Raw genomic sequence first — 288,358 nt, forward strand, 5'->3', positions numbered from 1 at the left:
TGCTGACACAAGATCCTGCAATTTTTCAAAGTCTTGGAGGGCTTGCTGATCCAAATCAAGCTCAACAAATGGTTTTATAGGTTTATAAGGCTGAAGAATAGATTCATCAACTACTGTCTGATCAACAAAATTTTCAAATTTTGACTCAACAGACTATGTTCAAACTATAAATCAAACTAAATATCTTGTATAGTATCGAGGTTTTCAGGAAGGAAGTATTCCCAAGACAGGGGGCTATTACTTCCTTGGCTTTCAGCGAGACTTCTTTTTCTTAGTATCTTTTCAAGATCATCTAAAATTTCAAGTGGTTCTGGATCAGGATTAGATCTGGTATAAATTATTTTCGGATCCAGATCTTAAAAGGGAAGAATAACCTCTAATCCTTTATTTCATAAATTTGAATCATTGTTCTTCCTGAAATAAAGTTTTAGGAGCTAGGGAAATTAGCCTTATGAAAATGAAATGAAGGATTGTTGTAAGTCCCCAGTATGGTCGCCAAAATTTTAGCACTCTGTAATTTTCCGAGGTTGCAGAATAAAATCACAAAGGTAACCACAAACCTACTTTGGAAGCTGGGATCTAGCCTTTCCAGCTTCAAAGAGATCTCTCTCTGTAATATTTAACTTTGTTGTATTAGATCTTAGCCTAGTCATGATTTTTAAGAGTTTGGTTTTAAATTGATTGGTTGATTAAGTGCTTGAACCTTCCATTTGGCTATGGAGTCTATAGTTTAAAGGGGGTCTATTTCAGCTTTTAAAAAGGAGTTTCACAGGGCAAGGTAGCTAAACTAAATGGATCCTTTATATTTAAGTGAAATTGAATGGAAGAAAATATATAAGTTCAATAGAAGTTAAAGAGAAATTAGGAATTCCTTAACATGATATCAGAAGAAAACATAGAAATTATCTACAGCCAGAAGTAAAGTGTATTTTTCAACAAATTATGTTTGTCAATTTTCTGTCAAATAATTCAGATTCAGAAAACACAAGTATGGAGACAAAGTAGTAAAGCATTAACAGTGTAAGAGGTGGCACATCACCAGATAGTCTAGTACATGAATCCTGTGAAGAATGTCCTTTTTATTACTGATCAGCCCATCAAATAGAAAATAGTACAATAGCGTTCTAGAATGAAAAAATCCACGTAGTAATCAACCCATGATACTTCTAAGGGAGAAGTATTTATAAGATATTTACAAAAAATCATTTCAAAACCGACTAGGATGTATTTAGGAATTCCCAAACTGAATCTATCTAACTTATTACAAAAATTTAGGAAAATTTGAATTGTCTGATGTGCTAGCACTAAATTCGTGGAATCGTTGATTGTTTGTCCCTTTGAATTTTTTCGCGCTATTGATGCTAAGTTGTACAAGAAAATCTTCTGCTTACTCCAGTAATTTGCATCATTTATCCCAGCACTGCTCACTAGGGATAGAAGTCTTCAGAAACTTTCTGTAAACCTCGTCAACTTCAGTATATTTAGCAAATGTTGGTTTGGAAATTAATGTGTGTTTAATTTCATACTAAATGTCCAAGTCATATGCTAACGCTTTCAAGAATGTTTTTCCTGTCATGTTGATTCTTCCATTTGTAACTTTCGAACTATATTTGGCCTTGGTCATCAATTTCTCACTGTAATCAAACCATGTACTGAGCTTATCGTTTATTACTAATAAATTAGGAGGTCCCTTCTTGTAGAGGGCTTTCTTCTTTTTAAAGAATCTATGTACACCAATATCCAGAATCTGACACTTTTCTTCAAGTTGCCTCACCAAATTTATCTTAGTCATCAACTTCTTGACTACCAGTATAGTTTCTGTTCTATCTTCAATCTCTAGCTCTTCTAATTCTAGTTTGTTTTTAGAGTTGAGGAACTTGATAAGCTCAAAAGCTTCATTGTGTTTATCACCCAACTGTTTTCTGACTTCTTCAATGGTTTCATTAGATCTTTCAATTAGTTCTCGTTGCTCAAATATGATTTGTATTGAAGGCTAGATGTCTATCATATCTTCATTGATCCTTTTCCAAATGTTTTCTTTGACCTGGGCCAAGGTATTACCGATGGCAGTGTCTTTCTCCATCTGTTGCAATCTTTGGGAAAGTTTCTGGGATTTCTGTACTTCTGTTAGGAGGAAATTCTCAAATATTGTTTTCTGCTCTTGTAAGTTCTTCACCTCATGTCTTAGTTTCTTTATTTCTTCTCCCTGTATAGACATGCTTTCTAGGTATTCGGCCAACTTAATTGAATCATCTGCAGTTGAAGGAGGAGGTATTGTAGAAGAGGGTTCTCCTACTGTTCTAGCTGATGTTGGAATTCCTGTTTGAAGTAGGGATGCAATAGGTACTGCATCAAGAGGAACCACAAGTTGAGAGCTCTGATCCTTCTCTTTGACCATATTGTCCATCTCTACCTCCATTTCCTTAATCTGTGCACTCTGCTCCACCAATAGCTTCAACATTTCTTCTATGTGTAACTCTATCTCTCCTAACTCCTTTGCTTGGGGATCTTTAGTCGCAGGCAACTTCAATTGTTTCTTTAGGGCTGCTATGTCAGCATTCTTCTTCTTAATAATTTCTTCCATGGCCTTTGAATTACCAAGATCAAAACCTGCTTTAATCACCATTTCCTCCAAATATTTAATTATATTGTCTTTAGCAAGAGAGGAAAATTTCTCTAGTTTAAGCTGAGATTGAACATTGTTTAAAGAAAGTTGTAGTTTGGAAGTAGTGAGAGTAGTATGTGTAAAGGTTGAGTAGACCATTTCTCCTTTCTACCTCTGCATGTCTATATGATCCAAAGGATGAACATCCTTCACCTCAAACTCAAAGGTACTCTTCTTGAAGTCGGCTACTGATTTTGGTTGTCGAACCTGTGCCCGTAAGAATGCCATATGCATTCTTCCCTTCTCTGTGTCATAGGCTGAGATGAGCCTGTGCTGGATTGAGGAAGACTGCTTCCTGAATTGAGCAGAGATGTTGTCATGAATGGCTTCATTCCTCTGTTTAATCTCTTTATATCTCTGGAAAATATCTAGTTGCCTCTGTTCTGTAGATGACTCTGGTGTGTGAGGTATTGTAGCTGGAATCTCTTTAGTAGTCGAGGATGATGGAGAATTGATGGTACTACTGTCAAACTTAAAATTGTGAAGGCCAGAGATTAAAATGGTACCATGTGTTTACTCCAGTGGTGGGAAGTCTATCTTTTGATTCTGTCTTAACCTTCTTTGTATATATCTTAAATTATTTGGCTGAGATTTCTGTGACTGAAGGAGAGTCCGCCTCTCTCGATCTTTTCTCTAGGTATAGGAGTCTCTAAGGCAGTCCTGGAAATCACCTGCTCTTCGGCCTCCAGCAATGTGTTATCTACCCAATTCTGTTGGTTCATGTACTTCTATATTTATTGTCCTTGGGTATGCACATATGGAGTTGTCTCTTGTTCCACTGTTAGCTTAGAAAACACCCCAAAGGGGTCATAAGACCATGTAAAGCTAAGAGGGAAATTCATTTGTTTCAACAGGAGTTCTTCTTCCTCTCCTACTTCTGTATTGTTACAGATAAAAGGTCTTATCTATATATTGACTCTAAATTGATACTTCTTCTTGGTTGCCACAAAATGGATATTGTCTAAGTGGATTATTTGCCTAATGTACTCCAAGGCAAATATCCTCATTGGAAGGTACTTGGGCAGCTTATATGGTGGCAGCTCTGAGCCATAAACTCTGATCTTTGTAAATGACTAGTATAGGTACCAATCTCCTGTCTTCACATGTTCACTGAGTTGTAACACTTTCTGAATATCCTCACTGATTCTTGGAACCCACTGGCCACTCAGCAAATAAGTTGTTGGATACACAACTGATTAATAAACTCTGTAAAATTGAATTCCTGTGATTGTTTTTTGATTATGGAGGTCCATAAAATAATGCACCGAGGCTCTCCTTACTGATCAAGCTTTTGCACTGTAAAGGGAAACCTATTTGTCTGGAAGAAAATGAACATATACATAATAATTGAATAATATTTTAACATTCCTTCAGTTAAAAACGGAAGGAATTGTTCATGAATTACATCACCAAGGAAGTAACCATAGTCAAAGGTCACTGATAGTCCTTCCTCTATAGAGAGAGTGGATAGAAAACCTAAAATAAGCTCACTTACCCATTCATCTGAATAGTAACCAAGTAAGCATGACAAGACCGAGATATATATGTTTGGTTCTTTCAGGGAAAATAGAAGAGGGATAAGGAGGATTCTTCTTGGGGAGTCGAGAATCTTCTAGCAGGAAGACCTCAAAAATTCAGGCTCTTGAGGAAAGGTGAGTTTCTGGTATATTTCATTAAGAGCTTCGAGGGAAAAGGGAGTTAGAGACTCACTGTAGGGAACCTGCAACATTTGGTTTATACTTTCAGAGGTGATGGTGAAAATGATTTCACCACTGGGGGAGATGATAGCCCTCTTACTTGAGAAATAAGAGGCATGACATTTAAGGAAGAATTCAGGGAAATAGAAAGATTGGGGGAAGATTAACAGGGGTAGACTAGACTTCTAGAGGTTAATCTTGTCAGACTGGTCAAGGTAAGTATCACGAAACCAATAGTGTAATTCGAAAAAGTCGAACTCACACTGTGTCGCGGCAATTTTGTAATCTCGATCAACTAGGGGGATATGGTCTAAATCCACAGGGGGAGTGAGCATGGGGTTTACCATAGTGGTAGTTTTGGGGGCCATCGTGGTAATATAATGAGAATACAGAGGATAACAGACAAAATTACAGATGTTCACTGTTAATTTTGTGGGAGAATATAGGAAGGATTTCCTCTGTAAACCGTCGTTGATAGGCAAGAATGCAGAGGGTGGGAGCAGTGTAACAGTTGGAAAGGAAGAAAAGGTTGTGATCGCGAGAAACAGCGAGGCTTTATAGATTGTAACTAGAGTGGGTCCATTAGATAAATGGATTTCCGGGAGCAGCATTTACTCAACAACGGGATGGAGGCAATAGGAGAAAGTTGCAACGGAATTGGCATAACGGTCGATGGCGTGGCGCCATAGGATAGGTGGAGGGAGGCGCGGGTCCGTTGGTGGGAAGTGATAGGTAGAGAGATACATGGCAGTAATGGAGTGGAGGTTAAATGAAGACGTGGCGGGTGAATGTTGGCAGAAATGCGAGAAACAACGAGAGCCGGGAAAACTGCGTTTAGAGGGGGGTCAAGGTTGTTTGTGGTATTAGAGGGGGGTGCGAAATTGCAGGAACGAAATGCTAGTCTACGCTTGCAGAATTGAAATGCTAATCTACGCTTGCAGAATTGAAATTGCGGAATTGAAATGCTAATCTATGAAAGCAGGAAATATCTACTCTACTTTTGCGGAAATGAAATGAAATAAACTACTTAGCAGAAGGTTGTAGTGGAAAATAGAAGAAAAGCAGCAATCACCAATACTCTGACGCTTCCCCGGCAACGGCGCCAAAAAGAGTGGTGGGCCCCAGTATTGCAGCAATAATGTTGCAACTCCTAGGACTCCCTTCTTTAATTTTATCAACTCGGTAGTTCGTAACAAACTTGGAAGCGACGGTGTTGTAGGCACAAGTACTAGCTCTTGTCGCAGCTGTCACTTGGTCAGTTGGCACAAATCCACTAGGGGCTTAAGCCAACTTCTATGAGCTCTGAGAAGAAGCTTTTTAACTAATGGATGAAAGCTAACTCAAAGGAAGCTAATCTACTTGCAGAAAGAAACTGAAAAGCTGAAAGGAAATGCAAACCCTAGCAAACCCTAATTTTACCAACTAACCCTACTGATGCGAAATAGAGGATGCAAGCTACTGAAAGAGATGCCATTGACTTCTAGGAAGGTAAAATGCATGTGTCTAAGTTATCACTATCTGAAGAAAACATCTTTTTGTATTTTTGAATAAGTTGTTAGAATTATTATGCATGTGCTTTTAACTGTTTTTTACTGTGCAGAGGTGGATTGGTGAGAGGAAATGCTTGGAGGAGGTCGGGAAGGTTTGAAGAGGGCCTAAGTGGTCCCTAACACCCTTCTATAGATTTTCACAAAGTTTGGCTATCAAGAAACCTCATTCGTGAGCTTCTACAGGAAGTCTGCATGGGTTCTACAGGATGTTCTGGAATTTCTACAGGATGTCTGTAATTTTTCTACAGGATGTTCAGAAATGGGATTTTGGAGGATGGATGGAGGAAGAAAGATGAAGGAGTGGGTATGGAGGTGAGATAGGGGTTTGAAGATGTCCAGGACTTGGTGGATGGAGTTGAGGACAGATGTAGATGGCTGGATTTGTACAAGGAGAACTGAAGCATTGATGCACAAAAACTAGGATTATGTGAGCAAATGGAAAACATAAGGCAAGAAGCTGAGTTGAGGTATGGAGCAGATGGGTTTGATAAATTATGGGCAGGTAGAGAAGTGGTACAGGTGCTCTGCAAGTGTTTTTTCTAACTGAACCAACGAAGGCTTGTAAAATCAAAGACCTAGTTACGTTGACCTAATCTGATCTAGCTGACAGTAAAGAGAATGAACAGAAGTTTAAACTGCAATGAAACCATGTATACTAACTTATGCAGCTAAGCAAGAAAAAATCTGAACATGTAACCAACTTCTACAAATGAAAATCAAACACTAGTGATTGCATGGCAAAGCAAATTCAGTGTTTTTGTGGGCAGCAAGGTCACCTTGATCCCAGCTCTTGATCCCACTGAGGGAGAGGTGAAATCAGAGGTGCTTGATGGCCCTTTTTCTGAAGATATTCCTTGTTATGAACCTATCAACTAAATCTAAACATGAAAAGCCTTTTTAATCATCAAAATCAACTTAAATAAAAAAACAAGATTTAAATCTAAATAGCAAATTTTATTCTAAGAATGCAGCAAAGACACATAAAGGTAGACAAAGGAAGTACTGGGCACTTGAGATGGGCCCAACCCCAAGAGATACAGCCTCCTAAGAGAGATTTAGAGCTGGTGCAAAGCTGGATTCATCTTTATTGATCAAAAGAATAGTTACATTCCAAAAATTGTCCCCAAAGAAAACTTGAAAATGTGCTGAAATGCAAAGCTAATCTACTGCCTAAAAAATGACTAAAATCGAACTACAAACTAGCTAACTTCTACCTACAAAGTGACTAACTGAAATGAGGCCCTAAGCCCTTTTATTTATACAAATTGAGGACCCCAACAGCCCTCCTAAACTTTAGGAACTCGCTGTTAAAACTTGTAGTTAACAGCACTTTTACTAGCACTTGCTCGACTGCCCTTGTGATAATCGATTTGGTGGCCCTTGAACTCCGAGCTGATGGTGGAGAATTCGAGGTAAGGGCCCATAAATGAAGGGAACACCTTCCTAAAAATCCTCTCCACGAATTTGGCTGCCAAGTGCTCATTTAAACCTTTGATTTTTTCTTCAAATTAACCAAAAACACTGCGTAAAGCACACATTAGACTTGTTGGCATAATGACTAACCCAATTCACTCTATTAGCATAAATATAATCAAAAACATGCAATAAAATAATTATAATGGTGGATTAAGTCGAATTAGGAGGCTAAATGAGCCCATATAATTATCCATTTTTGGGGCTCATCATCACCCCCCTACTGAAAGTGTTGCTCATCCTCTGAGCAACTAATCTATCTCCTCATCTTTGATGGCCCTAGTGGACTCCCCATCATGCCAAGCTTCTGAAGTGATGTCCTCTTCTCGGTCATGGAACCATGCTTTTCTCTTTGCTTCTTCCCACTGCCTGTGCTCCTTTTCCTAGAGAATCCTTAGCTTCCTGTAGAACTGTCTCAGCATCCTGTAGAGAGGCCTTGTGTCCAACATTTTCATTCTCTCTCCAAGTGCATGTCTTTGGGCTTCCCCGTTCATAGGTGATGGATGCCTCTGAGGGAGACTTTTCCTTTTGTGTACCTGAGGTGTTTACAATTGTAATTGGCTCTTTTGACAGTGGTTGGGGTCTGCCAGTTTTTACCCGCATGCTCCTTCTTGCCTTAAAATACATGGGAGGCTCCCTCTTTCGCTTCCCTTTCTGATTTGGAGATGTGCTTAGGGTGGCCAGCACAGCTGCTGCCTCCCTGGCTAAAATCTCAGGCGATTTTTCCTTCTGTTGCCCTGTTTCTAGACTTCCTGTAGAAAGTCCTGTGCTGACTATTTTCTGGCTTCCTGTAGAAATGGTTTTCATGCTTCCTGTAGAAACTGTTTCAACTATTTTGGTTTGCTTGGCTGGATGTGGCTCTTCCTCCTTTTTTCCCTCTTCTTTTGTCTTCTCTCCCTCTGTTAGCCTACTTCCTCATGCTCTGTTTTGGCTTTCTTCTCATCTTGTTTAGCTTTTGCCTTCTCTGTTGTAGTATTTTTCTTTTATGTTCTTCCTTTGTTTTGCCCTCTGCTTGAATGATTTGTGCTCCCTCACCATTGGTTTTTTCACATTCTTCAGGCTTGATTCTTCCCTAGAATTGTATCGTTTCTTTTGCATAAACATGCAACAAATAAAACTGTTTGTTTTCTTCTTCTCTTGAAGCCAGAAATTTTGCAAAAACCCATGTTTTCTTCTAAAAAGACAGCTCATTGCCCCTCTTGTAAACTTGGTACTGCTCCTGGAATGTTCGTGCTTTTCACAACAACTTCCAATTTTTTCTCTCTTCAAACTTTTCCAACTTGAATTTGCTTCTTAGTTTTTTGAAAAGAAATCAATTTTCAGATCAGAGAACAAATAACATAGTTTTTTTTCTTTCAGAAAGTGGACAGTCTTGCAAATTCATTCTTTCACATAGGCTTAGTTCCTATGGTTGCATCTCTCTTTTCAGAAGAATGTGAGGAAAAAAAACATATTTTGGATGCAGAGCAGGAAAACGGAGAGACTGTGAATAACCCAAAGAAGGAAAAAAACACGGGCAGTCTTTTAAGCTTCACTTTCCTTTCTTTCAACCCAATATTGTGTCTTTAATCCTCCACCTTATATAAATATCATATGCAGAGCAGTTTCCTGAGCCTACCTCTTTTCAAGCTCCAAACTTGATGAAGAAGAACTCGGGCTTCTCTGCTTCGGAAGGATATACCGTACTACCTGTAGAACGTCTTCCTGTAGAATGCCCATGCGCCTCTGACCAAGCCCGATATGCAGCAGAATCTCGAAGATAGGTAGAAAAACTGGTGGAGGATGACTAGTTAATCATTTTGTGCATACTTCAGTTGAGGATGTTGCAAGTGCAAATGAACAGCAGTTTGTGAGTTTCAGCCGAGCATTCTTTAATTGTTGCGTGATTCGTGGTGAGGGAGTGAAGTGGCCAGGTGCACGTGGCCACATGCAGACGGCAGTGTTGTTTATGAACTGTATTTTTTCCCCCTGTAATCACTGCCATTAATTTCACTGAGGTTTAAACAGCCAACACTCCCTGTTGTTTTAATTTTCACGTGAGTCGATTGTCCACGTATACTGCATGACTTCTGGCTAAGCGCTTAAAGAAGGCAATTTCGGGTCAACCTTGCTAGATTCGTGGCTTAATACCACCATTCCATTTGTTCATGCAGACCTTAAATTAGATTCATGCAATAGAGGAACAAGTTTTAGTCACATTCCTAGAAGTCGAATGTGGTTGCCGTGAGGTGCTGTCGTCTTTCATTTGTTGTATGCATTGGTTTCTGTGGTTGCATGATGGCTTGGTGGCTGATTCATGGCTATTTTTTCTTATGCAGGTATCCTCTGGCCGGATCCATGCTGCAGGAGCTGGCTTCATGTTCAGATATGCACCCTCAAGCTGCTGATGTTGAATTTTTACAAGGCAGAAACTTGTTTTCGCCATTGCTCTCGAATGATAGATCGGATCGATCTGAAACTTGTTGAGCATGTTCCTATCATCATTATGCACCTCCCATAGCAAAATTGCGATCAATGGATGCACAGATTTCGAGAAAAATGGAAAATGGCTGAAGATTACAAAGATCAATTTCTCGAAAACCGTGCATCGAAATCGGCTGAAACTGCTTGGATAGGCTACTATCACCCATGTGCATCTCCCCATGAAATAGGTTTTGAAACGGATGCATGGATATGGAGAAAATGCAAAAATGGCTGAAGGTGATGGAGGTTGATTTCTTAGAAACCGTGCACCGGAATTGGCTGAAATTGCTCGGACATGTTGCCGTCATCCTTATAAAACTCCCCGTAAAACGGTTTTGTAAATGGATGCACGGTTTTCACGTGAGGGAAAAAACAAATTATGTTCTATGTATTTTTTCTTCAAAGCATTCTGCAAGTTTTTGCATAAAAAGAAAAACTGAGCTTGGGTTGTGATGCATGCATGGAGATGATGGAGGAGGAGTTTGAATATTGTAGGAGGACTTCTGAACCCTTGAGAAAGCTATCATGTTCATCAAACTGCCTTTTTGAAATCCATTTCTAGCTTCCTTTAATTTCTAAAGGAACTTCCTGTAGAAGCACAATGAGGTGGAAAAAAAATGATGGAGAAAGGTGATGGATGGAAACAGGGGTGCTTGCAGGCCTAACCAAAATATTCCAACCATCAGATTCCCTTTTAAAATTGAATTTGGTTCGTCCAAAGGTTCTACAGGATGTTTCAGAACTTCCTGTAGAAACGCTTGGAACTTCCTGTAGAAACGCCTGGAACTTCATGTAGAAAAGCCTGGAACTTCCTGTAGAAAGCCAAATATTGACCTGAATGTGACCAAATCCTAGGAGAGGTGAGTGGCCATGGAGGGAGTGTCTGAAGGGATGTCCTAGAGCCTGGTATGGACTCTTGTCCTCATTTTGTGTGCCCCTCTTTTCCTGCAAAGTATTCACTGCAACCTACAATTTTTCACAGAGATTAGTCCTGCTTTCTTTTCTTTTTTTTCTTTTTTCTTTTTTCTTTTTTTTTTTGAAAACAACTAGGGCGCCTCATGGAGGTTTTCACCCTAATTGCCTGCCTTGGGTGCCTCCAAGGGAGGTTTTCACCCAGGGATCTTATTCTCTTTTTCTTTTCTCCTTTTTCTTCTTTTTTCCAACCCATTGATCGCCTCATGGAGGTTTTCAATCATTGAGCCAATCTAAGGCGCCTTTGAGGAGGTTTTCACCTTAGATTTTTCCTCTTATTTCCATTTTTTCATTTTTTCTTTTTTCTTTTTTCTCTCTTTTTTTCTACCCTACCCTACTTGAAAAACAAAATCATTCTCAAGTATAAGAATACTTCCAATGGAGCCATGTGCACATCAAGATTAGAGACAAAATGATGTGGAGGCTTGAAATGCATGCTTTGACAGCTGTCTAGATTTTAGAGACCAAATGATTTGACTTTGAAGGGATCAAACATAGCTGAAGAAGAGAGTACTGCTGCAACATAGTGACCGTCTGAAACAATATCTCAATATAGCTCTAATATCCTTGGTTCTTTTGCTGATCTGGATCATTCTTCGTGTCACCTCCTATCATGACCCTCACATCTTCCTCTTTCTGCTGATTTTTCTCTTGACTACATGGAGGGTTTGATGGTAACCATGAGGGAGCTTTCTTGATCTCTGCTTTTGATGTCTTCTCTTCATCAAGTGCAGCCCATGGTGCTTTGATCTCCTCTTTTGAATCTTCTTTTGCCTTTGGTCCTTCAATGTTGTCAATATAATCTCTGCTTTGCAACACTCTTCCTGAGCTATGGTGAAGATCATTGAGCTCAAGAGGAGTCATTTGGACATGTTGTGCCTCAGCTTTGCAATTGAGTTGAGCTACTCCATTGTATGGTTTTGGAAATGGTGGTACGGGTAGTTGAGTGGTTGTGTATATTTGAGATGGATGTGGATGGGGTTGTGGTTTGGCAGGCATTTGGGGTTGCCTTGGTGGAGCAGGAGGCGATGGTTGTGGATGAGCAGGTGGTGGAGGAAAATGAGCGGGATGAGAGTTGTACTGGGGCCTCCACCCCTGATGAGGTGCATTCCACTGAGGCTGTGGCTGAGCATAAGAGTGAAACAAATGAGCAACTGGAGAAGCATGGTATTGTGGAGGATACGACCAAGGAGGGGGTGTGGACTAGGAAGGATGAGCATGGGGACCCCAAGAAGGCATGGAAGTGGTTTGATAGGGGTCATAATAGGTCTAGGATGGACCTTGCATTCCCTGCTAGTAGGTTATGGGTCCATGTGGCCTCCTTTGGTTCATATAATAGAGTGATTCAGTGGCTCCTTTGGCTTTCTGATATGTAGCTTTAAGTCCAGGCAAGGAAGGGCATTGATTCGTAGGATGGTATTCTTCACAGACGAAACACACTTCTAGGGAGTGCATTGGACATTCGTTTCTTGGATGCGTTCTAGTGCACCTAGGACAATAGATGTCCAAAGCCCTCTTGGCTTCCTCTTGCTTCCTTTGGATCTGCAAGGTATCCAGTTGCATGGCAAGAAACTGCCTCATTTCACTCTTGAAATCTTCCATCTGATTTGCAAATTCATTTTTGGATAAGGTACTGCTCCCAACATTTTTGTTTGTAGCCATTTGCTCCAGAGGAATGGTTTCTTCTTCTTCTCCCCTAGGGGTTCTTCAAATATGTCTTGATGTCCACCTAGGGGTTCTTCTTAATCACAGCCATCAAAGAAGAGAGAAGGTTGGTTGTGTGAAGCAGTGGGTGGTGTTGTGCAAACATCTGTCTGACTTATCTCTACTCCTACCAGGCATGAAATGAAATCTTTTTAGTTGATTTTTGTTTCTTTTTTTCTGCTTGTACCTACAAAAACTAAAATAGATTGAACTGCAACTAACTATCTTGCTGAAATGAAAATGCGGAATTGAGATGAAAAAAGGAAAGGACTAATCTCTTTTGCTCAAAATAAATTGCAGGAACGAAATGCTAGTCTACGCTTGCAGAATTGAAATGCTAAGCTACGCTTGCAGAATTGAAATTGCGGAATTGAAATGCTAATCTATGAAAGAAGGAAATATCTACTCTACTTTTGCGGAAATGAAATGAAATAAACTACTTACCAGAAGGTTGTAGTGGAAAATAGAAGAAAAGCAGCAATCACCAATACTCTGACGCGCCAAAAAGAGTGGTGGGCCCCAGTATTGCAGCAATAATGCTGCAACTCCTGGGACTCCCTTCTTTAATTTTATCAACCCGGTAGTTCGTAACAAACTTGGAAGCGATGATGCTGTATGCACAAGTACTAGCTCTTGCCGCAGCTATCACTTGGTCAGCTGGCACAAGTCCACTAGGGGCTTAAGCCAACTTCTATGAGCTCTGAGAAGAAGCTTTTTAACTGATGGATGAAATCTAACTCAAAGGAAGCTAATCTACTTGCAAAAAGAAACTAAAAAGCTGAAAGGAAATGCAAACCATAATTTTACCAGCTAGCCCTACTGATGCGAAAAAGAGGATGGAAGCTACTGAAAGAGATGCCATTGACTTCTAGGAAGGTAAAATTCATTTGTCTAAGTTATCACTATCTGAAGAAAACATCTTTTTGTATTTTTGAATAAGTTGTTAGAATTATCATGCATGTGCTTTTAACTGTTTTTTACTGTGCAGAGGTGGATTGGTGAGAGGAAATGATTGGAGGAGGTCGAGAAGGTTTGAAGAGGGCCTAAGTGGTCCCTAACACCCTTCCATAGATATTCACAAAGTTTGGCTATCAAGAAACCTCATTCGTGAGCTTCTACAGGAAGTCTACAAGGGTTCTACAGGATGTTCTGGAATTTCTACAGGATGTCTGTAATTTTTCTACAGGATGTTCAGAAATGGGATTTTGGAGGATGGATGGAGGAAGAAAGATGAAGGAGTGGGTATGGAGGTGAGATAGGGGTGTGAGGATGTCCAGGACTTGGTGGATGGAGTTGAGAACAGATGGACATGGCTGGATTTGTTCAAGGAGAACTGAAACAATGATGCACAAAAACTAGGGTTATTTGAGCAAATGGCAAACGTAAGGCAAGAAGCTGAGTTGAGGTATGGAGCAGATGGGTTTTATGGAGTATGGGCAGGTAGAGAAGTGGTACAGGTGCTCTGCAAGTTTTTTTTCCAACTGAACAACCGAAGACTTGTAAAATCAAAGACTTAGTTACGTTGACCTAATCTGATCTAGCAGACAATAAAGAGAATGAAGAGAAGTTTAAACTGCAATGAAACCATGTATACTAACTTATGCAACTAAGAAAGCAAAAATCTGAGCATGTAACCAACTTCTACAAATGAAAATCAAACACTAGTGATTGCATGGAAAAGCAAAGTCAGTGTTTTTGTGGGCAGCAAGGTCACCTTGATCCCAGCTCCTGATCCCACTGAGGGAGAGGTGAAATAAGAGGTGTTTGATGGCCCTTTTTCTGAAGATCTTCCCTGTTATGAACCTATCAACTAAATCTAAACATGAAAAGCCTTTTTAATCATCAAAAGCAACTTAAATAACAAAACAAGATTTAAATCTAAATAGCAGATTTTATTCTAAGAATGCAGCAAAGACACATAAAGGTAGACAAAGGAAGTACTAGGAACTTGAGATGGGCCCAACTCCAAGAGCTACAGCCTCCTAAGAGAGATTTAGAGCTGGTGCAAAGCTGGATTCATCTTTATTGATCAAAAGAATAGTTACATTCCAAAAATTGTCCACAAGGAAAATTTGAAAATGTGCTGAAATGCAGAGCTAATCTACTGCCTAAAAAATGACTAAAAGAATGACTAAAATCGAACTACAAACTAGCTAACTTCTACCTACAAAGTAACTAACTGAAATGAGGCCCTAAGCCCTCTTATTTATACAAATTGAGGACCCCAACAGCCCTCCTAAAATTTAGGAACTCGGCTGCCAAAACTTGTAGTTAACAGCACTTTTACTAGCACTTGTTCGGCTGCCCTTGTGATAATCGATTTGGTGGCCCTTGAACTCCGAGCTGATGGTGGAGAATTCGAGGTAAGGGCCCATAAATGAAGGGGACACCTTCCTAAAAATCCTCTCCACGAATTTGGCTACCAAGTGCTCATTTAAACCTTTGATTTTGTCTCCAAATTGACCAAAAACACTGTGTAAAGCACACATTAGACTTGTTGGCATAATGACTAACCCAATTCACTCTATTAGCATAAATATAATCAAAAACATGCAATAAACTAATGAGAATGGTGGATTAAGTCGAATTAGGAGGCTAAATGAGCCCATATAATTATCCATTTTTGGGGCTCATCATCAGTGGTGAGCTCCAGTATCGCAGCAATAATGCTACAACTCCTGGGACTCCCTTCTTTACTTTTATCAACCCGGTAGTTCGTAACAAACTTGGAAGCGACGGTGTTGTATGCACAAGTACTAGCTCTTGCCGCAGCTATCACTTGGTTAGTTGGCACAAGTCCGCTAGGAGCTTAAGCCAACTTCTATGAGCTCTGAGAAGAAGCTTTTTAACTGATGGACGAAAGCTAACTTAAAGAAGGTTGATCTACTTGCAGAAAGAAACTGGAAAGCTGAAAGGAAACGTAAACCCTAGCAAACCCTAATTTTACCAGCTATCCCTACCGATGCAAGAAAGAGGATGCAAGCTACTGAAAGAAATGCCATTGACTTCTAGGAAGGTAAATACATGTATCTAAGCTACTTCTACAGTAACATCTGGAAAAAAAACATCTTTTTGTATTTTTGAATAAGTTGCCAGAATTATCATGCATGCGATTTGACTGTTTTGACTGTGCAGAGGTGGATTTGCGAGAGGAAATTCTTGGAGGAGGTCGGGAAGGTTCAGAGAGGGCCTAAGGGGTCCCTAACACCCTTCCAGAGAGTTTCATAGAGTTTGGCTATCAAGAAACCTCATTCGTGAGCTTCTACAGGAAGTCTGCAGGGGTTCTACAGGATGTCTGTGATTTTCTACAGGATGTCTGTAATTTTTCTACAGGATGTTCAGAAATGGGATTTTGGAGGATGGATGGAGGGAGAAAGATGAAGGAGTGGGTATGGAGGTAGGATAAGGGTTGGAAGTGGTCCAGGACTTGGTGGATGGAGTGGAGGATAGATGTAGATGGCTGGATTTTTTCAAGGAGGACTGAAGCAATGATGCACAAAAACTAGGGTTATGTGAGCAAATGGCAACGTAAGGCAAGAAGCCGAGTTGAGGGATGGAGCAGATGGGTTTGATGGAGTACAGACAGGTAGAGAAGTGGTACAGGTGCTCTGCAAGTTATTTTTCCAACTGAACCAACGAAGACTTGTAAAATCAAAGATCTAGTTACGTTGACCTAATCTGATCTAGCTGACAGTAAAGAAAATGAACAGAAGTTTGACCTACAATGAAACCATGTATACTAACTTATGCAACTGAGCAAGCAAAAATCTGAACATGTAACCAACTTCTACAAATGAGAATCAAACACCAGTGATTGCATGGCAAAGCAAAGTCAGTGTTTTTGTGGGCAGCAAGGTCACCCTGATCCTAGCTCCGATCCCACCGAGGGAGAGGTGAAATCAGAGGTGTTTGATGGCCCTTTTTGAAGCTTTTCCCTATTAACAACCTATCAACTCAATCTGAACATCAAAAGTCTTTCTAATCTTTAACAGTGACCTAGTTAATCAGCAAGCTTTAATCTACTTAACAGAAATGATTTGCAAATACATAAAGAACAAATAACAATACATAAAGGAGGCCTTAGCACTCGGGTTGGGCCCAACCCCAAGAGCTGCAGGCTCCTATAAAGAACTCGGATCTGATGCCAAGTAAAGCTGCTTCTCATTACTCAAAAATAATCATCACTAGAAAGTTGTACAGCAGTAGTTAAGAAAAACAAGCTGAGAAAAGGACAGCACTATAGTGCAAATACCAACAGTTCCAAAAGTAATCTACGAAGGCTGAGGCCTTCCTATTTGTACACTACGAGGGGCCTAACAGCCCTCCTAAATTCAAGGGACTCGGCTGTTCCAACTGCTAGTAAACAGTCACTCTTCCCAAGCTGCTCGGCTGCCTTTAGAACTCGTTTTGGTGACCTGTTGAGCTCGGAGTTGTGGGTGGAGATTTTGAGGAAGGGTCATTTAATGCCAAAGACAACCTCCCTACAAATCCTCACCTCAAGCTTGGCTGTCACCTGGGCCATAATTGCTTGGTTTTGCTCCAAAATTTGTCCAAAAAACCTGAAATGACCATGTATTAGCCTCCTTGGTAGAGTGACCACCCTTATTCGTTCAAATAACATAAGCATACTAGAAAAACATGAATAATCTATGAAAAATGGAGGATTGAGCAAGGACAATTAGGTAAAATGAGCCCAATAAGTTACCCAATTCGGGGCTCATCATCACCCCCCTGCTAAATGGGTTGCTCATCCTCTGAGCAACTAGTCCAGCTCATCATCCTTTATGGCTTTGATTTCCTCCCTCACGTCCCAGGCCTCTGCGGTGATATCCTCTTCCCGGTCGTGGAATCCTGCCTTCCTTTCCACTTCCTCCCATTGTCTACCTTCCTCCTCTTCCTTCACTCCTTCTAGCAATCCCAAAAGTAAAGGAGGACTGAATTTCAAGCCAATCCAATTGGCCTGCAAATTCTGCATCAATTGTTTGTAGAGAGGAACCCTTGCCAAGGCTTCCCTCATCCTTGTGGGAGAGTGGTATTCTTTTATCTTCAGGCTGTGAGGCAATGTGTTCCACCGCCTTGTGCAGGCATGCATGCAGTTTTCTCCCAACAGTCTCTCCATGTCCTCAAAGTGGGCAATGGCTTGAGCCTATTGCTCAATGTATTCCGGTAGATCCTGAGGACTGTTGGCCAAGTGCTAGTGGGCACTTATCACTACTGAGGGGTCATCCGGCTCTGCTCTAATCATGAGTGGCTCATTGAGCTCTCTGCCTATGATACTGTGGACCTATGCTGCTCTATTCTCCTCATGGCTCATCCACGAGGACATGGCCATAAACTGGACATCTCCTATCACCGTGTTGGGATCCCATGCGTTCATGTTCGAAAGGGCGAAGTTGTGCAAGTAGAACTCTGATAATTTGGCCCTATCCTCAGATGAACTACTGCCACATAGAGCTGCAAACTGATGATAATTTTGGAATGGGGTGATGCCCCTTTGGGCCAAGGTATTGATCTGAAACTGTAACCACTGATCCTTGAGGTATAGGGCATAGGATTTGGCAGGCTGCCTACACTGCAGAGCTTCCATTGTCCAGCTGGCCATGCAGGCCAGTTGGGCCTCCTTTTCTTGTACCTGTTGTTTCAGAGACTGTATCTCCAAGCCTATTTGCAATTCATTTTCCTGTAGCTATCGATTCAGTGTCTCAATTTCAGTCTGCATCCCTTCCTTTCTCTGTTGTTCATCAGGGGTATCTTTGGTTGTTGTGGGCTCCTCCTGTATTTGTTGTTCTCCCAAGATATGAGGCCTGTCTTCCTTCCTCTGTCCCTGTAACTATAGCTGCTATCTAAGCAGCTCATTTTCTTCCTGTAGCTTGACCCGCTGGTTTCTCTCCACATGTCGTACCATAGCCAATTCCCTTCTTGCCTCTCTGAGTTGTTCCTCCAGAGGACCTATATCCGCCACACCCTTGGACTTAGCGAATTTCATCCAAGTGTGGGTCCTCACTCTCTATTCTTCTAGTGCAAGGAAAAGTGGCACTGTGAATTTTTGAGGAATGATCTTCCCGGCCTCTAAGAAGTTATAGTAAGAGCCCAAGCTGGGCTGGGGGCTAGGTTCCACAATGTTCTCCACCTTTTCTTCCTCCTATGGTGATTTAGTTGCCTCAACTTCCATTGCTTCGGTCTCCTTCAACCTAGCCAGTGTTTCGTGTAGAATAGTCTCAGCATCCTGTAGAGAGGCCTTTGTGTCCAACATTTTCATTCTTTCTCTCCAGGTGGATGTCTTCGGGCTTCCCCGCTCATAAGTGATGGATGCCTTGGAGGGGGACCTCTCCTTTTGTGTGGTAGGGGTGTCCACAATTGTGATTGGTTCTTTTGACGGTGGCTGGGGTCTGCCAGCCTTAATCCTCACACTCCTTTTTTCCTTAAAATACAGGGGAGGCTCCCTCTTTCGCTTCCCCTTCTGTTTGGGAGATGTTCTTAGGGTGGCCAGCATAGCTGCTGCCTCCCTAGCTAAAATTTCTGGCGATTTTTCCCTCTGTTGCTCTGTCTTCAAACTTCCTGTAGAAATTCCTGTGCTGACTATTTTCTATCTTCCTATAGAAACAGTTTTCGGGCTTCCTGTAGAAACGGTTTTTGTTGTTTTGGCTTGCTTGGCTGGGGGTGCCTTCTCCTTTAATTTTGCTGTGGTTGCCTTGGATGTGCCCTCACTTGCTTGGACTTTTTCAGTCCTTTCTGCCCTGATTTGCAACCATTTCTCCCTTGGTGTTTGTGCCTTTATTCTACCCTCAGCAGCTGGGCCTTTCTCTTGTTTCTCTTTGTGCTCTTTCTGTGGTGGTCTATCTTGGGGTTCCTTACCCTTGGCTTCCTCTTCTGCCTCAATGTGCTCCCTTTCCTCACTGCTGGATGAAGTGAGTTCCTCGGCCAAAATCCGGATATCATCATTCTTGGACATATTGCGGAAAATATCCCAGGAGAGAGGGACAGTATAAGTATGGAGGGCATCTTCTACTAGAAGCTTGATAAGCCCATGATGAGCCAGTTGGCCCGGTGTCCCTTCCTTCATTTTTGTGCCACACTCCATTAATGATTGTAGGAGGAAATATGGGATGCTTAACTTTTGTTCTGTGGGTAAATCCATCTTATGCCTGAGTTCAGTTAGCAACCGGAAGTGGTAACCATATACAATACTAAACCGCCCCTCACAGGTAATGTATTTCATGATCTGAAGGCTGACCTCACTCCAAAATGGATGTAGGCTAGCTCTCCAAACCCCATTTTTATCCTCTGAAAATTGTTCCTCTGGTAGGAAGAATTCTTTTTTGGCGTTTTGGCCCAATGCCCTCTCCTCTTTGCTCCAGGGTATCCCCAATGGCAGCTCAGTGACTCGACTAATGAGTTGTGGGGTAAGTTTAAGGTCAATCCTCTGAAATTGACAGTGGCCAGTATCTTGGATTTAGGCTATAGAGACATTAGGAACTCTTCTGTTACCTCATCATCGTGACCTTGAATCTTGTCACAGAAGTTCATCCAATTGGCACGGGTAAATAGTTCTACCACCTCGGGGTTTTCTCGCAATTTCCTAGAATCTGAGGGTTCCTTTCTGATAAACCCTCCTAGCATGGTGAGAATGCTTTGTTTTGGCTTGTGTTCTGATCAGAAGGGGAATTCTGTGTATGGTTTCCTCCTTTGATTCTCAGGACAGGGTTTCTCAGATGTTTGTGTCTCCCTTTGCACCAATTCCCTGGTTATAATGTTGCTGCTACCCAAAACTCGACTGTCAAAAGGGAATTAGGCTCTCACAGACTGAGTGCAGAGCTTAATTATCACACCAATCACATACAAGTCACATTTTTCATGCACAGGTCAGCCCTTACAGTGGTTTATCGTTTCTACAGGAGGAATTTGTTAACAGGAACCGTGGAGGAGAATGTGACGCAGCACCATTTGAAAGAAATCCCGTGTATCACACAGGCAAACCACCATTCTTGACCCACAGGCAGACTTGTTTTAATTCTCCTATTCCAAACAGTTTAATTTACCACCTTTCGAAATGTCATGCATGGGAATGGCATTTTTCGAGCCTACCTCTCTTCGAAACTCCAATTCCGACAAAGGAGATCCAGGTTTCTCTGCTCCGGGAGGTTATGTTGTGCTTCCTGTAGAGCTCCTTCCTGTAGAGAGCTTAGCCGGCTTCTGGAGGACGTCACGGCGCTTCTGAGCAAGCCTGGGACGCGGGAGGATTTTGAACCAGGCCGAGAAGCTCGGGCTAACGAACTGCAGAGGAGGAGGACGCGTACGTTGCTGAAAACCGGTTGCAAGTGTAAATGACAGTGGTTAATGTGAGTGCTCTGGCCGAAGGATTTTGAATTACGGCGCAATTCATGGCGCGGGGGTGAGGTGTCCAGGCCGATCCGTTAGCCAATGTCACGGCCATCATTCTTCGGCGTGTCTCTGACCGCCATTTCCTATCTCTGCCATTACCCGCCGTCATCACTACCAATCCGCCGATTTCACTGCAAATCCGCCGATTTTCCCCGACTGGACACTTCCCACGTGTCGGCTCCACGTCCCTTTGGCAGATTCGAGTGTAACTGAGCTCGTTTGGATCCCACAAGGCCATTCGACTGACTGTGGGTGGCCAGTTGACTGGCCACCGAATTCGTTCAATCCGCACCATTCACAGACATGCAGTTTTCATAGTATAGTGTATGAAATTTGATGAAATAAGGTTAGACACTTACCTGTGTGGCCGTGGATGTGTTCTGCAGGTTTTGGGACGTGGAACGATGGCTTTGCTTGCTGCTGGTTCGTGCACAGGCACTGGAATTCCTTTGTTCATTGGCTGATGCTTCATGCAAGGCTTCAGGACCCGATCCTCTGGTGGTGAACATTACATGCACGGCTCTATCTTTCTCAGCTGTCGAGGAGGTGTTCACGTTCAAGCAGAGCTGGTTACATGCCTCCTGCGTTGATTTCAACTGCTATTGACTCCATAGTGTGTACTCCAGGCGGATCAGCTGCAATAGGATTCCTGTAGCTGCTTCTCCTCCTGGGGTGCATGTTGAAACGAGCAGGGTTGTATTCATGATTGAAGGGTCCTGATGGAGCTTTAACAGGTAGAGTGTGGGACCCTTCGTGTACTTGATTTGTCCCTTGAAAAAAAAATTGCAATCTGAGGAAAACATGACTCTTTGCATGATTGTGTAGGAATACCGGACCAGATTGTTGTAATGGTGGTGGGAAGAGATGAAACCGGTGATGGATGGGAGAGAGGAGTGGTTGCAGGCCTTACCAATAGACTTCAAGCTTTAAATCCCTTTCCAGAATTGATTTTGGCCTGCCTGAAGGCTCTACAGGATGTTTCCTGTAGAAATGCGAAACTTCCTGTAGAAAACCCCAAAACTTCTTGTAGAAAGCTCAGAACTTCCTGAAGGAGGTTGAATCTCGACCCGAATGTGTTCAAATCCTAGAAAAAGTGAGTGGCCATGGAGGCAGTGTTTGTGAGGATGTCTGGTAGCTTGGTACGGACCCCTGTCCTCGTTTTGCACAACCTTCTTTATTTGCACTATATTCCCTGCAACCTGCAATAATTCCAGAGATTAGACCTGTTTCTTTTTCTTTTTTCTTTCTTTTTTCTTTTTTCTTTCTTTTTTCTTTTTTCTTTTTGAGAGACAGCAGGGGCGTCTCCATGAGGTTTTCACCCCCACTATCTTCCCTGGGCGCCTCAGAGAGGTTTTCACCCAAGGATATTTTTTTTTTCCATTTCTTTATTTTCTGAGAGACAGCTGGGGCGCCTCCATGAGGTTTTCACCCTCACTGTCTGCCCTGGGCGCCTCAGCGAGGTTTTCACCCAGGGATCTTTTTATTCCTTTTTTTTTCATGATCAAGGTGTGGCCGGAATAGAGGCAGAACCCTGCTCTACTACCAGCACTGATTTTTCCACAGTTTCAATGAACTCTTGCCTTGAAAGGGGTTTCTTGTAGATTTTCAATCGATGCCCATTGACAAGCGTGGGGATGGCTTCTTCATCAATGGTCCTGATAATGACTAAACCATTTTCATTGCATTTCTCCATTGTATATGGTCCTAACCATCTTTTCCTCAGCTTTCCTTTGAAATCCTTGTATCTTGAGTCATACAGCAGTGCCCAATCTCCCAGCTGGAATTGCTTTTCATTAAGGTGTCGGTCATGTCATATCTTCCTCTGGAGTTGAACTACTTCTGAGTGGAGGAGGGCCTGCATTCTTTGTTCATCTAATCCATTCAGCTGCAATAATCTTTCACGTTGAGCATGGCTGAGATCTAGGTCCAACTGAGCAGCCACCCTCAATGTATTGTACTCGAACTCTATGGACAGCAAAGCTTTCTTCTCGTAGACCAGCTCATAAGGCGTGAAACCTGTTGTAGTCTTCTAAGTGGTGTTGTAGGCCCAGGTGGCCTCAACCAGGTGATCTGCCCAATCCTTTCTGCTACTTCTCACAACCTTAGTCAAAATCCCTTCCAATGCTCTATTAGTGACTTCCACCTGCCCATTTGCTTGAGGATGATAGGGGGTGGAAGTCTTGTGCTTGATCTTGTGATGCGCGAGCAAGTCTTCAATCAGGTTGGAGGTGAACTGGCTTCCTTGATCTGTGACTAACTATCTTGGGTAGCCATACTTGTAGAAGATATTTTCCCTTATAAACTCAGCCACCTTTTCTTCCGTTGTTGCTTTAATTGCCTTCATTTCTGCCCACTTGGTCAGATAGTCGATGCACACAATGATGTAAGACCGTTGCTTTGAAGGAGGGTTGATAGGACCCACAAAATCCATGCCCCACTTCTCAAATGGCTCGAAGGTCAGTTGAGGTTGGAGAGGCATTTCATCCCTTGGATTCGGTTTCCCCATCCTTTGACATCGGTCACAATGGTTGATGTATCTTCTGACATCTTGATGAAGAGTAGGCCACTAGTAGCCTGCCTGTAGAATTTTGAAGGTAGTCCTTTTGGTTGCAAAGTGGCCTCCACAAGGTCCGTCATGACAGGTTAGGAGGATGTCAAAGACTTCCTCCTCCCTAACACAACGTCTCAAGATCTGATCTGGGCCAAGTTTAAACAGGTTGCCCCCGATCCAAGTGAACGGGGCACTCTTCCTTACAATTCTGCTCTTCTCCTTTGAGGATAGATGCGGAGGGAACTGTGTTGAGACCAAGTAATTTGCTATATCAGCAAACCATGGAGAGAGCACTGAGATAGCAAACAGATGTTCATCTGGCATCTGGTCATCCACTGTTCCTTCTTCACCTGTAGGCAAGTCCAATCTAGACAAGAAGTCAGCAACAACATTTTCCTTACCTGGCTTGTCGATAATCGTCAAATCAAATTGTTGCAACAAAATTAACCATCTAATGGTACGAGCATTGACATCAGGCTTATTCATTAAACATCTAATCACAGCATGATCAGTGTGTACAAATGTTTGATAACCAATGATGTAGTGTCTAAACTTGTTTAGGGAATGGACTACAGCCAGGAACTCTTCCTCGGTTACGGTAGTTCATTTCTGCCTTGGACAGGTTTTTGCTGACGAAGTATATGGCATATGGGAGTTTCTCCTCAACTTGTCCTAAGGCTGCCCCTATGGCTTTGTGCGAGGCATCAATGTGGATGTGGAAAGGTAGGGCCTAGTTTGGACCTCTCAAGATCGGGGCGGACACCAGCTTCTCTTTCAACTCATCCAGTGCCCCTTGACAGCTGTCAGTCCATTCAAACTCAACATCTTTCCCTAAGAGGCCAAACAATGGCGAGGCTAGCTTACTGAAGTCTTTAATGAATCTTCGATAATATCCTGCTAAGCCTAGGAAACTCCAAACATCTCTTACCTTTTGAGGAGGAGGGACCTTTTGGATGATAGCAATTTTATTAGGATCCACCTGTAATCATTGCCGCGAAATGGTATGACCTAGCATGTTCCCTTCAGTCATCAGGAATTCACATTTTTCGGGACTGAGGGACAGGTTCATCTCAATGCACTTGGTTAGAACTTTTCCCAGATTAGTCAATGCTTCTTGGAAGTTGGACCCATAAGGAGTAAAGTCATCCATATAGATTTCTATCGAATCATGGACCAACTCAGAAAAGATGTTCAATACTGCTCTCTGGAAAGTGGCAGGAGCATTGCATAGCCCAAAGGGAAGGACTCGGTAGGCAAAGGTACCCCAAGGACAGGTGAAGGTGGTTTTATCTTGGTCTTCCGGGTTTATTTGGATCTGGTGATACCCGCTGAACCCATCTAGGAAAGAGAAGAACTTCTTCCCTGTCAGTCCATCCAACACTTGATCTATGAAAGGCAAAGGGAAATGGTCTTTCTTGGTGGCTTTGTTAAGTTCTCGGTAATCTACACAGATTCTCCACTTCCCATTCTTTTTGGGCACAAGTACTAGAGGCGAGACCCACTCACTATCGGAGATAGGGTAGATGAATCCTGCATCCAATAATTTTTGCAATTCTTCTTTGACAATGTCTTTAAGGGCTGGATACATTCTCCTCTAAGGCTACCTTACTAGTTTACAATCTTCTTTAATGTAGATGTGGTGGGTACAGACCGAAGGATGGACTCCTTTCATCTCCTTATAGCTCCAGGCGAAAGCATCTAAATGATTGTTCAGTAAGCTACACAGCTCCTTCTCCTGGGAAGGAGATAGGGAGGAGCTGATATTTAAAGTTCTTTCGAGACCAAACTCCACATTCTTAACTCTGGGAGAGGTTGGATCAGTCACACAGAGGTCCACTAAGGTGCTGGCTTGGGTATCTTCCACCAATTCCTCTAAGGACAGTGCACTGGGAGGTGGATTTTGAATCAAAGTCTCAATCAAATCATCCTCGGTTTGAGGGCCTCCCCTAGTGGTTTCTACTGTGCACAATGGTGTAGAGTAGACCTCATCCTCATCTCCTTCTTCCAACCAGAGTGGTAAGTCATGTTCTAGCAGAGGTTGGGCAGAAGGATATAGGACTAGGTGCTTGGAAATAGGTCCATTCTTGATGGTCATGCTTCCAGCTCGGCAACTGATGTAAGCATCCGCAGTGGCTAACCATGGCCTTCCCAAAATGAGGGGGTATCCAGTGAGCTTTGCCTTTGGCTAAAGAACCAAGAAGTCCGCAGGGTACTCCCAAGAGTCAACAGAGACCAAGACATCTTCGACAATCCCTTCGAGAGTCACGGTGGAGCGATCTGCCAACTGCAGGATTGTCGAGGTCTTCCTTAAGGAATTCTAAAGGTTGAGTTTAAGCATGGTGTCCCTGGTCATCACATTAATGGTAGCCCCTAGATCAATCAAGGTATGGGGGATTATGGTGCCATTGATGTGGACATCAACTACAGGACTCCCAGGGTCCAAATACTTTGGACAGATTACTTGCCCCAACATTAGATCGGACAGTTATCCGATGACATTGATAGTCGAGGCATCTCTCTTTCGCCTGCCTAGGTGCCTGAAACACTTCTCCTTAATCAATTTGTTGTATATCGGTACATCTTTGATGGCCTGGAGAAGTGGTATTTTCACACACAACTGTTTCAGTTCTCCCAGAAGTTCAGTCTCATCTGGTTTGGTTGCATGGTTACTGTTAGCCGCTCAGGAAAGGGTGGAATGGATTTGGGTTCACTTTCCTGTTTCTCTTCCTCGTCCTCTGGGGGAGGAGGTTGGTGATCTGGAAGGGTCTTCCCGGATCACAGGTTGATCTCCTGGATCTCCACAGCATAGGTAGGACATGTTGTCTCCCCAGTGTATACCTGCTGGGCCTGTCGATTGTTGGGGTTCGGGTTCGGTTGAGCAGGCATCTGGGGTTGTCTTGGAGGAGCAGGAGGTAATGGTTGTGGCTGAGCCAGTGGTGGAGACAGAATGGCGAGAGGAGAGTTGTATTGGGGCCTCCACCCTGGCTAAGGTGCATTCCACTGAGGTTGTGGCTGGACATGTGAGTGAAACGAATGAGCAGTGGGTTGAGTATGGTATTGAGGTGGATAAGACCACGGAGGAGGTGTAGACTAGGAAGGATGAGTAGGGGGACCCCAAGAAGGCATGTGAGAAGATTGGTTGGGGCCATAATAAGCTTGGGATGTCCCTTGCGTCCCTTGCTGGTAAGGTCTGGGTCCATGCGGCCTCCTTTGGTTGAGGAAGTAGAGAGGTTCAGTGGGTGCCTCAGTCCCTTGGTACATGGCTTTGAATCCGGGTAAGGTTGGGCATTGGTTTGTGGGGTGGTTCTCCTCACAAATGAAACATACCTCTACTGAGTGCAATGGACACTCGTTCTTAGGGTGCTTCCTCGTACATCTGGGACAGAAAATGGCCAAAGCCCTCTCAGCTTCCTCTTTCTTTTGTTGGATTCGGAAAGTATCAAGTTGCATGGCAATGGTCTGTCTCATCTCACTTTTGAGGTCTTCCATCTGATTAGCAAACTCATGCTTGGAGAAGGTAGTACTAGCTAAAAGTGGATTCCCCCTACCTCTTTTCCGGGCTGCCCTAGAGTGGTTTCTAAACACAGTCTTTATGTCCTCATAAGGTAGTTGGTAAATGTCTCCTCCAGCTAGCATGTGAAGGGTATCTAGAAGGTCTTCAGGGACTCCTCGGAGCAGAACCAGCTTTAGAGATTCAGGGTCAAGTGTGCACCTGGCCCGTTTATAGCTAAGTTGGAACCTTTCCTCGTAGTCCTCTAAAGACTCATCATTTCCCATGGTCATCCGAAAGATTTCTCCCTTGGTTTCCTTTGACCTACAGTAATCCTGGTATTTGTTGTTAAAGGCTTGCTGCATCTAAGCCCAAGTAGTGATATTGTTTCCAGGTAACCCCATGAACCAGCGTAATGTTGCATCCTTGAGGGTAGAGGGAAAGAGTTTCAACTTTTTCTCATCTTCTGTATAGTCATAAGTTCGACAAAGGATGGAGGTTGACTCAACGATTGCCACTTGAACTGAGAAGATGGCCAACGCAGTGGTTCCCTCCTGCCCTGGGAATGGATTCAACGTCAATACGGTCGACGGCGGCGGTGAGGCAGGGACGGCCACAGCCATAGCTCTCCACAGGAGCGGCCTCAAGAACGCGATGCTGGATCATTCTGAATCCTTTCAAGCAACCGGTAGGGTTTTGTTTATATGGCCCAACGACAGGATAATACACGACGCCCTCGGCATAGTAGACTTGCTTGAAGGGTTAAATTTATTAAAGGAAGATCTGAAGGCGAAGTCCGAGAAGCTGCACGAGATCAGAGATCCGTGGACAGCTTGCGTTTCTGGGTTCAGATCCCAACTCGGGGGCGGGAAATCGTTAGGTACTGGCTCGATTTATGCAGGGTCCGATAGCCTGCGTTTCATCCGGCTTATTTCCCTGCTGATGTCTCTTGCATGCAAAGATGGGGGCCTGCATGTAGCAGATCTGTACCATCACACAACTGCATGGCCCAATCTCTGCAGCCACAGGCCGGATCTAGCCGATCTGAGCAAGCCTCAAGTTTTCCCAGAACCTAGGCAGCAGATCGGTGGGAAAATGCATAGAATGAGCAGAGGATATGCAGACCTTGTCATGCAAATGGAAGATCGAACCAATAGGAGGCCAGATCTGGAAGATCGCATACAGCCAGATCATATGGCAACCTGCAACAACACCGGTTCAGGCAGAGCAGGAACTCAGCCAAAACTTGAACAACAGGTAACCAAATCTCGTTTTCAGATCTTCATCAAAACCCCAGAGCAGAAATCTCTTTTGGTTTGGGTACATGCAGATAGCACTGTTATGCAGCTAAAGCAGCAAATCTGGGCATTGAATGGTTATCCTTGTCAGATCCAACATTTAGTCAGTGGCAGGTGGTCTCTCCAGGACAACAGAACCCTGGGAAGCTATGAGATTAGTCCAGGAGACACCATTGCTTTGAACCTCAGGCTGAGAGGAGGGGCTCAACCTCAGGGACAGCCAAGTAGCTCAGGAGGAGACAAGGGGAAAAAGACAGCACCCCAGCATCAAACCAAGGGAGGTATCTCCTACAAAAACATCCTTCAAGGTAACAGAGAACCTGGATCCTCTCCAGATCAAGGTGGATATACACCCAGGCCATACATAGTAGACCAGTTAGGGCAAACCCCAGCCCTTAACTTTGATTCCACAGGGCTTGATGATTATGTCAAGTCCTATGAAACGCAGGCTCTAATATGCCGTTTCAACAGCTTCTGGCCAAAACCATCGGCCCTATTTCACTGGATTTTTACCACCTGGACCATGGAATGTGACATACATTTATGTTCTAAAGGGTTCTTCATAGTTAGATTTGCATCCAGGGAAGTCAGAGATACAATCATCAGTGCTGGGCCTTGGTTCTGGGGAACGGCGGGGCTGTTCATGACTCCATGGTTTACAGATTTTGATCCAAACAAAATGACTGTATCCAAAGTGCCGGTTTGGGTTCGGCTTTATAACCTTCCTCTCCACTTTTGGGGTGAACGAGTTTTGGAAGGAATCGGGAACAGCATAGGGAAATACATCAAAACAGATCTGGAGAGGATTGATGAAAGGGTCTTCACTTTTGCACGAATATGTGTGGAAGTAGATCTAAGCAAAGGGCTGCCAGACAACATAAGGCTGATCTACAAACAACAGAATTGGCTGCAAGCTTTAGACTATGAAAATACTGCATTCAGATGCAGGCTCTGCAGACAAACAGGACACTTGCAAAGTACATGTCCAGAAGCCAAGAAAGTAAACAGCAGAAGAAAGAAGAAAGGGAAGCCGAGGAAAGGATGGCAATTCTCCCCCCTGAACTCAGAGGATGAAGAATCAGAAGCAGAAGAGGACGATATCCCCACAGAGAATGCTACGGTTTCCCAAGAAATAGGGACCCAGAAGGAAAACACATCAGACAACAAGGTTTCACAGTTTCAACCAAATCAGGCAGAGAAGACAAACGAGGATCAGAGCATGGGAGGGATCAAACGGCTTCACCAATCGGACTCTTCAGATTCAGATAAGGAATTAGGCATGCAGAAAGCAGAAACACAACTAGTCATAGCTTCGATCGAGCCCACTCAAGGTGAATGGCGCAAGGTCGAAAAGAAAAAGGGAAGGAAAACCTGAAGAGTGAGTCTTACTCACATATGAAATTCAGTTTTTCTGCTTCCTTCTATTCCCCCTCTCTCTCTTCTTTTTTCATTTTTTTTCATTTTTGCACGTTAGCTATACAACGTTGCGAAGGGTGCGAAAGCACCTGTGCCCAATGGGCAGCTTATGGAAATGCTTCAATGCATCTGCAATTGTAACTTTTCATTTTTTAAATAAAAGGTTACAGATTTTTCCTTTGGAAAAAAAGTTCGACAAAGGACAGCAAACTCAAACAAGAAGGTATCAGGGTCTTCAGTGGTCAGTCCATGGAAATGAGGTATTGCTGAGGGACTTATGTTCTTCATTTTCATGTCCCCGTTGGTCTCTCGGATGGGGAAGGTACCTTCTATTCTCTCGTCATCGTCTCTACCATTTTTGTTGTTAGCCATGGTGTCAAAAGGAATGTTTTCTTGCTCTTCTTCTGTTATAGGATCTTCGTATATCTCAGGAGGTTCACCTATAGGTTCTTCTGGGTCACTGCCACCAACGAAGAGAGAAGGGTGACTCAGTGAAGTGGTGGGGGTGTTGGGTAGAAATTTTCCGGTATTATCTCTGTTCCTACGAGGCATGAAAGGATTTTTGGTTGCTTTTGCTTTTTTCTCTGCTTGTACCTACAAAACTGAAATAGATGGAATTGCAACTAACTAAAATCTATCTTGCAGAAATGAAAATGCGGAATTGAAACGAAAGCTGGAAAGGACTAGTCTATTTTGCTCAAATCAAATTGCGAGAATGAAATGCTAGACTACGCTTGCAGAATTGAAATTGCCGAATTGAAAGGCTAATCTATGAAAGCAGGAAATGTCTAATTTACTTTTGCAAAAATGAAATTGCAGAATGGAACTGAAATAAACTACTTAGCAGAAGGTTAGAGTAGGAAAATAGAAGAAAAGTAGCAATCACAAATACTCTGACGCTTCCCCGGAAACGGCGCCAAAAAGAGTGGTGGGTTCCAGTATCGCAGCAAAAATGTTGCAACTCCTGGGACTCCCTTCTTTACTTTTATCAACCTGGTAGTTCGTAACAAACTTGGAAGCGACATTGTTGTATGCACAAGTACTAGCTCTTGCCGCAGCTATCACTTGGTTAGCTGGCACAAGTCCACTAGGAGCTTAAGCCAACTTCTATGAGCTCTGAGAAGAAGCTTTTTAACTGATGGACGAAAGCTAACTTAAAGAAGGTTGATCTACTTGCAGAAAGAAACTGGAAAGCTGAAAGGAAACGCAAACCCTAGCAAACCCTAATTTTACCAGCTATCCCTACCGATGCAAGAAAGAGGATGCAAGCTACTGAAAGAAATGCCATTGACTTCTAGGAAGGTAAATACATGTATCTAAGCTACTTCTACAGTAACATCTGAAAAAAAAAAAAAATAATAAATAAATAAATAAACATAAAAATAATAAATAAATAAATAAAAATAAATAAATAAAAATAAATAAATAAATAAAATAAAAAAAATAAAAATAAAAATAAAAAAAAAATACAAAAAAAAAAAAAAAAAATACAAAAAAAAAATACAAAAAAAAAACAAAAAATACAAAAAAACAAAAAAAAAAAACAAAACAAAAAATACAAAAAAAACAAAAACAAAAACAAAAAAAACAAACATCTTTTTGTATTTCTGAATAAGTTGCGAGAATTATCATGCATGCGATTTCACTGTGCAGAAGTGGATTGGCGAGAGGAAATGCTTGGAGGAGGTCGGGAAGGTTCAGAGAGGGCCTAAGGGGTCCCTAACACCCTTCCGGAGAGTTTCACAGAGTTTGGCTATCAAGAAACCTCATTCGTGAGCTTCTACAGGAAGTCTGCAGGGGTTCTACAGGATGTCTATGATTTTTTACAGGATGTCTGTAATTTTTCTACAGGATGTTCAGAAATGGGATTTTGGAGGATGGATGGAGGGAGAAAGATGAAGGAGTGGGTATGGAGGTAGGGTAAGGGTTGGAGGTGGTCCATGACTTTGTGGATGGAGTGGAGGATAGATGTAGATGGTTAGATTTGTTCAAGGAGGATTGAAGCAATGATGCACAAAAACTAGGGTTATGTGAGCAAATGGCAACGTAAGGCAAGAAGCCGAGTTGAGGGATGGAGCAGATGGGTTTGATGGAGTACGGGCAGGTAGAGAAGTGGTACAGGTGCTCTGCAAGTTATTTTTCCCACTGAACCAACGAAGACTTGTAAAATCAAAGACCTAGTTACGTTGACCTAATCTGATCTAGCTCACAGTAAAGAAAATGAACAGAAGTTTGACCTGCAATGAAACCATGTATACTAACTTATGCAACTGAGCAACAAAAATATGAACATGTAACCAACTTCTACAAATGAAAATCAAACACTAGTGATTGCATGGCAAAGCAAAGTCAGTGTTTTTGTGAGCAGCAAGGTCACCCTGATCCCAGCTCCGGATCCCACCAAGGGAGAGGTGAAACCAGAGGTGTTTGATGGCCCTTTTTTGAAGCTATTCCCTATTAACAACCTATCAACTCAATCTGAACATCAAAAGTCTTTCTAATCTTTAAAAGTGACCTAGCTAATCAGCAAAATTTAATCTACTTAACAGAAATGATTTTTCAAATACATAAAGAACAAATAACAATACATAAAGGAGGCCTTAGCACTCGGATTGGGCCCAACCCCAAAAGCTGCAGGCTCCTATAAAGAACTCAGATCTGATGCCAAGTAAAGCTGCTTCTCATTACTCAATAATAATCATCACTAGAAAGTTGTACAGCAGTAGCTAAGAAAAACGAGCTGAGAAAAGGACAGCACTATAGTGCAAATACCAACAGTTCCAAAAGTAAACTACGAAGGTTGAGGCCTTCCTATTTGTACACTACGAGGGGCCTAGCAGCCCTCCTAAATTCAAGGGACTCGGCTGTTCCAACTGCTAGTAAACAGTCACTCTTCCCAAAGCTGCTCGGCTGCCTTTAGAACATGTTTTGGTGGCCTGTTGAGCTCGGAGTTGAGGGTGGAGATTTCAAGGAAGGGCCATTTAATGCCAAAGACAACCTCCATACGAATCCTCACCTCAAGCTTGGCTGTCACCTAGGCCATAATTGCTTGGTTTTGCTCCAAAATTGGTCCAAAAAACCTGAAATGACCACGTATTAGCCTCCTTGGTAGAGTGACCACCCTTATTCGTTCAAATAACATAAACATACTAGAAAAACATGCATAATCTATGAAAAATGGAGGATTGAACAAGGAAAATTAAGCAAAATGAGCCCAAGAAGTTTCCCAATTCGGGGCTCATCAGAGGGGGGGTGCGAAATCAAAAGGGAAGGACACGTTGTGGCAGGGAAACCGCTTTTCGGACCCCCCCTCCCCCTCGCCATTAAAGAGAATCATAGCGGGGGAGTCTGAAAAGGCTTAAGGGTTGTTGGATCAAAGCAGGGTCGTGATCAAGGGAGGTAAGATGTACAAGGTTTAACGTTGGTGGTCCCACCTTCTATTCCGAGCGGATATATTTTTATAATAAAGTCTAAACTTTGGACAAATGACCATATTCACCAATTACATAACAAATCCAATTTTCCATAAACTAATGTAACTTAAACCAATGAGGATGCATTTAAACAAGCAAACCCTATTTATTTTTCCATTTTTGAAGGACTAAGAATTTTTATTTCAAATTACTAAACTAATATAACTACAAAATTAATCTAGATTAAACTGTTGGATTAATTTATTCACCTATTCTACCTATCTAATCTCAACCATGATTACACTATTTGGCTAAGTTATTTAATCTAATCTAATTGACATAAATAGAAATTTTCTTGAAAATGATTAAACTGTATGTTTCAAACAAAAAGAAGTATTGTGGCATTTTAAATAAGCTCCACAGACTTTCATGAATTTATTCTCTATAAAATTACAGGACTATCAGTGGCACTTCAAGTAGCATCACTTTCATGTTTATTCTTTTTTTGTGGGGTTCTTTTATCATTTCTTTTTCTATTTCTATTTTTTCTATTTTTACGCCCTCTTTTCATTTTTAATTTGATTTATATATCTTTTTTTTGCAAATTATTTGCAGTATAAAATATTATTTACAATCTAAAATACTGAAAGAAATCATTCAATCATCATTTGATCCTATAAATTATAGGACCCTGACATATGGGAAGTTGTTCCAGGACCACAAAGTAAATCTGTTGTGTCTTATAAATGTGTTATCACCCAAAAAATGATCACCTAACCATTTCTTACTAGCTGGATCAAAATACACCATGTAGGATTAATTCTACCATGGCAAACCCACTTTCACCATAGGAAATAATTTATTAAACCATTTTTCCTAAATTATTTCTCATTATAATTCAAAAAACCCATGAGAATAATTAATTAAATTATTATTTACTTAAAAATCTCTAGAAATAATTATTAAATCACTATTTGATAATTATTTATGATCACTATTGACTTAATCACCTTGGAATAATTAAATACATCACTATTTATTTATTATTCCGTATTTTCCTTTTGAGATAATTGTTAAATTATTATTTAATAATTATTTCAAATTAATATTTTCCTTAGTTCTCACAAAGTGAATAATAAATCATTTGTATTTGTTAATTACTTCAACCACTTTCTAAATAAAGATATTTGACCATTTTGAATATTTTTTCCCTCTCAAAAATATAATAAAGTATTCTCAATGGCTAGATTTTGGTTTAGTCAATAATATTTTATTATTTTCTAATTCTTAATCTAGATCAATAATTTGTTAAAAATAGAGAGCTTTCCTTTTCATTCTTCACCATGAACATTTTCATCATCGCCATTATTGTCTCATCACATTTGAGGTCCCACTCGGGTTCATTTTCTGCGCATTGCAAGTTGAGAGAGAGAAACAGATTGCTGAAGCACAAGGACATCAAAAGGACCCATCCCACAGAGGGGGATCTATAGACATAGGTTTATAAGTTCTCCTACCAGACGTATCATTTCTATTATTTTCTTATTCATATGATCCATTGGGTTGCTACACTTTTATCTTTGCTTTTATATGTTTCTGGTTGCATTTGATCTTTTGTTGCTAGGTTTTTCTTTGTTTTTAATTACAGATCTAAAGCATAGACAACCATATTTTGTTATTAGGGTCACTTGTCACCAACGACTTAAGTGAAGCATTTTTGGTACACTTCTCTAAAATATTTACACTAACAAATGGTGACTCCACTATTGTAGTAATTCAAAACCTTGGTGACAGTTGTTTCAACTATATTCAATGTTTTTCTAGCTATTTTTAGCCCTGCCAATTTCTATTTGTAGATCTATTTTATTTTTTGGAAAAAATTTCGCTTCTATTGGGTTTTGCATCTTTCTGCAGGTCACAGGTACCAGTCAAGCAGAAGAGAACACAATCCGGGTTCAATCTACCAAGTGAGAGAAGCGGGAACATAGTGCATTTTTTGGCCCATTAACTTCATCCAACACACTTTACTATCCAGAATTTGTGCCCAGTGCACTTCTTAGGTTGGTTTCCGCACTCTACAATTTTTTCATATTTTTCTAGTTTTGCCATGATTGTTGCGTATTTGTCGGAAAATATTCTTTCCTACATTACCCCTAAGCCTAGATCCACTTAGTATTTTCTCATTAAAGAAGGAAAAATCCCCCTAGAGTTTAAAGTACACCTCCATCATTTAGGAAGAGAATTGTTGAGTTGAGGAGTCTAGTGAGTAGCATTTTCAGCCATTGTTTTTCAGTGTTTTGTCCACTATTTTGTGGTCATTTAGATAGGTTTTTATAACGCTTTATTCCCTTTATAAGCTTATGCCTTCCCCCCTCGAGATCCCCTTGTGTATCCTTTCTTTTGTAGCTTCTTTCTTGACTTTATCCAGGGTTTTCACCTCTGTAGTTTGTTGGTTTTCTATGCCATTTTCAGTAGAATTTTTCCTTTAGATCACAATCCCTTAGACATTAGATATGTTTTCCATTTTTTGTTTCATTGAGTTGCTTGTTTTCCCTATTTTCTTTTGTTGCTTGATTTCCTTCTTAGGTGGGCGGTTGTGTGCTTCAATTTGTTGTTTATTTACTATTCATTTGCAATATTATTTACAGTTTATGCACTTTATTTTCATCAACTTTGACATCATCAAAACATAATCAATTAACTCATCCACTTGAAACATTTGTCACACATTCATACCCTAAGCAAATATGATCTATGCTAACACCTCCAAGCCAAGACTTGAAACACTACACCTTAATAATTTAACTTACATAAATTAAGCCCACTTAGGCACCAGGGCCAAAACAATCTTTGTAGTTAGATGTAGGATCAGTGGGATAGATTTCCAATAAAGTTGACATATTAGGGAGCTTAAAATCCTTCACCATCCCATGGTCCAAAGTCGGAGGGCATCGGAAACCTGATTCAAAGGGTGTTAGGCTAGATCACGGTGTGAGCACTTATCCTCAGGGCTACCCAACCCGTGGTATGGAAATCCATGTCATGGTTGATAAAGAAGAAGCTTAATACTCAACCACCCCCATGGGACAAATGTAACCTTAGTGGCTAACCTTAGGAAAACACCCTATAGGACTGGTTGTGGAAAGCAGTTGTTCCTCTACCCCACCTTTCTCTAGAAAACTCTACTTGCAGGGATCAGATTTCGTCAAGTAAGAAGTCTCTTGGAAGGCCATCTGAACAGTGGAATTATAACTTGTTTGAGTATTTAGATCACATTTACGCTAGAGGTAGTTTTTTCTTTGATAGGACATGTTTTCTTGAATTAAAGTAGCATATCATTATAGTTAGTTTACACTTGCACCAATACACTAGTGTTTGCTTGTTGTTTGTTACTCTTTTCTCCTATCATCACCCTTTATCCTCTTGAGTCATATTTATATTGACACCATTGTGCCCCCTATGCATTTGTCATGGATACTTCGTGACCTTCGCCCCCAGTTTCCTTTAGGACATCTTACTCCCTCTCGTTGAGTTCAAACCTGTCCTCTTAGTACTCCATTGAGTCCCCATACTCATTCTAGTTCTTTTGATTCTTCGGGTTCTTCCTCTGATTTCGCATCTTCCCATCCATGCACTGCCACCATGTCCAACACCAATGTGGGTGGTGGAAACCAATGCCCTAACCAAGGTAACCTAGCTGATGGAACCTCTTCCAATATGGCCACTAATCCTCCCTTGATTCCTTATATGCCTGGTTTGAGCCTCCCTAATTTCAGCCAACTCATCAATGATCCTCTTCTCCATAACCCCAATTGGCCTCCCATGCCCACCAAGCTTCCTTTTGACATTCCTAAGTTTGAAGGTAATCCTAGAGAATACCCCACCAATCATGTTCGCTCTTTTCACATGTGGTGTTCATCAAATTCCATTACCGAAGACTCCATTCATCTTCATCTCTTCCAACGCACCCTAACTGGAGTTGCTGCCAAATGGTATGTGGACCAACCACATGCCTCCCATTCCACCTTCATGACTCTCGCAAAAGATTTTATTTCCTATTTCCAATTACCTCTCTGATTGGCACATGTACCAAACTCTTGACCTCTTTTCGTCAAACTTATGCCACCCGCCTTTCTGACCATGTACAAGAATGGCGTAGAATGAGGAGCATGTGTAAAGCCCCTAAGTTTTAATATTGTGTATATATGGATTGGTTTTTAAGAACTCTTTTGGCCCCCATAGGTAAATATGTCACCTCTCACTTCCCTTAGATTGAGGAAGAAGCTCTCTAGATAGCCTTAAAATATGATTTGATCTATGCCCAGTCAGGTTATGTTTATACTGTCCTCCCCGACCTGCCTCAACTTGGTGTTGTTAATTCACCAGGGGCATCTCATGCCGCTAACAGTATCATTGTATCTCTTTCCCACCCTCAAACATCACCATATCCTCAACCTCTTATGAGTTATGGTCAACCCCAGGGGGGGACCAGTTCCGCTTACACCTATCCCCCTCCTGATCCTTCACATGTCAACCCTTACCAAGGTGCAAGCACGTCATATGGATATCCTCATCCACAAAAGTCAATGCCAAGGCCAACTATTTCTCAACCTGGTTATCGAAATTTTGTCGAGAATCCTTACTATCCTTATGCACTTCTTATCACTCCAACCCCACCGGCACCAATGCCTCAACCTCCCATACCTCCACCTCCTCTACCACAACAATGACCACCTCCACATAATCGAGTGTATGCTCATTAAAGTACTAGCAATCCCCCCAACCCCAAGAGAATGAATAAGGGGAAGGGTAACCAAAATCAACAATCTCAAGGTAACCAAGGAAATCAAGGTCAACAACCTAATGCCCCTAAGGGTGACCAGCCTAATCCCGCAACCCAGCAATAGGACAAACAACCCAAGAAGAATAAGGCTCTTAGAAACAATAAACCTCATGCCTGTTGTGAAGTTTTTGGCCATCATACTCACAAATTTCAGCTTTTACCTCATATGTGTCAAGTATGGGAAGCTCAAGCAGTTGCTTCTAGAGGACCTCAGTCCAATGATCCACATCCTCCCCCTCCTGCTTCATCACAACTGGTAGTGCTTACGAATCCTTTTCTTCATCAAGGATATGTGGCAACCCAACCCACACAGAATATTGCAGCCACTCAACCTTCACAATCTAGCCTAAATAATTACGAGATTCTCGTGATGAATTCTAAAGAAGTCAACACTGAACAAGTCAACCTCCAGACGCGGTTTTTCCAATATGAAAATCCTCCTGCGAAATCAATGAATTATTCACAACCCAAAGTTTTCACTAAGCCCTTGTCATCAACAAATCATACCTTACAAATCCCTCAGCATAAGGTAGAGGTCCATCCCAAGATCGCCAAAGGTCCATTACATCGAAATGTTGTTTCTTATAAAACCACCCATACCTATAGTATAGTAGATGACTTGGCACAGTCTCTTACTGCCATGTCAATGCTGGAAATCATCCATATGAGCCCATCCTAACATAAATCTCTACTGTGTGCTTTCGGCACTATGGATCCCTCTGATGATCATATGATTTCCTTTCAAATACCAGTCTCCACAAAAAACACCATTGTCTAGCAGTGTATCATAGAGAAAGGTGCCTCCACCTGTGTGATGGTCGCTAGTGTTTGGAAGCAACTCGGTTCCCCTAACCTATCACCATCCACTATCACTCTTCGTTTTTGGGATGGTCAACCCTCACAACCCCTCGTTTTATATTTCTACATCCCCAATATTGTTGTTGGCAAGACGATCTTGATTGATATTGAAGTCATTGATGCCCCTTTAGATTATAACATCTTGTTAGGTCGTAGTTACACCTATGCCATGTCCGTTGTTGCATCCATTATCTTTCGCAAGATGTGCTTTCCTCATAATGGAAATATTGTCACTATCAATCAATTCAATTACTATGATCCCCAGTCTCAAACCTCTCAGACAACTATTTCATCAATGACTAGAAATCATACCACCCCTTCCTTAATCGATGTTTCCCCAAGGTTCTATGGCCCACCACCTACTCCTTCTTAATCTAGCTCTTCGAGTGTTTGGATGCTTCAAGCATCATGGGCTATAGGCCAACAATTTAGTATGCCTTCTCAACATCTAGCTCCTCTGCAACCTCCTGCTCAATACTCAACTCATCCTTTAGGTACAATTCCTCTATGCAAGTTTCCTCCTTCTAGTATCTCTCTCGGTCCTTTTCCACCAAGAATTATTCCCCCAAGTCTCTCTCATCCAGGAGCAGTTCCTCTAGGTCATTACCCTTCTGGTCATATACCTTTCTTGTTTTCACCTCCAGGAATATTTTCTACCCCTGTAATGGCTACGTTGAGTCTTCCTAACATTACCTGGGGCATCCCAGTCTGGTACATTGATCCTCCCACAAACACTCCTCCCGACCAACTCAAATCTTATACAGTTCTGACTTTGGTTCAACTTGTTGTTCCCTCCCCTTCCTTTCGTTCAGTTCCACAACAACCTCAACATGAAGCCACTCATGTTCCAAAAAAATATGGTAAAGGGGCCAAAGCTAAAAAAAGGTAAACAAAGAGAAGGCACCCCAAGAAAGTCCCACCCCTCCTAAACATCTGAAGCCTTCCTCCATGTCGGCATGCCACCAATGATTGTTTTAAGCTCCCTCATATTAAGAATGTGGTCTCTGACACCTTTCCTGATGCTAACATTCCCGAGGTCCATGTCACCTTACCTAACTCCACCAAGAAGAACAAAACCTTATGCATGAATCACCCTTATGCTTTATGTAATAAGTATGGACATTATTCCCATCAATATCCCTGTCTCGAAGATTTTCGTTATACACTTCAAGTGCTTTGCGAGTTAGATGTCGCTCATAGTGATTCCACTTCCCATCTACCTGTAGAGATTGGCCCCAATGCTTTGCCAAGATAAGAGGTCTTTCAACCCACCATCGTGATCCCTCCTCCTAATGTCGAGATGACAAATAGTTCAGCCCCTATTCTCTACATGTCATCATCCATGGGATCGATCTATTCGGACTCTTTAGGACTTTCCAATTGTGATTATTTTACATCTTCTTCAAAAAACACTTTGTTAAAATTGGAAACTAGGGTCAAACTCCATGTGGGTTATCTTATTAATTCCAGCTGATATTTTGGATCCTTCTCATTGAGAGGTGTAGGATTAATCTAAATATCATCCGATCCTTATAAGTATTCATGGAGATATGAATTTATTAGTGTTATGGGACTATTCATCAAGGTCGGCCAACAACCAAATAAACCCCACTTGTGCTCAACGTTTTAGTATAAATAGAGGTGCCCTTCAAGTCATTTTAACACACACTTGGGATCTCTTCCTCTCTAATTGTCTTTGGGTTTTAGTAGGAGGAGAGATCCTAAGGGATAATGTTTCCCTAATCCAAAGGGAGTACCCTAGGCCCTACACTGCCCTATGGAGAATCCCTAACACAGCCATATGGAGAGGCCCTACATTGCCCTATGGAGAATCCCTAACGTAGCCCTATGGAGAGGCCCTATGGAGAAGCCCTACACTTCCTTATGAAGAAGTATAATACGTAGTCATGAAGGGTCTAAGGAGAGATCTTAAGATGCTATCAAAATGAAGCCTATATGCTGTCCCAAGGGTGGTATGAATATACCCTAGCTACAACAAGCCTAGAAGAAAACAGCAAGGAGTTAGGAGGCTATTCCAAGAGGCTGAGGAGCTATTGAAGAGGGCCACAGCCCATATCTTGAGGTTGAGAGGCAGGGGGAATGTTTTGGGGTGGTTAGGTGAAGGAATATCCCTTAGAAGCGTTGTCGTAGCTAAGGGACAGCTTGTTGCTGCAAGCTGCAGTAGGTAAGAGGAGGCTGAAGGGTGGAATAGGGGTTGGAACAATCGAGCATTGTAGCCAAGGCTTTCCTCCCCTCCTAGAAAGGTAGTCGTGGTTGTGGAGGGCTATTCTGGCCACATTTTTAAGGCTGTTAGGACTGTTGTTAGAATGCCCTAACCAGTCATGAAATGCAACAAACAGAGAAGCCCCAAAATAGTGATGATGATACATTGAAGCAGCATGATGATGGAAGAAGCAATGATGATGATACATTGAAGTAGCATGATGATGGAAGCAGTAATGATGATGATATATTGCAGCAGCATGTTGATGAATGTTGCAGCATGATGGGTATAGTGAAGAAGTGTATCATAGCATAATGAGGGGCAGCACAATGGTGAGGTGCAGCAGTATGATATAGCAAGTTCATGGTGCTGCAAGTATAGCACAATGGTACAGCAGCATGCAAGGGACAGCAAACTAACATTGGGACAGTTGTATGGTACTTAGCAGCAAGTACACCAAGCATGCAATGGTACAGCAAGCATGCAAGGGACAGCAAGCAAGCAATGGGACAACTAACATGGACAACATGGTTCAATCATGACACATGGGACAGTAGTACAACATTAGGTGCAGCAGTCATGAGGTCCAGCATTGTGATGATGGGTGCAGCATGGTGCAGCACAGTGAGGTGCAGCATGATGATGAGATGCAACACGATGATAGGTGAAAGAGTCACCTTGGAGAATCAGTTGAAGCAGCATGTCTTCAACTGATCTCATGTATCATCTTCTTAGAGATGATCTATGCTCTCATCTAGATAAGTTAGAGTGTTGACTTCAGTTGTAAATGTACTCTCTCTCTCTTTCTCTCTCTCTGTTTAACTATTGAAGAACATATAAGAAGAATTGATCAAGGGTTTTTCCACATTGGGGTTTGTCCCTGGCTAGCGCCGCATCTTGTGTCCTCTTGTCTTGGCTTGTCTTCTGTGATTTATATTTATGTTCTATCTGCAGTTTACTTTAATGATGATGTGCTTGCTAATCTGGAAAATATATTGAGCTAACTGTGAAAATTGAAATAAATTTCTCTAGCATAGAACATACCTAAAATTAAAATGGTATTAGAGGTGAGGTGAAGACAAAGCCCAAGCAAGAGTGAGATAAATCACCGAAGACAATTGGGAAAGGAAAAAAGGATCAATGGATTCCTCATCCCTCTTCTAATTCACCAAGGGTGAAGTCAAAGCAGAGAATATTATCAGAATGGCGCAACAAAAGTTAATGATGGCCTACCTAAAGATCACTTCAATGGGAAGTCCGGATCTAAGGGAGAAAGGAAAGGTAGATGCCTTAGTTGAAATAAGTTCAGCCATTATGTGAAGGAGTGTCCAAATGGCAGGGACACATCACTTGATGATGATAACAATCATTCTAGGGACATCTTCAATGATCATACGAATGGCAGTGCAGGTCATCAAGGAAATGGTTGACTCTTCAAGAAAGCACGAAACCCCAAGCACTCCATCGAATAGAAGGGTACTCTCTCTCTAACTTATTATAGATGGAAAAATTCATGGGATTGTACTTGGATCTGATGCCACCAATCCCGGGAAGGGTGTTACCCCTCAATTGAATGAGGGTAACTCGATTCATTTACAGAATCTCTTTTATGTACATGATCGCAATAAAAACCTGGTGCCCATTTCGGCAATGGAAGTCAAAGGTTTTAGGGTGGCATTCATCAATGGTATGAAAATGAAATTTTCTATGATGTTTTTTTCATGGGTTCAAGGTTGGCAACTTGTATCAAGTTGCAGGATGGTCCATTGGGGACCATGTCAATTAACACATCTAGCACCGGAGGTCTATTATGGGACCCTAGCCGATATGAGTTAGGTGGTGACTGGGATGCCTGACTTGAAAAGGAGCATGAAGGTACATGTCTAAGATGTACTGAAGAAAAATCTTACAAGGGGACCATTCCCCTCATGTAGCAGGTTCACAGTGTTGGAACAACCCGAGGGGTTTGAGATTCATCGGGAATCTCGTGTACGCAGGAGGAAGAAAGCCCTCTATGTCTTGAAACAAATCACCCCAGGTTTGATATGAGAGGATTGATGATGAAGTTGAGATTCACTGAGAGTGAAGCCAAACCATTGTTTGAAGGTTATGGATAATAAACCTCTCATACTGGCACCTTCTAAGAATGACCTAATTCTGGTAGGTGCAGACCCTCTCACTTGCAGAAGTAAGAGGGAGTTGGATTCCGGATGTGGAATGGTAAACTGCAAGCCTGTGACTACCTCGAGGATATTAACTTTCAGAAGTTATATGGAGATGATGCCGGACCAGATTTGGGAAATGCCTCTGAGTTTCGTAAACTCATTTGCATTGATGTTCTTGGTGAACTTCCATCCAGATATATGTTTTGCAGTTAGCATGGTGAGCTCATATTTGGTTGAGCCTCGCTGGATTGCTGCCAAGAATTTTCTGAGATATTTAAGGGCACAATCTCTCATGGATTGAGATACACTGCCGGAAATATGAACTTGCATGATTATTCGAATGTTGACTGGGCAGGCAATGTGGAGGATCACTAGATCACTTCTAAACGTTGGTTCTCTTTGGATTCTGTTTCGATATCATGGATGAGCAGGAACCGGAAGTCGATTGCTATAAGCACCATTGAGACCGAATCCATAGCTATGAGTATGATCTTGTGTGAAGCTTCCTAGTTGTGGAAGCTCTTCAGTGAGTTGTTTGTACACATGATGAATACCATTGTGATTCTCTGTGACAACCAAGGGGGATTCAATTGTTGAAGAATCTCGTATTCGATGATTGCTCCAGCAGATAGACATCAAATACTACCTTATTTGGGATATGGTAATTCAATGAGCAAGGAGGCTCCATCACATTGAGATTGATGTACAGGTCGCAGACATTTTGTCAAAGTCCCGGGGGAAGGTCAAATCTGTGACTTTCCCGAACAACTTGGAGTCGTTGAGAGACCTTCTTATAAGGGTCCTGCATGTTGCATGCATTGAGCTCTGGGATCTCTAGGGAGCTTGGGTTACTTACTGGAACAACACTCGACCATAGGGCAACTCGCCCTCCCCTAATGGTGCGTTGTGTACAATTTGAATGGCTCAGCCTTCCCCTATGATACCCCGTGGCGGATTTGGGACAGAATGATTCGTTCTCCTATCGAGGCATCCTACACATGCAGTCTGGAACTCATGGGAAGTACCTCTCATCTGATTAATGAGCAGGGAAATGGGGTTAGGGACCATAGCAGTACTATCGATGGATGCATCGTTGTATCTATCGTATTCCCTATGCTAGGATGACCTCCAACTGATCTGGAATCAGTATGAGTGGTTTGAGACACTCTCTTGTGATATTGATCTGGGATCGATAAAACTGACTTCGGATCAATGAGAGTGATATGACACACTCTCTTCAGATCAAACTGACTTCGGGTCACTAGAGAATGGTATGAGACATTCTCGATCAATTCTTCCTTTTCATGGTTCAGCAAAGCAGAGTAGAGCAGTGCAGGGCACTAATGGCAGAGATAGTGCAGTCGGACATATGAATCGGCGGATGGAGTTCTCTCTAGTTGAGAGGGAGTGTTAACATTGGAAACTAGGGCCAAACTCCATGTGGGTCATCTTATTAATGGCAGCTGATATTTTTCTTGGATCCCTCTCATCAAGAGGTGTAGGATTAATCTAAAGATCACTGATTCCGATAAGTATTCATGGAGATATGAATTCATTAGTGTTATGGGACTATTCATCAAGATCGGCCAACAACCAAATAAACCCCACTTGTGCTCAATGTTTTAGTATAAATAAAGGTGGCCTTCAAGCCATTTCAACACACACTTGCGATCTCTTCCTCTCTACTTGTCTTTGGATTTTAGTAGGAGGAGAGATCCTAAGGGATAATGCTGCCCTAATCTAGAGGGAGTGCCCTAGGCCCTAGGCTGCCCTATGGAGAAGCCCTAATGCAGCCATATGGAGAGGTCCTATACTACCCTATGGAAAAATCCTAACGCATCCATATGGAGAGGCCCTACGTTACCCTATGGAGAAGCCCTAACGCATCCCTATGGAGAAGCCCTATGTTGCCCTATGAAGAAGTATAATACACAGTCATGAAGGGTCTAAGGAGAGACCTTAAGACGCTATCAAAAGGAAGCCTATATGTTGTCCTAAGGCTAGTATGGATATATCCTAGCCGCAGCAAGCCTAGAAGAGAACAGCGAGGAGTTAGCAGGCTATTCCAGGAGGCCGAGGAGCTGTTGAAGAGGGTCGTAGCCCATATCTTGATGTTGAGAGGCAAGGGGAATGTTTCGGGGTGGTTAGGTGAAGGAATATCCCTTAGAAGGGTTGCCACAGCTAAGGGACAGCTTGTTGTAGCAAGCCGCAATAGATAAGAGGAGGCCGAAGGGTGGAATAGGGGTTGGAACAGCCGAGCATTGCAGCCAAGGCTTTCCTCCCCTCCTAGAAAGGCAGCCGCAGTTGTGGAGGGCTATTTTGGCCACATTTTGAAGGTTGTTAGAACTGTTGTTAGAATGCCCTAACCAGTCATGCAATGCAGCAAACAGAGAAGCCGCAAAATAGTGATGATGATACATTGAAGCAGCAATGATGATGATACATTGAAGCAGCATGATGATGGAATCAGTAATGATGATATATTGCAGCAGCATGTTGATGAATGTTGCAACATGATGGGTATAGTGAAGTGTATCATATCATAATGAGGGGCAGCACAATGGTGAGGTGCAGCAGTATGATATAGAAAGTTCATGGACTTGCAAGTATAGCACAATGGTACAACAGCATGCAAGGGACAACAAACTAACATTGGGAAAGTTGTATGGTACTTGGCAGCAAGTACACCAAGCATGCAATGGTACAGCAAGCATGCAAGGGACAAAAAGCAAGCAATGGGACAACTAACATGGACAACATGGTTCAATCATGACACATGGGACAGCAGTACAACATTAGGTGCAGCAGTCATGAGGTCCAGCATTGTGATGATGGGTGCAGCATGGTGCAGCATGGTGAGGTGCAACATGATGACGAGATGCAGCACGATGATAGGTGAAGGAGTCACCTTGGAGAATCAGTTGAATCAGTGTGTCTTCAACTGGTCTTAATGTATCATCTTCTTAGAGATGATCTATGCTCTCATCTATATAAGTCAAAGTGTTGACTTCAGTTGTAAATGTACTATCTCTCTCTCTCTCTCTCTCTCTCTCTCTCTCTCTCTCTCTCTCTCTCTCTCTCTCTCTCTCTCTCTGTTGAACTATTGAAAAACATATAAGAAGAATTGATCAAGGGTTTCCCCACATTGGGGTTTGTCCCTGGCTAGCGCCACATCTTGTGTCCTCTTGTCTTGGCTTGTCTTCTGCGATTTATATTTATGTTCTACCCGCAGTTTATTTTAATGATGATGTGATTGTGAATCTGGAAAAGATATTGAGCTAACTGTGAAAATTGAAATAAATTTCTCTAGAATAGAACATACCTAAAATTAACACACGTTGGTCTCAACATCGGTAGATGACACATCTACTAGTCATTTGTCCATCCATTCTAATGATGCACATGTGAACATTGTCCCCCATGAATATGCCTCGGGTAATTCTCTTCATTATGCAGTCCCTCTTCCTCTCATTCTCCCATCTTTCATTTTGATGAAGACATCATGGAAGCCATGACCACCCCTGATTATCTTTGGGATGATATGCACCATCGTGCGTACTTCCTTCCATAGCAAACACATGGCCAATAGGATGTGGATTCCAAACCCTTCATCTATGTTGAGGTCGATTGGTTCAAAATCCCATTCTTGCATCAGATGCTTTCAAAGAAGGAAATATGATTAACATCTCCCCTACCATCAAAATTAACATTTCTAATAAACCAAGGGTTGAAGAAAATATTAGCTTGGGGCCACATTTCACCCCGGAAGAAATTGAGTCTTACACTAAGTTATTCAAATAATTATGTGATGTTTTCACTTGGTCCTATTCTGAGATGCCCACACTTCATCCTTCCATTGTTGAACACCATATCGACACATGGCCCGATGCAATTCCCATCCACCGAAAGCAAATTCCTATCCATCATTCCAAGTCTGATGCTATCAAATGTTGAAATTTGATGACTAAAAAAAAAGTTTCCTGCAATCCCAACCCAGTTTTAATTTCACCTTATCACTCCCATTCAGTTAAATGCCCTTTCCCATTATGTTGGGGGTTGTAGGGAACTGTGAACTCTCTCCTAATTCCCTCATGTGCATAGAAGTCAGAAAACCCACCATCGGTGTACTCACCACCATTATCTGACCTAAAGACCTGAATCTTCCTGCCTGTCTGCTTTTCCACAAGAGCTTTGAAATATTTAAAGTGACTAAAAATCTCACCCTTGGTCTTCAGGAAATATATCCAAATCGTCCTAGAGTAGTCATCAATTAATATAACATAATACTCATAACCACCCAAAGGCACATGAGACATACAGCCACTAACATTAGTATGAATCAAGTCTAGTATACCTATAGATCTGTTGTCAGCTCGCTGGGAATGGGAACTTGGTGTACTTGTCCAAAGCACACCCTCTGCAGACCTCATAATGCTCGACACTGAATCAGGAACTCCAGTAGTGATCTCCCCAATACTCTCAAAGCTCCATGATGCATATGTGTCATCCTCCGGTGCCATAACTCGCACAAGTCTCTACTGTTGGTGGTACTAGTGTGAGTGCTATCAAATGTGCTACCCACCAATGCTCATGCCGACTGAAAACTGAACCTGTATAGTTTCCCAGAGCGGACTCCAATTAATTGGCTGAAGTGATGGAAGTTCCCCTAGGATGTAGCAATACCTGCCCTCCTAAGAAAGTGACATCAAACCCCTTCTCCTCCATAACAGACACTGAAATCAAGTTCTTCTTCATCCCTGGAACATACAAAACATCCATGACCTTCAAAGGAGGAAAATGCTCCCTCTCAAAGGTCACAATCCCCATACGAACAGCTCTCACAGTGCGGTCATCTCCTAGTACAATATCAATATCAAGTGCCCTCTCTGCAAGCTTTGAAAAGAACTCTCGTGCACCTGTCATATGGCGGGAAGCCCCGTTTTCTATGTACCATACATCGGATGATGTACTCCTACTAGATGTAGAAGTAATAAATGAAAAGTCTTGGTCAAACTGTGAAGAAAACTACTCCAACTTTATTGAAGCTGCAGTGCCCTTCTTCCCCTTATTCTTCCTCTCAGGACACATAGCAGCATAGTGTCCCATCTTCTGACATGCCCAACATTTCACTTTGGACATATCTGTATCTTTCTTCTTCTTCTTCTCCTTTCCCTTAGCCCCATCTAATGAGGCCCCTTTCTTGGCCTTCCCTTTGTTCTTCCCCCCAGCTGTCAAGGCTACATCCTCCTCATTTTCTATCTTCACCCCACCACTATCATTGTTTTGTATCTCATGCTACACACAATCATCCCAGAATTTGTCCCAATTGGGAAGATTCTCCCTAGAGGTAACAACATCTCCAAAGACCTCCAAAGACTTGGGAAGTCCTACTACAACTATCCTGACTAACTCTGTGGGTGCAACTACCTCACCAATAGCAGTCAAATCATCACGTACATGTTTGATCCTACCAAGATAATGAACTACACTTTTAGCCTTTTTCATCCTGGTGCTCTTCAATTATTCTTTGAGTACCATCTTCCTGCTCTCATTGGTACTCTGATAGAGAGTGGTTAGAGTTGTCCACATCTGATATGCATATGTGTTTCCTCTCACCTAAAGAACCACATGATCCTTTAGACTGTCCATCAAAATCATTTTTTCCTTTGCATTATTTTTTGTGAATTCAGTGAGTTTATCTGTAGCAGTAGGAGGTACAACCACTTGCCTCACTATGTCCCAAATTGTTGCCTCCTCAAACACTGTCTGAATTATGTCCTTCCAAACAGCATAGTTGGATATCCCATCTAGTTTGTCCTCTATCCTTAAGAACATGGCCATGAATGCTATCCAAAATTTACAAAACCAAGAAAATGGAGAGATGAACTTTCCAGCACACTTTGTTGTCCCAAAAGTTTGATTTGTGTGAAATTTCACCTTCTTGTCCCAAAATATCAGTTTGTTGTCCAGAAATTCAGTTTGTTGTCCAGACCATTGTTTGTTGTCCCAAACTACTGCTCTAATACCATGTTGAAATTTCATGACTAAAAAACAGTTTCGTGCAATCCCAACCCGGTTTTAATTTCACCTTATCACTCCCATTTAGTTAAATGCCCTTTCCCATAAACATACATTCAACATATAGAATTATGGAAATGAAATTTTCATATTAAAACACATGGGACTGTCAACACAAGCTGAAAATAAAAATGGACATAACCAGACCAGCAACACACATAAAAATACACAGATTTTTGGTCAACTTAGACTGAGGCAAAACCCCTTCAATCTTCTTGGGGAAAACTTGTTAGAGAGCTCTTCAAATTTATTTATCTTTCAAGTTCAGGAAAAATACATTTGCACACAAAACAAAATAGCAAAATACAAATCTCTTCAACCAAAAACTCCTTGAAAAATGTGCCCACTTTGTCTCGATTTGCATGCCCACTTGAAGCTGAAAATATGTACTGTACAGATACGATTGTACCAACTGTGCAGATTTATTTTTTCAAAAAAAAATCAAGAACTTCTCTCGAACGGCGTGCAACTCACAACATTCAATGTTGTTCATACTGTACCTTTTGTTGTCTTATATGCCTCGATTTCCATGCCCAGCTTTGCCTGGAAATCACTCCTTCAACTTGCTGCAACAAATGTCTCCTTCAAAATTTTTCTCCAACTCTCAACCTCCTTTCTCCAATATGCTCATGAAGAAGAAATGCAATATCTCTTTTCTTTTCCCCCTTTTGTTTCCCTAAATGACTTTTGGGCAACCCTAAGATCTAATGGCTCAGATTCATTTAGATCAAGGGATGATAATAAATGTGCATTTAATTCTCACTTTCTATTTTTTAACTCACCCATTAAATAAAGTACCCACATTGTACTTTATGTCTAAATTCATTTTTCACTTTATAATTTAACATTGACTTTACCGCTTATAAATTCACTTTCACTTTATAAAGTCACACTTAGGGAAAGAATTATTTTGGACACTTTTCCCTAAGAAGAGACTAACCCATGGGAAACCACTTGTCCAAGGTACATTAAAAATCAACATCAAAGATGAAATCGATAAGCTCAAACAAGCTAGTTTCATTTATCCCATTGAATACCACCTTGTTATCGTTCTAAAGAAACAAGGCACCATTTGTGTTTGTATGAACTTTCGTGATCTGAACAAAGCTTATCCCAAAGACAATTTCCCCACACCTTTCATAGCCCAAATCATTGACTAGTGTTTGGGGCATGAGGTCCTTTCCTTTATGGATGGATTCTCAGGGTAAAATCAAATTTGTATCCACTTTACGGATAAGCTCAAAATTGGTTTTACCAATCTGTGGGGAACCTTTTCTTATAGGGTCATGCCTTTCAGTTTAAAGAATGTTGGGTACGCTTTTCAATGTGCCATGTCCTATTTTTTTCACAAGTTGGCTCACATTATCCTTGCCTATCTAGACGATCTCAATTCTCGTTCCAAGCTTCAGCCACAACACCTTGATTATTTGAGTACCATCTTCTTATAATGTCACAAGTATAACATTCACCGCAATCCCCTTAAATGTGTCTTTTGTGTTCCTATCAATCGTCTTTTGGGCTTCATAATGACCAAAGATGGTATCACTCTTGACCATCTCAAAGTTCAAGCCATTCCCGAACTTCCTCCTCCTGGCATCCTTCGCTAGTTACAAAGCCTCCAAGGCAAAGCCAACTTTCATTGTCGGTTTTTTCCTTACTACGCCGCCAATGATCATGGGTTTCTTAGAATCCTTCGATCTAACATTCCATTCGTTTGGGATGGTCAATCTCAACATTCTCTTGACACAATTCAACGTGCTCTCACTTTCAATCCATTGATTAGCCCACCTAACATTGAGAGGGATTTCATCTTGATATCTCAACTTCCACCTGTTCGGTTGTTGGGGTATTAATACAAGAAGATGGATCTATAAATGATCATGTCATCTATTATGTCAGTAAGAACCTTAATGGTCCCCATGTGTCTTATTCCCATGAAGAAAAGTTGGTGTTGGTCGTTGTGTTCTCTGTCTAAAAATTGCGTTGTTATATCCTCACGCATACCCCAAGGTTGTGACTAATTCCAACCCCATGGCCTTCCTATTGAGTAAGAGGATCATCAATGGGAAGTAAGCCCACTGTATTGTTATCCTCTTGATTTGGAATTTTTCATGCCCAAGACTAAGAAAGGTTTAGCCCTTGCTGGATTCATTTCTGAGTTTCCTGTTGGTGCGCTAGATCCGTCGGTAAATGATGACCTCCCATATGAACATTTTTCCGATATAACCTCTAATGATCCTTGGTATTGTGACATCCTCACCTATTTTCAAACCCATAAATTTCCCCCCCATCTCAATCATGATGATCGATGATGGGTTCAAAATCAATCCCCTCACTATCTCCTCATCGGCGGCGATATCTATCATTGTGGTATCGACACTATCCTTCGTTGTTGTCTCACCCATGCTGAAGTTGAGAAAGTACTCAATTCCTATCACGGTGCCACTTGTGGTGGTCGTCTCTCTAGAATGGCCACTGCCCAGAAAATCATGCATGCCAGAGACTTTTGGCCTTCTCTCTTTAGCAATTGCATTGAGGCAATCTAACACTATCCCAATTGTCAATTATATGCCCCTAAGGCTCTAGTTCCACCTACTCCTTTGCTCCTGTCATCACAATCATTCCTTCATGTAAATGGGTCATTGACTTCATGGAGTGTTGACCTCCATACGTTAATAACCATAAGTATATTATCGTGTTCATTGACTATTTCACCAAATGGGTTGAGGCCATGCCCACGTTCAATAACACCACAACCACTGCAACCCTATTTTTCTTTAACCGTGTTATCGCTCGATTTGGGGTTCTGAAACAATTGGTTTTCAAACATGGCCGACACTTTGAAGTGAGATTTGGTGTGAGCTATCTTCACTTTTGGGCTTTGAACATCAATATTCATCATCTTATTACCCCAAAGGCAATGGATAAGTTGCAGCTGTCAATAAAATCCTTAAAACTATGCTTCAACGGACATGTTGTAATGTTTCTCGAAGGAAGTTTTTGGTTGTGAAACGGCGCCAAGAAACCAAATCAAATGACTTTAGGTTCAAGCTAGCCCTCGAACTAGAGGGGACTCCCTTAAGTGCTATGAGGCTTTTTGTTATTCACTGTCATTGGACAATAACCTATGAAGCACAATGGCTAGATTATTTTATAGGGTGGTTGCTTCAAGTTTCCAATCCCTAGTTAACAAATAAAGCCCTCTCTTGCAGAGGCCTTATCAAAGTGCCAACATTCAACTATAGAAGAATAACATAGCCTGAAAGGATTTGATGGAGGATTGAAGGAGAAATTAAATGACTAAATATCCTCTCTAAATATCTAATTATCTAATCAAGAGCAAAAGCGTGTAGAAGAATTTCTATAGCTAACAACAATACATCTAAGAATTGGTATAGAAACGGGAATTTATTGATTCAGAGAGATAAACAATGACATATTGTCACCTTGATCTACTCAATAAAGAACATAACACTGTGGTAAGCTATCAGGGAGGCTGATACTCAACCTAGCATTTCCAGTGTCTTATACAACCTTAAATGTATATAGGAAAAAGATATGTATCACAGGAAGAAAAAAACATGAGAAACAAATTATGTCATTAACTGGCGCCATAAACCCTTGATTAAAAATTCTGCAAATGAAATATTTACAAAAAATGTCAGGGTTTTGGCATCAAAATCCAACCCTTTTACATTACAGATTAAAGAATATATAAAATATTACAATCAACAAACTATCTCTAACTTTTAGGAACAGAAAACTAAGCTCTAGGAATCAAAATCAATAAACATTTCTAAAAATAAACTAAATCTGGAACAGGTTACAAGGTGTCTCAAATATTGGAGCTTCTAGAGTTAACTGCCTTGGATTTGGAATGATCTTTTGCTTGCCATTTGTACCTATCCGTTGCTTGAAATGTGGGTCTACCCCATTGTATTAGAAATACTCAGAGTTGTTATCTGCCACTTGTCATATTTGGTTTGCTATTTGTTCTATGAAAAGGTTCCTTAATGAGATCTGCAATACTTCTTATCCTTCTCATATGTTGAGTCAATACCCTAAAATATGGAACTAGATTCAATCAAATAGTGATTCTTTGGCTCAAAATATGGAACAGATTCATTAAAAATAAATTTGAAGATAAGGTTGTAGATCTCGAATAATTTTAACACCTTGACCTATGAGTTGTCCATAAGATTAACAATCTTCAACTTATCTCATTGGGAGTGTCTTAGTTTCCACCTCATTTTCTTGCCTAGATATGTCAATTTTATTGTCAAAATGACCAATGTTGCAAACAATTGCATTGTTCTTCATTTTCCTCATGTGATCCACCATGATGATATCCTTGTTGCCAGTGGTGGTGACATAAATATTAGCAGTGCTAACTACATCCTCTAGAGTCAGGACAGGAAGACCTTCCATAAGATCTTGCGGTGCATAGATAGGATCAATTTCTATAAAAAAGACCCAATCTCTAGTAACCTTTAGGGATGTAGCACAACCCTTTCCAACATCTCCATATCCATATACAACAACAACCTTACCAGCAATCATGACATTTGTGGCTTTCATCAGACCATCTGGGAGGGAGTGTCTACATCCATACAAGTTATCAAACCTGCTTTTGGTAACAGAGAAAGACATTGATAGCGGGGAAAAACAAGGTGCCATCGGAATGCATATAATAAAGCCTTTTAACACTAGTAGTAGTCTCCTCGAACACTCCAACCAACCTATCCTTCATCCTGTGTATTTTTGAACCAATTCAGAGCCTGAAATTCTGATGAAAGTGCAATCTGTGTGATGAGCTACTTCCCTGGCCAACAATGTCTTTCTAGTGCCAAGAGGTCCATACAACAGTACACCTTTGGGTTGAGTTATTCCAAGACTTTCAAACAGTTCTAGATGCTTCATAGAAAGCTCGATAACTGTCATTACTCAACTATTGCCACAACATTATAGTGCACAAAATGCCTACAAAAATAACATGTTGAATGCACTATACTGAAAGCAAGTAAAGGTAATATAACTTATGGATAACAACACATCCTTCACATTCAGCAATTAAGATTTACTTTCGACCAATATCCTTCAGGGCAGAAATCTTCTCTTGCTTTTGGTGTTGCCATTGTAGACTGTAGTTAAAGGAAATTCCTTATAATAGTTTTATTCTCAACATTTTCTAGTTTGCTTTCATTTATTGTTATCAAAAAATCAAACAAATCAACAACCTCTACTTTATCATTGTTATCACCCCAAGAAACTCTCCTAGGTTGTATATCAGATATGCTCGGGAACATCACAAACTCAACAAAAATGTTGTAAAATGGTGGATGAATGGAAGAAATGATGCATATTCAAGACAGATAACCACTTCTACTATGCTTAACCCCAGACATGAGTGAACACCCGCAGACTACAAGGCTTTAGACCACCAATTACTCACAGTTTAAGGAAAATGTGATGATGGAGAATACTGATCACACCAGCAGATGCACAGGACCCTGTGATGGCCAACTGCAACCAGTTAAAAGGTCTGTAAATCTATTTCCTAATGCACAGATAGGATGACAGCTCTCTGGCATTAAAACAACAGAAACCTGCATACAAATTCAATGATACATACTAGATTCTAACATAGAGGTGGGATGACAGCCCCTCTAATGCTAAACATCAAGAGCACATAAAAAATGCATAACAGGCACAGCCTGGAACAAAGAAGAAGAAGTGGAAAGTGAGCAATTAACAGCAAAAGAAGCTTGCATTAGCTGAAAATGAAGACCAGAAGCTGCAGGTATCACAGTAGTTACAGTCTCCAGAAGTTGAACTTTACATCAAAATAACATTCATCAACCCTCATTACATCTTCTTTGTGGGTATATATGGGGTTTGTTTACAAAATTGCTCTACTATGCTATGCGTGGAGGGGTCATAATGGACCACCAACCACATTTACAATCAAATATGGGTCTCTGCTGCAAACTGTGTGTTTTAATGAACAAAATCGGCCTTTCTGGTACTCTGATGTCCTTCTTGAGCAGGTGGAGTACCGTATGGGACAAAAACTCCATAACTGGTAAATGAATTCAACTGCTCAAGGCAGTACTCTCCTTCCCTGGCCGTGCTGTCTCTTGAATGAGGTAGTTGAAGATTTAACTGTGAAGAGCGCTGGTGGGTGATTTCCTTCTTCCCTCGGATGCACGGGACAGACTAAAAACATGATAACTGCATGGGGAATGAATGGAGGGTAGGGAATGAATATTGGCCGTTGGATGCAACTGATGGATGGCTGAGATCTGATGGCGGGAGGCGATGGGAAGACGCGAGGCGAAGCGACTACGAGCCGTCGGATCGTGTAATCGAACGGTGGAGAACAGTTTACGGAGGCTATCGGGAGGGAACGCAAATGGAGGATCGTGGGTCGTCGGATTGCGGTCGGGAAGATCTGACAGCTATTGGGCGGCGGGGGTGATCAAAGGATAACGAGCGGGAGTCGTACGGGATGAGCAGTAAGCGGTTTCCCCTCACCGCTTACGGGAGGTGGGCGATATCTGTATGCGGGGGCGCGATCTAGTCTAATGGCGACGCGTGGCAGGTAGGTCCGGCGGGAAACCGCTTTCCCCACTGACTAACAGGCGTGCAAGTTACGGGAGCGGGGGCTGCGTATGTCATTGGATTGCGGCGACGGACGATCTGACGGCAGAAAAAAGGTAAAGGGTTAACGAGAGTGATGTGACTGGGAAAGCCTTGGGTTATAGTGCGTGGTCACGTCATCAGGGTTATAATGTTTAAACCAGCACCCGGGGGCTAACAGAACACGGATTTTACACTAAATGCAGGTATAAAACAGGGGTAGCGGGGTTTTGTGGAATTATAGGGAAAATGAAGGAGGAAACGGGAAAAAACTGTTGCAAACCTTATGCAACCAAAACCAGCACCGCCCAACCTATATTTATCCATCAAATGCAGAAGAACATAGAAGAGCTAACACTGGCTCCTTCTGGGGATGAGATCCTCCCTGTGAGGTCTCAAGAACCTGCGGAACATTGCCTTTCCAGTTGAAAACAGATTAGCCAAAATTCCTAGTGTCCCATTGGGCATGGAGTCTACTTTGCCTACACAAAACTAATAAAAACAAATATTTACAACTTTTAAGGCCAACGACCTTAAACAACATAATTTTTCAGAAAACGCCTATTACCTGGGCCATCAAAAACTGTTTCTCCTCCCATACTTTTCAGTATGAAGGTGTTGTTCCCTTGAATCTGTGAAATGATGAAAGGCCTTGTCCAGAAAGCTTCATATTTCTCATGGTTTCCTTTCTTTTATTTCAATGCATCCCACTTCAAAACCAAGTCACCAACCTGAAAATTATCTGTTTTTGCCTTTTTGTCAAAGGCTTCCTTGATCTTTTTCTGATGTGCTGCAACCTTTTCAACCATTTGTTCTCTAATCTAATGTACCTCTGCTAAATCAGTGATCCTATTTGCCATTTCTTCTTCTTCATTCTGCCCTTCTTGAAGGAATTTTGCCACAGGGAGAGTCAATTGAATTGGGAATACAGCCTCAGTGCCATATACCAGCTTGAATGGAGAATTCCCTATGGATTTCTTAATGGTTACTCTGTTAGCCCACAGTGCATACTTGAGCTTAGAATCCCAATTCTTTTTATTTTCCTCTAACAGCTTCTTAATTATCCTAATCAAGCTTTTATTAGAGGATTCTGCCAGACCATTTCCTTGAGGATAGTAAGAGGTGGAATGAACAAGTTTAATACCCATTGAATCACACATTTCCACCAATTATTTTTCCCTGAAGCTTGTTGCATTATCTGTAATTAATTTATGTGGACAAACAAATCTGTTGAAGATGTTCTCTGTCAAAAACTTCATGACCACATTATGATCAGCCTTCCTGGTAAGGAATGCTTCAATCCACTTAGTGAAATAATCAGTAGCTACTAATATCCATCTGTGCTGGCCACTGGAATGTGGATTGATTTCTCCAATAAAATCCAAGCCCCACTGCTGAAAAGGTCCTTTTGCCTGTATTGGTTTTAGGGGCCGGGACTTCAACTGTTGTTTTCCTTCAAATCTTTGGCACCTGTCACAAGATTTAACAAAATCAAATACATCAGAAAATAAAGTGGGCCAATAGTTCCCAGCTCTAAGAATTTTATGGGTAGTAGTCTTCCAATAATGATTCCCTCCACACATTCTGGAATGAAGTTACTGCATAACTTCTTTTAACTATCCCTTGTCCAGACACCTCAAAAGTACTCCAGATGGATCCCTCCAGTAGAGCAGATTTTCGTTGATGCAATATTTAGCTGCCCTAAGCTTTATAGTTCTGGCTTGACTTTGCGTAAATTCTGAAGGGATTTCTAGCTTCAACAAGAAATTGATTATTACAGAATACCAATCACAAGAAGCTAGATTTTCGACCACTAACTGCTTTCTCTGTGGTTCAGCTGTTTTTTCTTCTTTTGCTTAACCATTTTCTGCAATTGTGCACAGGAAATCAATATCTAAATATCTGCAATTTTCTTCAGCCATTAACTTGGCAAGACCCTGACCTTTGACAAGTTTGGTGGGCTTTAATTCTATATTAAATTCTATCATCTTGTCAATCCATTTTGCCCTTCTTCCATCAGCATCAGGTTGCGTTAAGACATCTTTTATTGCAGCAGAGGGTACATATGCAATTATCTTGGAATGCAAGATATAAACTCTGAAATATTTCAAGGATTTGATAAGGGCATATGCATGTTTTTCAATAATATCATACCTCAGTTCAGCATCCCTTAAATTTTTACTGAAAATGCCACTGGATGCTCTGAACCTTCTTCATCTGCCTGTAATAAAACTACTGCAATGGTATCTTCAGAGGCAAATGAGAATACATGGAACTCCTTGTTGTAATCTGGACCTATTAAAGTGGAAGCCTCCATGATAGCTTTCTTAATGAACTCAAAAGATTGTCTTGTTGTATCAGTCCATTTGATTTCTGCCCCTTTCTTCAACATGGAGGTAATGTGCTTCACATATTCAGCAAAATTCGGGATAAATCTCCTTACAAAGTTAATCTTGCCCAGCAAGGACTGGATATCTTTCTTTGATCTCGGGACAGACAAAGCCTGTATTGATTTGACTCTTTCTGGGTCAATTTGAATACCTGCAGCAGAAACAACATGTCCTAATAGCTTGCCTTCTTCTAAAGCAAATTGTTATTTTTTAGGATTGACTGAAATCCAAAACCTTCTGCATTTCAAAAACACTTTTTTTAAATGTTGCAAATGATCTTGATGGCTGCTGGAGTAAACTATTATGTCATCAAGGTAGATAAGGACAAACTTATCCTTCTCTCCTACAAATGCTATATCCATAGCTCTCTAAAAGGTGGCTCCAGCATTCATCAATCCAGAAGGTATTTTTGCATACATAAAAGTGCCCCAAGGAGTGGTAAATGTAGTGTTCCCTTGGTCATCTAGATGCACATCAATCTGATTAAAGCCTGAAAAACCATCCAAGAAAGACATTACTTTGGCTCCTGAGACCTTCTGCAACAAATGCTCCATCTTCAGTAGGGGATAATTGTCTTTCTTTGAGCACTTGTTCAAGTTTCTGAAATCAACACACAGTCTGATTTCTCCACTTTTCTTCCTCACCACTACTAGATTGGCTACCCATTTAGAATATCTAAGAGGAACTATAATCTTGGCAGCCAGCAATTTTTTAATTTCTTTTTCAATTGGAGGAAGAAGCATAGGATTTATTGGTCTCCGCTTCTGTTTGAAAGGAACGGTGTCTTTCTCCAAAGGGATTTTACGTTGAATTATCTTTTTATCATAAGTTTTCAGGTCACTATACTCCCAGGCAAACACATCAACAAATTGCTTCATTAATTTGCAGTATTCAGAACTTTGATCAGTTGACAAATGAGTGGACAAGTTTACATATTTAGGCTGACCTGGACTGTTAGCTCTGCTACAACTTCAACGTTTAAGGGGCAAATTCAGGTATGGTGGTGGGTTCATGCCGAAATAGGAGCTCGGAACAGTCTCTTTTTCCTTCCTCTTTCAGTTTCCTCACACCCTCTTAACCTCTCGCTGTTTCTATTTTCCTACTAAATCCTTCGTAAACCTATATTCTCCTCCGCTCACTCTTTCCATTGTCTCTGTCTCTTCTAAGAAAATCTGCATTCCTTGCTTTCCTCCATTCTTTTACAAAACTCTTCGAAGCCTCATGCCTTCATTCGATCCTTGAATTAACCATCTCCTGCGCGCCATAACCCACGCCTACCCCGCTATTCCTCTGCTTTGATTTCCACCGTTGATCGCATCCTGATCCAACGTTCTCCGCCGTTTCTACCACGCGTTAAACATCGTTCACTTCCCCACCGTTGATTACGTCCATCGCGAGATCTAACGGTAGTCGCAAGCCCCGATCACGCGACCTGCGCACGCGTTAACCCACGGGAGCGGCGGTTTTCGTTCGCCACGCGTCGTAATCTTACAGGATCGCGCCATCACATACAGATACCGCCTCCTCCGATAGGCAGTGCGATAAAACCACTTTCCACCACCGTACCCTTCTCCCGCCCATTAATCTCTATGCGTCTTTCGCCTCCATCAACTGTCAGATCTGCCGCATCCAGATCCAATGGCCTCCATTCCTCCATCCATATTTTCTCCCGATATCTCCTTCTGACGTGATCTCCGCCGTTCATCTGTGGATCCAACGGCCATTAATTGTTCTCGTCATGTGCCCACCTCCGATATACTATCTTTACTCCTTTGACTGTCTTGAGCTCCCGAAGGACGAAGCCATCTGCTGCCAAGTACTCTGCGTAATAAAGCTTCAACAACTGCATTTAAAGGAGCAGCATGGACGAGGAGGAAAATGCATAGTTCGAGCAGTCAGCGGTATTAACCAGTTATGGCGCTCCTCTCAGGGAACATTCCACCTGCTCAGGAAGGACAACATAGTACCAAAAAAAGGCCGATTTGTTCATTAAGACAATCAGATCGTAGCAGAGGCCCATTTCAGATAATTAATGTGGTTGGTGGTCAGCTATGACCCTCCATGCATAACCTGGCAAAATATCTTTGTAATCAATCTCTATATATATCCAGAAGACAAATTGTAATGGGGTTGATGGTTAATGAGTGTTATCTTGGTGTAAGGTTCAACTTCTGGAGACTGTAACTACTGTGATACCTGCAGCTTCTAGTCTTCATTTTCAGCTAATACAAGCTTCTTTTGTTGTTAATTGCTCACTTTCCACTTCTTCTTTGTTCCAGGTTGTGCCTGTTATGCATTTATTCATGTGATGTTGATGTTTAGCATTAGAGGGGTTGTCATCCCACCTCTGTGTTAGAATTTAGCATGTATTATTGAATATGTATGCAGGTTTCTGTTGTTTTAGTGCCAGAGAGCTATCATCATGTCTGTGCATTAAGAAATAAATTTACAGACCTTTTAACTGGTTGCAGCTGGCCATCACAAGGTCCTGTGCATCTTTTGGTGTGATCAGTATTCTCCATCATCACATTTTGCTTAAAACTGTGAGTAATTGGTGGTCTAAAGCCTTGTAGTCTAGGGGTGTTCACCCATGTCTGGGGTTAAGCATAGTAGAAGTGGTTATCTGGATTGAATATGCAGCATTTCTTTCATTCATCCACCATTTTCCAACATTTTTGTTGAGTTTGTAATGTTCCCGGGCATCTCTGATATACAACCAAGGAGAGTTTCTTGGGGTGATAACATTAATTGGCGCCATCGCCGGGGATAGGAGATTGAAGTTCAGCTTCCCAGGGAGAACGACACAGTTCCAGATTTTGATGATAGACAAGGTCTGGGCACATGATTTGGTTGTAATCATCTATCTAGCGACTCCACTAGAGGAAGACCATCATTTGGCGACTCCAAAATGAAGTTCTGGCGCAACTGGTGAGGCTTGCTCGGAGAAATCCTTAGAAACCATCAGTTGAATCAGTGCCTGACCCTGAGAAGATTGTTAAGCAAAAGAAAAGTTCGTAGGAAGGAGCACCAAGATCAGGTAAGCCTTAAAAGTTCCATGTATCTCTGGTAGTGAATGTCACCTTCAGAGATTCATTTCGCTCCTTAGTCATTCATTTCCCTTTCAAACCTCAGTAGAAAAAAGCATCCATGTTGTCTATCATATTCCTCTGTTCTTGTCATTCTTTTCATTGATTCATACCACTCAGTCTACCAGTATCCTTCCATTTACCTCAGTCATGGCAGGCCAGCAAGCTCTTACAAAGATAGAAAGAATAGTTGCTGCTAGGTATGGACCCTTGGTCTTGCCTGTCCCTTTAAATGCCATGCCTGCAGGAAATTATCAAGAATTTATGCCAAAGTTTACTAGTGCAGAAGGAGTAACGGCTGAGGAGCATTTAGAGGCCTTTTATAGCTATGCTGATAACTTGGATATCAATGAAGAGGATGTCTGGATGAGGGTTTTTGTCCAAAGCCTAGATGGAGAAGCTAGAAAATGGTTTAGAGAATTACCCCCTAGGTCTATTGCAGACATTGACGACTAAGATGATGTGTTCCTAAAGCACTGGGGGCATAATAAAGATCTACTCTATTATCATTCTGAATTTGGGAACTTGCAAAGAGAAGATGGTGAGCTGCTGTCTGATTTCAATATCAGATTCAATCATATGTATAGCAGGATGCCAGCTGAAGTGAAACCCACCCCTGTTTCTGCCATGCTTATTTATGCTAATGCCTTCGATTCTCAGTTCTGCCTACTGTTAAGAAAAAGAAGATGCACTTCTTTGGCTGATATGCAAGATGCAGCCTTTGAACTAGAAGAAAACATTATTGTTGCAGAAAGACTCGAAGGTGATGCTGCGAGGAGAAGACAGGGAGGAGAGTCCTCATCATCCTCAGAGCCTGAGACCGATGAATTACCTAGGATGATTGAGATTTTGGCCTCTAAAGTTTCCAAATTAAAGGCTGAGCAGCATTTTGAAGAAGTAGGAGCTCATTGTTCCTTTTCTTTTCCAACTCCATATCCATCTAGAGGAACACAGGGGCAGATGCAGATTTTGCAAAGAAATAAGATTACAAATGAAGAAAAAGGGGTGAGGCCCCTTTTATAGAATATAGTCATGGAAGATGAGCTGTTTGAAGAGGAGGAAGTCCATGATTTGGAAGATAAGGGCAGTGCCCCCTTCTTAACCAGAGTTGCATATGAAGAAGCATTATCCAGAGGCACTGTTTACCAGTTTGTTGTAGTTGTAGAACAACAAGCTGATCAGCAGCAGCAGATCCCTTCATCCTCGAAGAGTCTGAGCTTGAAGCCAGCCCAGCTTCGAATGACTATGCACATCTGCAAGTTCACCTACCTGCCTTTGTCCCCGGCCCAGTGATCGAAAAGGGAGAGGAAAGCTCCCCACCATCTTTTGTCCCTCTGTCTGCTCAAGTGACAATCCCTCAAAGTTTCCCCTTGAACACTAAGGCAAAGCAAAATTCAATGTTCAAGGCTGAAATTGATCATCTCAGTTTTGATATTCTGATGCCTACCCAGGAGGCCTCCACACAGATTGAAAAGGCAGCTTGTCAGATGACAAAGAAAGAGGGTGTAAAGTTGTGGGACTCCTCCTTGGTTGAGGATTGTACAAACAAAGATTCAGGAGCAGATAATCTTTTTGTGTCCCCTACACATGAACATATTGGTATACCATTCATATTAATTGTGCAGGCCACAGGTGAAAAAGATAAGTACACAGCAACAGTGATTATTCAGCAGGTGTACAAAGGCTCCCATGAAGAACATCCAAGGAGGAGAGCACACAAAAGGGAAATGAGATTTGATCCATATCTGCCTATTAAGGTCAAATGCCCCAAAATATTTGAGGTAGAGGATCAAATAAATCCAGTTTTGTTGATCTATGATGAACCGAGAACAGGAGGAACAATTTTGGTAGCCCAGCAAATGGGCAGTTTTTTTTAAGATTTAAGTTTTCAGGCTTTAATGACTGTAAACAATTTCTTGTTCAGTTTTTAGTATAGGCTTAGTTTGACTCCATGCCCAATGGATACTAAGCATAGTTTTTAAAGCTGGTTTTGGCAGGAAGGCATTGGTCTGCAGTTCTTGAGACCTCACAGGGAGGATCTCATCCCCAGAAGGAGCCAGTGTTAGCTCTGCTACAACTTCAACGTTTAAGGGGCAAATTCAGGTCTGGTGGTGGGTTCATGCCAAAATAGGAGCTCGCAGCAGTCTCTTTTTCCTTCCTCTTTCAGTTTCCTCACACCCTCTTAACCTCTCGCTGTTTCTATTTTCCTCCAAAATCCTTCGTAAACCTATATTCTCCTCCACTCCCGCTTTCCGTTGTCTCTGTTTCTTCTATGAAAATCTGCATTCCCCGCTTTCCTCCATTCTTTTACAGAACTCTTCGAAGCCCCGTGCCTTCATTCGATCCTCGAATTAACCGTCTCCTGTGCACCATAACCCGCGCCTACCCCGCTATTCCTCCGCTTTGATTTCCACCGTCGATCGCATCCTGATCCGACGGTCTCCGTCGTTTCTACCACGCGTTAAACATCATTCACTTCCCCACCGTTGATCGCGTCCATCGCGAGATCTAACGGTAGTCGCAAGCCCCGATCATGCGACCTGCGCACGCGTTAACCCGCGGGGGCGACAGTTTTCGTCCACCACACGTCGTAATCTTACAGGATCGCGCCATCGCATACAGATACCGCCTCCTCCGATAGGCGATGCGATAAAACCGCTTTCCGCCACCATACCCTTCTCCCGCCCGTTAATCTCCATGTGTCTTCCGCCTCCGTCAACCGTCAGATCTGCCGTGTCCAGATCCAACGGCCTCCGTTCCTCCATCCATATTTTCTCCTGATAGCTCCTTCTGACGTGATCTCTATCATTCATCTGTGGATCCGACGACCATTAATTGTTCTCGTCCTGTGCCCACCTCCGCCATACTGTCTTTACTCCTTTGACTGTCTTGAGCTCCCGAAGGACAAAGCCATCTGCTACCAAGTACTCTGCGTAATAAAGCTTCAACAACTGCATTTAAAGGAGCAACATGGCCGAAGAGGAAAATGCAGAGTTCGAGCAGTCAGCGGCATTAACCAGTTATGGCACTCCTCTCAGGCAACATTCCACCTGCTCAGGAAGGACAGCAGAGTACCAGAGAAAGGTCGATTTGTTCATTAAGACAATCAGATCGTAGCAGAGGCCCATTTCAGAGAATTAATGTGGTTGGTGGTTAGCTATGACCCTCCACGCATAACCTGGCAAAATATCTTTGTAATCAATCTCTATATATATCCAGAAGATAGATTGTAATGGGGTTGATGGTTGATGAGTGTTATCTTGGTGTAAGGTTCAACTTCTAGAGACTGTAACTACTGTGATACCTGCAGCTTTTGGTCTTCATTTTCAGCTAATACAAGCTTCTTTTGTTGTTAATTGCTCACTTTCCACTTCTTCTTTGTTCCAGGCTATGCCTGTTATGCATTTATTCATGTGCTATTGATGTTTAGCATTAGAGGGGCTGTCATCCCACCTCTGTGTTAGAATTTAGCATGTATTATTGAATATGTATGCAGGTTTATGTTGTTTTAATGCCAGAGAGTTGTCATCCTATCTGTGCATTAAGAAATAGATTTACAGACCTTTTAACTGGTTGCAGCTGGCCATCACAAGGTCCTGTGCATCTGCTGGTGTGATCAGTATTCTCCATCATCACATTTTGCTTAAAACTGTGAGTAATTGGTGGTCTAAAGCTTTGTAGTCTGGGGGTGTTCACCCATGTATGGGGTTAAGCATAGTAGAAGTGGTTATCTGGCTTGAATATGCAGCATTTTTCATTCATCCACCATTTTCCAACATTTTTGTTGAGTTTGTAATGTTCCCGAGCATATCTGATATACAACCTAGGAGAGTTTCTTGGGGTGATAACATGGACTTCCTATATCAGATTGATCTTCTTTTTGGGCAGCCTTGTAAGGCACATCATTTTGGTCAAACAGTCTTTCTAGAGTAAATAAACCCTTAGGAATATGATTGTTAGGACACTGGACAATGCTTTCTTTGCCAATTTTATTTCTAAGCTGGGAATGGGGATTTTCTTTCAAGGCTTCATTCTCTTGGACAATTTGCATTTCGGAAAACTCATCAATGACTTGAAGAAACTTATTTATCTCATCATCATCATCAAAAAATTTCCAATGCTGGACATTATCAGGCAAGGATGATCTGTATTTCATTTGGACTTCATACACCAGTCTGGGAGGCATTGGAGGAATAAATAGACTAGCAGAAACAGCAAGGGAATCAGCAAGCTGATTTTGGGCTCAAGGAATATATGAAATACAGAAAATATCAAAGGAATCCCTGATTCTCCATACCTCATCTATGTATGCTTTTAGCCTTGGGCGCTTTGCTTGAAATATTTTATTTACTTTCTGAATGATCAAATCAGCATCTCCAAATACTTTTATGTTCCTAATTCCTCTGTCTTTTGTTGCATTAAGGCCCAACAGCAGACACTCATATTCTGCTATATTGTTTGTGACTTGAAAAACCAGCTTAAAAGACAGTTGAATGCTTTCTTTCCTTGGAGATACTAGCACCACCTTGCTCCTACAGTCTCCCTGGAACATGCTCCTCAAAGAACATCTCCCAAACCTGACTTCCTTGCTCTTCTTCGGCCTGAACTAGTTTCCTGATCTGCATTGAGGCCTTCTGAGATTCTTGTATTTGGAGGATACATGCTCCAAAATCAGTGTCCACAGCATATATGGAATGATTTGTAGGATTCTTCTCATCACTGATGATGTATTCCAACTGTGCTTCTCTATACAATCTCCTGTTTTCCCCTCCAAAAACTAGGACAATGGCATAAGATAGATCATTTTGTAATGTCCCACCTAGTCTCTTAATCCATCCTTTGGACAGCAGCATGCCAAATTTGGGAGGGACATCTGCTACCACAATATCCATCATCATACTCTTCATAGGCAGTTGAGTTAAGGTAATGGTGAGATCTTTAATCAATCCTAGGCATTTCACTTTCCTTGAATCAAAAGACAACAAATCATGATATGGTCTAGTGATATCAAGGCCTAACTCTTCCATGACAGTTTTAGGCATTAAATTGTAGCTGGCCCCTGTGTCTAGCAGGCAATTGTGGAGGATTTTGTTATGAATGGTCAATGAGACATAAAAATATGGAGAATTATTATTAACAGGTTCAATCATGGGGTTGAGCACAATCGCAGGCTTGTCATCTTGCAAATTGACAGAGTCAGTGGAGGTTTGTGTGGTTTCCAGCTCAAGAGCCTCAAGGATAGGCTTTCTAAATACTTCACTCTTTACTAACTCTACCAGAGGCACAAATATTTTCAATTTCTGAACTTCTGACTCTAAGCTGAAAGAGGAAGGTAATTTATCAGAACCTCTTACCTCTTGAACTTGAGCTTTAAGGGTGACTGGATCAGTTGCTGGTCTTCTTTGTCTGATATTTTGTGACTCTGTTTGGACAACAGCTCTTTGGGCAGGATTCTCCTTGACATTTTTTGCATTTGAACTCAGGTTATATCTTCGCTGCTCTTCAGTTTGCAGGACAGCTTCTCTATCCCACTCCTGACTATCTTGTTCCTGCAGCAAAGAATCTTCATAAGCAGCCAATGTCAAAAATGCAGCGCTGCCTTTATCTTCCATGCAGTGAATTTCATCCTCATCTTCAAATTGTTCCTCCTCCATGACTACATTTTGGAAGGGAGCTTTAACTTTCTGTTCTTCATTTGGTTCTTTACCCCTCTGAATTATTTGTAACTGTTCATTTTCTCTTCTGAATGGATTTGGATTTCTTGGAGCAAATCTGTTCTACTGCCTTGTTTTTCCTGAATTCTGCTCAACCTTTAGCTTAGAAATTTCAGCATCCAATGAATCTATCATCTTAGTCATCCTATCTAATTTAAGCTCTGAAGATGATGTAGAGGAGGTAGAAGCCTGACCTCTCTGCCTCCTTCTATCAGCTTGACTTTTGAGCTTTTCTGCAACCATAATATTAGACTCTACATCTAGGGCTACATCCTGCATGTCTCCCAAAGTAGCACATCTCCTTTCTCTCAACAATAGGTAGAAACCAGAGTCAAAAGCATTGGCATAAGTGAGTTTGGAAGAGGTGGGGGTAGGCTTTACCTCATCGTATCTTACTATACATACGATTAAATCTTTTATTAAAATCAGGTAAAGATTCACCATTTTCCCTCTTCAGATTACCAAACTCAGTATGATAATACAGCAAGTCTTTTTTATCTCCCCAGTGCTTCAAAAATGCATCATCTAATGCTTCAATATCAGTTATAGATCTCTGGGGTAATTCTCTAAACCACTTCCTAGCCTCTCCATCGAGGCTTTGTACAAAAACTCTCATCCACACATCATTTTCACTTATATTTAAATTATCAGCATAACTGTAAAAAGCTTCTAGGTGTTCTTCTGTTGTTACTCCCTCTGCGCCAGTGAACTTAGGCATATATTTCTGATATTCTCCCACAGGCATAGGATTCAAAGGAACAGGCAAGACCAATGGTCCATATCTAGCAGCAACAATTCTTTTTATCTTCGTAGGTGCTTGTTGGCCTGCCATGACTGGGGTATGTGGAATAACACTGGCAGATTGAATGGTAGGAAGTAATGCGACAGATGGTAGAGACAAAGGGATGTTATGGACTATATGGGAAGTTTTCTTTGGACTGAGATTCAAAGGGGAACTAGATTGATAAGGAGCTCTATTAATCTCTAGAGGTGTTTGTTCACTAGCAGCACTAGGCTCTAAGTCTTCAAATTGTGTATTTTCAACTAAAAACTCCTCATGCAGAGACAAATAAGATTTCTTGGGCTTACCTAATCCTGATGCTCCTTTCTATGATGCTTTTTTCAATTTGACAATCCTCCCAGGGTCAGGCACTGATTCAGCTGGTGATTTCTGAGGATTTCTTCAAGTATGTCTCACGAACTGAGCCAGAACTTCAATGTGGAGTCGCCAAGTGTTGGTCTTCCTCCAATGGAGTCGCCAAATAGATGATTACAACCAAATTATGTGCCCAGACCTTGTCAATCATCAAAATCTAGAACTGTGTCGTTCTCCCAGGGAAGCTGAGCTTCAATTCTCCTCTCCCCGGCAACGGCGCCAATTAATGTTATCACCCCAAAAAGCTCTCCTAGGTTGTATATCAGAGATGCTCAGGAACATCACAAACTCAACAAAAATGTTGGAAAATGGTGGAAATGATGCATATTCAAGCCGGATAACCACTTCTACTATGCTTAACCCCAGACATGAGTGAACACCCCCAGACTACAATTCTTTAGACCACCAATTACTCACAGTTTAAGGAAAATGTAATGATGGAGAATACTGATCACACCAGCAGATGCACAAGACCCTGTGATGGCCAGCTGCAACCAGTTAAAAGGTCTGTAAATCTATTTCCTAATGCACAGACACGATGACAGCTCTCTGGCATTAAAACAACAGAAACCTACATACAAATTCAATGATACATACTAGATTCTAACACAGAGGTGGGAGGACAGCCCCTCTAATGCTAAACATCAAGAGCACATAAAAAATGCATAATAGGCACAGCCTGGAACAAAGAAGAAGAAGTGGAAAGTGAGCAATTAACAGCGAAAGAAGCTTTCATTAGCTGAAAATGAAGACCAGATGCTGCAGGTATCATAGTAGTTACAGTCTCCAGAAGTTGAACTTTACATCAAAATAACATTCATCAACCCTCATTACATCTTCTTTGTGGGTATATATGGGGTTTGTTTACAAAATTGCTCTACTATGCTATGCGTGGAGGGGTCATAATGGACCACCAACCACATTTACAATCAAATATGGGTCTCTGTTGCAAACTGTGTGTTTTAATGAACAAAATTCTGGTACTTTGATGTCCTTCTTGAGCAGGCGGAGTACCGTATGGAACAAAAACTCCATAACTGGTAAATGAATTCAACTGCTCGAGACAGTACTCTCCTTTCCTGGCCGTGCTGTCTCTTGAATGAGGTAGTTGAAGTCTTAACTGTGAAGAGCGCTGGTGGGTGATTGCCTTCTTCCCTTAGATGCTTGGGACAGACTAAAAACATGATAACTACATGGGGAATGAATGGAGGGTAGGGAATGAATATTGGCCGTTGGATGCAACTGACGGATGGCTGAGATCTGATGGCAGGAGGCAATGGGAAGACGCGAGGCGAAGCGACTACGAGCCGTCGGATCGTGTAATCGAACGGTGGAGAACAGTTTACGGAGGCTATTGGGAGGGAACGTGAATGGAGGATCGTGGGCCATCGGATCATGGTCGGGCAGATCTGACGGCTATCGGGCGGCAGAGGTGATCGAAGGTTAACGAGCGGGAGTCATACAAGATGAGCGGTAAGCGGTTTCCCCACACCACTTACGGGAGGTGGGCGGTATCCGTATGCGGGGGCGCGATCCAGTCTAACGGCGACGCGTGGCAGGTAGGTCCGGCGGGAAACCGCTTTCCCCGCTGACTAACAGGGTTGCAAGTTATGGGAGCGGGGATTGCGTATGTCATTGGATTGCAGCGACGGACGATCTGACGGCGGAAAAAAGGTAAAGGGTTAACGGGAGTGATGTGACCGGGAAAGCCTCGGGTTATAGTGCGCGGTCACGTCAGTAGGGTTGTAACTTTTAAACCAGCACCCGGGGGCTAACAGAACACGGATTTTACACTAAATGCAAGTATAAAACAGGGGTAGCGGGGTTTTGTGGAGTTATAGGGGAAAATGAAGGAGGAAACAGGGAAAAACTTCTGTGAATTTTATGTAACCAAAACCAGCACTGCCCAACCTATATTTATCCATCAAATGCCGAAAAACATAGCAGAGCTAACAGTGAATCCGAGTAGGTTCAAGAAGGTTTTTAAATGGAACTTCAAATATGTCTACCTCCTTGTTAGAAACTAAATGAGTCAATAGACGAGGAAACCCAAGCTTCATGGCCATTTATGTGCAGTTACTTTGCATGAAATTCTGAATCAAGCTTGAAATTGTTTTTTTTAAGAAATCTGCCCTTTGTTGGATTTCTAGATTTTTGCAAATTCTCTATCATTTATCTCAAATACCCCTAGAGACACTCCATTTTGTTAATTTTGCGATCTGTTTCTGACTTCCATTGAAAATCTCCTGCCTGATGGTCGAAAATAATTCTTGTTTTTGAAAGACCAATTCACACATAGTCAACTCTGTCAAAGTTCTCCAGTTGTTAGAATGTGAACCATTATAAGAGATGGAAAATATGAAGTTTGTAAAGCTCTTGATTGGAGCATGATTACTTCCTTTTGCATAATTTCTGACATTCCCTTTTGACTCTATTTTCTTTCATGTGAATGGTGATCTCATAAAAATTGTAATACTTATGTGAATACACCAATTTTGTCTTTGGACTTTCCTTGCCACTTTTAGAATGTTCATAATCTTGATCCCAAATGTAATCTTCAATGATTCACTGACAAGTCCACTACTATGCCATTACTAGAAGGAGTTACACTCAGAAAAAATTAATTTGATCTTAACAAACTTCTTGAAAGTGCCATATGTGCTTTCCTTTGGTAAACCCAATTGCTACTCAAAACTTTCAGATAACAATTTTTACTAACACGCATAAACACGTTAGGTATTTCAAACCATGTCCATTTTCACCAGAAAGAAATAGCGCCCTGCCCTTCCTTTAAAATATGTGATAATTTAGGCGCCATTTCAACAATGGGTTCTTGATTTTATTGGAGAATTTGAGGACAACTCAAATAATGGGCACAAATGGATTTTAGCCGCAACTAATTATTTCATTGAGTGCATGAAATCCATACCAACCAAAAAGGCTAATGAAGACGTCATAAGTTTCTTGAAGATATAACTATTACTATATTTGGAGTTCCACCCAAGATTGTAATGGATAATGCTAAAGCCTTTGATTCTATCTCTCTCGCTTAATGATGTTGTAAATAATACATTGTGTTGGCACATTCTTCTAACTACTACCCCAAGGAAATAACCAGCCCAAATCTAGCAACAAGAACCTCCTGACTATTATAAAAAATACAGTTTGGAAAATTAAGAAAAGTTGGGACAAGAAAATCAAGTATGTTTTTTGGGGTGGATCATATTACTATTAAGGCATCAACTGGGAAAAGTCACTTTGAGTTTGTATATGGGCTAGAAGTAAGGCTCTCAATCCATTTACAATTACCCATCCTCCAATTATTGCAATATGACATTGAAGAAAAGGATGTCGTGCAAGATAGGATTGATCAATTGATTGAGTTAGATGAGTCTAGACCCCTTGCCTATGATCAAATATGCAAGAACCAAGAGAAGATCAAAACCACATTTGATCAAAATCCTGGACCTGGGGAGTTTGAAAAAGGAAGTAGGGTCCTATTATGGGATAAGAGGAAAGAAAAAAAGCTAGGAATACATAAAAACTTCGATAAAGTTCTGGCAAGGAACATACAAGATTTTGGAGAAAGTGAGAGTTAAATCTTACTACCAAGAGATCCTTGAAGGAGAATCCCCCCATTTACTAGTGGACGAATAGCTCCTAAAGGCATTTTTCCCTAACGATACTTGATCTACTTAGTAGTAGGTACTAGGTCGTTAGGGTAGGATTGTTTACCTTGTATTGTTGTTTTTGCATCCTTCTTTGATTATTTGCATGATGATTTTACAAGCATACCAAATAGATTCCATGCTTTATTTTAGCTAGCATTTCATTATTATTATTACTCTTATATCACAAGGGTGATGATTGGCACCCTCCTCAATTGTTATCAACAAGTTGGGGTCAGTATAAGGGGAACATGTCTACAAGTACCAGGGATTGTCAAGATTCTTATGCACTCTTCGTTCTAGCACATGGATCATGCACTCTATAGCCAGCACGTGTCCTCGAGTTGGAGCTAGATGTTACCCACCAAAAGTGGGTAACCCATAGGAGAAAAAAATTATCCCCATTTGTCAATCAGCCAATCAACAGACCTATGATGGCCTACAGATAGCCTTACATCATAATTCTCCACCTATGCTCCAATCAGTTCTCTCTCCAATCTAGCATGCTTCCTAGAGGAGATGGTCATCTATCGAAAGGTACATTAATCACTTTTGTCATTGTGTGCTTTAATTTAATGTTTTGGGGCATATTAATATGGATCACAGGGCATGATAGATGACCGATCGCACTTGATTGTACTCTTGTTCACATGCTTCACCTAGGAGGTTATCCTCTACCCCTAGTCCAGTGTGACCTCCCATGAGGTCCTTCCTTCAAGAGGGGCACTAATAGGAGGCACTAATTGAAGTAGTGTGCCAACATAATCCATACTTGTTATATTCCATGTTTCTCTTATTATCCTCATCCATTCTTTGGGGTGATTTCCACCTTCTATCCTCATCTTATTATCACCTTATATCCTGACCTCCAAGATAGAGACCAAAATTTTTCCTAAGAGAATATCACAACTAAAAGAAAGATAAAAGCATATCAAGCCAGAAATAAAGAAAAAGAAAGATGCAAAAGATGACTAGGACATAGTAAGCATGTGGCCAAAATCTTAGCATGAGGTCTAACCCCCTCATTAGCCATCAACCATTTCCTTAACATTCCATGCTCTATCTAAAAGGAACTTTTGGATATCCCAATACCAATGAGCAAGAAATGGCTACATACGGCTACATATCTAAGAGAAATTGGAAAACCATAAAGCAAGCTAGGCCTCCTCGACTATGCAAGAAAGAAAGAAAAATCATTAAAGTAAATGGTGCACTAGAGGGGTGGAAAAAGTAAGCCAAGGGGTTACTCATGCCTCCATGATTGCTCCCTCTTCTCATTATAGCACTTAAAGATGTTTGGACCTCCTTCAGTGGTATCATGGCTATGGCTATCTTCCTTGAAGTCTTGCCCACTCCATCACCACCATTTATCACAGTCACCTATGCATTGATGGGTCTACCTATGAAATGTATTTCCCCTCCAAGGTTGGAAGCACCTAATAGGGTTGAAGGCATAATCATCCCTAACACAAGTATGGTAACATGCTTACAAATCTTGAGCTAGAAAGATATTGGGAGGCAAGGTTTGAGTGGACTATTTTTGTGCCCCTAACATAAAATATGGTCCACTATGGTACACATGTTTTTTTGTCCCAATTGATGTTGATTAATTGATTTTGAAGGTATGTTTTGAGTGGTCCATTACTCATGTAGTGAATATCCTTTGAAGAATGAATTAACTATCCAACACCATTTAGAGGACCTTTTTCCTAATCTTGAGAGTAGATATGACCTTGTAGCACTAGTGTCACCCTCCCGAGATGAACTTTGGACTTTGAGGAGCCTCCCCATGGTTGTATGCTCCTTGCCACATCTCTAAATGCTGAAACGCTAAACTAGGAAGCAAAGGCATTGGCTTGTTTGATGATGTGCCCCGATGGACCCAAAATGTCCCTAGGCTGGCCTTAACTCAATTTGATGGACATTGCCTTGTTCTGAAGCCTAAATGATGATGGAGATCATTGAAATGACTTAGAAGGGCTAGCACATCATTTCTAGATGCCAACGCTAGCCCCAAAGGTTGCCATGTCATCCCCACATGCCCTAGAAGGGTGATGTGAGCCTCACTAGATATGACATCATGGTAGAGGAGATGTTACTTGGAGATGTACCCATGCACCTTGATTATTACCTTGGAGTGGGGAGCACACATGGACGCACTTTATCACTTGATGGAGACTCCATTCTAGGAGGATGACATCATGATGAAGAGCATTTGTTCCCACGCATAGGACATTTTGACATATTTATTATGTTTTAAAGCTATCTTATGGTTAGTTTGTGACCTTTGGGCCTAGTTCAACATTCCAAGCATAATTTAGCACTTTTCTTGTAAAATTACAAAAAGTGACTTGGTTGCCCTCACATAAATAGAGGGAAGTCACTTCCACTTTGTATCATCACGAACTCATTCACTTCTCTCTTAAAAAATGCGCATTAGCTCTCTTGTAATTTTCTTTGGGACACAATGGACATCTAATGGAGTGAATTATCTTGGGAGGGAGATTTTAGCATGGAGAGACTTGTTTGAGATTGATGAAGTAATTATTTTTTGAATTGTGTAAGTTTATTGATATTATCTTACATTTTGCATGCTATATTTCTGAAATTGGGTTTTATATTTCTACCATATTAAAAAAATGCAATATAATCTTTCTTGAAATCTTGATTCTTTATAGTGTGTAAAATTTGTCTTGCAGGAATCCATAAAATGAACTTTCTTTATGCATCTTGTAACCTAAATCTCCCATATAGAGAAGTCGCTAGGGTTTCTAAGTGAAGAAAACTAGTCATCCACCCTCTTCATCCAAGGCTCTTTATCATAAACCTTGCCCCAAACGACTCCATTTCCCAATTGAGAAAAGGTACCAGTCTAGTTGTGGTGATCACCCTGAATTTACATTTCTTTCATAATTTCTTGGTAGCTAGGGTTAAACTCTGTCTAAATTTGCATGTATGCTAATTTTGCATCTATATGTCATTATTTTATTGGTAAAAAAATTCATTTAATAAATTGAAGAGGAAAAACCTAAAATTAATTACATTTTACCCCCAATCTAGAATTGACGTCTAGGCTTCTATTGTTGTTTTATGCATATCAAACCATTAAAAACTCCAAAAGTTTCATTTTCTTGGCTTACCCCTTGATAGTCCTTTGATAATTTATTGAAACTATCTCTTAGAGGTTATTTCTTGGTTGCTATATGTTTTTGCCTGATATAAACTTGTATATCATAAAAACCAGAGCAGTGTTCTTCTAGTTCATTGAGATTCGTGGAAAGTGTGCTTGTTTGCTTGTATCTCTTGGCGCGGCCATCAAGGCCTTATTAGTACCTTAAACCTTATATCACCCTTGAGGCCTTTTTGTTGAAGATCTTGTTTGATGATTTCTTTAGAGAAGCCTCCCTTGCAGAGATAGCATACACCACTAAATAGCTAGAAAGAGGCCACTGAGGTGACAACAGTGGCTAATCTCTTTGTTTCCATTAGAACTACGTTCCCTAATGAGGCTTTGCTCTAGGTATGCTAGATTTTGTAGTAATAGGCCCCTCTAGCAATTTTGAATTTGCTTAAACTTTCTTCAAGGATTTGTATTTAAGATGTAATAGTATGTGGACAAGCATGGCTGCAGCAATTTTGCTAATATAAATATAATTGTTTAAAAAAAAAAAACTAAAAAACAAAAATTCAGCATCTAAATCCAATAAAACTCGCACAATGGACAAATCCTCCAAATGGGTCCTCAAATATGAAACTAAATCTGAAATTGGACCACTCAAAAAAACTAGTAAAAATAGCAAATTCTCAAACAACTTAATTTGTATCTCTCCCAATGGTATCCAATACTCTAATCAAATCATGCAAACTATGACATTGCAAACTCAACTTGATCACACACTTTGTGGGTCTTCAACCTCAAACATTCACTTTGAACACTACATTGAACTAGTAATTATGGAGTACTGACTTTTTCGATCACTTGTTCACATGTACTTCTGATATATCCTCTACATGTACTTGTGTGAAAGTTACATGTCTGAACTATGTTCAGTCATTTATCCTTGAATAATAAAGACATACAACCATGTGCCAAATTTGAAAGAAACTTAAAGGAACATTGATGTTGCATCAATGGATTTACTAACCAATCCGCCCCTTATTGTACTCACAAATCATTAAATACTACATGATGAATTGTGTAATAGTGAGGTCACTCTAAATAGTAACCATGAATAATGAACCATAAAGTGACACTCAGATTTATAAGGTCAAATCTATTGTTAACGGGGTCTAAAAACATATATTATCCTTTCAAACATATTCGGGTATTACAATGTTAGTGATACCCCTTTATGTCTTATGATCTTACCATCTCTCCAAGGCTAGCCATAAGACAACATCATCTTATTGGTGAAATCATTTGATACTCTTTTATGTTACACCGAGTCAATACATTTAGTTGGTTCTAGGGAATGGGCATGAATTGTGATAGTTGGTCTTCTTGAGATTTACAAGAAATGGCAACAGAATTGATTGAAACACACCAAACCCAAATTCTACAACAAATATAAGAACAAGCTAGAGTTATGGCGCCTCAATACTTGAAGAGAAATCAACCAATAAGAATGCAACCCTAGAGAAAGGATGAACCCAAGAGCAAGTTTGCTAGAAAGATAAATAAACCCAAGCACAAGCGATTGCAACACTTAATAGCAACTGATGGCGGCTCCCATGGAGTTTCAGGGGCCCAACAGCCCTGGACAAGATGGTTTGGATATCCTTCCCGGCTCACCTGACCTCTAACTACCTACCCTTCCCAACCCCCTGCGACCCTCAACGTTTCACCTCACGGTTACCCGATCCACTACGGCTCTTCATCTGGCGATTACCTGGTTTCCACACCGTCCCGTTTTTTCTCACCTCGACAACAATCATTCCACTAACCATTTATTGTCGATTCCTATGGAGTTGGACGAGGTGGACTACGAGGAGGACCCTCATCCCCAGGAGGTCATATGGGCTCACCAGCGCTCCATGTCCGGCTCTGGTCCTTTTGCTACAACCCTGCGCCCTATGTCAATTGCACCTCCGTCCAGGCACGCCCAGGTTCTTTTGCGCCTCATCCCCCACCCTCGGTTCACATTGACGACACCCCTGGTCTGCACTGCCCTCTGCTGTCGTCGGCTACCCTAGACCTACTTGGAACATGCCTTCAACCCTCGCCCACTTTCGGCGCTCCCTTACCTCAGCTCCCCCATATATCTGCTCCGCATTGCACCCCATCCACCTCTCACATCCATTCGTTTGAGCCTCCCTCACTCAATAACCATGCCCTCTCCAATGCAACCCTAAATCCTGGCAGCCCTAACCCTAGCACCCTTATTCGATCTGCATGCTTTAGTTCCCCGATACCCAACCCTAAATCTACCCCTTCCACCCCCCAGACTGTAAATCAGGGTTGTCGTGGTCTCCTCAAGGACTACCTGACTGCGCGATGCTTGGACAAGCCCATGAAAGGCAGATGCCTGAAAACAGTACATAAAGACATTAACCTAGCACTAGCTGAAGACATTTCGATTGGTGAAGTCGCAGAGACTGCAAAGAAGGTATTGGTTGGTCATGTGCGTGGCAGAAACTACTCGGTAGACCGTCTCCGCTTATGGACCACCGAGATCTGGGGCTCCTTGCTAAAGGAACTACCCATTATCTGGGTACTGGCTTGAGGGTGGTTTGCCCTACGTTTCCACAAGGAGGAATACACACATTGGATTTTATGTCGGTTTTGGCATATTGAATTTGCTCCAATCCTACTCAAGAGATGGGATCCACTCTTCGACCCAGAGAGGGAACCACTGGGTGTTGGGCCTATTTGAGTTCACTTGTCAAGCCTGCCAATGCAATTTTGGACCCCTGTGGTCTTCAAGCGCATTGGAGATGCCCTAGCCACATACCTGGAACATGATCAATCCTTCGAGAAGAATGGAATCATGACAATGGCGCGTATCCTGGTACATTTGGATACAAGGAAGGGGTTGGAAGAAAAGATAACCCTCCATTAGAGACATTTCTCACGTCGACAAAACCTAGACTATAAAGGTGTTCCATTTTGTTGCAGAAGATACCATAAGGTCGGCCACCTCTACTCACTCCTTCTACACAGGCTGCTACAAAAGGAACGAAGCATCGTCAGTCGGAAGACCCGATTGTGGATGAGCACCCCACAAGTCTGGATCACTCAAAGGTTACGGATGGAGACACTGCACAGCAAACCAGTGCTCCACAGATACCACATATATCCCCTCCACTGACTCGATCCCGGTCTGCTACGGAGGCTACTCCTACATCGGGTAATACTTCTTCTCCCTCTCCTATTGCTCCGCTTTTTAATTATTTAAATGCATCTCTAGCTCTGTCTACATCCACCTCTTGCATGATTACCCCCATCCACTGTGCGCTTGAACCCCTCTCCCCCATTTTTTCCACCATGCCACCGATGGTCCATGGAGAGAATCACCTCCATCATCCTCCCTACTCCCCTACTGCCTCAGGTTCACACTCCTACAACCTCTGCTCCAGTCAACTTACAAACCCTAATCTGCGGGGTCTGGGTATCCCTCCTCCCTCTATCGAGCTCAAACCCACTCGAGGCAGACCTTCAAAGATTTCCAAAGCCATAAAGTCCACGGGGGCAGATGTGGCCCTGGGGCGCCAGAACACCATTGAAAGGGAACTTAGAGCATCTGACACCCTTGACTCCGTTCCCTAATGAAGTGGCTTTCATACTGTTAGACTCCGTATTCTCAAAGTCCTCTGCCAAAGTTAAATTGACAGGTGGCAAAGGAAGAGTATCAGGCATCTTTAGTCGCTGATTTCAGAATGGAAATCAAATTGGGAATGCCTTCGGGGTTGTGGTGATTATGGCGATGCTGATTACAACTGTCTTATTGGCACTGGTTATGATCATTGTTTGGCGAACTCCTTTACCATCTGTGCTTCTGTTCTTCACTTGATTTTCTATCATGGAAGGCATATATGTTTCTTCTGTGCTCATTAACGTTCCACATGGAGGTTGGCTTCCTTTTGCAGTTTCTATTGTACTTGTTGTTATAATGTTTCGTTGGAATCATGGAAGACAGAAGAAAATTCAGTATGAAGTGACCCATAACATAGACTCCGGCAGCCTGGCTACTCTTCTCTCTGACAATGGAATTCAACGGGTGCCAGGATTGTGTTTCTTCTATACCCATATCATCCATGGTGTTCCTCCTATTGTTGGTCATTATGTGAAAAATGTAGGTTCCTTGCATGAGGTAATTTTATTAACAACTATCAGGTATGTCCCTGTTGAAACTGTATTACCACATGAAAGGTTTCATGTAGAAGGATTGGGATATAAAGGAGTTTACAGGTGCACCGGTTGTGACAGATCCCTCTACAGGTTGTTCAAAAGGTTGTGGATTTGTTAAATTTGTTGATGAGAATGAGAGAAATCGTGCCATGACATAAATGAATGGTGTGTTCTTGTGTGGAGCGGCCATTAATCAAATAACGAAGGGCCGTGGTAAAGATGAAAAAGAAGGCTCAGAGTTACACTTTCTTGCAGCGGCCTCTTTAGTTAAGAATTATAAACAAAGATCTCCCGACAAGGCCCCTTTAGTCATTTCTGCTCCTGAACAGATGAAGGCCTTTTCATCATAGTTGTCATTGACATCAAATGGAAGCCTGCAATTTTTATAATTCATTGTCTTTGCGGAAGGATAAATGTTGTACTTTATCTCATATATTTTCTTCGAGACTCCTCTGCCGCAGCAGCTCTCTCCTCGTCCTTTTGAGGATTTACAATCCACATGCTCTATAAAAACCGGGACAAATCAAATCAACTCAATTCAAACACCACCTATAAATACAAAAGCTAATCAGATTCAAGAGATTCTCTCAGGATTTAGTATAAGAAAGGATCGAGATTTCATTTTCCGAGGGCATTATAAAAGCTTTTCTGTTTCATTTGACACTGATTGTGTAGTGAAGAGCATGGCTGAACAGGTCTTGGAAGGGAGTCAGCCAGTGGATCTCGAGAAGCATCCTTCAGGCATCGTTCCCACCCTCCAGAATATAGTGTCCACTGTAAAATTGGATTGCAAATTGGACTTGAAAGCCATTGTTCTTCAAGCTCGAAATGCAGAGTACAATCCCAAGCGTTTTGCAGCAGTCATAATGAGAATAAGGGAGCCCAAAACTACAGCACTAATATTTGCATCAGGGAAGATGATTTCTTTTCCCTGAGGAAAGATGTCGAAGATATTGTTAAGCGAGTGGAGGAGACAATTACATCTGCTGGCTTGGAACAATCACTGGCAAATCTATCTGATTTGGAGCATAGGGCTTCTGACAGTACTCTATGGGATAATCCTTCCAAAGCACAAGAGACACTACTTGCCTTGACAAATACTAAGGAAAACATTAGTCTACTCAATGACTTCCAAGCCAAGGTTGAAGATGCCGAAAGTAAGGAAGGATTGAATTTGAGTACAGATGGATTGATATTCAATGATTATGGAATGAATAATTGTAGGTTCTCAGGCAAGCAATCAAAAATGGTTCCCAGACAAACAGACGCAATAGATTGCATCAATCGGACACCAGTGGAGGAAGATATTGTCGTAGGTAGTTGTTTTTTCTGGGTCAGATCAGTATAAGGTTAGCCATGGTGCTCATGAAGGTTTTCCCTAGTCAGGATGGCAGTGAGAAATTGAACAGAACAATTGCTCTGGATGGATGGAAGAGAGGGACAAAAGACTGAAAGCGGAAGAGCCGCTGGGATCAACCAACAGGGCTCATTACACGAGATAGTTCGTCTCAAACAAACTTGAGATGCGGAGAAACCAATGTAGAAAATGGGAAGGATTCTGGTTCTGTCATTTTTCAATGTGATAAAGAGAATAATGCCGAAACAGATCATGATGTATGCACTTCTGGTGGGAAATGATCTTCTGAACAAAAATCATGTGATTAATATTGATTGTCCAGGTACTTCTGTTCCGTTTGCCGTATCTTCTTTTCCACCTTCTGCAAACATGTGTATGTCAAAAGGGGTCGGGGACATCTGGAAAAGAGCAGCCTTTTCCGTTTCTCATTTCAACAAACGACGCAAATGCCTGGACGCGTAGATTCATGTGTTAGTTCCATCGGTACTGTATCATGCTCAACAGATATGCCCATCATTATTGGATAAGAAAGATTGTAGGGGGGTCTAGATTCTGTGATGTGGCAGTCAATTGCAAATACTCCGGCATTCAATCCGTCTTCAAATATATGCGGTGGATTTACTCCAGATTATCAAAATCTTTTCCTAATTTCGGTAAAATGGCCAACGCATTTCCAGAAATTTGGGAATGTGCAAAGTGGCAGAGAAAAAGATGCAATTGCTTATGCTTATTTTTAGTAATGGGATTGACACCTGTAATGCCACCTCCTCATCAGATTCAACAGATTCGAGTAGAAGGAGCGCTATTCCATCTTCAGAAGCGTTGAATGTTTTTTTTTTTGAAGTTTTATTTTGATAAAACAAATCCCTTGTCTTGGGGTCGATTTGTTTTTCCCTTAGCAGCATTTATTTAATGTATAAAAAAATCATTTGTGGAAAGAGAAGAGAGAATTCTGAGAGCTGGTGGAGAACAGAGCTTTCATTGTACAGATTTTGACAGAGATTTTAATCAAAAAATGCAGCTCTGACCCCTGAGATTCCTGTGGTATGACAATTTAGCATAAGTTTTCTTCCTGTTTCATATGTAACCTGTTATGTTTTCATTTCGCTTCATGATCATTTCCAATTGAACAAATGAAGTGTTTAGGTAGAATTCATAATATTTTATGCTCTGCCTATAAGTTTGTTCATATTTAATGTTTTTTTCTGTTTGACAAGGATTCATCGTCTATGCCCTTGTCAGCTCCTCAGCAGTCTTGCCATTCCATTTAATCTCAATTTGATGTTAAATTTCTTGCCTACCTTGCCTCAGGGGATAATCTGTGTTCTTGATTACATTTCTCTGCTCAAGTTGTTACTTTGCCCATGCAGCCCAGAAAAACCCTTTTCGTTATATTAAAAACCCCTTTTTATCAATTTACTAGCCTAAAATCAGTTTCTTTTAAAGTCATCTCAGCCTCTTTTAGAAAGCTTTTTGCCGAGATAGACCGGAGAGAGCCCTCTCCTGCCTCGTAGGGCTAGCTACGAGGCTAAGTGGTTTGATGTTACCTTGATTTTCGCCTTTCTCAGCCTGAGGTGAAATTTCAAGCGCTAACATATTGGCGACCATACTGGGGAGAACAAACTTGTCTGTTGATTGATGTGTTTGTTTCATAAGTCTTAGACGGAGCCTGAAGTTATGCCAGGTAGCCTTCGAAATGCTTTTGCTTTGCATAAGCGGAAGTAGATAAACTTTGCTTCAGTGAATCTCCGTGAGCTTGTGAATACAACACTTCGTTTGCATTTTACCCTAGTACATGTATCAAGTTCAGATCTGATGGTTGATGGTGGACAACGATCAGACACTTGAAAGGCTGAAATCATTCACCTGGCGACTATTTTCACTGAAGAATCCAGCAACCTGTGCTTCATGGTGACTTCACTGCAGAGAGATCAGTAGCTGTGAGATTTTCAAGATGGACCGAATCACAAGAAGATATGCTCCCTTGAGCTGAGATTACATCCCTGGTTTTCCAAATAAAATTCCAAAGGTAGATTGGTCAAGGAATTTGCCTACATTTAATGATGATGGTAAGAAGGATGCTGCTTTACATCTAGTTAGATTTCATATGCATATTCGCAAGTTGAAGGTGGATTTTCCTGAAGATTGCTTGATGAAGATATTCCTGGCCACTCTGGAAGGTGAAGCCCAATCATGGTATGAAAGTTTGTCGCCTGCTTGTATTTACTGTTTAAAGGATTTTCATGCCTTGTTCATTGAACGATATCAAGCATCTTATCCATCATTAAATTTGGTTCAAGACTGTTGCAAGCATGCTTATAGTTTTATTGAAAGCCTTGAGACATATTATGAAGATGATAATTTTATGGACGTTGAGATTATGGAGGCTCTGTATGAGAATCCATTTCAGCAGCACACAGAAATCTTAGAGGATACTTGTCAAGATCAGCAGGCTGAAGATTTCCATATGGTTGAAAATGAGGAAAGATCAAATGTTGTTTCATATCTGTCCATAGAAGAAGACAGCATGCAGGTAACGTAGGAAAGTAATGTTCCAATCTTAGAAAGTGATGATGATAAATCAGATCGGGAGATAAATTGTGATGAGGCAAAACATGTTGTTCCAGATCTCATAAAAGAGAGTTGTATTGTCGCGGCTGCCTCAAATGAAGAAAATGGAGTAGCAGACCTAAATGCTCTCATTTCACCAACACTAGATCTTCATGAGGAGGTAGTTCATTGCCTCTGTGAAAAACAAGACAAGATCTTCGTTCAAGTAAGTGAAAAGGTTTCTCTGGATGAATCTATGATAGCTGATAGAAATGTTAGTGTTGGGTTTCACGAAACATCTGAAATTTCTTTTCTCATGATTGATGAATGTAATGAGAATCTGGCTGTCATATCATATGAGAATGACCTACCATATATTCAAACTGCAAAAGATCAGATCATTCAGGATTCCATTTCAGATTCTTCCTCATATGTCTCATGTTTTGAAATGTTATTTCAAGAGGAGATCTGCTCATCTACTTGTTCAGAATTTTTTGAAGCCCATGAGCATACTTTTACTGAAGCACATGATGAAGGCAGATCAGAATTTGAAACAAAAGACACCTTGTTCTTTCAGCAGGAGGTGGCAGTGGCAAAACTTCATGTTTTTCAAGATCCAATGGTAGATCTCTTGCAGTCAACAATGAAGGTGATTATTGCAGTATTCAGTGATGAAGGAGAATATGGTCAACTATGTTTTTGGATGCCCAGTGATAGGTTTGTATTGTTGACCAGAAGATCTAATCAGGAGAATCAATCAAGAAGGCATCTGCTTGATTGGTTGCATTGGCATTTTGATATAGTTTGACGTATATTGTCTTGTAAGAAACACAGGTGGTTGTCATCATGATTTCAAATCTTGATGGACTGTTGCCCTTCAATAAGCTTTGTAAGTTCTTGTTTTAGTTAAGTCAGTCATGAGTCATTTGTGAGTCAGTTTTCAGTCATGTAGGTTTCATAATTGAGTCAGGTTTCAGTCAATAAATGAGTCAAAGTCTTGTATTGTTTGTCAAATAATGACTCCATTGCCCAATGGTTGAAAGCACTGGTCTGCTCTCCCAGAGGTCTAAGGTTCTTGGCACCTCCAAGGAGCTACCATCCCCATTGGAGCCAATGTTAGTGTCAGTCTTTCCAGCCTTCCTCCAGTGATCAAATATGCTCTTACAAAGTGGTCTCAGAGTGTCAAGGTCAAATTTTGTCATTTCAGTGAGTCTTCAAGCAAAATTTGGTCACTAGGCATTAGGTCTAGGGTTTGCTTTCACTCCTTCTAAAGTTGTCCAAATGTTGGTCCATGTCACCATTCGGCTGAGTCTATCATCATTCATAGGGTTGTCATTATCATCTCAGTGTCTAATGAGTCATTTTACACCTTGTTCATGCTTCAGTTGCACCTAGGTAAGGTCATTTCCCTCTCCTAGGGTTTTGAAGGCGATTTCTCGTGGACGGTAAAATCATTGGCAAAACTTGTATCCAGATGTTCATACACCTTCCCCTATCCTTCATGTACCTTATCAAATGCTTCCCATCACTGAGATCCCCCAAATTCCTCATTTTTGCACAAACCCTAGTTTCTAGCTACAACCTGGCAATTTTCTAGGTTTGGCCTGTGTTTTGCCCTTTTGGACCCCTTTTCCTCACTCAATCTCCGAGATTCCACTTTCCCCTGCTTCCTAACATACCTCCCCACTCCCAAAAATTTCCCCAAGAATTTAGAAGCCCCCTATCCCCTTCATTTCGCTCCATTTCGACAAAATTCCTTGTTTCACACATCGGGACAAGTCGCACTCAAATGATGTTCCAGAGCAATAAAAGATGAATTTTGGAAAACTGAGAGAGGCTTTTGTCCCTAACATGCCAAAGAAGAAAAACCTCCTTCACTTTTTGCACAGGTGTAATGGTTTTAGAGAAATGTCAAAATTGCAATCGCTAGATCCAAGGAGGTTGGCTAAGGCACTAAAACGACGGAAAAGGCCCGATCCACTCCAAATTTTGGTCAAAGCCTCTTTGACTAAGCATGGTACTTTATTGGGGACTCCCAGCCCAAATTGCAAGAAATTTGGAGAAAATTTTGTCAATTGTGAATTTTTTGTGCCAAAAACAGGTTTTTTCCACCAATGGCGCGCGACCCTTTCGTTGGGCAACTCTATTTTGGGAAAACTCAGCATTTCTGGATTTGTCATGGAAAGTTACACTTGCTCAGCCATTGCCAAGAAATTTCACCAAGTTTTGGGCCTCCAGAAAGTAAAAAAACAAGCAAAAATTGACTTTCTGCCACATTTTTGACACACAGGAAGCAGTCTTGGGAGATTGCAATTTTGGAGGGGCAAATGACCACCAAATTCAAAAATTCCACTTGGGTTGGAAAGTAGACATCCAGACCTTTCCAACAAGCCCACTTTTGCCTCATTTGGACACCTAGAAGTGCCTCAAAAGTGCCTCCAAAGGCGCACGACCCATTCAGGAATTACGCGCGACCCATCAGGCAGTTTGCACAGGAATTCAACCTACAGCTCAGCAAAACGCAATTTTGACTGGATTTGACTTTTTGGAGTTGATTTTCATCCTCCTTGTTGTAAATGATGTAATTTTATGATATTTTGACACTTATTTATCTCTTCTAGAAGATTCATTCATAAGATAGGCAAAAATTTAATGAATGAATTGGTTTCCTAGCTTATAGAGGCAAGTTGTTTTGACTGCCTAGATTTTAGTGCTCAGTTTAGAATTGGTTGAAACAGCTCCTAGAAGGATGAGCTCGACCCCTAGAGGCAAGGAAAGGTGTTAGCTTGCCTATATTATGTATTTTCTTAGTCATTTTCAGAGGTTGGAGAGGTTGGACTCTTGAGGGATAAGCTCTATTGTATTACTCATTGTATCTCTGCAATTTTTGGCAAAGGAAGACCAGGGTTTTGCAGTCCTTTTTGGGATTCTTGTGGTCACATGTATTGATGGTGTGTTTCTCTTTGTACTTGTAAGTGTGTTATGTGAATCATTTCCTTACTTTTCCTTCTGCAAATTAGGCAAATGAAGTGTTAAAGTAGAATTCATGACCGTCATGCTCTGCTTTTAAGTTTGCTTAATATCAATGTTTTCCACTGTTTAAGGGGAATTCAAGGTTATTGCTTGCTCTCCTTAACTCCTCACCGGTCATTCTCATCCATCCACCTCTATCAAAGGCATCAATATTGTCTCCTACCTTGCCCCAAAGAACCCCCTGCAAAAACTGTGTCCAATCCCCGCACCCAAAATTGTCTTTCCCCAACTTTCCACCAAAATCTTAAAACTTCCAATTCAAACCTTTTTATCAGTTTACTAGACTAAAATCAGTGTTTCCTTATTGGTTATCTCGCCCATTGAAGATCTTTACCGAGATATACCGGAGAGAGCCCTCTCCTGCCCCATAAGGCTAGCTACGAGGCTAAGTGGTTTGATGTTGCCTTGGAGTTTGCCTTTCTCAGCCTGAGGTGAAATTTCAAGCGCTAACATATTGGCGACCATACTGGGGAGAACATTCGACTTGTTGATTGTCTTGTCCCAGTACATGAAATCAAATTGCAGATCTGATGCTGATGGTGGACAGCAGTCAGATACATGTGCAGGCTGAACCATTCACCTGGCGACTCCAACTCGATCCAGACATTCCAGTGCTTGTTGATTCACTCATACAATGGTGGGGTATGTGGCAAACCCTGTATGGCGAGAAGAAGTAAGAAAAGAGTTAGCAGATTCTGAATTTGATGAAGAATTTTTCAGTGCCATACTTCATGGGTTGAAATATCCAAAGTTCCCTTTTGAAACTAAAGCTAGATTTTGTGAGTTAGTTGTTGAAAGAATCGAAAAGGAGATTCAATGTTTAGATGAGCAGATCCAGTCATATGATTTCCAAGACCCTAAAAAGTTCTTGGAAATCCTTCCTCCTTCGCAACAAGAAATAACAGACTTGCCTATAGATGTTTATATTGACAATGTGCAGCTGGAAGTATGTATTGCAGAGTTGGGGCAGCCAACAGAGTCCGGCGTCCGCGATCCAATGGCAAATTACATGGACACATTTTTCAGTTTGATTGATAGATCAGGCTGTCTTGTACGTGACCAGGCTCATTACGTGCATGAAGGGCTGCCAGCAATAACATCTGTGTCCTGGCGGAAGCATTCTCAACCGGCATCATTTTCAGGTTTACTCGAATGGTTGATCTGGCACTTCAGTATTACCTGATCTAGTGTTTTTGCAGCATAGTAGGGTAGATTTTGTAAATAAATAAGCAGCCATAAGGCAGTATTTTGTTCCAGTTTTATTACAGTTCTAGTTTGAAGTTTGCCAAATTAGTCTTTCAATCAATTCAGTCAGTTTCCAGTTAATAAGTTGAGTCTTCAGTTGTGTTGATCTATTGAAATCATGAATCCATTGCCCAATGGATGGAGGCACTGTCTGCTCTCCCAAAGTTCTGCGGTTCTTGGCACCTCCAAGAAGCGGCAGCTGCCATCCCAAGTGGAGCCAATGTTAGACTCCGTCTTCTCAAAGTCCTCTGCCAAAGTTAAATTGACAGGTGGCAAAGGAAGAGTATCAGGCATCTTTAGTTGCTGATTTCAGAGTGGAAATCAAATTGGGAATGCCTTCGGGGTTGTGGTGATTATGGTGATGCTGATTACAACTGTCTTATTGGCACTGGTTATGATCGTTGTTTGGCGAACTCCTTTACCATCTGTGCTTCTGTTCTTCACTTGCTTTTCTATCATGGAAGGCATATATGTTTCTTCTGTGCTCATTAACGTTCCACATGGAGGTTGGCTTCCTTTTGCAGTTTCTATTGTACTTGTTGTTATAATGTTTCGTTGGAATCATGGAAGACAGAAGAAAATTCAGTATGAAGTGACCCACAACATAGACTCCGGCAGCCTGGCTACTCTTCTCTCTGACAATGGAATTCAACGGGTGCCAGGATTGTGTTTCTTCTATACCCATATCATCCATGGTGTTCCTCCTATTGTTGGTCATTATGTGAAAAATGTAGGTTCCTTGCATGAGGTAATTTTATTAACAACTATCAGGTATGTCCCTGTTGAAACTGTATTACCACATGAAAGGTTTCATGTAGAAGGATTGGGATATAAAGGAGTTTACAGGTGCACCGGTTGTGACAGATCCCTCTACAGGTTGTTCAAAAGGTTGTGGATTTGTTAAATTTGTTGATGAGAATGAGAGAAATCGTGCCATGACAGAAATGAATGGTGTGTGCTTGTGTGGAGCGGCCATTAATCAAATAACGAAGGGCCGTGGTAAAGATGAAAAAGAAGGCTCAGAGTTACACTTTCTTGCAGCGGCCTCTTTAGTTAAGAATTATAAACAAAGATCTCCCGACAAGGCCCCTTTAGTCATTTCTGCTCCTGAACAGATGAAGGCCTTTTCATCATAGTTGTCATTGACATCAAATGGAAGCCTGCAATTTTTATAATTCATTGTCTTTGCGGAAGGATAAATGTTGTACTTTATCTCATATATTTTCTTCGAGACTCCTCTGCCGCAGCAGCTCTCTCCTCGTCCTTTTGAGGATTTACAATCCACATGCTCTATAAAAACCGGGACAAATCAAATCAACTCAATTCAAACACCACCTATAAATACAAAAGCTAATCAGATTCAAGAGATTCTCTCAGGATTTAGTATAAGAAAGGATCGAGATTTCATTTTCCGAGGGCATTATAAAAGCTTTTCTGTTTCATTCGACACTGATTGTGTAGTGAAGAGCATGGCCGAACAGGTCTTGGAAGGGAGTCAGCCAGTGGATCTCGAGAAGCATCCTTCAGGCATCGTTCCCACCCTCCAGAATATAGTGTCCACTGTAAAATTAGATTGCAAATTGGACTTGAAAGCCATTGCTCTTCAAGCTCGAAATGCAGAGTACAATCCCAAGCGTTTTGCAGCAGTCATAATGAGAATAAGGGAGCCCAAAACTACAGCACTGATATTTGCATCAGGGAAGATGATTTCTTTTCCCTGAGGAAAGATGTCGAAGATATTGTTAAGCGAGTGGAGGAGACAATTACATCTGCTGGCTTGGAACAAGCACTGGCAAATCTATCTGATTTGGAGCATAGGGCTTCTGACAGTACTCTGTGGGATAATCCTTCCAAAGCACAAGAGACACTACTTGCCTTGACAAATACTAAGGAAAACATTAGTCTACTCAATGACTTCCAAGCCAAGGTTGAAGATGCCGAAAGTAAGGAAGGATTGAATTTGAGTACAGATGGATTGATATTCAATGATTATGGAATGAGTAATTGTAGGTTCTCAGACAAGCAATCAAAAATGGTTCCAAGACAAACAGACGCAATAGATTGCGTCAATTGGACACCAGTGGAGGAAGATATTGTCGCAGGTAGTCTTTTTTCTGTGCCAGATCAGTATAAGGTTACCCATGGTGCTCATGTAGGTTTTCCCTAGTCAGGATGGCAGTGAGAAATTGAACAGAACAATTGCTCTGGATGGATGGAAGAGAGGGACAAAAGACTGAAAGCGGAAGAGCCGCTGGGATCAACCAACAGGGCTCATTACACGAGATAGTTCGTCTCAAACAAACTTGAGATGCGGAGAAACCAATGTAGAAAATGGGAAGGATTCTGGTTCTGTCATTTTTCAATGTGATAAAGAGAATAATGCCGAAACAGATCATGATGTATCCACTTCTGGTGGGAAATGATCTTCTGAACAAAAATCATGTGATCAATATTGATTGTCCAGGTACTTCTGTTCCGTTTGCCGTATCTTCTTGTCCACCTTCTGCAAACATGTGTATGTCAAAAGGGGCCGGGGACATCTGGAAAAGAGCAGTCTTTGCCGTTTCTCATTTCAACAAACGACGCAAATGCCTGGACGCGTAGATTCATGTGTTAGTTCCATCGGTACTGTATCATGCTCAACAGATATGCCCATCATTATTGGATAAGAAAGATTGTAGGGGGGTCTGGATTCTGTGATGTGGCAGTCAATTGCAAATACTCCGGCATTCAATCCGTCTTCAAAATATATGCGGTGGATTTACTCCAGATTATCAAAATCTTTTCCTAATTTCGGTAAAATGGCCAACGCATTTCTAGAAATTTGGGGGCAGTTGTAATTTCCAGAATGTGCAAAGTGGTAGAGAAAAAGATGCAATTGCTTATGCTTATTTTTAGTAATGGGATTGACACCTGTAATGCCACCTCCTCATCAGATTCAACAGATTCGAGTAGGAGCGCTATTCCATCTTCAGAAGCGTTGATTGTTTTCTTTTTAGTTTTATTTTGATCAAACAAATCCCTTGTCTTGGGGTCGATTTGTTTTTCCCTTAGCAGCATTTATTTAATGTATAAAAAAATCATTTGTGGACAGAGAAGAGAGAATTCTGAGAGCTGGTGGAGAACAGAGCTTTCATTGTACAGATTTTGACAGAGATTTTAATCAAAAAATGCAGCTCTGACCCCTGAGATTCCTGTGGTATGACAATTTAGCATAAGTTTTCTTCCTGTTTCATATGTAACCTGTTATGTTTTCATTTCGCTTCATGATCATTTCCAATTGAACAAATGAAGTGTTTAGGTAGAATTCATAATATTTTATGCTCTGCCTATAAGTTTGTTCATATTTATTGTTTTCTTCTGTTTGACAAGGATTCATCTTCTATGCCCTTGTCATCTCCTCAGCAATCTTGCCATTCCATTTAATCTCAATTTGATGTTAAATTTCTTCCCTACCTTGCCTCAGGGGATAATTTGTGTTCTTGATTACATTTCTCTGCTCAAGCTGTTACTTTGCCCATGCAGCCTAGAAAAACCCCTTTCATTATATTAAAAACCCCTTTTTATCAATTTACTAGCCTAAAATCAGTTTCTTTTAAAGTCATCTCAGCCTCTTTTAGAAAGCTTTTTGCCGAGATAGACCGGAGAGAGCCCTCTCCTGCCCCGTAGGGCTAGCTACGAGGCTAAGTGGTTTGATGTTACCTTGAGTTTCGCCTTTCTCAGCCTGAGGTGAAATTTCAAGCGCTAACACATACAAATGTAGGGGCTTGGCCAACCCCTCCCACCGATGGTCCATGGGGAGAATCACCTCCATGATCCTCCCTACTCCCCTACTGCCTCAAGTTCACACTCCTACAACCTCCGCTCCCGTCAACTTACAAACCCTAATCTGTTGGGTCTGGGTATCCATCCTCCCTCTATCGAGCTCAAACTCACTCGGGGCAGACCTTCAAAGATTGCCAAAGCCATAAAGTCCACGGGGGCAGATGTGGCCCTGGGCGCCAGAACACCATTGAAAGGGCACTTAGAGCATCTGACACCCTTGACTATGTTCCCTAATAAGTGGCTTTCATACAAATGTAGGGGCTTGGCCAACCCCTCCAAAAAATTGGCCCTCAAGCGACTCTTGCATTGTAAACCCTGTGACATGATACTACTCCAGGAAACCCTTGGTCCATCTGAACAAATTATTAAGACCCTCCAAGCCATCTTACTCGACTGGCACCTCCAAGCTCTGGATGCAGTAGGAAGATCTGGGGGTCTAGCCATTAGGATAAATCCTCTAACTATAAAGGTGATATCCTCATGGGGAGGCCAGGGCTTCCTGGGCATGGACATTTTCTCGGCAGAATTGGGCAAACAGCTCCGTATCATTAATATTTATGCCCCAAATCAAAACAGACTTGCCTTCTGGCAATCCTTTCTGGAAAATCCCTTGATCAACAAATCTACTATTCTAGGGGGAGACCTGAATTTCTTCATTGGACATGAGGAATCCTAGGGACACCACTCGCAGCTTGATCCCCTTTCTGAATAGTTGAGCACCCTCCTGGAACAATATGGACTCATAAATGTCCCCATGAACAAAAAGATGCCAACATGGCATAACACACAGACCGGTGAATCTGCCCTTGGCCGAAGGCTAGATAGATACCTCATTCACGAAGACCTCCTCTTTCCCTCACCATCTTCAGGCAATGGGTGGGATCGGGGGGAATATCGAATCACTCCCCCATTTACTTGGAAGTGGTTGGCACAACCAGAAAGCCTTGGGCGTCATTCAAATTTAACTCCACCTGGTTAATGGACCCTGACTACATCAAGATGGTCTCGGATTTTTGGCAAGCTCAGCCTCCACCCATGGACCTGAGAAAGGCTGAAGGGTTCTGCGGAAACTTGAGACAGCTCAAGAGACTAACCATTGAGTGGGCTAAAAGGAAAAAGGCTAGGGATGAACACAATCTGGCTGAGATCGAATCACAATTGGCCTCCTTAATGGACGAAAGTGGACAAGGTTTCGCATCCATAGAAGCTAAGCTTCATCTAGTAGATCTGTTGTCTCAAAGATCTAAGATTCTACTTGATCGAGAAGAAACTAAGAGGCTCAAAAGCAGGGCTATCTGGCTCCAAGCGGGAGATGGCAACACAAAGTTCTTTCATAAATATGCAAATGGAAGGAAAGCCAGCAATACCATATGACAGATGCCCTCGGCCCTAGATCAGATTGCCAACACACACCCGCAGCTCGCACAATTGGGTATATCACATTTCAAGCAACTCTACAAAGCCCGCAAGGAACATCACTTGCTGAAATCATCAGTATTGCAGGCCACTTCCATGGATTTGTGGAACCTGATGGGATGGAAGACCTTATCAAACCAGTGACTATGGGGGAATTGGAGAGCACTCTCAAGTGGTTCAAAAAGGACAAAAGTCCGAGATCGGATGGTTGGCCTGTGGAATTCTACCTTGCCTTCCTTGACATCATGGGACCCGATCTACTAGGGGTGGTGGAAGAAAGTCAGATCCTCAGCCGCATATATGCCCCTATAAACTCTACCTTTATTGCCCTCAACCCTAAATCGGATTCCCCACTCTCCTACAATGACTACCGTCCTATATCCCTCTACAACTGTCTCTATAAAATTATTGCAAAGATCATTGCAAATCGCATAAAGCCAATCCTATCTGAACACATTTCACAAGAGCAATTTGCCTTCCTTCAACATAGACAAATCCATGAAGCCATAGGATCTGCCCAAGAGGTCCTCCATTCCATCAAGCTAAAGAATCTAAAAGGGGTGTCACTTAAAATCGACCTCTCAAAGTCTTTTGATAAGGTTAGTTGGTTATATCTAAGAATGATACTCATCCATCTGGGGTTCCACTGGTATTCATCAGATGGATAATCGGATGTATTACCTCAGTTTCCTTTGCAATCCTAATTAATGGGTCCGCCTCCCATACCTTTCAGGCGGAGAGGGGAATTAGACAGGGTTGCCCCTTATCCCCCTTACTTTTCCTTCTGGTTATGGAAGAACTGAGCAAACTGATAGTGACAGAGAAGATGGCTGGGAGGATATGGGGCTTCGAGATCTCGGAACAATGCCTAATAACACATCTGCTATTTGTTGACGATATTCTCATATTCCTAGATGGGGGAATACAGGACATCATCACCCTCAATGAAATATTGAAGCTTTTCAGCACTGCTACAGGCATGGAAATAAATGGGGAAAAATCTACAATTTCCTTCTCTGACTACACACAACAAGAAACACAGCTAGCACTACAAAATTCCCCCTTCCAAACCTTGGCAATGCAGGACGGACTGAAGTACTCGGGCTTCAGGATCAAAGCAGATAGTTATAAAATTGCAGATTGGACCTGGTTGATTTTCAAGGTGGAGAAAAGATTAAATAATTGGAGCCACCACCTACTCTCCAAAGTTGGTCGGCCGGTGCTTATAAAAGCAGTGTTGGAAGCAACCCCAGTTTATTGGATGTCCTTGGCTTGGATCCCCTTGGGGATTCTACATAAAATTCACCAATTCTACAGTCACTTCCTATGGAAGGGACACAAAGAAGGGAAGCCCTTTGCATGGTTAAAATGGAGTAGGACCACAACTCCTAAAAAATGGGGTGGCTGGGGCTTAAAACATCTCCCCGCTTTCGCTTAGGCACTGGCAGAAAAACTTGGTTGGCTTCTCCTGAAGCACAAGAGCCTTTGGTCGGAGGTGGTCACCCACAAATACATATGGCCGAGCACTGTCTTGGACTGGTTAAGAAGACCCTCATGGAAAAGGAAGGGTATATCAGTAATCTGGAGGGCTGTACTAAACACTCTTCCTATCATTAGAAGGGGCCTCATCTGGGGGATTGCAAATGGTGGGTTTGTTCGAATAGGAATCAATCCATGGATAGGCAGTAGAAATGCCTATCAACTTCCACCGGATTTGATCTCCCTGCTAAACCACAATGGAGCACACTATATCACACATTTCGGATACCCTCACAACACAACCTTTTCACAGCAAGCATGGCAAACAAGGGAGGCATGGGACATTCCAGAACAATGGCAACGGCAGTGGAGAAATTACCTGCAAGCATTAATAGAATCCCATGTTCGCCTAAGAGATGAGGATGAATTGATCTGGGGTTTCTCAAAGAAAGGGCACTCCTCGCCTAAGGAAGGGTACGATATTATACATGACGATCACAAGCTGGATAGATTGAAGAGCTGGTGGAGTAATCTATGGAAGCTAAAAGCCCCTCTGCGCACCAAACTCCTGATGTGGAACATTATAATGGACAAAACACCTTCAGGTGCAAACCTCAAGAAAAGGGCATTTCCAAGCCCAAATTTGTGTGTATTATGCCATGCAGAGGAGGAATCGAACCACCATCTATTCCTCTCATGTACCACAACTCAACATACCTAGGCGCAAGTCATTCATATACTAAAAATCCCTCAATCCTAGTGTGATGACGACATCCCCAGCGCCTGGGAAAGCTGGTGGGAATCATCATCTGAGCAAAGAACTCGGAATTTGCCGCTTTTGGTCTGCTTGCACATATGGATGTGTAGGAACAGCATAATATTTAGGGGCCGAAATATAGTCTGGCCTTTGATCTCCCCAAAAATCTGTATGAACTTCATGGAAATCCCCGTTGAGGTATGTGCATTTAGGACCCAGAACATTGTTGAAATTTGGTACCGGAGGACAGGTGGTTCCTTTAGGCTTTGATCTTTGGCCTAGGGAAAAGTGTCCAAAAGAATTTAATTTTTCTCCTAAAGTAACTTTATAATTTTTATAAAGTTAAATCTAATTTAAAAGTGACTTTAAGTGATAAAGTTACTAAGTCTAATTTTAAAGTGACTTTTATAAAGTCAATGAAAAATTAGAAAGGAAAAGTGACTTTGGAAATAAATGACTAAGTGGGTCTTTATTAAAGTGGGGTGAATTAAAAAATAGAAAGTGAGATTTAAATGAGCATTTAATCTCAGCCATTGATCTAAATCTATTTCAGCCATTGGATTTAGGGATCACCCAAAAGTCACTTAGGGTTGGGTTAAGGGAGGAAAAGGAGGAAAAGATCATTCATTCTTTCATGAGCGGATTGAGAGAAGGAGAGCAAGAGAGCAAGGGAGATTTCTGGGCGGTGTAACAGCAAAGCTGAAAGCGGAGTTACAGCAAAGCTGAACGCAGAGTTACAGCAAAGCTGCACGCAGAGTTACAGCAAAGCTGAACGCAGAGTAACAGCAAAGCTGCACGCAGAGTTACAGCAAAGCTGAACGCAGAGTAACAGCAAAGCTGCACGCAGAGTTACAGCAAAGCTGAACGCAGAGTAACAGCAAAGCTGCACGCAGAGTTACAGCAAAGCTGAACGCAGAGTAACAGCAACGCTGCACGCCGAGTAACAGCAAAGCTGCAAGCGGTGTCACAGCAAAGTTGAAAGCGGAGTAACAGCAACAGCAACGGTGTAACAGCAACGGTGTTTCAGCAAGGCTGAGATAAGTTGTAAAAGTCTGTTTGTTGATTTTTTGCTGAACATTTCTCCTACTGTAAAAAAGGCATTTTCCAGAAATAAAGAAGAGCTCTCAAACTGGTTTTCCCCAAGAGTTGTAGGGGGTTTTTCCAGGGTCAAGTTGACCAAAAATCTCTGTGTTTAAATGTGTTTTAATGGCTGTTTATTACTGCTGATTTTTATTTCTGCAATTTCCAGCATTCTGTAAAATTTCCAGAATTTGTGTTTTCAGCAATATTTATTTTTTCCAGCTTGTTGAATGTATGGTTATGGGAAATGGCATTTAACTATATGGGAGAAATAAGGTGAAACTGAAAACCGGGGTGGGAAACAGAAAATTTTACATGGTATCAGAGCTTGAGTGCTGAAGGGCAGTTTGGGACAGCAAAAGAGAAAAAATACAGCTGCTGATTTTTCACTCAGAAAATTCCAGCAAGCTGATTTTTCATAAACAGCAGGTTTATCTTTACCACAACAGTGCTATTTTTCAGTTTTAGGACAGCAAGATGTCATTGGGATTGAGGGTGGAGGATAGGTTGGATGGGCATACAAATTACAGCGTTTGGAAGGAGAGAATGCAGAGTATCTTTGAGGAGGCAGAAGTCTGGGATATCATGGTGCATACAGCACAGCACCCTGTTGTTGTGCCTACTGATGCTACTCAGTTGGCAGCTTATAATAAAAAGAACAACAAGGGTAAGAGGCTGATTCTAGACGGAATCAAAGACCATTGCATTCCTCATGTGAGAGGAAAGAGCAATGCCCATGAGATGTGGACAGCATTGTCCAATCTCTACCAGAGTACCAATGAGAACCGGAAGATGGTCCTGAAGGAGAAGTTGAAGAACATTAAGATGGGGAATGATAGTGCAGCTGGATATCTCACAAAGATTACCAATGTGAGAGATGAGTTGGCTGCGATTGGAGAGGCCATTCCATCCACTGAGTTGGTGCGTATTGCAGTGAATGGCCTCCCCCGTTCATGGTTGAACTTTGCTGATGGGGTTTGTGCACGTGAGACCCTTCCCACATGGGAGAGGTTTTGGGATGATTGTATTCAGACAGAGATCAGGAAAGGACAGCTTGGGGCAGCCAAGCCAGTTGAGCAGGATGAGGACGTAGCACTGGTGGCAGGAGGCAAGAAAGGCAAAGGGAAGAAGCAGGCTTCCACAAGCGGTGGTGGAGGCAAAGGCAAAGGTAAAGGTAAACAGGGCAACACACAGAAGGACTATTCCAAGGTGAAGTGTTGGAATTGTCAGAAGATGGGACACTATGCAGTTGTGTGTCCGGAGAAGAAGAAGAAGAAGGGGAAGACCCAGGATGTGGCAGCGTCAGCTGAGATTGAGGACTTTGCAGGTCGTTTTGACCGGGAGTTTGCGTTCACTACATGTGAGTCCTCTAGTGCAGGATCACCTGCCACACAGGTTCAGAGGGAGCATGCTTTTCCCTCGATTAGCGGAGCATCTACAGGTATCTGGTATGTGGACAGTGGGGCTTCACGTCACATGACAGGAGTCCGGGAGTACTTCTCAGAGCTTTCAGAGAGTGGCACTGATATTGAGGTAGTACTCGGTGATGACAGAGTTGTTAGAGCAGTCGGGGTGGGGACAGTGACATTTCAGAGGGAGTCCAAACCTCCCTTGAAGGTGTCAGAGGTTCTTTATGTGCCAGGGATGAGGAAGAACCTCATATCCGTCTCAGCTTTGGAGGACAGAGGATATGAGGTACTGTTCAGGGAAGGACAGGTGTTGATGTATCCCAGGGGCTCTCCAGCTGATTCAGCTAGAGTGATAGGTGTACGCCATGCAAAGGTGTACAAGTTTGCATTCCAGCCCCCTTTGGCATTGAGTTGTAGTACCGACAGCAGAGCTAGCAGTTCTGCGCTGTGTGAGATTTGGCACCGCAGGATGGGGCACATGTCTCATGGAGCCTTGAGGACATTGCGGGAGATCACTACAGGTGTGCCAGATTTCAGTACTGATCACCATGATACTTGCAGAGGTTGTGCGATGGGCAAGTTTGCCAAATCCCCTTTTCCCAGCAGTGACAGCAGAGCGACGGGGATACTTGATTTGATTCATTCCGATGTGAGCAGTCGGATGTCTCATGTTTCCTTGAGTGGATATGAGTACTATGTCTTATTCATTGATGATCACTCCAGGAGGACCTGGATTTATTTCTTGAAGACCAAGAGTGAGGTCTTCAAGCGGTTTCAGGAGTTTAGGGCTCTTGTGGAGACACAGACAGGTCGGAAGATCAAGTCCCTGAGGTCGGACAATGGAGGAGAGTACACCCTTGGAGAGTTTGTTGACTATTGTGCGGAGGCAGGCATTAGGAGGGAGTTCACTGTTTCTTACAACCCCCAGCAGAACGGGGTTGCGGAGAGGAAGAACAGATCCATCATAGGGGCTGCCAAAGCCATGATACATGATCAGGGGTTGCCATTGTTCTTGTGGGCAGAGGCCTGCAACACAGCTGTTTACTTGCAGAACAGGAGTCCGCATCGTGCCTTGGGGCACATGACTCCGGAGGAGGCTTTCTCTGGGAAGAAGCCTGATCTTGGTCATCTTCATATCTTTGGATGCATTACATACTCCTATATACCCAAGGAGAAGAGGACCAAACTAGAGCCCACCGCAGAGAAGGGTATCTTTGTGGGCTACAGTGAGACCTCAAAGGCCTTTCGGATTTACATTCCTGCACAGAGGAGAGTTGTTGTCAGACGGGATGTGAAGTTCGAGGAGGACAGGGCCTTTAGGAGGTCACGGGAGTTAGAGTATCTGGATCAGCCAGACCCTCAGCAGCAGTTGAGTCAGTCGCAGGGATCCAGTGGGCAGGGATTAGGAGGATCCGGAGGTACATCTATGAGGATGTCAGGTCCATCAGTGAGCAGTGGCTCGCCGAGCCAGAGGGGTGGTGCTCCGGGCAGCATGCAGAGCAGTTCACAGAGCAGTTCACTAGGGAGTCCACTGATGGACAGTTCACACGGTACCTCAGCTTCTACAGGTTCAGGTGCAGGCAGGAGGACAGCAGACAGACAGTCAGGAGTTCAGGCTACTGATGGTGATGAGGAGGAGGAGTTTCATTCTCCTATGGGAGAAGCATGCTCAGGGAAGAGGAAGCCCAAGTGGCTTCAGGACACCTTGAGAGATGCCACATCTGTCGCTGAGCCGAAGAGGCCGGTCAGAGAGAGTAGACCACCTGAGAGGTTTTGTAGTTATATGGCGATGGTTACCAGCATCCTTGACTCTGAGCCTTCTAGCTATGAGGAGGCAGCTAGCCAGCAGGTCTGGAGAGAGGCCATGCAGGAGGAGTATTCTTCTATCATGAAGAATGATGTTTGGGAGGTGGTGCCGAGGCCTGAGGGCAAATCCGTGGTTACTTCCAGATGGCTTTACAAGGTAAAGCATGATGCAGATGGCAGCATTGAGAAATTCAAAGCGAGGTTTGTGGCTAGAGGGTTCTCCCAGGTAGAGGGAGTTGATTATGAGGAGACCTTCGCTCCCGTGGCTCGATATACTTCGATCCGCTCCATTATATCGATAGCAGCAGAGATGGGTTGGAAGATCCACCAGATGGATGTGAAGACCGCATTTCTCAATGGCTTCATACAGGAGGAGGTGTACATTGAGCAGCCACAAGGCTTTGAGGTGCATGGGAAGGAGTCCCATGTGTGCAGATTGAAGAAGGCCCTTTATGGCCTAAAGCAAGCTCCCAGAGCTTGGTACTCCAGGATAGATGCATACTTGCAGGGGATGGGTTTCACGAAGAGTGAGGCAGATCCGAACCTTTACTTTATTGTGATTGGTGAGGAGCCTCTCATTCTGGTGCTGTATGTGGATGACTTGATCATTACAGGTGCAGAGAGACTCATAGAGCACTGCAAGAGAGATCTTGCGGCGGAGTTTGAGATGAAGGACATCGGCTTGATGCATTACTTTTTGGGTTTGGAGGTGTGGCAGGAGGAGGGGCATTTCTTCCTAGGGCAGGGGAAGTATATTGTGGACATCCTTAGCAGATTCCACATGGAGGATTGTAGACCCATGTCGACACCGATGATCACCAACTGGAAGAAGCTTCATGCTTCGGATTCCGAGTTGGTGGATCCCACATTGTACAGGCAGCTGATTGGTTCCTTGATGTATTTGGTCAACACTAGACCAGATATCTGTTTTGCAGTCAACACGATGAGTCAGTTTATGTGTGAGCCTAGGAAGGTTCACTGGGTGGTTGCAAAACACATTTTGCGGTACTTGCAGGGGACAGTGGATTATGGTTTGGACTACAGGCAGGGAGATGGAGTGAGATTGGCAGGATACACTGATTCTGATTGGGCAGGTTGTGCTTCTGATAGGAAGAGCACTTCAGGGTGTTGTTTTGGGTTGGGTTCAGCAGTAGTGTCATGGTTCAGCCGGAAGCAGCAGTCAGTAGCACTGAGTTCAGCGGAAGCAGAGTATATGGCAGCCAGTCTAGCTAGTTGTGAGGCCATCTGGCTTCGCAAGATGTTGTTTGGCTTATTTGGTCAGCCGTTGAGACCTTCAGTGATTTACTGTGATAATCAGAGTTGCATTAAACTCACGGAGAATCCAGTATTTCATGACAGGTCAAAGCATATCGGGATCAGATATTATTTCATCAGAGACTATGTTCAGAAGGGAGCTGTGAAGCTTGAGTATATTTCCACTGATGAGCAGGTTGCAGATATTCTTACCAAAGCCTTACCACGGGGCAAGCATGTCTACTTCAGAGACAAGATGGGTGTGGTGAGGAACACCTTCCTCGGTAAGAGGGAGTGTTGAAATTTGGTACCGGAGGACATGTGGTTCCTTTAGGCTTTGATCTTTGGCCTAGGGAAAAGTGTCCAAAAGAATTTAATTTTTCTCCTAAAGTAACTTTATAATTTTTATAAAGTTAAATCTAATTTAAAAGTGACTTTAAGTGATAAAGTTACTAAGTCTAATTTTAAAGTGACTTTTATAAAGTCAATGAAAAATTAGAAAGGAAAAGTGACTTTGGAAATAAATGACTAAGTGGGTCTTTATTAAAGTGGGGTGAATTAAAAAATAGAAAGTGAGATTTAAATGAGCATTTAATCTCAGCCATTGATCTAAATCTATTTCAGCCATTGGATTTAGGGATCACCCAAAAGTCACTTAGGGTTGGGTTAAGGGAGGAAAAGGAGGAAAAGATCATTCATTCTTTCATGAGCAGATTGAAAGAAGGAGAGCAAGAGAGCAAGGGAGATTTCTGGGCGGTGTAACAGCAAAGCTGAAAGCGGAGTTACAGCAAAGCTGAACGCAGAGTTACAGCAAAGCTGCACGCAGAGTTACAGCAAAGCTGAACGCAGAGTAACAGCAAAGCTGCACGCAGAGTTACAGCAAAGCTGAACGCAGAGTAACAGCAAAGCTGCACGCAGAGTTACAGCAAAGCTGAACGCAGAGTAACAGCAACGCTGCACGCAGAGTAACAGCAAAGCTGCAAGCGGTGTCACAGCAAAGTTGAAAGCGGAGTAACAGCAACAGCAACGGTGTAACAGCAACGGTGTTTCAGCAAGGCTGAGATAAGTTGTAAAAGTCTGTTTGTTGATTTTTTGCTGAACATTTCTCCTACTGTAAAAAAATGCATTTTCCAGAAATAAAGAAGAGCTCTCAAACTGGTTTTCCCCAAGAGTTGTAGGGGGTTTTTCCAGGGTCAAGTTGACCAAAAATCTCTGTGTTTAAATGTGTTTTAATGGCTGTTTATTACTGCTGATTTTTATTTCTGCAATTTCCAGCATTCTGTAAAATTTCCAGAATTTGTGTTTTCAGCAATATTTATTTTTTCCAGCTTGTTGAATGTATGGTTATGGGAAAGGGCATTTAACTATATGGGAGAAATAAGGTGAAACTGAAAACCGGGGTGGGAAACAGAAAATTTTACAAACATCACCCCAGAACAAATAGACAAAGAACACCCCTGGGCATACTTCGATGGTGTTGCACAAGCTCAGGGTTGTGGTGGAGGCTTAATCCTTCATCTTTCATATTCACATTTCTTTCATATCTGCATGGGATTGGGAGCGGGCACAAATAATTTCACAGAGTTGATTACTCTCCGACACCTCCTATACTTCACAATACAATAACAGTGCAGACACCTTCAAATATTTGGAGATTCCAAAATAGTTATAAATTGGTTCAACAATTCTACAACATGCCATGCATATACACTCAAAACTATTTTGGATGATATTATTTTTCTCAAAACACATTTTAATCATATCTCATGCACTCATATTTACAGGGAGAGCAATTAGGGCGCGGACAAGCTATCGAAAGAGGCAACGCATCGTCCTCAAAGAGAATGGATGATTACAGAGCACACACCAGAGCGGACCTACCGCTTTTTCCACAAACCATATATGGACCAGGCACTTCAGAGCGCTGACTTTTGGCAACAGAACAGCAATCACAAATGGTGAATTTTTTAATATGTAATTAATATGTACATGAACAGCAGCCATCAGTACACCCAAGACGGTAATTTTTGTTGAAATTTATAGTTTTTGTTTCTTACAAACACCTTACAGCTAACTATGGTCATGGTACTTGCATATGCCTATGGCATTTACAGCATGTAATTTTCACAAAATAATGGAAATTACGATATTTTCTTCCCGGGAAAAAAACACTTAATAGCATCCCTTAAACAAATCATTTCATTAACAATAAAAAAACACATAATTATAAATTATGAAGACGTCCAGATAAACAACTCCAGAGCTAGGTTGCTTTCCCTGAGACAAGTTACAAGCCTATGTGTACAAATTCAACCTCAATGAAACCTAAAATTATATAATGGTTACAGTAAGACCAATATGATCAAAATATGAATAAGAGTGGGTGTATAGATACCCAACTCGATATAAGTTCAATCCTCGCCACAAACAAATATTACACATTTTCACCGTTCCCACTCTATGTCTCCTCCCCCCTAGCCCTGCCAATCTCATAATGGGACCACGAAGACAAAGCATTACATCACAAGAATTGCATTCCCCTTTAACACTAAAAATGGACCATATATTTAAACTAATATAGAGAATATAAATAAATAAAACAACATTACATATTCTACCCCCTAAATGCCATATCTCCCACACTAGTACAATTCCATATAAATAACCAAAAACCCATAGATCTAACCAAGAATTCACCCTTTTTTTGAGGTATGTGATGCAGTGCATGGAGAGAAAAATCAATCCAACACCCAAAACATGGTGGACATCTCCAAACTTGATGGGGTTGATGATGACATCATTGCATCTCGACACTAGCAATCCACTATACTGAGTGCAAAACCAAATATGCATTGTAAGAAGAGTCCATCGTGTTCGAAAATAGTGCAAAGAAGAAGAATTCACAAAGTCTCTGGTGTCTCACCTTTCATTGCATAAGAAGGCAAGAAGAGAGCATTAATGTTGAGGATGGTAAACCTTGGAAATAGTGTGTTAGCCTTGAAAGAAGATTTGAAACCCAAGGAAAACCCTAGAAAATATGTGTTTGCCTTAAAATAGTATTTAAACACTTCAGAAAAAGAAATCCAAAAACCTTGGGTCCATAATGGTAAAGAAGCCTCAAGCAATGATATTAGCAAAAAATCTTTAGATCGGCAGCTGAATTAGATAATGAGATTCATACTTGCTTTGAAACTATGTTGATATTAACAAGAAATAGCAAGAGAATCAAATGAAATCAACACAAACACAATTTATGCAATAAAGAGAAACAAACCAACACTAAACAGCCAAACAATGGCAGAGAAAATGACAAAGTAAGGCGCAGCCCTAGAGAGGGAGTAAACCCAAGAACAAGTGTGATAGAGAGAAATAAAACCAAATGTAGATGAGAACCCCACTTGATAGGTGCCCTTGGGAAAATCACTTTATTAAGAATGAAGAAGAATCACATCATTATAAATTACAAACGAGAGTTGGGTGTATAACAACTCATGCACAAGGTCAGTAGTGCCCAAAAGTGAAGCTCACACCATCTTCCACAAGGCTTTGATATTTGTGTGTGTATCAAGCTAGTGAAACTAGCCACAATCATTAACACAACACGACACAATTTCCCATCTTTTGAAGTTTCAAGCATGTCTGCATGCCATCTAACAATATACACTTTTAAATGCACAAAATCAACATAGGCAATTACAATAAAGCGCCTATATAGTTTTTAACTGGGATTGCAGGATAAAGCAAGGCAGCAGCTTTCTGAGGCGATTCTAAGTGATTAAGAAATGAGTTGTTTACAACTTTCTCAGGGAGCACTAGCTCAGGTCATCCATCATCCAAACAGGGATCTCATGTACAGAATTATGTGACTTGATTAATTATCAGATCTTATAAACATGGTTAAGGAAAATGCACGTGGTGGTCTTGTAAAGAATCAGATTAATATCATACCTATATATATTCCAATAAGTATATCAAATCAAGTAAAAATGTGAACCAGAATTTATCCTAGACTATAGTTATACAAAAAGGCTTTCCAGGGCTAATAAGCTTATTTAGAGGTGCAACAATCTCGGAAATATTACAATGTCAACCTTGCAACTGAATCCAGTAACATAAGCCGTTGCCATTACCTCTCCCAGCCTCTGAACAATACTTACAGTAATAGAATGTTGCCAAGTAATAGAAGCTTATTGATGGATGTATAGTTTCTATGACCACCAGAAACTGAATCAAATAATGAATACTGGGCAGGCAGCCAAAAAAGTGGATATAAGACTGCCACAAGAAACAAATTAATCAATTAGGTTGACGAAGAAATAAAATAGCACACTTCTGCTACACCTTGTCCAACCCTCTTCCTCAGTGCCGTAAACATATTTCTACAAGGACACTTTTGTCTTTGGTAATCAAAACTTCAATCACGTCACATTTTTTTCTGAACACTTTCCGACATCCTTAAGTGAATCAAGTAAGGTTGGGAGGTAACCTTCAATCCATTTATCTTGATGATATGATCCTTTGCTCATGTGAGGTAACTCATTGAAGTTCCAACTTTCAACACACATGAATCAATTTAATCATCCATACCCAACCTTTTTATCTTTTAATAAGATTTTGCTGATTCATTTCACCAAAGTGTAACATGGACTACTCATGCCTCGTCCTGCACCATTACAGGACAATCACTGATTACATCAAATGTAAGCATCTTAAGTATGACTACACTAATTTTTACTATTAGATAAAAAAGATTCTGTAATATTATATATGTCATACAGAATCCGCCTTCTGTGCAAGTACTCAAACATCTCATGATGCATATTATGATTATAAACGCTGTGAAGAATCAAATGTGAAACTTACATGAGAAACAACTTTGGCAGAGTCCAGTTCCCATGGAATCATTCCGATATGAACAAATACAGGAACAATCCACACCAGCCGCCTCTCTTTTGACAAGGCGTTTCCCACGGTTAATCATCAAATTTACTAGAGGAAGCTTGGAAGCAACCTGGCGCCAAATTGCATTGACTGCTCCATCTGGATCCTCGTACTCGAAATATCTTTTGACCTGAAAGACAGATTGGAGCTCTCAGTTCTAACTTCTGGAATCAAACAGAAAAACTCAGAGATATGTGCACAATGAACGATATTAGCAATATTATTACGTGAAGGAGATAACCTCATTGGTCACTTCAAAATTAAAATTAAGCTTGAAAAGCCACAAATATTGGGCAAAACATAAAAGACTTGTAAAATTCTAGTGTGCATAAACACATCATGTAGAACTCTCTAACTATATTGCCTTTGTCTGTGCTATGTTATGCAAAATCATGTTTTATCTCCATTGAAAGATGCTTTGTGATGTGTCCAAGACTCCAAGTATGCAATATAATATATTATGTGCATAGACTTCCATATTCAAAATGTTTGTTTTCTTCAGACTGCTAACAAACACAACTGACCAGAATAATTCATCGGAATTTACCACATCTAGAGTTTGTTTGGTCCATAATATATCAATCATAAGTGTGCTACATTCCTAGCATGATCAATGTCATCAATGCCAACAGAATAATTTTCTGCATTTTGAATTGCATATACTCGTATTGCAGAGGTAATGTCAAAATATGTTGAATACACGTTCGACATGGACCAAAACAAAAATGTTTCTCCAAGTTAGTTTCATTGGAAGTGAATCTTATTAAAATGTGTTAATAAGAAAGGTTAAATGGGTTGGTAAAGAACGTAGTTGTTAAGGTGGAGGAACAAAATCAGTACACTTCAGTATTTAAGTCCTAACTTGGTCTCTATCATCATCCTATTTATTTTATTCCTTGGTAATATATCTTCTTGAGAATTAGAAAGGTCAACAAGAGAATCAATCAAACCAAATCTCACCCATATTCTGAAATAGCCTCCTCACTAGTGTGCTAGGGAGATACAGGTCTAGTGCAAAAGGGAGAGAGAGCAAAAAGCCTAGCACACGTGTGCTGAAAATATAAATGCGCAAGTGCACCCAAGAGAAAATGCCAATCACAAGGGAGAAAGTGCCAAATATAAGAACCCTTAGGCTTATCACACTATGCATGAGAGATCAGGAAGATCACAAGATGAAATAATAGAAATGAGAACTTAAGTTGTGTATCTATACACAACTCTAGTGAGGCATCCTCCCAGGAGGAATTATGGGTACACACCCCAGGAGGGTTAATGAACCTACATATCAAGTTTGACTAGATTGGCCTTATCCACAAACCTAGTGTGAAATTTCAAAATCACCTCTTAAAGAAAATTCAGAAATTTCACCTCAAACTTGAGGCTCCACATATCTATTTCCCGTGAACTTTCAGACTTGGGTCTCATAATGAAATATAGGTTACAACAGTATATATTTCACTTTTGTCCAACCAAATACACAAGGCAACGCGAAACAATAAACACCAAACAATCGTACTTGAAGAAAAATATGTTTATAGCACATATGTGATATCCCCTATTTTATAAAAATCATCAAGTGTAGCACAATTTTGCAATTTTGGCATTAGATGTGAATTTTGGTAATTTTGGTGACTTTGGAAAAGTGGGTGGAGTAGGCCCCACGAAATTTTGGAGGCAAAAGGAGGCAATGCGCACTTTGAGAGAGAAACATCAAATCCTTAGTGGAGTGTGGAGGCCGCCAAGGAAGACCATTCGAACCACCATGGGAGAAAGGTCGAATTAGTAGATTGTGTGGGCCACCAAGGGAGGCTAAGGGAGCTGGAATACTTGAGGCAAAAAGGACGCAATTTTGGGCATCATTGTGACTTAAAATTTTCAGAAAATTATCTCTCTTGGAGCTGTTCAGCGCAGGATGAGAAGTGTTGTTGAGCACAGGAATTTCAAGCGAAATTCCAACCCCATCTTCAGAGAACTCTGAGTGTCTCCCTAGTGGAAATTTGAAAGTCCATTTCCAGGCTTCTACAGAGTCACAATTGCAGCATTGTTTCAGTTTTGAGCACTACCTGCGCCCAGAGGTAATTGGTGTGGCATACTTGGGACCAGCTACTGTGGGTTTGGAGAACCAGCTATTTGCAGGGGAGTTTCTCTATTTTGTGCCGGAATTTTGGTGGTAATTTGCAGAGCTGGAGTGAGGCCAATACTGACGGCCAAATTCATCTTCTTGTGGCAGTGCGCAGAGGGTTCTGCACAGACTGTGCAGGGGTAGGTAAAGAGGAGATTTGAAGGGTCAAGGGCAGAGAAAGTTTGGGTTTCAGGTGTCAATTCCTCAGTTGGCATGGAAAACTTTGTGGTGGTGAATTTGGGAGTATTTTTTGAGAAGAATTTTCCAGCAGTGCGTGTAGCCAGCCAGAGAGCCACTCGCACCACTTCGAGGGTTTTCCCCCCTGGATTCATCCCAAACCCTTCCTGAGTTTTTTTGTGTATTTGGACGAGAGGCTATAGCTGAAGTTTCAAAATTTTATGAGCAGTATACAGGGCAGAATCTTCATTTCTAGTGGGCAGCCAGCAGCTGAATTTGTGGGCAGTGCGCATTTCCAACTTTAGGCCATTCCGCATCTAGGTCAGAAATATTACACCTGGGTTTTGCATAGCAAGCCCAAATTCCATTGTTCTTACCCATCTATGTACCCAAAATTCCATTATTAATAAAATGGCTCAATTGTTCTGTTTATTTTCATTGGTGTTCTGAACAGTGTGCTTGGTTTTTGAATTTACATTGTTGTTTCTAGTTCATTGTTCTGTTATTTAATGTTAATTTCCTAGGAATATTACACCATAGGGCATGTTGTCGCACAGAATGTCTAGGCACCACAACAACGGCTTAGATCGGGGGTTGTCACCCTAATCCCCAATCTCTCTATTTGAGTTGTCTCCCAATAGCAAACTAAGGGGGGTAGACCCTATGGAAATGGAATGAAGGAAGATTAGTTGGGAACCAACCAATCTGGGAGACAGAGTTAAGCAAACAATACTTGTTTAGATTGCGCAAGATTTTGAAGGATTCAATTTGATTTGAGCAAAATGATACCAGTACCTTGTGGAGTCAGCTATCTTGCGAACAAAATGAAGACGAAGTAAAGGATGGAAAATTATTGCTAAATGATTCGACTATCTTATATGCAAATGAAAAATTTAAAACTATGTGAAATGTAGGGACTTGGTCAATTTTAGTTAAATGACTATTCTAAGTTTGATCCCTTAATGTTTCTATCGACCAAGCTTATGCTTGGAAGTAAAAGTTTAATGTTTATGTACTAGCTTAGTATGCAAATGCAAAGTGAAATGATGTGATGGCAAAAGGAGGGCCTAAAATATGAGTTATTTCTTAAATATGTCGTGCATGTTTTTTAACATGAGGCTCAGAGAAATGATCTTAATGTGAAAACAAATACTTATACCAGCAATGTAAAATATGAAGTTTGTACAAGTAATTACTGAAAACACAATAGGAAACCAATGTAAAATATGAAGTTTGTACAAGTAATTACTGAAAACACAATAGGAAACCAATGTAAAATATGAAGTTTGTACAAGTAATTACTGAAAACACAATAGGAAACCAATGTAAAATGCTGGAAATAAAACACTTAATATTCAAAAATCCATTTGTATGAGGTACTCAAATCAGAGATCATTACATGCATAAGTAAAACTAAATAAGTCCTACTTCCCTGAGCATGTAAAAACAAATGTACTTCAGGAATTAAATTAAGTGTTTAATCTCAGATCACAACAATTAGGTGCAAAGTCTGAAATATCAGTTCTAGTAATCTGCTCTTAAAACAAATGACAATGCGAGCAATTTATTTTAAACTAGTGGTCCTACTCCCATGCAAGATTCAGATTTTTTATGTGTAACAGCAAAAACTTCACATGACAAACTGATAACTAACAATTCAAAAAAATTCAGAGTTTAACTATTTTCAATCTAGTGATGCATTTGATCTTAAAACTCAGAAATAAATTACTGAAAAATAGTGAAATAATATTCAGAAATTTGTCAATTAGCATGCAAAAGTTTCCGAAAATAATTCTATTTCTGAAATGTACTAGTAAAAGATGCAAACTAAATTTGATGCTAAACTTCGGCTAATTGAAACTCTAGGGCAATATTAGTCTTGCTTTCAATTAGATAAAAGAAATGGGGTAAGAGTTTAGAAGATGTGCACCAATCAGCCCTTTGGGGCTTGAAGATACTTGGAGATAAGCTGCCCAAGTCACTGAAAATCTTCAAATCCAAATGCCAACTCAGAAAATTTTTGACAAAATTTCTGTTAAAATTTTGTTAAACTTTTTAATGAAAATTTTAGTGAAAATTTATGGTGAGAGAGGGTGAAAGAAGAGAGGTTGAGAGGGGAATGCCTTGAGGCCGAGAGGTGGAGATGAGGGAGGCTAAGAAGGAGGGGCAGGCCAAGAAAGGGAGGTCGAGAGGGTGATGAGGGGGGGCGAGAAAGGGAAGGTGAGGATGCCGTGAGGGAGAGGGTGTCGTAAGGAGGGCGTCAAGAAGGAAGGTGAGGATGTCGTGAGGGAGAGGGAGAACAGAGGAGGTAAGGGAGGAAGAGAACTGGAGGGATAAAGGAGGTTGAGAGGAAAGAGAGGGAGGTCGAGAAGGAGAAAAGGGAAGGCCGAGAAGCAGGAGGGAGGCCGAGAAAGGGAAGCCGTAAGCCAGGCCGAAAAGGAAAGACGAGGCTGAGAGCTGGAGAGGGCCAACACAGGGCCTCTAGGCCCAAAAAAAAATTAGTTTCCCCATGATCTTTCGCAAAATTTGCAGCACCTGGTTTGAAATATTACGAGTTTCCCTTCTGAAAATTTTTCTTTGACCTGCAAATAAAATGGAGATCAAATCTTGCCCTCAAGAGCCTAGATTTGTCTCCAAAATCCACAAAAATCATCGGCAATCTTCAGATCTGTTCCTGCACAAACAAAAGATAGAAAACCCCAAAACATGTATATACAAAAATATGAAATACCCAAAACCCCAATGAATTAAAAAAATTGAAATTTACAAATCTACAATAATATTCTACAGATCTAGCAAATCTGCAAATCAAAGCCCTCTATTAGCCAGATCTAAACAATTTTGCACGGATTTATAAATAAATTGGAAATTTGAAAGAGGCACAAGCCCAAGAAAAACCCTGCAAATAAAATATTTTGTAAGATGACTTCAGAATTTAAAAACAGTAGGTCCTTTAGATTCTGTAATCCGAGAGTCAGTTGTTCTAGCTGAGGATTTCCCCAAATGCGTAAATCCTAAATAATAACTTTTGCACACTTAGAATTGATTATTAGATTAATAGAGATTCAAAATAATCATAAAATCATCAAGAAATAGAGATACCTGCTAATTCTATCAAATCAAAATGAAATTTTAAAAAACCCAGAAATATGTGCAAGATACTTGTGCACAAATCAATCCTCAAAGGCTATTATCCAGCAAATACAAATAAAAGCAGCAAAGTATTGAGAGCAATATTACCACATAAATCTAAAAGAGGAACATCACGGTCTGAAACCCCAAAGTCTTTGCGTTTTATTAACCAGAAAAAAGTTAAAAGAGTTTTTTCAGAGCAAGTACACAATTCAATAATTGGATCCAAATAATGGAGAGAGACCTCTAATTTATAGATAAATTCTCCAACAGCGAAATGGTTTGATCCTTATCAAAGTAATCTCAACCGTTGATGAAGATCAAATGATATTTTAATCATCACCGTTGAAAATAAGTTATTTTTTGAGGAAATTCGAATTTCACTTTTAATTAACTCAAAAATGATTATTTTGAGTTAACTGCCTCAAAAAATTGACTTTCACTTAATTACTAAGGCCCAAGGGTCCAAAATATCTTGAAATTTTCAATATTCCCTTTGCCGAAGACCTCCAAGAATTAAAAACTTTAAAACCCACGAATTTTAAATGTACGAGAATTTAATTTTTCCTAGGACCTAAATTAATTAGTTTTCTGGCTTTAGCATTTTAATTTATTTTAGCCAGAAAATTTAATTAATTGACTCGTGATGGGATTATTAATTTTTCCAACCCTCTTAATATTTAGCCATGGTGTCTAATTATGAGGGACCATGCACTAAATATTTTTTACATCAAGATTTTACAATTTAATACATGAAGGGGGAACACCCGTTCGCTATAAACCCTCAACATTTACCCATTTTTATGACACAAAATAGGATCTAGTAGTCTAAGTGACTTGTAATAAAATAATCTAACCAAATAGCTAGAATTATTCCCAAATCACTTTTACAAAGACTCTATAAATAACACTAGGACCTAAGTAACCGGATTCGTCCAAATGGCCTGGCGAACCGGAATCCGGCGTGTCGGATACGATTCGGCCAAAAAACGTGTCCCAAAATAGGATTCGTCGAATCCTATCAGGATTCTTCGAATCCCAAACGTGTCCCGAATTTTGCCAGCGTGTCCCGATTTTTGCCTGCGTGTCCCGATTTCCAGGATTCGTTTCGCCGAAAAGGGACTCCCGCGGGTTAAAAAAGGCCGCATTTCCTCATTTCAGTCACGTTGTTTATCATTTGGCTTGCATTGTTTGAGCTGTTTGCAAGTGGAGAAGGGTTTGGAGCAAGGAGCTAAGCCTTTGATTAATAATGCGGGATACTGTTTGTAATGAGTTACCATACACATGAACTGATACATAAATAAACTAGACCTATCAGCTAAACATTGTTTGGATGCCATCATCTTGTCTAGAGTAAAAGCTCCGGTATATTATGTGCATCAATCTTTTTATGCATAAACAAAATGAGATGGATACTAGCAATTAATCACCTGGTTTGGGTTTGTTTCTCATCCAAACATTTCTAGATATTGTGCACTTTGTGTTCGTTAATGTTTCCAGTCACATTGGAATTCTGTTGGGCTTGCTTTTTGTCTTTTGAATTTTTGTCAGGGCATTGTTAATTCACATTAAGAGCTAGTTTGCATTGCTAGACAGTAAAGATTAATGGAAGTATATCTTCAGTTTGGGCTGCCCTTTATCCAAACAATTCTATTTTGTGCATTGTGTGTTGAATCATTGATTAATGTTTCCAATCAAACTGGAATTCAGTGAGGCTCACCTTCTGTATTTTGAAGATTTTTGGGGCAGGGCATTGTTAATAGATTAAGGGCCACTTTGCACTACCAGCTAGTGGAGACTAATTGAAGGATAGAATGTTTGGCAAGGAGATTCACTAGGTTGTAGTTGTAAGTTGTCTTTCATTTATGAATTATGAATCATGATTTATGTGACCACTGACATGTATTTGAATTTTGTATGTACTATGCATGCTATAGATGAAGATCTATGTTTGAAATCAATAAATTTGTATCATTAATTAAAATTTGTGTAAGAAATATCTAATTTTTAATATATATATATATTTAATAAAATAATATATAACGAATCCCACGTGTCATGTTCGGGGGGTCAACGTGTCCAAATCCGATACTACGAATCCTGAATCCTGAATCCCCGTGTCAGGTGACTTAGACTAAGACTCATCTAAGATGATGATAACAAGATCCACCCTAGCTTTTGGGGTGAGGGTCGAGGGAAAAACTATGCCGATCATCCGTGTTTAGAAACACACATGAATCAGTGAGACGAAAAACCTTCTATGATAGAAATCATCATCAGAAAAATAAATTTACCTAGGTTGTTACATACATTTGTCTTACTAGGATCATTTACTTTACAAAATGCAGAAAGGGTTTACAAAACTCCAATGTACATATAGCTAATAATGATGAATTTGTGGATCATCTGAGTGCTCAGACATGATGGAAATCCTTGAGCGAAAAAATGTACAGCTATAGGGTAGTTGACATGGAGTGGTCAACAGGGCACAAATTCTAATATATGTAAGATCTGAAAATAACTTGATTACAACAGATTTATTATATCCATAAACCTACCCACATAGCTTCCATAAGTTTGTCATATCACTCATCAAAATCAGCTAGCTCTTCATAATAAATCAGCATACCAAATAGTGCTAAGAACTATTCATTTTCCATATGAATATAAACTAGAAATCAGATCTGCAAGTACACAAAGTTTTCACTGCAACACATACTTCATATATACATGAAAATGAAGTTACAACATACAAGTACATACCATTAGCTTATCACAAGCTAGTACAAGATAGTCTTCAAGCTTATCATAAGTTAGGACTCTCCAATGGTCACCACACCCTAGCCAACGCATCCAGCGGAAAAGGCTCCACAAGAAGGTAGAATCAACACCAGGAGATCCACCATCAATCTTTCACCAAGTTGACCTCACACAATCTCTCCAAGAAAAGTGCTCAAGTCTCTTCTACAATTTATTTGTCACAAACCCTAGGTCCTTCTCACACGATGTCTCAAACCCCAACACTTGAAATCTTCTTTAGCAATCGCCTCATACAAACCCTAACACCTTCCTCCCTTGCATAAGACTCTCAAGACAAGTTCATCTCAAGATATAAATGAACTAATGGATTGTCACATCTTTAAGCCAAGATGAGGTGAATAATGAATGAAAACAAAGACCCTCTCCTCCCTTTATATAGATTATGTGAGGAAGGCCCACAATAGTAAAGTGGACAAATTCTGCCAACAACTATCTCAACTGACCCAACTAATCAATAGTCAAGTCCACAATTGAAGCACTCCAACTCTAAGGTGACACACAACAAGCTCCAAGATAAACACATCCATCAAGCAAAGGTACCAAGGTGAGTGCTCCATAAGACCAAGATCCAGTGCAATCCTCCAAAGGTATCCAATGCACCAACCACTACCTACTAAGACTTGTGCTCCTCTTAGTCCATCACACCTCCATGAATGATAATCAACCAAAGTGTCCTCGAGTTGAACACAAGTCTCTATGTAAGCAACCAAGTGGTCCCATGCTATCAAAGGAAAAAGTCCCTCCTAAATGCCCTAATGCTCCAACTCCATATAGGTTCTCCTCCTAAGCAAGCTACTAAGCCCTCCATGTGCATCTCATGGAGAACGTCACCATGGAACATAGGATATCAACCTCTTGATGACGTGTGCAGATAAGCATCAAGTCAAAGTTTGGTAATCCGTGAGTAAGCTATCTATAATGTGTATGTCCACTAAGATACAACCAAGGGTAGGCATCACACCATGAACTCCACATCACATGAAGAAACCCAAAGCATGTTGTAAACACTTTTGGAGTAACCTCAAAAGCTAACACTGAGTATACAACAAATGAAATAAAATATGGCATTAGCATTCATTCAAGCACATAAGGATACATATGAATGGGTCATGGCCAATAATTCCAACACCCCTACTTGACCTGAATATGGGGAGCATGAAGAGAAGTCATTACATTACAAGATTAAAAAAAAAAATCTCTCTCTCCTTAATGCAAAAGAGAGAGACATATCCACCAGCACCCCCCACCCTCCCTCCTTGGCCCCAAAATCAGTATCACTCCTTCGTAAAGCCATCATGATCATCAATGACAAAAACTCAACTCCAAAGGGATTAGGGTGGGACATGTAATTCAACAAGGACAACAAAAAACTAAGCAATGGCTCATGGTGAAGAAGATTCCCTCTAATAGTGCTTGAATGGACCAACAAGAAACTTAGTTGGGTCAAATTCATCCTAAAAACAATCAACAATTTGAGTAAGAAGGACTCGAGATGGAAGAGATTCTTGTTGATAACATGTTGATGGATTAGCAAGAAACTCTATTGCATCAATAGAGTGGAGATAACCCCGAGGGTTAGCTCAATTGGTCGAGTTCCCGTCGCTAAAGCACTTCGCTGATGGGAGGTCATGAGGTCCATTCTACTCGACGCCCTTGGGGTTAGGCTCTGCTAATAAGCCGACAGGATGTGATCCCTTCAGGGGGATCTGCCTGGATATTTACTCAAAAAAAATCAATAGAGTGGAGATAACCTACTAAGGTATAGGTCTTGACCTATTCAAAGGAAAAGTAACAAGTGCAGGAAAATAATGCAAGGTCTCTCCATCTTCATTACTAAATAACGAAGTCAAATTATCAAGAGCATCCAAAATAGGTTGGAAGTCATATGCAGCATAAGCATTGGAAGAGCCACTGACAAGAGAATTTCCATTTGCGACAAGAGTAATGGATGAGATATTAAAAGAGTATCCTAAAGAAGTGAAAAGACATCTATAATAGCAAGACTCGATTAGTCATCAACGGGGTTCTAATAAGTCAAAAGAGTTTACCCAAACACTATAGAAGAAGTACTTGAGAGAGAGGATTAATGTCATACTATGACAGAAAAGGGTCCATTAAAACACACTAGAAATCGTCTAGAAGAGAACCTATTTGATGAGAGGACCTAGTTGATTAGAGGAAGCTCCATTTAAAGAATCTACTGAAAGAAGTAATGGGAGAGATATTAACATACCATAAGCAAAACCTTGTCAAACACAACCTCTATATTCAACCATCCAATGAGTGGTAGGATCATTAAGGTAGTATCCCTAAAAAGTTTCAATGTAGCCAAACCAAAATGTAGCACAAATCTAGAGAAAATGATGTGTTATGTTTTTCATTAGGAGCACAAGCCCATGCACGAGAAAAGATTTGAAATATGAAATAGAAGCATTTTTGTGCTATCGTTTCTAATAAGGAGTCATTCCTATCACAACACAAGTAGGCATTCTATTGAAGATACGGATTGCAAAATTGCAAACAACCACCTCTCCATAGAATGAAAGTTTCATTTTCTTGGAATGAAGCATGAAGCAAGGCATCTTCATGATAGCCTTATTCCATGATTCCTTAACTCCAATTTGTTGCAGAGTATAAGGAATGGTTCTTTTCCAAGAGATGCCTTGACATATTAGATATCACTAAAAATCATTGCTAATATATTCAACTCTATCATCAATGTTGAGACACTTGATCTTCCTATTGCTTCAATTTTCCACAAAAGATTTGAATTACTGAAACATTCCCAACACCTCATCCCTAGACTTAATAGTGTACACAAAAAGAAAGAAAGAAAAATCATTGATGATAACAAGGAAGTACATGGCTCCCCCAATAAAAGATGTCACCATAAGCCCATAAACATCACCATGAATTAGTGCAAGAGATTGAGAAACACGCCTCGCTTTGTCCTTAAGAAAGGAGTTCTACTAATGTTTCCCCTTTACACACCCTTCACAAACACCACTAGGTGTTCCAATTTGTAAAACATGATAACACATAAATAGTTAACTCATATGTCGCAAAGATCCATAATTGATGTGATTAAGGCATTGATGTGATAACATGTTGATGCCATCAACACTGGCTACCATAGCAACAAATGTGTTCCTCTTTGTAGGGAGGAATCTTCACCAACTTGTACAAATGATTAGGTACATCACAATATCCAAAGGCAACCATCATGAAACCATCATTCATGTTCTTTACAATCCGAATTCGACCAAAATTTCACCTTTTTATTGGTATGTGTAATGTGGCAAATATAAATAAGATTTGGTCCAACACTTGGAATATGAAGGAACATCTCCAAACTCACTTGCATCTCCGATGACATCACCCAGACTTGAAACTTGTTGAATTATCACCAATAACCACTTTCTCTCCATCATGTTGTTATTTATAATTAGAGATAATGTGTTCATGTTTAGTCATATGTCAACTAGTTTGAAAATCGGTGATCCATTCTTATTGAGAAGGATGATGACCAAAGTGTAGTGTACTACCAAATGTACACTATGAAAAGATACAACATTCTCATCAAAATGTTATCTAGTGCCTACCATAGATATTGCAAGCTTTTCAATTTTCTAAAGCCAAGTGAGGCAAGACTTGAAAAAGCCCTCCTTATGACAGTAGCAACATATAAGTCTTTTCCCCTTGAAGGATTTTGAGTATTCCCCTTTACCCTTATCAAACCCAAATTTAAAAAGGGTTGAGATAGCCTTTAAATTGGCTTGATCTTAAGGGGTTTCACCCATATTCCTCAAAGTAACTTGATGTGGGATGAGCATACAAAAGAAAAATAAATAAAAAATCTTCAAGAGTAGAAGTTATCGGATTCTTGGTAAATAAAGGAATATAGGAGCAAAATATTTGAATGCATTGAAAGATTAATGAAAACAACACTTAAAAGTTCTAAACATGTTTTTTATTTTCCCCCTGCTTGAATAATGTTGGACTTCAAGTTCTTAACAATGCTAAACATATTGAGTTAGTTCAATTTCAACTTCAAGTCGATTTCGCTCACTAGAATTTCACCATTCCAAAGACAATTTGAGGGTATCCTAAATTTCCTTCACACTTTTGTTATCCTCGGTATCATGAATGATATTAGGATATAAAGAATAGTGAACCAATAGGCTTTGTCCTTCAAACATGCAATATCATCACTATCATCATTTTCAATGAGAAGCAATAGCCAAGTGTGTCCATATAGACCTTTGCTTTGACATAGGATAGTCATTTGGTCCACTCAAGAATGATATTTGACCCCATTCATACAAGGAAACAACCACTTTGAATCCATTAGCTCAACAACAGCAAGATGAAGGCTCCTTCATAAATAAAGATTTCAAAATTTTGCCTTTATAGATCCAAATGATACAAAACCATAGGTGACTCTACAAATGGAGGCTCTAGCATTAAAGAAGGGTGAAAAGTGTCAAAAAAGGAACTAGAAGGTGTTGGACATTGGATAAACTAGCGCTCCTCGTGTGTTTCGCGACATGGACTAACCACCTCTTATGGATCCTTGTCTCTGGCGATGTGATCGTTGACTAACACCTACAGGTTTTGGTCTAACAGAAATCGTGATTCCTAACAAGCGGTATCAGAACATAGGTCACAAGTTCAATACACACCTAACTCACACTACGGGGGGTATTGTTGACATGGATAAACCAGCGCTACATGTGTTTCGCAACATGGACTAACTGCCTCTTGTGGATTCTTGTGTTTGGCGATGTGATCATTGCCTAACACCTACAGGTTTTGGTTTAACGAAAAACGTGATTCCCAACAAAAGGAAGGCACAGTCCTAGATTAGGTCTGCATCTTTGGAAACCCTAGCAAAAGCTAGAAGCAATTATCCATGAAAAACTCTAGTTAAATATTGTAACAAAGCGGCCACTAGACAATAGTTTTTCAATCAGTGAAAAGAACTGAGAGTAATGTCAAACACCCTCTCTAATACCATGTTGAGATTTACAAGGGTCAACAAGAGAATCAATGAGAATTGTTGGAACCAAATCTCACTTGAAATTTGAAACAACCTCATCACAAGTGCACTAGAGAAAGATAGAACTAATGCATTAGAGAGAGAATGCAAAAGCCAAGCATAAGTGCATTAAAAATAGAATTGCACAAGTTGCCCCAAGAAAAAATGACAAGCCCAATAAAAGAAAGGCCAAATATAAGTAGCCTTAAGCTTACCAACTTTGTAAGTTTGTATAGTAGATCAAGAAAATCACATCATGAGATAATACATATGAAAATTGGAATTGTGTATTATACACAAGCATCCTTCCAAGAGGTGTGATGGACCCACGTAACAAAGGCACAACCCCAAAAGAGTCAATGAGACTGCATAACAAGTTTGACTAGGTTGACCTTAACCACAAACTTAGTATACAATAAATGAAATTAAATATGGCCTTGGTCATAATTACAAGTGCATAATGATAAGCACACCAGGTGCAATCAAAATCGGCTAAAGAATCCAATGTAGTTACAACACTCGTCTCAAAATTTGGAATCAGGGATTCTGCATAGTGACCCTAATTTCTTTTTATAAATATATACTTAAAATATTAAATTTATTTGAAATTACAACAAACAAAAAAAAATGAAATTTCAAATGATTCATAATACCGTAAACATCATAGATTCATACATGTAATTGTCAGAATTGAAATCAAATTGAATTTCAAATTTCCTACATAAACAAATTTTGAAGAATGAAACATTGAAATAATAAATGATAAATCAAATTTCATATTTTTCATTTCAAGGAATCCATATTGTCTAGACAGATTGAGATTAGTCAACCAATGCCCATATATTAAAATCAAATTCAAATTCAATTCTCATAAATTCATAATATGTCAAGTTGTCAACATGGCAATGACAGAGTCAAAGCCCCAAAGGTTAGCTCAGTTGGTCGAGTTCCTGTTACAAAGTACCTTGCCAATTGGGAGGTCATGGGGTCAAATCTCCTCAATGCCCTTGGGGTTAGGCCATGCTTGTTTAGCTAACAGGTAGATCCCTTCGACTTGATTTGCCTGTATTTTCTCATGGATGTGTTGGAGGGCAATGACAAAGTCAAGATTGGAAACTAATGTTCTCCAAAATAAAACAATTGAGCTTATCTGCAAATCTTCACAATTCTAAAATGAAAAATTGGAAATATGAAAATCTAGGGTGAGATATCCAATGCCCTCCACATCATTGGAATGGTACCTAATTCCCCAGATTGATGAGACAAAGCACACGAGTAGAAGATGCAATATGACTACCAACTGCCCACCGGCAATGGAGGTACAAGAACCTGCATAGTGAAGCAAACCTAGGCATCAATGACTCATCTAAATCCCCAACACCAAAGGGATTTATAAAAGAACCAGCCAAAGAGAGGTTAGTCATCAAGAAATCATGTGTATCTAAGTCTACATCTGCGAGATTCACATCTTATAACTTTGAAGAACCCTTGTTATAATTCAGCTTCGATTGTGACATGAAGCAAAGATTTGAGAGAATGTACATGAAATCTTCCCACCTCCATTGATAGAAGTTTGATTCTCTTTACTGAGGGGATGAACCCATAACTACTCTAATTTCTCTTTGTTGTTGAAGAGTTACAAACTTGTGTACTCTACATAGAAGGGGTTGTAACATTGGAGTTTGGGCACCAACCATATTCCCACCATGCAAATGGGCTTCATAGTTCCCCTATCAGCCAGTGCATTTACATTTCCAAATGCACCACTCCACGAAGTCAGGGCAAACATTTGAAATTATTTTTTTAAATCATGGCCACCTCATTGACTTTGTTTGGGACTTGTTACCCACCAAAATCACTAACCCCATATGTTAATACTTTTCTCCTACATTTCAAAGCTAGTCAAACAACTAGCTAGCCAACCAGCAACCCCTAACACTCACTATTCAATGACAATATGCCATGTGCCTCCGCCATCTGCATCAGCCAAATACCTCTCAACATCTCACACTTCCACTTGAATGAAGGCAGGTTGTTATTCAAAGGTACTTAGATCATTTTTGTAATCGGATGTTTATACTTGTTTGTGTTGGGCATTTAGTATGGATAAAGTGGTGATATGCAAGATTGACCGATCTCAACTATAAATATGTTCTCACTTTACCAAGGGGGTTAATTTTTATCCCTAGTTTAGTGGGACCTCCCTTAAGGCCTTAGGGTAATATGAGGGGCACTACTTGGAAAACCAAGATTGACATAGCATGTTCATTCTCCCCTCCACCATACTTATCAATTTCCTTGTCACATTACACACCCATTATACTATCTCCATTCTTCGAGTCTAAATTGTCATTGGTTCATTGGGGTTTGGCACCCTCCATGTCCATAATCCTTGAATGGGTTGGGAAACATTTCCTTGGAGGTTGATGTAGCTAAAAGAATGAAAAAGCATAACATGGTCACACTAAAATAGAAAGCAGAAAATCAAAATGCAAAAGATGGTCGAGACATAATATAGCATGTGAGCAAAAGCCTAGCATGAGTTCTACCCTCCTCATTAGCCTTTAGTCGATTCTTGAAGCACTTGATGCTCCATTACATCAAAAAGGAAGCCTTGCATGTCTTAACCCTGATGAGCAATGAACTATCTCATCTTAAGGGGTAATATTAAATGTTATATCATAAAGAGCAAGCTCTAATGCTTGAGCTATGCACCATAATACAAAGCATTATCAAGAGGGGTGGAAAACGTAGGTCGAGCAGAGTAACTCATGCCTCCACAATTGCTCCCTCCTTACATTCATATGTGAAATTTTTAATCTATTGCAGCAACTGGAAATTATTCTTCTAATTGATTAAAATTAAGTGCAATTTATTTGCTACGACAAATAATGACTAAAATCAAAACTGCAATTTTCATCATAAAAATGTTGCGGAAATAAAAATGTTGGAAACTGAGAAATATAGAGCACCTACACAAGAATTATGACATCGTTATTTTTGGACAATTGTCCTCGAGAAAACCCAATGTCAGAAAATTGGTGCAGCAAATGAGGGTTTTATTATTATGCAGCAGTGAAATTCTGAGTACAATCTGGATGCCTAACATTGGCAATCCTCTACAAGATAATCTAGCCACAAAAATTAGTGAGACAAATTTTGTTTTACCCAACACTGATCCAGCTCCAAATCTGGCACCAACTGGGTTTCTCAAAACCCCTGCGTCAACCTCTACACAGGGGAAAATTCCAAACTGGAATCCTATTGCAGCAACTGGAAATTATTCTCCTAAATGTCAATTAAATTTAACAATTTATTTGTTGTTTGCTATAGCAAATATTGAATAAATCACACTGCAATCTACACAAATAAAATTGTGGAAGAATTAACGTTGGAAGAAATGCTAGAACACAAAACTAACACAATTATTTTTGGACAAATGTCCACAAAAAAATCCAACTTGCGAAAACCCGTGCAAAAGATGAGGGTTTTATTATTAAGCAGCAGTTAAAAATCTGAGTACAATCTGAATGCCTGAAACTGCCAATCCAAAGCAAGAAAATCTGGCAAAATACTAAAGCGAATTTCCCTTCTCCCACAGGCAATCTCTGGCACAACTTTCCTTCAACAAACTAGCCATCCAAACCCCAGCGTGAGCCCTTCTGCACTGCCTCCCACATGTGTGGCTCGAAATTGCCTCTGACGAAGTTGTTTTGCCTCCTGCTGCTGAGGAAATCGTCTCTCCGGCCTTCTAAAACCTCTACCCCGACCTCTGGAACTGAGAACGATTTTTCTCACCAGCAAATCGATCTGCCATGCTAAAGCTACTACACAGAGCCTTTGCGCTGCCTCTCTGGGATAACTCAGCCCTCTTGTTGCTGCCTCTCCGGATCTGGAAATCTTTCCTCCGGACTCACTGTCTCTGCCCCTCTCACACTACTTCGATCTCTAGCTCTCTCCGGCAATTAACTGCTGCTACTCTGGAAATCGATCTGCTCAAAAATCAAATTGCTCAAGTGTATTCTCCATCACCACATCAACCTCCTCTTATAATCCTCTATTGGAGCACCAACGGCCAAGATTAAAACTTAATCAATGGCTAGGATCATCACTGGATCGATCCGTGTGAGTTTCTAGATGACTCTCACCTTGACATTAATTAATATTGATTAATTAACCATATTCCCTAAGTTTAGTCTGGAAATATTTAAAAAACTGGTTAATAATCTAATTAAGTCATTTCCAGGCAGAATTTCCAGAAACGATTTCTGGGTTTTGGAGATCTCATGGGTTCTAGCCTCTCCACAAAATTTTGTGGCTAGAACACATCCAATTCTACAAAAACTAACACTCCCTCTTAGCGAGGAATGTGTTCTAGTGCTACTACACCCCCTGTAGCAGCGCTCTGTCTCTGCATCATCTCCTGTCACGTTGTTGATGTTTGGCCATACTGCCCACCAACCACTGTGCAACTTTGATATACATTGCATTTGTGTTATTGTTGACCCTGCTGAACTGCTGCCAACACTGCATCTATACTGCAACTCCATCTCATTTGTTGTTGCTACAACTGCAACCTCTGCAACTGAGAAGCATCCAAAATACTGAATCAATTGTGATCAGTATAATGCATTTGGCACCTGAGTCTCTTACTGTTGCTATTATCTGCACTGTCACTGAAGAATCTACGTTGTTGCTGACTCTGTACTGTGCCAACTGCACTATTGCCAACTCTACACTACGCTCCCCAACATCTGACTACTACTAGTCTCTGCAACTGTCACTTTGGCATCTGACTGCATCAACTGTCATTGATCTATCCTGCTACTGAAAAATTGTAGGCCTCCGTAGGCAGGTATTGATCCATGAGGTCGACTCCTCAAGGATCCTGCCCATCAGAAGCACTCTGGGGCTACAGCACCAAATCTCCCCACCTCACTCCTAGAGGTATATCTGCAAAAATGACGAAGTCTTCCTCCAACGTGGAGGAAAGCCTATCGATTTATGCAGAAGTTGTCTGTTGTTCTTGCTTCTCTTCCTTGTCCTTCTTCCTGAGAGGACACTGAGTACCATAGTGTCCAAGCTCACCACATCTAAAGCACTTGACCTTTGACAGGTCCTTCTTCTTTCTCTGCTCCCCATGTCCCTGACTGGGACCATTAGATGCAAGGGCCACATTCTCCTCCTTCTTCACCTGCTTCAATCCGTTGTTGCTGCCGCTGATGGACCTCTTCAATAGAGCTCGTCTCAACTCCTCCTGCTGCAAATCAGCCCACATCTTGTCCCACCTTGGCAAGGTGTCTCTGCCCAAGATACTTTGGACAAATACTTGTCACTCCTCTGAGACACAATCGAGTGCCAATCGCACTAGCTCTGTGGGTTGAGGTGTTGCCCCAACAGCTGACAACTAGTCTCGAACCTCCTAAATCCTGGTGAGGATGGGATCTATGCCTTACCCTTTTTGCATCCTGATGCATCTCAACTTCTCTTCTAAGTACATCTTCCGCTGCTCGGAAGTACCCTGGTATAGCGTGGAGATAGTCTCCCACATCCCTTTGGCAATATCTTTGCCAACTATATGTGAGACGATATGATCCCAGACTCTATCTAGGATCATCCTCTTCGCCCGTGCCATCTCCTTCTTGTACTCTTTCAGTTGATCTGCATCCGTGGGAACTGTGACCACCGCATCAATATAGGCTTTCAGGCCATATTCATCTAGAAGGAAGGACATCATTGCCTTCCAGATGACATCGTTGGAAGCCCCATCCAACCTATCCTGATCATGAATCCAAACAGCGACCATCTCAATGATCTGTTGAAAACTTCCTCTTTTCTTATGCTCAGTGGTTGCTCTGCTATTCGCACTCCCTTCTGGAGTGAAGATTTGCTCACAACGACTGTTGATCTGCAAGGAAAATCTAACTTCTTGAGACTAGAAGTTCCCTGAGGAAAATTTTCCCTCTATGTGTGATTGTCTCTCTTCCACCCCAACATTGGCTCTGCTCTAACGAACTGCTGCAAAACCTCTGCGTCCAGCGAGAGATTTGCTCAACGAAAAAATCTGAGTTGCTCCCTCTGCGTCTAGAATCACCCGATCTGGTAAGATGAATTTTTCTGCCCCACTTAGAAAAATCGAACCTCCACAAGTAACTCGGCCTCTTGGCAGAATCACTGCGCTGCCCTTGGGAATTTCGGCCTGCTGCCTACAATGAGCAACAAAATTCCTTCTCTTCTCGCCTCTAAGCTCTCCGGTTGATCAACTATGCTTTGATACCATGTGAAAAATCCTAAAACTAGAATCCTATTGCAGCAACGGGAAATTATTCTCATAATTGTTAATTTAATTTAACAATTTATATGTTGTTTGCTACAGCAAACACTGAATAATCACACGGCAATCTACACAAGTAAAACTGCAGAAGAATAAACGCTGGAAGAAATGCTAACACACACACATAAAAATAACACAATTGTTTTTGGGCAAATGTCCCCAGAAAAACCCAACTTGGGAAAATCGATGCAACAGCTAAGGGTTTTAATATTAAGCAACAGTGAAAAATTTTGAGTACAATCTGCATGCCTGCAACTGGAAATCCACACCAAGAACATATGGGCAAAATACTTAAGGGAATTTCCCTTCTCCCACAAGCAATCTCTGGCATGACTTGCCTTCAACAAACTAATCGTCCAAACCCCAACGTGAGACCTTTTGCGCTACCTCCCACACATGTCGCTCAAAACTGCCTCTGATGAAGTTGTTCTGCCTCCCGCTGCTGAGGAAATCGTCTCTCAGGCCTTTTGGAACCTCTGCCCGGCCTCTGGAACTGAGAACAATTTTTCTCACCAGCAAATCAATCTGCCTTGCTAAAGCTACTGCACAGAGCCTCTGCACTACCTCTCTGGGATAACTCAACCCTCTTGTTGCTACCTCTCTGGATCTAGAAATCTTTCCTCCGGATTCACTATCTCTGCCCCTTTCACACTGCTTCGATCTCTAGCTCTCTCTCCGACAACTTGTTGTTGCTACTCTGGAAATCGATCTGCTCAGAAATCGAACTGCTCAAGTGTATTCTCCATCACCACATCGACCTCCTCTTATAAACCTCTATTGGAGCACCAACAGGCAAGATTAAAACTTAATCAATGGCTAGGATCATCTCCAGATCAATCCGTGTGAGTTTCTAGATGACTCTCACTTTGACTTAATTAATACTGATTAATTAACCATATTCCCTAAGTTTAGACTTTGGAAATATTTTAAAACTAATTAATAATCTAATTAAGTCATTTCTAGGCAGAATTTCCAAAAATGATTTCTGGGTTTTGGAGATCTCATGTATTCTAGCCTCTCCACGGAATTTTGTTGCTAGAACACATTTGATGCTACAAAAACTAATATCCCTCACACACTGCCTGGAAGTTGCTCTAATCAAGCCATCCAACCCAGCTCAACCTCTAAAAATGACTCGCTAGCCCCTCTTGAATTTCTCTTGGCCTCTAGCAATTAAATCAACCCTCACACCAGTTGAATCGAACTCCACCTCTGAAGTTGCCTGTGCAGTCCCTGTGCAACCTCACTGAGAAAAACTCGGCCCTCCTATAACTAACTCTTTGGAACTGGAATCTCCTCTGGAATCATTGTCTTTGCCCCCCACTATATCTGTGTCCCCTCTCTCGCTCGAACTCTTCTCTGTTGACTCACTGCAACTGGAAAGCTCGATTTCTGCCAAGGAACTCAACCCCATCAACCTCCTCTTATAATCTCCCGTTGGCTCACCAACTGCCATGATTAAATCATCATCAATGGCTAAGATCATCTCTCAATTGATCCTTGTGAGTTTCTAGCAAATTCTCACCTTTCTCAATTAATTCTTATTAATTAATCATTCTTCCTAAGTTAGACTTAGGAAAAATTTAATTACTAACTAATTAACTTAATTGAGCCATCTCTAGGTGTTTTCTCCTTGAGCTTTTTATGGGTTCTAGAGCTCTTGTGTTCGTCAGCCTCTTTGACCAAAGTCGAGACTAGAACACCTATCTGATGCTACCCAATCATCAAAAACTAGCACTCACTCTTAGTGAGGAAGGTGTTCGAGACAATCTCATAACATCTCCTCCCATACATGTTGCTGATGTCTGACAATTGTGACAACCTGCCACTGCCCACCAACTACTCTGAGTTGACCCATACCAACATCTACACTGTTGCTAACACTGCACTATACACCCTATATTGTTGCCAACCCTGCACTACGTTGTATTTTATCTCATGTTGTTGTCATTGTTGCAACTCTACAACTAAGAACATTGAATCATGTCCTGCTATTGAAAAGGGTTCTCCATTATACCCATCTTCTCTCTCAAATATACGAACTTAGCTTTCCCTTGAGCTTTCATGAGTGTATCGGCAACCTGCGCTTCTGTGGAAACATGTTGTAGCTGGACTGCTCTACGTTGCACACAATTTCTGATGAAGTAATATCGAATGTCTATGTGTTTCGACCTATCATGAAACATTGGATTCTCAGAGAGCCTGATGCAACTCTAATTATTGCAATAGATACTCGTCACCTCCATCCTTTGATCAAATAAGCTCACCAGTAGCTTCCGAAGCCACCATATGGCTTCGCACGTGGCTGTGCTAGCTGCCACATACTTTTCTTTTGCAAAGCTCACTGCTACTGACTTTTGCTTCCTGATGCACCAAGAAACCATCCCTGATCCAACGATGATGCAACACCCTGATGTGCTCTTCCTATCTACTGCACTGCCTACCCAATCTGCAACTATGAATCCATATACTCTGATACCATCACCTCGAATATACCTCAATCCATACTCGATTGTGCCACATAAATACCTCAGAATGTGCCTCCTTGTTGTCCAATGCACTCTCTTCAGTCCCACCATAAACTTACTAAGAGTGTTGACCGTGAAGCAAATATATGGCCTAGTGTTGAACAAATACATGAAGGAACAGATAAGCTGCATATACAAGGTGGCGTCAACGTCCTTGACTTTTGATGTATCGATCTTCCTCTAGTTTGTAATCATAGACATGGGTCTATAATCCTACATCTTGAATCTCTTAAAAACCTTTGTAGCATATCCCCCTTGACCAAGTAATATCTCCCCATCCTTCTGCCACACTTCCAAGCCTAGGAAGTAATGCATCAGCCCCAAGTCCTTCATGTCAAACTCTATGGCCAAGTTCCTCTTGCAATCCTCTATGAGCCTCGATGACCATGTCAAGAAGAGATCATCCACATACAATACTAGGATGAGTGGCTCATCCTTTACCATTAAATAGAAAAGGTTGGGATCTACGTCACTCTTGACGAATCCCATTTGCTGCAAGTAGTTGTCAATCCCACCATACCAAGTCTTGCGAGCCTGCTTGAGCCTGTAAAGAGTTTTCTTCAGTCTGCACACATGTGTGTCTCTCTCATAAGTCTTGAAGCCCTTTGGCTACTCAATGTATACCTCCTCTTCTATCACCTCATTCAAGATAATTGTTTTGACGTCCATCTGGTGAATCTGCCATCCCATTTGCACTGCCAGGGATATAATCGACCGAACAGAAGTATATATAGCAACTAGGTCGAAGGTCTCCTTGTAATCTATACCTTCCTTTTGTGCATACCCCTTTGCCACAAATCTAGCATTGTACTTCTCCATGTTGCCATCTACAGTGTACTAGATCTTATAGATCCATCCAGAGCCCACAATTGACCTCACCTCAAGTCTCGGCACTACATACCAAACATTGTTCTTCATGATAGAGCCATACTCCTCCACCATTGCATCTATCCACACCTGATGTTGTGCAGCCTCCTGATAGCTGGAAGGTTCTTCAACCTGTGCCACCAATGCTTGGAACCTATCAAGTTTTTTGCGTTCTCTCTTGTTCGTCCCGAGAGCTCCAACGAACTTCTTTGCATCTCTCAATGTCTGACAAACCTCTCTGACGATTCGTCCACTAGTGGTGGGAGGATCAACCAGCTCCTCATTCTGCCTCTATTGCTTTTTTTGCTACAGACTCACTGGATCCTTTGCACCTGAGTATGTGTTGGTACCGGTAACTGTACTAGATCCCTGTCACTATGCAAGCAACGGTCCTAGCGGTTGCCCCTGCTGCTAAATCAATGGAGCTTCTACTAACTCACTTTGATCACTTGTTGGCATCTTGTGAGACTTCTTGGAGGCTTTGTCCTCCATAAACTTCACGTCCCATCTCATTGTGATCTTCTTGCTACTAAGAATGTAGATCCTGTATGCCTTAGAGATTTCACTATACCCAATGAAATATCCCCCTTCTACAGTCTGATCTAACTTGCTGAACTTCTCATCTAGTACATGGCAGTAAGTTATGCTACCAAAGACCCTAAAGTGACTAACTCTTGGCTTCTTCCCTGAGAAGACTTCTTTAGGTTTTATCTTCCCTAATGCCCTGTGAGGAACCCTATTTTGAATATACACAGTTGTGTTACATGCCTCTACCCATAAGAACCTGGGCAAATCCTGGTCATATAACATCACCTTCGCAGCCCCAACTATAGACATGTCTTTCCGCTCCACTACCCTATTCTGTTGTGGGTTGTATAGAGTTGTCCACTCCCTCTTGATGCCTTCCTTCGCACAGAAACCTATGAAGTTACTGTAAGTTACTATCTATGCACTCACCTCTATTATCTGAACAAAGCACCTTGATCTTTTTCCCTATCACAATTTCCACCATAGCCTTAAACTCCTTGAAGCGATCGAAGACCTCATCCTTGGTCATCAAAAAATAGATCCAGGTTTTCCAGGAATGATCATCAATAAAGGTGATGAAATACTCTACCCCCCAAGAGATCTAGTAGACATAGGGTCACATATGTCTAAGTGTATATAAGTTGTAACACACCACCTGATTTGCTGTCAATTCTTGGGAATGTTGCCTTGGCATAATTCCCAAGCACGCACCCCTTGCACACATCATCATGTTTCGTGCCTAATTCTGGAACACTTGTTACTGTCTCCCTGAGCATTCTAAGTACTCCATGATGTAAATGTCCCATCCTCCTATGCCATAACTCATTCAGGTATTTTCCGTTGTTTTTGCTATTGCTAACTAGTGTCATTGGAGATTCGAACTGCAACATGTATAATTTGTTGCTCTATACCCCAATCTATTTCACCCTCTTCCAATTATGGTGTTTGATGAACACCTTCCCGACAAAGTAGACATCATATCCCTTATCATGTAACTAGGATATTGAAATCAAGTTCATACCCAATCCTTGCACATGCAAAACATTTGTAACATTGATGCTTGCTCCTGACTCCCTTTCTAAGTCCATGGTACCCCTCCCTACTGGAGTGCATTTTGTCATGTTTCCCATTGTTATCTGGAAGTCCATTTTCTCCTCATTATAGCTGGAGAAGTATTCTCTAACTCCTGTCATGTGAGTTGACACTCCACTATTTAATACTAGACTCCCTGTGAAGTTGATCTAGTTAAGCCAGCAAATTCGTCCTCCAATCTACAAGACAATTTTGTAGCTTCCTAAATATTAAATTTGTCCATGGCCATACAGGAAGATTCTGGAAAATTTTCTAGAGACATCCCAAGTATAATTTGTGTTATTCCTCTTCCACTCGACGTTGATTTTTTTGTTGAAAAAACTACGCACAGATCTGCCTTGCGAATTCACTTATCTGCTTCACTGGAACTGCTTCCCGATTTCACCACTGTTTAATGGAACTACAATTAGGCTCTGCGAATTTTCCTGCCCCCTGCATTGGAAAATCAACCCCTTTGCCTAGCAGTTCGAGCTACCTAGTTGGCTCTACGCAAATCTGGAGAAATTGTTCTGTTGCTCCCTCTGAACTGCAAATTTCTCCCTCTTCGTGTTTGAGCCACTGATCTATCAAACTAGCTCTGATACCATGTGAAATTTTTAATCTATTGCAACCACTGGAAACTATTATTCTAACAGATTAAAATTAAGCGCAGTTTACTTGCTACGGTAAATAACAAATAAATCACAACTGCAATTTTCACCATAAAAACGATGCAAAAATAAAAATGTCGGAAACTGAGAAATATAGAGCACACACGCAAGAATTATGACAACGTTATTTTTGGACAATTGTCCCTGGAAAAACCCAATGTCGGAAAATTGGTGCAACAGATGAGGGTTGTATTATTACGCAGCAGTGAAATTCTAAGTACAATTTGGATGCCCAAAATTGGCAATCCTCTACAAGAAAGTTTGGCCACAAAAATTAGTGAGACATTTTTATTTCTCTTGTGAGTTTCTAGAGAATTCTCACCTTTCTCAATTAATTCCTATTAATTAATCATTTCTCCTAAGTTAGACTTTGGAAAAAACTAATCACTGACTAATTAACTTAATTGAGCCATCTCTAGGTGTTTTCTCTTGGAACTTTTTATGGGTTCTGGAGCTCTTGTGTTCCTTAGCCTCTCTAACCAAAGTTGAGACTAGAACACCTATTTGATGCTTCCCAATCATCAAAAACTAACATCATACACTCAGGATGTAGACTCCCCATTAGTTGATCCCCTTGACCATGGCACTTAGACATGAAGCCTTTTCACATCTGTTTCCATATATTCAAACTAGCACCTATTGATTGAGGGGTTGACCTTGGAAATGCCACTTCCCCTTGAGGGCTAGAAGCACCTAAGCAGGTTGCCCATTAGCCACCTCTATCAAGGTAGGGAACACTTTTACAGGTGTTGGTTTACGTGATCAGTGCTGCTACTTCTTTGTTGTCTGTCAATGATGTCCTCTTGATTGATCTGGGTTAAATGATCATGTCTGAAGTAGATTTGATTGAATGTTGAAGCTAAATGAGGTTATGAATAGTGTAAAGATTACTCACTGATTGCGATTGAAGATCAGAAACAGTTATGTGATTGGTTCAGAATGTTGCGGTAGAACTGAGTATAGCTCAGGGTACTTTTCAGAAATGCAATAGTCAAGTTTTCGATTGTCAATGTTTTAAGTTCTATACGCAGGTTTCTCTACTAAAAAGAGTGTATGCACACGGGTTGACTTAAGTGAAGTAGCATATGCATTTTGGTATTTGAATGATCAGGATTGCAGTTGGTTTTGGTTCTTAAGGCAGTGTTCTGGGTACAGCTCTATGTTCTAGTAACAGTGATCCGACTGTTCAAATTGATTGATTGTGTTTTGCTTTAGAGATAATTGGGTTTTAGTGATTGGTTGATGCAGTTGTATTTGATGGTAATATTATAATTGTGGTGATTGATTTTGAGTTTCAATGTTACTCATGGATCCAGTATGAAAATTTGATGAAACGTGGCCTACATATTGTGTTGATGTGTACCAAGAGTATCGAGTCTGAAAATTTATGAAACGTTGTCCCTGGAGAAAGAGTGAAGGTGGTAGCCTTCTGTAGGTCGACGCCCACGTACTGGTAAACATATCAGCCAGTACAAGAGGTAAGGGGTTGTAGCTCCCTTCCCGTAGAAGCTGGAGAACGAGAGAAGGTTGTAGCCTTCTGCAAGTGGATGTCTGCGTACTAGTATGGGTCTGCGCCAGTACAAGATTGTAAATAGTATTTTCTTTATATTAAAAAGAAAACAAAGACGACAGCAGTAGGTGGTTTTCTCCCACATTGGGTTTTCACCTTAAATCCTGGTGTTTATGTGTGTTGCTTATGTGTGATGGTTATCTTGTTATTACAGCACATGGTCATTGTTTATCTAATGTTTAATAAAGTACGAATGCATTGGCTGAAAACAAACATGTGATCATAAGTTCACTAGATATTCGCTAATTGTCTTAAGAACAGTTGCATACACACGCAAGTTCCATTCAGTAAAGTCGAGTATGAAATGTAAAAAGTTATTGACTTGTAAATATTGATTCACCCCCCCCCAGTATTTTTCCCAACAATTGGTATCAGAGGAGGTCCCTTGGCAGAAGCTTTATCGCTTGAAGGAGATCCGTTGTAACAATGGGAAAGAAGCAAAAGAAGAAAGCACCTCAGAATAAGAAAATATTTCAAAGGAACAGTGAAGCAGGAGAGACAACTGGTTATTAGGTGAAAGCAATTATTCAAATTCAGAATCACCTCAGATTGAAGAGGAACAAGCAAAAGAATTATGAGCTACTAATTTTTGGTCTTCTGGTGATACATTTCTCTGTTCATGCAATATTGAAAATAATGAAAGTGGCAGCGAAACAACTGAATTTTCTCTTATGGGTGAAAGTGAAAGAAATCTAATAGAGACAAAACTTAAAAGGCTCACAAATAAAATTAGAAATCAACAAGATCTAGTCGACAAAAGGGAGTGTACTTACAAAGAAGAGGTTTCCATGTTAAAAACTCATTTGGAGGAAGGAAACAAAATAAGGAAGCAGTTCAAGGAAAAGGAAGATCAATGTCAAAGGTTGCAGGATGAAGTAACATCATTGAGAAATGAAGTGAATGAAAAGGATACAACAACCAAGGAACTACTTCAAGCATTTGAAGAACAAAAAAATGAGGTTCTCAAATTAAGAAAACAAGTGGAAGAAGGAAGAAAAGTTGAAGAAATCATGAAGAAGCAGTGTCTGGAAAAGGAAGAGTAATATCAGGTTGAGGTAAATATCCTAAAAGGCAAATTAAAAGGAAAGGATAAACTTTTACAATTTCAAGGTAGTACTAAGATTTTGGATAATATTCTTAGCCATGTTACTTGGGAGCGGGAGCGGGAGCGGGGAGCGGGAGCGAAAACGGGAGCGGGAGCGACCATTTTCAAAAGCTCCCGGTTTGGGAGCGAATCCCGGAGCGATTTTTTAAAAATATATATATTTTTTAATTTTTGATACATATATGTCAACAAAAACATGTAGAATGATGAATTAGATATAAAAAACATAAAAAAGCATAGATTGAACCATATAACAACAATCATCTAGAAGTTATAATCTTCATCAACCACGTCGCAAGTTAGTAACATAGTAACATACAACATATTGAGTTTCATGATTCATCAATCCTAAAGTTTCAAGCTTTCAAAATTCAATATATAACATTTATCATCATTGATCACCAAAGTTGTACTTGTAAGCTAAGTGTAACCATTACAACAAATAATATCTAACATGAAATGAAATGTTATAAAATGAAATGAAATGAAACAACTTTCAACTTTCATGAAGCATCATATTCATAATTCATTACTAATGAGTTATAATTGAGATATATTGTTTAAAAAAATATCATAATAAATATGAAAGAGTCAATAGTTATAAAAGCTACTAGAAACTAGAAAAGAGAAGTAAATCTATTATCTATTTCTTATGCTTGGGCCTCTTGCCACCACGAGAAATGTCTAATTTTTTAGTCTTGTTGCAAAATCAGGATCTTTGTCATTAATATCACCCTCCAAGCATTAATATCCAAAGGTATCTTTGTCATTACCTTTGTATCTGTATAGTGATCTTTGTCATTAATATCACCCTCTAAGCATTAACATAAGATAGAAAAAGCGTAGCATGTCAAGTCAAGATTTTGTTTGAGTGATGTGTACATTTTTAGAAGGGTCATGATAGAGGAGTTCGACAACCAATGTCACTAACATCAAGGTACATAAAGGGATTGGTACTCTTGATTAAATACGAATTCCATACCCTAATACATGACAAAATTCAATGGAAACATTGCAATCCCCCAATCCTGAAACCCTGAAACACTGTTAAGTCTGCTGGATTTTGAATGAAATCTAAAATTCTACTTTCTCCATATGAAATCCAATGAGGATGAACCACTCTCAAACATCTTGAGTCATTTCATGGTAATGTTAAAAATTTAAGTAAAAGGATGAAAATGAAAATTAAAGAAAATGTCACTTTTACTTTAAGAATTTAACATTACCATGAATAGCATATCAATACTAGGGCCTAGACTTGATCATTAAGCTGCCCCACTCAAAAACTATTTGTTTCTTTCAAAAAAAATTGCATTTCGAACATTACTACAAAAAAAAAAATGCAAAAAAGGCAAAACGCTCCCGAAAAAGCAGGGAGCGAAATTTTTTTTAGGGAGCGCGCTCCCGAAATCGCTCCCTTTTCGGGAGCGCGCTCCCGAGTCGCTCCCCCCCGGAGCGCGGATTGGGAGCGGGAGCGAGGGGGGGGGGGGCGCTCCCCCGCAACACTGATTCTTAGTAGTCAAAGGTCTCTTCCCATCAAATTTGGTCTTGGTTTTCATGAAACTATTAAAGGTGAATCTAGCCCACAAACTGAAGCAAGGAATTCTAATGCAAAATCTGAAATGCTCAATAAAGAGATAAGAGGTCAACCCCATCAACATCCAAGGAAAGAAAGTCTTCAAAGAAAATCAGTTACTCCTAACTATGGAAGTGTTAATCGATTCTTTCCTTTGATGAATAATGTTGAATGTTCTATCTGTCATAATTTTGGACATGTTGCAACTAGGTGCAAAAGTAGAATGTTTCAACCTAATAATCGTCTCACAGAAAGATAATCATCTTTCAGGTACTTTAAGGGATATTGTTTTTCTTGCAATATGTTTGGTCACAAAACCACTGATTGCTATAGAAGGAATATGAAACATATAAGATGTTATGCTTGTAACAAGTTTGGGAATATCGCAAATGAACGCAGGGACAAGTTTATGGATCTTCGTAGACAATATGGTAAGCAATCAAATAAGCACATTTATATCAGAAAATCTAAAAAGTTGAATCCACCAAGAATCAAGAAAAGGAAGATCGGATAAGGTGTGATCTTGCTCTCTGCTCATTCGAAGACAAAGATGATAGTGGATGTGCTCATCACATCACTGGAGACGAGAAAAATGGAGTCTCTGATGAAGAACCATCATGGTAATAATATTCTTGGCACTGATGATTCAACAAAAGTTCTAGGACCAAGTACAGTCAAAACATACTCAGGAGGAACTGAAAGTATGAAATTTCAATGTTCCAATTTTCATACGCAGATATTATGAAGACAAGTGGCATATATACGCAAGTTTGAAACTGCACAATCGCGTATATGTTGGTTTGATGAAGAAGCAGTGGGACAGACTCAGAAAAAGGGTCTGATATGGTTCAGACAATTACCAATTGTCTTTTCTGTTTTGATGGTTGATGATTACAATCTATGGATGTTACTTAGAAGTGCTATTGACCCTCATAAGTTGTTGATGATGATGCATTGATGATTCTTACTGATATATGCAATAATCAAATTTGACAGTGAACAATTGGCACAGGTTCAAGGGGAGAATATGCTATGCTTCTAATAATGCATTGTTGGCATTATGCTTAGAAATATTTGGTACATAATGATTCTTATCAATGGTGAGGATGCTTATGTTGTTGAAGTGTTTAAATGATACATCATGTTATGTTGCGGTCATGGGTTGCCTATGATGAAATCTCAGACGATACTTATATTGCTTGGGCCACAGTTTTTATTCAGATCAGATTTATGAATGATTTGGATGATTCTTTTGATGATGCATATAGTACATGTGTTATATTGCTTACATGGTGATCTTCATAAGTTCAAAGAGAAGAACAAAGCTTGAGTACACATCTTCATTATTTGATGATGTTAAGTGTCACTCATTTTTGTTATGTTGTTACCTTCATGCCTTCAAAGATGCATAAATTTCATATGGCACACTTATGCATGAAGATTCCTATACTTCTTGGCTCTCATATGGTATATTGTTTGAGGATTGTTGCACTTAATGGTATCAAGAAAGTTTGACAAAATGACTGTGAGCTCATGATTTTCCTTTCACAAGAATGAGAAGCTAGATACATATTTCTATCGCTATGCTGGACACATGGATGATTATTTAAGTTGTGATGTTGGCATAAAAGATCCTCTTGTATGAAGAAAATTGGCCAAGAGAATGGTGTTATTGCAGGTTTCATGAAAACATGGCTATTTGGAGACATGGCTTACTTAGTCACATAATGATGCCTTCTTACTTTATGATGATAGGTTTGATACTCACATATGTTGATTATCATGATTGATGCTTTTATCAGATGTTGGATGTTAGAAAACTCCCTAGTGATGATTCATGGTTGATATATTGAGGGTTCTTGTGGAAAGATCATGCAGTTCTTGCTACAATGATGATATTATGGTCATAGATGATGACTATGGTGGTTTCACATATATATGATATGATGTGAATGGTTTTGTATTACTGCTTGGTTATGACATATGCTTAGTTGATTCATTGAAGGCTATGTTAAGGCTTTTTCTACTAAGGACACAGAGAAGTTGATCATGATAAGATCAAGAAGATGAGTTGATATCTATATGCAACATACCTTGTCACGGGTTGATGATATTAAAGTTACATTGTCTTATCTTGCGAATTGATGATAGACATATACAGGTTGTTACTCTTGATGCTGCTGACATATGTTTATGGTGCAAATCATATATGGTGTACGATAGCTGTTGATAATTATCATGATCTTGTTTAGGTCTTTGGTCTTTGTTATAAATGTCATGTATATCATTTGATGTAAAGGTCATGTAAAAACCTATGACGTAATAATTGTCATATTCAGTCATGTATGGACTTTTGAGATCATGTAATCCCACTTGGTTGAGTGGTTGAGTCATTTGACGTATCCCCACTTGGTTGGGTGATTGATGTATGTATGAGTCATTGGTGATAGAAAGGTCATACTCACATAGTTGAGTTATAGAGTCATGTTATTCTTTTGAAAATTATTTCTACAGACTCTGAATGTGCTCGGGGGGAGCATGGATAGTACAGTGCATGTACTAAATCAGAGAATTCAACATGTGCCTAGGGGAAGCATGATCAGTGTTCATATTCAGCAGTTCAGATATGGAAGTTTTCATTTAACTTTGGTCAGCCCTTTGCCCTTGATGTCAAAGGGGGAGAGTAGCTTGGTGTTTGGAGAGTAGCTTGATGTTTTGAAAAGCTTGGTGCTTATCTTGATGTTATTTACAGGTTGTGGTGACCAAACACCAAAGTGGTCGCCATGAAGTCCAAAGGGGGAGATTGTTGGCATTATGATGCATGTGTTGTCCTTGATGGAAACTTACTTGTAATAGAACAAGTATATGGTAACTAGATGAATCTAAAGGTCAGATCAGAGGTGACAGAATGATGGAACAGAATAATGGTCAAAGGTTTGATATAGGGAAATTGTTAGTATTGTCCTTGATAAGCAACCTACCTGATGAGTTGTCCTTGATGACAACCTATTTGATAAATGGACTACTTGATAAAAGTATAAACAGGATGTGACAGAATGCAGGTGAGTTGTGTTTACAGATGTGACAAAATGCAAGGTAGTTCAAAGGAATCAGTTCATAAATGATAAAGTGATGAGAACTCACGTTGTAACAAGTCAATTCAGAGGTAACAGAGTAATGGCACAGAAGAACAAGATGATGAGACAAAGAATTACAGATCAGAATCAAGAAATTAAGGAAAGAGAATGATTTAAGTTGTATACGTTGCTTACCCTAGTCCAAGTAGCATATACACGCGGGTACACAGACTAAAAGGAGCATATATGTATGCACACAGTTTCACAAAAGGAAAAGCACGTACGGGATTGAAAATTAAGGATAAAGCATACCAGCGGTTCCTACCATGGTATTGGCCCATAGTAATGAGCACAGCAAAAAATATTGATCCCGTCAAAGAATACCATCGGCATAACTATGGTTTTGAACCGGGGTATTGAAAAAGGCTAAACTATATAAGGGGGTGAAGATCAAAGTGTGAGAGGGTGCAAGTGATGCAAATCTTATGAAGAGTTAGATCAAAAGAAAATATGCATGTTATGGGTTGATGCTTTGCTTGATTTGAACTAAGTATGCACCTGAGTGTTTGATGATGGATGAGATCTAATGATGGATCAGGATCATGAGACCTGAAATGACTTATCATTGTATGATCTGATAATGGATAGGCTAGATCTCAGTGCTAACACATGTTTTATCCTTTATATTCTATGATTTGAGTATATTTGAAGTCTTGAAAAGCTGCAAAGTAATAAGTCATTATTTGCAGATCTATATGCAGGTTCGCCTTGGTGAAGGCACATATACAAGCGGATTCAGTACTTCCAAGTAGCGTATGCAGAGGAAGGGGTTGTTGTTCATAGATAACTGATCTATCTGATCAATGTTGTTGTTTTACTATTGTTTGTCAATGATGTCTTCATTAGATCTGAAGTTAAATTGATTGTATAAGGAGATTGAGTCTGGCTGACTGTTTGATTGAGTAAGAAGGGTTTTTGTTCAGAAATGACTGATCTATCTTATCAGTGTTGCTACTTCTTTGTTGTCTATCAATGATGTCCTCTTGATTGATCTGGGTTAAATGATCATGTCTGAAGTAGATCTGATTGAATGCTGAAGTTGAATGAGGTTATGAATAGTGTAAAGATTACTTACTGATTGTGATTGAAGATCAGAAACAGTTATGTGATTGGTTCAGAATGTTGCAGTAGATCTGAGTATAGCTCAGGGTTCTCTTCAGAAATGCAGTAGTCAAGTTTTCAGTTGTCAGTATTTTAAGTTCTATATGCAAGTTTCTCTACTGAAAAGAGCGTATGCACGCGGGTTGACTTAAGTGAAATAGCGTATGCATTTTGGTATTTGAATGATCAGGATTGCAGTTGGTTCTGGTTCTTAAGGCAATGTTCTTGGTTCAGCTCTGTGTTCTAGTGACAGTGATCTCAATGTTCAGATTGATTGATTGTGTTTTGCTTCAGAGATGATTGGGTTTTAGTGATTGGTTGGTGCATTTGTATTTGATGGTAGTATTACAGTTGTGGTGATTGATTTTGAGCTTCAATGTTATTGATGGGTCCAGTATGAAAATTTGATGAAACGTGGCCTACATATTGTGTTGATGTGTACCAGGAGTATCTAGTCTGAAAATTTATGAAACATGGTCCCTAGAGAAAGAGTGAAGGTGGTGGCCTTCTGTAGGTCGGCGCCTACGTATTGGTAAACATATCAGCCAGTACAAGAGCTAAGGGATTGTAGCTCCCTTCCAGTAGAAACTAGAGAACGAGAGAAGGTTGTAGCCTTCTGCAGAAGGGTGCCGTGTATTGGTATGAGTCTGCGCCAGCACAAGATTGTAAACAGTATTTTCTTTATATTAAAAAAAAGACAGAGACGACAGCAATAGGTGGTTTTCTCCCACATTGGATTTCCACCTTAAATCCTGGTGTTCATGTGTGCTGCTTATGTGTGATGGTTTATCTTATTATTACAGCACATGGTTACTGTTTATCTAATGTTTAATGAAGTACTAATGCACTGGTTGAAGACAAACATGTGATGAATTAACTGAATCATAAGTTCACTGGATATACGCTAATTGTCTTAAGAACAGTTGCATACACAAGTAGGTTCCATTCAATAAAGTCGCGTATAGAAATCTGAATATGAAATGTAAAAAGTTATTGATTTGTAAATACTAATTCACACCCCCTCTCAATATTTTTCCCAACAGATGTGAACTATTATGGATAACTTGTCTCTTGGAGACTAGCTCTTTCATTGGGACATTACTTTGGGATAATAAATGACTTGTTCATGCATATCTTATGAGTATTCTTCTATTGTTGATTGTCTTTTGATTGTTATTACATAGAATGGTTATTGCTATGGTTTCTATGTGCTAGTTATATTCAATATTTTTCTATGGAATCTTGGCAAAGTATTGCATGTTTTAACTAAAGAATGTATGACATCCCTTGAATGATCTTCAAGTTAAGCTTTCAGAATGACTTTACCCCCTCATAAAGTGATAGCTAGGGTTTTGAAAGCTAGGGTTTTTCTTGCTCTTACTCCATACTAGGGTTTGAGATATCCATTAGTAGGCTTCCCTCAGACTTCATCACCCAAGGATCAAGCATTAGTTTCCACATAGATGACCAACCAAAATCAAAAACTTCAAAAATCTCTTCCTTTTCCTCTCTTCCTAAAATTTCAGCCCTGAAATTTTCCGCATTGAAATTCCAGGCCCCAAAAACTTCAACCCAACAATTTCAGCATCTAAAATTTCGGCCTTGACATTTTCTGCCCTAAAATTCAACCCCTAAATTTTTGAACCTGGAAAATTTTTGCCCTAAAATTTCGATCCTTAGGGCAACCCGCTAGAGTTTGGATTTGAAGGCAAATTCAACTAGGGCATGAGAGTTGAGTTGGTTGGAGGTCGATCTACCATTGTTGAGCCTTAAAACATCAAAATCTAGCAATTTGCATGGTTGGAAGTCTTTCTTTGAGGCTGATGTCATTAACCCTAGGCAATTCTAGGGCTATAAAAACCCTAATTCAACACTAGGGCTTTAACTAATGGTCAATTGAAGGATTGTGGCTCCTATTGTTGATCGTATCAACTTTTCATAAGCCTTTTCTTGGTCTTATGTGCCTTTGTAGGCCATTATCATTGCTTATCTCTTAAACCCAAGGCCATAAGCACCCTTGATGGGTTCCTTGGAGAGCAAGTTGATCCTTGTTTCACTGGATTGGGCCTTGTTCTTAGTCTGAGTGCCCTCCTTGAGTCCTTTGTAGGCTACTTCTAAGGTACACTATTCCTTGTCTGGTGAAATTAAGCCATGTCCTTAGTCTGAGTATCTTGGGTAAGCCTATTCAATCTCCTTTACAAGCTCTTTTGAGGGTACACCTATCCTTATTACATAGAATTGAGCCTTCTTCTTAGTTCGAGGACCCTATCTAAGCCTATTCAATTGTCACCTTTGAGCCCTAAGCCAAGAATATTCTTTAGGTGATTTGAACTAGGAAGCCTCTCGTGTGGTGAAAATCCACTAAAGAGCAGGAGTGGTGACATTTGGGCCTCCACCTCAATGTTGTCCCTAAAAATAGTTCTTGTCTTGTTAGGCCTCTCACAAGAACTGTTAGATTTGGAGGCAACATTTTTTGTCACAGTTTCCAAGGACGATTTGAGTCAACCTGGTCGTAATCTGAAGTCTAAGCTTCATTTACTTGGTTGTTCATCTGACGACTCCATTGGAAAGCAAAGCCCTAGTTCATTGAGCTTCGAAGATTCAATGCTTGTAGGGTGAAGCAAGCATTTTTTGAGGCATTTTGAATTCACCCTAGTGACTCCCATTTGGTTGCTATGCAAGACTCAATGCAATGGCTCCTTGGGATCTGCATGTGATGTACCCTGCTTTGGATGTCAAAGATATCCTTGGATATCCAAATCAATGACATACAAATTCTATGACAAATGTTCCAAAATTCGATGGTGATCCTTCTTTAGTTGTGGATCATGTTGCCAAATTTATCAAGTATACTTCAGAAATCAACATGGTTTATGAGGATGCTCTCTAAAGGTTTTTCATTAATTCCTTTGTGGTTGATCAAAGAGAGTGGCTTAAATGTTCTTGTAGACCTAAAACCATCCCTTCCACTAAGGCACTGCTTGGAAATTTTCTCAAGTAATGGGGCCAATGTGTCATTTTGAAGCCATCCTACAAGATTTGGTTGTAGCTCTCCAAGAGGAGCGCCGCCTCAATCATGTTGAAGAAGTTGAAGAATAAAGTACCACATAATCCCAGAATAATATTGAGCATGTGGTTGAATATCAACACGAGGCACTCCTATGTGCATCAAAACATGAATGTTATCCTTATGTATGGAAAGGCCTCTTCAACATGTTTCAGAATGACGATTTCTTACCTATAAGAGAAGGTGTCACTGATGCCCATCTAGAAAGGTCTGTTGGCAGCGATGATACAATAAAAATTGGAGAGTATCCTCAACCCCTTGATTCTTTTGGAAGGGGACTTTTCTTCATGTTTGACCAACATAGCCTTGGATGTAACATTGAGGACAATGATGAAAAAAAGGTGCCATGAGCTTTTGTTGCTTATGATGAAGATATTGCCTTGCCGTGCACCTTCTATGATGATCAGGAAGATGTGATTGTTGATGTATTTGAGCCATCCTTGTACTTTCTTGTTGTCATTCCTCGATCATATTCATATTACATGACTTGTGAGCACGATAAGCTCACTTCAGTTGTTCTTATGATGAGCGGCTTAATTATCGAAACCTTGCCCCCAAGTCATCTCCTTCTTCGTGCAACTCACAACATGTATTAAGTGATACCAACGAGACTTTGACACTGAAGACAACTATTGAGCAAGAATCCCTGAAATTGATTATTGATTACTCTATATTCAGGCTAAAAGAGAGGATCTGACGGACTAAGCTGAATTCTTCCTTTCCCTTTTCATCCTTCACTCCTTTCCATGATCCATATTCATTTTCTTTCCCCACCATCCCGCCCTCATTGCTCTACTCTGGTTATTGTGTATTATGAGATAGAATTCAATGATTGCTATATTGCTTTGTTCTACCTCTTAATTAAGCATAGGGGTAAAGGGAGTAATATTGACTAGATAATATGTTGGCTTCATTGGTTATATGATTATACTTAGTCAACATGTCATCTACTACAATGTTAATCTAGGTTGCATTGCATTTATCATTTTGTTGTGTTGCATCATAGATTAGATTGCACTTCAGCTATCTTTCTCTTATCTGTCAAGATTTTGTTAAATCATATAAAACAAGGGTAATAACCAACACCCACTGCACATGCTTCCAAACAAGTTGATTTGAGTGTGTAGGTAACAAGTCTATGAGGCCAGGGATTGTTGGAGTTCTCATGAACTCCCCGTTCAAGCATGTGGATCATGCGCCCTACGATGAGCTCATGTCCCAGAGCTAGAGCCAGATGTTACCCACTAAAATGGGTAACCCCATAGAACAAAACTTTTATCCTACATTTGAGATCCAACCAACCAACATCCCCTGATACTCATTGTTCAATGATGATGTGCCATGTGCCTCTGCCATCTGCATCAGCCACATACCTCTCACCATCATACACTTCCACTTGGATGAAGACGGGTTGTTATTCAAAGGTACTTTGATCATTTTGCAATCGGGTGCTTATACTTGTTTGTGTTGGGCATTTAGTATGGATAAAGCGATGATCTAGAAGACTGACTGATCTTGACTATAAATCTATTCTCTCACCTTATAGGGGGGTTAATCTTTATCCCTAGTCCAGTGGGACCTCCCTTGAGGCGTTAAGTTTATGGGAGGGGCACTACTTGGAAAACCCAAATTTAGATAGCGTGTTCATTCTCCCCCTCCACCATACTTAACACTCTCCATACCACATTACAAGCCTATTATACCACCTCCATTCTTCGGGTCTAAATTGTCATTAGTTCATTGGGATTTGACAAACTCCATGTCCATAATCCTTGAGTGGGACCAAGGAACAATGCCTTGGAGGTTGATGAAGCTAAAAGAATAAAAACGGATAACATGCCCACACTGAAAGAAAAAGAAGAAAATCAAATGCAAAAGTTGGTTGGGACATAATATAGCACATGGGGAAATCCTAACATGAGCTCTACCCTCCTCATTAGCCAACACTCGCTTCCTAAAGCACTTGATGATCCATTACATCTAAAAGGAATCCTTGCATGTCCTTGTTGGGTTGTGTTATATTCTTTCCACGACTAACCTACGTAGTTAATCGAGGGTTAGAGGGGGGGAGGTCACAAGGGGTTTGAGGCGTACTCGTAACCCCACTTCATGGGGTCCGGGGCAGTGCCCTGGAAAATTTTGGTTTTGGACCCTATGTTAGGTTGGGCGGACCCACCTATGGTTTTGTGCATGATTTTCGCACATGTTTTTTGGATGCGATGGTTTTCGGTCCATGGTATTGGATGCAATGGTTTTTCGGTCCATGGTATTGGATGCTTCGACATGTATAAATATGTATTATAACATTGAAAGGAAAATAATGAAAAATCAAGCTGGTAGTCCCGGTTTTGGGATCCAGGGGAAAATCTCTATGTATATGTGTTTTATGTGTTATGCTCTCGCATTGTTTATTTTCTGTGTTTTAGAATTCGTATGCAGGTAATTTTTGTACGGGGTTAAAACCTACATTTGGTATCGAAGCAGTTTTGGCTTCAAGAGGACGCCTTTGTCACTAAGGGGTTTCGCTCAGGCCTGTGGTAGACCCTGTTCAGTGGGAGATCTACGAGATCGATTCTGGTGGTGAAAAGAAGATGGCGAGCAGGGAAAGATAGAGATCGAGAAATTTAATGGTCAGAGTTTTGAGTTGTGGAAACTCAAGATGGAGGATCTGTTGGTGGATAAAGATCAATGGATCGCGGTAGATCTAGGTACTAAACCAACGGGGGTGTCAGATGAAGAATGGAAGAAGTTGGATCGGAAAGCAAAGAGCACAATACGATTGTGTGCCTCAAATTCAGTACTACTGAATGTATCAGGGGAAGCTACGACAAAAGCTTTGTGGGACAAGTTAGAGACTTTGTACCAATCTAAGTCTCTAGTGAATAAACTGTTCTTGCGGAAAAAGCTGTATAACCTGAGGATGAAAGATGGAGACTCGGTGACAAAGCATCTGAACACATTTAATACTAAGTTGCACGAAACGGGGAAACGGGTACGAGTTTCCGAAACGGGAAGTGATACGAAACGCGACCTCCCCAAATTTTGGAAACGGGGAAACGTGAATATATATATATATATATATATATATATATATTGAAAATATTTAAATATATATATATATATGTGCAATCATAAAGCATAAATGATACATTATAATTTATTACACTTAAACATTAAGATTTAATTTACATCACATTTACTCATGAATGATCACATAATGAAAATAAAAATATCGGAATATGCAAAAGCAACGTTTATTATATATCCAAATCTCAAAATCAACCTTTATTTATATTAATATATGAGGCTGCAAGTACAATAAAGACTATAAGGCTGCAAGAGAGAGATCCAAATCAGGATTTTCTGCATCCACATCCCATTCTTTAGAAGGACCACTGTTGTATTGGGAGTCTCCTCCTACATAGTCGAACGACCTTAGTGCTCTTGATTAAATACACGTTTCATACCCTAGTACCCTACATGATCTTGATTATTGGGAGTTTCCCCTGCATAGAGGGCTTGATTCTCTTGATTAAATACAAGTTCCATACCTTAGTACATGATAAAATCCAATGGAAACATTGCAATCCCCCCAATCCTGAAATCCTGAAAAACAAATAAGTCTGCTGGATTTTTAGTGAGATCTAAAATTCTATTTTCTTCATATGAAATCCAATGAGGGCGAAACCACTCTCAAACATCCTGAGTCATTTCATGGTAATGTTAAAAATTTAAGTAAAAGGATGAAAATGAAAAATAAAGGAGAATATCACTTTTACTTTAAGAATTTAACATTACCATGAACTGCATATCAACACTAGGGCAAAAATTCACTTTTATAACTTTAGACACACATCTAGAAGTCACTAACATACCCTAAAAGTAAATTAAAAAACAAATTAATTTTTTTTTTTTTTTAAACACAAGTTAATGAGGAAACGTGGGTCGTATGGCCCTGAAACGCGTTTCCGGCCGTACTGGCCACGTTTCCGTTTCGGGAAACGTGGCAGTACGGCCGGAAACACGTTTCACGACCGTACCAAACGCGTTTCCGCGTTTCGTACCCGTTTCCGTACCGAAACGGACCTCTATGCCACGTTTCCTGCAACATAGATTTAATACTATGGTAAGTCAGTTAGCATATGTTGATATTAAAATTTCAGATGAAGATAAGTGCATCAGTTTGTTGTGTTCTCTACCAAATTCGTGGGATAGTCTGGTTATTGCAATAGGCAGCAATGCAACTGCCTTGCAGTTTAATGAAATAGTCTCATCCTTGCTGACGGAGGAGATGAGACGAAAAAATATGGAGAGCCAGAATGGTGATGCCTTGTCTGTACGAGCATGGTCCCAGAACAGAAACAAAAATAAGTCATCGAGTGGGAGATCTAAATCTAGAGGGAGATCTAAATTTCCAAGAAAACCTGTAAAGGTGGTGTGCTGAAAATGCGGAAAGGAAGGACACTACAAAAGGGACTGTAAATCTAAAGTTCTTGATAAAGGAAAGGGATCTGATGATGCTCCTTCTACAGAGGCGAAAACCACCTCAGATGAAGGTGGCGATGTGTACTTGGCCTCTTCAAGTACACATGTAGATCATGAGGCCAGGTGCATCCTTTCACTTCACTCCCCATAGAGAGTGGTTCTACGAGTATGAGAAATACAATGGTGGTGATGTCTTCTTAGGGGATGATAGAAAGGCTAGAATCATTGGTCGCGGAAAAGTAAAGTTGAAGTTGCAAGGTGGAAGGGTTTGAAAACTTCCGGGTGTTCTGCATATTCCTGCATTGGCTAGAAATCTGATTTTTGTAAGCAAGCTGGATGATGTAGGTGTAAAAACAATGTTCAAGAAAGATACCTACAAAATGGTTCGGGGAGCACTGGAATTGATGCGGGGAGTTCGGATTGAAACTCTGTACAAGCTGCAATGTAGCACTATTGTTGATTGATGCGATAGTTCTGTGATTCCTGAAAACGGAGCAGAAAATCTAGTGGTCTCTAGAGAGAAGACCATGTTGTGACATCAAAAGCTTGGACATATTGGAAAGAAAAGCCTTCGAATACTTCATGGTAAAGGTATGGTAGAAGGTATGAGTAATAGCTCTCTGAATTTTGATTTCTGTGAAAATTGTGTATATGGGAAGCAGAATCGAGTGAGTTTCCCCTTTGGTGGTAAGAGGGCGAAACAGATATTAGAGCTTGTGCACAGTGATGTGTTTGGATCTGTGAAGGTTCCATCACTGGGTAAGTTTGTGTACTATGTATCATTTATAGATGACTTCTCAAGGAATACATGGGAAGTTTCCTTAAGAAGAAATCTGAAGTTTTTGACAGGTTTAATGAATTTGAGGCTCTCGTGGAAAATCAGACAGAGAAGAAGATAAAGGTGCTGAAGACAGATAATGGTGGAGAGTTTTGGAGCAAGGAATTTAAAGAATTCTGTGAGAAGTGTGGTATATCACAGCAAAAGACTACTCCATATACACCTCAGCAAAATGAAGTTGCAGAAAGAATGAACAAGACATTGATGGAAAGGGCAAGAAGCATGCTCGATGGTGCCGAGTTAGGACAACAATTCTGGGCAGAGGCGGTGGATACTGCATGTTACCTGGTCAACAGGTCACCTTCATCAGCGTTGGAGGATAAGACTCCACAAGAGGTATGGACTCGTAAGAAACCCTCTCTTTCACATCTAAGGGTATTTGGATGTGATGCAGATGTACATGTTCCAAAAGAGAAAAGAACAAAGTTGGATAGTAAATTTGAAAAGTGCATCTTTATTGGGTATAAGGATGGTTTAAAGGGTTATAAGCTTTGGAACCCAGTAACAAGGAAGGTTCTGTACGGCCGAGATGTGGTGTTCAGAGAGGTGAAAAATGTTATTAAACATGAAGTCCAACCAAAGGAACATGAGAAGATAGAGTTTGAGCTAAACGAGGAAGAATCAGACTCTACAGCAAAAGAGGAATCAAAGGATGAAGAGCCACAAACTTTGGCTATGAGAAGATCAGTTCGAGAAAGAAGGCAGCCAGAAAGGTATAGTCCATCTGCGTTCTGTTCCAATTTTGCTTTGTCTATTACTGATGATGATCCCATAACTGTGAAGGAAGCAGTGGATTCAAAGGATGGAAAACTCTGGAAAGAGGCCATGGTTGATGAAATGGCATCTTTGCACAAAAATGAGGCTTGTGATCTGGTGGAGTTGGCGGATGGAAGGAAACCCATTGGCAGCAAATGGGTGTTCAAAAAGAAGACAAATGCAGAAAGAAAAGTGGAGAAATACAAAGTTCAGTTGGTAGCAAAAGGTTATTCCTAGGTGTCAGGAATTGATTTTGGTGATATTTTTTCTCCTATTGCCAAGATAACTTCTATTAGATTACTTTTATCTGTTGTTGTTGCTTTTGATTTCGAGGTAGAACAGATGGATGTGAAGACAGCATTTCTTCACGGGGACCTGGAAGAGGAAATCTAAATGAAGCAACCTAAAGGCTTTGCGATGAATGGTAAGAAAGCACTAGTATGCAAGTTAAAGAAGTCTTTGTATGGGTTAAAACAGTCACCAAGGATGTGGTTTCAGAAATTTGATACATTTATACGGGGACTTGGCTTCACCAGAAGCAAAGCAGATCACTGTGTGTATTTTAAATTAATTGGTGACCGTGTTATTTATCTGGTCTTGTATGTGGATGATATGTTGTTGGTTGGAAATGACAAAAAAATTATCTAGGATTTGAAAACCAAATTGTCCTCCAAATTCAACATGAAATATCTTGGTGCTGCAAACTATATTTTGGGCATGGAAATTAAAAGAGATCGGGCAAAGAGGAAGCTCTGGTTAAACCAGAGGAAGTATGTCGAGACAATACCGCAGAGGTTTAATATGCAGGATAGTAAACTGGTGAAGGTTCCTATTCTTGTAGGTGTAAGGTTATTTGTTGAACAGGGAACCTGTAGGTGTAAGGTTATCTGTTGAATAGTGTCCCAAGACACAAGAAGAGAAAGAAGACATGTCCCGTGTTCCATATGCAAGTGCAGTGGGTAGCTTGATGTATGCAATGGTCTGTACTAGACCAGACATTGCACATGCAGTGGGAGTATTGAGCAGGTTTATGTCAAAACCAGGGAAGGAGCATTGGATAGCAATAAAGCGGGTTTTCAGGTATTTGCGTGGCACTAGTGATTATGGTTTGTGCTACCAAGAAAGACCAGGATTGGACAGAGTGTTGGATATTTGTGGCTTTGTTGATGCAGACTGGGCTGGAGATCTGGATCAGAGAAGATCTACAAGTGGATATGTGTTTAACCTATTTGGAGGTGTAGTCAGTTGGATGAGTAAGAAACAATTTGTAGTGGCACTATCAACTACAGAGGCAGAATACATGGCAGCCACTCATGCAAGCAAGGAAGCAGTTTGGTTGCAGAGGTTGTGTTCAAGTATGGGGTTAGTACATGAAGCTATAAGGATAGACTGTGACAGCTAAAGTGCAATTTTCTTGGCAAAGAACCCTGCATATCATTCAAAGACAAAGCACATTGATGTTCAGTATCACTTTGTGAGGGATATGATAGAAGACAAAAAGATGTTGCTAGTAAAGGTGGACACTTTGAAGAATACTGCAAATGCATTGACAAAATCTGTGAGCTCTGAGAAGTTCTCTTGGTGTAGAGAGACAATGGGCGTTTCAGGGCTGGAAAAATGACTAAGCTCTCTTGTGGCCCCTCGTGGAAAGAAAACAACAAGTGGGAGAATGTTGGGTTGTGTTATATTCTTTCCACGACTAGCCCACATAGTTAACCGGGGGGTTAGAGAGGGGGCGGAGCCCCTTTTCGTTGTGCCGATTGTGTAGCGGGGGGGTCACAGGGCGTTTGAGGCGTACCTGTAACCCTACTTTATGGGGTCCGGGGCAACGCCCCATAAAATTTTGGTTTTGGACCCTATGTTAGGTTGGGCGGACCCACCTATTGTTTTGTGCATGATTTTCGCAAATGTTTTTTGGACGCGATGGTTTTCGGTCCATGGTATTGGATGCTTCGGCATGTATAAATATGTATCATAACATTGAAAGGAACGTAATGAAAAATCAAGCTGGTAGTCCTAGTTTTGGGATCCAGGGGAAAATCTCTGTGTATATGTGTTTTATGTGTTATGCTCTCGCATTGTTTATTTTCTGTGTTTTGTCCCAACCATGATGATCGATGAACTGTCTCATCTTAAGGGGTAATATTAAATGCTACATCATAAAGAGCAAGCTCTAACCATTGAGCTATGCACCACAATACAAAGCATTACCAAGAAAAAGCAAAAGGCACAATAGAGGTGTGTAAAAAGCAGGCCGAGCAAAGTAACTCATACCTCCACGATTTGTCCCTCCTTGCATCCATACACTCAAGATGTGGACTCCCCATTAACTAGTCCCCTTCACCATGGCACTTGGCCATGAAGCCTTTTCCCCTTTATCGCTAACAATGACCTTGGGAAACCCATGTAATTTGTAGACATTTTTGCAAAATATCTCCGCAATTTGTTTTGTTGAGTCTGATTTCCTCATTCCGATGAAGTGTGCATATTTCGTGAGTCTATCGACTACTACGAGAATTTTGTCTTTTCCGTCCGACATGGGTAATCATTCAATAAAATCCATTGATATTTCTTCCCATTTTTGATTGGGGATATTTAAGGGGTGGAGCAGACCCGAGGTCATAATGTTTTCACTTTTATTGCGCTGACATTGATCACATTCTGCTACATATTTTTGAATATCATTATTCATTACCTTCCAAAAAAATGATTGGCGTGCATTATAGTAAGGTTTTAAAGAAACCAACATGTCTGGTTGACAGTGAATCATGGGACTCTTTGAGAACTTTGGCTTTAAATTTGGAATTTGGACTTAGGTAAACTCTTCCCTTGTACCACAAAATATCATTTTTCCATTCAAATTTTGAATTGTGAGAAGGGTTATTGATTATAGCACCTGTTTCTAAACCTTTTGCATACTCATTTCGAATTTCATTAAGCCATTCTAAGACAACAACTGAAATTGCAAGTAATGATGATTCTTCATCTTTCCTTAACAGGGCATCTACTACTCCGTTGTCTTTCCCTTTCTTATGTAATATATGCATGTCAAAGGTAGCAATTTTTTCGATCCACTTTTGTTGTTCTTTAGAGAGTGTTTTCAGCGGGAGTAGGTGTTGAAGATTGTTATGATCTATTTGTATTAAGAATTTACTTCCCAAAATATATTGTCTCCACTTGGCTAAGGAGTGTGTAACGGTGAGCATTTCCTTGTTGTATGTAGACTTGAGATGTTCTCGCTTGTTGAGCTCCCTGCTTTCAAACGCGATTGGATGACCATCTTGCATTAACACTGGTCCTATACCAAATCCTGAAGCGTCACATTCAATTACAAACGGCTTTGAAAAGTCTAGAGTTGCCAATACAAGTGCATTAGACATAATTCCCTTGAAATCTTCAAAACACTTTTTTGATTCAACATCCCATCGAAATGAGTTCTTTAGAAATTTCATTAAGGGTGTGGTTACATGGGCATAGTTTTTACTAAACATTCAATAGTACCCAGTCAACCCTGAGAATCCTCTTAACTTGGAGATGTTAACTGGTTTGGGCCATTCTTTTATAGCTTTGATCTTATTAGGATCCACTTTTACTCCTTCCTTTGATATTATGTGTCTAAGGTACTCTACCTCTTCTTTTTGAAGGTGCACTTGGGTATTTTTGCATAGAACTGATGTTCTTCTAATATGGTGAGAACTTGCTCCAGATGTTTTAGATGCTCTTTCCATGTTTTACTATATATTAGAATATCGTCAAAGAACACTAACACAAACTTCCTTAGATATGAACAAAATACCTCATTCATGGTGGCTTGGAAGGTTGTCAGAGCATTAGTTAATCCGAAGGGCATTAGCTTAAATTCATAATGACCTTCATGTGTTCAAAAAGTAGTCTCTGCTATGTCCTCTAACTTTTTCTAATTCGGTAGTATCTTGATCTCAAGTCTAATTTTGAAAAGTATTGGGCTCCATGAAGTTCATCTAGCATTTCATCTATAAAGGGGATTAGAAACTTATTCTTAATCGTTACCTTGTTCAATCCTCAATAATCTACCACAGTCTAAAGGACCCATCCTTCTTTCAGACAAGAACCACTGGAGCAGCATATGGGCTTCTACTCTTCGTGATGATTCCACACTTTAAAAGATCTTGGACTAATCTTTCGATTCTAGTTTTTTGGTGGTGCAGATACCTATACAACTTGATGTTGACAAGGTTTGGCCTGATTTGACTTCGATTATGTGCTCGATTTCTCTTTCAGGCAGCATCTTCATAGGAAGATCTTGGAACACCTTTTTCTGTTTTTGGATCAGTTTTTGAACTTCAAGTGGTAGTTCTTGAACTGCAGGTGCTTCTTCGGTAATGAATCTTGAAGCCAACATCTTCATCTCATGACACTGCACTAAATATGTTGGTGCTCCCTTTCAAATCAGCTTCATCATCTGGTATGACGATACAATTTGATTCTGAGGGGGTTGGAACCCAAATAGCTTGTATTTCTACCCCTCCCATCTAAAATTTATAAATTGCTTTTGATGGTTGGCAGAGTAAGTGCCTAGGGTTTGTAGCCATTGGATACCTAGGACCACATCCACTCCTCCTAATGGTACAGTGTAGAACCGAGATTCTATATTGTAGTCTTGAATCTGTAATTTGACTTTTGGCATTTCACTACTTTTCCAATTTTTTTTCCATCAGCTACCATCACTTTCATGTTGGGCATGGGATATGAGAAAATGTTGAGCCTTTCCACCATATTTGAATCAAAAAAGTTGTGGGTGTTATCGATATCTATTAGAACCATTATATTGCTCTTTTTGATATGTCCTTTTAATTTTAATGTTCGAGGTTAAGAGATACTTGCATGGCCGATAACGACACTTGCGGAATATTCCTGTTATCTGATTCTGGAGAAAATTGTCGGGAATCTTCAACTTCTTCTACGTCTATTTCTTCACTAGTTGAATCATTGGTCGCTTCACATGTATATAGGCTCTTGGTCTCTTTACCCTTAGCACATTTGTGTTTAGGATCCCATTTTTTGCCACAACATTTGCACTGACCTTCTTTCATTCTTTGCATTTCCAAATCAATTTTTCCTCCTTCACGTAGTTGTACTGGAACATATTTTGTATTATCCGAGTTAATAGTTTGGGGAAATTTTCATCTTGTATTTTCATCTGGAGATGTGGTTTAAATCCTGTGATGTATGATTGAATAAGACGAGTCTCTGATAATCCAAGTACTCGTGTAAATAGAGTTTCCCATTCTTTAGTGTATTCGAACATCTCCTTTTTGCCGTAGTCTAGTGAGAGCTGCGAAGAACTCTTCTTCCTTGACACCTTGGAACCTCTTAAAGAATGCATTTTTGAATTTCTTCCAACTGATAGCATGTGTCATTTTCTTCCACCAAATATACCAATTATATGCTTCGCCTTCCATTTGCATGGATGCATTCCTGATCTTTCCATCATCATTGTCAATCCCATAAATCTCGAAGTATTCCTCTGCTTTATTGAACCATGCAACACTACACTTCTCGTTACTGTCAAATTTGGAGAGCTAAAGTTTCACTCTTTGTTGATATGTAGCAACTAGTGGAGTGAAAAAGGGGTATTGATTTGAGAACTGCATATTTGAATATTGATTCCAAAGCTACATCTTTTGAAAATTTGTGTTACTATTTTGTTGATTGGGCATGGAAGATGCTTTTGGAGACTCAGGGGTTTGATGTGAGTCTGATGAGTTTGATGTATCCGAAGAATTTAACTGTTGACTAGCTTCGTTATTTTGGGGTATTTGATCAGGTGTAATCTCCAACTCTTCACAAAAACAGGTCAACATCGCCATTGCTTGATCATGAGCTATTGATGCTGCATTATGATTTCGATCCACCTTATTTGAAAGGATTGCATGATCCCTTTTAAATTCGTTATGATTATGCTCGAGTTGATTCTATATTCTCTTCGTTGTATCTTGAAGCTCCTTGATTTCATTAGAATGTCTGGTAATCTTGTTTTCAAGATCTTTCATTTTTTTACTAAAATAAGCCATGGACATTAACGAAGGCATTGATTAGGTATTGGGTGGTGTATATTTATCCGGCTTAACCTTTTTTCTTAACTTGACCCTAATTTTTTTTAATATAAAAACTTTTTTTAATTAAATTATTTTCTATTAATTAATTATATAATTAATAGTTATACAATTAATTAATAATTATATAGTTAATTAACATATAATTAAATTATTGCCCATGGGGCTTTGGATTGATGGTGAATGGGTGCCTTGTTAAGGCACTCCTTGCGATAGGTCATTGGTTCAAATCCCCGTGGGTACTTAGGTTAGTCTTAATTAGAAAAAAAAAACATATAATTAAATTATTAACATTATATATATAGCTTAATAGTTATGTGAATATATATATATATATATATATATATAAAATTGCGGGAATGGAGGACCAATTTGTGAAAGGTTATGGAGAGAAACGTGACAGTCGGTGTTACAGTGGACAGAATGATAGAGGCTATGAAACACGTTCAGGACAGCGGATAGGACGTGGATTGGTCGAAACAAGGAGTCGACGGTAGATTCAACAGGAAAATGGCAGAGGGTGAGCAACAGGGGATGGTTGTGACGAGTCAACGACGCAAGACAAGGGTTGGCAAGAATCTCTGCAGCGTGACAATCGGTAGACTTGCGGCAAGGAAGGAATATGAGGCTTGAGAAGAAACGACGGAATTGTGGCAGAAGGAATATGTCAAAGGAATGTACATATGGTGGTGAGGATTACAGCGGCACGACACAGCAAACGGGACAAGAAACAGAGAGACAACGCGGATGAGTATACATCGATAAGTGATGGCGGAGGAGAATAGAGGAAACACTCGACATGAAGGAATCAGTGTTGGAGAAAATGTAACTAGGTTCGGTCTTCATAAATGTAATTTTGATATTTGTACTTATTCAAGAAAAGAGAAATTATTTTTGTATTATTTGTCAATGAGTTTCTTGCTCATTGAAAATAGGTTAAGCACATTTTGAAGTGCTTCTAAAGAGTCAAAGTCAAAATGTAATTATGAAAAGACCCTTTGAGGGCATGTTACATCATGTAAGTCATCATACAAGGTCAAGGAAATAACTCTAAGCATGGTCAAATCCTCTCCTAGCACCAACGAAGTCTACAAGCAGCAAAAACGATGAATAAATGTGAAATATAATGCAACTGTCAAGTCGGCCTAGAAGACAGTCAAGTCGACCTAATGGACAGTCATGTCGGCTTGAGAGAGGAGGGACAAACCTCTATTTATAGAGGTTTTCCACTCCTCATGTGGACACACAATCATATCTCTGAAATCCGCAAGAGAGGAGGACGAAGTAAAACAAAGAAAAAGGTGAGAAAGAGGGCTACAAGGGCAGCGTAGGAAGGAAACAAAACAGCGAAGGGAAAAAGGTGAAATCTGAAGCTGCTACAGCCACGCGTGCGAAGAATTCAAGGACAGACCTGTGGCCTGAACTATGGTTTGGGCTAAAAAATAGGTCAACAAAAGTCTCCTACTCCAGCGTTGAAGGTGGGCTCACGAGCGAAGGAAGGAGGGACAAATTTGAAGAAGAAAAGGAATGTTTCTAGGGCTAGAAACAGTCACACGCGCGAGGTGCTGGAAGGGTTTGACTAGGGCAACAGCATAAGCAGCCTCCTTCAGTTGTGTATTAAAGTCCACAAGGTATCCAAAGAAAGGTGAAGAAAGATCTCTTTATAGCGAAGAAGAGAAGCCCTAAAATTCTAAGGTTTCCAAACCTAGAAGACAAAGAGCTGGAAGACAGTGCCGAAAGAAGTGGCGAAAGATGTGCCGAAAGTGACAGTACAAAAAGAGGAAGGATTTGACTCACGCTTGGACGACATCCTAGTCAAGGGTCTAGGGTTTAGCAGTTGTTCAAATAAGAAGCTTCAATAAGAGAAAACTTACAAAGAGTTTCCCTCTCAAGAGTGGAGAGAGTTTGTCCCTAGTAGAGAGCCAAATATGTGTTCTTGTTATTTTGTTTTTGGTAGCAGTTTGATGAAGCACACACATATGCACTAATAAGAAGAAGAAGAACTATAAGCTAACTAAGAAAAGTAAAAAGACTTCACAAATTGTTATCAAGTCTCGGAGAATCATCACAACACTACTTTGCCCTAGATTCTCTAAGAATCAGGTGATGGTTGACGGGGACACTGAGTGCGTAATAGTGAGTACGATGGACAAGGTGCAGGAGATACTGGGAACGCAAACAGATGTTCATCACTGTGTGGTTTATAGGCATAGGATCGATCACTCTGATACGAGATGGAACAAATAAGCTCAGAACTTGACAATAAAAGGATATATATTTTATTAATTACTTGAATGATGAATTATATAGAAGGGCCCCTGGCTTATATACCGCCTTAGGTGCCTCTTGGTGAAAGGGCATGATCTTATGATCATGCCTTTTTGCCTAATTAACCTATAATTACAAAATTATCAAGTTTTTACATAACACACACATGTAGACAACCTCTCTAAACCGATTGTTCCGCTATCTTGTGGGACATGGGAAAGAGTCGAATAAAGAGAGGAAGAGGCCTTCGAAGTCTACCATAGACCCTTTATAAATGATGACAACTCGTAATGAAGAAGAAGATGCACCATTTGTTCCTATTTTTTGTCTTTTTTATCAACGGCACTAATATATTTTATGTCCTTAACCGCCGAGCGGTTGCTTCACACAAACAACTTTATTTATTTTTGTTGCAATTTTGCAGAAGACATTTTAAATGTATATCCATTTATGTTGTGTTTTTATGATATTTCTATGGGCAGTTACAAATTTAAATTTGCAACCAACAGGACCCATCAACAAATCTATTTTTGAAGCTTGCTATTATCAAATGAATACATGCGCAACATGTATCAACAAAATGTAATTTGTTCTCAATGGTAATAAAATTATGCTTTTCCTGAATAAAACAAACAAACAAAAAGATCATGCACTATTATGTACAAAGACAATCCTATGAAAGAGCACAACACATGGAAGCCTAGGGCCATTGTATAGCTAATATCATGACCCATATTCAAGCATGTGAACTTGCCTATCAACAGGCTCAATTGCACTTCGATAAAGTGAGGGACTAAATCTCCCCTAGAGGAAATCCATACAGAAAATGCTAGCGTTACTCACAAAGCCCTTGAAGAGATGGACGTTAGAAAGATACTAGAAACAAGGAACTCATAATGCTCTCAAGGGAATTACATGTATGAGGTAACAAACTCTACTATATTGTGGAGGGTTCTAAAGAATATGACAAATAATAGCCATTTGTCCTCTTTTTAATCAACAGGGAATTTCTCTCCACAAGTACAAGTATGTACAAACTTGGATGATTATATTAGCACCAGCAAAAAAGATATCAACTCAGCAAAAAAGATATCAACTCTCTCCCTAAAATTAATGAAGTAACCATCAAGAAGTTGATTGAGGCTCCTACCAAGGACATAACAATACTTAAAACTTTGCAGCCTAAATGTTAGAATTTCCAAACCCAACACATGGCATTTGGTTCCCAGCAATTATTAGTGAAACGAATACACAGCCAAATTCCAAACACATAAAAATTATTTAGCGAAAGCAAAAATTACTTGATCTGAATCACATACACATAAACATAATTATGCCCAATCACCAGTCCTTCAATAATAAATTAATCATGAAACTTACTTGGGCTCCCATACCAGGGAAAATGGCCCAGCTGCAAAAATACAATACTGATCACCAACCTCACTACACTCTCTCGAAACCAACACAAGCTCACTGAGAAGCCTCTCTCAATCTTGTGCTCCTATTGTTGTGTCTTAGCACCTCACATTAGGCTCAATATATAACTTTCCTAAGCTAAGATTGACAGCCAAAATTAGCTCGTCAATTTAACTAAAGATAAGTGACATTACTTTAGTTAACTATCATATTTTTAACTTTCTCTACTTTAACTCAAGTACAAGTCATAAATTTAGCTTTCCTTGCATGTCACACGCAACACATCAACATGTGTGCAACTCACACGCAAACTCTATGTGTCACATGCAAGCTCCTAACGAGGCAAATCAAGGTCCTTCTAGTCAGGCCACAAGACTACAAGTACCTTCTAAGCTACAAAGCTCAACACTCCCTCTTAGCGAGGGAGGCACTTCTAGCAAAACCTCCTCCACCTGAATCTATCTCCAAGCCCATCTCAGTATCTGTCGCTACTCCATCTGACACTAAAGCTTGTCCTGCAATTTATTCTGAAACCAGCGCTGAGAACCTGTCACATCCAACCATGCTCCTAGGATCTTGTTCCTAAGCATCCATCAATGTCATGTCATACCAGCTAAGGCTCCTTGCTGTACCTGAAGAATCACTCTTCCTCACCACCTTCTCCCTCTTGGCAACTGACACTAATCCTGTACCCAAGACCCCCTCGAATATACCCACAAGTTGTCCCAACAACCTATATGACTGCCCCTATTTGATGTTAAGCACTACAGTTGCATCCAAGGTCACTCCCTCTGAATATAGAAGCACCATTCCATCTCGAAACAAAACTCTATATCCAGCATCCTCCAAGGCTGATACTAAGAGCACGTGTACCATTAACCCTGGAAACAAACAACATCCCTGTCACCTCCAAAAATCCTTCTAACTTTAGCTTGAATCTTACACATCCAACCCCCTTCACTGCATGCATGGTGCTAGCTCCACAACTCACATGGCAGTCTGAGTCTGAGTCTGTCTCTGAAACACTGTGGAACACTGACCTCATCCCTGTCATGTGACTAGACACTCTACTATCCACTAGCCATAACCCACTGTCCTCATACACAACAGTACTATTGTCAAAAACACAGGCAACTAGAGAAAATTCCTTCTCGAATTTCTCTGTAAAGTCATCAATCTCAGTTGATGTTGATGCAGCCACCTGATCCTCCTCCTTCTTATGTGGACATTGGCTTGCATAGTGACCAGTCTTGTGACACGCAAAGCACTTCACTTTGCTCATGTCCTTCACGAAAGCAGATCCCCCACTTCCCTTTACCTTTGCCCTTTCCAACAAGAACAAAATTCTCCTCATCATGCTTTCCATCATGTTGGCTTGCAATGTTACAATGGAACGAACAAATAACATACAATGTCTCCATGTTTCCTCTTGTACGAAATCATCCCACAATCTATCCCAACTGGGCATATTTTCCCATGCAATGATCCCATCAATAAAGGCATCCCATTTCGAAGGAAAGCCACTCAAGGCTGATCTAACCAACTCTCACTATCAATAGTTTCCCCCATTGTTGCCAAATCATCTCTAATCTGAGTGATCCTCGCTAGGTATGATGCAACTATGTCAATTTCAAACATCCTTGTGTTTCTCAATTTCTCCTTCAATGTCATCTTCCTATTTTGGTTTATACTCTAGTACAACTTGGTAAAGGATGCCCATATCTCATAGGCATACTTCTTCCCCGACACATGAGGTATAACATGGTCTTTAATGGAGTCCAGGATTATTCTCTTCACCTTCACGTTCCTCTTATTAAACTCAACTAGCTGTGTAGGATTTGCGGGAATTGGAACAGTCTTTTCTACGATGTCTCACAAAACCTACTCCTCAAATAACAAAACAACCTACTCCCTCAAATAACAAAACAACCTGCTCCTTCCATGGGCAAAAATTTCCTAGCCCATCAAACCTATCCTCATAACGTAGCCCAATAGCCATCTTTGTTAAACTGACCAACAGTTAATTTCCTCACCTTCTGTTTGTTGCCTGTTGCCCAAGACTGCTACCCACCACCCGAACCTACTACCCACCACCCAAACCTGTTGCCCACTACCCGAGACTTCCTGCACACTTCCCGAGGCTGCCCAGAGCCTTGTTGCTCCCTGCCCCGAAGTTGCGGGTGTTGCACGGACACTTCGAAGTATAGCAACAAAGTTTTTTTTTAATTTTCTTGTCTGATCCTGTTAGCCTCCTCTCTACAATGACCTAGCATAGAGTCCGACACTTCGAAGTATAGCAGCGAAATTTCTTTTTAAATTTTCTTGTCTCATTCTGCTAGCCTTCTCTCTCTGCAACAACCTAGTGTAGAATCTTTTCGTGGCTAGCTTATGTCGACTAGTAGACACACCCAGCTCACGGCGAATGACAATTAAACAATTATGTCGTGACTGTCCCCTAACCAGCAATGTTGTTCCTATAGCAGCTTCAAACCTGTGCTCTGCTCCAATCCGTCAAAATCATGTGCTATGTTCTTCTCTACTTGCTGCTACAAATCATGACAACCACCTTCTCGAGGAATTCCCCTTTCTACTTGCAACCCAATCCCGTTGGTCTGCTATCGAAGTGCATAACTCTCAATGGTTTGTTGCTCGAGTGTTGCCAGCGTCTTCTTCTCATGGCAATGCAAAAGAAAACGATTACGCAGCCCCACCATCTTTCCCCACAACTCGATACCTGGTCTTGATGAACTATGGTTGTCATTGATGTCAACCCAAATAATAGCCAGTGGAGCCCCGCTTTTTTGACTAAAATGACATGACAAATTATGGTTTTTCGAGTCAAGATCATCCTTGATGGATTCTTCTTATCAAGCCGATTTCAGTGGTATGTGGTACGCCATGAGAGCCTTCACTGTTTGTGGGATATTCTTGTTTGAAGTTGAATGCCCCAGCCTGTGGGCAAAAACCCAAAAGGGTGATGATGTGGCAGCTCCTCGTTGGTCATGTCAAATGGTTATGCAACAAGGCTCTTCTACAAAGGATAAAATAATCAACAAAAGTATATTTTGAAGGGGTTTCAAATCTTAAAAAATCATGAAAAAGGTTTTATGCCAAAAAAACACAAATTAATTTCAAAAACCTAAAAAGGTTTTCTCCCTCCAATATTTGAATTTTTAAATTCTATATCCCCTCCCACAAAAGAATTCAAATATCCCATTTGTAACACCTCAGACATCTATAAAAAGGAGAAATATTCCACCAATTTTGTTATGAAACAAAACAATTATCACTAGCATATAATCTCTGATTTTTTGGCTCATGTGGAGACTTTGAACATCAGACGAGAGGGTATAGAATTTTTGCTTTTGTGGGATATCTGGGATTCATTGAACTTTGTTGGTTTACGAAGGGATTTGTTTGGTGAAGACATGTGTTGAAAATAGCAACAAGAAATGCTAAATATAAAAATGTTAAAAATAGCATTGCTATAAATAGCATTTCGAGATACATTCCAATTTTAGTTAGTCCCTGAACTAAAATTGAGAATTAAAATTCGAGTTTGATCTCAGCCGTTGTTTGTAAAATAATTAATTAATTCATTTTGAGTTAATTAGTTAGAAAAAATCAAACATGAAGTCTATGTGAAGACATGCAACAGTTATCCCCTTGATTGAGGAAGCTATCCCTTAATTAAGGAGATCAGAATGAGTTGTACTTTGAGTTGTAATTAATTAGCTCAGTTAACTGAGTTAAGTCCAGCTATATTAGTTCCAACAGTTTGTGGAACTGATTGTGAGTTCAGTTAGTTAATGCATGCATGCATGCAACTAGTGTACTTCAGATCACTGAATATTCTCTCATAAATAACTCATGCATGTCAGTGCAGACAGAGACCCAGTTGAGATCAGAGGATGGAACAGTGTACTATCAGTTGCAGGAATATTCCCATGAAGATATCTCTAGCATGCAGAAGGAAGTCTTTCCTTGAGGATTGCGCAGTTATTTCTGAGTTTGGTGAGCAGTGTGTGAAGTAATTACACAGAGGTGGCAGCTTGAGGACCCAAGAGAAACTGCACAAGGAAATAGGAGGCTTGGAGGGCAGAGGAAAGGCATATGTTGTGTCTATTCTATCTATGAGCAGCATTGAGGGATTGTACTGAGAGTTGGATAGCTTGTGAGCTAAAGCTTTGTGTAATCCGGAGATATTTCCACTTGTATGATAATACAGAGATCAGGGTTTTTAGCTGAGGCTTTCCCCAAAGTATTCTTTTGTGTTCATGTGTTATTGTTTCTTCTTCATCTGTTATATGTGTTCTATTTGATCTTGTTCAAAATCGATTAAGCATCCCCCGGTTTGTTTGTAGAAGTAGATCAAGTATTTTGCTTTAGTATATTGCATTATCAGGTGATCTACAGTGAGAATTTCTACAACATGTACTCTTCATTTTGGGATTCGGCCCTCCTAGGGCATTAATTTTAAAATGCAACAAGTCTGATTTTGGTGGTTCTAGAAGCTTCAAGGTCAGCAGATTTCTCAGCCTTAAGGACTTTGGTTCCTGTAGCCAAGGGCTCTCATTCCTTGAAAGGATCTGAGACATATTTCAGAAGCAAACGACCTTGTCTCAAGGCAAACCTCTCTGCAGCTTATCAAAAAAAATCCTGTGGTCATTTGTCCTGAAAATTTCGGCCTAACATCTGGAGAAACTCAAGGATCAAGACATGATTAGTATTGTGGCACATTCCTCCTGAAGCAACCTGCAGCCTAGCTTCATTTATCAACCAGCATTCATGACAAACTCTGTGATAACTAGTGCACCCAGAATCTTATGCCATCTTCAAGTCTGCGGACTTGATGTATCAGAAGTGGTGACTTGATGTAATGGATCAAATAATGGCATAGTATTCATATCTGCCGACCATTGTAGCCAGCATGAATCCTGTTCAAAGCCTGCGAAGTTTACATCACAACGAGTATATTGAGACATATTGCACAAAGAGAAAATCTTTGTTTTGTATAATTCATCAATCATTCTACAGTGGCATGTGATGCATCACGTATAGAAGCAGTGAAAAATATCTGAACGTCCTTGTGCCTAATTTATAAAAGACAGAAGTGCAATATATACATAGACAACGCTTGCGTATGAATAATTGAGGTTTCTCTTGCATCTACCTATGTGCAACAGTAAGAAGTGATATCTCCAGCGAAAAGGAAATCTGAAGACTGTTTTAAAAATCCTGAGAGATATCCTATACATATATTTGTGAGATGAAATTAAGCCAACGTGCAGGAGCTACAGTGATCATTAATTTAGCAGTGCTCATCCTCTGTGGGCAGACAATGGTTTGAATTTGAAAAGTCACAAGCGGTATTTATGCACAGCAGTTGCAAGTATTTGGGAACAGCCCCTTCGCAGTCATCCTTGCTACAAGCACTTTATTACGGAGTTGTCTATAATGCGACTTTTTGGAGATTCCGGTGACAGAATCCGGCGGAAGAAATTGAGGTTATAACTTGATTTGTTGCAGTTAAAATGGTTTTTTAACTGCATATTTGGATTTAGCACCTTGAAAAACCCCTGGGACGCTTTGATTGTGCAAAAACTAGCTATCAAATTTGCGATTCCAATAAATTGCTGCCGGATTTTGACCGGAAAAACCCACCGGAAAGGCTTCCAAAAAGTCTCATTATAGACAACTGCCTTTATTACTCTGAAGAAGGCAGTTAGAATTGTGCTAAAGTCTGGGCATCCTAAAATTTTATGACAGTCCCATCATTAAGAGTTTAGCACTTACAGGCAGGTGTCCCACAGTTAAGGCTTCTCATATACTGCACTCAAATTACATCATCAGCATGGCTACAACAGTCACTTTCGTTACAATTCTCAGGGTTTGGTGGTAAAGGTTATACAGTCCAGCAGTAAAGGCTTGATTGTCATTCTGCAACAAGGGTTTCATCATTTGAAATAAATTCTCTTGTACAGTGGTCTCAGATTGGCATCAATAAGTAGAAGTGCAGAATTCTACGGTGGTATCTCTTCCAGCATTCTCATTATCAAGGGAATTACTACAGGGCATCTGCTCTCATCATTACTTCATGACCAACTGGAAGAAAGAATCCCATATCCTACAGTAAGAACTTTCATTATTTGTAATGGTTTTCATCATCTAGGGTTTTAAAGGTTTGGTTGACTAATCAGTATGCAGCAGTAAAGGGTTCTTCCAGACACTACTCTGTCCAGCATTTGCAGGGTATCATAATCAGCAGCAAGGGCATAATTGTTTCCTCATTCTTCTCACTGGCTTTATTACTACAGCAGTTTGGCAGGAAGAGTCACTTGTCATCAGTTGAAAACTTGCAGAGTTTTATAGTAAGGGTTTTGCGATGTCATTGTATTATTTTTGCTGATGTAAGTGGGTCATTGTCCCTGGTACAGGAGCCCACAATAGTTAAGTCTAATATATTATTATTTTCTTGGTGGTTGGTTGGTGCTAGGCAGTTGGTTGAAGTCACCTTTATATTGGTGCCTGAAAATACTTTAGAGTGGTAGGTTGGTGCTAGGGCAAGTTGGAGCATCCTTCTAGTGGGTGCTGGTAAAACAGGGTGTAGGAGCATATTTTCAGCAGTTGGAGCTGCCTAATAAAACTAAAATGCTTTCTTTAGAGTACTAGGGAGATTGGGCTGCCCTTTTCAGTTGGAGCTGAAAGATTGATGCACTCATAAAATTATTACAGAAGTGTTCGGTGGTTTTTCTCCCATAAGGGTTTCCACCTAAAAAATTTTGTGTCCATTGTCTTAACTTTGTGCACTATTGTTTTATATTTGTTGTTGAAGATAAATTACGCTCTGAAAAAATAAATTAACTAATTGTAAGTGAAATATTGATTCACCCCCCTCTCAGTATTTCCAACAAGTCTTTTGCGACTACTCGTATAACACGGGGATGTTTCCTCTACCTCTGCGTCTCAAGCTCCTTCAGTACCTATTGCTATTGCTCTATGGTTCCGTCATGTTGGCCATCCAACTGGCCCAATCTCCTTTGTGAGTGCCGCTCTGTGGCCAGTCTCTTGTCTACCCGTCCATTGGTATCCTGTTTGCCAATCTAGCTAGGCTCCTTGCCATTGGTCTGTACCTCGACCACTCTGGCCCAACTATCTCTGCTTGAGTCGTGCAAACTTGCTCAATTCCCTAGCTAGACTTGTTGGTGTCATTGGTCGGCCAATCAATTGGTTGGCCCAACTAGTCGACCACCAAACTGTTTTTTATTTTTTTTCTACTAAAATAAAGGGCCCTTTTTCTACAACTCAAAAAAATGCCCATAAAAAAACCCTCTTGGCCCCTTAAAAAAATCTCTCCACTTTAAAAAAAAAATGTTCGTATGATCCGAGCCAACCTGGCTTCAGCAATCCAATATGAACCCAGCTTCCTACAATTCCAAGATCAATTCAAAGTTTTGGCTCTGACACCATGTTAGAATTTCCAAACCCAACACCTAGTATTAGATTCCCAACAATTATTAGTGAAACGAATACACATGGAGATTCCTCACATAAAAAGTATTTTAGTCGAAGCAAAAATTACTCCATCTAAATCACATACACAAACAAATTTTTGCCCAATCGCCAATTCTTCATTAATAAATTAATCACAAAACTTACTTGGTCTCTCGTACCAAGGATAATGGCCCAGCTGTGAAAACACAATATTGATCACCAACCTCATTGCAGTGTCTCGGACCTAGCACATGCTCACTAAGAAGCCTCTCTCAATCTTGTGCTCCTATTGTTGTGCCTTGGCACCTCACATTAGGTTCAATTTATAACTTTCCTGAGCTAAGATTGACAGCCAAAATTAACTCATCAAGTTAACTAAAGATAAGTGACATTACTTTAGTTAACTATCCTATCTTTAGCTTTCTCTACTTTAACTCAAGTACAAATTGTAAATTTAGCTTGCCTTACATGCACATCTCATGCATCTCACATGCAACACATCAACATGTGTGCAACTCACTTGCACACTCTGCATGTCATACGCAAGCTCCTAACGAGACAAATCAAAGTCCTTCTATTCAAGACACAAGACTAGAAGTAACTTCCAAGCTACAAAGTTCAACATTAAAATGGAGAAATTTGATAAAAGAATGAAACAAAGTATTGAATCATAGAGACCCTTCCAAGGAGATGCACTACATCAAAATTTTGAGGCGCGGACAGCATATGTAAGGAGATGGAGAAAAGAAACAAATGAAGCTTCATCAAGTCAGGTGGGGTACTATTCTGGAGGAGGGGATTCAAACAAGTTGGGAGTGTATTTCAATTTTCAATAGACAAGAAGAGTTAGATCTTCAAATAGGACAAAATGAAAATACAATAGAGGAATGTCAACAAATGAAAATTAGGCAAGAACTTCTTGCATAGGTTTTAATGTCAACATGCAAGAAATGGTTCAAGACATTTCATTAATAACCACTTTGGAAAAGTGGTCACTAATTATATTTTGCAATTCACTAAGGACAAACTAAAATATGCTATGTTTTTCAATTGGGTCTAATAAAGAGCATTTAATGCGTTGATCACTTAGACTAGATTTAATCTCAATCGTACATCTAAAAATTATATTAGGGTTCTAATAGATTATGGTTTTAGAAAAGCATAAATAAGACAAAATAGAGGTATTGCTCACAGTTGAATAGTTGAGCAGATTAGCGACAGGAGGAAAGAGAGCAACAATAGGAAGAAGAGAGTGAAAACTCGCCCAACCAAAAAGGCAATACGGCAATAGCAGCGAAGATTCTAGTGAAATACAACAACATAAGGAAGGATACAGAAGATAAAGGATGCTTTTCAAATAATGAGGACGCCAATAGATCAGCTAAAACAACTTGGATCTTGAGAATGCATCCAAGACAACTTCTTGCATGCCCATGAAGGAGTACAAAGGGCACAGGCAATGCATAGGATGTTTCAATTGATAACTTAGTATGTGTTGTGAACATCGTGATTAAATCACGATTTTTTTGCTCAAACGATTTAATCACCGATTTTTTCGGTGATTTTTTTATTTTCAAATAACCATGATTTTTACAGAGAGAAACAACCAATAAGAGAGAACCAAAGAAAACAAAGGAAAAATATATATATATATCACCGAAAAAATTGCGATATGACCCGTAAAAATTGTGGGGGCGCAGAACAATGAGTAAGAAAAGCAATTTTTGGGTTTTTTTTCCTCATTCTTTTCAAACAGAGGGCAAGAGAAGAGAAAAGTAAAGGAATTTAGCATCCCAAGCAAAAAAAATCAAGTTTGGACCAAGTTTCTTCAATAAAGCGTGGTTTTCAAGTATAGGCATCAAATTTGGCCATTTGCTTTTTGTTTTTTTCTTGTTTTTCCTTGAGTTTCTCTCACCCATTTATTTTCCATGATTTATGTTTGGATTTGATTGTGTTTTTTTCATTTTTGTTGCATATAGTGGAGAGAGTTTATTTTGGTCAAAAATGCAAAACTTAATTGTTAGATTTATTTATTTAATTTCTTCTTATGCCCTAGTTTGAATGTGTATTTTTTGCCAATATTGCTGCATTGAGTTAAGGGTTTTTTTTGTCAAAAATTCAATATGTTGTATGTAAATTTTATTTTTATTTTTTTAACTTGCAATTCTTCTTTTGCCCTAAGTTCAACTTCAAACTTCAAATTTCATCTTATATTAAAACTCGAGTTCAACAAAGTTACAAACATGCCAAGGAAATTGGACCCTCTGTGGGAATTTGATGGACCTGATGGAGGATTTGACAGATCAAATTTGACTTGCAAGTTATGTGGGCATCATATGACGGGGGAGGGGGGAGGTATACATATTGAAGTATCACCTTGCACAAGTTCCTGGACATGAGGTAGGGCCTTGCACAAATACAAATCCAGAAATCATCCGAAGAGCCCTCAGATTATTGGAAGAAATAGAGCAACCAAATTGTCCAAGTCAGCTCTGAAGAGTCATCTAGCAAGGAGTAGAGTGTCAAGATTGGGATGTGAACATGAAAGTGGTGTTGGTTCTACTTCACCATCAACATCTACAGCCAACCCTATAGCTACCTCATCATCTTTTGTTCCTAGAACCACACCTGGTTCACAACCATCTATCTCTTCAGTTATTTAAAAAAGGGAGAAAGAAGAAACTGACAAGTTGTTAGACAAGTTTCTTCTTTGGAGTGATATTTCTTTCAACGTTGCAAGGAACAAGCTAATTTTCCAGCCTGCGGTTGATGTTATTTCTATTGTTGGCCCAGGGTACAAAGTCCCTTCTTATGATGACTTTAGAGGGCGCATTCTTCAAAATGAAAAGGTTGATTGCACTAAGAGATTGGAGGAGTTTAGGGAATCATGGGCACACACAAGATGCACTATGATGTCAGATGGTTGGACCGCTCAAAAGGATAGAATCCTTATTAACTTCTTGGTTAATTATCCTAAGGGGACAATGTTTATGAAATCTGTTGATAAATCTCCACATATCACAAATGCATGGTTATTATGTGATTTGTTGGATGTGTTCAATCAAGAGGTGGGTCCACAACATATTGTCCAAGTCATAATGGACAACGCTGCAAATTATGTTGTTGCTGGCAAGATGCTTATGTAGAGACATCCTACCTTATTTTGGACACTTTGTGCTGCACACTGCATTGATTTGATGTTGGACATAGGAAAAATTCCTTTTGTCAAGGATATTGTTGAGTCATCAAAAAGCATTACAAAATTTATATATAATCATGCATTTGTGCTTCATTTGATGAAAACATTCACCAACAACAAAGACTTGGTGCGCCCTGCCATTACACGGTTTGCCACCAGTTTCATATCTCTTCAATCCCTGTTGAATTCTATGTGGGATGTGAAGAGAATGTTTCTTTCAGAGGAGTGGCGTGCTTTGGCATTTAGCCACAAACCAGAGGGAGAGGCCATATGTAGGTTAGTTTCACAATAGGAAAGCTTCTGGGCAAGAGTGCAGGAGGTGTATAGCATTACTGAACCTTTGGTAAAGGTTCTTCGATTAGTTGATGGAAACAAGCCCGCAATGGGCTACTTGTATGAGGCCATGGATAGGGCCAAAGAATCCATTCAGACCTACTATGATGATAAGGGGGGTGAGGGGTTTTAGAAACAACAACTCCTATGGGAAGTGATTGATGAGCGATGGAACAATACACTCCATCGTTCCATTCATGTTGCAGGGATCTACTTGTACCCTGCATTTGCTTACTCTTGTGATTTTTTATTTGATGTTGAGGTCATGGATGGATTTTTCACTTGTGTTTAGAGCACGGTGCCATCTCCTGCAAAACGTTCAGAAATCTCCAAAGAAATGGAAATATACAGGATGGCAGGTGGCACATTTAGCTTTGCCATGGTTGTTGTGGATAGGAAGACTAAAATGCCAGGTAAGCTTTAATTTGTTTCAAATTTCATTGTCTATTCAAGTTCATACTTTGCTTCAACTTTCAAATTTCATGTTTTTCTTATGTTTATCTTATTTGTTGTAGATGCATGGTGGAGAAGCTATGGTGGCAGAGTACCCAATCTCCGAAGGCTTGCCATTCGAGTGCTCAGCCAAACATGTAGCTCCGAAGGCTTGCCATTCGAGTGCTCAGCCAAACATGTAGCTCCGAAGGCTTGCCATTCAAGTGCTCAGCCAAACATGTAGCTCCTTGGGATGTGAACGCAACTAGAGTGTATTTGAAAAAATACATACCAAGAACCGCAACAGGTTAAAATATTTCAAATTTCCAATTAATTTTTTGAATTCATAAAATAATATTTTTTATAATATTATTTTATTATTTATAATTTATCAATTTATGACCCTTGTATAGGTTGGAGTCCTAGCGACTTAATGACATGGTCTACGTCTACTACAATTTTCAATTGTGGGTGAGGCAACTTGAGAGGACACCTAATGTGGAGGCCATCTCATTGGATGGGATTGACACCACTGTTGCATGGAGGGTTGAGGCCGAGAGGCCTATCATGGAGTCGACCCCTGATTGGTTAGAGCAGGAGGTAGTGGAGTGGGTAGAGGAGGAGGAGAAGGAGCGACAGGAGGAGGTGACACCACCTACCCTTGTCACTAGTAGAGGACGTGGTATACCTCCTATAGCTCCTAGTTCTTCAGCGTCTAGAGCACAGCAGAGTCCACTGCTAGCTCCACCGCCATCTACATCTAGAAGGAAAGTTGTTGCATTTTCTCGCAAGAGGGGCAGAGGAAATCAGTAGTATTAGTTATTTGGTTCATTTCATTGTATATGACATTGTGACTCCTGATATGAGATACAATATTATATTTTTTGTTGATATTTTGAGGTTGAGTTGGGACTCGGGACTTAGTATTCAAGACATGATTCGTTGTTATGTGTGATGTAGCACTAAAAATGATATTTCACATCTTATATATTAGTTATTTTATCATATTTATGTGTCAATGCATTTATTTTATGTTGTGGATGCTTTAGATATTAAAAAATGAATATTTTTGTATTTGCCGATTTTTTCTTGATTTTCGCTATTTTTTTTTATTTGGACCCTCGTCGATTTAATCCCGATCGCGATGTTCACAACACTGGCTATAAATAATTGATTGTTTCAAAAGTGTTAGATACAACAACCTAGGACAATACTGAGAATATATGCACCATAAGATGCTCAAAGTTTTACCATTTTAGAAAGATTATGTATACTTTTATGCCTACATGATTAAGCTTACTTACCGCACCCAATCTGCACAGGTATAGATAGGTGTGAACCAGTAACAAAAATTAAGATTTGACATAGGGCCAAGCTGATAGCCAATGCATCTCTCTTCCTGGGAGATTTACTGCCCTCTTAATAATAAGTTAGAAGATACTATTCTGAAAGAAAACCACATAATTATACCACCATCAAAAGATGTGGAGCCAGCAAACCAAGATATAAATTTCAGGAGTATCCCTCCCAATATGAATATGTTTGTCCACAAAAGGATCTGTGTAGCATCTAGACTCTATACCATGCAGACTTTGTATAACAACATTTAAGAGTTAGACAGCAGTCATATTTTTAAATTGAGTATCGACACTTTCATGCACACTCTTATTCCAGTTAGCAAAAATATAACTGTATTTACTATTTTAAATTTTGGAAAAGTTACCAAAAACAGGCATAGAACCAAACTGTTTTTGAGTTTCCGATATTATAAGACAAATATACTTTAGGGTGAAAACTCACCCAAACCAAAAAGGGTTTCCCAAATTGTTTATAATCTAACTAGTTACTTCCTCTGTTTCATCCAATTCATCCATTAATGCATTCTTCTAGGTTTGCAAGCATTGAATAATTAAATCAACTGAACTTCAATTCTATGGAGTCATCCCCAAGGTTACCTAGGAGCTGGAGCAGGAGCAACATTTTCAGAAGCTCCCAGTTCAGGAGCGAATCGAGAAGCGAATTTTTATATAATATATACTTTTTATATTTTGATGCATATACGTCAACAAAAGCATGTAGAATGATGAATTAGATATAAAAAGCATAAAAACATAGATTGAACCATATAACATCAATCATCTAGAAGTTATAATCTTCATCAACCACGTCTACAAGTTAGTAAAATACAACATATTGAGTCTCATGATTCATCAATCTTAAAGTTTCAAACTTTCAAAATTCAATATACAACATTTATCATCATTGATCACCAAAGTTGTACTTGTAAGCTAAGTGTAACCATTACAGCAAATAATATCTAACATGAAATGAAATGTTATAAAATGAAATGAAAAAACTTTCAACTTTCAACTGCCAACTGCCAACTTAAACTTCAAACTTAAATTGTCATATATTGTTTACAAAAAATATCATAATAAATATAAAAGAGTCAACAGTTATAAAAACTACTAGAAGCTAGAAAAGAGAAGTAATTCTATTATCTATTGCTAATGTTTGGGCCTCTTTGCCACCACGAGAAATGTCTAACTTTTGGGCCTTGTTGGAAAATCAGGTTCTTTGTCATTAATATCACCCTCTAAGCATTAACATAAGATAGAAAAAAACATAGCATGTTAAGTCAAGATTTTGTTTGAGTGATGGGTACATTTTTAGTAGGGTCATGATAGAGGAGTTCGACAACCAATGTCACTAACATCAAAGTACACAGAGGGATTGGTGCTCTTGATTAAATCAAGTTTCATACCCTAATACATGAAAAAATCCAATGGAAACATTGCAACCCCCCCAATAATCCTGAAATCTTGAAAAACTGATAAGTCTGTTGGATTTTGAACGAGATCTAAAATTCTATTTTCTCCATATGAAATCCAATGAGGTCGGAACCACTCTCAAACATCCTGAGTCATTTCATGGTAATGTTAAAAATTTAAGTAAAAATGAAGATTTCATTTTTACTTTAAGAATTTAATATTACCATGAATTGCATATCAATATTAGGGTCATAGGCTTCATCATTAGGCTGCCCCACTCAAAAATTATTTGTTTCTTTGAAAAAAATTGCATTTGGAATGTTACTGCAAAAAAAAATTGCAAAAAAAGACTAGGGAGCGAAAATTTCGTTCCCGGGGTCGTTCCTGAAGGGACCACGCTTCGGCAGCGGATTCGAGGGGGAAGCCGCTCCCCTGCAACCCTGGTCATCCCACCCCAATTCATTTAAGTTTGTAACTATGCTACAAGAAAGCATTTCATAGTGCCTTGCACAAACACACTAAAAATGCATGCCAGAAATGTAACCCTTGAGGCATTGCAAATTGGTAGCCTAATACTTTTAATACTCTTGTATTCAGAACTGAAAGCTACAAAAACACAAATTCTACCCAGCCACTCTTTGGGGATGAGTTAACTGCTTATGCCTTTCAACTATCTATAATCAAGCTTTTTTTTACAACAATTTCCTGAGATTAGTTTGAACTTTGATCTGATTTAGAGACAACTGAGAACAATATTGGAAGTTCAAAAACATGCATCAGAGTCATTCTTAAACAAAATTCAGCTTCATTTCAGGTTGATGTCCAGAAGCAGGGAAGGAAAAAAGTATAGTTACCTTTAATAGTTCTTTTTGATATTGCAAAACCCTCTCTAAGCTTACACTCCTCAACATTGAGGCCAAGTATCGTGGTTGTACTGCATCAGAAGAAGGTACGAAGATTGCGATTTTTGAATAGTCTATGATGTCTTCGAAAGGTAATTCAATATCATCACTAACAATCACAGGTACACACAAGCTCACTATTGCATCAAATAAACGGCATGCAGAAGGCGTATCCCCTGCAGGGTGCAAACAAAACTTTGAAGTGTGCATTCCTTGTGTTGCCAAGCGTCGACTTTCTACTGATTGTGTCCCATGCTTTATTATCATGTCTTCCTCATCTTCCAGCACTTGAAATAGCATATCACGCACTCTTCCACCCTAAAATAAGAAGTAAAATCAAAAATATTAATATAGCTGAAGGAAGATGGACATAAAGCAAAGACAATTTCTTATAAACACAATGTAAATTTGTACAAATAGACCAGCGTGCCATCAATATAGCTTAACAGCACCTATAAAATCTATTTCAAATAAAATGTTTCCTTAAATGTAAGTGAGCACCCTGCTGTTTATTCATCTGAAATAAGAAAAAATATTATATTACCATTACAGCAACTCTTGGCCAAATTAGTCACATCTTTAGTCATTTTATCTCAAGGGCATACACATTACAAAGCCTTAGATATGAAAGAGGCTTGCATTGGCAGATTTAAAATCAACACAGATGACTTTGACATATTATAATTGCAAAATTTATAACAAAAATCTAATAAAGAAGAAAAGCTATGCAAAAATAGCATTGTTAGTCACAAACAGCTAGGATGCAATGCAGCCACACCCTTTTTTCTGGAGACTTTCAACCCATAAAATTGTAGGATTGCATTTTTTACTCTTAAATGAACTCATATTTGAATGTAAACATGAAAATCACTTACAGAAAAATTGAAGATATCTCTTCAAGAGTCATCTAAAACCAAAAGTGCAAGGGTGGGATCCAATGTTACTAGAAATGTTGTTTCCCTTTTACGATAGTTTAATTCTTAAATAAACAAAAGGTACCTTTGACCTATGTTCCACCAAGTTTCCATGACAAGGTAACGCAAGAGCACAGAGACGCACATAGGGGATGTGGGAGCACCACCAAATTCTAGGAAATTCATGGGGTAGAGAGGGACGTAGTCTCTAAAATTATAAATACAAAAATAACAATGATAAAATCCCAACATTGTGCAATCCAATAGAAACACTATAATCCTACCAATACTAAAATGTAATGTCCCCGACCACTTAGGAAGCATATGACGGAGTCCGCAAGCCTAACATGGTCAACCAGGGGACTTAATTTGCCTAGGGAGGGACACTTCCTAGTGAAAACTCACTTTAATTTTATAAAGTGAAAATATTATAAAGTGATTTTATAAAAGTTAAAAAGGTAAAATGGCGGCAAAAGTGGCCACGAGTTTATAAAAGAGAAAAAGTGAGGAGACAATCCTCATTCTTTCACTTGCATTTTTGAGAAAAAAAAAACTCTTGGGGAGTTTTGGAGAGAAGTTGAGGGTTTGGAAAACCCTCACCACCATAGTTGGTTTCAATTTTGAAACCTAAGAAAACGGATTCATCCTCCCCGTGTCCCAAATCTTACGTGTCGAACACAATTCTCGACGGACAGGTGTCTGATTCGTGGCTTGAGCGTGCCTAACACATGGGATTCATTGGGCACGCGAAATGGACTCACTCAACCAACGTGTCCCAATTTCAGAACTCTTGTCCCTCTAAAAAGCGTGTCGCCTTAAAAGCCTGATTTGGAACATTTCTCACACATTCTTGAGTGTTTCTCTTTCTGTGGGTGTGTGGAAGCAACTAGCAAAGGGTTTGGGAGCGTTTTGGAGGTGATTCAAGCAACATGTAAGTGCATTTTGCTTCTATTTTTTTTCCATTTTTTCTACATCCGTTTGCCTGTCCATTTTTTTTACATGTTTGTGCATTTTTTCTTTTTTTTTACAGCATTCATGGCTCAATCAAGGGCAGTAGGGAAGGGGCAAAGGAAGGGGAAGAATGCCCCCATTGGTGATGCCCCTCCTGTTCCAATTTCATCAGGGTCTGCAAGTGTTCCCTATTGATTTTTGAGTAGCTTGGGAGGTACTCCAAGCCCTAGGGTTCAGGGTTTGGAGGTTGGAGCACTACAATGGTCACTTGTGGGCTTGGAACCCAAGGTTGGGATTTTGCACCCATCGATGTTTGGGCCAAAAACATGAGGCATTTTGGACATGTGATGGATGGAGATGATAGAGGACGGCGAGGAGAATCCAACACTTCGAGAATCATCGAAATTCAAGTTGTCCTTGATGAGTTATGAATTTTTGAAGTTGACAATGGGTTTTTAGGCATTCATGTCATGTAGGCTTGAAGCGATTTGTCCAAAAGACATGTCTGTTCGTGGAGCCCTTCTTATGTGTATAAATAGAAGGTGATTGATGTTCATTTGAGGCATCCAAGAGAGCAACACATAGCAAGAGAGGAGCTCGTTGAAGGAGGAGAATATCTCTGTCTTGGCCACATATAAAAGGAGTAGGACCAGTGAAGAGGAAAAGGCTTGGAGAAGCATTTTTCATGATTGTTTGGGAGCCACCTTTATCTAGCAGCAGGGACGAGTGAAAGGAGGTAAGGTTGGGCTTGTTTTGGTGTGGTTTGTGTAGGCAGATCTCAAGAAATGAAGGTCGCAGCCCTGTACAGCTACCAGTAGGGAATTCGTGCCTTAGATCCCTATGTTATTGTTAAGGAAGGGTCGTGGATAGTACAGTGGGCTGGAAGGTGCCCTACCAACCAACGAGTTAAAGGAAAGCCTTTGTCTAACATAGCCGCAACTGTCAGGAAGACTTTTGGATGATGGAATGAAGTTGAAGCAGACTAGTGTCTTTCCCTATTGAGGGCCATTATCCCTTGTATGAGAGCCCTAGACTGTTATATTATATGTTGTTTAATATAGGGAAGTTGGGTTGAATATTTTGTAAAAGGTTGTCTCTACTTGTGCATGTGTGATTTAATGTTTTATATTGTTCCGCTGTGCAAAGTAGCTTTGCTGAGATTCTTGGTTTGGTAGCGTTAGAGATTCTAAGATTCTATCCTAAACCCGAGATCGTGGAAATTCAACATTCCCTCTGTTGGAAGTGGGGCTACAACGGCAGCTTCAAATGATGAGGGCAAAATAAATTTAGAAAGACAACAAGCTCAAGATAGCAAATATCCCTTGTGGAAGTATGTCACATGAGATCAAGGGTCAAGCAACAAATTGAAGGGAGGACGCAATGTTTCTTGGACATGCAGCGATTGCAACAATTATTTCAAGAGCACTTAATTCTGTTTGGAAGCTCATATGTTGGGCTTACCATGTTGTGGAATTGTAGTATGTGCAAATGTGTTTGTAGCTAAGAGGAAAGAAATGGAAAAAGAGGCCAATGCTGGTGTGGCAAGGTTGGTTGCATCATCTAAAAATAACAAGAATGAGGATCCCCGTCCATTCTTGAGGAAAAGTAGCAGTAAATTTCCATCTGAGAGTTTTGGTGGGGATGTAGGTCAAGCAGCAAAAAGAAAGGCAGTGGCACTTGGTCCAGTGGGCAAGTTTTTTCAAAAAGAGAGACAGGAAGAGCTTGATATCATCGTTGCCTTCTTTTTCTATCTGAACTTCATATCCTTTAATGTTGCACGCTTCCTTTATTTCTTGAGATGTGTCGAGCTCTAACTCAAAGGACTCCATCAAGGAATGTGCCTCCTAGGTCAGAGAAGCTTAGAACCAAATTGTTGACTAAGGCAAAGACAGAGGTGGACAAAATGCTTGACATATCCAGCACGCCACCCACTCACCAACTTCATGGGGTCTTCCTTGAATGGACCAGTTTTCTTGAAATCAGTGGATGCAAGGATGCACAATATATTGGTGAGTTGTTCATTAAAGTTATTGAAGATGTAGGTGTTGATTCTTGTGTGCAAATCATTACAAACAATGCACATGTTTGCAAGGTTGCTAGCATGATTGTGGAATCTAAATATCCATGAGTATTTTGGACACCTTGCATTATTCATTACTTGAATTTAGCACTTAAAACTATTGCTTCCGATGTGCCTTGGAATGGAAGTGTTATTAAGGGTGCACTTCTCTGCAAATTTGTACAAAATCATATAAATGCCCTCACAATCTACAAGGAGTACACCCATCTATCATTCTTGGTCCCTTTTATGGTTATTAATAATTATGGTGCTAGAGAGTAGGAAATGGAGGGGCCAAAATGAAGATGGGGATGAAGAAGCTGGAGAAAGTCGAATTGATGAAAACCCCGATGAGGAGGAGCTGGAGGAGGGTGAACATGACTCTCAAAAAACTAAACAAGACCAAACCCCATTATGGAAATATGTTAACAGGGCTGAAACAGGGAGAGGGGGTGGAACCACTAAATTTCATTGCCCCCATTGCAACAATGATTACACAGGTTCATACACCCGTGCCAGAAGACACCTCTACGGGAAAAGGCCATGGGATGGAGACAAACAAATAGTTATCAAAACTTGTTCAGCGGTGTCAGCAGCAGATAGAGCCAAATACATAAGAGAAGAGGAGGAAGCCCAATACAAATCAAAAAAATCAAGGGGTTTCTTTGAACCAAGCTCACAATCACAAGCACAAAGAACTCCTTCAGCATCCTCCCAAGGCAGTGGATATGGAGGCACAGGGTCATCAGGTTTAAGGCGTAGAACCATACCAGATTTCCTTGATGAGGGGTGTAGGAATGATGTGGATTCAAAGGTTTACAGGTTTCTCTATGCATGTGGGATACCATTCAATGTTCTTCGCTCACCTTATTGGCACGAAATGGTTTCTGCCATAAAGATGCCCCTAAAGGACACAAGAGCCCTGGGTATGACAAGGCAAGAACCGTTGGACTTGATCATGAAAAAGCAAAAATATCACATTCTTTGAATAGAATGACAAGTTATTGGACTGACCATGGGGTGTCCATTGTATCTGATGGATGGACAAATGTAAAAGGCAAGCCATTGATAAGTGTTCTTGCTGTGTCTGTTAGTAGTGCCATCTTTCTAACTGCACATGATTACTCAGACAAGTTCAGGACCACCATCAACATTGCAGAAGCATTACTTGAAACAATTGACCGTATTGGGCCATACAATGTCATCCAACTCATTACTGATAATGCTCCTAATTGTAAGGCAGCGGGAGCAATTATTGAGGATAAATACCCCAACATATTTTGGTCTAGATGTTTGGTTCACACATTGAACCTTCTGATGCATGATGTTGTCAAGAACAAAAATGCACAATACAAATGGATTGGTGATTTGTACAAGAAAGGCAAACAAATGATAAAATTTATTACAAATCATAGCAATACCCATGGCCTTTTCCGCAGTCACTCGAGATTGGAGTTGTTGAAGATTGCGAAGACCAGATTTGGTAGCTATTACCTCACCTTCAGGCGCCTTTTGAAGGTAAGAGAGTCATTGGCTAGCATGGTATCAAGTCCACATTGGCAAGTATTAAAGGAAAGGGCTACAAATGCAACGGACAGGCGAGGTTTTGAATTGGTGGAGGAGGCCGCTCTTGATGGTCAGTTTTGGACAAGTGTGAGGCAAGTATTGGATTTCACCAAGCCCATTTATCACATGATTCGGTTTGCAGATACAAACAAACCAGTGATTGGCGAGGTGTATGCGCAGATGGATACCATGTTGGGGCAAATAAAAGATATTGTTCATAACAAAGATCCCGACTTGTACAAACTGATTCATGATTGTGTGTGTGAACGATGGAATAGACTTAATCTTCCACTACATTGCTTGGCGTATATCTTTACGCCAAAACACTACTCTACATCTTGGTTGGGCCAACCTGCACCAAGGGGTGGGATTAGAACCAAACCCCATTTAGATGCAGAGGTAACTAGTAGATATTTGCAAGCATTAGAAAAGTTGATACCTGACAGGGAGGAATGTGCAGTTGTGCGCCTTGAAATAGGCAAATACTTCAGTGGCACTGGTTTGCTTGGTACCTTCCATGCAATGGAAGACAGAGATAGATTTGATTCTCTCACATGGTGGGAAACATATGGCGGCCATGGACTTTTACCAAAATTGGCAAAAAAAGTTCTATCACGGGTTGTGAATACTTCTTCTGCAGAGAGGCATTGGAGCACCTACAGCTTCATACACAATGTGAAAAGAAACAGACTCAATGAAAACCGAGCAGAAAGCTTGGTTTATGTGCACTACAACTTGAGGTTATTGAGTCATTACTGTGATCGAGATTATGAGGATCCCACATATAAAATTTGAGACAATCACCCAGAGGATGACAATTTGGAGGATGGTATAGTGCATCTTGAAGAACTGGAAGAGGAACTTATAAGGGATGAAGATGAAGCAGCTGCAGCTGCAGGAGCCATGCCACCTCCACCTCCACCATCCAGTAGCAGTGCTCAAGGTCCGAGTCTTGTTCCTTTGTTGTCGCCACCTCCATCTACACCCTCACGTGGAGGGCATGTGCCTTCTAGTTCTAGTCGTCGGTCTGTGCGGGAGACTCCTAGAAGACCACCACGACCTGCTTATACTCCTGGAGACTCTCGTAGCAAGGGCCACATGTAGATTTACAGTTTACTTGTCTTTTCTAGTTTCTATTAGTTTTCATAATTGTTGAGTCTTGAGTCCTTGACTCTTGACTCTTGACTCTTTCATATCATAATGATATTTTTTGTAAACAATATATGACTGTGACAATGAAAATTTGAAGTTTGAAGTTGGCAATTATAACTCATTGGTAATGATTGTGAATTATGAATATGATGCTTCGTGAAAGACTAAAGTTGTTTCATTTCATTTCATTATTCATGTTTCATTTTATAACATTTCATTGCATGTTAACAATTAGAATTTAGGACTTAGAAATATCTAAGATATTACTTCTTGTAATGGTTAAACTTAGCTTACAAGTACAACTTTGGTGATCAAGGATGATAAATGTTATATATTGAATTTTCAATTTTGAAAGCTTGAAGTTGAAACTTTAAGATTGAATTTGATGAACCATGATTCACGAGACTCAATATGTTGCAGTTGTAATATGTATTTTACTAACTTGTGGACATGGTTGATGAAGATTATAATTTCTAGATGATTGATGTGATATGGTTCAATGATCACTCTATGTTTTTTTATGTTTTTTATATCTAATTCATCATTCTACATGTTTTTGTTGACATATATGTATCAAAAATTAAAAAATATAAAATATATATATATATATATATATATATATATTTTTTAAAAATCGCTCCCGGATTCGCTCCCAAACCAGGAGCTTCTGGAAACGGTCGCTCCCGCTCCCGCTCCCAAGTAACATTGGAACTTTGGCTCACTCATTGAACCCAAAATACTACAGCCATGAGTGGCTGAATAGTGGATCTTCCCACAGATTCCCTCCTCACATGGATTGCGAAATTTTACAGGGGAGGAAGGATGCATCGGGGCAAATATTTTAGGATAGAGCATCCCTTGATGAGGTGGAGGATGCCTTTGCAAAGTCTTCCACTAGCACTGGGCAATTTGCAGGCTATGATGTGATTAGAGACAGGGGAGCTAAGAAGCCCTATTCTTGGTGGGCAACTCATGGGGCAACAAGCCCTCCTCTACAGCAGTTAGCCATGAGGTTCCTCTCTCAGGTGACTTCATCCTCTTGTTGTGGGAGGAACTAGAGCACAAATGGGAATTTGTATGGTGTCAAGAAGAGAAAGCCTGAGCAGTGGAAGGTAGAGACAATGGTGTATGTGCACACTAGAGCAGTTGATGGGAAAGGGAAAGATGTGGGATGTCTTTCCTGATGATATGGGCTTGGACAGCAATGTTGAGTTGGCATTGGCCAACTTGGATCTTAACGAGCCAATGCTAGAGCCCGTCACTTGGATGTTGAAATTTCCATATATTGCATTTCTTGCTAACTTAAATTCATTTTGCGTAGAATAACAAGAAAAGCTAGCTTCAAACTTAAAAGTAATTGTTTGAAACAATCAGCCCCTTACTATCATCATTTTGATCTCACTTAACCTATCTAATTTTGACATGTCTTATCTTGAAGTATATAATAGCCAACCCACAGTGGGAAGGTCTTGTTCCAATTACAAAAACCAAGTTCCATACATTCCAAGTAACTTGATGTCAACCACTCTAGTGGGACTAATACCCTAATCATAGACCCACACTTTCGAGGTTGAGCTCAAACCTTCTCATCTTCACCCCAGTTGTTCTCTCCTAACTCTGAAGATATATCCTACCCAACTGAAAGCTTATTTTTCTAGTGAACTTGTAGCATATTTTGTCGCACTGTGGTCATTGCTTTGCTAACTCAAGCTTCGCGGAACCACCAAAAAACAAATCGTGCTTAAGATAAGATAAAATAAGATAATTTTATTAATGTGCTTGAGTGACCACAAAAGTAGGTCAATGGGACTAAAGGATACATCGAGAGTAAATACAAGACATGTTAGAGTGCAAACGCAACTCCATTGTAACTCCAAAGCTATTAAAACTAAGCTATGACTAAAATAGGGCTAACATGAAATAAAAGTATAAATAAAGAATGTATAAATTCATATGAGATGGCCAAAAATGGGAAATGTGCAGTATGTTTATTGTTGGACTCTACAACTCTAAAGAAAGGGGGTAGAGTTGAAGATGAAGCCAACAGGGTCAGCTTCTCTAGAGGTTGATGGCCTATGGCAAGGGAGCGAGCAAGGTAATCTCTCCCTATCTAGGTCCTCCAGAACCATCAGAAAATCCAACTACATGATCCGAGGGGGAGTAGATGAATGAGTGTTACTCCTAACCAGTGTTGTTAAAATCGCGATAAAATCGCGATTTTTACAAAAAATCGCGAGTTTATCCCCCAGCCGCTTAAATCGCGATTTTTATCCCAAAAAATCGCGGCTTTTTTTATACCGATTTTTTCCATAAAAATCGCAGAGGCGCGGGGCAGCGGGATTTTAATAGGCAAAAACGATTTTTTTTTATGTCATTATGCTGTCGCCGCACGGAGGAGGAGGAGAAGAGGTGAGGGAGAGGAGCTGAAGGGTTTCCGTCGAATTTGGGAGCGAATCCAAGTGTTTTTAGGAGAAATCCAAGACAAGATCACCAATTTGTCCATAAAAAAGGTATGTAGATTAATTTTTTTTTGTTTTGCTTCTATAAAAACTTTGTTTTTCATTGTTTTTAAAGAATTTTTTGTAATTTTTCATTGATTTGGGATGGGTAATTTGTTATGACTATGAGAACCAATTTTTTATTTTTATTTTCTCATTTTTTTTAAACATTGTTTATTTTTTTTGAATTTTCATTGTTTTTTGGCATTTGCCATTGGCATTTGGTTGGGTAACTTGGGTTGGAAATTGGGATTTTGGAAATAATTAACTTGTAATTTTGTAAATGCTAAATTGTAATTTGTATTATGTAATCCTAAATTCCTATTTCCTAATCCTTATTTTTCCATAGGTTTGCAAATTCAAAATTCAAAAACAAACATGCCAAGGAAATTGGATCCTTTCTGGGAATATGGTGAACCTAAAACTCCGAATGATAGACAAAACTTGTATTGCAAGTTGTGTGGAAAGGAGATATTCGGGAGGGTGTACAGGTTGAAGTTTCACCTTGCACAAATCCCTGGACATGATGTGGGGCCCTGTCTAAATACAAATCCTGAAATTATCCAAAGAGCCATGAGAGCATTGGGAGAATTAGAGCACACTAGAGAGGCCAAAGAAGAACTCAAAAGGCAACTAAAAAGGTCAGCTGAAGGAAGTGGGCCAAGTGGCACTGGTTCTACTGCAGCGTCAGTCAATCCGGTAGCTGCATCATCATATTTTGTTCCTCGAACCACACCTGGTTCACAACCAACTATCGGTTCAATGCTAAAAAGAACTGAAAAAGAACAAGCTGACAGGTTGATGACAAAATTTCTCCTCTGGAGTGATATTCCTTTCAGCATTGTAAGGAATAATCCATTTTTCCAACCTACTGTTGATGCTATTGCCAGTGTTGGCCCGGGGTACAAAATCCCTTCTCTTCATGATTTCAGAGGCCAGCTTCTTCAAGATGAAAAGCGTGACTGCACCCAAAGATTGGAGGATTTTAGGGCAGCATGGGCACAAACAGGATGCACTGTTATGTCAGATGGTTGGACTGACCAAAAGGGGAGAACCCTTATAAACTTCTTGGTTAGTTGTCCCAAGGGGACTATGTTTATCAAATCTATTGATGCAACTCATCAAATCAAAGATGCAAGAACTTTATGTGATTTGCTGGATGTGTTTATTTTGGAGGTGGGTGCAGAAAATGTTGTCCAAGTCATAACGGACAATGCTGCAACTTATGTTGCTGCTGGTAGAATAATTATGGACAGGCATCCTACTTTATTTTGGACACCTTGTGCTGCCCATTGTATTGATTTGATGTTAGAGGACATAGGGAAAATTCCCTTTGTCAAAGAGATTGTTGACTCATCAAAAAGCATCACAAAATTTATTTACAATCACACATCTGTGCTTAGCTTGATGAGAAAATGCACCAACAACAAAGAGTTGGTGCGCCCCGCCATTACACGGTTTGCGACGAGTTTCATATCTCTTCAATCCCTCTTGAATTCTATGTGGGATTTGAAGAGAATGTTTCTTTCAGAGGAGTGGCGTGCTTCGTCAATGAGCCGCAAACCAGAAGGAGAGGCCGTGTGCAGACTAGTTTCATACCAGGAAGACTTCTGGGCGGGAGTGCAGGAGGTGTGCGCTGTTACTGAACCTTTGGTAAAGGTTCTTCGGTTGGTTGATGGTGAGAAGCCCGCAATGGGCTATTTGTATGAAGCCATGGACAGGGCCAAAGAAGCCATTCGGTCCTACTATGATGATAAGGGAGATGATGGGTTTCAGAGACAACTCCTTCTATGGGAAGTCATTGATGAGCGATGGAACAACACACTCCATCGTCCCATTCATGCTGCTGGGCTTTTCCTGAACCCTGCATTTTCTTATGCATGTGGGTTTGATTTTGATGCTGAGATCGTGGATGGATTATTAACCTGTGTCCAGAAGATGGTGAGATCTCCAGAACAACGTATAGAGATCTCCAAACAAATTGAGACATATAAGATGTCAGGTGGCACATTTGGCTTTGAGATGGCTGTCACTGATAGGACGATTAAAATGCCAAGTATTTTTTAGTTTGTACTTTGTAACTTTGTTTCAAATTTCATTGTCTCTTCAAATTCCATTTTTTTCTTATGTTTATTTAAAATTTTATTTGTAATTTTGTTGTAGACGCATGGTGGAAGATGTATGGTGGCAGAGTACCCCTTTTGCAAAAGCTTGCCGTACGCATCCTCAGCCAAACATGCAGCTCCTCGGGATGTGAGCGCAATTGGAGTGTATTTGAAAAAATACACAACAAGAAGCGCAATAGGTTAACACTTTTAAAATATTGCAAATTTCCAAATAAATTTTTGAATTCATTAAACAATATTTTTTTTATAATATTAATTATTAATTATTATTTCATGAACTTTGTACAGGTTGGAGTCCCATAGACTTAATGACATGGTCTATGTCTACTACAATCTTCGATTGTGGGTGAGGCAACTAGAGAAGACACCTGATATGGATGCCATCTCATTGGATGGGATTGACACCACTGCTGAATGGAGGGTTGAGATCGAGAGGCCTCTCATGGATCCCACTGATGATTGGTTAGTGCAGGATGAGGGGGAGGAGGAGGGGGAGGAGGAGGAGCAGGAGGAGCAGGAGCAGGAGCAGGAGCAGGAGCAGGAGGAGGAGGTGACACCGCCTACCCGGGCTACCACTACCACCAGTAGAGGACGTGGTCTCCGTCTACCTACAGTAGCTGCTACTTCTACTTCTTCAGCTTCTAGAGCACGTCAGACTCCACTGCCATTTCCACCAGCACAGGCACCAGCATCTTCATCTAGGGGGAAAGGGAAAGCAGTGACATTTTCTCGCAAGAGGGGCAGAGGAAATCAATAGGATTAGAGTCTTAGACTTTCATTTTATTGTATATGACATTATGACATGATGAGATACATTATCATATTTTTTGTTGATATTTTGAGGCTGAGTTGGGACTCAGGACTTACTATTCAGGACATTATTCAATGTTATGTGTGATTTTAGCGCTAGAAATGATATTAAACATCTTATATATTAGTTTTTTTATCATATTTATGTGTCAATGTATTTATTTTATGTTGTAGATGGTTTAGATATTAAAAAAATTGAAAAAAAATGAATATTTTTGTGCCAAACGCTTTTTTCCCGCTTTTTTCCCACTTTTGCCGATTTTTCCCGCTTTTTTCCCGGCGCCGATTAAATCCCGCTCGCGCTTTTAACAACATTGCTCCTAACATCCGAGGTCGAAAGGAAGAAGTTGTCGATCATTCTCTATCTATTGTGTTGTGTCTGGAAGGAGGTCTAGTGGGCGGGAGGCACCCTGCGCTGTCTCTACATCGAGCCATTCCTTCTAATTCTTTGGGGGTAGGTCGACTAAAGCATGGTACTACCTCTACTGGCCGGTCTCGAATGTACCTGTTTATCTCGGATTCTCGAGGTCTCACCATTCTCCCATCTGCTGCAAACTAAGACTCTACCTGCCACTTGTTGTTTCAACCAGACGAAACAACCCAAAAATACAAGGTAATAGTTCTAGAAACCTCAGAATGAGTCAAAGTGTGCAAGAGTTAAGATCTGTATTTAAAGATCTCCCTAATAAAAAGGGTTACACATCTTCGATCCTGGTACCGGAAAAAAAATAGAGAGGGAGACCCTCCTATCCCTATAGAGACAGTGGAAATGTCCTCAAGATGAGGTGCCACTCAGTCTCAGGCTCCAGAAGATGACACTCCTGGCAAATTATGTCCGACCGGGCAATATGATGGTCAGTGTCAACTTTAAGACGATGCGAGCCAACACAAAGCTGCCCCAAGGGTATCCTGAGAGAGTGCATCCAATGTCAGGGCAAGTAGGGGGCCAGATGATGAGGCCATACTGCAGCTCTAATAAATGCTCCAAACAAAAAGACATTCTCAGAACAAGGCCCGAAGGAGGTGAAATCCATGAGACCTGAGTGTATAGCGTATATATATCCTCTCTAATGCACTGCTTCAGCACCCGTTTAGTCGACAAAAGATGACTCAGCCCATCAAGAGAGAATTTGAATGGGGGTAAGCATTATGGGGAAATGGCCACAGACTGGAGGAGTCAGGATGACTTTGAGAGCCACCCACGTGCACGACCTGTAGACTAATTTGAAGCGAGGGCCTCTAAGAAGCAAACTGCTAGGTAGGGGTAACACTCTCTCCCCATTGTCGTGTCACAGAGAAATCTAACTCTGTGGACGAAAGAGACTAGGCGGAATGGATGGGCACCGAACTCTACCTGTATCAAATATTTCAACACGCCAACTTTCATCTACGTTTCATCATTCATTTTTCGTTTTTGCACAAACCAAAATCCTTTATTCAAGTTCCACATAAATATGCAAGATTGCAGCAATCATCTAATAATAAGCAACAATCCATGGATCTAACTCACTTGCCCTTTTTTAGAGACAAAGTTTCTACAGAATATTGCATCCAAAAGGTACCTCTTGGACACAATGCTTTATGGTTCTAAGGTCTAGGGACCAAGTTTGCTTCAAACCAATTGAGACAAAATATAGAGAACCTAGACCACTCCTCTCTAATGCAAGAGGATTGTCCCCCAGTCCATTGTTCAAGTAAGGCATCTTGTTCCTTAACAAAGTCCGGATTATTGGGGACTCAACCTCTGGGAGGGATTGATATCCCTACTTTTAAGAACCAACACCCAATATTGGTTCTTAAAAGTCTCTTTGTTATCTTGTTAGCTTTTGGGGTTGCTTCAAGTGTTTTCACCTAGCGAGGAGAGCACTTGGTCTCCCAATTCTATGGCGATGCGTGATGGACATATAGATGGCTCAAATTGAGCAGGATGCTTGACCTTGGAAAGAGCGTTAGCATAGCAGATTTACCTAAGAGGTGGTTATCCTATATGGCATGTTGACTAACATAATGGTTGCACAAAATGTGGAAGTCAATTGTTTGATCAGCAGAGGTAACTAGCAACAATCCATGGATCTAGCTCCCTTGCCCATTTTGAGAGACAATGTTTCCAAAACAACTTCCAAAATATTCCATCTAAGAAGCACCTCTTAGACATAGTCCCTTGTGGTTCTAAGGTCTGGGGACCAGGTTTACTTCAAACCAAATGGGCTAAAACATAAAGAACCTAGCCCCTCCACTTTGATGGAAGTGGACTATCCCCAAGTCAATTGTTCAAGTAGGCTCAAGCCCAGTGTTTTAGACTTGAGGCCATCTTAAGAGTGAACTTGTTCCTTCACAAAGTTCAAATTTTTGGGGACTCAGCCTCTGGGAGGAATTGATATCCCTACTTAGCTATTTATTCTTCGAAGGCCATTGTTTCATTGAATCACCTAGGGTGCACCCAATATTGATTCTCAGAGGTCACTTTGTTACTTTGTTAACTTTTGTGCTTGCTTCAAGAGTGTTTTCACCTAGCTAGGAGAGTACTTAGTCTCCTAGTTCCATGGCGATGGGTGATAGACATATAGATGGCTTAGATTGAGCGTATACTTTGTTGATTTCTGGTAGCATCAGATGTGCTCTAAGCCTCAAAATTTGCAAGGAGGCTTGGACAAATGTACTCCACAATACCCAGGAATTGTTTTGGAAAATTCCACCCGAAATCAGTTTTATTACAATAATTAATTATTTTTAATGGGTGCCTAAGTCTAAACTTAGGAAATTAAAATAATTAAAGGGTATTAATCAAACTATGGGTCCCCCGATCGGGGTGACGGAGTGGGTGATTAATAGTAATGGCGATGTCAAATGCCAGGAGGCGAAAGCACTGCCTACTGCAACCCACATGATTATATCGCAAGACGTCGAGGATTACTGCCTGCCAAGAGTGATGTCAGAAGGGAGAAGTGGCGTTAGGAATGTTGGGATGAGGAGAGGTGGTAAGGACGACGGCGGAAGAAGGATGGGACGGCAGGGAGGTAAGACAGAGTATGAAAGCGGATGTAAGGAGAGGAGGATGGTTAGATTGCAAGGGAGAAGGAGAAGGAGAGCGGAGGACAAGCCAAACGCGCATCCAGCAAGCAGGAAGAGTAACCTCGGGTATGTTTACTGTCTTTTCTTTGTAATTTGCAAAGGAAAATTCAGTATGTTGGGAGGGGAAAGGAACTTGGGCCAGGATGGGAAGGAGAGACCTCGCAGAGAGGTTATGCTGCGCAGACAGAGCATAAGTAGAGAGAGAGAGTGGCCCGGCAGTTTTGCTTCGAGGCTAGAAAGGCTGGAGGGCATAGCAAACCATAGGGAGTGGCGCATTTTGCTCAAGGCTAAGGATAGGGAGGCCAGAGAGGACCGTATTCGGTTGGCAAGGAGGTCTGAGAGTCCAGAAAATTTCCTCAGAAAGAAATTCTGGATTGATAAGGAAGTTTGGGCAGCAGAGATGAGCGAGTAAGGGAGGGGAAGTTAGGAAGGAAGCTAAGTAAGGAAGGGGTGACCCATAGAGGAGGTAGTGCTGAGATGTTAATTTTAGGTATGTTCTATGCTAGAGCAATTTATTTCAATTTCTTTTCCACATTAGCAATAACATCAGCATAAAGTAAACTGCAGATAGAACATAAATATAAATCGCAGAAGACAAGCCAAGACAAGAGGACACAAGATGTGGTGCTAGCCAGGTACAAACCCCACAATGTGGGGAAACCCTTGATCAATTCTTCTTTTATGTTCTTCAAAGTTCAGCAGAGAAAGAGAGAGAGATAGTACATTTAAAATAGAAGTCAATCACTTTGACTTTTGATATCGGCATGAGATCAGTTGAAGACATATTGATTCAACTGATTCTCTAAGGTGACTCGTTCACCTATCATAGTGTTGCATCTCGTCTATTTGTTGCACATTACCGTGTGACACCTTGTTGTACTGTCACATGTGTTGAACCTTGATGACTGAGCTACTCTCATCTTCATGCTGCTCATCATGCTGCATCTTCCATGGTCTTATTCATCATCAAGCTGCCCATGCTCATGATCTCATTCATCATTATGCTGCCCATGCTCATATCATCATGCATCATTATGCTGCCCATGCTCATATCATCATGTTGCTTATTATGCTACCCATGATCTCATACATCATGTTGCCTTCCTTCGGAGACAGATGCTCCGACTGTTTCAGCAGTTCCTGGTAGTTCCGGCTTTTCCAACAGTTCCAGCTTTTCCCGCAGTTCCAACAGTTCTGGCATTTCCAACTTTTCCGGCTTTTCTGGCTTTTCCAGCATTTCCGGCTTTTCCGACTTTTCCGGCAATTCCAGAGTTTCCAGCTTTTCCGGCTTTTCTGGATTTTCCGGCGTTTCCAGCAGTTCTGGCGTTTCCAGCAGTTCCGACAGTTCCAGCTTTTCCGTCTTTTCCGGCAGTTCCAGCTTTTCTGGCAGTTCCGGCTTTTCCAACTTTTCCTTAGGATCTCTCCTCCTACTAAAACCCAAAGACAAGTAGAGAGAGAAAGAGATCCAAGTGTGTGTAGAAATGGCTTGAAGTCCTCTTCTATTTATACTAAAACGCAAAGGTTGAATAGACATGACTGTTGGGCTTCTGAGCCTACATAAATTGTTGGTCGACTTGATGATAATTCCATAATCAAAATAAATTCATATTTCCATAAATACTTATCGAAATCGGATGATCTTTAGATCAATCCTACACCTCTTAACGACTTAACGAGAGGGATCCAATAAAAATATCAGCTGCCATAAATAAACTAACCCAAATGGAGTTTGGCCCTAGTTGCCAATTTTAACACTCCCTCTCAACTAGGGAGAACTCCATTCGCTAATCCATATGTTCAATTGTACTATCTCTGCCATCAGTGCCTTACACTGCCCTACTCAGCTTTGCCCAGCTCTGCTGGCTCCGCTCTGCTCTGCTCAGCTCTGCTAGCTCCGCTCTACTCTGCTCAGCTCTGCTGGCTCTGCTCAACTTAGCTCTGCTGAACCATGAAGAAGAAGAATTGATCGAGAATGTCTCATAACATTCTCCACTGACCCGAAGTCAGTCTCAGAGTGCGTACCATTGGTCCCAGACCAGTCTCAACCGACCCAAAGTCAGCGTCATAGTGGGTACCACTCCTACTACTGGTCCCAGACCAGTATCATTAGTCTCAGAGAGTGTACCACTGGTCCCAGACCAGTCTCAACCAACCCAAAGTCAGCGTCATAGCATGTACCACTCTCACTGGTCCCAGACCAGTCTTCCACTGACCTTAAGTCAGTCTCAGAGTATGTACCACTGGTCCCAGACCAGTCTCAACCGACCCGAAGTCAGCGTCATAGTAGGTACAACTCCTACCACTGGTCCCAGACCAGTATCATTGATCCCAGATCAATGAAGGTCATCCTAGCATAGGGAGTATGGTAGATACAGCGATGCGTCCATCGGTACTACTATGGTCCCTATCCTCATTTCCCTGCTCATTGATCAGATGAGAGGTACTTCCCATGAGTCCCAGACTACATGGGTAGGATGCCTCGACAAGAGAACTTAATCAATCCTGTCCTCACAGGAGAACTAATCATCCTGCTACACAATCGCCATGGAGAACACATCATCCAGGCCTCACAGGAGAACTAATCATCCTGCTACACAATCGTCATGGAGAACACATCATCTAGACCTCACAGGAGAATTAATCATCCTGCTACACAATCGTCATGGAGAACACATCATCCAAACCTCACAGGAGAATTAATCATCCTGCTACACAATCGTCATGGAGAACACATCATCCAGACCTCACAGGAGAATTAATCATCCTGCTACACAATCGTCATGGAGAACACATCATCCAGACCTCACAGGAGAATTAATCATCCTGCTACACAGGAGAGCGAATCATCCTGTCCCACAAGAAAGCGAATCATCTTGTCCCACAAGAGAGTGAATCATTTTGTTCATAAGAGAGCGAATCATCCTATCCACAGGAAAGCGAATCATCCTGTCCCACAAAAGAGCAAATCATCCTGTCCCAATGCGCACCACCAGGGGAGGGTGAGTCACCCTATGGTCGTATGTTGCTCCAGTAAGAACCACAAGCCCCCAGAGCTCCCAGAGCTCAATGTATACAACATGCAGGACCCTTGTACAAGGGTCTCTTGACGACTCCAAGTCATTCGGGAAAATCACAGATTTGATCTTTCCCCCGGGGCTTAGACAAAGTGTAGCGACCTGTACATCATCTCATAGTAATGGAGCTTCCTTGCTCATAGACTTACCATATCCCAGATAAGGTAGTATCTGATGTCTATCTGTTAGAGCAATCGACGAATACGGGATTCCTCAATAATCGAATCCCACCTCTAGTTATCACAGAGAATCACAGTGGTACAAACAGCTCACTTGAAAAGCTTCCCCAACCAGGCAGCTTCATACGAGATCATACTCGTAAATATGTATCTGGTCTCAACGGTGCTTATAACAATCGACTTCTGCTTCCTGCTCATCGATGATATCAAAGCAGAATCCAAAGAGAAACAGCACTAAGAAGTGCTCTAGTGATCCTCCAAACTGCCTGCCCAATCAACATTTGAATAATCATGCAGTTTCATATTTCTGGCAGTGTATCTCAATCCATGTGAGATTGTGCCCCGAAGACATCTTAGAAGATTCTTGGCACCAAACCAGTGAGGTTCAACCAAATATGAGCTCACCATGCTAACTACAAAACATATGTCCGGACGAAAGTTCACCAAGAACTTTCCTAAATCTAGTCCAACATCACTACCGTATAACTTCTGAAAGTTAAGATCCTCGAGGTAGTCACAGGCTTGCAGTTTATCTTTCCACATTTGGAATCCAACTCCCTCTGTCTTCTACGAATGAGGGTCTGCACCTGTCAGACATAGGTGCCGGTATGAGAGGTCTGTGATTCACAACCTTCGGATGGTTTGGATCGATTTCACTACTAGTGAATCTCAGCTTCATCAAACAGCTATTGGTCCTCTCATACTATGCCCGGGGTGTTTTGCTTCAAGCCATAGAGGGATTTCTACCACCTGCATACATGAGATTCCCGATCATGAATCTCAAACTCCTCGGGTTGTTCCAAACCTGTGGACTTGTGGCATGAGGGGAATGGTCCCCTTATAAGATTTTCCTTCGGTACATCTCAGACATGTACCTTCATGCTCTTTTTGAATTCAGGCATCCCTGTCACCATCTAACTCACAGACCTTCGGTGCTACATGACAATGGACATGGTCCCCAGTGGACTTCCTGCAATTTGATACAACCCTGAACTCAAAAACATCTTTGAAAATTCTATTTCCAAACACGTACCTTTCCATTGATGAGTGCCACCCTGAAACCTTTGACTTCCATTTTCGAGATGGACACCAGATTCTTCTTGCGATCAAGTACATAAAAGTGATTCGGGGTTCCTTGCTTTCTTTGAAGAGTTGACCATTTCCTTGATGACCTGCATTACCTTCGGAGACTCCTTCGCATAGTGGCCGAACTTATTGCAACCAAGGCATCCGGCTTTCCTTCCACCCTTAGATCTGAACTTCCCAATGAAGTGATCTTTAGATGGGCCATCAGAAACTTCCACTACGCCATTCTGATAATATGTTCTACTTCGACTTCACCCTTAGTGAATGAGAAGAGGGATAATGATCCCATTGATCCTTTTGTCCTGTCCCAACTGTCTTTGGTGATTGCTCTTTCACTCTTGCTTGGGCATTGTCTTCACCTCAGCTCTGATACCATGTTAATTTTAGGTATGTTCTATGCTAGAGCAATTTATTTCAATTTCTTTTCCACATTAGCAATCACATCAGCATAAAGTAAACTGTAGATAGAACATAAATATAAATCGCAGAAGACAAGCCAAGACAAGAGGACACAAGATGTGGCGCTAGCCAGGGACAAACCCTACAATGTGGGGAAACCCTTGATCAATTCTTCTTTTATGTTCTTCAAAGTTCAGCAGAGAAAGAGAGAGAGATAGTACATTTACAATAGAAGTCAATCACTTTGACTCTTGATATCGGCATGAGATTAGTTGAATACATATTGCTTCAACTAATTCTCTAAGGTGACTCGTTCACATATCATAGTGCTGCATCTCGTCTATTTGCTACACATTACCGTGTGACACCTTGCTGTACTGTCACATGTGTTGAACCTTGATGACTGAGCTGCTCTCATCTTCATGTTGCTCATCATACTACATCTTCCATGGTCTTATTCATCATCAAGCTGCCCATGCTCATGATCCCATTCATCATTATGTTGCCCATGCTCATATCATCATGCACCATTATGCTGCCCATGCTCATATCATCATGTTGCTTATTATGTTGCCCATGATCTCATACATCATGCTGCCTTCCTTCGGAGACAGATGCTCCGACTATTTCGACAATGCCCGGTAGTTCCGGCTTTTCCGGCATTTTCGGCTTTTCCGGCTTTTCTAGTATTTCCGGCTTTTCCAGCAGTTCCGGCTTTTCCGACTTTTCCAACAATTCCGGCATTTCCGGCTTTTCCAACATTTCCAGCTTTTCCGGCTTTTCCGGCTTTTCCTTAAAATCTCTCCTCCTACTAAAACCCAAAGACAAGTAGAGAGAGGAAGATATCCAAGTGTGTGTAGAAATGACTTTAAGTCCTCTTCTATTTATACTAAAACGTAGAGGTTGAATAGACATGACTGTTGGGCTTCTGAGCCTACATAAGTTGCTGGTCGGCTTGATGATAGTTCCATAATCAAAATAAATTCATATCTCCATAAATACTTATCGGAATCGGATGATCTTTAGATCAATCCTACACCTCTCAACGAGAGGGATCCAATAAAAATATCAGCTGCCATAAACAAGCTGACCCACATGGAGTTTGGCCCTAGTTGCCAATTTTAACATGAGAGGAGAGGGAGTTGTGTCAGCAATCAGGGCAGGGAGGGAGAGGAGAATCCTAGCAGGATCGTTCACTATACAGGCGCTGCATAGGGAGTGGGTTAGCCTGAGGGAACCCAAGGGGAGAGGCCGTGAAAAAGGGGGAGAGACAGTAACTAGGGGTCCAAACGAGAGGCAGGAAGAGGGGAGCAGGGAGAAGATGCAGACCATCCCTGGCTCACCTGACTGCCTGGGATCAGCGGAGAGTAGACAGAGGGGAGATAGTTCCGGCAAACAGCAACCCCACGAAACAACTGGAATTTGGATGGGTAATGGATTTTTTATCCTGACTTTGAAGTGTGACCATTGTGAACAGGCCGCAGGGGCAGCCAGAGGAAGAGGTCGCAGAGGACGGGGAAATAATGGTCCTCGGTCTCAAGATATGGGAACCTCCGGAAAAAGGACAGGAAGATGACCCCTAGATGAAACTGTAAGGGAAGCAGCCAAAGCTTATAAGCAAGGCACAGATGAAGGGATACGAAAAATCATAGAGGAAATGGAGGAAAGGATTATGGAAGAGGACTCGGAGGAAGAAATGGAGGAATGGAGAGATCTCATTCCCGATCCAGGAAATACCAGAGGGAGGCTCTCCCAATTTAAACAGACCCTACATCTGTACTGGCTTATGAAGAGACTGGTGGGAAAAGCGATGGAACAAGTGTCCATGGGCATGGCTCTGATAATCAAAGACATGCCAGACTATAAAAAAGATCTGCAAACTATCCAGTTCCAGCTTTGTAAGCAGGACATAAGATTAGACAGGATACAGAGACACATTCCATGTATCATTGAAATGACACCAGCGCCTGGAGATTCAGCTGAAGACCCAGCGAACGTAGAGTCAGAACCAGAAGACCCCAAAGAATAGCTCGAGCTCAGTGACCTCAGGTTTCTGTTTTTAGCAGATAGCTTTTCTTTTATATGCATGCTTATGGGACCTAAGATTAAAGACTGGTTTTTAAATAGTTGTGTATATATTGCTTGGGTAGAAAGACTGAAAACCTTTTGTTTTTGGATGGCTTATAATGTGCATAGGTGGCCAACAGACTTGGTTTCCCAATGGGCAAGTTGAGGCCACCTATTGACAGTATGTGGTTTCATTTTGCTTTTATATAAATAGAAAAAGAGGACCCACCTAAGCTTACAAAAAAAAATGTGGGTAAAACTTCTACAAGAAGATAAGGATCAAGCCAAAATGAACTGAACCATTGATTAGAATCTAATTTGGGTCGTTGGTTCTCAACTGGAGGATTATAAGAGGAGGCTTGATGGGCATTTGGAAAACACATCGAGTGGGAGATCAGAGATCGAATTTCTGAAGAGAGCAGCGCAACAGTTGTCGGAGAGAAGTTCGAAGTGATTTCTTGCAGTGAGGGGCAGGGATAGTTCCGGTTGGAGATTTCTCCTGATCCGGGAATACTCAACAGAGGAGGCAGAGAGAGATCTGGGAGAGGCAGTGCAGAGGCTACGCTGGGCAACATAGGCTGACGCAGAGGCAACACAGAGCCTTGAGGAGATATGTATTTTTGTTGGAGACGTCGATTTCTAAAGTTGGAAGCTGGGGTGTGAGGCCAGGAGGATAGAATCGAAGTCTCAGATGCAAATCGATCAGCAGAAGGGGTGATGTTGCCCCTAGAAGCTATGATGGTGGGCCTACGCAAAGGCAACAAGGGATAAGCCATTCTGTGGCTGGACCAGTGGAGATCGTCGGTGATAATGTGAGGTATTTCTCACTAATCTTTTGTCAGTCATATTCTCTGTACTGGATAGCCTGCAAGGCATCCAGAGATTGTATTCAAGAAACTACTGCTTAATAATACAAACCCTCGACTGCTGCACCAGTTTTCCCACCTTGGGTTTTTTCGGGGACATTTGTCCAAAAATAATTGTGTAATGTGTTGTGTATTTCTTTCTTGCTCAGTTACTTGTTTCCGCATATATTTTTAATTGGTGAAGGTTGCAGTGTACTAGTTCCGATATTTGTTGTAGGAAGCAGTAAATAATTTGTTCAGTAATTAACAAATAGAAGGAACTTAATCAGTGGTTGCAGTAGAAATTTGGGTCTTCCAAATTTTCACATGGTATCAAAGTTGCAGGTGAAGCAAGAGAGTAGAGCCGGAAGAACCTAGCGCTAAAGAGAAGGATGGTCAAAGTGTTGCATAGGCAACAAATCAAATCCCCAAACAGATTGCGCAGTCCAGGCCACGAGGGCAAAATTTTCGAGGAAGGGCTCTCTCTGAGTGAGTCGACAGAGAGGTAAGACTTCCAGATTGAAGTTTGCCAATGTCAAAGGGAGCAGCGCAGAATTTCACTGAAGAGGAGGTTTCTGGTGTGACACAGTTTTCTGCAACAGTTGTTGGGGCAGAAAAACGTCAGAAAGAAGAAGAGAGACACTATTGAGGGAACTCTTCCTCAGAGGACTTCCAACCAAGAACTTTGAATTCTCATTTGTTGAGCAGCAACAAGGAGCAGCAGATCTACCAACTCCAGCAGGAAGTATAGGCCAACCCAGCAGTAGCGCAGAGGAGACGGGGCAGTTTGACACTTCGTTGGCAAAGATGGCAGCTAATGGGTTGCGAGATCAGGTTTGGTTAGAGGGTGCATCCAACTATGTGATCTGGAAGGCAAGGATCTCATGCCCTCTGGATGAGCACGATCTCAAAACTTATGTCGAAAATGTGGTAGTTGTACCCACGGATACAGATCCGCTCAAGAAGTACAAGGCTGCGATGGCGAAGGCCAAGAGGTTGATCCTCGACAGAGTGAGGAATCATGTAGTGTATCACATTGTCGGCAAGGATATTGCTCGATAGATGTGGGAAGCTTTGGCCACACTATATGAAGGATCTTTCGAGTCGCAGAAGATGTACTTGGAGCAGAAGATGAGATCCACGCAAATGCATAAGGGGGAACGCATTGATCCGTTCCTTACGAAGTTTCAGGAGATCCGAGTCTAGTTGGCAGCTGTGGGGTCAACACCTCAGCCTACCAAGATGGTGAGGTTGGCCCTGAAGTCAGTCTCAGAAGAATAGCAAGTGTTTATCCAGAGTATCATGGGCAGAGAGAGATTGCCAGATTGGGAAGGGATGTGGGCCACTCTTCAACAGGAAAAGATGAGGAGAGACTTAGTCAAGTGCAAACTTGATAGTAGCAACAACAACAGTGGGATGAACACAAAGGAGGAGGATGACAATGCAACCCTCGCATCTAAGGGGCAGCAAGAGCAGAAGAAGAAGAAAGATGTCTCGAAGATCAAGTGCTTCTGGTGTAGTGAACTTGGTCACTACTACATAGTGTCCTCTCAAGAAGACGGACATGGACGAGAAGCATGATCCGAAGGCTGCATCCGCACAGATCGAGGAGGAGTTTACCATGATTGCCCAGAGGTAGGGTGATCTACAACTATAGTTCAAAAGAACTACAGTTGGGTAGGATCCTTGAGTAAGTCCACCTCCTGGATCAACACCTTGCTACGAGAGCCCAAATCAGAAGTAACAGGATGGACCAGTGTCAGTTGGTGCAGAGGAGTGCCGAAGTGATAGTTCGAGTAGCTAAAAGCACCAGAGACTAAGCAACGCAAAGCTAGAGTTGGCAGCAGTGCAATTGGCACAGAGCAGAGTCAACAGCAGCGTAGAGGCTTCAGAGGGTCAGCACAAACACTAGCAGCAGACAAAACTCCAACAACAGATGCATCATGTTGAACACATGTTTAATAATTTTGGATGCTTTTTCGTTGTTGTTGCAGTAGCAGCAGCAGCTGGAGAAGGTTGCAGTGCAGATGCAGTGTTGGTAGTGGCAATGCCAACAGTAGCACAGATGTAGAATTTGAGAGGGAGTTGCAGTATAGATGCAGTGTTGGCAGGGGCAGGGTCAGGCTGTCAGCGCAGTATAGATGCAGCATTTGCGCAACAGTTGGTGGGCAGCAACGTCAAACATCAGTAGTGTAGAGGGAGATGTTACAGAGAAGGGTGATGCTTCAACAGGTTGCATTACTAGAGCACATTCCTCGCTAAGAGGGAGTGTTGATTTCTGGTAGCATCGGATATGCTCTAAGCCTCAAAATTTGCATGGAGGCTTGGACACATGTATTCCACAATACCTAAAATCGTTTTGGGAAATTCCACCCGGAATCAGTTTTATTAAAATGATTAATTATTTTTAATGGGTGCCTAAGTCTAAACTTAGGAAATTAAAATAATTAAAGGGTATTAATCAAACTATGGGTGAAACTTCTAGAAGAATATGAGGATCAAGCCAAAATGATCTGCGCCATTCAATGTTTTACAAAACGCCCGAGTCAACCCGGAAACGGCCGGGTCAATCCGGGTCAATCCAAAAAAATGCAACCCGGCCCTATGACTCGGCTCGGTGACCGGGTCAGCAATGACCCGGCCGAGTCAGCCAATGACTCGGCCGGGTCATTGCTGACCCGGTCAACCCGGCCGGGTCACGTAAAAAAACGGCCGTACCGTTTATAAATCCGTGGGCAGCGTTTTAACTTGGAAAATTATAACTTTTTGCTGATTTTTTGCTGATTTGGTTAGGGTTTGTGGACTTGAAAAGGTTTATGTGATTAGTTAAATGCATTTGGGGTCCATTTCCCCCTCCCAAACTCTATTTAAGACAGCCAAATGCTCTCATTTCACTCACAGCAGTCTTATGCATTTGAGTGAGAGTCTTCTTTGAGAGTTAGTGAGCATTTCTTGAGCTTGTTTTGGAGCAGCAGTGAGGAGTCTTGGAGGAGCATTGTAGCTGGAGTGAGGAGCTTCTTGGGCAGCCATTTGGAGCAGCATTGAGGAGCTGATTTTTGGAGCAAGTTTGAGGAGGCAGTTTGTGCCTGGAGGTATTTTTTTCCACCTCTATAAATCTGTTTTTACTTATTAAATTTTAGGTGCATATAAAGATAGCTTAGAGAGTGTTTTTAGTCAAATAAATGAACATTGAATCAATTTTTATTTTTATTTTTCATTTTCAGATTGTTTTCCTAGTCAAAAAATGGCACCTAGAGCAAAAGATGCTGCTTGGGCATATGTTGAAATGGTTGATAATGAGATGTGTTGCAAGTTTTGCCATAGGAAAATTAAGTCAGGTCCTGGGGGGATTCATAGGCTGAAACAACACTTGGCAGGGATTAGAGGCAATATTACTGCATGTCAATCTAAGGAAATTGGGGAGATTAGAAAGACTTTGTTGGAAAGCTTTGAAAAATTTCAAGAACAAAAGACTAGGCAAAAAGAGATACAGGATGAAATTGGGAGAAAGAGGGAGATACAAAGAATGATGGCTGCCAACCCCCACTATGAGTTTGAGGGTTCTTCCTCTATCCCTCAAACTGATGCATCAAACCCTTTCCGTTATGTTCCTCCCTCTTATGCTTCTGGTCAAGATAAGGGAAAGGGTAGAATGAAGGGTGATGGGACTATCAAAAGTTTTTTCACTCACTCAGCCTCCTCTCCATCAGATGCACATGGTCCTGAAGTTAGTAAAGGTCTTTCTCAGCCCACTTTAGATGACCATTGGAAGAAAGAATTGAGGGAGACTGCTTGTGACTACATAGCTAGATGGTGGTATGATGCTGATATCCCCTTTAATGCTGCTCGTTCACCATATTATGAGCCTATGTTAGAGGCCATACATGCTGCTGGAAAAGGCTTCAAAGGCCCTACTATGCAAGAGCTAAGGGGGGTTCGTTTGCAGAAAGAAATTTCATCAATTAATGAGTATTTGCAAGATTTCAAGGAATCATGGGCAAGAACAGGGTGTACCATCATGTCAGATGGATGGACTGATCAAAGAAACCGTACCATCATAAACTTTCTTGCCTTCTGCCCACAGGGAACCATGTTTTTAAAATCAGTTGATGCATCTGATAAGGTAAAAGATGGCCAATTGTTGTTTCAGCTATTGGATGAGGTTATTCAGGAAGTGGGGGTGGCTAATGTTGTTCAAATCATCACAGACAATGCCTCTAACTATGTTCTTGCTGGTAGACTGTTAGAGGAAAAACACAAGACCATCTTTTGGACCCCATGCGCTGCACATTGCATAGACCTCATGCTTGAGGATATTGGGAAATTAGATTGGGTCAGAAACACTGTAGATAATGCCAAAAGCATAACCAAATTTATCTACAATCATACACTGGTTTTGAGTCTCATGAGGAAACACACTGGAGGCAAGGATATTATTAGGCCTGCCATCACTAGATTTGCTACACATTTTTTGACATTGCAATCTATGCTTTCCCAACATAGAAACTTGCAAAAGATGTTTTCCAGTGATGATTGGAATAATAGCAGTTGGTCTAACAAACCAGAAGGCAGAGAATTGAGAAGGAAAGTCCATGATGAAACTTTTTGGAGAAAGGCAACAGAGATTGTGAAGGTTGCTGAGCCACTAGTTAAGGTGTTGCGGTTGGTGGATGGGGAAAGGTTGGCTATGGGCTTCATTTATGAGGCTATGGATCAAGCAAAGGAGCAAATAAAGGCAGCATACAAGGATAGAGTGGCAAAGTATGGGCCCATTTGGGCAATCATTGATGAAAGATGGAACAATCAACTCCATCGCCCTATACATGCAGCTGGGTATTTTTTGAACCCACGGTATCACTATAAAGCTAAGGAGTCAGGAGCTTTGAGGGGGGAGGTCAGAGATGGACTGGTTGATTGCATTGAGCGCATGGTCCTATCGGAGTCTGATCAGCTACTGATACATCAGCAGGTCACATCCTTCACCAATGCAACAGGTACCTTTGGGAAGAACCTAGCAAAGATTGCAAGAGAAGCAGATGAGCCAGGTAAACAAAAATTTCAATTTTCAATTTCTCAATTTCAAGTTAGATATAATTTGTAATTTTTTTGAGCTTCAGCCTTCATCTAACTCATAATTCATTACACTCCTATGTTTTTTGCAGCACAATGGTGGGAGGCCTTTGGTGGCCACTGCCCTGAATTGCAAAGGTTTGCAATTCGTATTTTGAGTCAAACTTGCAGTGCATCTGGGTGTGAGCGCAATTGGTCTGTCTTTGAGAGGATTCACACAAAGAAGAGAAACCGTTTGGAGCAAAAACGGTTGAATGATCTAGTTTTTGTCCAATACAACCTTCGGCTCAGACGGAACCAATTGCTGAACAAAAGACCTGATTCAGATCCCATTGTGTTGGAAGACATTGATCCAACATCAGATTGGGTAGTGGAGAGTCGTCTACCAGAGTTTGATCCTGATGAGGATCTTGATGAAATTGATGTTGGAGATCCACTGCAGCGTGTTCAGTTGAATGCAGATCCCAATCCACCAGCCTCAGTCTCACAGCCAGCTAGTAGGACTAGGACTCCAGTTGTAGGTGCTTCGCCTTCCTCTGCTCAGCCACGACAGAAGCGCAGCCGCATTTGTACTCTATCTCAGCTTGCATCTGCTTCACAGCCTAGTGGTACTGGTACTGGCACCACTTCTACAGTTGCAGTTGGAGACGATGATGATGAGGAGGAGTCATGGGGCCCCTTGTCTGGCTCTGCCTCTGATGATGATGATCCAGAGATTGGTCGAGATGATCTTGGCTCCTCTGGCAGTAGCCAGTAGCTACTAGCCTCCTTGGTTATTTGTATTTTGTTTTGACTCTTGAGTCTTTGATCATGTATGACAGACAGAGACTACAGTTGACTATGTATTTACTATTGCCATTGGGTACACCGTACCATTTTGATATAATGGATTGGTTCATGAGCCTACTTTGATCATATGTTGTCTTCCATGTATATTATAATGTTGTGTGTTTGGAAACTTGAATGAAAATATTTAAAATTATGTTTAAACTATTTAAAATTATGTTTTTTTATAAAAAAAATAAATATTTAATGTATTTTTTACAACGACCGAGTCATTGAAATCGAGCCGGCCGAGTCATTGCCGTTTCCGTTTCCGTTTCCGAGTCGATCCTCGGCCGAGTCCGAATCCGTTTCCGTTTTGTAAAACATTGGCGCCATTGATAAGAATCTAATCTGGGTCGTTGGTTCTCAACTAGAGGATTATAAGAGGAGGCTTGATGGGCATTTGGAAAATACATCGAGTGGGAGATCAGAGATCGAATTTCTGAAGAAAGCAGCGCAACAGTTGTCAGAGAGAAGTTCAAAGTGATTTCTTGCAGTGAGGGGCAGGGATAGTTCTGATTGGAGATTTCTCCTGATCCAGGAATACTCAGAAGAGGAGGCAGAGAGAGATCCGGGAGAGGCAACACAGAGGCTACGCTAGGTAGCATAGGTTGACACAAAGGCGGCACAGAGCCTTGAGGAGATCCGTATTTTTGCTAAAGAGGTCGATTTCTGAAGCCGGAAGTCGGGGTGTGAGGCCGGGAGGACAGAACCGAAGCCTCAGAGGCAAATCAATCAGCTGAAGGGGTGACATTGTACCTAGAAGTTGTGACATTGGGCCTACGCAGTGACTACGCAGAGGTAGCGCAGAGCCAGCAAGGGATAAGCCATTTTGTGGTTGGATCAATTGGGATCGTCGATGATAGTGTGAGGTATTTCTCCCTAATATTTTGTCAATCATCTTCTTTTAAATGGATAGCCAGCAAGGCATCCAGTGATTGTATTCAAGAAACTATTGCTTAATAATACAAACCCTTAGTTGTTGCACTGGTTTTCCCACATTGGGTTTTTTCGGGGACATTTGTCCAAAAATAATTGTGTAATGTGTTGTGTATTTCTTTCTTGCTCAATCACTTGTTTTCACATATAATTATAATTGGTGAAGTTTGCAATGTATTAGTTTCGGTATTTATTGTAGAAAGCAGTAAATAAATTGTTCAGTGATTAACAAATATAAGGAACTTAATCAGTTGTTGCAGTAGAAATTTGGGTTTTCCAAATTTTCACATGCTTAACCTTGGATAGAGTGCTAGCGTAGTGCACTTACCTAGGAGGTGGTTATCCTATGTGGAATGACAACTAACCCAATGGATGCACAAAATGTGAGAGCCAATTGTATGATTAGGAGAGGGACACTTAACCCTAGGAGTATGGAGCCATGTGAATACACCTTGGAGCTCAAATACTTGACTTACGGATGCTTGGATTGAAGAGCATACTTCCTAGATGTTAGTTGTACATCTAGACACATATGCTGAGTAGAGGCATTGGAGCAAGTACCTTGATACACAAGTTGAGGAGCATCATGCATAAGAGGAGTGGTACACATCTAGACAAGGAGCACCTTTCAATAAAGCACTTGGAGAGCAAACCACCATGGAAGAGGGAGCATTGAGCTAACAACTTGTTGAAAATTGCATAACCTACTTTGGAGTAGGGGCATTGGACCAACAAGGCATCATGCTTTGATGACATATCTTCATGTTGGTTAGATAAACCTTATTATGAAACTTGTACATTCTTGCTGAATGGAATGCTCCATGTAGGGATGCCTTGTTGACTTAGGTCTAGGGTTACTTGTGTGGACTTTAGTTCATGTTTTATGTTGGCCTCCCTCACGTAGTCAATATAGAGGGAGGAGAGAGCTTCTATCATTACTCACAGTCAATGTACCCATTATTATTTCCTTGTGATTGTCTTGGAGAAGTCTTGTCGGGAGCAAGACCTCGAGTGTGTGACATAAACCCTAGAGGAGACATGAAGATGAATGTTAGCGCTAAGGATGATCTTAGGTCTTCGAACTTGTGTGATGCAAGAGAAGAAGACATAAGGTTTATATGATGTAAACCCTAGAGAAAGAACATGGAGCGCTAGAGGAGTAGAGGGGTCTTGCAGCTTGGTCTAATGCTTAGTTTGAAGAAGACTTGCAACTAATGTTGATGTACACTTGATATTCCATTGTAACACTATTTAGAGGTTTTGTTGCTTGTGTAATCCGAGAAATGAAAACCTAGGGTTCGTGGGATGTGTTGCACCTATTTTGTCACAAGTCCAAGGAATTAGTTGTGTAAATTTTTCAAAGTCACAATCATCGGCCAACTACCTGTCATGTCATTGTAAACACAATCTCTGCAAGTTGTAATGTAAATGATGCTATTACGATCGTGTTTATTATGTAACAACCTAGGTAATCCTCTAGTTTTGGTGATAAATTTCGTCCTAGGAGGTTTTTCGTCTCACTGCATTATGTTTGTTTCTAAACACCTATAATCAGAAGAGTTTTTTCCTCCAACTTAAACCCCAAAGCTAGAGTGGAATTTATTGACAAGATCTTAGGTAAGTCCTAGTGTTATATCGAGTCTTTGTAAAAGTCGTTTGGGAATAATTTAAGCTATTTGGCTAAATTATTTTATTACAGATCACTTGGTCTACTGGATCACATTGTGTCGCATAATTGGGTAATTATTTAAGCGTATATAATGAATGGGTATTCCCCCTTTGAGGGTTGAATTTGTAATTATCTGATGTAAAAAATATTTTAGTGCATGGTCCCTCGCAATTAAACACCGTGGCTAAAGTATTTGAGGGTGGAAAAATTATTAATCCCCTCTTGTGTCAATTAATTAATTTTTCTGACAAAAATAAAATTAAATCCTAAGCTAGAAAATTAATTAATTTTGAATCAAAATTTAATTCTAGAGAAATTAATTTCTCCAAGTGGAAAATGACCAAAATATTCATGGGTCAAAAAGAAGTCAATTTTTGGAGGTCCCCCACCAAGGCAAAAATGGATTTTAAGAAAAATTGAGCCCTTGGACCTTGGTGGTTAAGTCAAAGTCAAATTTTCGAAAAAATTAATCCAAAAAATTAATTTTTTGATTAATAAAAAATGGGTTTTATGAGAAATTCGAAAATTCCTCAAAAATAAATATTTTCGACGGTAGAGATTAAAAGATGATCAAATATTTATCAACGGTCGAGATTATTTTAACGGGGATCAAGCCAACTAGCCGTTATTTTCCACTTGTAGGATTTCTCTATAAATTAGAAGTCATTTGCTTCTCAAGTCATTATGAAATTTCTAACTCTGGTCTATGTAATTTTGTAACATTGGTGTTGATCCACTGATCTGCTGGGATCGTTTGAATTTCATAATAAAAGACTTTGGGGTTTAGTTCATGGTGTTCTTTGCTCGATGATTTGTGGTATGTGCTAGTTATGCGCTTTCCTATATTGTGCTTAATTTTTTTATAAACTTGTTTATTCATTTGTCGGTGATAAGAACATTCTATTAGTAGATTTTGGGTTTATCTTAGATGATCTGATTCACCATATGTTTTTATTAAGTTTGCTTGAAGAAATATATAGAGTTTGAAAGTATACCAACCCTTGGGCTCCAAGTTCACAGACTTTGCAGAAGAGTCGACCTTGTTTGGGCTGTGGGAATTTTTGTTTGATTTTCTTACTCCGCTAAGGCTCTGGGCAATACTTTAATTTTTGAAACACATTTGATATGTTGTCAATATTCATCGTTTAAAAAAAGTTCTCAAAAATATTTTATTTTCACAAGCATTGTATATTTGTATATATCTTGTAAATATTTTGTAAAATAATTTTTTCTAACCCTTGCTAACCCTTGTTTGCAAATATTGGGGTTTAGGGTTTTATTTTGATTTTTTGTATGTATTGGGGTTTTGGGTATTTTTATTTTCATTTGTGCAGGGGAAACTCAAGCTATTCAAGAAGAAGTGTTGGAGTTTTGAGATAGATCTAGGCCCTTTAGGGTAAGATCCAGCCTCTACTCTATTTGCAGGGCCAACATCGAATATTTTGCAGTGAAATTGAGTAAATTCAAATATCTGAAGCAAATTCAAAGACCGATACTAGTTCCATTTCTCAATACTCCCTCTTAACTAGGGAGGTATTCGTAATTGTTCAACCGGTACAAGGTTGACATCAATCTGAAATGTTCTTAAGAAGAGTAGAACGACATAAGCAATGCTTGGGATACCCTCACTGCCAAGGTATCCTCCCAACAAGGACAAGGTGTCATCTAGGCATTTGCCACTATAAGTACCATCAGGCTACAGCCCTGGTATTCATAAAACAGGACATAGATACCATCTAGACCTCCATGCCTTGACACCAACCCTTACAGGGATCCAGGTATCATCATCACTAAATCGAAGCTCCAACCAATACCCTCCCTCTGGGATCTAGATATCAACTAAGATCTCAATACTAACCAGGCCACGATGTCCTCCCAAGTACCATCATACAAGCAGTTTTATGGTACTTCATCTCTACCTCTCAACCAAATCAGAGACATTTATCAATACACCAACTTTTCAGGAAGAGATCAACACATCCATCAATCTGAGCATGCTCCTAAAACTAACTTCTTATTGGGAAGAGATTTCATCAACACATCAGCTACTTGTTTATCTGTTGGCACGTATTGTAGGTTCACAACCCCAACCAATATTCAAACTTCCAATCTATATGTTCTCGTATGCTAGCACAATCTTCAAGGTCTACAACTATTTTGATGTTGCTTAGGTTATCAGAATATCCAACCACATCTCGATGGAAACTTCCTTCTTCCACTTCCCCAGCAGCACCAAACTAGCCTCAACACTTTTCAAAACATCCAATTCTTGTTCACAACTTCATCAATCACGAACACAACTTTATTAATCGCGAACACCCATCTTGTAGTGCTTTAGCCCTTCTCCGATCTTCATTCCTTCTTCATAGTGTTCATTATAGCTGTCACAACATGTCCTCCCTCTAAACTGGGGAGATATACAGCTTCTTTTCTACTAGGATATAAATCCATCAACAACTCAGCCACACAAACTCTATCATCATATCATCAGAGAACTTCAATTTTTTTTTCTAGAACATCATTCCTTGTATTTACTTGGCAACAAGGTCATTGCAATGTATACTTCAAGATTCTCACAGCTCCCTCTTTCCATCATGCTCAACATCATTATCAAGTCATCATCAAGTATGAGGTAGGTAAGCATCCTCAACATCTTGAAGACTGTGTACCTGCAAATCTTCAACAACAAGTTCAACTAAGCACAAATATAGAGCATGAAGTCAACTCTATCAATATAGGGTTAGCATGTCAACACATTGGGAGCATAATAAATCAAACTTTAGATATCAAAATCTAAACCTAGTTAGGTTTACAAACAACAAGGGTTACCATGCCCTAGACTTTCACAGCAGTTTATGGCATTATGCTAGGGTTTTGTCATAAACCCTAGATTCCTTTACCAAAGTTAAACTTTAATTACTAGCAACTAAATTCAATCATAAAGAAAGCATTTTACATCTAGGGTTTCATTATCATGCCTTAAAACCTCATATCAATTTCAACTAGGTTTTTTGTGGTAAACACTAGATACAAACATCAAAACTAAATTGATTACAATTATAACTGAAGCATCAAAACTTTAATATATACAACAGCCAAGTTAGGGTTTCCATCATATGGAAGCATATACACCTAGGAATTCATTCCTAGGCTATTAACTTTTACAAGGGTTTTGTCATAAACCCTAATTCAACAAACCCTAAATAGTTAGGGTTTCCTTACATGATTTAGATATTATCAAAAAACCCTAGATAACTAAGGTTTCATTATAACATCAACAAATCCTAAACATCAAAAGGTTAGGGTTTTTATAGTGAACCCTAAAGGTTAGGGTTTTACCAATATGAACAAAAGATAGAAAATATGTCAAGGGTTGATTCAACCTAAAGATTAATCACCCTAACAAACAAGAATCTTTATGATTCAAAACCCTAAACATGAGAGAGTTTATAAAGCAAATTTCAAAAATGATCTCACCTTCTTATGTGCTACAAATCTTGTAATTTTACATACCTTGAGTTGCTCTTACAACAAACGTTGTAGAGTTTCTCATTGAAGGACTCCCTCTGCAACAAAGCTTTCTATAAGTCTACCTTTGAAGACTCCCACCGAATCTAGTTACAATCCTTATACTTGCAAGCTTAGTCCTTCCAAGGAAAGGATAATAATCAAGTAACAAAGGTAAAGCTAAATATATAGGAAATCAGAAATAATACTTATCTTTTGTGAGAATATGGAAGCTTCTTCTTGAAGGACTCCTTCCTTGCATAATATCAACATTTCTATATGTACCTGCAATACTTACTTGATAAGTACCACCAAAAGTAAACAAGTGCATGATTATATAATATAAACTAGGGATTTCTAGACCAAACCCTAAGTCATCTTTCAAGATATTAATTCTAGGGTTTCCAATTTCTCCCTAGAATACCTACAAACCCTAGAGACTAAAAGCTAGGGTTTCTTATGAAGGGATAATCATATTAGAGTTAGGCTTTTGTATTGACTAGGGTTTCCAAATATCAGCTAGGGATTGCTAGAATTTAGATGTCAACTGCTTTCAATAATATGGAAGCTACAAATCCTAGAACCAATAAGAATATTTCAAAGTCTTAAGCCAAATTAAGTTAGACCTTATATAAGCAAGAATGGTTATACGTACCTCAAAGAATACTTACCTTAGTTCTCCAAGATATGTTTTCTTGTTGCTTTCAAGAATGAACACTTTAGGAGATGTCAAGTTTTAAGGACTGCCTTCTAGGAGTACAACAACTATTATTGATGTCATTGTTAATGCCAAATGGTACCAATTGTAGCTTCTTCTCCAAGGTGACAAGATAGTTGCTTGTGAACAACAATGAGTCTAATAATTATGCATAACAAAAAGCCAGGGGTTGCTATTAGCCTTTTGGATGATTGATATATATATCTCAGAATTTTATGAAGATGACTGCGACCCTTCTTCCAAATGATCTTAACATTGTCTCTATTCAATTTGGCCTTGGTTCCTTTTATGAGTAAACTCTTCGTTGGATATTACGACTATCTCTACTCCACAAAAGACACCTTGTGACTTCGGGATTAGGTCACCTAACTATGCACAGAACTTTGAAATTTTCAGATCTCTGAGATGGCACAAAACTTTGATCTTCTTCACAGGATACTCGGCCTTGTCTAGTCTTATAGCCTAGATTCTCGAATCCCCAAAATGATGTTTCTTGACTCCTCTAATCCCTTCGCTCTTCTAGCTCAAGTATGTGGACCTATTGCAAAGTTATTGACTTATAAGCAAACCCAGAAATAAGTTATTTTAGTTCGGTTCTCCTTCTAGATGGTTTGACCTTCAAAGATAGATTTGAAACCCTTTTCCCTTAGAAGTGATCTTCTAGCTGCCTCGTTTTACTAACCTTAGCAATAAAACCATGTTGAGAAATCCTTAGGGCAGCATACTTAGGGTTTTATTAATTTGATTTCTCTTTCTTTGACATTTTCTTGTGATATTTCTTATTAATTCTTTCAGATTATTATGTTCTCATCAAGACAAATGCCAAACAATGAAGATCACAAACACCAAAGAGGACACAAGATGTAGGCACTTAGCCAAGGCAAAACCCCTGTCCTAGGGGAAAACCCTCAAATTCCTCTTCTCTTCTTTAAAATTAAATCAAATGAGACAACCTAGACCTTTGGACCAATACATAGGCTTCCTCCAATCCATCAAGTCAGCCTCCCATGTAGTCAAGTCAAATTCATCACAAGTCAACACAAATTATTCTCCAAAATCTTAGTAAAACAATGTCTCGGCCCTCTCTGCAGCATCTATAGTCTCGGCCTGCAATAGAACGAACCTGCAGAAACCCTAGCTCACACGTGTGGTAGAATTTCGGTTCTCAAAGGTCTCTTCCTTCTTCGTTGTGGTTATTTCTTCTTTTGTCATGATAGAGACTTCTCATTCGACTTCTTCGCACTTCCTTCTTTTCTTGAAAAGTTGCAGACCGAATTCATGGATGTATGTACCTCTCAATAGGTTGAGTGCATTAGTACATATAGTAGTGTGAGTCTCCTTTATGAGGCCGACATGAAGAGTGGGCAGGCCGACTTGATGGAGAAGGCTAATCTTACAAATTTGACTCTTTTACAGCTTTATTTCTCAATATACAAAGCCCAAGAAGGGTTTAGAACATGATGACATGGACAATGACTTATGACTCAATCCTAGAAGCCTTCAATGAAGGCTTGCCCTAGAAACAAAATACATAAAGCATGAAACCCATGCTCATTAATAATTTTTCTTTTACAATAATTTTTTTATTTCTTTCTTTTTGACAAATACATTACATCACGACTCAAATATAATTATGAAGATCAATACTAGTTACATTTCTCAACAGGAAGAGGCAATAGAGAGAGGTCGAGTTATTCCACAGGAGGTTGCACAAGGGCTTGCGCAGAGCCTCAAGGAGGTCGTTCAATTCAGCTAAAGGATAAATCGATTCAGTAGCTCAGTGCTAGGAAAATTCTTCCAGAGGGCTAGCAATCCTTCTTAGTGACAGAGGCAGAATGCAGCTATTCCAAGCAGTGTGAGTTTCAGCCTACACAGTGCCTGCGCAGAGGCAAATTGGGAGTTTATTGTGAGGTCAGATCAGGGCAGGATTGGATGTGGAGAGAGAAAAAATTCTCTCAGATATTTTGCTAGTGATTTCTTAGGAGAGGATTGCCAGTTTAGTATCCAAACATTGTACTCAGATTTTGCTACTGAATAATAATAATAAAACCCTAATTTGCTGCATCGGTTTTCCCAATTGGGTTTTTCCAGGGACATTTGTCCAAAATAACAATGTCAATTTTATTTTGTGTGTGCATTATTTTCTCAATTCTAGTTTTACTTCCGCAATGCATTTCATTTTTGGTGAAAATTGCAGTAGTAATTTTATTCGTTGTTTGTCGTAATAGCAAATAATTTGCACATAATAATATTCAGTTAGAAGAATAATTTCTAGTTACTACAATAGTGAAAATTTCACATGGTATGAAAGCAAGTTTGAAGACAGATCAGTGGCTCAGTAACTAGGGAGAAATTCTGCAACTTCAGAGAGACAAAAATTTTTGATCTGCGCAGAGACCAGAGTTGTAGAGAGTTGGGCAGGGCCCAAGGAGGATAGCATCACACAGATGTTTCCTCATGGATCATTACCCTTGCTACAGGTGCCCATCGTTTTCAGTAGCATGTGGATCAGTGTCAGCATGGCGCAGTCAGATCTTGAGGGACAGTTGCAAAACTAGTTGCAGTCAGTTATTACGAGGTGCAGAACTAGTCAAGGCATAGACAGATACTAAATAGACAATACAAAGGCTAGTTGCAATCAAAGACTCGGGAGACAGTTGCAGAGCCAGTACAGGGACAGTTGATTCAGAATTTTGTTCTTAGTTGCAGTAGTTGCAACAGTAGCATGAGACCAGTGGCCATGCAGAGCAGTGTTGGCAACAATACAGGGTAGTACAATGCAGTGTCAGCAACAGCACAAATGCAGTATGGTTTAGCTATAGGGTTGGCAGATGAATCAAAGTATGCGCAGTGGCTTGATGGACAGTGACAGAATGTCACAAATGTCAGACATCAGCAGCGTGAGGGAAGATGTTATGAGAGAGAACACCTTCCTCGCAAAGAGGTAGAGTAAGTTTTTGTAGCATCAAATAGGTGTTCTAGTCTCTACTTGTGTCAGAAAGGCTAAGAACACGAGATCTTCAAACCCAAAAAAGGTTTCACGAGATAAGCTTGTGAAATGCCTTAATTAAATTAATTAACCATCATTTAAATTTTCCCTAAGTCTAACTTAGGAAAACTAGTTAATTAATAGCAATTAATTAAGGAAATATGAGAATGCTCTAGAAACTCACATGGATTGACTTTGAGATGATCTAAGTCGCTAATGGAGATCTAATCATGGTTGTTGGTTCACCAACAAGAGATTGTAAGAGATGGACAATAGGGATGGAGAAGACGCATCAAGTGAGAGGGAGCTCTATGCAAATCAAATTTCCCAGAGAGCAAAGATTCAGTGTCGAGAATAATTCAAGCCAGAGATCGAGTAGAAGAGATTGAGGAGCAACAGCAAAGTGATTCCGGAGGGTTTTCTAGTGCCAGAAGAGGCAACATTGAGAGGCCGAGTTATTCCACAAGAGGTTGCACAGGGGCTTGCGCAAAGCCTCAAGGAGGTAGTTCGATTCAACCAAAAGGAGAAATCAACTTAGTAGTTGCATGCCAGGAAAATTCTTCCAAAGGGCCAGTGAATCCTTCTCAATGGCAGAGACAATCAGCAGAGACAGATTGCAACTATTCCAGGCAATGCAAGTTTCAGTCTGCGTAGAGGTTGACACAGAGGGAGATTGGGGGTTGAATGTGAGGCCAAATCATGCCAGGATTGCTTGTGGAGAGAGAAAATTCTCTCAAATATTTTTCCAATGATTTCTCAGGAGAGGATTGCCAATTTAGCATCCAAACATTGTACTCAGATTTTGTTTTTGAATAATAATAATAAAACCCTCATCTGTTGCACCGATTTTCCCAGTTGGGTTTTTCCAGGGACATTTGTCTAAAAATAATGGTGTCAATTTTATTATGTGTATGCATTATTTTCTTAGTTCTAGTTTTACTTCCACGTTGCATTTTATTTTTGGTGAAAATTGCAGAAGTGATTTTATTCGTTGTTTGTCATAATAGCAAATAAACCGCACATAATAATAATCAATTAGAAGAATAATTTTCAGTTGTTGCAATAGTGAAAATTTCACACCCTCTCTCACTATCATTTTCAACATTATCTACTAGCATCTTGGATTCTCAACATAACTGACCCTCCAACACTGGGTTCTCAAAGAGCTTAATGCAACTCTGATTATTGCAATGTATCACAGTAGGCTCCATCCCCTGTTTGAAAAGTCCCACAAGCAACATCCTCATCCAAATAGCCTCGCACATTGCCAAACTGGCAGCCATGTACTTGTCCTTTGTTGAACTGAGTGCAACTGATCTCTGCTTCTTGTTGTACCAAGAAACAGCTGCTAACCCAATGTTGAAGACACCATCTAAAGCACTCTTCCAATATGTGGAGCTCCCTTCCCAATTTGTATCTGTGAAGCCCTCAAGCCTCACTTCATCAACCTGTCTGTACCATAATCCATAATCTGTTGTGCCTCTGAGATACCTCAAAACATGCTTTGCAGCAACCCAATGAACTCTAGTTGGTTCCATCATGAACTGACTCAGCTGGTTTACTGCAAAACAAATATCAGGTCATGTGTTGACCAAATACATCAACGACCCGATGAGTTGCTTGTATACTGTAGCATCTACTCACTCTGCTCTACTAGCATCCACCTTCCTCCAATTTGTGACTAGAGGCATGGCCATGGGCTTGCAATCCTGCATATGAAATCTTCAAAGAATCTTTGTATTGTACTTCCCCTATCCTACGAAGATCTCACCATCACCCTACCAAACCTCCAATCCCAAGAAACAGTGCATAAGCTCCATATCCTTCATCTCAAACTCCCTTGCAAGGTCTTCCTTGCAATCCTGGATCAAGTTGTCTGCTCTAGTCAATATATGGTCATCAACATAGAGCACTAGAATGAGTGGAAGCCCTCCAACCATGATGTAGTACAGGTTGGCATCTGCCACACTCTTAGTGAAGCCCAATTCTTGAAGGTAGTTGTTAATACGAATGCACCATGCTCTTGAAGCCTACTTGAGCCCATAAAGAGCTCTCTTCAGCCTACACACGTGTGTCTCTGCTAAACTGCTCAAACCCCTTTGGCTGCTCCATAAAAATCTCCTCCTCAACCATTTTGTTGAGGAATGTTGTCCTCACGTCCATCTAGTGGATTTACAAGTGCCAGAATAGTCTTGATGGATGAATACCATGCTACTGGGACAAAGATCTCATCACAGACTATGCCCTCAATCTATGAGAAGTCCTTGGCCACAAACTTGGCCCTGAACTTCTCCACACTACCATCTGCTCCATGCTTCCCCTTGTACACCCAGTGTGCACCTACTACTAATTTGCCCTCAGTTCCTGGCACAATCTCCCACACATCATTCTTCATGATGAAGGAATATTCCTCCAGCATGACATCCTGCCAACTTGCTGAGAAGTTGCCTCCTTATAACAAGAAGGCTCGGTGTCCACCAACTCTGCCATCAATGTCATATATCATGTGTACCTCTGTGGTTGTTTGTTATGCCTGAACATGGTGCTAGGTTCCTCAACATCCTCTTAGGCCTCTTAAATCAACCTATTAGCCCACTTGGTTGTCTTCCTCCCTATGTCAGGAGTCTCTAACTGAGTAGCTACTTGCTCTTGTCCTAGTCTCGCCTCCTTATCATCCTTGTTGTGCGACCCTCGTGCCACCTGGCTAAGTCTCAATTTGTGATCTTAGTTGAGGCTCTACCTTGGGAGCGAGTAGCTCCTCCATCTTAGGTTCTCTAACCTACTCTCGCTCTAAGGAATCCCTCAGAGCCCTTTCCTCCTGGAACCTCACATCCCGCCTGATAACTGTCTTCTTGAGTCCTGATAGATATTAGATACACCCTGTATGCCTGAGTTGTCATATTGTATCCCACGAAAATTCCCTTTTCTACAATGGACTACAACTTCTTCCTGCTATCTTTGGACACATGGCAACAAACTTTTGTGCCAAAGATACAGAAATGTGAAACATCAAGCTTCTTGCTTGTGAAAGCCTCCTCTGGTGTAACTCATCCAAGCACCCTGTGTGGACACCTATTCTGCAGAAATACTGCATTGTTGCATGCCTTTCCCCACAAGAACGTAGGCAGTCCCTAATCATGCAAAATGGCCTTGGCCGCTCCAAAAATATTGTGGTTCTTCCTCTCAGCCACCCCACTCTATTGAGAGTTATGGTGTGCTATCAGCTCTCTCTTAATGCCCTCCTTGGCACACAAGTCCTTGAAGGTATTGGAGATATATTCCCCACCATTGTCACTCCTCATTGCATTGATCTTCTTCCCGGTCTAGTTTTCTAGTTTCTACCAAGGCCTTAAACTCCATGAACTTGGTTAAAACCTCATCTTTCTTCTTCAAAAAAAATATCAAGTTTTCCGAGAATAATAATCAATGAAGCTAACATAATAATTGTGTCTCATAAGAGACAGAGAAGAGAAAGGCACGCATACGGCTGAATGCACCAGCTCCAAAATCCCTTTGGCTCTGTTGTCTCAGCGCTGAAAAGAAGTCTTGCCATACTTGCCAAGTGTGCACCCCTTGCACACATTTTGTATATGAAAGTTGCATGTTGATAATCATGTGGCTCTTTGTTGAAGAATCTTCAACGCCCCATGATGCAAGTGTCACACGCACCTGTGCCACAATTCTCCAACATCTCTACTCTGCTCACCACCTGCCTTGCTGCTCAAGGCTGCGCAATTCTCTAGCTGCAACTTGTAGAGATTCTTCATCCTAATACCTATCTGCTTCACTGATCTAGAAGCTAAGTGCTTGAAGTACACTTTACCTCTACTAAAGATGACATCATGGCCCTTGTCCTCAAGGGTGGCCACTGAGACAAGATTCTTCTTCAGCCCTGGAACATGGAGGACATCTCTAACATGGAGAGGGCCCCCACCCCATTATCTTCCAACCTTATTGTGATCATCTCCTTCCATGAGTAGAAGTTAGAGACTCCCTCTAAACAGTGATATGCTCTCAGTCCTTGGAATGTCATCCTCCTTGTCCAAAGAACTGCTCTTACAAACTGATCTCTGTTCTTCAAAAATTGATCTCTGTTCTTCACAAACTTATCTCCGTGTGTTGGTCTTTATGCTAATCTCTGCTCTGATACCGTGTTAATTTTCCATGAAAATTTTGAACCTACTTAGGTAACAACCTGAAACTAACTTTCATTCACCAAGACACAGAATTTCTTAACACATATAAGCAGTGAAATAAACATAGAGATAAAACACAATCACACAATTATTTTTCTTGGGAAAACCCTCTTCTTTGCTATAGTATTTTATTGATAAACTTGAGCACTGAAATCTCTTACAATGCAATCTGAGAACAAACTTGTTCTCTGTTGTACTAGCTTAAACTCCCTGCAAAACACTTGATTTTAGCTCCTAAACCTTGTGCACTGGAGTCCCTATTTCCTAGCACACTAGGGCCTGAATCTGTGCACACAAAAACTCCTGTTTTGTAGCGCAGCAGATCCCTATTTTCGTGCACACCAGGTCTACTTTTACATAGGACGCATCTCCTAAATCTGTGTGCAAATCAGCTCAATAACCTGTGCATTCTTGCTCTCTCTCACTAACTCGTGAAGCTTGCTTTGTCTCACAACCTTCTGCACAAAACAACTATAAAACTTTGTGCATTCTTCTTCCTTTTATTGTTTCGATCCATGCTAAAATTGGCAGGTAACAAATTTAGAATTCATGGTTAACAAGTTAACTGAGTCGAACTGGTTCTTCTCTCTCCAATCATAACTTGGAGCTACAACTCGTGTTTCCTTCAATCAAGGACTAAAGCTCCACTCGTCCTATTCTAAATTTATAACTGCCACTCATTCTGTAGTCAAACTGAAGAAGGTCAATGTAAATAATCCTCCACTTCCAACACTACGCATGAATATACCATCTCCATGAACTCGTCCATGGTCAAAGGAAAGAAAAACTCGGTCTTTCTGGCTAAGGCACGTGCCAGAGAAAACCTTCTCTCACTACACTTTTCAACATCAAGAATGTGAAACGTGTGTTAACTATAACTGATGAGATTATAGTTTCCACAGTCGTGAGATCTGCCAGTTGAAATCAAGAACTTTGAACCTGTAAGGAAGGCAGTCCCCGATAGCATTCTACTTTGAAAGCCCACAGGCTCGACAATTTTAAGAATACCAAAGAATCCGGATTGAACATGCTTGAATTTGAGAATCTGGACATACATGCAATCGCTGGCATTAAATAGTAGTTAAAAAGGAAACAGACTGTCTTTATGTAGTATCTAAGAACGAAACCAATAGCCTTTAAAATGTAGATTGCCAAATTTTTCCGGTGCTGGAATTTTTCTATCCAAATTTTTGTGGTGTCATACTGAATTTTTAATTGATATTGAACTTGGTAAGCATGGTTTAAACTATTCCTCCATACTAACAAAATCCAATTTTGAGCCTTGTTTTTACTATTTTAGGTGAACCTTATAGTTATAGCCCAGTTCATCATTTCTATCAAAAAAAAAAAAAGTGAAAAACACAAACACTCATACTTCAATTCTGGTTCAAACTCTTATCTTTATTCATTCTTTCTTTCATGAAAACCTTAAGAGAATTGTCGACGGTGGCTTGCCAGGTCAGTGAAAGTGGGGGTGATGTTCAAGTCCCGAACAATACTTAAGTCTCTTCGATGATGTTTATGTTTGTGCTCGTGCTCATTGTGCACGCATACTTGTGATAGCAGTTGGGGAAAGAGGCAGGTTCTGTATGCGTGCAAATGTGACAGACATCAGAAAGTCCTGGGGCACTTTCACAGAATAGATAACCTCATCATTGCTTCTTGGCCAAAAGATTCTGATTTGAATGTTATAAACTGGCCAAAGTGATCTAAACCCTCCTAAATTGGGGAAAGGCAAACTTACCACATCAAAATAATTGGAAAATTCGTTTTTGAAAAGCAAAACTTAAAAGTATTCTGAATTTTGACCCCGTTTCTACATCAAACTTTAACCCCAATTTAGTGTCTTCTCTATTAAAGCCTAAATTCATTTTGCAAACCCTGATATGCTTATTTTATAGGTCAATAATTTAAATAATTCAGCATTTATGAACAGTAAACGAAAAATTCACACCTCTTTTCTGAACCTGTTTCCCATGAAAAACAAAAGAGAGTCTCTGTGGCCAACCCCGGCATCTCCATTGAAGGAATTGATCCGATGCGAGTATGGAAAAACTACGTCCTTGACCAGAGAAGCCTGCTGAGCCTTCAATCTCCCGAAATCGGAAATAAGAAGCACGCTATTCTTGAAGTTGTCTATCACCTTGTACAGGGCATTGGGGTCCTGGCAGATGATCACGTGGTCCCGCCCACGGTACCTCCTCCAGTAGGGCTGCCTCTCCAGCCATAGGACCAGTTCCCCCTGCATTTCCTCGTCGCTGTACGATTCCTTGTTGCCAATTATCTGTCTGCCCGGGGGGTTAACAACGAGGCTGAGCGAGGAGAAGAAGGGCACATAGAAGAGATCGGCGTGGTTGGGATCGAGGGTTCTGATAATGGTGGAATTGCTTATCTCTTCTTCGTCGTCCATTGAAGACAAGTGGGAGAAAAGCCACCACTCTGCGCTGTGCTGGTTGCCCGGGTACCGTAGCTCGGAATCGTCATTGACAGGGGAATCGGCTGTCAAGACACCCCGGGCCCTGAGGTAGTGTTCGATGACGCCGTAGGTGAACTTGCGGGGAAGATCGTACATGAAAATCTTGACGATGGGTGTCGGAGCCGGTGGCCTAGGCGTGGTGGCAACGTCGTCCGAGGCAACCAGGCGTTGGGGGGCCTCCGGGAGATGTGGTGAGAAGAGGAGGGAGAAAGTATTCATGGCCGTGTATAGGAGGAGGCAGACAAAAACCAGCATGAAGAGGGTGGAGCCGAGACTCGATCTGCGACCACCCATGGCTGCACCTCTCTTCGGGGTTTCGTCGTTTGTCGTTGTCGTCGTTCATACCGTGTTGCCTTCTGCCATTTTGAAATGTCAGTATCGGAAAATAAGTAACAGAAACCAATGAGATCCACTGTACCCGTACCCGGGCTTTTCTCGTAATATCATTTCATTTCATTATGCTTATTTTCTGCACTCATCGCTATTAAACCTCCTTTCGTTTCGAGAAATATAGGATTATTTTGAGAACACACAGTGTTTCTCTAGCCCTTCGGATGATGCACGATATGTGATACGGTTACCATTTTAGATTTATTAGATCTATTTTATTAATTTTGGATTTTTTTATTTCTTTTACTTTCAGATTTATTAAACGTGTAGAGATTAAATATTTTGAGGTGTAATTTTTTTAGTTGAAAATTCGAAGAAAAGTTTGGAGCTAATTAGATTTGATTTTTCTTAGTATTTGATAGATCCGAGTTTAAGATGGATATAGGCTAGTTTCAATTGCGTGTAGTAATGGAAAATTTGTTAAATATTTAATTATTTTGGACATTTTAAATATGTCTAAGATTCATATGGTGTAAAAATTTCTCATTTCCCGCCCCGGTTTTCAGTGTCACCTTATTTCTCCTATATAATTAAATGTCATTTCCCATATCCATACATTCAACAACTGAACAAATAAATTTTTGCTGAAAACACAAATTCTGGAAATTTTACAGAATGCTGGAAAATGTAGAAATAAAAATCAGCAGGTACAAATAGTCATTAAAACACATTTAAACACAGATTTTTTATAAGGTGACCCTGGAAAAACCCCCTACAACTCTTTGGGAAAACTAATTCGAGAGCTCTTTCTTATTTCTAGAAAATGCCTTTTACAGTGAGAAATATTCAACAAACAAATTTTACAACTTATCTCGATTTCCGAGCCTCACAACCCACTGGAAATTTCCAAACAGCAAAACAAAACACTGAAAACTATTGTACAGTTGTTGTACGAACGGCTGTACGGACTGTGCGGCCTTCGATTTTTGTGCAGAAAATCAGTTGTACGGCCCTTGATTTCTGTGAAAAAAATCTGTCTTTTACTGTTTGCTCATTCAGTTGTACGGATTTGCTTAAATGTTGCCTTGGTATGTGTGTCAGGCTGCTACCTCCTCCTCCCTGTCCAGAAATCTCCCTTGCTCTCTTGCTCTCTCTCTCTCAATCTGCTCATGAAAGAATGAATGATATTTTCCTCCTTTTCCTCCCTTAATCTAACCCTAAATGACTTTTGGGTGATCCCTAAATCCAATGGCTGAAATGGATTGAGATCTAGGGCTGAAATTAAATGCTCATTTAAATCTCACTTTCTATTTTTTAATTCACCCCACTTTAATAAAGACCCACTTAGTCATTTATTTCCAAAGTCACTTTTCCTTTCTAATTTTTCATTGACTTTATAAAAGTCACTTTAAAATTAAACTTTATTAACTTTATCACTTAAAGTCACTTTTAAATTAGATTTGACTTTATAGGAATTATAAAGTCACTTTAGGAGAAAAATTAAATTCTTTTGGACACTTTTCCCCAGGCCAAAGATCAAAGCCTAAAGGAACCACCTGTCCTTCGGTACCAAATTTCAACACTCCCTCTTACCGAGGAAGGTGTTCCTCACCACACCCATCTTGTCTCTGAAGTAGCCATGATTGCCCCGTGGTAAGACTTTGGTAAGAATATCTGCAACCTGCTCATCAGTGGGAATATACTCAAGCTTCACAGCGCCCTTCTGAACACAGTCTCTGATGAAATGATATTTGATCCCGATATGCTTTGACCTGTCATGAAATACTAGATTCTCCGTGAGTTTAATGCAACTCTGATTATCACAGTAAATCACTGAAGGTCTCAACGGCTGACCAAATAAGCCAAACAACATCTTGCGAAGCCAAATGGCCTCACAACTAGCTAGACTGGCTGCCATATACTCTGCTTCCGCTGAACTCAATGCTACTGACTGCTGCTTCCGGCTGAACCATGACACTACTGCCGAACCCAACCCAAAACAGCACCTTGAAGTGCTCTTCCTATCAGAAGCACAACCTGCCCAATCAGAATCAGTGTAACCTGCCAATCTCACTCCATCCCCCTGCCTGTAGTCCAGACCATAATCCACTGTCCCCTGCAAGTACCGCAAAATGTGTTTTGCAGCCACCCAGTGAACCTTCCTAGGCTCACACATAAACTAATTCATCGTGTTGACTGCAAAACAAATATCTGGTCTATGTTGACCAAATACATCAAGGAACCAATCAGCTCCCTGTACAATATGGGATCCACCAACTCGGAATCCGAAGCATGAAGCTTCTTCCAGTTGGTGATCATCGGTGTCGACATGGGTCTACAATCCTCCATGTGGAATCTACCAAGGATGTCCATAATATACTTCCTCTGCCCCAGGAAGAAATGCCCCTCCTCCTGCCACACCTCCAAACCCAAAAAGTAATGCATCAAGCCAATGTCCTTCATCTCAAACTCCGTCGCAAGATCTCTCTTGCAGTGCTCTATGAGTCTCTCTGCACCTGTAATGACCAAGTCATCCACATACAACACCAGAATGAGAGGCTCATCACCTATCACAATAAAGTAAAGGTTTGGATCTGCCTCACTCTTTGTGAAACCCAACCCCTGCAAGTATGTATCTATCATGGAGTACCAAGCTCTGGGAGCTTGCTTAGGGCCATAAAGGGCCTTCTTCAGTGTGCACACATGGGACTCCTTCCCATGCACCTCAAAGCCCTGTGGCTGCTCAATGTACACCTCCTCCTGTATGAAGCCATTGAGAAATGCAGTCTTCACATCCATCTGGTGGATCTTCCAACCCATCTCTGCTGCTATCGATATAATGGAGCGGATCGAAGTATATCGAGCCACGGGAGCGAAGGTCTCCTCATAATCAACTCCCTCTACCTGGGAGAATCCTCTAGCCACAAACCTCGGTTTGAATTTCTCAATGCTGCCATCTGCAGCATGCTTTACCTTGTAAAGCCATCTGGAAGTAACCACGGATTTGCCCTCAGGCCTCAGCACCACCTCCCAAACATCATTCTTCATGATAGAAGAATACTCCTCCTACATGGCCTCTCTCCAGACCTGTTGGCTAACTGCCTCCTCATAGCTAGAAGGTTCATAGTCAAGGATGCTCGTAACCATTGCCAAATAGCTACAAAACCTCTCAGGTGGTCTACTCTCTTTGACCGGCCTCTTAGGCTTAGCAACAGATGTGGCATCTCTCAAGGTGTCCTGAAGCCACTTAGGCTTCCTCTTCCCTGAGTGCACTTCTCCCATAGGAGAATGAAACTCCTCCTCCCCATCATCATCAGGAGCCTGAACTCCTGACTGTCTGTCTACTGTCCTCCTGCCTGCACCTGAACCTGTAGAAGCTGAGGTACCGTGTGAACTGTCCATCAGTGGACTCCCTAGTGAACTGCTCTGTGAACTGCTTTGCATGCTGCCCGGAGCACCACCCCTCTGGCTCGGTGAGCCACTGCTCACTGATGGACCTAACATCCTCATAGATGTACCTCCAGATCCTCCTGATCCCTGCCCACTGGATCCCTGCGACTGACTCAATTGTTGTTGAGGGTCTGGCTGATCCAGATACTCTAACTCTCGTGATCTCCTAAAGGCCCTATCCTCCTCGAACTTCACATCCCGTCTGACAACAACTCTCCTCTATGCAGGAATGTAAATCAGAAAGGCCTTTGAGGTCTCACTGTAGCCCACAAAGATACCCTTCTCTATGGTGGGCTCTAGTTTGGTCCTCTTCTCCTTGGGTATGTAGGAGTATGTAATGCATCCAAAGATACGAAGATGAACAATATCAGGCTTCCTCCCAGAAAAAGCCTCCTCCGGAGTCATGTGCTCCAAGGCACAATGGAGACTCCTGTTCTGCAAATAAACAACTGTGTTGCAGGCCTCTGCCCACAAGAACAATGGCAACCCCTGATCATGTAACATGGCTTTGGCAGCTCCTACGATGGATCTGTTCTTCCTCTCCGCAACCCCGTTCTGTTGGGGGTTGTAAGGAACAGTGAACTCCCTCCTAATGCCTGCCTCCGCGCAATAGTCAACAAACTCTCCAAGGGTGTACTCTCCTCCATTGTCTGACCTTAGGGACTTGATCTTCCGACCTGTTTGTGTCTCCTCAAGAGCTCTAAACTCCTGAAACCGCTTGAAGACCTCACTCTTGGTCTTCAAGAAATAAATCCAGGTCCTCCTGGAGTGATCATCAATGAATAAAACATAGTACTCATATCCACTCAAGGAAACATGAGACATCCGACCGCTCACATTGGAATGAATCAAATCAAGTATCCCAGTCACTCTGTTGTCACTGTTGGGAAAAGGGGATTTTGAAAACTTGCCCATCACACATCCTCTGCAAGTATCAAAGTGATCAGTACTGAAATCTGGCACACCTGTAGTGATCCCCCGCAATGTCCTCAAGGCTCCATCATACATATGTCCTATCCTGCGGTGCCAAATATCACACAGCTCAGAACTGCTAGCTCTATTGTCGGTACTACTGCTCAATGCCACAAGGGACTGGAATGCAAACTTGTACACCTTTGCATGGCGTACACCTATCACTTTAGCTGAATCAGCTGGAGTGCCCTTAGGATACATCAACAATTGTCCTCCCCTGAACAGTACCTCATATCCTCTGTCCTCCAAAGCTGAGACAGATATGAGGTTCTTCCTCATCCCTGGCACATAGAGAACATCTGACACCTTTAAGGGAGGTTTGGACTCCCTCTGAAATTTCACTGCCCCCACCCCGACTGCTCTAACAACTCTGTCATCACCGAGTACTACCTCAATATCAGTGCCACTCTTTGAAAGCTCTGAGAAGTACTCACGGACTCCTGTCATGTGACGTGAAGCCCAACTGTCCACATATCAGATACCCGAAGATGCTCCGCTAATCGAGGGAAAAGCATGCTCCCTCTGAACCTGTGTGGCAGGTGATCCTGCACTAGAGGACTCATACGCAGTGAACCCAAACTCTCGGTCAAAACGAACTACAAAGTCCTCAACCTCTGCTGAAGTTGCCACGTTCTGGTTCTTCCCATTCTTTTTCTTCTTCTCCGGACACACAACTGCATAGTGTCCCATCTTTTGACAATTCCAACACTTCACCTTGGAATAGTCCTTCTGTGTGTCACCCTGTTTACCTTTACCTTTGCCTTTGCCCCCACCATTGCTTGTGGAAGCCTGCTTCTTCCCTTTGCCTTTCTTGCCTCCTGCTGACAGTGCTACATCCTCATCCTGCTCAATTGGCTTGGCTGCCCCAAGCTGACCTTTCTTGATCTCTGTCTGAATGCAATCATCCCAAAACCTCTCCCATGTGGGAAGGGTCTCACATGCACAAACCCCATCAGCAAAGTCATCCATGAACGGGGGAGGCCATTCACTACAATCCGCACCAACTCAGTGGGTGGAATGTCCTCTCCAACTGCTGCCAATTCATCTCTCACATTAGTAATCTTTGTGAGATATCCAGCTGCACTATCATTACCCATCTTAATAGTCTTAAGCTTTTCCTTCGGGACCATTTTCCGGTTCTCATTGGTACTCTGGTAGAGATTGGACAATGTTGTTCACATCTCATGGGCATTTCTCTTTCCTCTCACATGAGAAATGCAATGGTCTTTGACTCCGTCTAGAATCAGTCTCTTACCCTTGTTGTTCTTTTTATTATACTCAGCCAACTGAGTGGCATCAATAGGCACACCAACAAGGTTCTGTGTGGTATGCACCATGATGTCCCAAACTTCTGCCTCCTCGAAGATACTTTGCATTCTCTCCTTCCAAACGTTGTAGTATGTATGTCCATCCAACCTATCCTCCACCCTCAATCCCAATGACATCTTGTTGTCCTAAAACTGAAAAATAACACTGTTGTAGTAAAGATAAAAACTGATGTTTGTGAAAAATCAGTTTGCTGGAATTTTCTGAGTGAAAAGTCAGCAGGCTGTAATTTTCTTCCTCGCTGTCTCAAACTGCACTTCAGCACTCAAGCTCCGATACCATGTAAAAATTTCTCATTTCCCACCCCGGTTTTCAGTTTCACCTTATTTCTCCCATATAGTTAAATGCCCTTTTCCATATCCATACATTCAACAACTGAAAAAATAAATTTTTGCTGAAAACACAAATTCTGGAAATTTTACAGAATGCTGGAAAATGCAGAAATAAAAATCAGCAGGTACAAACAGCCATTAAAACACATTTAAACACAGAGATTTTTTGTCAAGGTGACCCTGGAAAAACCCCCTACAACTCTTGGGGAAAACCAGTTCGAGAGCTCTTTCTTATTTCTAGAAAATGCCTTTTACAGTGAGAAATATTCAGCAAACAAATTTTACAACTTATCTCGATTTCCAAGCCTCACAACCCACTGGAAATTTCCAAACAGCAAAACAAAACACTGAAAACTGTTGTACTGATGCTGTACGGACTGTACATGCGGCTGTATGGGCTGTACGGGCCTCGATTTTGTGCAGAAAATCAGCTGTACGGCCCTTGATTTTTGTGCAAAAAATCTGTCTTTTACTGTTTGTTCATTCAGCTGTACAGATTTGCTTAAATGCTACCTTGGTATGTGTGTCAAGTTGCTGCCTCCTCCTCCCTGTCCAGAAATCTCCCTTGCTCTCTTGCTCTCTCTCTTTCAATCTACTCATGAAAGAATGAATGATCTTCTCCTCATTTTCCTCCCTTAATCCAACCCTAAGTGACTTTTGGGTGATCCCTAAATCCAATGGCTGAAATGGATTGAGATCTAAGGCTGAGATTAAATGTTCATTTAAATCTCACTTTTATTTTTTAATTCACCCCACTTAGTCATTTATTTCCAAAGTCACTTTTAATTTCTAATTTTTCATTGACTTTATAAAAGTCACTTTAAAATTAAACTTTAGTAACTTTATCACTTAAAGTCACTTTTAAATTAGATTTGACTTTATAAAAATTATAAAGTCACTTTAGAAGAAAAATTAAATTCTTTTAGACAATTTTCCCTAGGCCAAAGATCAAAGCCTAAGGGGACCACCTATCCTCCGGTACCAAATTTCAACATATGGTCATTTTAATTTTGAATTACCTTAGTTTGTTGAGATTATAAAGTGTTAATAACTTGAATGATCATTTTCTCCACTCTCCAACTCTCTCACTATCTCTTATTCTGTGTAATCAATAATATATAAGGTTTAATATAATAATACTTATAATGGGGATGATTTTTTTAATAATATATTGTAATTAAAATAATCATTATTATACAAATAATAATATATATAAATAAATAACTTGTTAAAGAAACAATAGTATGTTAACTTTACATTATGATGAATATACGCTAGTTTCAATAGTGTGCGGTCATGGAAAATTTGTTGAACATTTAATTATTCTAGACATTTTAAATATGTCAAATATGTCTAAGATTAATATGGTCATTTTAATTTTAAATTTCTTCAATTACCTAAGTTTGTTGAGATGATAAAATGTTAATAATTTGAATGATCGCTCTCTCTACCCTTCAACTTTGTCACTGTCTTTCCCTCCAAATCTGTATCTCTCCCTTTCTCTCTCTTTCTCTCTTCATCACTATCTCTTTCTCTCCCCCCTCTCTCTCTTTTCCTCTAGCTTCCCCCTCCATCCATATGATCCATAATTGTCACTCGATTTAACTAATAATATATAAGGTCTAATATAATAATACTTATAATGGAGATGATTATTTTTATAATTTATTGCAATAATAATAATTATATTATAAAAATAATAATAATTGTATTATACAAATAATAATATATAAAGAAATAACATGTTAAAGAAACAATAGTATGTTAACTTTACATTATAGACACACCAAATTCTTTTCATCAAATTGGTAGCTTTGTGTTTTACATTTTGCATTACATTTTACATTTTACATTATATTTTGTATTTTGCATTATATATATATATATATATATATATCAAAACATATAAAGTCAACATTTTTTTGACATTTAAAAAATGTTGACATACGTTTTTACATTACGCCTACACGTCTCCCCTATAGTGGGTTGTAGAGTGTCTCTTGACGCATTCTTTTTCTAACTTGAGGAAATAAGTTAATGGCTTAAACCCACATGCATTTGGTAAAAGTGAAAACATACTCTCTTATAGATCACTAGTTAGTTAGTTCAAGGCACGTGGTTTTCCATAAATAACAGTGATGAGTCAACCCACATTTGTGGATAGTGACTAGTGATGGTTATCCTCACTATCAATTGAAAACTCGGTTATGATAAGGTTTGCTACTTTCGAGGTGGGGGGAGAAGAAGAAGAAAGAAAGAAATAATCGATTGATAAGTTTCACCATGTGGAAAATGGTGGGAAGGTGTTGGAGTAGTCAAACGGGGAGGATATTATTTATTATTCAAAGACACATCAACTAGTGACTCCATCTTCACAATGAATAAGACTAAGAGTTGATGTATTTCTAGAGGAAGCCTATAGGGGGGTAACCAAAAGAATATATTTCAGGGAAACAATAGAGCAAAAACTATTCATCAAAACCCCACATTGTTTTGACATGGAGGGAAGGATAACAGTCATAAATGGAATTGATAATGGTGTCAAACCCTTCACATCTACAATTAAGTTCTCTTTTGGATTGGAGCATCGAAAATCTCCAGATGTTATCATCATCATCCTTTCAAAGCCTAAGGACTCAACCATATACCCTCAATCGAAGGCGATTGAAGCATATATGAAAGGAGACTTATTTACATTGGTCAAATTATTGTTTTTCAATCTTATATAACAAAATATTAGGGAAGGGGGGTGGAACATATGTGAAGACCCAGTGTGGAAAAAGGAATTAGTAGTGATCATAGGGTTTGGCTCTATTTAAGCAAGAACTGTAAACAATGTTGAAGAGGGTGGTGAAGAGAAGAGGGTTTTGTACTCCAAGGCAAACATAAGAAGGCAATTTTGCAAATGTGTTACCTTGAAGAAATCAAAAGTCAATTTAGTTCCAAGTAGTTGAGATATTTAAATGAATCAAGTAGTGGGGATGGAAAAGCAAACCCTCACTAGAAAGTTCTTTGGTCAACAACCTCCTAAAAAGACACCACAAGAATGGGTAGATAAATAGTGGAGCACCCTACTACTTACTTTCAGCTTTTACTTAAGCATTGATTAGCCTTCATATTCAAACTGAGGGAGTATTTATCAAGAATTCTAGGTTTAAGATGGTTTAAGGGCTCTACATTGTTGAGTGTTGAGTATTGGAACCCTTATATTGAGTCATCGAACAAAGAAATCCAATGCACAACTTGTATGGGTAATGTTATCAAATTTGTTATTAGAATTTCAAACAATGGGTGTTTATGGAGCTATTAGTAATAATTGAGGAAAATACATTGAAGTAGATAACAAGGTCTTGAGGATGAGAAGGATTATAGAATATATTCTAGTGGAGACAGACTTCAAAGAGGGCTTGGAAAATGATGTTGATTTAGTTATTAGCAATATTCATTTACTTGATCTTTGGATTATGTGATTATTCCCTTTCATTGTGCTAGATGCCTCAAGTATGAAAGTGATCCCAATTGAAAGGAAACAATGAAACAATGTGACGCAATCAAACCTTGGATTCAATGTTTGGTAGAAGACAAATTAGACATGAGGAACTCAAGGATCCCCAAGGATAAGGAGAAGATGGATGTAGGTTAGTCTAAATTAGTAATAAGGCCTCTGGTGCCATTAACAACCAATCTCTTCACCCTATGGTTGAGTTTGAAAATCTCCTTTCATCATTGTTTGAACTAGAGTCTCAAACCCTATATCAAAATCACTAGCTAAAGTTTGGGTTTGATAAAAATTGAATTCCTAAGGAGAGACAGAAAGAAGGGAGCATCAAAGCCTTCTATTTAGGTTTTAGGAATGTTGGGGGGGCATGATTGTGGGACTAGAGAGTTAATAAGGGATCCTTTATCTTCAAAGACCTCAAGGGAAGATATATTCTTAAAACCCTCCACAATTATGTAGGTGCCCTCTAATATAGAACATCGTACATATCCCCCAAGATTTATATAGATTATAGTAGTATTCAATGAACTATGCACAATGGAGGGTTAGTAATGAATATGGTAAGTAATGCTTTCGAAAATTGTAGAGGAAGGAAATACGTATTAACCTTAACACATAATAAAGCTCGAAGTGAAATCCGATGAGGGAAACAACCAACTTTAGAAAGCATTGTTGGAGCAAGGAAAGCCTTGAAAGGGGTATCCTCATGGTTATTCTATATTTCGACTCCAAGGCCTTAGGTAGTGCATACAAAAAAATTGCCTCGAGTATATTAATTAGTATTTACAATGTTGATGTTGTTGTGATTCAATAAACCATGAGGGAAGTGAAAAATATCATAAGTGAACTATCCAGATTTACGAGGCACTAAGATTTTGTAGCGGTATATTCTATGGGGAGATATGGGTGTTGTGGGGGGGGGGGGGGTTGTATTGGCTAGAGGAAAGCAACTATGAGAGAATTTTGAAAGATTGGGAAAATGACCCTCAACAGGTGCATTACATGACCCATAAGGCATCATCAATCATTCATACAGACATTTTTTAAGACCATAAGTAGTGTGTCATGTCATGGTGGATGGTAATAAAGTGAGTTGATGTGGATAAGTCAAACAATAGAATGGAATGGACGACTTCCATGGTCCGAAAGAACAACAAATTTTATACCATTACTCCTACTCCTAGATAAGATAACAGGGATCCATAGTGGATAGTGGATCGAGTCATCCACAACTCCATTCCCTCGAGTTATTAGAATATGTTATTTTTGCTTGAGATATAGGGGAAGAACTTTTTCCTATGGGTTTTGGGGGAAGCTTTCTTGGTAACCAATTTTCATGGCCCACATGAGTGTTGAGAAATGTAACTCAAAAAATACCATCTTGCACAACTTTCAATGTGGGTGTGTAGGAAATGCTTCAAGATATTTCAAAAACAACCACTTATGGAAAGTGGATAATTAATTTTATTTTGAAATTCACTTAGAAAAAAGTGAAAATCTTATGTTTTGTCGTTGACGTGGTCCTGGGTGTCTAATAAAGTGTGCACTATACATTACTGGTTTTAATAGAATCCAAAACATACATCTCAAGATGAGATTAGGGTTTTCACGTCTAGAGTTTCAACAAAGCATAACTAAGATAAGATCACAGAGGTGAGTTATAGTTGAGCAAATATAGCAAGTAGGAGAGGAGCTAGAGTTCAAGAAGAAGAAGGAAGAGAAAGTCACACTACATAGTCATACAATGGGTGTATAGTAGCATTCATGCAAGAGTCATACTACAAGGCCTACATATGTATTTAGGGGTGATTTTTGATTGACTATGCCATATTTGATTTAGTAGTCTATGAATGTTGCCTTGTAATCTTTGATTAAAGGAATGAGATGTCAATTTGAGGGAGAAATCATTTATGTATGTGTGTGTTTCATTTATGCTTTCGTTATTTACTGCTCGTAGATTATATGATCGATGCTATGTTTGAAAAAATAATATATATATATATATATATATATATATATATATATATATATATATATATATATATCTTCTAATGGATAAATTGTGTTGATTTATTTATTGAAAAAAAATATTAGGACAACGGTCACCTAGGCCTGGAAAATTAACATGTTATTAGATTTGTACTTTGATTGAGATTCTTGAGGGTTTACAAAAGTAGATCATTGTAAAATGCAATTAGAGGGTTTCAAAGTTTGTGCTTGGAGGACCAACCACACTTGCAAGACAAGTTTTTGTCTTAATCAATGAATAAATTATGTTGATTTATTTATTGAAGAAAATATTAGGACAACGGTCACCTAGGACTGGAAAATTAACATGTTATTAGATTTGTGCTTTGATTGAGATTCTCGGGGCTTTACAAAACTAGATCATTGTAAAAAGCAAAGGCCAACAATTAGAGGGTTTCAAAGTTTGTGATTGAAGGGCCAACCACACTTGCAAGACAATTTTTTGTCTTAATCAATTATGAAATTTTGTGTCTTAGATCATAGAGATGACAATGGTTAGCCTCGAATTTGTGGATAGATTAAAAAGTGCCTCAAATTTCATGCCTTTGAAAATTTGATTAATGTTGTTATTGGAATATAATGATCTCTAAGGTGTTGTCAAAGACGTCATGACTACACTTACAAATATGTGTGCAACGATGATTAGCTCAAAAAAATAATGAAAGGAAGCCCAAGTGAATGATTATGGATGTTGTAATCATTTGATTACTCGCACATCTAAAAAGGAGATTGTAAAGAAAAAATTTTATGCTCTGGTTGGCCTCTACTAGAACAAGAACATAAATAGGAAGAAGATGTTGTGAAACAAAATTATTCTGTAGAGATGATCGTATCAAACATAATTACTAGTTACATGATGAAGGTCATGCACAATTTTTATCAACTTGTAGTAGTTGGGGAGAATAATGAAGACACGAAGCTAATGGACGTGACACTGAATGGATTCCCATCTTCATGGAAAACATTTTTCAAGGGCATTTGTGTTCTTGAAAATCTTCCTTCCTTTGAAACATTATGGAATGACTATATCTATGAAGAGACTTGAATGGAGTCAAAGGTTGGCAAGAAGTGTGGTGATGATAACCCAACCCTCTCTGGGAAAATGAAGAAGGGTGAAGGAAAAGGAGCTAGCAAGGGCAAGGGAGAGAACGAGTTGTCGTCCTCGTAGCCAAAGAAGGATTTGAGCAAGATAAAGTGCTTCATTTTTCATAGGTATGGGAATCATTCATCACAATTTCCAAAAAAAAAAGAAGGGTAAAGGAAAGTAGTAGCTAAAGTATGTGGCAATCTCTATAGAAACTCAAATAAACGAGTTCGTCTCCAAATCTGAGAAGAATTTATCGATGGTATCTTGTCATTTTACTAGCACGATTCTAAGGAATGCTTGGTATGTGGGCAATGGGGCGTCTCGAAAGATGTTAGCCCGATAGTATTTTACCAGTCTAAAACCAAAGTTAAGGTAGAGCTTGGTGATGATGCCAACTACTAAGTAAGAAGAATTGATACATTTCCCTTCTAGCTCTATTCAGGTAACTATTTAGACTTTGACAATGCTTTTCCATTTTAGGTCTCCAAATAAGTCACTTTTATATTTTATTGTGAAGGATAAGAGTTATGCAATAGATTTCAAGAATAAGTGCATTCTCATCAGGTCGAAAGAATCTAGCCCAAAAGTAGCACAAGTGATAGGGGTTAGGGAAGGCAACTTATACAAGTTGTAGTCTGAAACTATTTGAGCCCTAACACGTAATAATGACAATGTGTGTGAGTTATGGCACAAGAGGATGGGGCACCTACATCATAAGGGCTTGTCTATTATGAGGGAGATATTCATAGGTCTAATAGAGTTCAACATTGAGTAAAAGGAAATATGCAAAGGGTGTGTGCTTGGAAAACATGCTAAGGTTGGTTTCCCAAGTAGATAACATAAGTCCAAGGAGATTCAAGACCTAGTGCATTGAGTTGTATATGGACTAAGGTCAATAGCATCAATATTAGGAAGCATCTGTTATGTTTCCTTTATTTATGACTTCCATCACAAGGTTTGGATCTATTTCTTAAACACTAAGGATGAGGTATTTAACAAGTTTCAAGATTTCAAAGCTTTGCCTAAGAACCACATGGAAGAGGATCAAAGTCTTGAGATTGGACAATGGGGGTGAGTATACATCAGGGAGTTCATGGGTTTCTACAAGGAACCAAGAATAAATAGGGAGCTAACTATTCCATACAACCCATGACAAAATGGGATTGTAGAGAGAGAAAACAAAAACATCACAAGTGTTTGATAACATCGTGATTGATGATCAAGACTCACTAATGTTTCTTTGGGCAAAAACATGCAACACAATCATTTGATAATTCATCACAACAGATCTACTGAAATATATTGAAAATCTAAAATATACAGTATGGGGGTTAATTTTCCCTTAGATTTATGGATTCGTTAATTATTGAGTTATGCTTATGCATGCAATAGATAAAATATGGAAAATATAAAACAACGAAATAAAAATCACAAACCACAATGAACACGAGATATGATATGGGAAACCCTTATGGAATAAAATCCAATTAGAATGCAAGGTTACTATGCTCTCTCTTTCTCTTCATGGAAATGAATGGAAGTAGAAAGGAGTGAGACTTGAGGCCCATGGTGGTCCAAGATCTTTTACTTACAGATGCATCAGAATTACATAAAACATAGTTAATTAACCATGGAAATTAAAAGCACATAAACAATGCGGAAATAATTAGAAGAACACAAAAACCATGACACAATGATTTGATTATGGAGTTCGTCGAATTTGGACTACGTCTCCGGGCCCTGCTCAGTAGTGGGGAGGCCTTATTCTTATTAGTGGCATAAAAGAGATAAAAGCACAGCAACAAGCAATTACAACCCTTATACCCCCAAGCTGATATATGGACAAAGAATGGAGAAACCAACTTTGAAAACAAACAAAACCATTGAACTCCTGGCGAAAAATAGTGCAAAAACGCCTATCCAAACTCGCAATTTGGATAATTGGGCCTTCTGCAACCTTCTTGGAACCTACCTGCTACTCAAGGCGAGGTTTTGGCCTGCTGCCAGGGGTTAAGGTCTGTTGTATACAATAGAATCTGAGTTTCATCCAGTCCTCCCCACCTTTCTCTGACACAACAGTCATATATATAAGATCATGGCGGCATCCCTCAAAATCAAGGCAGTTCCAACATAATACCCAAGGTTAGTAGGTGAAAGGATTCACGGCAACAACCCTTTCGAAATAGAAAAGTCAAAGTCAAATAAAGCAACTCATTACAACATCACATGGGTATCGGCAGTTCCAGCTTATCGGCGGACAATCCAAGCCTAGACGCAGTCATCCTGCGATATTTATGGATCTGACAGGAGTATTCACCGCATGCCATAATGTCTCGTATCCAGTTCTCCCATCACATTATCGCAATTGGCGTAAAACCCTTGGTGCACTGATCTAGCACACTGCAACATCTGCGGACCCATCAGGTGTATTAAGCATAATATATAGTATATCAAGTATGGGCTCCTTATCGCAGTATTGCAATCGACGCCCACCGCGAAATCGCAATCGGCAATTTCCCTCAAACCACATCGCAAGCACCAACCTTTTCGTGTGATTAGGATATGCGATGTATATTGCATCGCAACTAAGTCCTGTCGGGACCGATTCGTAACTCCTTCGACCTGCTATATGCGATATCGCAATCACAACCGAGAATACCAGGGGCCGATTCTTCCTTAAGCGCTCCTCCTTTTCACCGATATGCGATATGCGGGGTCCAAACACGCTCCCTTATTCACTGAAAACTATGCCATGTCATATTCTCCCTGCTACCTGGATAAGTCAAACTCAAACTTTGACTTGCTCTAACTTTGTCGTCTGGACTCAGATTGAGTGTCGTTCGCATTGTTGGAATCGGGATGACGAGCACTTCGATTTGATGCTATGCTTATCCAAATTTTGCCACTTTGAGTTTTGAGCCTTTTGTCATGTCGTTGGTACTTTTTTGAAGATCCTCCTGGATCAATCCTCCCCACTAAGAGCTTTTGGACCACTAAAAGACTTTTTCAGTCAATTGGTAAGTGAAAAATTTATCCCTTACTTTTTCGTTCTCCATCCATCGAGCTTTGCTTGGATGCATTCCCTTGAAGCCAACACGAATGTACTCCACATCTCCCCATTGTGAAGTTTTGGTCATCTGATCAAGTATGATATCTTCGGGCAACTTATCGAGATACTCAGGTGCAAAATCATCCACTTTAGGAATTTGTGCAACTTCCTCGGTATCCATAATCAATGGAGGTTCATAAAGCTTCAGGTTTTCCACATTTACCATAGAGTACATTTGCATATAAGCAGGAAAGTCAAGACGAAAAGCATTGTCTCCAATCTTTGCCAATATGGTGAAGGGACCATATCTAATGGGTCTCAGTTTCTTCCCTTCTCCCGTCATCCTATCTTTGCTGATATGGAGCCACACCTTGTCCCCAACTTGAAACTGATGGTCAACTTGGTGCTTATCATGTCGAGCTTCATACCGAGCTTGACACTTTTCCAACTATTCCTGCACTGCCTGATGAATTACCTGTATCCGTTGAATGAACTTTCGTGCTTTGTCCCTATCATCTCATCCATTGCCATCCTCCTCTTTCCCAAAGACCATGTCCAAGGGATCTCTGGGTAGATAGCCAAAACATGTCTCAAACGGTGAGCTCTGTGTAGATGAATGTGTTGCTCGATTGTATGCATGTTGCACATAAGGAAGTTGCTCATCCCACAACTTGGGATGTTTCCCACAATAGCCTCGCAACAAGTGTACCATGGTGCGGTTGACAACCTTTGTTTGTCCATCGGTCTGTGGATGAAATGTCGTACTTCTTTTCAGCTTGGTGTCCATCATTCTCCACAAGTTGGTCCAAAATTCCCCAAGAAAGTGGGAGTCTCGATCTGACACAATAGATGTGGGCAACCCAAAATGGACCCAAACATGCTGAAAGAAAAGAAAAGCAGTCTGCTCAGCAGTGACCTGCTTTTTACAAGGCATTAAAATACACATTTTATTAAACCTATCCACAATGACATACAAATAGTCGTGACCTTTCCTAGACATCGGTAAACCTCCTACAAAGTCCATGGACACACTTTCCCATGGTTGACTCGGAATAGGGAGTGGTGTGTAGAGCCCAAGTTTTCTATTAGAGGGCTTTGAAATAGAACACAACACATAACTCTTTACAAAGAGAGTCACAATGTTTTTCATATGAGGCCAAAAACAAAACCTCTACAAATGACATAAAGTTTTCTCAATTCCAAAATGACTAGACACCAGAGAGGTATGAGCCTCTCGGATTACATGAACCATTTCATTACTGGGTATACATAGTTTTCTAAGGTGGTATAATAGATTTCCTTGCAAATAATAATTGTCCACCTGCGATCCACGGGTTAGTTTTGCATAGATTTCTTTAAAATCACTATCGTTAGCATACTGTTCAGCATAACTTTCTAACGACAAAGAAACATTTTTCAAAACTACAAATGCATAAATAGGAGGGCGAGAAAGCATATCTACTACTTTGTTGTTGGCACCCTTCTTATATTTTATTACCAAATCAAACTATTGGAGGAATCCCATCCATTTGAAGTGATGGTCTTGTTGAAGCTTAGTATGTGACTGAAGATACTACAAGGGTTGATGATCCATGTGGATGATGGTCTCCTTTTCGATTAGATAGTGTTTCCACTTCTTTATACTCTAAACCAAAGCGTACAACTCCCGGTCATACATAGGATAATTCGCAACAACCTGGGAGAAAGTCTTCGAGTGGTAACAAACATGTTTTCTTTGCTGCATCAATACAACACCCATGGCATATCCATTAGCATTTGTTTCAAGGCCTAGCCTTTTCACTAAGGAATCTGAGATTAAGTTTTCTTGGGAACCTGAATCAAACTGAGTTTCCACCTTTGCGTGCTTTATGACAACTCTAATGTGGAACAACTCAATTCTCTTTTGCTCACGACTCACAGACTCATTCAAATAACTAGTGCTTGCAACTGAATCAGAACTATCATTAATAGAAAGAGTACCTCTTGTGCCCATGGTTGTGATCAACGTTTCATCGTCGAAATTCGATCTAAGGTCCGGTGTTGTTGCCACTATCTTTTGCTTCCCCTTTCCACCGAATCTCTTCGGTCTCAGTTCCGGATGCAGCTTCCAACAGTGGTCCTCGTCATGCCCATCATTCTTGTAGTGAGTGCATGATGGTATTGCTTCGTCTCCCTTCTTGGCGGTGACGTCTTCTTATCCTTCCCTTTTCCTTTCTTTTGGAATTTTCCATGCTGAGGTTTGAATGACATCTTCTTGGTTTCGTCATCTCAATCATTCTTTCCTCAACTTTCAAGATGTATACTTTAACATTGGCCATATCAATTGAAGTAGGCTCAAACAGTAATAACAAGTGTCTGATGTAACTATGTAGTGCACCTATGTACTTAGTTACAGTTTTAGGCGCATCTAATGAGATGCCTAGATTCAGTGCTTGTTTCCGAAATTCCTTCGTGAAGCTTTGTACATTCTGGCCCTTACCTTGTCTTAAATATTGTTAGTCCATAAGTGCCTTTTGCTTATAACCGAGAGGGTAGAACTGGTCCTTTAATGTAGAAATAAAACTAGACCAAGAGGATAGAAGGTTACCTAACTTCGTGTTGCCCTTCTGTAACTGCTCTCCCACCAAACGAGAGCAGTGCCACTCAACCAAAGAGATGTTAACTGGACTTTCACCTCATCTTCTTCAATCTATTGGATTCGACAGTAAACCTCTATCTATCTGATCCAATTATTGATTCTTTATGCAATACATTCTCCATTGTACATGGGTAGGTTGAAATTCACATCTAACTTGAAGAACGGTTTCTTAGAGGTCTGTTTGGAATTTCTATGAGAGTGATGAGAATTATCATTGGAGGAAGGAGAGGGAGGAGGATCTTCTCCACCACCTTCTTGATTTGTTGATTCATGGTCATCGACATCCTTCTTCTCATGCCCAAGTGCCTTCTCATACTTTGCGAACAACTTGTCTACCTTTCCTTCCATAGCATAGAATACCTTTCGAATTTTTTTTTCCTCTTCCCAACGAGCTTCTTCATTGGCCATCTTTCTTATTCATGTGCATGTCTTGCTTCAGGACCAAAGGAGTTAAGTGTTCCTTCTCCTTTCAACAGCTTGTTCTGGGTTAGCATAAACTCATGCAATTCGCATCTACAAAGACCTGCTCTAATACCAAACTTGATCCAGGATCTTTTACTTACATATGCATCAGAATTACATATAACAAAGTTAACTAACCATGGAACTTAAAAGCACATAAACAATGCAGAAATAATTAGAAGAACACAAAAACCATGACACAATGATTTGATTATGGAGTTTGTCGAATTTGGACTACGTCTCCAGGCCCTGCTCAATAGTGGGGAGGCCTTCTTTTTATTAGTGGCATAAAAGAGGTAAAAGTACAACAACAAGCAATTACAACCCTTATACCTCCAAGCTGATATATGGCCAAAGAATGGAGAGCCCAACTTTGAAACTAGACAAAACCATTGAACTCCTGGCGAAAAATAGTGCAAAAACGCTATCCAAACTCCCAATTTGGATAATCGGGCCTTCTGCAACCTTCTCGGAACCTCCCTACTGCTCAAGGTGAGGTTCTGCCTTGCTGCTAGGGGTCAGGGTCTGTTGTATACAATAGAATCTGAGTTTCGACCAGTCCTTCCTGCCTTTCTTCAACACAACAGTCATATATACAAGATCATGGCGGCATCCCTCAAAATCGGGGTAGTTCCAACATAATACCCAAGGTTAGCAGGCGGAAGGATTCATGACAACAACCCTTCCGCAATAGAAAAGTCAATGTCTAATAAAACAACTCATTACAACAGCGCATGGGTATCGGCGGCAGGTTTATCGGCGGTTCCAACTTATCGACGAACAATCCAAGCCCAGACACAATCATCCTGTGATATATATGGATCCGACATGAGTATTCATTATATGCCATAATGTCTCACATCCGACTCTCCCATCGCACTATCGCAATCAGCGTGAAACCCTTGTCGCACTGATAGAGCACACTGCAACATCTGCGGACCCGTCGGGTGTATTAAGCATAATATATAATATATCAGGTCTGGGCCCCTTATCGCAGTATCACAATAGGCGCCCATCGTGAAATCTCAATCGACACTTTTCCCTTGAACCACATCGCAAGCACCAGCCTTTTTGTGCAATTGTGATATGTGATGTATATCGCATCGCAACTAAGTCCTGCCAAGGCTGATTTGTAACTCCTCCAACATGCGATATGCGATATCGCAATCGCATCCGGGAACACCAGGGGTCGATTCTTCCTTAAGCGCTCCTCCTTTTCTTCGATATGCGATATGAGGGGTCCAAACGCGCTCCCTTATTCGTTGAAACTATGCTATGTCATATTCTCCCTGCTACCTGGACAAGTCAAACTCAAACTTTGACTTGCTCTAACTTTGTCATATGGACTTGAATTTGAGTGTCGTTCACATCGTTGGAATCAAAATGACGAGAACTTCGATCCGATGCTAAGCTTATCCAGATTCTGCCACTTTGAGTTTTGAGCGTTTTGTCATGCCACTGATACTTTTCTAAAGATCCACCTGATCACATGGGCTGCTACAATACACAAACCTTCTATTCTCGGTCTCTCTGTATCCGCTTTGTGCTACTTTGTTCATCTAGGGAACAAATTGCACTCCAATAGAATGGAACCCCTTTTCCTCCTAGTTGTTCAGTTATAAGACAACCTGATAGCCTATTAGTGGTCAACATTTTAGTTTTATTTTGTGATGTATAAATACACAAACAAGTGAAGTTTGAGGGAGTCAAGTAGATTTAAGTTTAAGCTCTATTTAGTTCCTCCTGCTCATATGTATTTTTCATTCAATCTCTACACCAGGTTTCCTTTTATCAACATATGCAACAATTTTGAGTTCCTTCCACTGATAGAATTATATAGTGTACAAGTTGAGGCTTGGAGAGACCCCATTCCTTGACTCATGTGACATTCATTTTTCGTAGTCATATTGTGGTTTGTTGTAGCTATATTTCTTGGTAAATGTCTTTGTGGTTTCTCTTTCATTTCCAAATTTACATGTGTAAATTGATCATTGTTTATATTCATCAATAGTTTCCTTTTTTATACGTGCTTATTGAGAGTATTGTTCTAGTGGGTAGGGTCCATGGCCGAAATTACACTCTGGCACGATTAAAAAGGTGGACAACATAGGTCTAGGGCCATCTAATGGAGTAGCTTCCTTTAGTGATCACCATGTCCAAGGGTTGGTTTGATCTCATTTTCCCTCAACCGAAATCTGTAAACTAGGTCTTGACTTGTTACTAGCATATAGAGATGACGCCAGTCCTCCTTGAGAGATGGTCGCCACTCTTTGATCTGAAGAAGGAAAACATGGGGGCGGGGTCGATTTGGGTGCGTCTCCTTGGACTCCCTCTGCAATTCTAGGCAGAATAAATCTTTAGGTGCATTGGGGAGGACCTGGGTGTATATCTGGACCATGACAGATCATACTAGGAAACTGGATGCCTGACAATTGCTAGAATTTTGATGCACTTGGATACCCGGGAGGGTTTGGTGGAGAGCTACCAGCTTCATATGGGAGAGATTATCAGGTGGTAGATTCTGGACTATGAGGGCATTCCTTTCTGATGTAGGAGGTGCCATGAGGTCGGTCACCTGTACAAAGATTGTCCTTTGATAAGAAGGAAACAGTCGGAACCCTGTGATCATTTGTATTTGTGAGCACCCAAACAAGCGCAGAGGCGGAATTTTCACCGATGGTGCTCTCTGGGGAACCTTTGTTGGGTCGGAGTGATATAGTGGCGGTGACACTTCAGACGAACTCTGGGACCTTCGAGGCACTGGTCACCAAATCGAGATCAAGGGGCAACGAAATGTTTTTGGGTACTCTTCCTCCCTCTTCCCTTGTTTCTCATGATTGTCTGTTATCTGGTATTGTATCATCTTCTGTGATTGTTTCGGGTTCAGGCACTGGGGATAGTAATATGTGCTTCATAAATTGTCTTGTGGTTTCTGCTCCACCTCCTCCTCTCATCTCTTCTCTGACCCTTCTTCTGAACCCTCTTCCGATAGTCTCCAGGGAGAGCTTGAATTCTAATGGTTCTCATCGCTACAACTTGAGATCCTTACCCATGTCCAGGAACCCTTCCTTTGGCCTGGAAGAAGACCCTCCAAAACCATCAGACGGGCTGGTATTGAGGTGGCATCGGGCATTCAGACTCCTTTTGACCAGGTCCTTAGAGCAAAGGGAAACCCTGTTAGGGTTACTCCATGAAGTGCCTCTCTTTCAACTGCAGGGGTTTGGCTAGCCCGGATAAAAAACTGGCGCTAAGAGGTTGTGTAGATCGAAGCGAATGGATGTTTTATTTTTGCAGGAGACTCTGGGTGATGGTTTTTCCATTAACAATGTCCTTCTAAAAATACTCCTGGATTGGGATTTTTGATTTTCTGGATGTGAGAGGGAGATCAGGAAGTTGTGCTTTGGGTTTCAACAAAAAATCTATAAGGGTGGTTAACATCTGGGGAGGTGAGGGTTTCCTGGGAGATGACCTTATCTCCCCCGATATTGATTTGCCCCTCAGAGTCATAAACATCTATGGACCTTGTCATAACAAGGAGGTTTATTGGGAAAGACTGTTGAACGCCGATTTCATGCAGGCTAAAAACTTGATTATTGGAGGCGACCTAAATTTCTCATTAGAGATAGATAAATCCTGGGGAAACAGGGCCCAAATATGATCACTCCCCAATTTTGTTGGATATTATGGACTCTAACCATAAATCAAACTCTCCTTTCAAATTCAATGCTACTTGGCTCTTTGAAGTTGATTTCCACAATTTAGTATGGGAGACCTAGACACACTGTGGAATGGATAATCGTTCCTCCCCGACAAAAGTAATTGCTTGTAACCTAGCCTGAATAAAATCGAAAACCATCAGTTGGGCAAGAAAAAAGCAGCAAAAGGATGAGGCTGAGTTACAAAGGATTGAAGGGGTCCTAAAGCAAATGGAAAACTTGGGGCTTACTAGTTATTCAAACTCTGAATCAAAGGACATCCTGATAAAACTAGGAACGAAAAAGATCCGTCTGTTGAGATAGAAAGAGGAGACATGGCGCTTAAAGAGCAGAGCGATTTGGTTAAAGGCAGGGGATGAGAACTCAAAGTTATTCCAACAATATGTCGTGGGGGGGGGATAACTATTAATATTATCTGGGCGCTGCGAGATCAGACTGGCAAGGAGGCCAACACCTTCAATTAACTAACAGATATGGGAATCAGACATTTCTCTCATATTTTCAAGGTGCCTAGAGAAGCCTCCATAGCTGAGATATTTTCATTGCGGAGGTCTTTCCTAGATTTGTAGAGGCTAAGGAGGTGGAAGCCTTAAATGAACCTGTAACTTGCATTGAAATGTTTCAAGAGAGACAAGAGTTCGGGCCTAGATGGGTGGCCCATGGAATTCTACCTTACTTTTCTCGAGCTCATTGGACCTGATCTCCTTTTGGACATAGAGGATTGCAGACTTTCTAGTAGGATGAATGAGGGGTTTAACTCGAATTTTCTGGCCCCTATCCCAAAAGTTGATAATCCTATATCCTTTGATGACTATTGGCCCATTTCCCTCTGCAACTATATTTACAAGATTATCTCCAAAATTATTGTTATGCGCCTTAAACCTTTCTTATCCAAGATGATATCCAAGGAACAATTTTCTTTCCTCAACCACCGTCATATCCATGAAGCCATAGGGGCTGCTGAAGAGGGTCTCCACTCGATAAAAAATAAAGAACAAAAATTATATTATCCTCAAGATTGATCTCTCCAAAGCCTTTGATCATGCAAGTTGGTCATATCTGCAGCTCATCCTTACTCATATCGGCTTCCCTCATTCTTTCATTAACTGGATCATGTGTTGCTTCACTTTTGCATCCTATAGCATACTTATCAATGGGGCTGCATCAGGTTTTTTCCATGTTGAACGAGGTCTGAGACAGGGATGCCCTCTATCCCCTCTGCTATTTCTTTTGATCATGGAGGGTTTAAGTAGACTGTTAATAAATTCTCATGCAGAAGGGTCTCTGGGAGGGGTTTTGATATCTGATGTGTCATCTCTCTCATCTATTGTTTGTAGATGATGTACTTGTTTTCTTAAATGGTTCTTTCCATGATACCTATTGCTTCAAGAATATTCTAACACTGTTTTGTAAAGCTATAGGTATGGAACCAAATTTCAACAAATCTTCCATCATATTAGTGTCTTGCCTCCAAAATGAGGAAAGATATGCTTTACAACATTTTGATTTCGTTAGACAAGAGCTAGAGTCTGGTCTCAAATACCTTGGTTTCAGGCTCAAGCCAAATGGATACCGTATTGCTGACTGGTCTTAGATCATTGCAAAAATTGAAGGTCACATAAACGTCTAGCCGCAAAGATGGCTCTCTAGGGCTAGCAGGCTCACCTTGATTAAATCGGTGTTCAAGGCCATTCCGATTTACTGGATGACTCTTGCCTAGATTCCAAAAGGTATTCTCAACAGGATTCAACAAATATGTTGTAGGTTCCTATGGCGGGGGAAAAATGTGGGGCGGACTTTTGCTTGGGTACATTGGGAGAAGATAGAAAAATCTAAGAAATGGGGTGGTTGGGGTTTAAAGGACCTCCATAATTTTGCAAGGGCACTAGCGGCCAAGATGGGTTGGCAAATTATCAAGTATGAGAGCTTATGGAAAGAGGTGGTCGATTACAAGTACATTCATCCATTATCTATAATTGATTGGATTCGTAGGCCCGACCAGTATTCATCAGGTGCATTGATTATTTGGAAGGCCATCTCACAGTCAATAAGCATCATCAAGGATGGGTTGATGTGGCATATTGGGAACGATGAGAAGGTTAGATTAGGCACAGATGCCTAGTCTGGAAGTGGGAATGCACACATTCTCCCTCTGGCTTTGTGACAATTCCTTTCAGTGTCTAGCATCACCCAGATTGCCCACATCGTTGAGGTCATACATCCTTCCTGGTCTCAACAGCAATGGCTAGACTCTTGGGACCTTGGCATCCCGGACAGATGGAGAAGGATATGGCAATGGTTTATAGGAGCTATAGAGGAAGCAAATATCTTAATATCAATGCGGGATGATGAAATCATCTCGGCCTTAGTACCCCATGGTCGATACACCCCAAAGGATGAATACGTTGCCCTTATGTATGCACAAGATCCGGGGAATACATGTTGGCAGTGGTGCCCCCTATGGAAACTAAAATCTCCACACAAAACGTGACTATTCATGTGGTGTATCCTTTCGAATAAAGTACCCACGAAGGTAAACCTTATGAGACGTGCTTTTCATGGTCCATCCAGATGCTGCCTCTATCATAAAAATGTTGAGGATATCAATCATTTATTCCTCCACTGTTCGGTTTCTATACAACTACGGAATCACCTTACAACCATTCTCAACATTACCAACAAATGGGTTGGCCCGAACATCGTTGATGCCTGGTACCGATGGTGGACCGAGGATGCCAGACAAAAAGCCAAAAACCTCTCTTTGATTGTTAGTTGGGGCATTTGGTTGAATAGGAATTGTTATATCTTTCAAGATGCTTTGACCCATTGGCCTGCCACTTGTAACAATATTGTTGCCACTTACAACATGATTTCGGATGATCCTGAGCAATAGCATACTCAGGCCATCACTCCTAAAGTCATAGACAAGAGCACTCCTCGGGCTTATTTTGATGGTTCAGCTCAGGTCGCGGGCTGTGGGAAGAGTGGGGGGGGGGGGGGGGCTGTGCTCCACATAAATGAACACATTTCCTTCAAAATCAAAGTGGGTCTAGGGAGAGGAACAAACAACTTTGCAGAGCTAACAACTTAAGACAACTCCTCATATTTGCTCGGGAACAAAACTGCCATAGGATTTAGATTTGTTGGGATTCACTGCTTGTTATAAATTGGATCAACTCTGCATATCAGTCACTTGAATACACTTAAGGGTTTGTTGGATGAAGTCATCACTCTAAAATCGCAATTTGATTTTATTGTATGCTCTCACATATACAGGGAAAGGAATGAGGTTGTTGATTGTCTTTCCAAAGAAGCCGTGCAACAAATCAGGGGGCAGTGGCTAATTCAAGAATTTAGAGATGGTGCTTTTTTCTAGTTCTTCCATCGTCCATTCATCGAATTGGATGGAATAACTTCGGAATGATCTACATGATCATTGTTTTTTAATTTTGCTTTTTCTTTATTTACAGCTCTGGATACTAAATGAACTATGTGATTATCGTTTTATTTATGTAAATATTATGCTGATATTGTAAATATTGAACTATGACTGCACTGAAACCTGGTGACTGCATCTCATACATGTTGATGGTACAACATGTAATTTTCTTATCTATTAATGAAAATTGTGTTTTTTTCTTGGAAAAAAAAAGAAACCCCCATCCATTAATCCATATGTAAATAGGGAATTTTGATCAAACAACATATATATATATATATATATATATATATATATATATATATATATATCTATGTATATATATATCTATGTATATATATATATATATATATATATATATATATATATATCTATGTATATATATATATATATCTATGTATATGTATATATATATATATATACATAGATATATATATATATATATATACATAGATATATATATATATATATATATATATCTATGTATATATATATATATATATATCTATGTATATATATATATATATATATACATATACATAGATATATATATATATATACATATACATAGATATATATATATATATACATATATATATATATATATATATATATCTATACATATACATACATATATATATATATATATATATATATATATATATATATCTATACATATACATACATATATATATATATACATACATATATATATATATATATACATACATATATACATACATACATACATACATACATACATATATATATATATATATATATATATATATATATATATGAAGATGCTAGAGAATTTATTTAGTGAAGAAGGGCATGCCACCACAAGGATCTTGTCAGATCCTTGTCCACAATTAAAAAATGTCCCCCGAGATGAGTTTGCATTTCAAAGATGGTAGAGAAGCAAAGGATACATGAAGAGAAACTGCAAAAGGAGGATCTAGAAGTATCTTCTAGTTATCCTTGTCAACAAATGAAAGAGATCAAGGAGTCATGGTCCTATTGTGCCCAACATATTGTAAAACAAAATAACACCGAGAGGGGGGATGAATCAACATTATAAACAATTTTAATAATTAATACACAAATTAAAATATTAAAGAAATGGCCATGTAAACAATGCATAAATCATACAACAACACCATAAACATCATATACATATGAGACACAAATTTTTACATGAAAACCCATAAAAGGAGAAAATCACCAATCTTTGTTTTAGTTTTGATGAAAATGTAAGATCCAACATCTCTTTACATCATATTATGCAGGAACCAACCTACAGGAGGCTCCAACCTCTTTTTCTTTGCAAACACCCACTTTTTGAAAGCATCAACTTCCACTATTTACATACACCAAGCAATTTTTATTTTTAAACACCTACCCAAAGGAGACACCAATCCCTTGATAAAATACGTAAATATTTGTTTTATCCAATCCTTATGATCTTCTTTCTGTAACACTCTCTCTGTTTCTGATCCTCTGCAATTTTCTTACACATCACAACTTTTTCTTTCATCGAATCTCCACATAGAACCTTTATTTCCTTATGTTCCTTATCTGCTTCATTTTTTTTACTTTTTAGAAAATTTTCACTATCTTTTCATGTCCACTATCTCTCTCTTTCTCTCATGCTATTAATTTGGTCAAAACAAGAGAAAAGAAATCTCAATTACAACTTCAAGCATTAGTTTATATCAATCTCCTCTCATTAGTTGCGTCTTTTTTCATTCACGATTATCAGGAATTAAATCACTTCAGGTTCATGTTGTTTGAAATTCATTGGTATGTTTATTTCAGATTCTCTTCATTTTAATTTCATTGCTCTCTAAATTGACATCACAAGTTCCCCATCTTCAAGCTACCTTAACTTCAGTTTTATTTGTATCTATGAGTTTGTCGCTCAAACGTCGACCCCAAATCATCAGCTCTTTGACCCATGTGACTCGATCCGAGACCCAAGTGTTTGACCCTTCAACATTGAAATATGGTATCTTAATGTTTTTAAATTTGGCATTTGTCCTTCGAAGTTGGATTCTAAATACTTTGGATGGCTCTTAAGCCTATTTTGTCGCCACTTCCCAATCATCAATATTTATATTAAAAAACCATTAACATAAAAAAATGTTTTTAAACTGACCCCTTGATGTGAATCCTGAGAATGTGCCATGTCATCTGCCATGTCATTTGTTGACATCATCCTCCCATGTGGCATCCTTTGAGTCATTCCATGTGTCACCGAAAAATAAGCCATTTGGCCACCCAAAAAGTTCAAAATCACTTGCCATGTTTCATGCTACAGAGGCACACATCATCACACTAGTCATATTATTGCCACCTATATGGCACTTCACCAACTACGTCATTTTGCCATGCCATTTCCTGCTCATACTACCACATCATCTTTGTTTTCCAATCGCATTCCTCCATGTGTCACTATTGGCACCTGTTCTAGTATGGAACAAAATCCAACATCTGGGAGGTTTTAGTGTTTGCCTTTGTTAAAATTTTCACAAATCTAGATCCTGGGTTCAAGTTTTAGACTAGGCAATGTTATATCCAAATCTAAGTCTTTTTCTGATTTGCAAAGTGTTCAGACTACCAGATGTCCCATATTTCTCTAATAAGGGGATGGTCCGATATATCTCCAATGTCCTAGATTTCTCCAAAAATCTTGATGGACCCCTATATTTTCAACATTCTGAATACCATCAGATTATTCCAACTCTTGGGTTACATATTCCCTAGATGAGTCCAGAAGTCTTGCATATTCTTGAATAAGTTCAAATGAATATGGTATCTCGGTCATTTAGTTGAGCAACAACTTGTTTACACCCCAAATATCTGAGATATTTTGAATGGCTCAGATATTTCTTGAAGTCTTAGTTTTTTTTACTATTAAACCTGCTTGTACTTCAAACCTTGGTTTCCGATCGACTCTTAGGTGTTTTCTAAGTGTTATATACCAATGGAAAGGTCTCTGAGAGGAATACACAACGGAACACTTAGTTTTCCCATTTGAGCTGAGGAAATAAGGCAAAAATTCCTTCAAATCTTCAATTCTATAATGCCCATTCTTGATTCACCAAGCTCCCCCCTGAACTTTACACAAACTATTGCATCTGCCAACATGCTCATAACTCTTACTTCAATGGCACAAACAAACAATAATGACTCAAATTTGACATCAATGACAACACACTTTGATATCAATGACAACGACACACTTTGAAAACAATGACAACACTCTTTGACATCAATGGAAACACTTTTCTCAACGGTCTCCCCCTTTGGAATTGATGGAAACACATCCAAACATTTCTAGTCATTGATGACAATACTACTTGCTAATGCATACTACTTGCCAATGTTTTTTCATTCTCCCCCTTTGGCATCAATGCAAAAAGGGCCTAGATATTCCATATCTGACCATTCTCCACTTAAGGGAATATAACATCCCGCTAGTGATTACTCATGTATGCACATGCTCCCCTTGAGCTTTTGAGAGGCCAATGGTTGATCAATCTCTATCTTTTAATTCATCTTTGTACCAATAACCATATTTTTTCTAAGTATTAGAGGGTTTACATAGTGCATTATGTTAGATATCATTTTTGGATTCAACTGCGTTAAGTAAGTCATTCATGTATGACCATTTCCATGAGAGGAAGTCGTAATTGACTAATTTCTCATGATTTTTGAATAGTTCACTTAGCACTCATTTCATCGGGTGATGCTCACAGGGGTGAAGAAGTGGGATTGAAACTAGTGAAATGAATCACATAGCATCAATCATCACTTCCAGGGCTTGCACTCGGTAACCAGGACTTCACGGGAGGTCACCCATCCCAGATTGCCTCTAGCTCAAGAGCGCTTAACTGTGGAGTTTTCCCCACAATCAAGCCCACTTAGCTTGCTACCCCATTTGCAAAACTTTAGCAAGTATTATGCCTCATGAACCATTCAAGTAGAGATCCCTTCACTCTTTTTGAATTTAAGTATTAGGGGGTTTACGCAATGCATTATGTTAGATATCATTTTGGGATTCAACTGTGTTAAGTAAGTTATTCACGTATGACCATTTCCATGAGAGGAAGTCATAACTGACTAATTTCTCATGATTTTTGAATAGTTCACTTAGCACTCATTGCATCGGGTGATGCTCACAGGGGTGAAGAAGTGGGATTGAAACTAGTGAAATGAATCACATAGCGTCAATCATCACTTTTGGGGCTTGCACCCGGTAACCAGGACTTCTCGGGAGGTCACCCATCCCAGATTGCCTCTGGCCCAAGCGCGCTTAAATGTGGAGTTTTCCCCACAATCAAGTCCACTTAGCTTGCTACCCCATTTGCAAAACCTTAGCAAGTATTGTGCCTCATGAACCATTCAAGTAAGTAAGTCATTCACGTATGACCATTTCCATGAGAGGAAGTCGTAACTGACTAATTTCTCATGATTTTTGAATAATTCACTTAGCACTCATTGCATTGGGTGATGCTCATAGGGGTGAAGAAGTGGGATTGAAACTAGTGAAATGAATCACATAACGTCAATCATCACTTTCGAGGCTTGCACCCAGTAACCAGGACTTCCCGGGAGGTCATTCATCCTAGATTGCCTCTGGCTCAAGCGTGCTTAACTGTGGAGTTTTCCCCACAATCAAGCCCACTTAGCTTGCTACCCCATTTGCAAAACCTTAGCAAGTATTGTGCCTCATGAACCATTCAAGTAAGTAATTCATTCACATATGACCATTTCCATGAACTAATTTCTCATGATTTTTGAATAGTTCACTTAGCACTCATTGCATCGGGTGATGCTCACAGGGGTGAAGAAGTGGGATTGAAACTAGTGAAATGAATCACATAGTGTCAATCATCACTTCTGGGGCTTGCACCTGGTAACCAGGACTTCTCGGGAGGTCACCCATCCCAGATTGCCTCTGGCTCAAGCACACTTAACTGTGGAGCTTTCCCCACAATCAAGCCCACTTACCTTGCTACCCCATTTGCAAAACCTTAGCAAGTAGTGTGCCTCATGAACCATTCAAGCAAGCAAGTCATTCACGTATAACCATTTCCATGAGAGGAAGTCGTAACTGACTAATTTCTCATGATTTTTGAATAGTTCACTTAGCACTCATTGCATCGGGTGATGCTCACAGTGGTGAAGGGATCTCTAATATCTAACATAATGCATTGCGTAAACCCCCTAATACTTAAATTCAAAAAGAGTGAAAAGAGTGAAGGGATCTCTAATATCTAACATAATGCACTGCGTAAACCCCCTAATACTTAAATTCAAAAAGAGTGAAGGGATCTCTAATATCTAACATAATGCACTGCGTAAACCCCCTAATACTTAAATTCAAAAAGAGTGAAGGGATCTCTAATATCTAACATAATGCACTGCGTAAATCCCCTAATACTTAAATTAAAAAAGAGTGAAGGGATCTCTAATATCTAACATAATGCACTGCGTAAACCCCCTAATACTTAAATTCAAAAAGAGTGAAGGGATCTCTACTTGAATGGTTCATGAGGCACAATACTTGCTAAGGTTTTTCAAATGGGGTAGCAAGCTAAGTAGGCTTGATTGTGGGGAAAACTCCATAGTTAAGCACGCTTGAGCCAGAGGCAATCTGGGATGAGTGACCTCTCGGGAAGTCCTAGTTACTGGGTGCAAGCCCCGGAAGTGATGATTGACGCTATGTGATTCATTTCACTAGTTTCAATCCCACTTCTTCACCCCTGTGAGCATCACCCGATGCAATGAGTGCTAAGTGCACTATTCAAAAATCATGAGAAATTAGTTAGTTACGAATTCCTCTCATGGAAATGGTCATACGTGAATGACTTACTTAACGCAGTTGAATCCCAAAATGATATCTAACATAATGCATTGTGTAAACCCCCTAATACTTAAATTCAAAAAGAGTGAAGGGATCTCTACTTGAATGGTTCATGAGGCACAATACTTGCTAAGGTTTTACAAATGGGGTAGCAGGCTAAGTGGGCTTGATTGTGGGGAAACCTCCACAGTTAAGCGCGCTTGAGCCAGAGGCAATATGGGATGGGTGACCTCCCGGGAAGTCTTGGTTACCAAGTGCAAGCCAAGGAAGTGATGATTGACGCTATGTGATTCATTTCACTAGTTTCAATCCCACTTCTTCACCCCTGTGAGCATCACCCGATGCAATGAGTGCTAAGTGAACTATTCAAAAATCATGAGAAATTAGTCAATTACGACTTCCTCTCATGGAAATGGTCATACGTGAATGACTTACTTAACGCAGTTGAATCCCAAAATGATATCTAACATATTTTTTCTCTCAAATGTTGTTTCAATGTTTGTTCATTCTTCCCTTTGACACTTCAATGGTGCATGGATTTTAAGAGCCAATTTCTAAGGATTCTCCCCCTTTGACCATTGCTCAACATTCATGGGTTTCTCACTCTTTCCATCTATAAATGACTACCTAATTCAATAACTACTAGTAATATACTCCCCCTGTGAATGTAACCACAATCATGTTTGTTGTAACTGCACTCCATTGATGTTGTTTGCTCACTCTTCCAATTTTCTTTTGACAAGCCACAAGCTAATCGCTCTCTCCTAGATATAACCAAGCACTACTATCATTAACCTTAGACTCCTCCATCTGGTCTTGAGACTCCCCTTGGGTTTACTTTCCTTGCCTAGCTTTGGCATATTAATCAAGCAACTATCCTTGACTAATTTAGACAACTTCCCTCCTTCAAAAGAAATTAGTGAAGAGATGTGGGAGACATCACTCCCAACCTTTGTCTTAAGTACTCAAAGGGTTTTTTGGCAAGGGGATTGGTGAATATATCAACTATTTGTTCCTTTTTTGTATCTGCTCCAACTCTACAATATGATCAACTGCATGTTCTCTAAGAAAGTGATACTTGATAAGTATATGTTTGGTTTTTGAGTGAAGAATAGGATTATTGGATACACTTATAGCACTTGTATTGTCATATTTGATGGGAATAGGTTCATCAAAAGTCAGTTTCAAACATTGAAGTGTCTGCATCATCCATAGTATTTGATTGCAACATGCTACAATTGTTATGTACTCATCTTTAGTAGTAGACAATGAGATAGAGGTATATTTTTTGCTTAACCATGATACCAACGAGTTTCATAGATAGAAGGCACCACCACTTGTGCTCTTTCTATAATCTATACAACTAGCCCAATTTTCATATGCATATGTAGTCAATAAAAAGTTCTAACCCTTTGGATGCCACAATCCATTATCCATTATGCCTTTTAAATATTTGAAAATTCTTTTTGCCACTAATAAGTGGCTTTGTTTGGGAGTTGATTGGTATCTTGATACCAAACCAACAACTTGCATTATGTCTGATCAAAATGTTGCTAGATACAACAACCTGCATATCAATGTTTTGAACAATTTTTTATTAACCTTTGGTGAGTCATCATCTTTGCTTAACTTACACCCAGTGACCACAGGAGTACCAACAAGTGAACACTCTTCCATTCCAAATTTGTTCAACATTTCTTTGAGGTACTTTCCTTGGGAAATGAACATGCCTTTTGAAGTTTGTGTAATATGTAAACCAAAAAAAAAAGATTTCTCCAAGCATAGACATTTCAATTTTAGTCTTCATTTCAACTACAAACTCTAGGCTTAGTGAATCTGCAACACTGCCAAAAATTATATTGTCAACGTAAACAACAACTAAAATATGTTGTCTAATCTGAAATATCGTGCCCTTGGTGCTTGCTTGATCCCATATAATTCATTTTTCAACCTGCATACATCATCAGGATTGTCTGATAGCTAAAAAACCTTCAAGTTGTTGGATATACACCTCTTCTTCAAGTTCTCCATTCAAGAACATTGATTTCACATCCATCTGATATACTTTGATTTTTTTTATGACGTGCAAATGTAAGAAACTTACTAATTACTTCCAATCTTGCTACAAGAGAAAAATTTTCTTCAAAATCTATTCCTTCAACCTATGTAAACCTTTTCACACTAATTTGGCTTTGTTTCTAATAACTTGTCCATTCTCATTTAACTTGTTCTCGAAGAACCATTTTGTCCCTATGACATTCTTATCTATTGGTCTTGGAGTCAATTCCCAAGCCTAGTTCTTTTCAATTTTATATAATTCCTCATTCATGACACCTATGCAATACTTGTCTTCACTTGCTTGAGAGAAGTTTGTATTTTCAATCTTGGACAACATGGAAATTTGTGGTTGATGAGGAATGCCCACTAGTTTTCTTCTTGTTTGAACTCCTACTTCCTTATCACCAAGAAGTTGATTTTCAGGGTGGTTCTTTTGTACATGCCTAGAAGGAGGTTTTTTATGAGTGTATTATGTGTCTTTTTCTTCCTCCTTTTTTGATTCTTCAAGTTGATCTCCTTCCTCTTCACTGATGATTTGATTAGGTGGATTAATGAATCTTGTATGCTTGCTTTTGAAAGGTAATTCCTCACCAACGTTTACATCAATACAATAACATATTTTGTGTAACCTTTTATTGTAGCATTTATAGCCCCTACTCTTTGTTGAATATCTTAAGAATATCCCTTCATCAACTCTAGCATGATACTTACTCAATTTTTCATCATTAATTTTGACGTAAGATTTGTTGTCAAAAAATTTGACGTGCTTTATTGATATTGTGTTTCCATGCCACAAATCATAAGGTGGGTTGTCACTATTTTGTCCGAGATGTGCTTTATTTAAAATATGAATTGTTGTATGAATAGCTTCAGCCCAAAGTGTCGGTGGCAGATTTCTTTCATCCATCATTACTCTTGCAATTTGTTGCACTAATATGTCTTGCCTTTTAGTTACACCATTTTGTTGAAGAGTGTCTACAATTGTAAATTGTCTTTTTATGCCATTTTCTTCCCAAAAATCATCAAACTCATTTGAAGTAAACTCCCCACCTTTGTCTGACCTTAAACACTTTAATTTGTAGCCAGTTTGATTCTTAGTTAGGGATTTGAAAATTTTGAACTTTTCAAATACTTCTAATTTCTCCCTTAAGAATGCAACCCAAGTAAGTCTGGTATAATTGTTAATAACTAGCATGGAGTATCGCTCACCACTTGAAGCCTCGGTTCTTGAAGGCCCACATAAATCTGTATGGTCTAGTTGTAAAGATCTGGTGGATGAATTCTCTTTTGTTTTGAAAGGCACTCAAGTTTGCTTCCCCATTTGGCATGATTTGTATATTGTATTGTTTGGCTTTGTAATTTTTAGCAGGTCTCTTAGTGCTTCCTTTTTGCCAAGCTTTATAATATCATCAAAATTCAAGTGTTCCAACCTTTTGTGCCACAACAAGCTCTCTTCAAGTTTTCCCAAATAACATTCCTCGTTTTCTTCCTTGAGAATGTATACATTATTTGAGGTTCTCACATCCTTTACTATTACTTTGCCTATGTTTGTTGACTTTATTTCACAACCTTGGGAGTGAAAAGTGACATCATACCCTTTGTCACGTATTTGACTTAACACTCACCCACACACATATATATTGCAATTTAAATTCATATAAAGTTTCAAAAACACATTTGTTGGATGCATATAGCATTTTATATAAATATCTTCTTATAACATTCATAGATATCAAACCATAACTTGACACATAATAATAATAATAATAAATAATATATATATATATATATATATATATATATATATATATATATATATATATATATATATATATATATATTCTATGTGGCAATGACCTCAATCTGACATTTTTTATCCTTCTTCTTTTTTAACTATTATCCAACCCCTCAAGGGTCCATCAACCACCACCTGTAGTTCAATTTGTGCGATTATGAATTCTTAAGAAAGGAACTATTTATATAACATAGTTATCAACTTGATGAGAACTATGACCTTAAAACAAGAGCTCTAACTTTAAAATCCCATATTTTTTAGTAAAAAATACCAAAATCAACCTCCAAATCAAAAACTAATGCTAACGGCAACACTTCTATTATTTTTAGGGTTAAAGTTTTCACCCTTTACACGCATGGCCTTAAAAAGCCTTTAATGTTGCAAAAAGAAAATCTTAAAGTCAACCCCTGAATCGAAAAGTGGCACCAAGAGCAACACCCTTTTATCTTTTCAGGGTCAAAAATACAACTTATTTGAAAGGATGGTCTTGACCACCTATACCATTGCAATTAAAAAACTTAAAAATAACCCCATAAATTAAAAACGGTGTTCTCAGTGGCACCCCAACCTTTTTTTCGAGGTCAAAATTGCAACTTCTTTGCCACCCATGTTCTTAACAATCAATATCCTTATAACCAAAATATTAAAGTCAACCCCTCAGTAAAAAAAATTTGCTACCATTAACACCGGCTCCTAAAAACATGTTCAAATTTAAACAACAACAGGAATGAAATAATAATTGTATCCCCATACTCGGTGCTTACTCTAGATAATCTAGGTGAAGACGTCCTTTCCCAACACATCGCCATCACTTTCCATTATGAGCTCACGCTACCTCAAAACTCGTACAAACCTCAAAGCTAGTGAAGGTTTGAAAGGGGTTAAGGCCCATCACCTCATACTCATATGGTATTCACCAATTTTCTCTCCCGCAGTCACTCATAATTGCAGTTTAATTGTGTTGCCTCCCCCTGTGACGATGGTAATGGTTTCATATTGTTGGGGGGTGGGCTTTAAAATTCATGTGTTTTTGGCACAACATGGGAATTTCCCTGTAAACTAGGTAAGTTTCCATTATTTCTCTTTATTCCTCTATTACTTTTTGTTTCTCAATTTTAACTTTCTTCTATCTCTGTTAATTGGGAGGCCTTCCCTCTCTAACATCCCCAACCCAATCCTTTGTATCTAGTTTCCTTTGGTTTCATCTTTAGATTTATTAAAACATTCCTTGGTTTCACTCTCATAAGCCATCCCTTTGCACTTATTTGGTTGGTTGTATCTCTTTTGTCCCCTAATAACATTGACCTATTCCATCTAGTCTTCATTCTGTTGCATATCATGTTGCGACCTAGGTTTTCGCATGGCTATTGCATGAGATATGGATGAAGGGATCCTCCCACTCAAGAACTCAGGCCAATGTTGAGGCCTTTATTGATTGTTATTGGAATCATATTGCTTCAACTGTGAAAGAGAAATTCTAGCGGTAGAAAAATGAGGCCATGGGGAAGGGGTGTTTGCTATTAGATACAAAAGTTGAGAAAAACATTGAGTAGTGGATTCCAGACCTAGGCAACATTCACTCAACACAAATTGAGTACATAAAGACTTGGATTTCCCTACCAACGATCATAGAGGAGGCTCAACATATAGCCCAACAGGTGGACTTCCCCCAAGCATAAATGGTCAAAAGGCCTATTTTTGTTTTTATACATCAAACTAGGCCATCTTGCCTCTTTATTAGTCTTGAATGTTGGGCTACTTGTAAGATTTCCTAACAATGATAAACTTTATGCTTTATATAAGTTTGTCATCGCAGTTAAAAGGTCATTTTGATAGAAACGTTATAACTATGCTATGATCCAATTTCTCTTTTGGTAGACAAATAACTACAAGACTAATATCTTTTGTTTAAAGTAATATAAATTTGAATCTAAATTACAGAATAATAATAATAATAACAATTTTGTAACATTTTTATTTCTTTTTAAAAGTAGTGCTTTAAAAAATCAATTATTAAAAAATAAAATTACAAGATTTATTAAAAAAAATCACACACTAAATACTAAATTAATTAATTAATTAATTAAAAAAATACCCCTTTATGTAAATAAAAATAAAAATCCACTAAACATTAAAATAGGAAAAAGAAAACACACACACACACACATATAGATATATATATTGAAGAAGAAGATATGATGATGATGATGATGATTAAGGCCCACAAAGACGGATATGGTTTATCTGACCTTAGGAAGGTAAGATATTACCCAAAATTATTAGCATTTTATTTCTATGCATGAAAAGTGTTACAAGATCACCATAGTTTTGTTGACTTAAAAGGTCAAGAAAGTTGCTTTCATGACAAATATTTTGAAAATTAGATTAAATGTGAGTATAAGATGAACAATCTAAGTGAAATTTCTTTTCATATTCAACCATTTTAGTGTTGCAAAGGTGACAAACTCTTTCTTCTCATAGTGTTTTGGGAATTAACCAACGCCTAGTTTCATTATGAAGCTCATGAGAAGTTACTCTTATTTTAGCAATGTTCATTTTTTTCTTAACATTAGTCAAAATAGAGAGATACTGTTGATTTTCGACATTAGGGTTGATCACCTTCTTATAATATCGTAGTTTCCTTTTCCCTCTAACTCTTTATCACTCCACAATTTCTCCTTAAATTTAGAAGGGAGTAGTCTAACTAAGTGACAATTTTTGCCCATAAATTGTCATTGGTAAGAAAAAGAGTTTGTTTCCAATGACGAAGAATGAAAGGTGGGTGCGATTGCTTGGGGATGATCATTGTCCTATTTTTGCGCTGACTCACCCTTGAGACGTGGCCAATTAATTACGCAGGATGGCAGGTGGGTGAGCATTCCTCCGCACCCCGTCACTATAATCAGGTTTGCTTTGAAAATAAAAAATATTGTGCTCGTGATCGTGCTCGAGCTCTCACCCTCATTTTTGCATCCATTTTTAAATAAACAGATGGATTTAGCGCTCTTCCTTGCATTGGAACAAAATAATTTGAGCACTCTCTCCTGCATCTATAAATTTATAAGAGAGACTCAGAATATTGTTGTATGTTGTGGGAATTTTCGCAAGCGTCAACAAATGTATAGTAATTGGGTGATCAGTTCTTAGGCCCTCAATTATTCATTCACTTGATCATATAATACAAGCAAAAATAGGGGGCAGGACTTCAACATAGGGTGTAAGTTGAAGTTAAAGTTCCCTAACCAGTGAAATTACAACAAAGCGATTGCCTCAGTTTGAACGACGTGTATTGTTTTTTTTTATAGTAATGTCAGCTCATTCTCTTGTAAGTGATCATTTGACCTTGCTAACACTGGCTGCCACTGTGACTGAGATGGATATGCCCAAATTGGTCAATAATGGTTCTTATATATTCTTATTTTTTTTCAAGTACTAGGTGTAACTAGGGGATAAATTACTGTGGTTGTTTTGTTGCAGTCATGGAGCATCTTAAAGAAATACTTCTTGGGAAGTAATCTCTTTAGTTGGCTTATGTTCTATTTATGTTCGTAAGTTGAAAAAGTCTAATAGTAGGACACTAGTATCTCAAATCCATCTAAGCCTCGGTCTAGTTTTTGCTTATTAACCAAATGCCCTTCGTAGGTCCTTATGCATTATCTTATTGAACCCTAAAGCCTACATATGAGGCTAAATATTTGTCATATTAAGGAACAATGCACTCAAGCTCAATTATTGTTGTACATGAATGATTGACCACATCTTGGGAATAATGCTTCTCCTCCACAAACTATCTTTTAACCTGTAGAAACATAAAGGACCATTATATGCCTTGTCAACATGTGATCATAAAAACTCTCTACAATCTTGATCCTTTAGGTGATGGAACCAATAGCCAACTAATGGTTTAGGCTAGGAAATTTATGGGAGAGTGAATTCATGAAAGAATTGCAATGTTTGATACAAATGAGGGATTAATAATGAAATTGGCTTTGAATTTAATGTAAGGAAATGGTTGAGCACACTTTGTTTATCTATACACTGTGACTATCAAAATTTTGTGGGTGTTAATCATTTCAATGATCAATAGGTAGATAGGTGAAAAGTGAAAGAGGCTTACTAATCCTAGGATTTGCCTTAGTGAGGATTTACAAATGATAAGAATGCAAATACAAAAAGGAGATTGTTGCATTGCATGTGTTATACATTGTATTCCATTAGATATATATGAGTAAAACAAAAGGTAATAGGTGTCTTTTTTCATGGATGCTTGACCTATAAAGATTGGGTTTTAACTATTGTATGACCATTATCCATTCACATGTTTTAATTCATCAATTTGATTTTGTTATTTTGCTCTAGAATGGATAAATTTGTTGCTAACATGTTTCTATACAAGCTATTTCTATGATGTGCTTGCATGTTGTTTGACAAGATCAATTCAAAATGGGCAAGCGAGGAAAATTGGAGCATATCATGGATCTCGAGGTGCAAAACCTTAAAGACAAGACAACATTTTATAGTAAATCCTTTGTTTGGGCTGAAATAAATCGAAATAACAATAGTATTGATCAAGTTACTTTAATCCCTTCACAAAAAGTGCACGACTTTATCATAGGGGAGGAAGTAAATCCCATTGCTCCATGTAGTTTCATATGAAAATAGATTAAACAACCAAGACAAAGAGTTACCACTGCATTGCAATATGGAGTGTAAGTATTTAAAAAATGCATTGTTTAGGTCTCTTGAAACCACTTTTATCATTCTTTGTATGTACTAGAATTTCAAAATTTACGGTGTAGATATTATTGTTCATTTGACCTAGAGGATAGAAGAGGAAAGCCTTCAACTAAATGAAGGACCTCATTTGTGCAGAAGATGGGTTGCCAATGCCATTTTATTGTGAAGGTTATGAATGAAAGTCATAATATAGAAATATTAACTTTCAATATGTATGAACATGAAGATGGGAAAGGTTGGCCTTGTCATGGCCAACATGACACTTTAGGTGGGGCCAAGACCTTGCAAAAGCCAAAGCTTTCAAGGGACATTATTGCTTATTGTTGACGGTGCTGGACCTGCCAACATGTCAAGGGGATCTCCCCGGTAAGGAGTCCCAATTAGACCTCAGACCGTTTGGTGTAGGAGTCCTAGTAGTGGGTGGTAAGGTAATGCCTTGACCGCAATGTCGCACAGAGGCAACTAAGATAACTCTGTCAGTAGCAAGGGTGTGATTGATGCAGTGAGTCAAGGAAGGTGTAGGAGAGGTTCTAACACTTCGAAGGGAGAAGGAGGTGAAGGTGAGTTCCAGGTTGAAAGGGATCAATCCCAACTCGTCTAGGAACACACAACACAAAAGGACATGCACAACATTCGGCGGAGCAGTCCACTCAGATGCGACAGTCACATCGTACAAGGTAAGATAACACATACAACACTCATGGATCAGTCTGAGACGAGTGCGACGGTTGTTATGGCAAGGTTCATGTCAAAGGTCCATCTAATGTCCGACAGAGCAGTCGACATGGACAGTGACAATATTAACAACATATACAACACATTAACAACAAGATTCAAATTTTTTCATACAAATCAGTTCATACACAAGTACATAAGTTAAACAACATATATCATTAAGGCAACCGGAACAGTCAAACTACAATAACAACATATGCATGAAAATGTGCTGGCTCTTATTACATAAAGAAGTGTAAGTCACAATCATCAATACACCATGTAAACCTGCTAGACAATCCAACTACAATAACAACATATGCATGAAAATGTGTTGGCTCTTATTACATAAAGAAGTTTAAGTCACAATCATTAATACACCATGTAAACCTGCTAGCCCCAACAGTGGAACGTTACAGCCACATCCACCTGCTCCTCCAAAGAGATGTACTAGCTCCATGTAGTGGAGAAGCCAAGGCGCATTACAGTACTGTGCAAGCCTTCTTCAAGCTATTCCTTGTAGAACCATGGCTGACCAAAAGCCTTTACAATGAGTTATGAGGGACTATTTATAACAAAGGGTGGGGTGACCCTTGATGTTCCCCTTTGTGACAGTTCAACTACCCTCATGACTCTTCACCTACTCTATGATTGTTATATCCAGTTATTGACACCTGACTTACACTGGACACGACTCAACTTTACAATGCACATGTACTCATGTGAGACAACATGGCTTGAGCAAGCCTTGCAAGACATCACTAACACTCGGTCAGCTGTGATGAGACCAACTCTTTGACATGCATGTGATGGTGAAGGTGGTGATCTGATGCCAAGCTTGGTCGTCCGTGATGGTGTGCATGCACCTCATGTTGACATCTTGCTGAAGTGAACTCTTGCCTCCATTGCAACTGGTGCATTGGTTCGACTCCTTCATCTAACTTGTCTGCTAACCTGTGCATGGTCTTCTTAGGTGCGGCTGAACCAGTAACACACTAATGCACAGTGTCTGTGCTGATCTTCAAGTGTGTGCTGGTGGTCATGCGCATCAACTTGCCGAAGTACATGTTCAACTCCAGTTGGACTTGCTTCTTGTCTTCACCTTGGTGAGTGTGTTGAATGGGTTGGATTGCATGCGTGCGCTCAATGACATGCATGATGCTGAATTCCTTGCATGCAATCAACAACACTGGTCACCATGTCTGCTCCGTGTCAGCTGTTGGGATGGATCTTTAACTTGTATGGGCGCAGTTTCATCCGTGAGTGCATGTTGCGCTCATTGTTGTTCATGTTCCTGCTACGACTCATTTGTTTGTCTGTAGCTTCATGTTCTTCCTGAGTTGCTGCTTCAGCACATTCAACTCCTTCTTTGTTCCATTCTCTGTCTTTGCATGATCTTCATGTCGCGCCCTCACCTCATAGCCGAAGTCTCCAAAGTTGCTTTCATCATCAATGGATCTGCTTGAGCTTGCAACCTTGTTCCGCCTCCGTGTTGTCAACCACCCTCTTCTTGAATTCATTGCATTTGGTATGTTGTCTTCAGCTGCTGTTCATGATGTTGCTCGCTGTAATGTTGTTGTTGTCATATATTGATGTCCTTGTATACAAACAACTTGATGTCTTCACGGGTAGGCAAATCCATAAACACTTGATCGACTACATCCCCAAGTGTGCTATGAAAGGTGTTTTCATCTTTGCTCCCCTAGAAACCATTGTACTTGTATTGCTGAGAGGCAGATGAACACTTGCAATACTTGGAGACATGGAAACACTCATGGCAAGCAATCTGTCAGTCGAAAACCAAAATGAACATGAAAACTGACTTCCAACATACCTAGGTGAATGATCATGAAGGTTGCGCAATTTCGGCCGAGAGGTCGGGAGACCAACTACTAAGACTGCACAAGGCACAGTCTGGGCTGTTGGGAGACTAACTAACTGCTGAAACTGTGCAATGCACAATCCAGTCTGGCTATTGACTACTGGGATTACGCAATGTGCAATTCTAGCTAGGAAGGACTGCTGGCCCAGGGACAAATTTATGCAATTTCTTAGGCCAAGCAGCCACTTTCCTCTCGAAATGTGAAAAACAGTCATGGAGGTTAGTGTTGGGTAGGAATGTATAATTTTGGAGAGGAAGGTGAGCCTTCCTTCCCCAGATTGCGCAATGCAGCCTCAGTGGAGGCAAAGTCCGGGCCAAGGTTGGAATGACTCGTCGACGGGCAATTGAAAGCAAATAAGATAGTGAGTGCATGGTGACACTAAGTGATAGCAGAAGCGATCAACAGTGCATGCAAAACATGAATGAAAGATTCAAAAAATAGATCAACATGCATGTGGGTGAGGTAGTTCGTCAGTTGGTCGAACGTTTGTGCAAAATAGTTTCATGCATGTGACAACAGTGAGATAGCAACGAAAACTAAAGCAGAGCTAGGACAAGCTAGAAAACATGTAAACGACAACAAGCGTTCAAAGAAATCAAGCAAACAATACTTACACAAGTGAGAACACAAAAAGCGACAGAAATGTAGCACAAGGCAAGGGAAGCGAGCTTACCCCAAAACAGCTGAGCTGAATGTGCCGACTACTCCTAGATTTGATGTGGGATGTTAGAGATATAAGGTTGATGTGAGGAATGAGCTCTGCAGTGTCCGGCTGACGAGTTTTGATAACATTGAGATTGTAACGCACATGCCACAAATCTAGGGGAAGCGACACTTGGTGGGAGGTTTTAGAATTGCTCATTGCATGCAACCTCCAACTGTTAAACATAAATCCCTGAGACAAGGGAGACCTTTGCATGTTGCCTTAGGAGAAGCAGCCTATGCATGCAAGTCTATTTTGCTTAGTCCCGGAGGGAATCGATCAACTCAGTTGCACATGTAAGAGGTTGTTCGACTGCTTGAAGGAAATGCGCATTTATGGCTGGGAGCTGGGTTGACTGCCTAGGAGATTTGCACAATTTTTGGACAGAGCAGCTGACTGCTGCCCAGATTTGCACAAATCTTGAGCTACGTAGCCTTGCTGGGGAAAATAGCGCAATTCTTGCTGGGAGTGTTGACTGGCAGGATTGCACAATCTTGAAACCCAACAGGCTACCAGACAAGATTGCACAATTTCTGGAAGGAAGGTTCATTTCCCTCTAGAAATGCGCAATTTTCTTGGGGAAGATGCTTACCCTGTAGCTGAACTGAGTTTGGGTGAACAACCTGTGAGGGGAATGCATCAAGTTGTGATCGACAAGCTGCCTTTGTGTAAGAATGACACTGAAGCTTGTGAACTTAATGAAGCAAGACAAGCTGCTGTGAAAAGTTGGAAGGGAGGCTCCAAAATGACGCTAAGGAAAAATTTTGGACGGTGGTTGTAGCCGCTACAACATTTGGCGACACACTGGTAGAACTCCTTCTCTCTTAGTAGACCTTGTTCGTGAAAAACAAGTCTAACACCTCTGGAATTATTGTTCAGTTCTCAGCTCATCTTGGCTTCACACTAACTTGATTATAAGATGTAGCATCTGCCAAACCCTTGGTCGATTGACACACGTTCCAAGCCAAGGCAACACAGTTGTTTCAATTGGGGTTGAGGGGTATATAAGCGCACAAGCAGTATGGTCATCAGGGTCTTATTTTCATCTCTCGTGTTTCTCCACTGCAGCAGGCCTGGACAGTACCCCGGTGGAGTCAGACAGGAACACAAGCATGGCTCTGCTGCCTGCGAGCCTAGTTAGTACCCTGATAGAGTTACTTGCATCACCTCTCTGCGTAGGAAGCCTTTCTCTTCTTTCGCCTTATTTATTTTTCATTTTGAATATTTTGACTTTGTATTTTTCATTTTCACTATGCATAACACTTATTCATTTTAGAGGCGGAACAAGGATCCCAACTTATTGAGAGCATAAGAGGTTGTTCCAGCAGAGAAGTAGTTTATTGTATCTCTGACGTGCCTGTTAAGGTTTTCCCCCTCACCTTACTATACTTGATTTAGCTGACAAGGGTTAACCCAAAAACAATTGACTAGATAAGGTGACACTAGTTAGCATGCAAGCGTTGTGTTATCACCAAGGTTCACTTTGAACAATACGTATTTTCCTTCGATGTATCATGGAATAAAAGTAACAAGCTCATCATATAGAGGCAAGATCACAGATAACCAAGTAGTGATAGTTGTACAAGCCCTCTTGTACTTTACCCAGCCCGCTTCAAGAGTCATACGTGGTTTCACGCAAGACTAGCCTACGACCGAAACAAACGAGCTAACAAACATCAAAGCAAAGCAAAAGCAGAAGCGAAAGTGAAAGCAAAGCAAGTAAGAAAACAAGCAAGCAAAAAAACAAGCAAACAAAGCATATAAGCAAATAAGCATGCAAGCAAACAACTGGCACATTAGTAGACCCATGTTGATGAAGGCTTGGTCCGCGAGCAACTCAGTTGTGCAAACCAGCAAGCAAGAAAGATATAACAATGAAGACAACCATACTTCGTGTTTCAAAGTGCTCACGGGACATAAGTGAGTGCGTGCATGACAGACAGTCTATGGACTTATCATGGTGCTGTGTGACACTACGTGCAATTTTGAAGCATAAGCACACTCTTGACTGTGACATGCAAGCAAACGAAAGAAACAAAGATAACTTGCATCGCGCACGAGTGCTTGCAGTGTAAGACTCCTCCAATGCATGAGCAATGGGATTGTGCAGTTCAAGTGGAGGAAGTGTGATCTATGTGTGAGATGGATCTTCAATGCATACATATGAGTGATGAGGAGCTTTGGGTGATTGAACCTTTTCATTATCAGAAGGGAGACTAACCCCAAGAGAACGAGGGCCTGACATAACCATCAGCTCAGGCTGAAGTGCCTCGACAGTCTTGGGTGTCTCAACTTCATCATCAGGTAGATCATCATAAACTGGTGGCTTCGAAAGATCAACTGCGATAGATTCATGATCGTGATAAAAAATGGAAGAAAATCGATCACGACAACCACGATTAGAAAAATCAATGAATTCTTCGGCATCCTCATGATCAGATGAATCAAACAGAGTGGTAGCTGAAACGTGAACAAACTCATCCTCTGTGTCTCCGGAAAATACAGATGAAGGATCAAGTGGATCTTCAATGAGTAACTTATCCACTCCGTTGTCGAATGATGGAATAACATTGGTGAGTCCTGCAAGTGAACAACAATGGGTGCATCTGTGGATGAAGACACACATGCAAAATCATGGATGACAGGTTCACCAAAGAGGTTAGGAAAGAACGGAGGGGGCTCAGATAGAAGGGAGTCATCCTTTGCCGAGTGTTGATGCTCAAACTGCCACTCATACTCTTCATGAATGATAGCGCATGTTGTTTGTGCAACACCAACTCTGTCAATGGTTTGTTCCTCGTTCACAACAAATGAAGAGTTCGGAATGGATGAACACAAGACAACATCATTTGGAGGAACACCCGAGTGCGAAGACGGAGGTCGTAGACAAGCGTGCATATGATAACTCGAAGGAATCACAACCAAATATGTGTGAAAATTGAGTGAAGTGATGTTGGGAGAATGCGAAGGATGAACAAGTGTGTGAGCATGATCCTCAACATCACTGGGAAATGGTGGAGCTATTGAATGAGAGGAAGGCGGAGAGTCAGTCGAGACAGTGCCCACATCCACATGAGGTTGCGCAACTCCATCAATGAAGAGAGTTGAGCGAGGCTTGATCTCAAGCTTTCTGTTGGGATGGGCAGATTTCTTAAGGCAGTACTCGAAACGGTCCCAGAGATAAGAAAATTTCATTTGGCTCCTCGGAGCTTGAAACTGCAAGTCACGGAAGTGCTGCCAAAAATCAATAACCGATTCATGCTGAGCCCTCCGTTGTTGTAACATTTTCTGGTCAAGATGGTCTGGATCAAAATGATAGAATGTGTCTTCAATGCGATCACATAAATGCTCAAATGAGTGCACGGTGTCAGCGGTAGGCTGAGCACCCCAACGAAATGGAGATTCGCGAAGTGTGTATGCAAGCAACAAACCAACCTGTTCGTCGGAAAACTCATTTTTCTCATGAATCATGGAAAGAAATTTATGTAAGTGCTCAGGCCATGCCACTTCGCCTTCACCATCATATGTGTGAGTGGCCAAGAGATTGAAAAGCTTCCCCGTGATGGAGACATCTTCACGATTCAAAAAACACCACGGGGGAAGAAGAGTGCAAGACTCCATGAAAGGATGTGCAAAGGTTCAAAATTGGATGAGAGGACATAGCTTGTCATCAGGCCCTCCTTCTAGCGCCAAAAATTTTGACGGTGCTGGACCCACCAACATGTCAAGGGGATCTCCCCGGTAAGAAGTCCCAATTAAACCTCAAATTGTTTGGTGTAGGAGTCCCAGCAGTGGGTCGTAAGGTAATGCCTTGATCGCGATGTCGCACAAAGGCAAGTAAGATAACTCTATCAGTAGCAAGGGTGTGACTGATGCAATGAGTCAAGGAAGGTGTATGAGAGGTTCTAACACTTCGAAGGGAGAAGGAGGTGAAGGTGAGTTCCAGGTTGAAAGGGATCAGTCCCAACTCAGCTAGGAACACACAACACAAAAGGACATGCACAGCTTCTGGCAGAGCAGTCCACTCGGATGCAGCAATCACATCATACAAGGTAAGATAACACGTACAACACTCATGGATCAGTTCGAGATGAGTGCGACGGTTGCTACAACAAGGTTCATGTGAAAGGTCTGTCTGATGTCCGGTAGAGTAGTCGACATGGACGGTGACAACATTAAAAATATATACAACACATTAACAACAAGGTTCATATAATTGCATACAAATCAGTTCATACACAAGTACGTAAGTTAAACAACATATATCATTAAGGCAACCAGAGCAATCCAACTACAATAACAACATATGCATGAAAATGTTATAGCGCTTGTTACATAAAGAAGTGTAAGTCACAATCATACAATACACCATGTAAACCTGCTAGCCCCAATAGTGGAACATTACAGCCACATCCGCCTGCTCCTCCAAAGAGATGTACAAGCTCTGTGTAGTGGAGAAGCCAAGGTGCGTTACAATACTGTCCCAACCTTCTTCAAGTTAGTCGTAGTAGAAGTTTGTCTGACCAAAAGCCTTTACAATGAGTTATGAGGGACTATTTATAGAAAAGGGTGGGGTGACCCTTGACATTCCCCTTTGTGACAGTTCAACTACCCTCATGACTCTTCGCCTACTTTATGACGTTTACATCCAACTATTGGTAATTGACTTACACTTGACATGACTCAACATTACAATGCACATGTACTCATGTTCGACAACATGGCTTGAGCAAGCCTTGCAAGACATCACTGACACTCGGTCTGCTATGATGAGACCAACTCTTTGACATGCTTGTGATAGTGAAGATGGTGAGCTGATGCCAAGCTTGGTCATCCCTGATGGTGTGCATTGACCTCATGGTGACATCTTGCTGAAGCGAACTCTTGTCTCTGTTGCAACCGGTGCATTGGTGCATCTCCTTCATCCAACTTGTCTGCTAACATGTGCATGGTCTTCTTGGGTGCAGCTGAACCGAAAACACACTGATGCATAGTGTCCGTGCTGATCTTCAAGTGTGTGTTGGTGGTCATGCACATCAACTTTCTAAAGTACATGTTCAGCTCCAGTTGGACTTGCTTCTTGTCTTCGCCTTGGTGAGTGTGTTGAATGGGTTGGATTTCATGTGTGCGGTCAATGACATGCATGATGTTGAATTGCTTGCATGTGATCAACAACACTGCTCACCATGGCTGCTCCGTGTCAGCTGCAAGTATGAATCTTTAACTTGTATGGGCACAGTTTCATCCGCAAGTGCATGTTGGACTCAGTGTTGTTCCTGTACCTGCTGCAACTCATTCGTTTTTTTGTGCAGCTTCATGTTCTTCCTGAGTTGCTGCTTCAACACACACAATTCCTTCTTTGTTCCATTCTCTGTCTTCGCATGATCTTCATGTCGCGCCCTCACCTAATAGCCGGAGTCTCCAAATTTGATTTCATCATCAATGGATCTACTTGAGATTGCAACCTTGCTCCGCTTCCGTGTTGTCAACAACCCTCCTCTTTCATTCGTTGCATTTGGTATGCTGTTTTCAGCTGTTGTTCATGATGATGCTCGTTTTGATGCTGCTGTTGTCATATCTTGATGTCCTTGTCTATGAAGAACTTGATGTCTTCATGGGTAGGCAAATCCATAGACACTTGATAGACTGCATCCCCGAGAGTGCTTTGAACGGTGTCTTCATCTCTGCTCCCCTGGAAACCATTGTACCTGTACTACTAAGAGGCAGATGAACACCTGCGATACCTGGAGCATGGAAACACCCATCACAAGAAATTTGTCAGTTGAAAACCAAAATGAACATGAGAATTGACTTCCAACATGCATGGGTGAATGATCATAAAGGTTGCACAATTTCGGCCGGGAGGTCAGGAGACCGAATGTGAAGATTGCACAAGGCACAGTTTGGGTTGCTAGGAGACTAACTGAATGCTGGAACTACGCAATGCACAGTCCACTCTGGCAATGCACAATTCCAGTTGGGAAGGACTGCTCGCCCAGGGACAGGTTTACGCGATTTCTTGGGCCAAGCAGACATTGTCCTCCAGAAATGCGCAAAACAGTCCTGGAGGCCAGTGCTGGACAGGAATGCTCATTTGTGGAGAGGAAGTTGAGCCTTCCTTCCCCGATTGCGCAATGAAGCCTTGGTGGAAGCAGAGTCCGGGCCAACGTTGGCTCAACTCCCCGACGCACAATTGAAAGTAAATAAGATAGTGAATGCATGGTGACATTAAGTGATAGCATAAGTGATTGACAATGCATGCAAAACATGAATGAAAGATTCAAAAAATAGATCAACATGCATGTGGGTGAGGCAGTTCGCCGGTTGGGCGAATGTCCGTGCAAAACAGTTTCATGCATGCGACAACAGTGAGATAGCAACAAAAACTGAAACATAGCTAGGACAAGCTATAATACATGTAAACGACAACAAGCATTCAAAGAAATCAAGCAAACAATACAAACACAAGCGAGAACACAAAAAGTGACAAAAATGCAGCACAACGCATGGGAAGTGGGCTTACCCCAAAATAGCTAAGTTGAATGTGCCAACTACTCCTATATGTGATGTGGGATGTCAGAGCTACAAGGTTGATTTGAGGAATGAGCTTTGCAATGTCCCACTGATGAGTTTTTATAACATCGAGGTTATAACATGCATGCCACAAATATAGGGGAAGTAACACTTGGTGGCAGGTTTCAGAATTTCTCCTTACATGTAGCCTCCAACTACTAAACATAGATCCCTGAGACAAGGGAGACCTTTACATGTTGCCTTAGGAGAAGCAACCTATGCATGCAAGTCTGTTTTTCTCGGTCCCTGAGGGAATCAGTCAACTCAACTACACATACAAGAGGCTGTTTGACTACTTGAAGGAAATTCACATTTCTAGCTGGGAGCTGGGCTGACTACCCAAGAGATTTGCACAATTTCTGGGCAGAGCAGCTGACTGCTACCCAGATTTGCACAAATTCTGGGCTGAGCAACCCTGCTGGGGAAAATTGTGCAATTCCTGCTGGGAGTGTTGACTGGAAGGATTGCGCTCTTAGAACCTAGCAGGTTGCCAAACAGGATTGCGCAATTTCTGGAGGGAAGGCTAGTTTCCCTCTAGAAATGCACAATTTTTTTGGGGAAGCTGCTTAGCCTGCAGCTGGATTGAGTCCGGGTGAACAGCCTGTGAGGGGAATGCATCAAGCTATGATTAGCATGCTGCCTTTGTGCAAGAAAGACACTGAAGCTTGTGAACTTGATGAAGCAAGACAAGTTGCTATGAAAAGTTGGAAGGGAGGCTCCAAAACGAAGTTAAGGCAAAATTTTGGAGGGTTTTTAGTTGCTACAACACTTGGTGACACACTGATAGAACTCCAGCTCTCTCAATAGACCTTGTTTTTGAAACGCAAGTCTAACACCTCCGGAAGTATTGTTCAGTTCTCAATTCATCTTGGCTTCACACTAACTTGATTGTAAGATGTAGCATTTCCCAAACCTTTGGTCGATTGATACACATTCCAAGCCAAGGCAACATAGTTGTTTCGATTGGGGTTGAGGGGTATATAAGTGTACAAGCAGTATGGTCGTCAAAGTCTTAGTTTCATATCTGGTATTGCTCCACTACCAACAGGCCTAGAGTGTACCTCGGTGGAGTCAGATAGGAACACAAGCATGGCTCTGCTGCCACTGAGCCTGGTCAGTACCCCGACAGAGTTACTTGCATCACCTCCCTACACAAGAAGCCTTTCTCTTCTTTCACCTTATTTATTTTTCATTTATTTTTTATTTTTTTTTCACTGTGCATAGCAGTTATTTATTTCAGAGGCGAAAGATGGATCTCGACTTATTGAGAGCAAAAGAGGTTGTTCCAGCATAGAAGTAGTTTATTGTATCTCTGACGTCCCTGTTAAGGTTCCCCCCCCCCCCCCCACCTTACTCTACTTTACTGAGTTGACAAGGGTTAACCCAAAAACAACCAACTAGAGAAGGTGACACTAGTTAGCACACAAGCGTTGTGTTATAACCAAGGTTCACTTTGAACAATACGTATTTTCCTTCGACGTATCATGGACTAAAAGTAACAAGCTCATCATACAGAGGCAAGATGATAGATAACCAAGTAGTGATAGTTGTACAAGCCCTCTTGTACTTTACCCATCTCGCTTCAAGGGTCATACATGGTTTCAAGAAAGACTAACCTATGAGCGAAACAAATGAGCTAACAAACATCAAAGAAAATAAAAAGCAGAAGCAAAAGTGAAAGCAAAGCAAGTAAGCAAACAAACAAGTAGAATAACAAGCAAACAAAGCATATAAGCAATCACTACTCCTACTCCTACACTAACGGTGCATGGGCCTAATCACGTGAAGTGATACTTCCAATGTAGCCACCAGCGCATTGGTAGACCCATGTTGATGAAGGCTTGGTCCGTGAGAAACCCAGTTGTGCAAACCAACAAGCAAGAAAGATATAACAATGAAGACAGCCACACTTCGTGTTTCAAAGTGTCCACGGGACATAAGTGAGTGCAAGTGCATGATGCACAGTTTGTGGACTTATCATGGTGTTGTGTGACACTACATGCAACTTTGAAACATAAGCACACTCTTGACTGTGACATGCAAGCAAACGAAAGAAACAAAGATAACTTGCGTCACGCATGAGTGCTTGCAATGTAAGACTCCTCCAATGCATGAGCAATGGGATCGTGTAGTTCGAGTGGAACATGTATTCAAAATTATAGAACGTGTCTTCAATGAGATCACACAAGTGCTCAAATGAGTGCACGGTGTCAGCCGGTAGGTTGAGAACCCAATGAAATGGAGATTCGCGAAGTGTGTATGCAAGCAGCAAACCGTCCCGTTTGTTAGAAAACTCATCTTCCTCATGAATCATGGAAAGAAAGTTATGAAAGTGCTCAGGCTAGGCCACTTCGCCTTCACCATCATACGTGTGAGTGGACAAGAGATTGAAAAGCTTCCCCATGATGGAGACATATTCATGATTCGAAAAACACCGCGGGGGAAGAAGATTGCAAGAATCCATGAAAGGATGTGCAAAGGTTCAAAACTGGATGAGAGGACACAACTTGTCATTAGGTCCTCCTTGTAGCGCCAGAAATGTTGACGGTGCTGGACCCACCAACATGTCAAGGGGATCTCCTCGGTAAGAAGTCCCAATTAGACCTCAGATCATTTGGTGTAGGAGTCCTAGCAGTGGGTCGTAAGGTAATCCGCGATGTCGTACAAAGGCAAGTAAGATAACTCTATCAGTAGCAAGGGAGTGACTGATGCAGTGAGTCAAGGAAGGTGTATGAGAGGTTCTAACATTTCGAAGGGAGAAGGAGGTGAAGGTGAGTTCCAGGTTGAAAGGGATTAGTCCCAACTCGTCTAGGAACACACAACACAAAAGGACATGCACAACTTCTGGCGGAGCAGTCCACTCAGATGCAGCAGTCACATCATATAAGGTAAGATAACACGTACAACACTCACAAATCACTCTGAGACGAGTGCGATGGTTGTTACAACAAGGTTCATGTGAAAGGTCTGTCTGATGTCTGGCAGAGCAGTCGACACGGACGGTGACAACATTAACAACATATACAACACATTAACAACAAGATTCATATAATTGCATACAAATTAGTTTATACACAAGTACGTAAGTTAAACAACATATATCATTAAGGCAACCAGAGGAGTCCAACTACAATAACAACATATGCATGAAAATGTGTTGGCTCTTATTACATAAAGAAGTGTAAGTCACAATCATACAATAAACCATGTAAACCTACTAGCCCCAACAGTGGAACATTATAGCCACATCCGCTTGCTCCCCCAAAGAGATGTACTAGCTCCGTGCAGTGGAGAAGCCAAGGTGCGTTACAATATTGTCCAAGCCTTTTTCAAGATAGTTGTAGTAGAAGCTTGGCTGACCAAAAGCCTTTATAATGAGTTATGAGGGACTATTTATAGCAAAGGGTGGGGTGACCCTTGACATTCCCCTTTGTGAAAGTTCAACTACCCTCATGACTCTTCGCCTACTCTATGAGTGTTGCATCCAATTATTAACACTTGACTTACACTTGACACAACTCAACATTACAATGCACATGTACTCATGTGAGACGACATGGCTTGAGCAAGCCTTGCAAGACATCACTGACACTCAGTCTGCTGTGATGAGACCAGCTCTTTGACATGCTTGTGATGGTGAAGGTGGTGAGCTAATGCCAAGCTTGGTCATCCGTGATGGTGTGCATGCACCTCATGGTGACATCTTGTTGAAGCAAACTCTTGCCTCCGTTGCAACCGGTGCATTGGTTTGGCTCCTTCATCTAACTTGCCTACTAACATGCGCATGGTCTTCTTGGGTGCGGTTGAACCGGAAACACACTGATGCATAGTGTCCATGCTGATCTTCAAGTGTGTGTTGGTGGTCGTGTGCATCAACTTACCGAAGTATACGTTTAGCTCCAGTTGGATTTGCTTCTTGTCTTTGCCTTGGTGAGTGTGTTGAATGGGTTGCATTGCATACGTGCACTCAATGACATGCATGATGCTGAATCCCTTGCATGTGATCAACAACACTGCTCACCATGTCTACTCTGTGTCAGCTGTTGGGATGGATCTTTAACTTGTATGGGCGCAGTTTCATCTGTGAGTGCATGTTGCGCTCACTGTTGTTCCTATTCCTACTGCAACTCATTCGTCTGTCTGTAAAGCTTCATGTTCTTTCTGAGTTGCTGCTTCAGCACATCCAACTCCTTCTTTGTTCCATTCTCTGTCTTTGCATGATCTTCATTTCGCGCCCTCACCTCATAGTCGGAGTCTCCAAAGTTGCTTTCATCATCAATGGATCTACTTGAGCTTGCAACCTTGTTCCACCTCGTGTTGTCAACCACCCTCCTCTTGCATTCGTTGCATTTGGTATGCTGTCTTCAACTGTTGTTCATGATGTTGCTCGTTGTGATGTTGCTGTTGTCATATCTTGATGTCCTTGTCTACGAACAACTTGATGTCTTCATGGGTAGGCAAATCCATAGACACTTGATCGATTTTATCCCCAAGTGTGCTATGAACGGTGTCTTCGTCTCTGCTCCCCTGGAAACCATTGTACCTATACTGCTGAGAGGCAGATGATCATCTATGATACCTAGAGACATGGCAACACTCGTGGCAAGCAATTTGTCAGTCAAAAACCAAAATTAACATGAGAATTGACTTGCAACATACCTAGGTTAATGATCATGAAGGTTGCGCAATTTCGGCCGGGAGGTCGAGAGATCGACTGCCAAGACTGCACAAGGCATAGTCTGGGATGCTAGGAGACTGACTGACTGCCGGAACTGCACAATGCAAGTCTAGTTTGGTTGTTGACCGCTGGCCCAAGGACATATTTGCGCAATTTCTTGGGCCAAGCAGCCACTGTCCTCCAAAAATGCGCAAAACAGTCCTGGAGGCCAGTGCTGGGTAGGAATGCACATTTCTAGAGAGGAAGGTGGGCCTTCCTTCACCAGATTGAGCAATGCAGCCTTGCTGGAAGCAAAGTCTGGGCCAAGGCTGGCTCGACTTGCCGATGGGCAATTGAAAGCAAATAAGACAATGAATGCATGGCGGTAGTAAGTGATAGCAGAAGTGTTCGACAATGCATGTAAAACATGAATGAAAGATTCAGCAAATAGATAAACATGCATGTGGGTGAGGCAGTTTGCCGGTTGGGAGAACGTTCGTGCAAAACAATTTTATGCATGCGACAATAGTGAGATAGAACCGAAACTGAAACAAAGCTAGGACAAGCTAGAATACATGTAAATGACAACAAGAGTTCAAAGAAATCAAGCAAACAATACTCACACAAGCGAGAACACAAAAAGTGTCACAAATGCAACACAAGGCATGGGAAGCGGGCTTACCCCAAAACAACTGAGCTGAATGTGCCGATTGCTCCTAGATGTGATTTGGGATGTCAGAGTTGCAAGGTTGATGTGAGGAATGATCTCTGCAGCATCTGGCTGATGAGTTTTGATAACTTCGAGGTTGTAATGCGTATGCCACAAATCTAGGGGAAGTGACACTTGGTGGGAGGTTTCAAAATTGCTCCTTGCATGTAACCTCCAACTGATAAACATAGATCCCTTAGACAAGGGAGACCTTTGCATGCTACCTTAGGAGAAGCAGCCTATGCATGCAAGTCTGTTGTGCTCGGTCCTGGAGGGAACCGATCAACTCAGCTGCACATGCAAGAGTTTGTTCAACTGCTTGAAGGAAATGCACATTTCTGGCTAGGAGTTGGGCTGACTGCCCAGGAGATTTGTGAATTTCTGGGTAGAGCAGTTGCATGCTACCCAGATTTGCACAAATTCTCGGCTGAGCACCCTTTTTGGGGAAAATTGCGCAATTCCCGCTGGGAGTTTTGACTGACAGGATTGCGCAATCTTGGAACCCAGTAGGCTGCCAGACATGATTGCGCACTTTTTGGAGGGAAGGCTGGTTTCTCTCTAGAAATGCGCAATTTTCTTGGGGAAGCTGCTCAGCCTGCAGCTGGACCGAGTCTGAGTGAACATCCTATGAGGGGAATGCATCAAGTTGTGATCGACAGGCTGCGTTTATGCAAGCAAAACACTGAATCTTGTGAACTTGAAGAAGCATGACAAGTTGCTGTGAAAAATTGGAAGGGAGGCTCCAAAACGAAGCTAAGGCAAAATTTTGGAGGGTGCTTGTAACCGCTACAACACTTATTTAGACAGTTGATTCTTTTCGGGAGTGCCTGTTCATATGGTGTATAAAACCAACATTAAGATACATGTTGAAATGATTTCTTATGAATCAATTTTGGAAATTAATTGTAGGATTGAATTTTGTGCATGTGTAATATAATTATGTTTGCACATATACCTTAACACCCTAACAAATTTCATTGTGCTAATACATGACACTTTTCTAAGTAACTATAGAACAAGTAGAGAAGCATCATCTTCTACCATGAGTGATCATCCATGGGAGGGCTTTGACTCCATTGGGTATCAATGAGCTATGCATGAACAATAGTTGAGCATATGGTCAAAGAAATTGTTTTTCATTCGTGCTTTTCTTTATTTTTCTCACCCTAAATCACTTTCTAGAAGAGTTTGATTAATCCTAGAATAGTTGTAAGGGGTGTGGAAAAAAGTATAATTGTTTTCATAGTTTCATTAATAAATAAGTGAAGTCTAACACATATATTGCCTTGAAAATGAAAGATGGGTTTCAGAAATGAATCCCTTATGGCTTCAAATGTTTGGTCATTGGTAGAAAGTTGATGCATATCAACCATGGTGTAATACGTTGGCAACAGTTGGAAAAAAATGATTATTTCTTAATATGTTTCTATGGTAAATTTTTGTAGGGGATCTTCATTTTGTAACAACTTTCATTTGAAATTCTATTCAAATTATTATTGAAAAATAAGTTGCAGGTAACACCTAGTGTGATGGTTTATATGATGATTTCACATGCTAGAAGAACTGTGAAATACTCATAGGTGTTACAGTCTGGCCATGTAAAACAATGTTTTATCAAATAGTTGTTTCACTTTAATAGTTTTTATGTGATCCACTTATTTCTTGAAGAAGAACAATAGGAAAAAGTTGAAGGCAATTTGTTGAGATTATTCATCACCATTGTAAATTTGGAAATCACTCATGACAGGCATCCATCTATAACAACATGTGTTATTTTGTCATGTCCCTTCCTAAATTAATTTGGAACAAGACTAATTATTGCATTTTGGGGGCCAATTTTGGAGATAGTGGGGCCCATTCAATTTTTATTAGGAGATTAGACTTAAGAGAAGTTATTTTGTTGTGGTTAAATTACACATGGGAGCTACCCACACTAGGGAAATATGCACTCCCTATTTCGGTTTGCGTGGAGGTGGTTAAGTGAGGGCTCACGATGGAGGTAAAATTGGAGGGAAAAGTGCTCCACAAAATCTATATAAGGAAGACAACTCTCCTCATTTCAACCATCTTTTGGCATATCGATTTCTCTTTGGTTGCTTGAGCTACTTAGCCGAGTCACTTGTTGTTTAGCGCAAGTTCTTCAAGTGAAGAGCTCACCCTTTCTTCGGGGGACTTCGAGTGCCACCCTAGGAAGTTTTTTCTTCATTAATCCAAAGGAGGGATTTCGTTGTGATTTCCAGCAGTTGCATTCATCTTCTGGTGGTGCGTATTACTAGAGGACTTAGTGAAGAGGAGGCCGAGTTTTCTTGTGGTGGCTTGCCGTGGAGTTTGGATGGGAGATTTTCTGAAGAGGAGGCATAAGATATTTATTGTCATCTTGGAGAGTTTGGGAGTTGGAGGAGAGTGCTTCTTTGTAGTGTGAGTTTCACACTTCCAGGGTTAGGGCAGAGTCAACACTTGGTGCACACGTGGGGGGTAGAGTATCAGTCTTCGAGGCTGAAATTTTTTGGGGAAGTTAAGGGAAGCATTTGTGGAGGGGATTGCTTCATTTTCAGAGCTTGGGAGGAAGATTTCGTTGGTTTCCCTTGTAGGTCGTATTCTTGAGCAGTTTGGAGGGCGTGGGGCATATTGGAGGTCGATTTTTGAAGGTCAAAATCTAGCCAAACCATTTCATGGTTTTTTTGGGTTTTCTGAGAGGTTTCTGTGGTTAAAATTCCAAAATTTTCTAGACAATATTCGAGCTTGAGATCATAATTCTTATAACAGGGCGAATTGCTAGTTTGCTAGGGAATTTGCACCATTTTGTGGGTTCAAATTTGGCTTGGAGATAGGCCAAACCATATACGGGTTTTTGGTGGAGAGCTCAAGGTTAATTTTGCAACATTTTTTGAGCACTAGAGGAGGGGTTTCTAACAGTGCCTTTTCAGCCAGAAGTGTAGTTTTCTGGGCAGCGTAGAACATCATTCAAGCAATTATTAGCAGCGTTTGAGATTATTGTTTTATCACCTGGGTTATGTCATGCTTGCCACTGAGGCAAGCCCAGGTGCACTTCTTCATACTATTGTTGTTGCTCCATTGGATTAATAAAATGGCTTAGCTGGCTCTTGCTTCTAGAATTTTTATGTGTATTTGTTGAATGTTTAATATTTCTGGTGTTGTATTTGTTTTTTCTTTACATATCACTGTTTATCCAAGTTTGGAACATTACAATGGTATCAGAGCTATAATCTTGGCTAAGCCTATGGGAAATATTAGAATCAAACAACATGGCAATAACCTTGAATGAGGTGATTAGGTTGCAATAAATGATGGTTGATGTGGGGGAGATGTGGATTCATTCCACAATTGGGAATCCATACATGATTGCAACTGATGTGGAGTTATTGGGAGAAAACTGGAGGGAATATCAATCATTGGGTCATGGCATTTGGGCGTCCCTCTCTTTTTGGGAATTCTGTGAACTAAGGGGCATGCACAAACCTATGGAGATTCAGTGGGATTTACAGGGATGATAAGGATTATTAAGGAAGAAGATAAAATAGTAGTTGAAAGAGACATGGTTGGCAAGGAGATAGTTGAGAATACACCCATTGATGAGGTGTCATCCATTGTTGAGGTATCCATTGACTACGTATCTGGGGTTGTGATCGAGTTCTTAGGTGATAGCAACACACCACAGGTTGATGAGGTGCTGGAAGACAACTCCACCATTATTGAGGAGATGATAAGTACAAAGGCCTCTAGGTCCATGACATAGTTTCCGTACAAAAATCACCTGCAACTGACTGGTGAGCATGTCTTGCGTGTTGTGTTGTCTATGGAGGAGCAGTTGGAGGCTCATGTTGAGTCCATGATGGAGGAGGATGTGCAACCATCCTTTGGGCTAGCCATTGATGAGGGGCAATAGGGAGGCCACACATCCATTTTCCAGCACAGTTCTCTTCAAAGGCACATCGATGGGATCTACAACATTATTATCCCACCCTTACACATTGGGTTGAGGGAAGCAGAGTTGTCTAGACATAACCAAGGGGACGGCTAGGTTAGCAGGACTAAGAGACATGAGTTGAGTATGACACCGCATCATCTTGCAAGGCTTGTTCCTTCCACAGGGGATTGTACATTCCCTCCTTTGGGATTGGATGGCGGGAGGTATTGAGTTGGTACCCGGTGGACTAGGCTAGGCAGTTGGATACATCCATGGCCACAGTTCAACAGAGGCCGAGGATTACCAGAGGGACTCTAGAGCCAGACCATTTTTGGGATCCAGGTGGGATTTCCCATCACATAATAGAGCTGTTAGGTGATGGTAGGAGATACATGATGGCTTTGATGCTTGGGCGCACACACATTTTCAGATCTCCATTAGAGCCCTAGTTAGCACTAGCGACAAGATGGTTTGACAGGAAAGAAGATAAATTTCATGAGTTGTCTTGGCATATTGACTGTACATGGAGTCACAAGGTGATTAACTTACTCTGGAAAGAGCTGCTAGGAGGAGGTGGCATCAACAAGCTATCAGACAGGGCATTGTATGGAGACAGTGCTCTCTTATTGGCATATGGGACGCATGAGCTGTTGAGGCTAAGCATAGTAGTATCACTCCCATTAGCTTGTGAGGATTTAGACCGCTTAGGTCTATCTGGGAAGATGAGGAGATATAGCTCATATCGTGGAGGGCTTACCAGCAGAGTGGTAGTAGAGATGGCGATCTTCAGAGGATGTGATATGTTGCCTATGGAATCAATCTTAGACCTTGATATCTAGGGGTGTATAAGGGTATGTGGCAGTGCACAACAGTATGCAGAGGAGCACAAAGGTGTGTAGTGGTGTGCAGGGTTGCATCGTGGTGTAGGAGGAGCAGTTCACATATTAATGCATTACCTCATAGAGTGAGGGACACATCAATACAGGAGGGATAACGGTTGATCCGGGATGATGCAATAGCATGTAGCAGAGTCAGGTGGTGCACAAAGATGTGTGATTGGGTGTAGTTGTATGCTAGGAGACACGAGGATACATGGTTATATGCAATAGTGTGTGGGGTTGCACTACACACTGAGGGAGTGCTACTAGTAGGGAGATTCCTTGACGAGGATGTTAGGCATGTCATTGGGGTGGACATACCTAGGTTGGGAGAGCAGATCGATCATGGGATAGACCGAGAGCGTCCATGCGGGTTCTTGATCTTACCCATTAGAACCCATGCATCTTCCACTCGTTGGCACCACATGCAGTTGAGGGGAGCCTTGTGTTTGATCCAGACCCACAGTGTGGATAACAGGACTTGGGATATTTTCCTGAGACGACGCTATGAGATTTAGTGCCTCAGGGGCATGATAGATATTCTCCAGTGGAGGAGCAGGGTCAGTGTGTGAGCTGACAACCACAGGCTGGGAGATGAGGTGATCTTTTGTAGGGGTGGAATATTGTTCATCATTGAGCCTATACCTGGGGAGCTGGTCACGGGGGAGACATGTGCCACTCTCTCCACAGGGCATGTCAGGATCCTGCATGAGCAGGGGATACCGTGTATGATTGAGGCAGTTTTCTAGTGGGTTTCCTGGCTCTAGACATTGTATTGGCACATTACCGAGAGGCTGGATGGTAGACTTAGTGATGATGGTTGGCAGGAGTAGGATGGATCCACAAACATTTAGTCGATTGCGAGTGTCAGAAACCCATCTATTGGCTACATTCAAGGGGTAGATATTTGGCACATGCGGTTTCCAATGGTCATCAGTAATACACAGTGGCAGACACAAGGTAGTTTAACATGCATCAAATTAGTTCGTGATATATGGAGCATATATATTGATTGCATGCAAGGACCAGTGATGGGGCATGGATGAATTCCAACAGTTGTTAGAGCTATGTGGCAACAGGTTTGGCTATGGGATTTGGGGATCCAGTTGGTTGATAGTTCACTCTATCTTAGGATGAATGGAGTCATGGTAGAGAGTGACCTAGTTCACTTATGGGTTGGCATATGGGGGTACACATAGGCCTTCATCAGATGGTGAGGCAGGTTTTCTCTATTGCTGCATAGGTTCAGAGTTAGATTTGGATGGGTAGGCTTTGGCGTCATGGAGATGTCTTGGCAGGATGTGTCGCGTCTCTATCAATATTCCACCATCGGGTTCCAGGAGAGAAGGATACAATGTGCACATGATGGGAAGTCTGTTAGAGCCAGAGTTGCACAACGACAACATGGTAACACATTTTTGAGGCTAGGATGGGACCCATGCATCACGGTACTAGACAACTCAGCGACCATTAGGGGTGAGTTGGCTGCTACAGGCAGAGGTCACTCAGATCTTCCTTTAGGCTTTAGTGAGTCACCGATGATGTGGGGGACTTCTGGTAATTATACTGGATAGGATAGTGAGTGGAACAAGGGGTGCTCCATGTTGATCAAGTTGGCTTGGGATCCTGGTATCGAGGGACTCCTTCACTATAGGATAGTACAACGATAAGGGATGATCCAATGGCATATTTGGGACCCTAGTGAAGTTTGCAGTGATAGTGGGGATCTACAATCAGAGAGGGCGCTTGTTCAAGCACTGCTTGAGGATAAGATATTTTTGGTGCATTGGAGGATGTTGCTAGATGAGGATGCTATTTGGGAGGGTGAGCACATACTTGAGCATCCAACACTGAAGTTGCTTGGGGACAAGCAACATTTGGGAGGGGAGGACTGTCATGTCCCTTCCTAAATTAATCTGGAACAAGACTAATTATTGCATTTTGGGGGCCAATTTTGGAGATAGTGGGGCCCATTCGATTTTTATTAGGAGATTAGACTTAGGACAAGTTATTTTGTTGTGGTTAAATTACACATGGGGGCTACCCGCACTAGGGAAATAAGCACTCCCTAGTTCGGTTTGCATGGAGTTGGTTAAGTTTTGCATGGAGATGGTTAAGTGAGTGCCCATGATGGAGGTAAAAGTGAAGGGAAAAGTGCTCCACATAATCTATATAAGGAAGACAACTCTCCTCATTTCAATCATCTTTTGGCATATCGATTTCTCTTTGGTTGCTTAAGCTACTTAGCCGAGTCACTTGCTGTCGAGTTCTTCAAGCGAAGAGCTCACCCTTTCTTCGGAGGACTTCGAGTGGTGCGTATTACTGGAGGAAACAATGAAGAGGAAGTCGAGTTTTCTTGTGGTGGCTTGTCGTGGAGTTTGGTTGGGAGATTTTCCGGAGAGGAGGCCTAAGAGATTTGTTGTCATCTTTGAGAGTTTGGGAGCTGGAGAAGAGTGCTTCTTTGCAGTGTGATTTTCACACTTCTTAGGCTAGTGCAGAGGTAACACTTTGTGCACACGTGGTAGGTAGAGTATGAGTCTTTGAGGCTGAACTTTTTCGGGGAAGTTAAGGGAATCATTCATGGAGGAGATTGCTTCATTTCCAAAGTTTGGGAGGAGAATTTCGTTGGTGTCCCTTGCAGGTCGTATTCTTGAGCAGTTTGGAAGGCGTGGGGCATATTGGAGGTCGATTTTGGAAGGTCAAAATCCGGCCAAACGATTTTAGCGTTTTTTTTTGGGTTTTCTGAGACGAGTACATGGTTAAAATTCCAGAATTTTCTAGACAATATTTAGGCCTGAAATCATAATTCTTATAACGGGGTGAATTGCTAGTTAGCTAGGGAATTTGTACCATTTTGTGGGTTTGACTTTGGCTTGGAGATAGGCCAAACCATTTCTAGTTTTTTTTGGGTTTTTGGTGGAGAGCTCAAGGTTAATTTTGCAAAATTTTCTGAGCACCGGAGGTGGGGTTTCTAGCAATCTCTTTCTAGCTAGCATTGTAGTTTTCTGGGCAGCGCAGAGCATCATTGGAACAATTATTAACAACGTTTGAGATTATTGTTTTATCACCCGGGCTCTGTCACACTTACCATTGAGGCAAGCCCGGGCGCACTTCTTCATACTATTGTACTTGCTCCATTGGATTAATAAAATGGCTCAACTGGTTCTTGCTTTTGGAATTTTTATGTGTATTTGCTGAATGTTTAAAATTTCTGGTGTTGTATTTGTTTTTGCTTTACATGTCACTGTTTATCCAAGTTTGGAACATTACACGTTTGTACATCAATATCTCATTTTGGATGTATAGAAGGAGGAATATGTGGGGTTTGGGTATGGTGGTAGCCATACAATGATGCACATGCTTCCCAAGGAGCCCATAGGTTATATGGCAACCCTCTTAGCAACCCATGAACATCATTTTGACGAATACAGTCCATACTGTAAGGTCATTTCCCAGCAACAAGCACCATTAAGTTGTGGTTGCATTTATCCATTAAACTTATGCCCATGAAATGACCAGATCTAAGATGAATTATATTGCAGACCTTGATCAAGTCGAAGCTTGTTTTGAGACTATTTAACCTTCAATTCATAACTGAAAAAGTTGTTCTCAATATTGGAGTTGGGTAACAAACTTTTTTGACTAAAGTCAAGTTCTATTTTCAATAATTATCTTCTATAATGATCTTTTTTTGTTCCACGAATATCAACACCTAAAGAAATCTTGCAGATTTATCAAAACTATCCTACCCAAAAATTGTGTTTGTCTAACCTAAATGCATGCATTTTATTGTTGATCCCAAATGCATGCTTTCTACTATTGATCCAAACTACATGCTTTCTAAAATGGATCCTAATTAATAATAACAATATTAACATGATACTGAATGGGGAGTTTGTGTTCTTTGGAACCAAAAACTACACTACACAATCTTGGTGGGGATGTTAGCTTGCATTTGACCATAGGTCATCCTGGTAGTAAGCACCCCCACATAACATTAGGCCATAGCTTGATAAATGATATCATGAATAATAACTAAACCAATAAGAGCTCACAAATTTTTAAGTAGCCATACAAACCATTGTCAAAGTTCACTTCATTTGCCATCTTCTAATCAATCACAAGCTGACATCTTACATACAAGGCTACTATGCTAGATATGTCACATGTCTTATGAATGTAAAAGCTTTAGAGTGATTCTCTAATAACTTGTATATATGTGCATGTATTATTGTCCCAAACTCTTTCCAACTTGATTCTACTAAGTTTTAGGCCACAATTTACACTTGGTGACTAGAGTTGCCTTAGGTGTTATGATTCTTCAATTGTTGTATCAAGAGAGTGAAAATGTCAATTCTTTAATCTCTAATGGATTTCCTCTTATCTCAGGGTCCTATTGTCTTTCAGGAACTTGTAAAATCCTTTTTCTTTCTAATCATAAATGTGCAAAATAACCTCCATTGGGATACTTGCGCAAATTTATCCTTTGCAATTTTCTTTGGCCAATTACCTTGATTTTTAAATAGGAATATTAAAATATCAACAAACCTGGAGTTGGAATAAATGCAATTTATGCCTTCAATATATAAATGTCGATTAATTATGGTCCTTTTATTAGCTCTCCTTACCAAAATTATTCTAGTGATATACACAATACAACAAGAAATGCTACATTCAATCATCTGTTTATAGTTTTATTCACAATGGTCCCATTGAATTTCCATTTGGAAGGTTCACAACAACACCTTAAGCATTTTTTGTTATTACAATTTATTTGTTTACAATTTAATTCATAAAGGCCCCATTCAATTACCATTTGGAAAAAAGGAGAGGGGATTTTTGTATTTAACCAAACAACCTAAATTCTAAGATACGCTAAACAACTTGAATCCCCCTTTTTATTTGTTAAATAATTTCGTCTTCGGTGTTAATAGAATAACATGTTCATAACCCTTCTACAACTATCAAATTAAAAAAACAACTACAAAAGTATCAAATTGTTTGTAGCTACAAGATTTTAGAATAGGTTCCTCCACTAAGACATAAAATGAATTGAACACATAAATATCATTTGAGCAACCTTAGTAAGATTTGAATATTGACCCCATTTTAATATGAGGGATTATAGATGCTATATATAAACCAAACTCAATGAATATCATAAAAAGTCTTTTAATTTTCATAAAATAAAAATCTTTTTTTTTTTTGACAGAAATGGTTATGTTGATATATTGATTCTTGGTTGGAAAGCCTTAATTCAGATTACAATGAGGTGAACAGAGATCAGATTTCTCATCTACCAGGCACCAAGTGGTTTCCCTTCTAATGAGCCTGCGACTTTTGCTAGCTGTAGTTCTTGTAGCTTTGTCTATCTTTCCTAAATTACAGATACAAACAAACTGCTTTAATAAGAGACAATAAAACATTTTAAACAGACGATTACGGGATGGGGTCCCAGCCTTCATCTCCGTCTCTTAGAAGGACTCCAGGGGGGAGGAGAACTGCTTTGTTGGTTTCAACATTGACTTCTTTATTGTTGTCTCTCTTTATATGAAGAAACTCCAAATTCTGAAAGGTATTTGTCAGGAATCTGATTCTGCTCAGAAGTCTTGATAATCTTAAATCTGAGGGAGAGGAATTATCCACCATAGCCTTTATAATGGACTGAGAGTCTCCAAAAATAGTTGCATCTTTGATACCCAAAGAGATGAGCAGCTTGAGACCCTGGAGCAGAGCCAGAGCTTCGGCTTGAATGCTAGAATTGAAACCCACTCCCCAAGCATATCAGGATTCGATTCTGCCATCTGCGTTTTTAATAACACCACCTGCTCTGGAGCTGCCGGGGTTGCCTTTTGCAGCACCATCGAAGAATAGAGTTTTTCTTGCCTTCTTTTTGCAAAGATCAACGAGCTCTGCAGCCTTGAGACGGATTTGCCAATGCTTAAGGATATGAGGGGGTCTGACTTTATCAACGAATTGGAGGCCCAAAGCATTGCCCCAAGCAACATCATGATCGCTAAGATCTGCTCTGTCTAGCTGGTCTCCCAAACATTCTTTCAAATGACTTTTGATTTTTACCCAGATTATCCTGGAGTCACTCTTTTTGCCATTGAAGATCCTATGGTTTCTTTCCAGCCATATGTGCCAGCAGGTTAATTTAGGAATAGCGAGCCAGGCTTGTTTGATATGCAGGTTCTGAGATGAGCCACCTGGATACATGCGCGTCCATTTAGAGAACAAATCTGAGCAGTGAGTAAGAGGGGCGAAGTCAGAGTTTAAAGGCTTTAACACTTCCTTCCATAGATCAGCTGCAAAGCTACAAGAGAGCATCATGTGAGCGGCAGTTTCTTCGTGGTCTTCACACAGCGAGCAGCGAGAGGGTCCAATAACGCCTCTTTTACGAAGCTTGTCCTTAGTCAAGATCCTGTGGTGGCAGAGGAGCCAACAAAAGATGTCTATCTTGGGAAACGTTGACTGAGACCAGATCCCCTGCCAGGGCTTCGGATCTGGCGGCACATTCGGTTTCTGAGAGAGATGTTTATAACCTTGTGAGACTGTGTAATTGCCCGGGACCAAACCCCATCCCCGCGTGTCTGCTTTCCTGGTATTCAATGGGGCTTTGCCTTTTAAGTGAATGAGGAGGGTGGCATATTCTTTGGATAGATGCGATGGCACCTCCAGATTTCTCCATCTCTGCCAGTTGCTGTTCTCCCACTGCGATAGATCCCACAGCATTTTAACGCCTGCTCTATCCATTCTTTCTTTTAACTGAATCAGGGATCGATCCTCAGCAAGGGGGTCGCAGCTCATAATGCGATCCTCCCAAATATTGATGTGCTTTCCGTTTCCAGGTATCCAATGCACATGCTGTTTAATTAAGACAGAGGCTTTCTCGCACAGCTTATGTATCATAGTTCCAGTGAAGGTAATAGGATTGTCCAGGCAGCGTCCTCTCTACCCACGGAATTATTTTTTCCAAAGCGCAAGCTGAACCCAACCCGGGTTTGGAGAAATTATCCTCCATAACAGCTTTGCACCCAATGCTATATTTTGTTTACTGATATTCTTAAAATGCAGCCCGCCTTCCATTCTGGGCAAGGAGATTGTGTCCCAGCTTATTAATGGAATTCTCTTCTCATTTGCTTTGCCACCTTTCCAAAAGAAGTTTCTAATATACTCCTCCATTTCCTCATGATGCCAATAGGAGCCATCATCACTGTAGCCTGGTAAATGGGAAGGCTATTCTAAACAGCTTTTATAAGCATTGTCTTACCTGCTAGATTGAGCCAGTTGATTCCCCAGGAATGAATTTTAGACTTTAATTTTTCCATCAGAGGTAGCCAGCCTCTGCTGAGGGCTCTTTTTTGGAAGACAGGGAGGCCCAGATACTTGAAGGATGACCAAGTAAAAGAGGCTGCAAAACCAAAACAGTTAGATATGGCTTGAATCGATCTGATCGTTGCATTCCAGCAGTAAATGTGGCATTTGCCTTTGTTGAGGCTGCTTCCTGAATCTTCGCAGTAGGCATCCACCACTTCTTTGAATCTTACAGCCAAGGGTAAGGAGGTAGCACCCAGCAGGAGAGACTCATCTGCAAACAGTGCATGATTTATGCTTTTACCTCTTGCTATGTTTAGTCCCAATATTTCTTGGTCAGTCTACTTTTTATTCAAGAGGAAGCTGAGGACAGAGGCTTGGAGGACAAAGAGCAAGGGGGATAGGGGACACCCTTGCCTCAACCCTTTAAAGGCTTTGAAAAAGTCAGCGGCCCTCCCATTCACCAAAGGGGCGATCCATGGCTCACTGATACATGCCTTCATCCAACTGATGAATTTTGCCCCAAACCCAAACTTATGCAAAACATCAAACATCAATCTGTGTCTCACCCTGTCAAAGGCACTTTCCAGTTCTAATTTGACAACCATTCCTTTTTTTTTCCGGGTCAAGCTTGAGTGAATCGCCTCTTGGACCAGGATATAATTATCCACTATCTATCTTCCTTGAATAAAACCTCCCTGATTCTCTGGAATAATGGAAGGGAGAATAGTTTTCAGCCTGTTGGCAATCACTTTTGTTATCAGTTTGTAGCCTATGTTGCAAAGGGAGATGGGGCGAAATCTGGAGAAGGTGTTGGCTCCTTTTTCCTTAGGGATAAGGGCCAGGAAAGCCAAATTGGTGCTACCCCCTAATTTCTGACAAGCTTGAGATTTCCGGATCATTCTGCACAAGTCTTTTTCCACAATCTGCCAACAATTTTGCAGGAATCTGGCAGTGAAGCCATCTGGGCCCGGGGCCTTGTTAGGTTCCATGGCAAAAAGAGCGATTTTGATTTCTTCGTTGGTGACTTCTGCTTCCAGGGACTGGTTCTTTCTAGTTGATATCAGGGTGGGCACCTCATTGACTAAGGTGGAAGTCTACCCCAGGGCCTCTTTCTCACTATACAGGTTTTTGAAATGGAGGAAGGCAACATTTTTTATACTTTGCAGATCACTGGGATTGGTGTTCTCTACCTTAATTTCGGAGATGGAGTTGAAATTTTTCCGAGCTTGAGCTTACTTGTTGAAGAAGGCGGAGTTTCTATCTCCTGCCTTGAGCCAAAGCCTACGAGATTTGACCCTGCAATACTCTTCCTCAGCCGAACTTGCTTTGAGAAGCTTTTGCTGAAGATCTGTCTCCTTGTCAAGGACTTCTTTTGTGATCACTTCATTTTCCAATTTCAAATGGTGGTTCTCGAGGCATTCTTGAATCTTTTTCCTTTCCACTGCTGGGTTAGGAAGGGATTTTGCCCAAGTTTTCAAGGCAGCTTTCACTCTCCTAAGCTTTTCTTCCCAAACAAAGAAGGCAGAGCCGTTGACAGGTTGCTTCCAGGTGTCTTTTACTAATTTCATAAAGGACTATTCCTTGACCCGAAGGGAACTGAATTTAAAAGGAATGGGACCTTGATCCATGTGGGCCACAAGATCAAGTTTAATGGGTCTGTGGTCCAATACACTGCAAGGAAGAATATGCATTCTAGATTCTAAACCAAGAAGAAGAAAGGAACTTTGAACAAGAAATCTGTCTAACCTTGCAGCTATGTGACCCAGGCCGAGCCTTCTGTTGGTCCAG

At 40.5% G+C, this 288,358-nt stretch overlaps 1 protein-coding gene across 2 annotated transcripts; it reads right to left on the reverse strand.

Moving 5' to 3' along the window:
- Positions 1–104,370: 104,370 nt before the first annotated feature.
- On the reverse strand, positions 104,371–218,939 carry ARAD1 (Exostosin family protein). Of its 2 annotated transcripts, XR_016246368.1 has the most exons (5): positions 217,894–218,939; positions 173,181–173,546; positions 105,318–105,525; positions 104,941–105,117; positions 104,371–104,729 (listed from the first exon to the last, which is right to left on the reverse strand). XR_016246368.1 is itself a non-coding variant. In XM_089372976.1 (4 exons), coding segments are annotated over exons 1-4 (1,392 nt in total). In that variant the 5' UTR covers positions 218,710–218,939; the 3' UTR covers positions 104,586–105,115. The 2 variants fall into 2 exon arrangements, 1 of the variants encoding a protein (XP_089229102.1); XM_089372976.1 differs by having other exon boundaries at positions 104,586–105,117.
- Between the last annotated feature and the right edge of the window lie 69,419 nt (positions 218,940–288,358).

This window comes from Pinus tabuliformis, chromosome 8 (genome assembly GCF_031772625.1).
Source record: "Pinus tabuliformis cultivar Carrire ecotype Pingquan chromosome 8, CPIR1, whole genome shotgun sequence".
Lineage (NCBI taxonomy): Eukaryota > Viridiplantae > Streptophyta > Pinopsida > Pinales > Pinaceae > Pinus > Pinus tabuliformis.

Bases quoted from the DNA above. Each gene is read 5' to 3' on its own strand.
- ARAD1 (XM_089372976.1), bottom strand. From the start codon at position 218,709: ATGGGTGGTCGCAGATCGAGTCTCGGCTCCACCCTCTTCATGCTGGTT. The intron at 173,547-217,893 runs GTGTGAATTTTT...TTCTTATTTTAG, and splicing joins GAAACAGGTTCAGAAAAGAG to GGTGGAAGAGTGCGTGATAT. The intron at 105,526-173,180 runs GTAACTATACTT...TCTGTCTTTCAG, and splicing joins ATCAAAAAGAACTATTAAAG to GTCAAAAGATATTTCGAGTA.